General features: G+C 34.6%; 28 protein-coding genes and 11 pseudogenes across 35 annotated transcripts; 20 read left to right on the forward strand and 19 right to left on the reverse strand.

Annotated features, from left to right (window-relative positions):
* Window positions 1-7,728: 7,728 nt before the first annotated feature.
* Window positions 7,729-8,364, forward strand: LOC120152066 (monothiol glutaredoxin-S11-like). Its single transcript, XM_039164361.1, has one exon. The coding sequence runs from the start codon at window positions 7,859-7,861 to the stop codon at window positions 8,162-8,164; it is 306 nt and encodes a 101-aa protein (XP_039020292.1). The 5' UTR covers window positions 7,729-7,858; the 3' UTR covers window positions 8,165-8,364.
* Window positions 8,365-16,196: 7,832 nt separating this feature from the next.
* On the forward strand, window positions 16,197-19,074 carry LOC120152018 (zinc finger protein CONSTANS-LIKE 13-like). Its single transcript, XM_039164320.1, has 5 exons — window positions 16,197-16,840; window positions 17,334-17,549; window positions 17,910-18,193; window positions 18,420-18,517; window positions 18,920-19,074. The coding sequence occupies exons 1-4, from the start codon at window positions 16,307-16,309 to the stop codon at window positions 18,508-18,510; spliced, it is 1,125 nt and encodes a 374-aa protein (XP_039020251.1). The 5' UTR covers window positions 16,197-16,306; the 3' UTR covers window positions 18,511-18,517; window positions 18,920-19,074.
* Window positions 19,075-21,421: 2,347 nt separating this feature from the next.
* LOC120152024 lies at window positions 21,422-48,250 on the forward strand (annotated as a pseudogene).
* Window positions 23,912-32,618, reverse strand: LOC120152077 (protease Do-like 2, chloroplastic). Of its 2 annotated transcripts, none has more exons than XM_039164370.1 (22): window positions 32,595-32,618; window positions 32,330-32,543; window positions 31,857-32,015; window positions 31,267-31,317; window positions 30,686-30,759; window positions 30,445-30,508; window positions 29,215-29,259; window positions 28,410-28,517; window positions 27,750-27,827; window positions 27,524-27,590; window positions 27,358-27,416; window positions 26,871-26,970; window positions 26,145-26,224; window positions 25,937-25,993; window positions 25,597-25,700; window positions 25,409-25,496; window positions 25,207-25,292; window positions 25,078-25,102; window positions 24,905-24,976; window positions 24,613-24,663; window positions 24,480-24,540; window positions 23,912-24,403 (listed from the first exon to the last, which is right to left on the reverse strand). In XM_039164370.1, exons 2-22 carry the CDS (start codon window positions 32,525-32,527, stop codon window positions 24,159-24,161), a joined length of 1,872 nt encoding a protein of 623 aa, XP_039020301.1. In that variant the 5' UTR covers window positions 32,528-32,543; window positions 32,595-32,618; the 3' UTR covers window positions 23,912-24,158. The 2 variants fall into 2 exon arrangements, with proteins under 2 accessions (XP_039020301.1, XP_039020300.1); XM_039164369.1 differs by having other exon boundaries at window positions 23,915-24,403; window positions 31,857-32,018.
* LOC120152025 (F-box protein At3g56470-like) lies at window positions 34,069-35,319 on the reverse strand. Its single transcript, XM_039164326.1, has 2 exons — window positions 35,240-35,319; window positions 34,069-35,002 (listed from the first exon to the last, which is right to left on the reverse strand). Exons 1-2 carry the CDS (start codon window positions 35,278-35,280, stop codon window positions 34,069-34,071), a joined length of 975 nt encoding a protein of 324 aa, XP_039020257.1. The 5' UTR covers window positions 35,281-35,319.
* LOC120152027 lies at window positions 36,736-37,972 on the forward strand (annotated as a pseudogene).
* Window positions 48,251-48,613: 363 nt separating the features above from the next.
* On the forward strand, window positions 48,614-49,838 carry LOC120152078 (peroxidase 3-like). Its single transcript, XM_039164371.1, has 4 exons — window positions 48,614-48,843; window positions 48,917-49,108; window positions 49,176-49,341; window positions 49,411-49,838. The coding sequence occupies exons 1-4, from the start codon at window positions 48,634-48,636 to the stop codon at window positions 49,812-49,814; spliced, it is 972 nt and encodes a 323-aa protein (XP_039020302.1). The 5' UTR covers window positions 48,614-48,633; the 3' UTR covers window positions 49,815-49,838.
* Window positions 49,839-61,049: 11,211 nt separating this feature from the next.
* Window positions 61,050-62,773, forward strand: LOC120152089 (gibberellin receptor GID1B-like). The gene is made up of 3 exons (XM_039164384.1): window positions 61,050-61,381; window positions 61,414-61,482; window positions 61,724-62,773. Exons 2-3 carry the CDS (start codon window positions 61,444-61,446, stop codon window positions 62,717-62,719), a joined length of 1,035 nt encoding a protein of 344 aa, XP_039020315.1. The 5' UTR covers window positions 61,050-61,381; window positions 61,414-61,443; the 3' UTR covers window positions 62,720-62,773.
* A 4,621-nt stretch (window positions 62,774-67,394) lies between these two features.
* Window positions 67,395-71,357, forward strand: LOC120152085 (LEC14B protein-like). The gene is given in 12 exon segments (XM_039164381.1): window positions 67,395-67,753; window positions 67,923-68,397; window positions 68,507-68,609; window positions 68,612-68,625; window positions 69,226-69,303; window positions 69,599-69,775; window positions 69,876-69,953; window positions 70,066-70,241; window positions 70,401-70,559; window positions 70,636-70,670; window positions 70,673-70,695; window positions 71,013-71,357. Coding segments are annotated over 11 exon segments (1,428 nt in total). The 5' UTR covers window positions 67,395-67,753; window positions 67,923-68,004; the 3' UTR covers window positions 71,205-71,357.
* A 1,941-nt stretch (window positions 71,358-73,298) lies between these two features.
* LOC120152083 (preprotein translocase subunit SCY2, chloroplastic-like) lies at window positions 73,299-105,021 on the reverse strand. Of its 3 annotated transcripts, XR_005518655.1 has the most exons (16): window positions 104,886-105,021; window positions 103,764-104,285; window positions 103,534-103,622; window positions 102,812-102,891; window positions 102,612-102,701; window positions 102,421-102,512; window positions 101,846-101,929; window positions 101,245-101,386; window positions 100,864-100,980; window positions 100,545-100,674; window positions 100,170-100,293; window positions 99,945-100,051; window positions 99,620-99,752; window positions 85,153-85,160; window positions 82,033-82,035; window positions 73,299-73,309 (listed from the first exon to the last, which is right to left on the reverse strand). XR_005518655.1 is itself a non-coding variant. In XM_039164379.1 (14 exons), the coding sequence occupies exons 1-13, from the start codon at window positions 104,956-104,958 to the stop codon at window positions 99,663-99,665; spliced, it is 1,740 nt and encodes a 579-aa protein (XP_039020310.1). In that variant the 5' UTR covers window positions 104,959-105,021; the 3' UTR covers window positions 99,111-99,523; window positions 99,641-99,662. The 3 variants fall into 3 exon arrangements, 2 of the variants coding, with proteins under 2 accessions (XP_039020310.1, XP_039020309.1); XM_039164379.1 differs by lacking the exons at window positions 73,299-73,309; window positions 82,033-82,035; window positions 85,153-85,160 and adding an exon at window positions 99,111-99,523 and having other exon boundaries at window positions 99,641-99,752; XM_039164378.1 differs by lacking the exons at window positions 73,299-73,309; window positions 82,033-82,035; window positions 85,153-85,160 and adding an exon at window positions 99,111-99,523 and having other exon boundaries at window positions 99,627-99,752.
* Window positions 73,924-77,809, forward strand: LOC120152086 (elongation factor Tu, mitochondrial-like). The gene is made up of 12 exons (XM_039164382.1): window positions 73,924-74,190; window positions 74,477-74,552; window positions 74,671-74,763; window positions 74,862-74,936; window positions 75,424-75,528; window positions 75,633-75,723; window positions 75,807-76,012; window positions 76,497-76,580; window positions 76,784-76,849; window positions 76,932-76,994; window positions 77,327-77,567; window positions 77,690-77,809. Exons 1-12 carry the CDS (start codon window positions 74,000-74,002, stop codon window positions 77,758-77,760), a joined length of 1,362 nt encoding a protein of 453 aa, XP_039020313.1. The 5' UTR covers window positions 73,924-73,999; the 3' UTR covers window positions 77,761-77,809.
* LOC120152092 lies at window positions 81,958-82,593 on the reverse strand. The gene is made up of 2 exons (XM_039164385.1): window positions 82,563-82,593; window positions 81,958-82,514 (listed from the first exon to the last, which is right to left on the reverse strand). The coding sequence occupies exon 2, from the start codon at window positions 82,488-82,490 to the stop codon at window positions 81,999-82,001; it is 492 nt and encodes a 163-aa protein (XP_039020316.1). The 5' UTR covers window positions 82,491-82,514; window positions 82,563-82,593; the 3' UTR covers window positions 81,958-81,998.
* On the forward strand, window positions 84,192-84,892 carry LOC120152028. The gene is made up of 3 exons (XM_039164327.1): window positions 84,192-84,215; window positions 84,311-84,389; window positions 84,468-84,892. The coding sequence occupies exons 1-3, from the start codon at window positions 84,192-84,194 to the stop codon at window positions 84,890-84,892; spliced, it is 528 nt and encodes a 175-aa protein (XP_039020258.1).
* Window positions 85,269-86,362, reverse strand: LOC120152090 (annotated as a pseudogene).
* Window positions 87,627-91,870, reverse strand: LOC120152082. Of its 2 annotated transcripts, none has more exons than XM_039164376.1 (9): window positions 91,787-91,870; window positions 91,186-91,250; window positions 90,854-91,016; window positions 89,844-90,670; window positions 89,456-89,608; window positions 89,204-89,320; window positions 88,622-88,801; window positions 88,464-88,510; window positions 87,627-88,126 (listed from the first exon to the last, which is right to left on the reverse strand). In XM_039164376.1, exons 2-9 carry the CDS (start codon window positions 91,231-91,233, stop codon window positions 87,793-87,795), a joined length of 1,869 nt encoding a protein of 622 aa, XP_039020307.1. In that variant the 5' UTR covers window positions 91,234-91,250; window positions 91,787-91,870; the 3' UTR covers window positions 87,627-87,792. The 2 variants fall into 2 exon arrangements, with proteins under 2 accessions (XP_039020307.1, XP_039020308.1); XM_039164377.1 differs by lacking the exon at window positions 91,787-91,870 and adding an exon at window positions 91,632-91,738.
* LOC120152029 lies at window positions 93,931-94,362 on the forward strand. The gene has a single exon (XM_039164328.1). It carries the CDS (start codon window positions 93,931-93,933, stop codon window positions 94,360-94,362), a length of 432 nt encoding a protein of 143 aa, XP_039020259.1.
* On the forward strand, window positions 96,801-98,138 carry LOC120152087 (probable aspartic proteinase GIP2). Its single transcript, XM_039164383.1, has one exon. The coding sequence runs from the start codon at window positions 96,830-96,832 to the stop codon at window positions 98,114-98,116; it is 1,287 nt and encodes a 428-aa protein (XP_039020314.1). The 5' UTR covers window positions 96,801-96,829; the 3' UTR covers window positions 98,117-98,138.
* A 723-nt stretch (window positions 105,022-105,744) lies between the features above and the next one.
* LOC120152084 (pentatricopeptide repeat-containing protein At4g02820, mitochondrial-like) lies at window positions 105,745-107,803 on the reverse strand. The gene is made up of 2 exons (XM_039164380.1): window positions 107,500-107,803; window positions 105,745-107,105 (listed from the first exon to the last, which is right to left on the reverse strand). The coding sequence occupies exons 1-2, from the start codon at window positions 107,782-107,784 to the stop codon at window positions 105,843-105,845; spliced, it is 1,548 nt and encodes a 515-aa protein (XP_039020311.1). The 5' UTR covers window positions 107,785-107,803; the 3' UTR covers window positions 105,745-105,842.
* Window positions 107,804-109,621: 1,818 nt separating this feature from the next.
* On the reverse strand, window positions 109,622-114,175 carry LOC120152093 (annotated as a pseudogene).
* Window positions 114,176-128,961: 14,786 nt separating this feature from the next.
* LOC120152088 lies at window positions 128,962-130,669 on the reverse strand (annotated as a pseudogene).
* Window positions 130,670-141,883: 11,214 nt separating this feature from the next.
* On the forward strand, window positions 141,884-146,887 carry LOC120152014 (protein TIME FOR COFFEE-like). 2 transcript variants are annotated; one of them, XM_039164315.1, is made up of 12 exons: window positions 141,884-142,107; window positions 142,197-142,484; window positions 142,568-142,725; window positions 142,818-143,049; window positions 143,123-143,411; window positions 143,511-143,571; window positions 143,667-143,753; window positions 143,841-144,045; window positions 144,172-144,217; window positions 144,325-144,391; window positions 144,492-144,857; window positions 144,969-146,887. In XM_039164315.1, the coding sequence occupies exons 1-12, from the start codon at window positions 142,032-142,034 to the stop codon at window positions 146,418-146,420; spliced, it is 3,327 nt and encodes a 1,108-aa protein (XP_039020246.1). In that variant the 5' UTR covers window positions 141,884-142,031; the 3' UTR covers window positions 146,421-146,887. The 2 variants fall into 2 exon arrangements, with proteins under 2 accessions (XP_039020246.1, XP_039020247.1); XM_039164316.1 differs by having other exon boundaries at window positions 143,844-144,045.
* Window positions 146,888-147,050: 163 nt separating this feature from the next.
* On the forward strand, window positions 147,051-147,997 carry LOC120152030 (photosystem I reaction center subunit II, chloroplastic). The gene is made up of 2 exons (XM_039164330.1): window positions 147,051-147,059; window positions 147,501-147,997. The coding sequence occupies exons 1-2, from the start codon at window positions 147,051-147,053 to the stop codon at window positions 147,912-147,914; spliced, it is 423 nt and encodes a 140-aa protein (XP_039020261.1). The 3' UTR covers window positions 147,915-147,997.
* Window positions 147,998-148,162: 165 nt separating this feature from the next.
* Window positions 148,163-150,827, reverse strand: LOC120152015 (NF-kappa-B-activating protein-like). The gene is given in 4 exon segments (XM_039164317.1): window positions 148,163-148,269; window positions 149,007-149,199; window positions 149,201-149,470; window positions 149,472-150,827. Coding segments are annotated over 3 exon segments (1,734 nt in total). The 5' UTR covers window positions 150,750-150,827; the 3' UTR covers window positions 148,163-148,269; window positions 149,007-149,013.
* A 1,461-nt stretch (window positions 150,828-152,288) lies between these two features.
* Window positions 152,289-154,246, forward strand: LOC120152016 (annotated as a pseudogene).
* A 911-nt stretch (window positions 154,247-155,157) lies between these two features.
* Window positions 155,158-157,670, reverse strand: LOC120152049 (tRNA (guanine-N(7)-)-methyltransferase non-catalytic subunit wdr4-like). Of its 2 annotated transcripts, none has more exons than XM_039164346.1 (10): window positions 157,444-157,670; window positions 157,181-157,345; window positions 156,916-157,096; window positions 156,758-156,814; window positions 156,592-156,662; window positions 156,272-156,350; window positions 156,124-156,183; window positions 155,888-155,979; window positions 155,735-155,795; window positions 155,158-155,572 (listed from the first exon to the last, which is right to left on the reverse strand). In XM_039164346.1, exons 1-10 carry the CDS (start codon window positions 157,641-157,643, stop codon window positions 155,183-155,185), a joined length of 1,356 nt encoding a protein of 451 aa, XP_039020277.1. In that variant the 5' UTR covers window positions 157,644-157,670; the 3' UTR covers window positions 155,158-155,182. The 2 variants fall into 2 exon arrangements, with proteins under 2 accessions (XP_039020277.1, XP_039020276.1); XM_039164345.1 differs by having other exon boundaries at window positions 155,888-155,988.
* Window positions 157,671-162,249: 4,579 nt separating this feature from the next.
* LOC120152095 (F-box/kelch-repeat protein SKIP30-like) lies at window positions 162,250-165,649 on the reverse strand. The gene is made up of 2 exons (XM_039164388.1): window positions 165,513-165,649; window positions 162,250-163,418 (listed from the first exon to the last, which is right to left on the reverse strand). The coding sequence occupies exon 2, from the start codon at window positions 163,328-163,330 to the stop codon at window positions 162,425-162,427; it is 906 nt and encodes a 301-aa protein (XP_039020319.1). The 5' UTR covers window positions 163,331-163,418; window positions 165,513-165,649; the 3' UTR covers window positions 162,250-162,424.
* Window positions 165,650-170,046: 4,397 nt separating this feature from the next.
* Window positions 170,047-170,723, reverse strand: LOC120152069 (annotated as a pseudogene).
* Window positions 170,724-171,710: 987 nt separating this feature from the next.
* LOC120152068 lies at window positions 171,711-172,742 on the forward strand (annotated as a pseudogene).
* Window positions 172,743-175,066: 2,324 nt separating this feature from the next.
* On the forward strand, window positions 175,067-176,992 carry LOC120152044 (50S ribosomal protein L24-like). Its single transcript, XM_039164340.1, has 6 exons — window positions 175,067-175,153; window positions 175,250-175,315; window positions 175,408-175,503; window positions 175,588-175,691; window positions 175,770-175,906; window positions 176,797-176,992. The coding sequence occupies exons 2-6, from the start codon at window positions 175,256-175,258 to the stop codon at window positions 176,877-176,879; spliced, it is 480 nt and encodes a 159-aa protein (XP_039020271.1). The 5' UTR covers window positions 175,067-175,153; window positions 175,250-175,255; the 3' UTR covers window positions 176,880-176,992.
* Window positions 176,993-177,108: 116 nt separating this feature from the next.
* Window positions 177,109-179,241, forward strand: LOC120152042 (vicilin Jug r 6.0101-like). The gene is made up of 5 exons (XM_039164338.1): window positions 177,109-177,812; window positions 177,905-178,161; window positions 178,240-178,521; window positions 178,604-178,865; window positions 178,958-179,241. Exons 1-5 carry the CDS (start codon window positions 177,251-177,253, stop codon window positions 179,107-179,109), a joined length of 1,515 nt encoding a protein of 504 aa, XP_039020269.1. The 5' UTR covers window positions 177,109-177,250; the 3' UTR covers window positions 179,110-179,241.
* A 3,765-nt stretch (window positions 179,242-183,006) lies between these two features.
* LOC120152045 lies at window positions 183,007-185,978 on the reverse strand (annotated as a pseudogene).
* Window positions 185,979-189,866: 3,888 nt separating this feature from the next.
* On the reverse strand, window positions 189,867-191,432 carry LOC120152046 (EKC/KEOPS complex subunit TP53RK-like). The gene is made up of 6 exons (XM_039164341.1): window positions 191,278-191,432; window positions 191,067-191,180; window positions 190,695-190,978; window positions 190,464-190,572; window positions 190,118-190,190; window positions 189,867-190,019 (listed from the first exon to the last, which is right to left on the reverse strand). The coding sequence occupies exons 1-6, from the start codon at window positions 191,344-191,346 to the stop codon at window positions 189,982-189,984; spliced, it is 687 nt and encodes a 228-aa protein (XP_039020272.1). The 5' UTR covers window positions 191,347-191,432; the 3' UTR covers window positions 189,867-189,981.
* Window positions 191,433-191,767: 335 nt separating this feature from the next.
* On the reverse strand, window positions 191,768-194,468 carry LOC120152043 (serine/threonine-protein kinase STY13-like). Its single transcript, XM_039164339.1, has 7 exons — window positions 194,374-194,468; window positions 193,956-194,299; window positions 193,209-193,330; window positions 192,814-193,022; window positions 192,555-192,729; window positions 192,306-192,440; window positions 191,768-192,123 (listed from the first exon to the last, which is right to left on the reverse strand). The coding sequence occupies exons 2-7, from the start codon at window positions 194,269-194,271 to the stop codon at window positions 191,920-191,922; spliced, it is 1,161 nt and encodes a 386-aa protein (XP_039020270.1). The 5' UTR covers window positions 194,272-194,299; window positions 194,374-194,468; the 3' UTR covers window positions 191,768-191,919.
* An 8,920-nt stretch (window positions 194,469-203,388) lies between these two features.
* Window positions 203,389-209,879, forward strand: LOC120152041 (annotated as a pseudogene).
* Window positions 209,880-210,194: 315 nt separating this feature from the next.
* On the reverse strand, window positions 210,195-212,719 carry LOC120152031 (sulfate transporter 3.1-like). The gene is made up of 7 exons (XM_039164331.1): window positions 212,666-212,719; window positions 211,532-211,813; window positions 211,384-211,435; window positions 210,828-210,966; window positions 210,663-210,748; window positions 210,504-210,591; window positions 210,195-210,382 (listed from the first exon to the last, which is right to left on the reverse strand). Exons 1-7 carry the CDS (start codon window positions 212,717-212,719, stop codon window positions 210,214-210,216), a joined length of 870 nt encoding a protein of 289 aa, XP_039020262.1. The 3' UTR covers window positions 210,195-210,213.
* Window positions 212,720-227,285: 14,566 nt separating this feature from the next.
* Window positions 227,286-229,548, forward strand: LOC120152071 (annotated as a pseudogene).
* Window positions 229,549-237,734: 8,186 nt separating this feature from the next.
* LOC120152050 (VAN3-binding protein-like) lies at window positions 237,735-240,406 on the forward strand. The gene is made up of 7 exons (XM_039164347.1): window positions 237,735-238,185; window positions 238,270-238,377; window positions 238,850-239,285; window positions 239,365-239,589; window positions 239,667-239,716; window positions 239,809-239,866; window positions 239,958-240,406. The coding sequence occupies exons 1-7, from the start codon at window positions 237,820-237,822 to the stop codon at window positions 240,218-240,220; spliced, it is 1,506 nt and encodes a 501-aa protein (XP_039020278.1). The 5' UTR covers window positions 237,735-237,819; the 3' UTR covers window positions 240,221-240,406.
* A 39,395-nt stretch (window positions 240,407-279,801) lies between these two features.
* Window positions 279,802-282,520, reverse strand: LOC120152048 (beta-carotene isomerase D27, chloroplastic-like). The gene is made up of 7 exons (XM_039164344.1): window positions 282,073-282,520; window positions 281,844-281,983; window positions 281,518-281,610; window positions 281,220-281,281; window positions 280,838-280,944; window positions 280,163-280,255; window positions 279,802-279,959 (listed from the first exon to the last, which is right to left on the reverse strand). Exons 1-7 carry the CDS (start codon window positions 282,317-282,319, stop codon window positions 279,910-279,912), a joined length of 792 nt encoding a protein of 263 aa, XP_039020275.1. The 5' UTR covers window positions 282,320-282,520; the 3' UTR covers window positions 279,802-279,909.
* A 1,332-nt stretch (window positions 282,521-283,852) lies between these two features.
* Window positions 283,853-285,719, reverse strand: LOC120152047 (histone H2A variant 1-like). 2 transcript variants are annotated; one of them, XM_039164343.1, is made up of 3 exons: window positions 285,625-285,719; window positions 285,345-285,458; window positions 283,853-284,337 (listed from the first exon to the last, which is right to left on the reverse strand). In XM_039164343.1, exons 2-3 carry the CDS (start codon window positions 285,456-285,458, stop codon window positions 284,041-284,043), a joined length of 411 nt encoding a protein of 136 aa, XP_039020274.1. In that variant the 5' UTR covers window positions 285,625-285,719; the 3' UTR covers window positions 283,853-284,040. The 2 variants fall into 2 exon arrangements, with proteins under 2 accessions (XP_039020274.1, XP_039020273.1); XM_039164342.1 differs by having other exon boundaries at window positions 285,345-285,475; window positions 285,626-285,705.
* Between the last annotated feature and the right edge of the window lie 888 nt (window positions 285,720-286,607).

The following is a 286,607-nucleotide window of genomic DNA, read 5'->3' on the forward strand; positions in this document are numbered from 1 at the left end:
CAAGATGGAGACAACAGTTGCCATGACACCACAACAGAATAGCGTAGCAGAGCACATGAACAGAACTCTGAATGAACGTGCCAGAAGCATGAGGATACATGTCGAATTGCCCAAATTTCTATGGGCTGAAGCTATCAACACTGCAACTTACCTGATCAACCGTGGGCCCTCAGTTCCTTTGGATGGCAGAATACCAGAGGAAGTTTGGAGCAAGAAAGAAATAAACCTTTCACACTTAAGAGTGTTTGGTTGTATTTCTTATGTACACATAGATTCTACTGAAAAAAGTAAACTTGATGCCAAGTCCAACAAATGCGTCTTTGTTGGTTATGGTGGTGATGAGTTCGGTTACTGATTTTGGGACTACAAAAATCGAAAGATCATCAGAAGCAGAGATGTCATTTTCAATGAGAATGTGATGTATAAAGACATATCAACTGTAGAATCAAGTAGCTCCAATATTGAAGCTGAAACAAAGGAATTTGCTGAGTTCGAGGAGATTTCTAGAAATGATGTTCAGATCAATCCTGAAGCAGTTTAAGAAGAACCAGGCACACCAGAACTGAGACGCTCCTCCAAAATTCCTAAACCAACCCAACGGTATTCTCCTTCTTTGCACTACTTGTTGCTGACTGACAATGGTGAACCAGAGTGTTATGATGAAGCAATGCAAGTAGAGGATTCAGTCAAGTGGGAGTCTTCCATGAAAGATGAGATGAACTCGCTTATGTCAAATCATACATGGGAATTAGTTGAATTACCACCAGGCAAGAAAGCGCTCTACAACAAGTGGATTTACAGGATCAAAGAAGAGCACGATAGGAGAAAACGATACAAAGCAAGATTGGTTGTCAAAGACTTTCAGCAAAAAGAAGGTATTGACTACAATGAAATTTTCTCTCCAGTTGTAAAACTGTCTACAATCAGACTGGTGTTGAAAATTGTAGCTGCAGAGAATTTACATCTTGAGCAGTTAGATGTAAAGACAACTTTCCTTCATGGTGATTTGGAGGAAGAAATCTATATGAGGCAGCCAGAAGGCTTCATAAAGGCAGACAAGAAAAACATGGTATGCAGGTTGAAGAAGAGCTTGTATGGTTTAAAACAAGCTCCTAGACAGTGGTATAAGAAGTTCGACAACTTCATGGGTAATAATGGTTTTACCAGATGCCAAGCAGATCATTGTTGCTACATCAAGAGGTTCGACAATAGCTTCATTATTTTATTGTTGTACGTTGATGACATGCTCGTTGCAGGCTCAGACATGCAAGAGATTAAAAACTTGAAGTAAAAATTGTCGAAGCAGTTTGCTATGAAGGATCTAGGCGCTGCAAAGCAGATTCTTGGGATGAGGATTAAGAGAGACACAAAGTCGAGGACTTTGATGTTATCACAAGCTGAGTACATCAACAAAGTACTCTCCAGGTTCAACATGCAAGATGCTAAACCAGTAAGTACACCCTTAGGTGTTCATTTCAGACTTTCCAAAGAACAGTCACCAAAGACGGAGGAAGAACGTGCACACATGGTGAAGGTGTCGTATGCCTCAGCAATTGGAAGTCTAATGTATGCCATGGTTTGTACTAGACCAGATATTGCTCATGCAGTGGGAGCTGTTAGCAGGTACATGAATAATCCGGGTAAGGTACACTGGGAAGCAGTCAAATGGATCCTCAGATATCTACGGGGTACTACAAACAAAACACTTTGTTTCAAAGGTGGAGATACGATACTGACAGGCTATGTAGATGATGACTTAGCCGGAAATGTTGATATCAGAAGTAGCACTACAGGGTATGTCTATACTCTAGGAGGTACTGCAGTGAGTTGGGTTTCTCAACTACAGAAGATAGTTGCTCTCTCCACAACTGAAGCAGAATATGTCGTTGTTACGGAAGCCAACAAGGAGATGGTTTGGCTCCAAAGTTTCTTGGAAGAGTTAGGCAAGAAACAAGAAAATAATGTCTTGTATTGCGATTGTCAAAGTACTATCCATCTAGCGAAGAATCCGTCTTTTCATTCCAGGATGAAGCACATACAACTGCGATATCATTTTATCCGGTCTCTTCTGGAAGATGGGATTTTGAAACTTGAAAAGATTAGTGGAGCTCAAAATCCAGCAGATATGTTAACAAAGACAGTGACTACAGAAAAACTGAAGTTGTGTTCAGCTTCAGTTGGCATGCCAGAATAACGAGATTAGAAATGCTGCTGCATCGATCGAGGTGTGAAGACAGATTAAAATCAGTCTTCAAGTGGGAGATTGTTGAAATTAAAAGCAAGCAGCCACCAAGTCAAAAAGGGGGCGGCCAAAATTGATTTTAACAGGGGGTGGCAATGGTTTTCAACAAGTTTGGCTGGGAATTAATGCACCGATTTCGATGCTATTTTTTTTTGAAAATAGGAAATGGGAATATTGCAACTTTAGTCATTGCATTTTTAGGGTATTTACAAGATTAGTCCATAAGTTTCAACTATAAATATCCTAGCTCATTTAGCTTCAAAATCATCCCAAAAATCATTTCTTTCTCCTAATACTAGAGAGTTTTCTTGTGAGCAGTGAGTGTTTTGTAAACACTTGTAAAGTTTCTCTCTTAGTAAAAGATCTGCAGCAGTCCGGAGACGTAAGCAAATTGGCTGAACTCCGTTATCAATTTCGGGTATTATTTTTCCGCTTTTATTTTGCATTCTCACTAATCTGGTTATAGGGAAATTACTCGTTACTTGTTTATTTCCCAACATAGGAGCGTCAAGGTTGGAAGGCCTAGTGCATTGGAGCCCTTTAAGGTAGCTTATGTTGTCTTTCGCTTGCTGGGTTGAAGATCGATGGAGCCACGATATTCTGTAGTTTTTAGCAGGTTTGGTGAACCTGGTTCTTGTTGTTTTCGGTCACTCCCTATTGTTGATGTGTTCGCTTCAGTTTCAGTTCTTGTTGTCCATTCTGCTGAATGGAATGAATGGGTGTTTGTGTGTGTATGTTGTGGTTTGAGGTATGCATTTTTTATGTAAGTGCTATCCTTGTATTAATTCTCTTCCGTCTCTTGGTTCACTCTTTTTCCTCCATTTAGGATTAGGAATGTTTTTTAATGAGGTCCTTGACGGTGTACTTTGCATCTATAATTCAAAGTACCCTCTTTCAACAAACAAAAAAACACGCAATATAAGAAGACCCTAGCGCTTGCATGATTTCCTCACTTTGGACTTTCGTGATTGGCTTTTGGTTAACCTAACTAATGGTCCAAAGTTTGCAGTAAGCATCCAAGATTGGACCATCTTGTTTGGCTCGCTTTTATGGAACATCTGGCTGGACAGCAATGCTAGGGTCTTCAACAATCCTGTGGATGAATTTGGCACCATTATCGAATGGAGTTTGCGGCTGCAGCAGTTGTGCAGTGAAGCTAGACGCGAAGCCAGGTTATGTCGAAGTATACCATTAGCACGCGATGCGGGCAGTGGTCCGTGACAACGCCCGACCTGTAGGGGAGTCATTCATGATAGTAATGGACGTTGGTTGACTGATTTTTATAAATTCATTGGTACTAACAAAGTTGTGGAAACTGAGCCATGGGATGTCTTCATCGGCCTTTGGTATTCTTGGGAGCGGAGATTTCGTCGGGTGGTGATTAAGTTGGATTGCTTGGATGCTGTACATCTCCTGTAATCTACTGGACCTAGGTGCGACACCATTTCCATCATTGCTCATATTCCTGATCTAGTGCAAAAGGATTGGTGTATTCGATTCCAACATGTCTCTCGTTTGGGTAATCGGGTAGAAGACTGTATGGTTGACCAGTGAGAACCTTTGTGCAGTACGAGGAATCCGACTCGTTAAGCTGATTGTTTTTTCATTTGGTCTCCGTTATGAGTTGTTATTATTTTCGTCCATTTAATATTAAAAAGGTTTTTAATGAGACAAATATGATATTTTTTTATGCATGATCCTTTTTAACCATACACTATTTATCAAAAAAAATATTAACATGCAATATATTAATATTTAAAAATTAAATGAGTAAAATATATTATAGTATAAAGATTAAAACAAGAAGAAAAATAGTAACAGAAGTGCTCATGGAGCTTAAATGGGCATTTAAAAGTTGGAGGAAGAGTCCAGTTTCTAATACATTATACAATTTAAAGCCTGTAAAGGTAACATTCATTGAAGACTAGCCCACAGGCACTGCATAAAATTTTGTACTGTCCGACATTCAGTTTATCACGCCAACGATGTAAATTTTGTAAGATTCATTTGTTCCTTAATGAAATTTCAAAAGTTACAAAATGGTCACTAATTTTATTGTTTTATAACAAATCAATCACTCGGACGTTGTCTTCCGTTATACCGGTTACAGAAATCTGACATGGCCCGTTTACTTGCTTATCTGTCACTGTTTGACCAGTGAGATCAGGATTAACTGACCATTTCATTGAAATAATAAAAAAATCAATTTTAATGAGGATTTCAATTTTGTAAACCCTGATTTCAAAAAGGGGCAAACAATCTCTTCATCATGCCATCAGAATAGAAACATGGATGCCCACATTATTTAAGTCAAAACAGCAGCAGAGACTACACATATTCCCCTGTGTATTTTGGCTTTGATTCTTTACTCACATTCGGACCACCTGATTCAACAGCCTCTGCTGGACTAAAACAGAAGAGTGAAGATTGTTACCCTCTTCTAACCACTTGGCATGATTCTCGTTGAACTCCAAATGCTTTATCCGAGCCGCCAATGCAAGTTCCTCGGTCTACGGGGATGTTCTTGCCGTTGTGAGTAAAACCCGATTGTATCTGGAGTTGAGTATCTGTTCGGAATTGGAAACCAACTCGAAACATGGATGCTCCGATGAATCGTCTTCTTTCGACACGGGATAGAAGAACACAAGCCTGCCACCCGTTCCAAGCATCCTAGCAGCAAAGTCAAACAACGTAGCCGTCAAAACTTGCCAGGAGATTCTTCCGCTGAATGTTATTTTAGTTGTCAGCATTAAGTTCAGAAAACAAACCACATATAATACCCTCCAAAACCAATAGCGCAAGTATCCATATAAGAAGAAACAAAAGTACACACGCTTGACCAAACTTCAGAAAATTATTAGTGAGCATATATGAAAAGTACGTAAAAAAGACCCATCGGTCATTACTGTAAATTTTAGTTTCTATATTGGCAGCTAAAGCTACAATTTGCTTATGATGCTTAGCAGCTTAAGCAAGTTCAGACTTCTTCTCCCTTCCTTCAAACACCTGAGATAGGGATTAAACATGTCTAGTTCTCCACGGAGCAAACAAAACGCCAACGGTAGCATTGAACAAGGTTCAAGTGGCGTTGAATATAACGACAAAGTCCAGCAGGCAAGCCATACAAGATGGCTTCTTCATCAACTCCACGAGTTGCTAGCCATTCATCAACTCCAAGGGTAGTTGGCCATGATCCAGTGTCTCTCCGCTTACGTTTTCAATCCTTTAATCTCATTTTGAAGGATTGCAAATAAGTCTGTAGCAAAGTATCAGTTCTTCAAATTGCCCTCCTTTTGAAAGTAGGGTTTATAAATTGAAATCCTCTTTAAAATTGATATCTTTATTATTTTAGTCAAATGGTCAATCAATAATGGTCTGACATGGACAAAGCATGCCAGGCAAGCCAAGTAAATGTGCCACATCATCCTTCTGTGACCGGTATAACAGCAATTAACGGCCAAGTGACCTATTTGTTATAAAGTGATAATATTAGTGATCATTTTGTAACTTTTGAAACTTCAGTAGGGAAAACAAAAACTTAAACTTTAGTGACCGTTTGTGTAGTTTACCCTATTGTTTTTCACAAACGATTTATAAAATAACAAACGTAATTAATTTGTGCCATCAGATTTTAATCTAAATCCAAATAACAATAGGGAGAGAGTCATAACTTGAATATAAAAAACACCATAATTTCTAAAATTAATAATCCACACCCCTTCATATTGAAAGGGTAAATGTTGCATAAAGGGTTTTGCTTTGTCGGCTTGGTACCCGAATAAAATTATGGGTAAATTATGTGTTAAGTACCTAAATTATCAAGTTTTGATTCATTTTAGTACCTAAACTTTCATTTTTTTTTCAAAACTATACCTAACATTTAGTTTTTGTTTCATTTTATCATCTCGTTGTTAAAAACTTAACGGACGAGCTCGTCGGTCACCTGTCTATAGTCGTCGGCCATCGCATCCGTCGACTAATGAAGCCCAAACTTTCTAGCCTACACATTTTCGACCCCTGAACGAGATTTTGGCCTCCGTTTCATCGAAAAATGCCTCAATCTCCCCAAATCGATGATAGAGTCTTTGACTTCTTCATCCTCTGATCTCCGTCGTCAATCGTCCGATGTGCCTAAAACTAGACTATGTTGGTTAACCCCTCATTCTCTTGTGGTCCACTATTCATATTGGCCGTTCGTCCATAGGAGCTATGCCCCTTCAGTCCATCCGTTAAGTTTTTAACGGCGAGGTATTAAAATGAAACAAAAACTAAACGTTAGGTATGATTTTGAAAAAAATGAAAGCTTAGGTACTAAAATGGACCAAAACTAATAGTTTAGGTACTAAATGCGTAGTTTACCCTAAAATCAATAGTTCCTATAGGGTATCTTAAATACTTTACTGTTCGGTTGGATAATGCTTCCATTATCATGTATATGATAATATAATGAAACAGATTTATGAATGTAAACGAAAGCACTTCACTTTGTAGGATTCTTTAGTATCAGAAACAGGCACAAATGCGTGTCCCGTTAATCAAATTTAGGTTCATACTGTGCTTTTTCTTTTTAAGGTGTTAATTAGTACTAAAAGTGATCGAATTGGTTAGTTCTTTGACTTTCTGCCCCTGTTGGCATACCAGACAACACTAACAGGATCAATTAGAATGTTTAGTTAATGATTTTTTATATAAATTTAAGTCTACATGACCTTATCTGTGACATAAAACATCATTTATAATTACAGTGTGTTGCAAATATGTAATCTTACTGTACCTACCCTCAAGGATACTCTTATAGGATGAGCACTTCCTGTAAAGCCGATTACTTTATTCTTTGCAGTAAGATGGCATGAGACTGGAGAATCCTGCCCCACCATCGAGGAAGGAAGAGTTGTTGTCACTGCACTTATGACGGTTGGCGTCGTTCGCAGGCGGCTCACTCGCACATGTTGATGGTTGCTATCTGTGAGAGCAGCATCCCTGTGCCTGAAATGATCAGAGCCTTTATGGAACGCACACGTGTGTGAAGAATCATGCAAGTTGGAGGACACATTAATAAGAATTTTGCAGCCACAGAAACACGTCACAGAAACGCTCACATTCGCAGTCCAGTGTAAATTGACATGCCAGGCTCAGAATCTTCATCTTTTGTTACACTTTGGTAGGATTTATAAAGTATTCATCTCCGTAGAATCTACCAAAAAGGTGGGAATGCGTATGGTTAGCAGGCCAAACACGTAGGCCGATGAATCAAGTCAAAATGAATCTTGCTACTTTATTATCCTGTGTGTTTTCTTGAACCAACTAGTTAAAGAAGTGATTATATCAGAAACTTGAATATGGCTTGAGTAATATTTAGCCGAAACTTGTTTAGCCAACTTGTTAAGTAAAGTAGAATCTCTAGCTAATATACATTTCCTTCTTGTTGCTTGTCCCTATAAATACACTAGCAGGGAAGCTTAAGCTCCAACAACCTTAAGCTTTGAACCCTTTTCTCTCCTTTTCCTACTTCACCTTCTAAAGGTCCAAACTTCCACTACGGTTCGATCCGGCGCTCATCGGCCTTTAAGTGAAATCTGCAGGCAACCAAGGGACTTCTGAACCAGGATTTCCATCATGGACAAGGTGACAAGATTGGCCTCAGAGAAAGGGGTGGTGCTATTCAGCAAGAGCTCATGCTGCATGTGTTATGCAGTCAAGATCCTGTTCCAAGAGCTTGGGGTGAGTCCTATTGTTCATGAGCTGGACCAAGACCCTGAAGGCTGGGAAATGGAGAAAGCCCTGATGAGGTTGGGGTACAATGGTCCTGTTCCAGTCATCTTCATTGGTGGAAAGCTGGTGGGTTCCACCAATGAAATCATGTCTCTGCATCTTAGTAGAGGGCTGATGCCTATGCTGAAACCTTATCAGACTCTGTGTTAAACAAACCCTTTTAAGTAAAACTTCAAATATCAAATTGAAAGAATAAAATTGGCTCAATAGAAGTACTGATCTCTAGTCATGAGCTGTGTGTTGTGTAGTCTGTATTGTAAGCCTTTCTATGTCTTATGTGCCTTTTATCTTTGGAATAGTTCTCTACCATGTATTCAGTTTCTATTTCTTAATGAAGTAAACTTAATATACTTTCATTTATGTCCTTTTAGTAGGGGTGAGCGTTCGATCGAGTCGAGTCAAAAGATTTTGAGTTATTCGAGTTAACGAGTCATATTTTATGATTTGAAGTTGATTTGAAATTTTTCTTAAGTCGAGTCGAGTCAAATTTTTGAATTTATGTTTAAATTTAGTTGTAAATATTTATGATATTGTTTAACTCCAATTTAAATGATTTTTATAACCATATACAATACATATACTTCTTCATATTTTTTATGTGATATACATATATCATACACAGTCGAGAACTCAAATCAAATTTGAAAATAAATACATTAATTATGAAAAATTTTAAGTTATTCGAATTGTATTTTATAACTTGATTTGAACTTAAAATTTTTTTGAGTCGAGTTTTGTTCACTCGTATATTTTAGCCTTCAACAGAATCTATATGCTTTTTATATATTTGAAAGACCATATCTTGCTTAATTAATGCTCATGTTCGAGTATATATCAAACATAATTATTATATTTTGACCTGAATTATAATTGATAATTAAATTAAATTTTATCATAATTCTAATGGTTAGAGAGATGTAATCATTTTTCTTGGGATCTCTGTAACTTTTGGAGTTTATGTTGTAGGGATGTTAGTGTTTTGTGATATCTGAGTTTTGGTATCTATATAGATTTTGGCATACATATGAAATCATGTATTTGTACTCTTTGTGTTCTCTACGTTTATAATTGATTATTGTTCATCTCGTCTATGAAAATAGAGAAGACTAAACCACGTTAAATACTATTAATACTTTATTTTAACCAAAGTTATTTTGTCAATGAGCTACGTAGCTTTGTTGACATGAACCAAAAGAATTTTATGTTGATTTTTGCAAAGAAATATTTTTTAATAAAACCGATAGTGCATTTACTTAGCCGTATATTAAGGCTGACTATGTGATAATTTCCCAAGAAAAATGCCATGCAAAGTCAACTTTAATTTAATGGTCCATCCACCGAAATGCACCACCTCAAAATGCCAAGAGAAACTGGTGACAAAAGTGATTGGCTTTTACATATAAATTCGCCGGTGATCAATCTTTCCATATTCGCATCCTAAGAACAATTCACAAAATGATCGTTATGAATGTGTATGAAAATTGTAATAGTTGTATAATAATTGTTTTATTTTTATAAAAAAGCGTTAGTTTTATTAAAAATATAAAATATTCAGAATTACAATGAAGATTTACAAGCATAATTGTATTAAATGTAAACTAAATTAAAATTAGGACATTTTCTTATGACCATTCGCACAAAAACTAGCCACCTAGATCATACAAAGACAAAAGAATGAAAAGGTTAAAAAACTTAATCAAAATGCTCAAACAAAATAAAGATACGAACTAATTTGACTGCATCGGCAAATGAATCACAAAAGGGGATAAAGCTATGAAAGATCATCGACAAATCGCAAATCTGAGTCAAACGACGTGAGAAAACTATCTATGAACGCAAAACGTGTATCCAAATCAATTCAAGGGTCAAAAAGCAGAGAATATCAGCATGATAACAAATAAACGTCATCTTAAAAAGTTGTGACGATGTCAAATCTAATATTGAGAAAAAAGATAAACGAAAATAACGGTCAAACGATCGAAAACTATCGAAAGACAAAGATAGATGTATCACAAAGACGTGATTATTCTTATTAAAAAAAATTAAAAACAAAGAAAAAGACAATCGACGATCGACGATCGACAATCAACGTCAAAATTAATACTGGCTAAACAAAAACAAAGAAAAAATTGATATTATAAATAAAAGAGAGAAGGGGAGAAAAAGTACCACTAGAGATTAGAGAGCGGCTATATAATAATTGGAGAAAATAATTTCAGTGACCGAAAATACCTTATAATATACGATTTTAACCAACTTTTTTTGGATTTGCCAAAATGACCAACAAAATCGCAACGCGAACTCTAATTTTTCAACTCAGTTTCCAAATTCGCAACGCGAATATCCAGATTCGCAACGCGATTTTAAAAAATGTGTTGCGATAGTTAAAATGTGTTGCGAGAGTTTGAAAAACATGTGTGTTGCGATAGTGAAAAATCCAAAATAAGTTTACATTTTAACTATTCAAAATTCACATGGAAGTTGAAACAATAAAGAATGTGTTGCGATAGTATAAAAGATTCTCAAGTCATTTGTAAGATCTTAGTTTGAAACAATAAAGAATGTGTTGCGATAGTGTAATAGATTCCCAAGTGTTGGCAATGTTCAATCCCACATAGTATTGGAAATACTATTGGGAATGGGTATTTAAGGCTTGGATTTCCCACTTCCTTGTTGAGTGGAAGAGAACAAGGGAGACTCTCGCGCATCGTCGCCGCCGCCGCCGCCGTCCCATCTCAGGTCGGGTCGGGTCGGGGTCGTCGACACGTCCGCGCGAATACTATCTTTTTAGAGAAATTTCTTAAGAAACAAATGCAATACCACCAGTCGTTGCGATTTTTAATCGCAACGCGAACTTGGACTATCGCAACGAATTTAGAAAATCGCAACGTGAATTTGGACTAACGTAAATTTGAAAAATCGCAACGAATTTGAAAAATCGCAACGCGAACTTGGACTATCGCAAAATCACGTTGTGAATTTAGAAACTGAGTTGAAAAATTATAGTTCGCGTTACGATTTTATTGGTCATTTTGGCAAATCAAAAAAAAATTGATTAAAATAATATATTATAAGATATTTTCGATCACTGAAATTATTTTCTCTAATAATTGTTATAATAATCGAAAAGAGAATGACTAATAAAACAAACAAGATAAAAAAAAAAGATTGAAAAGTGAAAAATTCTAAAATAAAAAAATTACGGATGAAGAGAAGAAATTATTACAAATCATCATTGTATTGTGAGTTTGTCATCAATGGAACTTCAGCTTAATCATGGTGGCGGATGTACGTACCCATCCTCGAACTCGAATTTTTTTATGTTAGTTTTTTATTTTACTTAAGGTATTCATCTTGAAATTTTATTTGTCTTCATACAAAAAAATTTTTTACTATTAATATACATTTGTCCACGCTGAAAAATATTTCTAGATCTGTTACTGTCTAACCATGTTAAATACTTTTTTGCATTCTAATCCTTTCCTTTGTGTTATGTTGCACCGCATGCAGAAAATATCAAGGAGGACGTGAAGAAGCTGATTTCATGCCGATCTGCCATTTTGTAATGATCCAATTGGATCCAAAAAAAAATATGCTGTAGAGAGAGAGCAATAGAAAATAGGTTGAAAAGAATAATCTTATTCTACATCTTTAGCACATAACAGCAGCACATATATGCACAGATATAGCAATCTGTTTAGCAATAATATCTGAAATTCAAACAAGAGATAAGTGAGCAGATAAAATTGTTAAAGAATAGGAAAAATCCCAACAACAAGGTTACGTTTGTTGACCAGTCTTACCATGTGCATGCTATGAGATTTTACAAGTTATGGAAGAGGTTAAAGTAAAGTGCAAGTCCCTGTATTATAGCATGGAATGCATTTTGGTCCTTGGGTTTTTAATTTGAGCTGACAATAGCTGTACAAAACAGTCATTTTATAGTAGCCGAAGAGAAAATTGTGGGTTATAGGGTGGATTTAGAGTGGCTTGGTTAGTTTGTTTCACTGAAAACGTTTTTCGAAAAATATTTTTTTGTAAAATGAATTATATTTTCTAAAAAATATTTTTTGAAAAACGTTTTACGATATGTTTAAACCCTTTTTTTACTAGTTGATGAATTTTTTAAAAATTATTTATTACAAATATTAAATATAATAAATAATATTATTTATCATAAAACTTAATATTATTATTTTTAAAATATTAAACAATTTATTTATTATTAAAATATTATTTTTATAGTTTTATTAATAAAAAAATTAATATTGGTATATTTTTTTGAAATAAAAATATTATAAATTATATTAACTATTTATTAAATTAATAGTGTTATATTATATTTCAAAAATATTAATTAATATATTAATTAATATATTTATTAAAATATTATTAGATTATTATATAATAATTTAATAATATTATTTCTATGAATTTAATAAATAATATAAATTTAATTAATAATTTATTATATATTATTAAAATAAAAATATAATATCTTATATTATTATAATATAATTGATTATTTTATTATAATATTAAAAATATAATATTATATTATTAGAAATATAAATAAATATATTTTAAATATTTTAATAATTAATATTTTGATTAAAATAATATTAAAATATTTATGAATATTAAATTCATGAAATAAAATTATTTTAAGTATTTATTCTTTGAAGTGAAAAGTTCAAAAAAAATGATTTACAGAAAATCAGACCGTAAGTCATTTTCCATAAAACACAGAGAAAATTTTGTTGATCATAAAAATATTTTACGTTGATCAACTAATTTTCCTCCAATTAAACACTAAAAAATAAAGAAAATGTTTTATGCAAAATGTTTTTCCTCAAACAAACGTAACATTAATTCATTAACAGTTTGAGTTTTTAAAACTGTAACGAGATCATTGAAATTGATGTCTTTTACAAATGATAGACTACTTAAATTAATACAAGTCAGCCTAGTATCTACTAGGTGTTACGTAAAAGTCAAGAGAAAAGTCAGTGGGAGCACAGTGCTACCTTAGATGATATAATTATGGATGAATAAAACTCGATTAGAATTGATTTCGAGTTATAATTTTATAAACTCGACTCTGCTCGAAAAAATTTGAAGTTCATATCGAATTGTGGAATGCAACTCGAATAACTCGAAATTTTTAGTAATTAGTGAATTTATTTTTAAGTTGGAATAAAGTCATTGGACTTTGTATAATATGTGTACATCGCATATTAAAAAAAAAAATGAAGATATATATATTTGTATTGTATATATGTTTATAGAAAGTTATTTAATTTGAAATCAAATAATATTATAATATTATAAATAGAGACTCGAAAAAATTGATTCGACTTGAATTCTATAAATTCGACTCAACTCGAAAAAATTTCAAATCAACTCTGAGTTGTAAAATAAGACTCATCAATTCGAATAATTCAAAAAAAAATTACTTTACTTGATTCTATTAAACGCTCACCCTTAATGATAACTCAGTCATAAAATGATAAGATATGTGATTTAAAGCCTCGTGGTGTGGTGTGGTGTTGTTCCTTCCAACCTCCACGCTGGTAAGGTTTATACTAGTCGTTGCTACATTGTTGTTGTCAACAATTATGGATCTATATATTTAGAAATAGGATTTAAAAATTTAATATTTTTTATTAAATTTAATGGGTTTGTATTAATAGGGATTAATTCAAGTGATAAGCAGTTTGATATCGGGATTACTAATTTATTATACTTCTTCAATGTATTTTTTGCATTGTTTTGAAAACCGGACCGGCCGGTTAAATCGGGAACTGTTGTTTAGTCCAGTTCAAATTAAACCGGTTGAACCGCTACTAGTGAACGGGCCAGAACCATTAAACCGCTTGAACCGGACCAGTTGAAAACCGGAAAAAACCAGGAAAAATCGGAAAAAAATGGCCAATTTTTTTTTTAAATTAAACCAAACGACGTCGTTTGTTAAACGAGCAAAGTCGAACTCGAGTATTGCTGAACTCGACTCACACTTTAAAAGTAAGCTCAACTCGACTCAAACTCACGAACTAAAAATTATCAAGTTCAACTCGAACTCGAAATATAATATTGAAACTTGAATTCGAAAAGGCTTGAACTCAAAAAAAATTTAGAAGCTCGATTAAAACCTAAAATTAGAACTTGATTGAAGTGAAAGAATAGTTCACTTTATGTTCACCAAAAGGCTCTATGATTTTGAATGTCAAACTACCTCTATTATTTATAAAAGTTAGTTAGGATGCTCTTCTATGTTTCTTAGCTATGTGAAATTGTTTTGTTCTTATATTTTTACTCTTTAGACTTTTGGGATGTTATTCTATGTTTCTTAGCCATGTTAGATTGTTTTTTTAAAAAAATTGGAAAAAAAATTAAACCAAACAATATCATTTTGTTATGATTTTTTTAGCCCCAAATTTATTTTTTAATTATAGTTATATAATTATATTTATTATTTAATATGTTTTACCTTAAATATTATGTTGTAGTTAATTTGAATCATTTTGTTTCACTTGATTTTATGGTTTTTAACTCATATATGTTATGACTTGCTTTGAATATGACTTGTGATATACAAAATTATTTTTTATTAAATATTTTTGGTATTTTTATTTAATTTTTTAAATAATTATGACGTATTCCGATTCTTCCAACCGGTCAAAATGATTCGATCGGTTAAACCAATAAACTGATAACATGACCGGTTCGCTAACCGATCCGATTCTGAAAATCATGATTTTTCGTCCCCTGTAAAGCAACAGCATCCTCATCCGCTCATGCATCACTGTAGAACTCACCTTATTTGGAGAAATAATTTGACGGGTGTACTTCAAGCATTATTCAAGTGTTTTTGTCGGTTAGTGTGAGTCACGAGTTGTATGGCTGAAATTATATGATTTTTCTTTTCTAATCAAACTTTCTAGCATGCTTATGTAATCCATACACATGACCTTTTCTTGTCTTCTTTTGAATTGACGAGTCAACAAATAAGCTTACTCCAACAGCAATTTCTCGTGAATTTAGGGATGATCATCTCAGCCACGGCTTTGATTTTATTCGATCGGATTTGATTTTTTTTAAGAAATAGTTTTGAGTTTGATCGGATCACATTTTTTTAATAAGAAAAGTCGGGTAAAATTAGGTTTAACGTGGATGATGAAAATATCGACCTGACTCGAGGATAATAATATAATTTTTTTAAAATTTTAATTATTTTTAATTAAGTATTTAATTTATATTAGATTATGTTAGGTCGAATTTATACTTTAAAAAAAATTTAATTATTTTTTGAGTCGAGTCAGGTCGGATGTAAGATATAAATTTTTTTGGTCAGTTCAAATTATAGTGTATATTTTTAGGTCCGGTAGAATCGCAAAAAAAAACTCGGCTAGAGGTGGAACACAATGGGGCATGGCCCCCAAAAAATTGAAAAATTATAATTTTAACCCTTAAATTTTCAAAAAGTTTAACTTCGCCCCCACAAATTTTTACAATTTTAGATTAAGCTTTAATTTTTTTTGAATGTCTTTAATTAAATTTTTCTCATAATTTTAAAAAATTCTCATTAAGTCTCTTAGATTTTCAATAAATTTAGATAGACCCAATTTTTTGGGGAAAATTGTAAATTGAATCCTTTAAAATTTTTAATTTCAATCTCTAAACTTTTAAAAAATTTAAGTTAACTTCCTCAATATCTATCACCAAATTCCGCCACTAAAACAAACCTAACTCGACCCGTTGACATCACTACTTGCGATCCATCGTGAATTTCATTGTCTCAATCATGTCATAATAAAACCACCCATTTTGTTTAAGTCCATGACAAGGCTAATGGACTAAAATCGAATGGGAGTTAACGGTTAAGAGACTAAAATCGAATGAAAGTTAAAGATCAAGGGGCTAAAATCGAATAGATCAATAATGTTAGAGACTATAATCGAACAAATCGATAAAGGATAGACCATTCCCCCCTTAATTTTTAAATTTGTGATCAAAGTTAGTCAAACCAAAAACATAAGGGACTATCTCCACATTTTATCCAAAGAAAAAATATCAGCCAACTCATTTAAACACAACTTGGGAACCAAGAAAAATGATTAGAATCCCTCTCTCTGTTCCCACCATTTCATTTCTTCACTCAAAGCAAACCACCCAGAACTTGGCGCCATCTCTCAATTCTATATTATTCTCTTCGCTCCCAGACAAACTCCTTCCTTTTATATAACCCAGAAAAAAAAAAAAAACAAAAAAGGACTGGTCTACCAGTTACACATGACTGATCAGGAAATTAACCAGAAACAGAGGAGACTCTGTGATTATTGCAATGAATCCACGGCTCTTTTATATTGCAGAGCTGACTCGGCCAAGCTATGTTTTTCGTGCGACAGGGAAGTTCACTCAGCCAACCAGCTATTCACAAGGCACGCTCGGTCACAGCTCTGTGACGCCTGCGATGATTCCCCCGCTTCCATCTTTTGCGAAACGGATCAATCTGTTTTCTGCTCGAATTGCGATTGGGAAAGGGAAAGCCACAAGTTTCCCTCGTCTTCGTTGCACAAGAGGAGGCCCATAGAAGGGTTTACTGGGTGTCCTTCGGTGACTGAGCTGGTGAGTTTCGTTGGGGTTGATGATTTGGGTGATAAAGCTCCGATTTTGAGTGAAAGGGAAGGTGGCCATGGTGAGGACGATGGGTGGTTGGATTTGTCAAGCTGGGAAACTCCGGTGGTTTCTAGCTTTGATGATTTGCTTGTTTCGAGTGATTTTGATCATGGGTTTAAGCCGACGGATGTTCTTCCTTTGCCCAAGGTAGGTATCAAGTTGGAACTTTTCATCCTCTTGCATTTATGGCGGGTTTATGGTGGTTGGCTAGGACGTGTAACGTGTTAGAGAAGTTAAAAGTTGTACCTTTTTCTTGTGAAGAGTTATTGAATTGTTGTTTGTAAACTGGATGAATTTTGGAAGTTTGGGGTTCTGATCAAATTGTTCGTTTGCAAAATGAAACCCGTGAGGGTTCTGGTATTTTATGGTACATGAACTTATTTTTTTTATTGAACTTTTCACGATCAAATTAAGTTAGACAACTTGATTTATTGAGGTTTTACTGCTGTGGTTGTAGGGTAATTACAACAAAGAAGATTTGAGATGAACTGTTTGCCTTTAGCTACAAATTTCTTAGCCTTTGCTTGCACTTTTTTGTTCCGGGGAATTGAGGCTTCATGTTCATGATGTTATGTATTTGATTGAATTCACTATTGTTTGCTAACATATAACACGGATCCATGTACTGTTTTTGAATCAGAATCGTAATGCTTCTTGTGGACAACACAAGGTGGAGGTAATTCATCAGCTGCGTGAACTGGCGAAGTCGGAACCTACCCTCGGCTTTGGAAAGACTGTTCTCGAAGCCATTGATGGGTTCCAGCCACGGATGCCTGATGCTGATAATTTGCAGCCAGGAACCGTGCATACAAGTTTCAAAAACGATACAAATCCAATTTTGCTTCCTGCTTACGAGGTATGCATTTCCTTTTTGTAGTTATCTCCAACAGCTTTTGTATTTCCTTGATTGCAGTCCTTTTCTCAATATGTAACGTTCCCCATACCGAACACTGAGTTCGTATGGGATACCGATTGATAGATGAACCACCTTTTCTGTTTCTAGATATTCGATATAATTCTGGAAACGAAAGGTACAGATTGGCTATGGAGAAAATAGTATAGCTTACACTTTATGTTGATGATAGATTACATCATTTGATTTGCTTTCACTATCTGCCTTCCAATGGATTTGTTTGGTATTTAGGGAGCATCTTAAAATATGAACTTTGGCTTGTTTACCTGAATTAGGGTACTGATCGTTTTTCCCTTCATGCAGTCGAGTGCACTACGGTGCTTCAATGACAATGTCGAGACAACCAGTCAAGTATTTGTGCCTATTTCCCAACTAATAGACCATACTGAGGAAACTGCTGTGGTTCCTGATAAACATCCAGGTTCTAGCAAGACAACACCTTTGAGTGATAGTCTTGAAAACCAACTACAACTTCAAAACGATGCCGGAACCACGTCAGCTCTTCCAAAGGTTGCTGTTCACGAGTTAAATAGCCAGGAGAGAGAGACTGCAATCTCACGTTACAAGGAGAAAAGGAAAACAAGGAGGTATTGCTTCACTCTGTCTCGTATTTGACATCTTCAATCTATATTGTTAACTCAAACAACCCATTCCATGGTTTTCTTGAAGTTGACGAAGCATTCTGCTACTGCAGTAGAACACATGCCTGTATAATCTAACTGTCGAAATTCTAATCTGCTTTTAATCTTTTAGTAGATCAACTTGTTCTTTCGTCTGCATTTTGTTCTGTAATGTTTCTTTGAATCGTGACAGGTTTGGCAAGCACATCAGGTATGAATCAAGAAAGGTTAGAGCTGATAGCAGGACAAGAATTAAGGGACGTTTCGCAAAGATAGAGCGATGAGACACTGGTAAACAACTTTGAGACTGGAATTGATTTGTATTCTTGGTTCTTTAGAAGCTAAATCATAGTAAGATACAGATTTATTGTAAAATTCTATGATTTATGCAAATAGTGTTTAGCTTTTATACCCATTATATTGATTTCTAATACCTTATATGATCCATGCCTGAAAATTAGATAAAGCTTCACATCAATACATCATATATAGGTTATTTGGTTTATTCCGTTTTGTCCTCTCTTTTTGTTAGAAAATTTCTGGTTTTTCCGTGTAGGGTTAGGCATTCCGATCCAATCACCATTTTTTAACTTTCAAGGTCATAGTTTCTGCAGAAAGTCTAAGAAAAAGCACCCTGAACTTCAAATTTGGAGGTTTTAGACTTGTTTTCTAACCGTTCTTTCTACATTACAGATTGTCAAATACTACTTGGAATCTTGGGAACTTTTTTCAATAATGTTCATGCAAATAAAACAATGGTTGGTGAAACTTACGCGTCCTGTATTCATAATATTTCAGTCTCACCTTGTAATGAGACCCACCAACCAGCATGGTTACAGATTTAACAACCAGCAGACCTACTTTTTGTTTGGGATACTAATATTTATGACCCTCCATCACCTTCTCAACTCCCATCTACCTCAATATGACAATATCTTCTGAAGATCGAGAATGGAAAGTGCCGCAAGCCAAAAGAAAACCAACCACCCCACCAACGACATGGTTATAGAAGCCGACATTCATTCGTTGACAAATGCTGCCAAAAAATAGCAGACCTTCATCCAATGCTCATGCGAGTTACCATATTGGCATCCCTACAGCTATCGCTGCCCCACTAGCGGAGAACAGTAATACCTTTATGGTGATGTCGTGGAATGGCAAGAACGATTGCTGTCTTTGGAAGTCCGGACTGCCTTTGAGGATACCTGTGATGCTGCTGAATCAAGTTGGTTTTATCACAGTGAAACTATTATGGTATATTCAGTGACTAGCCACATTGGAGGAAGAGGTAGCCATGCTTTCAAGTAGGTTGTATGTATATAACAAAGACTGAAAATTACTTCCATAATCTTTTTTCTCACTTTTACATGGTGGAGATTGTACATATACTGTCGTGCACTCGCATAAGAATCCTGAATCCGTAACTGTTTCGAATGATCAATATTTTCATGTAGTGTGGGCTACCGCCAATGATTCGGCTATAGAATTAAGATTGTGTAGTCCATGGTTCATCCACAAGAAACCTGATACATTTATATCACTATCATATTCTGAACACAACTCGACTGAAGCTTTTTCTATGCTGAGTAGTGCCAACATTCAAGAACACAGGTTACCCTATATGAACTAGAAAACAAAATTCCCCAACACAGCTACCTTGGGAAGCAAGTAAACCACTGACCAAACAAAATGATCCAGGACCTTCTCGTGCTACACGCCTGGCGACGACTATAGCTCGCCGAGGAGGTGGTGGGATGCAAAAAACCGCCAGGTCGAGAGTGATAACCATGACCATGAGAAGTCGCATGATATCCGAACTGTTGCCTGTCTTAAGTATTAATAACTCATTCAATAGTCTCGATAATAAAAAAATATTATGTTTTAAGAATATTTAAACTTGAACAGTTACGTCTGTAAGATATTTATTATCAATATATTAAAAAAATACTAAATAAATATTACTACTCTATGGCATCACCTAATCTAATTTTTTTTCTTCAAAACAACAAAAATGAAATTGAGACTGTAACACCCATAATCTGTATACGTCTCGAAATACGAGTTATAGATGTCACGTCAAACATTCCTACTATCTTTGAACTGAAACTCTTAAAATGTTGATCCATTTTAAAAGCTCATATTAATAAATTATATATGTCTCGATAGTCAAGTAATATCGTAAAATAAAATCTATCATTAAAATCAAAACTAATTTTAGACAATAATTAGGCAATGTAGTGTTGTTTCGCAACACTTATGAAACTGTCTAAATGTCACTGACTTTAAAATCATTGGGTTTTTCCTCTTTAAAACATTTTATGATATAATACTATTCGATCATATTATCATATATAATTATGCTAAATAAAATAAAGCAGGCTTACTTTATTATTACAGACCATTTTAAATAGAAATCAATAAGAGCTACCAAACATATAATTTATACATGCCTCTAAAAATTAAATTAATACTTGAGATGTCTTACTGATACGGTAAGTAGGTTAATTACCACAGAGATGCATTAGAGGCTCCTCACTTCACGTCCTTTCCTTTATCTTTATAATTTAGGCAGTCTACTGATCGTGAAGTTGCTCTCATGATTCTCATGGCTTACCTCTCATATATGATGGCTGAAGTATTCTTTTTTATGACTGTGTGCCTAAAGATCTATCTTTCTAATATTCAGGTGCTGTTTTTACATTGCTCCTTGTTTTCTCTGATAATGATTTTGCTTTTCAGTTGTTCAGTTTGAGCAGTATTCTTACAGTGTTCTTTTGTGGCATTGTTATGTCACACTACACCTGGCATAATGTGACTGAGTTTAGTCCCCACATGTTGAAAAGCTTTTCTGTTTGTAATTGTCTTTCTTTCCCTTTCCTTTTTTAAGGCATTCTTTATCAAAGCCAGATAGACACGTTTTTACATTCTTGTGCTGATTATTGATCATTGCAGGCATGCTTTTGCCACATTATCATTCATATCAGAGATTTTCATCTTCCTATATGTTGGTATGAATGCTTTGGATATAGAGAAGTGGAATGTTGTTAGCAAAAGGCGATTCCTATATTTTTGGCTAAAGTACAGTTTCATTTATATTGTCTTGTCGTGTTGCATAGATAATTTTAGAGATTTGATCTTTTCATCTTCATCTTTAACCATATCAAGAAATTGATCACGTAATGTCAAGTAATATAGATGGTCAATATTGTATGTTTATCAGTTACCATTGTGTGCTTTTTATTTTCATTAAATGTTATCTAACTTGAATATCAAAGCGATGTCTCTCAATATCAATTGACTGCTCAGTTGGATATATTGTGTGTTTCTGTAGTCCCGGAACATCTGCGGGGGTTAGCTCAATACTTCTTGGCTTAGTTCTAGTCGGAAGGCCAGCTTCTGTATTCCCTCTATCATTTATATCCAATTTATTCAAAAGGGCTGAGAGGGACAAATTTACTTTGATGCAACAGGTCGACATTTTGAGTTATATTTTAGATTTTCTTCCCTCTGGCATTCTTGATGTACTGAATTATTCAAGTCAAACAGGTTACTATATGGTGGGAGGGATCATGCGAGGTTCTGTGTCTGTGGCGCTTGCTTATAATCAGGTAAATTAGGTGATAGGATGTATGATCTCGAGACTTCTGCATTGTGATTGATTTATTTCCCAAAAGCTGAACAAACATAAATCAATAATCATTTCATTGATTTCAACATTGACTTTGACATCAATATTAGATAATAGTAGTAAGGTATATAACTTTATGTACTCAGCATGAATTTGCTCAATAATCATTTCAATATTGTTTTTGACATCAATATTAGATAATAGTAGTAAGGCATAGAACTTTATGTTCTCAGGATGAATTTGCTGGCTTTCTGAATTGTTTGCCTCGTTAGAGGAGAGAATTTTTTGCAGTGAAAATGGTATAAATTTGGCATTTGAGTGCCTGATCAAATAATGATGTATGGTAAGATGAATGCTTCATCATGATTTTCTATAAATTGAGAAACGTGTACCAAAACGTTGTGAATTCTTGGACGACCACCATCCATTTACTGCAGTCATTGTGAGGTGCATTTGCTTTTGGCATGTCATATTGACGTTCTTCTTTCAGTGTTAACTGTAAAGAACACTATAATTGCTGTTCCGCTTTGGTTCTTGCCACCGAAGTTGTAATTTATTGGATGCATGCAGTTAACTAGATCGGGGCACACTTAATTGCGAGGAAATGCCATTATGATAGCCAGCACTATCACTGTTGTCCTTTTCAGTACTGTGGTAAGGACTCAACCTAAAGTTAGAACTGTTTCTCAATAATGATGTGGTCTACCCCGCATAATTTTGTCAAGGGAAACTTTCTTAGTGGTGATTCCTTGAAAATTTTCTCTCACCATAATGTATTATTCTCTTGTCGTTAAGTCAATAACCATGCTTTTACTTACATACATAGTCATAGATATCTTAATGACTGTACCCAGGGGTATTTGTATAAACCTTTAATGTTAGACCTTTGCTTTAGAAAGGCAAGGTCGACCTGCCCTAAACACTAGGATTAACTAAAAAGGCGAGGTCGACCCTAATGTGGAATAAGATAGCCTGTGGTATTAGATGGGTGGCTACGTAAGAACTCGGCACGGTAGAACAAGGAACTAGGAAGCAAAGACTGCAATTTGTCAAAAGAAAGCGCTGCAAAACTTTTTCGTGCATCAGATGTGACATATTGTGCCATATCATGTAAGATTGATTGTCTTTGTTTCAGGTGTTTGGATTATTGACGAAGCCTCTAGTAAGGCTGTTGCTGCCGCCGAGCAAGAACCTTAGCTGCACTGCATCCTCTGATTCTCGATCCTTTTCTTCCAAAGCCGATGGCAGATCTGCCACTTATTGCCGACGGGCAAATTGCAGATGCTGAAGCGGGTAAGGACATCATCCCCCGTCCAACCAGCCTGCGTATGCTCCTAGCTAATACTGTCCACTACTACTGGCGCAAGTTTGATGACAGCGTCATGCGTCCCATGTTTGGTGGGAGAGGTTTTGCGCCAATTATTCCTGGCTCACCAACAGAACCTCTTCTTCACTGAATTTTGCACCAGGGAAAGATGGTTGGATTTAAGGATCTGCCTAGTGTGCGAATGTATGTATGTATATATATATATATATATATGGATTCACATGGCTTTTGTAAATATTAGGTGGAAATCAGATCCTCTGAAATTATTGTAAATTCGTAGTGGCTCTCGATTTAGAAGTAGGTAGGGAAGTTGGAATATGTTGTGATAAAGCCAGAAAGCCCTGAAGCCTCCAGATTCGCAAGCCATTCTGGAGTCGAACGTTCTCTTAAAACCCCACCCAAAGAAAACGGGAAAAATGTTTTAGCATTTAAGTGTTTCTGATCTTCGTTCGAACAACACATATCGATGACGGAATTTCAGTCCATTCGATCTCAAACGTAAAACGTGAATATTTCATGTAAGTTACTTCATTACATAAACTTAAATGCACATATAAAATTTGATGTTAGCAACAAATTCTCTTACCATTTGTGAACATCTAAAAAGAATGTGGTACGAGTTATATCTTAGAAAGGAGGATGGTGGTGCCCTTTCTCAAATCTACAATATTAATCAAATTTGAAATAAAACGCCCACCCAATTCCGATTTTATGCATGCAACCCTGTTTACCTGTTATGCTATGCCCCCTTTATCAAATCTAAAAATCTTGGCAAAATGTTACAGTTGAATTATTTAAATAAAAAAAATGAAGGCAACCCCACATATGAGGGTTAAAGGCTAATAAGCCACTGAAACTTCGACTTGGCTAAGGCTAATTGACGCTGCTCTCAAAACCAGTCGTAGGTTTCCAATCAACGATTTTCTTTTATCGTCTGACCTTTGCTACCCAACCTATGATTTGAAACCGTTAATAAATTAAGCCCAAAGGAGACCATCAAAACCTATCTCCAAATTTGAAACAGGACTATCTCCAAAGTCGTGCTCGGCCGCTTGGTTGTCTTCAAGTGATTCAACATATGGTTCTAAAAGATCATCGGATCTTTCAGATGGAATGCCATAATCTTTTAGAATGCAAGCTGAGGCGGCTACAGCTACTTCCCTCTCCAAGACAGCTAGGTAATTGTCTTCAAATTCAAAAACCATATACTTGTCTTGACAACCTGACCAGAATACAGGCTGCCATGAGAACTACTTAACAATAAGATGAATGGTGGTGATGATGATGTTAGGACTTACAAGCAACAAGGTGTGCCAGGTGATGGATGTTCTTTATTCGAGTTCCATTGAACTTCAAAACCTGAAACTTCTATGTTTTAACACATCCGAATAAATTGGAAGGGCAAATCAGGAGGATATATATAAAACCAACCTGCTGGTTACCCATATCCTCGTATCCAATGTTCACTTCATTTGCCAATACCTATTGAAGACGAGATAAAAAAATGTGAAATCCCATGCACCGAAATATTGTTTTCAAGATTCCGGTGAAGGAAAACCATGCTCGGCAATACGATGGTCATAGTTTTGAAGAATGGTTATGACAAGAGATAATCATGTTTCATCTCGTAAACCCCAGCAGATTATTATGACATTAATGCAAAAGCATATTAAGTGAGAGTTTGCCTTAAATATCAACATACAAAATGTCATAAGCATCGTACCTGTGATAGGATTACAATCTGTTCCCCTTTGAACCTTGCCAAAGAATACCGTGCCTTAGCCAGCAGTTTCAACTAAGAAGAATAATGCACAATTAAATGTCAAACCTTAAAAACACAGAGATCAAAACACACATATTAGTAGAATATCATGCTTCGGGAGTTTCCCAACTTACTCCTATTGATTCTTCGCACTCCTCCCTGAAAATTAGACATGAAATGCACGACCAGCATTAATAGCCTTAAATTGTTAAATCCATTCACCAAAAGAATTGAATGAACTGCTGGAGTTATTCCACACTTACACAATTAATGGTTCTGAAAGTGGAGTAAAAACCAAACCAGCAATAATTAGATATGAAGGTTGATCTCCATCAATATGATAGGGAACCTGGAATACCACCCACAAAAGGAACTAAATCATTATTCGCACTAAATGAAAGCAAATCTAACAGATATTTTTGGAGCCGTATGTTTTAGTTGAAGGCCAAAACTTTAACTGCATACCAAGTGTACTCTTGGGTTTAATACTACTTGTACTTTCATGAATTTTCCTGCTCTAATAATACCAAGCTCTGCTACGTCCCCTGCAAATCTGTAAGAGAGCTTAAATTGGATACATAGACTAGCTTATTATATTACAGGAATATGGAACAAATGCTTGAAGAAATACGGGAACTGTGAGGGCCAATTACTTTTGACTTATGAGATAGCGGAATGCAATGCGCTCGTTTGATCTGAATGGAACTGTTCCTTCAGAACCCACATGAACATCATCAAAACTGACAATCACATCCCCCTGAAAAGGTAAATGTAAAATAAGGATTATCTTTAATTTCAGATATACACAATGTCTGAAAACAAGCGAAATAAATCCTTGACATTAAGCTTTTGTTATCATTTGTGAGAAAATTGGTCTCTCGTGACAACCACTAGAAATAAATAAGACGTGTGTGAGAACAGAAAACTGAGATGAACAATAAAATATAACTAAAGGTGCAACATGCTTCATACTAGTGATCATTGCCAACATACCTGCTTTAGAACATTATTTGCATCCGAAGTAGGTTCCACTCTTCGAACAAGCACACCCTGTGGAAGTCAACTTTTACATTGGAAATATCTACGGAAATGAGCTGCTCAATTGACTTGACACTACTAAGTTTAAAATAGCATTGGAAATATCTGCACAAGTTAGCGTGTGCATTTGCTTGCTATGCCGAGTCAATTGTAGCATAAGTACCTCATTAGACTGAACTTGTAAGCACACACGTAGTGCTGGATTCTCCAACTTCTGCAGCAATACACCAAGGCAAGGGAAACCTGGAATGCAATGAATGGCTTTATTTTTTTTATTTTACTTTTGTAGAAAATGCCATGTACCTCCGATATTCATCCTTAACTACTAGGTGTAAATCACAAATCAGAAATAGAATGATAGTCAATGATGAAAAATAATATTTAGCATAATGATTAGTTCAAGCGACGGGCTACAAGAGATGACTGTAAATCCAAAAGTGGCTTGTTCGGAGCAAGTGGCAAGATTTATTTGAAAGCATTTTACTCTGTTAAGATATACTCCGTTCATCATGCAATTATGTGCAAATTATGAAAATACACAAACAATTATGCAATGAAGACAGAGAAAATCTAATTGTAGATCCAAGTAGTGTGTTTTGGAAAGAAACCAAATGAATTGAACCTAAACTAAGAACCTTATGGATCAACATCTTTGAAGGATGTGAACAGATATATTGAAGCTACTACATCTCTAAAACTCACAAGAATGAATTTGTATCATAAATTAAACACTAGCATAAACAACGAACATGGTGAAAAGGAAGAAGTACCTAATGCACTACTTCTTAAATTCCAAATATATTCACACGGATTTACAAGCAGGTATAATACATATTCCACACACTCATGAAAGCACCACCAAAAGTGCAAATTAGGAAAAGATTCTAACCTGTATATTTTCCATTTCTCTCATAATCATTCAGAAAATGAGATACAACTGTAGTTGGTATCACATAACCAATATTTTCAGCTTCCTCAGATCTGTAAACCTAAAGGAACTCTCCCATTAATACATAATTTAATAAGTGGTAGTTAGGGGGAAGAAAAGATTATGAGGGACAAAGCAGAAGCATGAATATATGATGAAAAAGATAATAGTTGATAAATTAAAATAGGACCAAATATGATACTTTACAAATTTTGACATAACCTTAATAATTAATTCAACTAAGGTACAACACCAAAATGAACAATTAATGCTTGCTTTAGTCATGAACAAAAATTTTAAAGAAAAATGGTAGGCAATGGCATCATGAAAAAAAGGAAACATAACCTTAAACTAAATAAAGTATTTTAAAACTACCAAGTATTTGCTAACTTATTTTGGCATAATTCGAAATTTTTGAAGTTCATCAAAATTAACACAGAAGATGTACCTGAAATGCAACCCCAATGCACTCTCCCTGCTCGTTGAATGCAGGACCACCACTATTACCTAAAATCTACCAAGTATAAGCAAAGACTATCACAATGATAGGGGCAACACCTTTTGAAAAGGGAGTTGATGAAATGCTTATATATAAATTTGAATGACTCACTGACCAGGATTTATTGCAGCATCAATTTGAATGCCCAACAAATCAGATGAGCCATGGGCATATGAAGTGACCTGAAGTAGAATGATATCAGAGAGAAAATTTGATACTGTTTTTCATTTGACAATTCATCAAGAATAAAGAACACATGGATGCGGGCATCAAAGTAATTATAATGTGGGGCAAAATCTGATGGATGCTTCCAATTATCACTTTGAAGGGGTGAATCAAACCTCTATACGAGATACAACTCCCTTTGTCACTGAAATGGTGTCTCCTCCTAGGGGATATCCCACGACAGTTACTGCATCCTGCCCATAAAGAAAACAGAACAGAAATGGCTCAAAAAACTTCAAAAAGAAAATTATAGTTGCCAACTTAGCATGATCTACTAAAGTTGAAGAATGAAGGACTTTGAATGTCGCATTGATAAAAAGAAAAATGGAGCAAATTTTATATTACTGTTCTGAAGTGTAGTTTAAGCTATGGACTTCATGCTGTTTAACACTACGTCATATCTAGAGCATGATACAGATAGGCAGGTATGCAGAATCTCTCACAAAGACATTAATGATACACAAAGCTTATACAAATTTATGACCTTATAAGACAATCAAACATGGAGGAGCTACTTAGTGTGGCATGAATTTGCTTTGATAGCAGATCATATCACGGACCCAAATCAAATAAATAAACCAAAGAAAGGTCAAAGACCATTGGAATTTCTTTTATCATAGTTCCTCAGCTGAATCTGAACAATTGTTAATTTTATTAAGGCAATTAATCAACAGCATTGTCTTTAAGAGTCAAGATGAAGCATGAGGTATTGCAAAATGCACTGGGAGAATAATTCTATGATTTAAAAAAAATAAAGTAAAAGGGCTATTCAAAACCTGAAGACGCGGCAAGTGTCCCAAGCGGAGTGGCTCAGCTCCTTTCCAAAATTCTTCACTCTCTACTGAAAGCAAAGCTATGTCACAATCAACACCTCTAGCTAAAACCTGTTCAGCATATCATGAGAAGATACTAAATTGTAAGGTTTTAATAATACTGAACAAGCAGTACAACTCATGACCTGATTATGTGGGTAATGGGAGAAAAAGCAGCAGCAAATCAAAAAGAAACTAGGCTAAAAACTAGTTTGAAAGTTGGAACTCTAGGAAAAATTAGGGTTTAAAGACTATTAGTTTTTCTTTATTAACGAGATTTATTGTGTTGGCTTTAAAGCCTACAACTTACTTACATATGCTTGCTTTCTTGCAAGCAAAGTTTTAAACCTAACCCTAGATTTAAACTCTAAATATACCTAATATCCCTAACAGTACCTAATAGCCCTAGCCTTAGCGATCTATCCTAAATCTATAATTAATAAATGTTATAAAATAAACCTGAAATAATAAAATAAAAATTAGAAAATTATGCTCCTGCATCACCTGAACATCTTAAAATTCCTTATCATATTTACAAACAATATCTTACTAGCCAACAATGTGCATCACCATGCAGATATCTTCATTTGACATACTATCCCTTTTATAAGTATCTTAAAGAAATATATTAAATTGAAGTCACATGTTATAATGAGAAACTATATAAGTTAGTTTTTTTGTTTTCATGATATTATGTCTGATAAAGTACTAACAAAATTTAAGATACCACTTCTGGTCAAACATCATTAAAATTTATTAGGAACAATACCTTAGCAACATATTTGGTATCATCTCCCCTTCTCTTTACTTTAACCTGTAGTCGCAAAAGATAAAAACAAATAGAATGAATAATCAACTGAACACAACAGCAAAATGCAATCATAGTAGACTAGGAATGTAAACAAATAAATAACAGCTCGAAGTTATTAGAGAGAAAACTAAAATGGCTAATATGAAACTCCTGATGACTTTATTTACTTCAACAGATAACCAAGGTCAAGATGTCCATGTGCACTACTAATCTTAATAAAGACAACTTAAGAATAGGGATGGCAGAATGACCTGAACCCGACGGTGAAACCCGAAACCCGGTCAAGTTCAGGTCAGGTCGGGTTTGAATGGTATCAGGGTTTTTCGGGTCGGGGACAGGGACGGGGCAAGGTATCCCCGGCCCGGCCCGATTATATATATATATAATATTTTATATTTTTTATATTAATTATATATATAATATTTTCGGGTTCGGGTTTGAGTATAATTTTCCGGTCGGCTTCGGGGACAGGGCAAAAAAAATCCCCGACGGGGATCGGGCCAGGGTCGGGGATTCATTTCGGGGACGGGGACAGGGCAAGCAAAACCCGCCCCGAACCCGCTCCGTTGCCATTCCTACTTAAGAATCTAAAACTAAATGCATCTAAATCCGCATAATGATCGCACAATGCAAATATCCAACTAACAAATTGGTAGCTAAAAATAAATGACTTCTGAATTATTAATGCTGAACATCAATCCAGAATTATATTCGCTTTCCCTTATATGCCATTCTTCTTTCACATTTTAAATGTAAACACAGAAGCAGAAAAGATGCCAAAGATGGTGTCTAGTAGGGCTTAAATTCTCAGTGGTAGGTAGCTAATGCAGGCCTGTTTTTGGTTGATAAATTTAGAACCTAAAATCTTAAATCTTCCTTCAGACAAAAACCAAATCTTAAGTCATCCTTCAGACCAAAATAAATCTTAAATCTTCCAATGAATATCATCCTAAATATCTCTTAAAATTACAAAGTAACCTCATTTCCATTAATTAGATAAGAAATGGTAGAAGTAGCTTTCTGGGATCACATACATAAACAGTAAAAACAACAGCAATCAGTAATATCTTCAGGAAATTCAAAAGCTATATTATCCAGCTACATGATGATTCAACTATATATCTGTATCCCCTAAGTTTCACAGATAATTTAGCATCGATTATATACTCCATAACTTGAATAGAGTACCTGTGTACCATGTTCCACACAATGTGCATTTGTTAAGAGCTTCCCATCCCCAATCATGAAAGCACTGCATGATTAGAAAAAGGAATATAACCGTAAATTAAATGTAAAACCTAGTCTACAACAAAAGATGAATGACAGACAAAAGCCACTTGACGGGAATAAGAAAAGCTTGAGAACCAGTTATATGTTTTTTCTTAAAAGATGTTTATATGCCTCAACCAGAAACAGGTTAGAATCTTGCCTTCCGGTGCTTGTATATTGCCTTTGCTTTTGCCAAGGAAGAGAATAATCAGGTGCAGTATGAGTGCAGTAAACCTAGATCAGAAATAATGCTTATCATAAACAAGTAGCAAATAGATTTTGTAAATTAATGACTTACCAAGAAATTTACGCTAATGACCAATTTCTTCAAAATAATAAAGGTTAGTACAGTGTTCTGCCTAAAGCTTATCATAAAGGTTAGAAATAATGCATCACTCACTGCTTAAAGAAGCACCCAAAATGCCTATTTAGCTTTAAGCAATTTCTTCTCGTCTACAGAAGTGTCAGTCATTGGTCCAAAATGACGAATTTGTCTACCCTATGACCTAGCCATCTAAATTAGCCTTATGATGTGTATCCTGCACACTTTGGAGAATGGGACAGACAAGGCTTTGTAGATCTTGCATTTGTGGTTCAATGACTCAAAGGCTAAGAACTATATCATCTTAAGAATAAACATAACTAGAAAAAAAAGGATACACAAAAATGCAATTTGGATATGCACAGAAGGAAACAATACTTCAGACATAACATTTCTTTTTGTTGTAATCATTTCCGAACCTTCACCACAGCATTGAGAAAGGTTGCATCCTGAAAATTCCCTGGTTCAACCTGAAATGAAATGGAAACACATGATGTGGAAAATGTGATAGTCCTTTTATAAAATAACAGCTTTGGTAAGAAATTTAGAAAGCACGCTTGTAGAAGTTTTGAAAAACAAATTTTCAATGATAACTATTCCAGACAAAATAAAAAAAGTTCTCATAAATTTTCATGGGATCCAACATTCTCATGATTAGCACTTTGTTCGTTTTCAGTGTTACATCGTGTATATGATGATTGGAGTTGGAGTCAAGTGACTTTCTAAGCTAGCCTTGTGAACAAATAAAGAGTCATAATGAGGTCCTGGTTCTTCAGAAGTATAATAAGACAATCGACTAGGCCCCATATGTCATAAATGATCATAAAAAGGGATTTTTCCATATGCAAAAACGTAGCCTTGTAGTAGTAACTTTAGTAGATAGCCAAGCAATAGATAAAAACAAATATATTTAATTCTGTAAGTCTGCAGTCAAATTCCTTCATGTTCAACAACAGCTAGCAGTAGAAGTAAAACAAATTCTTTTGAAAGTACAGGTTCGCAAGTACACCTGTTGTTCCCTTGAATCAAGCTCAAACTCCTTCTTCTCTTTTCTTTGTGTACCAAATGATTTAAAACCTGTTGATTGAGGACGGCCGGCGCCCCCCTTTCCACTACCTCCATCAGCATATAAACTGGACTTGTCATCTTTCAATCTTCCCGGAAGTTTCTTCTGTAAAAACAGAATCCTTCTTACGATTAAATACAATTTAGTAATTTACATTATTAGATCAGAGAACAAGCCAACTAGGTGGCATAAACCAAACTCGCAGTTCAAATTTTCTTCGAATCTACAAAACATACATTCAAAGGCCCATACAGGGAGAGCACTCTCTTACTAACACCAATCATTCCCTCAAGCTGAAATTATCACATACGTATGGCTCTATAATAAAACCTCCCAAAACGTACTTTGCAATGGCATACAAAATGATTAATTCAAAGAAGCAAAGGGCAAATTCCGGTGCTGCAAGCTTTACTTACCTCGGCATTGGATTTACGCGGAGATGCGGCGGAGCTTTTCTTGGGAGCTCGTTTCTTATTGTTGGTGGCTTTAAGAGAGCGGGCGTCCAGGCAAGAAAGGGAAGTGGAAGTGAAATTAGCGAGACGAAGATGGCAGTCACGGGATTTGAAGGAGGCGCTGAGCGCGGAGAAGCAGCAGTTAGCTACTGTTATTGCCATAACATAAGAAGCTCACACTTTTTCCCTTCAAGAAGCTCACACTTTTTCCCTTCAAAAACCTCACTCTTCTTCTTCCTTATCCGATGGGTACTTCGAAAAAATAGGTTATTGATTTTTGGCGCCTCCTTCACCGTCAATGAGGATAAGGAAAATAACTTTGCAGTGTGTTTTTAGGATATTTTTGGTGTTGCTTAATTTAGGACTGATTTTTCTAAATTTTTTAAAAATTTATATCATAAAATTACTTGATATTAAATATAATTACGTTATCTTATCAACGTAATATTTTATATTATTTTTATAATTTTAAATAAAATTAAAATATAATCATTTTTGTTTTTTGTTTTATAAGAAAAAGTTTTTAAAAAGATATTTCATATATATGTTTTGAAAATAAAAGTAATCATTTATTTATTGGATCCAATACTTTTCTAAAATATATATTAAAATAAAAATTAATAGGATTATAAATATTAAAAAATAGGGTAAACTACATATTTAGTATCTAAACTATCAATTATGATTTGTTTAGTACCTAAACTTTTAATTTTTTAAAAATCATACCTAAAGTTTAGTTTTTGTTTCATTTTAGCATCCCACCGTTAAAAACTTAATGCATTTAGTACTTAAAATATTAATTTTGGCCCATTTTAGTACCTAAACTTTCAAAAAAAATTCAAAAACTAACGTTAAATTTTGAATAAGGTATTAAAATGAACAAAAACTAAACTTTAGATATGATTTTGAAAAATGAAAGTTTAGATACTAAAATGGATCAAATAGATAGTTTAGATACTAAATGTATAATTTACCCTAAGAAATATTATATTAATAATGATTTTGTTAATATTTTAATCAAATACGTTTTTAAACTCGCTAAAGAAAAAAGGGTAAACTAGACTATATGTCACTAAAAATAATGCTACTGAATTTTTAAAATTGTCATTATATTTTTTAGATGATTATAATAACATTAAATTTATTATTTTTTTAATATTTATTATAACTTTAAAATAATCATTTTTAACAATTTAATAAGTTTAAAATTATTTTATATTTTAAAATCTAATAATCAAACTTATCAATTATCATAAAAGTATAATTTAATGACTTTTAATATATTTTGTTCGATAAAAAATAATGAAACAGTTACGTCAAATATTGTGTTACTTGCATTAGGATGGGCATGGGACGGCTAAATTATCCCAATAAAAATCTAGAACGGCTGACGGCTAAATGAGATTTCATGGCAAACTCACACAAACAAAAACACAAACACTTGGTAGGCAAGTACCATTTCCTCAAATTTCTCAATCTAAGTAGCCATGAAGCGTTGAAACATAATTCTCAAAATATCTGAAGAGTACAGATTCTTTTAAATAAGCCAAGGGAGACTTGAAGGAACAAATTTATCAGAGAAGGAAAAAAAAACCGTTGTTGATCTTATTAAGTATTTCATAAAAGAATAGTCCTAAAGATAATGATCTAAAATTTGAACTCAAAGAGAAGTGCTGAAAATCAAATTCACCCGAACAAAGTGGTCACCAGCTTTGGTTTTCGTCAATATGGTGGAAACGAGGTTGAAGCCAAACCCCTTTGTGGGTTCCAGGTACTTGAGCTTGCCCGGTGTTTTCATAAGGGATCATCATCAGCAGGGTGCCAAGATACCCTCGTCCGCAGGTTGAAACTAGAGACTCTTCTTCTCCCAGTACCAATGCCAATCGTTTCTTCCTGTCCTTTTTCTCGTGATTGGAACTGAATCTGAATGGGAGGCACCTGTCTTTCTTCGACGTCGCGTAAGTTACCTTACCGGAGGCTAACCTCCGATCCTCGATCGAGAAATACACCATCAAGCACGTGTTGTCGAAGTAGTAGAAGACCCCGTTGTGGTACGCGGCGTACACGATTTTGTTGGGGAATGACTCGAGTTTGTGCTTGGTCCATGAATTGGCTCCGCGGTGAATCATGTACAGCTCCAAGCCTTCTCTCTGTTTGGTCCTACAAGCGATGCATACGACGCAATCTTTCGAAGTCGGAGGAGCTGAAAACATCGCTACATCGTCCGAGAATTCACGGTGAGCTAACTCGCATGGGACCGGAAGCTCGATTTTGGCACGAGAGAAAGGGCAGAAGAAGAACATCGAGCCTTCGCGGAACAGAAGGAGCCACCCTTGGCTCGATGCAAGGCAGGTTGCTCCATCCATTTCTGGGATGGTAATGGAATATTGTCTGCCTGATCCAGTAACCAACGTGCATTGAGAATTGTCATTCTCCCCGTAAATCAGAAACCAAGGTTCTCGATCCGGTGAGGCCTCGATCTCAGCCGAAGCGGTCGAAGAAGCAGAGTTCCACTCCTTGCAGACGCCACGAAAACCGAGAAGCTCGATTAGACCTAAACGATCAGCAATGGATGGCAAAAGTTCAGAAGGAAGATCACCCCATTCCCTCGCCACAACTGGATCACGCGTGCTCGGCCTGGAGAAAAATTACCACATTTGCATCAGACACATACATAATGGCTAATTGGTGTAGAAATTAATCAAAATCAACACTTCTTAAGATTGTAATTCTTCTTATAGTACCATTAAGAACACATTTCCAATAGCAAGACGCAATATTTCATGACAGATGAATGGCTAACGGTATGCACTAGTTGATCGAATAAGATCGATCGATATTATCAATAAAATAATCGCAAACCCAATCTTTTACCTTTGACAGTGAACCACAGCCGAAGAATCCATGCTCCCCATGGAACAAGAACTGGGATGACTGAAGAAACTATAGCTCTCTATAAGCAATCTACACTCATATATAAGAGTTCCTTTCAACTGAGGTCTTCCATCCAATAATAATCTATAACTTAATTACTCTTTTCCCCTTTAATTAAATCAGGAGAAAAAGCCCAGTGGAATTGAATTACCTAATCAGAGATAATCTAGTTATCAGTTTCATGAATTTGAATGTTAAAATGACTTCTTCAAAATCAAATTAACAATGGATAAATCTAAATTGCGAGTATAAAACAAACTCAAGTTACAATTAATTTTCTAAACATAAATGAATAGGATAAGTAATAGATAAAACTGAAAATATTAAGTTTATTATATTTAAATTTAGATTTATATTTCAAATAAATTACATATTTTTATTAGAAAAACAACTATCCAATTTATTTAAGGGTAAAGTACACAAATGGTCTCCTGACTATAGGTATTGTTTTATTAAGTCCACCGACTATTAAAAGTTAAAAGTGATCCTCTGACTATAGAATGTTATTTTGTTAAGTCCCTTGACTATTAAAAGTTTCAAAATGGTCACCCGACTATTTACTATGTTCCCAACTCGTCCTTTTCCGTAAAAAAAATTGATGTTTGTCTAAGTTTGATGCTAACATGATGACTGGGATATGATAGTCGTTTGAGATTTTGATATCAGATTTTATCATATCATAGTCAGCATGTTAACGTTCAGCTAAAAATGTCGTCAGTTTTTAATGGAAGATAACAAGTTTGAAACATAAAGAATAGTCGGATGATTATTTTGTAATTTTTAATAGTCGAGGGACTCAACAAAGCAACACTCTATAATTGGAGGACAATTTTGTAACTTTTAATAGTCGATGATCTTAATAAAGCAATATCTTATAGTCAAAGGACCATTTCTGTATTTTACCCTTTATTTTATTTAAATTTTATCTTAAAATATAAAATATTCTTATAATCATAAATTTAAAATTATAAAATAAATCATTTTAAAAATTAAAAACTACATAAAATTAAGGTTGTTTTACAAGGATAATATTGCTGATATTTTATTATTTAACTTGTAGTCATTTTCAGTGCAAATTGCATGAATGTACATAAAATGGGAATTGTTGGCATTATTGACGGGTACTCCTTTGAAATTTAATTAAAAAAAGTTTATTAGGTAAAACTAACTCTTATTTGACTTTGTGAGATATTCCCTTGAGCTATTACATTAGCTTAATTTTAAGAATTTTTTTTTAAATGTTTATGTTACGTAAATAATCCCCGACTATAGGACGCTGCTTTATGGAGTCTCCCAACTATTAAAAGTTACAACATAATTTTTCGACAGGTTTTACTTTATTGAGTATAACAACTATTAAAAGTATAAAATGATTATCCGACTATTATGTTTAATTTTATGCTGTTTTAGGGTTCAAGTGTCCCTCTCGTTGTCAAATGGGTGGATACAGAAAAGGAAAGACAAGCTCGGAGGGTCCAGAAAGCTCAATCTCAAGCTTCGAACATACCAATTGCTTGCTGTTTTAGGGTTCAAGTGTCCCTCTCGTTGTCAAATGGGTGGATACAGAAAAGGAAAGACAAGCTCGGAGGGTCCAGAAAGCTCAATCTCAAGCTTCGAACATACCAATTGCTGATTCACCACATCCTTCTTTGTTTGGAGCCTTGCCAATGGGTTATGTTCCCCCATATAATGGATATGGTTATCAGGTAGTTTTACCCGTTTCTTTGGTCTGGATTTTAAATTCTGAAAGAAATTCTGGTAGTTATCAATGATTCTGTTTCCTCCTATTAACTGAGCTATGGGTTATTTATCACCTCATTATTTATTTAGGCTCCAGGAAGTTACGTACCTATGCAGTACCGCTTGCCACCAATGCGAGGAATTACACCTGACCTTGCATCCAATCTTTCTCCTAGAAATTATGCTGTGCCTCCGACAAGTTATGTGGGCTCAGCTTACCCTGCTGTGCCAGGTCATCAGTACCCCATGGCATATCCTGGGGGAGTCATGGGCCATCATCCGTTGACCGGTTCACATGGTTCAGCGCCACAAGCAAATGTAAGCAGTGATTCTTCATCATCTTCCCCTGTTGGTGCAAATTCAGGAGGCCAGATTGAAGGTTTGTTATCTGTGATCCTCTAGGTTTTTGTTGCCTTTTGAAAGTATATTGCTGGTGGTGGCGTGTTATTAATTAGTGTATGCTCTTGCTTGGGTCCACCTGGTGCAAATCTATTTATTTATCACATACCTCAAGAATTCGGTGATCAAGAGTTGGCTAATGCTTTTCAAGGATTTGGTAGGGTCTTAAGTGCAAAGGTTTTTGTTGACAAAGCAACGGTAGTTAGCAAATGTTTCGGTAAATGCGTTTTCTTTCACCTCTTAATCTGAATATGATTGTTAAGGAGCTTTCTCTCTCAAGAATCTCTCTTTGCAGTATTTGTTAGTTATGACTCTCCAGCAGCTGCTCAAAATGCAATAAACATGATGAACGGATGCCAGTTAGGTGGTAAGAAACTCAAGGTTCAGCTTAAGAGAGACAACAAACAAAACAAACCTTGTTGATTGAGAGGTTAGTCTTGGAAGGAAGCAGAAAATGTTCCATGAACATATTTGACTGGCTGCGGTATCAGCCTTTTGGGTGGATGTGGATAATCTGTGGTCACGTCTCACTCTATCCATTTAATTGCTTCATGGGATCAAATTCCCCCACACTTGTAATTTGTGGTGCATTGCATGTCTATGCAAATTGTATTCTGTGTATCATTGAATTTGATTTAGATACTAAATATTAATTTATTGATTTTCCCTCGATAACATCTGTTAGTATAATGTTGTGGGGACAACCATGATAGAACGTTCCCCTAATGTATTTGTTTCCACCTTCAATAACCTAGTTTCTTCAATTCTGATTTTTTTTTCTCTCAGCAGTTTATTCAATTTCTCTGTGTTTTCACTAGTGCATTGTACTCAGCACTTCTCTTTTGTTCCTTGGTGCAACATTTTCTGGTTGATGCTTTTAAAGATTCCTATTATCCTATAAAAGAATGGATGTTGTAGTGGGTGTATTGATTTTCAAGGTACCTGAAGTGATGATCCATATTCCTTTTGGAGAGATGCACTCAGACCTATGACAATCAGGTATTATAACATCATTATGCACAAAGGTCTATCTTATTGGTTTGTACATGTGATTTCCTTTCTGTCATCTGGCCACCCCATGCCCATTTTTTCTGGATCTATGATTTATCGTTTAGGTAATTGTTTCCCCTCGACTGAATTTAGCCTCTACATTTGTTACTTGTAGTTGAATAGGTATTGTGCCCGTCTTTGTTTAGTAACTTGGGTGAAGGTGTTGCAGATACATTATGGTTACAATAAAGTATTCTCGTAGAAATTGCAGGGTAACCAGGACCCTACATCTCAGATACCAGTTGTTGCTTATATGTTGAGTATTCTTTCTGCTGGGATCATGAAGCATTAGCAAAATTTAACGTACAATCTATGTCCTTTAAGAGAATAATCAATTTCGACATTGTGACATCACTTTGCTTAAAATTGTAAGTACTTAGCATAGAGCTCTCGGAACTCGTTAACTTCAACAAATAAGGCCCATTCAATCTGTTTCTTCAACAAATAAGCCCCATTCAATCTGTTTCTGACATGCATGGTGAACCGTTTACTCGTTAAGATGACCGCGTTTCTTTACTTAGCATAGAAATTATATTTGATATTATTAAGGATTATTTCTATTACATAAATAGTGATATAATAAAAGTTTTAGTTCTAAAACATATATATTCTATCAAATTGATCTTAACATAAAAATTCAATAATATGAATCAAAAATAACCTTAACATATATATTTCTATTACAGAAATAGTGATATAATAAAAGTTAACATATAAATTAACTTAATAAGGACATGCTAAAATAAAAACATAACCTTAAATATGCTTTTTTAAATGATTAAAACAAAAATATGAAAATAGATGAGATATTAAACATGTAATTTATTCAATAATTTATTACGTGGTGAAGACAACACCGACAGTCCCTTGTTTTCCAACAGGTTTAGTCAACATGCATTCACCCAACACCAACATCGGTGTGTGTGCCTTTTTTAAGTAGGATGCTTTGTTTTGTGTATTATATTGCAATTAACATAATCCATGCAACTAATCCTTTCCCACTTGACTATATATTCTTCGCATTAGCCTTTAAAAACCTTCACGGGTTGCCGTTGCAGGAAAAAGATAAAGCTGATGAAAATGATTGGCGAAGGAGAAACGTCTACAAACCAATAAGAAACGATAAAAGGGAAGAAGAAAAGAGTTTGCATTTGTCCACACGAATCAAATCACCTCAATAGTTAAATGAATTATTATTATTTTTAGAAGTTTCGAGTTCAAGAACAAACGATTATAATAAAGTGAACGAACGTTTATTGTTATATGATTAAGAGTTTACATTTGTCGTGGCAACACGCCTTACGTAATCAATAGTCAACTTCCAATTTCAAGCCCGACTTCTTTGGGTCAACTTATGGAACTGCTACTACCTTTCTTTATATATATATATATATACATAAGGAGACAATATACATATGCACCGGCCATTAACAATAGCCTTACTTAAATGTCAAATAGTAGTTCACACTGATTATCATTGTATTTTAAAAGTTATGTTTCGATTATTTATATATATAGTCGTTAACTCTTTTCTGAACTTGGTTTTCCATGAACTTAATAATTGAATGAACTTTGCCTTAAAATTTCTAATGTTTAGGGTTATATTTATATTTCATCTTAATTTTAGAATTCAAATTTAAAATTATTTATTTTTCAACATGTCACATCCCTAAAATAACAAGAGGTATCGACTTAACGATAAAATTGTAATAATTCAATAACATTTATGATCAAAATGTAAGTTTTTAAATTTTAATAATTAAAATTGACAAATTAAAATAAAAGTAACCAATATGATACAACAACAATAACAACAACAAAACCCAATTCCCATATGCAATGGGGTAAGGGGGAGGTAGAGTAGTAGGCTGCCCCCAACGCCAGGTTGAGAGTAGCTTCCGTGGAAGACCTCCGGCAGTCAGAAAATTAAAAATATAGATAAAATGCAAAGCATGTATAAATAAATACATAAATACATAGTTGAGCAATATTCATATGCAGTCATAAATATCATTAATATTATATGCAGTAATTTTTTTTATAAATTCTAAATCTAATCTCAATCTTACCTAAAGACATGGACGGAAGCAGAATCTTATGTTATGGGGTGAATTTGAACTTATAAAATTTTAGGAAGCAAACTTGAACTTATAAAATTCTATGGGACGAAAAATATATTTTCAATAAAAAAACACATAGAAAAAATTTAAAATATATGATGAATTTAAATTTTTGACGACCGTCTCCACTCACTCCGCCTAGATCCATCCCTCCCTATAAGATAGGGGAATGAGAAACAAAGAAGGAAAGGGGTGTTCTTAGTAAGTATGAAAACCATAACCTAAGAAAATATAAGAGAACAAAGATAAACGGCTAGAAATTTTGATTTCTAATATTGATTTATATAATTTAAGTAATTGATAATTTTTGTTGTTTACACACGTTGATGATTAGTGTAGTATTGAGGAGGCAATTATCGGGTGTGAATCCCTCTGTCCCGTACCATGAAAATATAAGTTTGAGTGGTGTTATGTGTAACTGAAAAGTAGAAGGGACTTTCGGTTATGTTGGCCTTTCAGTTATTTTGTGATTTAAAAATCATAGTGGAATCAGTTTTTAAAAAGCTCATGTAGCATACAGTTTTTTTTCAAGACGAGACTCTTTTTCTCTCTTAAAAAGAAAACAATAACACTCTTTGTTTTGGGGTTATGATTCTTTCATCAAGAATTAAACAAGTCTTGATATCAACACAAGGTGAATTGAGTATTATACAGTACTAAGATTGGATAACACTTATTATTTATTGCTTTTGAGATATTCAACTATCATAATAGAATCATCAAGTAAGTTTTCATTTCTTTTACTGTAATTCTTAATAATTATGCCATGAGCTTGATTTGGTTAATTTAATTACCCTATCAAGATCCTTCTGTGTTAATTGCTTCCGTATGCAAGATTAATTGATTTTAACATTTGGCCTCAGAGCCAGGTTTGATAGGAATTAAATCACCAATTTAGATTTCTTAAGAAATTTGGGTATTTTCTTATTGAAGATTAATTGAAGTTGAAAATTGACAATTGATTATGATATTGATGTTAGATTGATTGTTAATTGATAAGAAACAATTATATGATCCCGGTTTGATGGTGAATGACGTTGCCGTGGCAACTGAAGTTGTCGAGGCAAGTAGAGTTAATGATGTTGTCGCAGTAAGTGAAGTTACTATGGCAAGTGTAGGATCATCGAACATTTTGGATCCTAATTTAAATCTTTAATATTTTAATGAGTGCATTAGTCACCAAAGTGACCTACTCGAAATTCAATAAATGATTTATATTATGTTTATAAATGTTTATTTGATGTAGCATCATAAATGACATTTAAGAATAATAAACATTTATAGCTATTAACATGTAGTTATACGATTACCCAAAGGTAGATCTTACTCATGGTTAAAAACATTTGAAGTAGGTTATGAACTTTGTTTAATTAATATATAAGTTGCATCCAAAGATTATTTGTATGTTAAAGTAAATTTAATGATTGACCTTATATATGTTAAAAGAATGATGCATGTTTGATGATTGTTGGTTGTGTTTAGATTTAGCCCAAATGTGAATTTAAATGCAATATTTTGGTATATGTTATAGTCTGAATTGTGGTTTAAATTCAAAGTAATTAATATGTAAGATGTAAATGTTTGTAGTGGTCTCTACTATGTTAAATATGACTGCCAATGATATCAAGTTTAATGGGCAGAACTATGATGATTGGATCGGATTTATAAAGTTAAATGATGGCCTTTTAGGACTTGATTTAGCTCTAGTTATGGATGAGCCCACTAAACTGATCAATACTAGTCCGGAGGCAGACAAGAAAGTGTGGGAGAACTGGGAGAGATCGAATAGGCTTATGATGAGCTTTCTTAAGCTTAGCATAGTGCCTAATATTAAGCCTTCTCAACCTAAGATTGAGAATGTGAGGGAATTTGTGGATGAAATTAAGAAGTGTACTGTGAAAGACATTGTGGATAAGTTTGTTGTTACTGCTCTTATTGATGATTTATCTAATAGAGAGTATATTATAGCCCAGTCAATGGAAAAACACATAACTCATAGGGTGAATACCTACAACCGACTTAAAAGTTTGGATATGGATCTTGGTGAGAGGGTGTTGGTTGAGTTCATGCTACAATCATGTAAAGGTGATGATTTCAAACAATTTCGAAGAACATACAACCAACTTCAGGAAAAATGGTCTCTTTCGAATACTAAGGTCATGCTCTTACAAAAAGAGACAAGGAAAAAAGGAAAAACTTAAGGTCAAACTTCCCCAAGCCAACTTTTCCTATTGTGGTAATTCAAGCGCTGGTTCTAGTGGCAGCAAAGCTCCAAGTAAGAAATGGAAGAACAAGGGAAAATAATCATTTAAGGTACAACCCGGTAAAGGGCAATGAGGGGTTGAAAAGATACTGAAATGTTTCTTTTATAACAAACTTGGGCACAAGAAGGTTGATTGCCCAAAAATGAAAGCATGGTTTGAAAAAAGAGGAATACATTTTGTTTCTATATGCTTTGAATCAAATCTTATTATGTACCTTCTAATACTTGGTGGCTTGATACTAGTGCAACCACTCATGTTTCTAATGTTATGTAGGGTTACCTAAATATCCACCAAATTCCGGAAAGTGAAAGCTTTCTATTTATGGGAAACAATATGAAGGCTAGAATTGAAGGTGTAGGGACATATATAATTGTAACACCCCTAACCCGTACCCGACCCGGAAACGAATCTGAGGTGTCATATTGACTTTTCAAAACCGGTACTTGTACAAACTAGTGAATAATTTTAAAACTTTTATTAAAACAACTGACTAAATGACATAAAAGATATTCATATGATTTTAGAAAAACTAATTAGAGCATATCAAATTCAAATCTTTATTTACATGCCAACTACCATCTGCATTATAAAAATACATCTTATACAATGTTTTTCTGATCTGATCTTTGGAAATGAGGAACTGACCTGTCTTGCTTAACTTTTATCATTCTTCCTCTTCTTGGTACCTATGTGTGAAACAATCACACGCTAAGTCGTTGACTTAGTGAGGCATATAAAACATATAATAGAAATCATAATACATTTCATATATCAAAATACATACATGTACATATACCATCATTATCGAAATCTCTATTTATCATATGATCTTGTATTTATCATTTCTGTATATCATATAACACATTTATCATTTCACAACTAAACATACATAATATCATATAATTCATGGAACATATTCCATATCACCAAAAGCATATGCATCATATGTATTGAATTTGTTATTGTCTTTTTATTAGCCCATATACACCTGTGATAACTTAAGGTATGTGAGTACATTGAGGTTGTGCACTAATACTGTCACCACAGCTCGTATAAATTCCCTCATGGAGCACCGAACATTTGTTCAGTATTCGTCCTGAAGGACCACTATGTCTCGAATGACCACTAGATACGTCTCGAATGACCACTGGATACGTCCCGAAGGACTAATATACCCTCGACTCTTGGCATGCCAACTATAACACTAGCTCTCATCATATCATATAACATGGGCATTATCATTTATACTTTTCATATCACTTGTTCTTTCTCTTCTGTCACATACCATATGTATGTGTAACCATATATTTCATATCATATCACATGTATCACAAGTGATATATTCACGTAGATCATTTCATATGACTTATATCATTCCTCATTTGTTCATGTAAACTCGCATGTCATATCTTGTTCACATATGTTCATATATACATCACATAGCACATAGTATAACATATAAACTTATACATGTATCCATATACATACTTTCATATACTTCGAATAGCAATGCCCTGTAATTTCTCACAGTTTTACCTAATTACTTATTTCACATTAATTATATTCTAGTTTCATATATTACTTAATTCAATTTCACATAGCTTGTTACCTATATAAATATTTTCTCATAACTTATCATCACATAATTCCCATAACATTTTCCTATAGCTTCATAAATCTTTACCATATGACTCATATATTATATGTTCATTTCAGCTCATAAATCCTCTCTGTATAACTTATTTTACATGTTCATATAATCACTTCTGTCAATGTCTCCTAATTTTATATTATTCTTATTGTCCTATAAATCAATGTTATTTAACTTATCTCACTTTTCATCTAATCTCATAAGTTGGTTATACAAATTCCTATATATATATATATATAACTCATGTAATTTATATCCTTTCTCTTGTTATCACATAAATCATTACTATTTTACATAGTTCGTGATCCTATAGTCACTTATAATATCATGTGTCTATCTTATCTTATATCATATAGTTCTTTAACTTATGTCTTAAATCACATATTTATATTACATAACGTATATAATTACATCCACTACTTAAACCAGTTCACATAACTCATTACACTAACATTTATTCACTCAATTCATATAACAGGTGCAATACATATAACATATGTACCCATTTTTATGTACTCATGCAAACATAAGAATCACAATTCAAATAACATTTTAGAAGTCCCTTCCTACTATAGTACTCCATCACTGGCTCATCACAAGCCAATGTTTATTTGATACATAAGTACAATTTAAATGGCACTCACCTTAGCCTTGCTTTGATTCAATTCTAATTCTTTGATCGTTCCGGAACAAGCTAACGTTTAGTATCTACATAATCACAAATGGATTTATATCAGTATTATAACTAATATACTATAATGATTCACTCCTTAGACTAAAAGAATAGCAAATTTCGTCTTTCAATGAAGGTATGCATCGATGCACTCTACAGTGTATCGATGCATTCTTTAACGGTGCACCGATGCACTACTTGTGCATCGGTGCATAAAATACATTCGATGTTTCAATATTAAGGTGATGCATCGATACACGCCTTATGCATCGATACATTAATTGCATTCGATGTTTCTATTATTAAGAAGTGCATCGATGCACTACTTGTGCATCGATACACCTTCAATAATTTCTGGAATTTAACCTTGATGCATCGATACACATTACATCGATGCACCCTGCCTAGAATCCTCTTTTTGAACTTGAAAAGTCATCTATTTTTGCTTAAATCCTTCATGTTTCATCCTCTTTTTCATTCTTAACTCCAGTACACATACTTAAATCAATCTATACTCATTTATTTCATCTTAAACCTCCAAATCCTATCATTCATATGAAATTCAATAATTACCTTAATTTTGCAATATGTGTTAATTCCACTTCTAACACTTCGTATGTCTTAACTAGATTGATGACAAGTCAAATTTAACTTTCAATTCTTATTATAAACTATATTTCAAGATTTCACTCATGAACTCTAAATCTTTAATATTCTTTAACTCCTTTATCTTTTGACTTTAAGATAACTTAAGCTTTCCTTAAACTTAGTTATCCTCTAATGATCAAAACCCATACTTAAAATCAACAAATAATCAACTAATCAGAAAACTTACCTTTGCTACGGAGACAGGGGAGGAAAGGAGGAAGAAGAAGAAAAGAGAGTTTCTGGAGAAATCTCTCAAGCTTATCCCATATAAATCATTATCTTATCCTTTCCAATTTAAATGACCATTTTGCCCTCTAATTCATCTAATAATTACTAACAACTTTTAGGATTTATTTCCAAATAAATCATTGAACTGATCCATTGTTCTTCTTTAGTTACCAAATTCTAAAACTTTACAATTTGATCACTAACCCGGTATTGAAGATGTTACAATAATTGTGTTAGATAAGGCTATTGCCTTGATCTAGAGAAGTGTCTATATGTTCCAGATTGCTCTAGAAATCTTGTTTCTGTTTCTAGGTTGGATGTTTTAAGATTTGACTTTAGGATTGGACATGGTTGTTTTTCATTGTATCGTAGAACAAACCTTTGTGGTACTAGTTTATTGTCGGATATTTTGTATTGTTTCAATCTAAAATTTACTTTTGTTAATTCTCTATTTAATGTTGATGTTGAATGTGATGTTGGTATGAAAAGGAATGCACTCAATGAATCTTCTGCTAACTTGTGGCATAAAAGACTTGATCATATATCCAAAGAAATGATTTTGAGGCTAATTAAAAATGGAGTTTTGTCTCAACTGGATTTTATTGATTTGAATGATACTTGTGTTGATTGCATTAAGGGTAAGCAAACCAAACATGTATCGAAATAGGCTGCCGCAAGGAGTTGTGGATTACTTGATTTAATACACACAAATATTTATGGTCCTTTCGATGTATCGTCTTGGGGCGGTGAGAGGTATTTTATCACCTTCATTGATGATTACTCTAGGTGTTGTTACCTATATTTACTATATGGAAGAACTCAATCAGTTGATGTCCTTGAAACATTCATTACGAAGGTTGAGAGACAGTTAAATAGAAAGGTTAAGGTAATACGTTCCGATAGAGGTGGTGAATATTATGGAAAGACATCAGAAATTGGACAAATTCCAGGTCCATTTAAGAAACTGCTTGAGTCTAAGGGCATTTGTACACAATATACAATGCCCATATCACTACATTAAAATGGTGTAGCGGAAAGGCGTAATCGTACATTGATGGAAATGGTGAGAAATATGATGAATGATAGTTTATATTTGTTTCATTGTGGATGTATGCATTGAGGATTGTCGCATACATATTGAATAGGGTACTTAGTAAAGCAATTCCTAAGACACCTTATGAATTGTGAACATCTAAGAAGACTAGTTTAAGATATCTTCACGTGTGGGGCTGTCAAGCCGAAGTGAGGATATATAATCCACATGAAAAGAAGTTGGATTTCAGGACCATTAGTGGTTATTTCATTGGATATCCGGAGAGGTCAAAAGGGTACAAATTTTATTGTCCCAACCATAGTACGAGAATTGTAGAGTTTGAGAATGCTCGCTTAATTGAAAATGACAAAGTCTGTGGGAGTATGGGAGCACGTAATGTAGATATAAAAGAGTCGTTGATGGACCAAAACCCATCAAGTGATCCATCTCAAGTTGATGTTCCTATTATTGTAGCACGACCATAAGGCATGAATATGAAACAACAACAAATTGATGCTCCTAATCCAATTATGGATGCCATTGTTCAAGAAGAGGATAAAATACTCAAGTTAATGAGCAAGTGCAACCTCTAGAATAATAGAATTAAGGAAGTCTACTAGAGAGGAAATATCGACTATTTCAAATGAGTATATAGTTTATGCACTTGAGCATGAAAGTGAATTGAGCATTGATAATGTCCCAGTCTCTTTTGACCAAGCCATGAACAGTAAAAATTCTAACAAGTGGTTGATGGCCATGAAGGAATAGTAGAAATCTATGGATGATAACAATGTTTGAGAAATGACGAAATTGCCAAAGAATTCTAAAAGAGCCAGGTGTAAGTGGGTCTTTAAGACCAAGCAAGACTCTAAGGGCAATGTCGAGAGGTATAAAGCCATACTTGTCATATAATTTAAGTAATTGATAATTGTTGTTGTTGTACACACGGTGATGATTAGTGTAGTATTGAGGATGTAATTATCGGGTGTAAATCACTCTGTCCCATATCGTGAAAATATAAGTCTTGAAAAGAAAACAAGAACACTCTATGTTTTGGGTTCTGATTCTTTCATCAAGAATCAAACAAGTCTTGATATCATCACAAGGCGAATTGAGGATTATACAGTATTGAGATTGGATAACATTTATTATTTCTTTCTTTTGGGATATTCAATTATCATAATAGAATCATCAAGTAAGTTTTCATTTTTTTACCGTAATCCATAATAATTATGTCATGAGCTTAATTGGGTTGATTTAATTACCCTATCAAAATATTTATATATTAATTGCTTCCACATGCAAGATTAATTGATTTTAACATAAACTACAAACACATATTAATTTATTTATTCGTTGATGGTATATATATATTTTTTAAGACCGCAAAACGTTAATCATTATTTTCATTAAGCTACACCTTTGCTTAACTGGATTGATAGAAAAGATTCCAAAACGACGAGTATAAAAACGACAACTTGTTTAGAGCATTACCAGGTTCAGCTAGAACTACTATTACATTTACAAGATGCGAAACCAGTGTTTTATTTTGCTTTGCATTCTGGTTTTTGGAGTTGTCGGGACCTGCCATGGAGCTGGACTCAAGAAGAACTTTTACGTGAACAAATGCCGTGATGCAGAGGCGATAATCAAGAATGCTACTGAACAACGAGTTGCCAAAGATCCCACATTGCCCGCGAAGTTCCTGAGAATGCATTTTCATGACTGTTTTGTTAGGGTAAGGACATGCTGAATGTTGTTAAGTCATAATGGCCACGTACGTAATTACATGTCATCGGAAAAAATTTCAGGGTTGCGATGCCTCGATCCTGTTGAACACAACGGCCAACAACACTGCCGAGAAAGACGCGGTTCCGAACCAAACCCTGTCCGGATTCGATGTCATCGACAACATAAAAGCCGAGGTCGAGAAGAAATGTCCGAACGTGGTATCATGTGCTGATGTTCTGGCCTTGGCCGCTAGGGATGCTGTTTCTGTCCAAGTGAGTTAAACCGAAACGATATTAATTTCGATTATATGAAAGCATTTAACGGTTTAATTACTTGCAGTTCCGAAGACCGTTGTGGGAAGTTCTTACCGGTAGAAGAGACGGTACAGTGTCGCGAATTTCCGAGGCGTTGGCTAGTATTCCTTCCCCTTTCTCAAACTTCACCACCCTTGTTCGGAATTTCGCTAACCAAAGCCTCAATGTCCGTGACCTGGTGGTCTTATCAGGTACATATTTTAATAACAACACGTAATGAAAAGCTTGATCATTCGACGTTAACGGACCGTTAAACGTAGGCGCTCATACGATCGGAGTAAGCCACTGCGTTGCCTTCGGCAACAGGCTATACAACTTCACCGGAAGAGGAGATCAAGATCCTTCCTTGAATGCAACTTATGCAGCATTCCTGAAGACTCAATGCCAAAGCCTAAGTGACAACACGACCACCGTACCGATGGACCCCGGAAGCGGACTAACGTTCGACAGCAACTATTATGTCACGCTTAAGCAGAACAAGGGACTGTTTCAGTCCGATGCCGCCCTCTTGACGAACACCGGCTCGAGCAGCGTCGTCAACCAGTTGCTCAACCAGAACAAATTCTTCGCCGAGTTCGCACGGTCTATGAAGAGGATGGGAGCGATTCGAGTTCTCACAGGGAATGCAGGAGAAATTAGGAAGAAATGCTTCGTTGTTAACTAATTCTTGAAATGACTCTGCTTATGTATGTGATGATTTATTACATCTTAATAATGTTTGTTTTCAAACGCTCTGCTCATGTAGCACTGTTGTAAGTCTTGTCTATTATTGTATTTTGTCATTTTCAATAAATACATATTTGTTTGTACCAAAAAAACAAGGGTAAAGTACACAAATGGTCCCTCAACTATAAGATACTACTTTATTAAGTCCCTCGGCTATTAAAAGTAACAAGAGAGTCTTCTGACTATAATGTTTCTTTGTTAAGTCTCTAGCCTATTAAAAAGTTACAAAATAGTCATTCAACTATTCATTATGTTCCAAACTCGTCATTTTCTATTAAAAAATTGACGATTGTTTAAGCTTGATGTTAACATGATAAATATGATATGATGGTCGTTTGAAATTCTGAGATCAAACTTTATCATATCACAGTCAACAGGATAATGTCCAGGTAACATCGTCCATTTTCTAATAGAAAAAGACGAGTTTGGAACATAATAAATAGTCGGTGATCATTTTGTAACTTTAATAGTCGATGAACTCAACAAAGCAACACTCTTATAGTTTGAGGACCATTTTGTAACTTTTAACAATCAAGAGACTTAATAAAATAATACTCTATAATCAGGGGACCATTTGTGTACTTTACCCAAATAAAAAAATTCTATAATTTTCATATTCATAAGTCATCTTTATTGATTAAAAAACCCTAAACCTCAAATGCCTTGCAATTCCTTTTGTTTAGACGGTCCTGCAAATTATACAAGTAACCCAAATCCACAAGCGATGATAATAATAATAATAATAATAATAATATAATAATAATAATAATAATAATAATAAAACCCAAAGTAAATATTATTACTGAGAAAATCTCTATATTATGGGCCTTAAGTCAGTCCAGTCTCATTTAGACAATCTATATATTATCATGTGAATTGTATTTTGGTCACCTCTTAGTGAGAAAATTGTCTCCATTTAAAAATATTATTATTATTATTATATTTAAAAATAGGCCAACTCTATATTTTGGTTAAATTTTATTATATAAACATAATTTTTTTTAGTTTTTTTAAGTGATTATAAAATTAGTATTTATTTAAAAAATTAATTTATTAACATCGTATACATACTTTAAAGAAGACAAAATATGTTTATTGTGGTAATAAGAAAAATCAAATATTGATCGTTAAATTTTGTTATAGAATACAAGTAACATACGAGCATAAGCAATAAGAAATATTAAAAAATATCAAAATAAAATTTTACTTATAACTGAAATATTACGTGAAGTACTGTTTATTATTTAAACATATCATGTCATTTAACAACAATTAATGATAAATAAATATAATAATTAATTTTAATATATCACGTCACTTTTAATAATAGTTAACGATATAATACTTATTTTATAAAAAAAACATAATTTAATGATTATATATTTGCTTTATCCCTTGATTTGTTGTTATCGAATACCATTCCTATCAAAATACGTAAGTTGGGTAAGCAATAGATGTGATTTCTATTGGGTCTCGGCCACCGTATTGAAATTAAAAGAAAATGACATTTTGGCTAAACGATAAAAACATAAGACCATGACTTTATCTAACATCGACGGATCGATTTAAGTGATAAACGATTTAATATTATTTAAATAAAATTTTGGATTCGAGTTGTTATACATACAGAAAATTCTAGTAAAAAAATTTATTCATAAAAATTAAGTATATGAAATAAGTCGGTCTGAACTAATAAGACAAAACATGAAACCGAAAGATCAACAACAAAAAATAAATAATAAATAAAAACTAAGTGATTTAACGACAAAAATGTACAAAGCTTTGCGCACTGGCCTTTCACACGTAATTAAACGTGGTTTTGTCCCAGTCTTACAATAACTCGATTTTAACTCACTCTTGACTCCTTCCTTCCAACATCACCCACCCATTTACCCGTTTTCAGAGCATACTTCACTGTTCTTGACATTCAAATTTAAAAAAAGGTAAATTGAATATTTAGTACCTAAACTATCAGTTTTGACTCGTTTAGTATTTAAACTTTCATTTTTTTAAAAAGTATACCTAAAGTTTAGTTTTTATTTCATTTTAGTATTTCGTCGTTAAAAATTTTAAATTTTGTTTCATTTCTGTACTCGTTCAAAATTTAACGTTGAGTTTTGAAAAAAATGAAAGCTTAGGTACCTAAAACGGATCAAAACTGATAATCTAGATACTAAATGCGTTAAATTTTTAACAGCGGATACTAAAATAAAATGAAAACTACACAATATGAATGGTTTTGAAAAAATTGAAAGTTCTGGTGTTAAAACATACCCAAACTAATAGTTTACGTTAGGCATAGGGCTGTAAATGAGACGAGACAGATCGCGAGCTACTCGGGATCGACTCAGTCAATGCTCGATAAATACTCCGATCGAATGGACTCGACTCGAAAAGCTCATGAACAGCTCGAAAATATAATATATTGAAATTTTATTTTTTTTAAAAATAAACTATTAATAATATTAACATTTATGTATTGATTTTTTTTAAAAATACAGTAAGACTTTTATGTATTTAAGGTCCATGTTCGAGTTTGAGGCTTCAATTTAGTTAAGTTTAAGATTTTTTTTTCATTTCGAGCCTTTTCGATCTGCTCACGAGCTTTACTTTAGGATTTTGAGTTCGAGTCGAGCTTAAAAATTTTAAGCTCGCGAGTTTTCGAATCGAGTCGAGCTCCATTTCATAGTTTTCGAGTCGAGTCGAGCTTAGCAATACTCGAGCTCGACTCGACTCGACTCGTTTACACGCTTAGTTAGGCAGTATCTGTTCAGCGATGATTCTCAATCTTTTGACATTAAACGCTCACACCTCTTACATCTACGATGCTTGAACCCGAGTCCTAAAGATATAACAACAATTCTTTCATCTTAGAGGTCACTTGATTCGTATTAAATAAAAAAACACATAAAAGTTAAAGGTAGAACAAATTATAAATTTATGATTTAAATTAAAACATTTATGAAGTAGTTTTTCTTTCAAGTTACGTCTACTTTAATTAAAGAGGTAAGGTACAATGCATGTGATTTGTGAGTCTTTGTTTTGTTTTTATCCGGAAAAGGAGACAAGCCAAACGCATAACGCATACAATGTACATGGTTAGGCTTAAGCCTGTGATTTTTCAAACAAATTTTAAAACATAATCAAATTCATTGTACAATGTTTCTTTTATCTTTAATTTGAAATACGCTTACATATAAAATAATTGTTTAAACTATACTATTTTTTAACAAGTGTGTAATTTTTTTAAATCATTTAAGTGTCTAATATTACCACTTTAGGTGTCCGAAGTGTCGGGGCGAAAACAAGAATTTATTATAACTGGACTAAAATATTTTGTACTTTTCATCAATATTGTTTTAATTGGGAGGTTTAGTAAATTTGTCTTTATTTATTTTTTAAAAATTATATATATAATATTAATTAATATTTTAAAAAATAATTGGCGGGAGCCAAGGGAGACTCGGCTCCGTATGTTCCGCACATGATTGTCGTTAAAGAACACATGTCACGTTCTGGTAATTTTAAAATTTTATTTAAAATTTAAAAAATACGATTAAAATACACATAATTTTCATAAATACTTTAAAAGCTCCAAAACTTTGAAACCCTCATTTCAACCCCTAAACCCACACCGATCATCTCCTTTTGTCGTAGAAAAAGCTCCACCCGATTTCATCTTCGGGACGATAAATAATCCTATGAAATCGCGACCAATCGATGGTCGATCAACGTTTGTACCTCGTGAACCATACGTTGAAAATCGTGATCTCGATGGTCAACCAGCCGTGACAATAGCGACAAGAGCGACATCAGCAAGTTAAGATTAAATATTTAGGATTTCTAGGGATTTTGGTTTTTATAATTTAAGAAAATTTGATATTTTTTTTTATAATAATATATATTTAAAAAAAATTAAAATTATCAAACCACGAGACGCATTATTTAACAAAGAAATTTAACGATAATTACGACATAAAAACTTGAAATAATAATATTTTGTAATACTAAGCACATAAATGATTAAAAAACAATATAATTTAATCACTTATTTTATAATAAGCCTTTGAAATATTAAATTTTGATGTGAAATTAATGGAATTGAAGAAACCGGCATGCAGCCTGTGAGACAATTGGAAGTCGCTGATGTGCCTTTTCTCATGACAAAGTTTCCAAATAGAAGACGAGAAAAAGACAAATTTATTTTAATAATATGTTTTTTTGGTAGGTGCTCATTACACATGATTGTTGTTTGGTTTTCACCTTCCTAAATGGTTTCATCAACCTTGGAATTTCTATGGGCCGCTTTTATTATTATCATTACGTTCCAAGTCTGCTACACTCATAATTCTCAAAATCCATATTTAAACTTATTTTTAGTTAAAAAGATTCTTTTTTATCGTAAAATTAATGATAAACGGGTAAAAAAATAAAATAAAAAAAACATGGTAGAAATTAGGGGTGTAAACGAGCCGAGTCGAGCTCGAGTATTGTTGAGCTCGACTCGACTAGAAAATTTTGAAATGAAGCTCGACTCGACTCGAAAACTCGCGAGCTTAAAATTTTCAAGCTCGACTCGAACTCGAAATCCTAAACTGAAGCTCGTGAGCAGCTCGAAAAGGCTCGAAATGGAAAAAAAATTATTAAACTTAACTCGATTGAAGCCTCAAACTCAAACTCAAACATGAACCTTAAATACAAGAAATCTTACTGTATTTTTTTATAAAAAAATCAATACATAAATATTAATATTATTAATATTTTATTTTAAAAAAAATAAAATCTTAATATATTATATTTTCGAGCTTCTCACGAGCTTTTCGAGTCGAATATCGAGTAGCTCGGCTCGTTAAGAACTCGAGTCGAGCTCGAGCTCGAGTCGAGTCCATTCGATCCGAGTATTTATCGAGCTTTGATCGAGTCAATCTCGAGTAGCTCACGATCTATCTCGTCTCATTTACACTCCTAGTAAAAACAATAGTTTCAAACTAATCTCAAAAGTTATAATTTGTAATTTTTTCATTTTTTAACTCTACGCTTGGGAGTAAATTATAATTTTATCCTTATTAATACATGAGTTCCACTCAATTATATATTTGTATTTTATTTTAATTATTTAATATTAATCTCCTCGAAAAATTAATTTATTTTAATTATTTAAAAAAAATAAATTCATGGTTTATATATTGAAATACTAATAAAATATTTTATATTCATATTAAAAAGTATTGATAATATATTTTTCCTTAATAAAATATTTCATTCATAAAAATATTATTAATGAGTTGTCTTGAAAATTTTTTTTAATATTTTTATTGTAGTTTAAGTGGTATATTTTATATATCATAGTATTAATAAATGTAAAAATAATTTAAATTTTATATTTTAATTTACAACATAATGTCTATAATAGATATTTTATTTTGAAATTTTAAAACTCACTTTTTAACAATAATCTCAAACAGTTAAATTTTAAACTGTATTTTTAAACATCACTTCTCGAAAATCTTGTGAAACTAGCTCTAGTATTATTTATTTATACCCATTGGATCATTTTGGTGGTATTAAAATTGTTGTGTATTAATAATTAGGGTCAAGTAAATGAATAGTATTAGACTACATGGTATTGTTCTATTAATTCTTTCGACCATTAAAAGTTACAAATAGTTATATGATTATAGAGTGTTACTTTGTTGAGTCCATCGACTATCAAAAGTTATAAAATAGTCACTCGATCTATTCATATATCCCAAAATCGTCTTTAAAAAATGACGGTATTCCGAGCTAAACGTTAACTCGATGACTGTGATATGATAAAATCTGATCATAGGATCGCAAACGATTATCATATTTCAATCATCATGTTAACGTCTAACTCAGACTATAGTTTAATTTTAACGAAAAAATACGAGTTTATAACGTAATGAATAGTTGACATCAATTTGTAACATTTGATAATCGAGTGACTTAATAAAACAACCTTTAGTATGATAATCATTTGTGTACTTTACCCTAATAATTAATTACCAAACCTTTTTAAACGGGTCTAAAATCTAAATTATATAGCCATACTTGTTTCTTTGTCTTCGGTCGGTCCATACACGAACATATAATTAAACAATGCTAAGCCCTAATTTATTATACATTAGAATATGGTTTAACTAATTATACAAATGTGTCCTTTGTATGCTTTTTTAAAAAATATACAAAAATAAGAACAAGTAAGGTGTAAATAAATAATAATAATAAATTATAATAAAATAAGAGGAGAAAGAGAAGAGCCATTGACGACACGACACGACGATAAAAAAATGTTTGGTATTTGGGTGTGCGTGGCACATGCTTAGCCACCTTCATATACGACAACTCCTCTCTAATAGCCTGTTTGTATTTTTCTTTATTTGCCTATTGACTATGACTATTAACTATTGTTCTTGCTTTTGACATGATTGATTTTTTATATAATGGAGTATATTATTTTTAGAAAGGGTAAATTGCATATTTAGTCATTCATTTTCTTACAATTTTATTTTGATTGCTTAACTATTTTTTTCGATATCACATTTATATTTTGGCCATTTGCAGTTAAAAAATAAATAGAATTATTGATGTTATAATTTTTTCGGTAAACAAGTATTTAGTACTTAAATTATCAATTTTGGTCTATTTTAGTATCTAAACTTTCAAATTTTTCAAAATCATACAAAATGTTTTGTTTTTGTTTCCTTGTAGTACCCCCACCATTTAAAACTTAACGCGCTTAATACATAAACTATCAATTTTGGTTCATTTTAGTACCCAAACTTTTATTTTTTTCTCAACTTAATATTAAATTTGGAACACGTGCTAAAATGAAACAAAAATTAAACTTTAGATATTATTTTGAAAAAATTGAAAGTTTAGGTACTAAAACATATCAAAATTGATAGTTTAGGTACTAAATGTATAATTTACCATTTTTAATGATAACGTGACATTACCTTATGATGATATCAACGTTGTCGTTACTTTTTTTTACATACGACCAAAATGAAATCAAACCATAACATTATATACGATTTTTATGAAAATATAATTAGGTGACCAAAACAAAACTACGAAAATAGGTGGATGGCTAAATACATATCTTACCCTTTTAAAAATAATATTTTTTTAACATTATAGTTTAATATAATATAATATTTTAATTATTTATTTTTCTTCTAACAATTTTAAGATTAAAATCATAATATATATATACTAACAATAAGTTGATTTAGTGCGATGAAACACTAAATCCCTGACGATTGCGAATAGAAAAAATTAGATTGAGAGAGTCGTCTTTACCTCTACAATTTCGATCCGGATTAATCGATTAATAGATAGGATATTAATAATTATAATATATATTAAAGATTGATGAAATTTAATATTATAATCCTTTTAAAGGCATAGACGGAAAGAGTAACATGATGCGATGCTAGAAATTCAACTCAATGCAAATGGACATTTAATATAAGAGATGCGATAACATCACTTGACAGTTTTCTTCAAATGCAAGGAAAACCAATGAATTTGAACAAGACACTTGGCTTTTAGTGTCGGGATTATGCTTCACTTATTTCACAAGTTTGGTCAATCACCAATATTGAACAAGATAAACTACGTGTATATTTATCTAATAGTGGTGCGTTTTGGAATTACTAGAATATTCTCTGTATTATATTCATAAATTGAGAAAAATATACAAGTAGTTCCGATTATAAGATGTTATTGTGTTAAGTCCTCGTACTTTTAAAAGTTATAAAAGTGTCCACTAATCTTAGGACGTTGCTTTGTTGAATTTCTTGACTATTAAAGGTTACAAAATGATCATCCTAGACATGATAGTAATCTGAGTTTGACGTTAACATCATGACTGAGTTATGATAAAATATGATATCATAATCTCAAACGATTATCATATTTCAATCAGCATGTTAACGTCCAACTCAAACGATCATCAATTTATAACAGAAAATGATGAATTTGATATATATGAATAGTCATTAGACTATTTTATAACTTTTAATAGTCAATTGACTCAACAAAACAACATTTTATGATTATTACATCATTTTGTAACTTTTAATAGTCAGAGAGTCAACAAAATAATACTTTATAATCAGAAGATTATTTGTGTATTTTACATTTATAAATATTAATATAGGTAGAAAGAATAAAAGTATAAAGTAGAAGGGAAACTTATGAGCAATTGGGTATTCAAATGCAATGAATCTTAGGAATTGATTATTACGACTTCTCACGCAATGGAAAACAAAATGAAAAATAAACAAAGGTCCCATTAACCTTAAGTTTAAGTAATAGAAATCTTGGTTAAATTATAAATTTGTACTCTTATTTTGGTTAGTAAACTTTTAAAAGTTTTAATTTGATCACTCAATTGTAAAGATTGAAATTTTTTAACATTCCATCATTTTCTTTGTAATTATATTTTATTGATCAAAATATTCAAATTTTAAAATTAAGTTGTCGAATTAAAATTTTAAAAGTGTAGAGATTAAATTTATAATTTTCCTCACACTTTGAAGGAGTGTGTTCACGTGGGGCCCGTAAAATACCGGAAGCTTCAAGGAATGCCACGTGTCCGATTCCCACGATTTGATAGATATAAACGCTCCCATGGAATACGACAAAATCCAAAGCCCACGTTAGATGACCCCAGGAAAAGCAGAAACAAAAAAGAAAAAGAAAAAAAAAAGCCCAAAAAGGAAAAATAAAGGCAAAAGGCCATCGTCCCCCCACGCTCTGACAAAAAACATGCCGTCACGCGCTTTCCACTACGCGACAAAAGAACGTGTCGTTCTCAGTGGCTGTTTCGAAGTTCTCGTGGGGAATCCGGGGGTACGTCGGGCATTTCGAAAGGAGGTTTGGGGGGCAAAAGACTAAAGACGGAACCCTTTGTCGCCACGTGCCCTGGCGTCGGCCGCACGCAGGAAACTATCGTCTCCTTTTTCTTTTCTTTTTTTTGTTTCGTAGCAAAAATTAATCTGTTCAGTACAGCTATTGCCACGACTAGGTTTTGGCTATTTCCAGAAACTGTTTTTTCTCTTTAAAATAATGATGTTAATAAACAATTCAGAACCTGTCTCAAGTAATCTTTGAGAAAAATTGCTTTTATGTCATTAAAAATAAGTAAAATTACGATTTTTGTAATAATTAAAAAATAAATTTATTGAGTTATGTTTACATTCATTATGTCTAAAATTAAACTTAATAAATAATAATAATAATAATAATATTTGATTAAAATTTTATATTACTAAAGAAAAATTGAAAGATAATTAGATAATTCATTGGACTCAAGGAAAAAATTAAGGAAGATGATTAAACGAAATAAAAATAAATAAGTATCAAACAAGAGAAAATAATAAAAAATCATCTTCAACTTAATCGTCTGTAAAAAAATACATCATCCACCTGTTTGAAGCGAACTGTAGAGTCATCAGAAGAAAATAAATTTACACGTTTGGTTAGTATTAAATTATTTAAAATAATAATTAAATTTCGTAATTTTTTCATAATTATATTTAAAATTAGTTTTTGAAAATTAAAAATGGTATTAAGACGAGAATCAATTTAATTAAACGATTAAAGGAATTGATATTATTTTTATAAATCATAAAATTAAACCTATGAGATTAAAAAAATAGAGAAAATAACCTCAATGACCGAAAATACCTTATAATATACAATTTTAACTAATTTTTTTTGGATTTGTCAAAATGACCAACAAATTCGCAACACGAAAGTCGAAATTCGCAATGCATTTGTTTCTTAAGAATTTTCTCTAAAAAGATAGTATCAGTGCGGACGTGTCAAAGACACGATCACGACGGGACGGGCGGCGGCGGCGGTGCGCGAGAGTCCCCCTTGTTCTCTTTCACTCAACAAGGAAGTGGGAAATCCAAGCCTTAAATACTCATTCCCAATAGTATTTCCAATACTATGTGGGATTGAGTATTACCAACACTTGTTTTCAATGCTATGTTGAAACATTTAACATTTAACATTTGGAAGTTGGAACACATTTAACCAAGTGAACATCCTTTCGGTGGCTAAGATAATTAAGTTGAAACACATTTAATCAATGCTTGAGAAGGCAATATACTTGGCGAAAGTTGGGTTAAGAGAAGATAAAAGAGATGATGTGAAGCAAGAGTAAACACTTCGTCGTGTTCCCCCGACGATGTCGTCATCACACCATGTAGCCAACACAAAAGACATTTGATTAACCCCAATGTATTGTGTACATCCTGACACGTAATAATAGAATATGATCTTATGTTAAAAACAAATATCACTTAAATATTGTAAAACAAACCAAGTTTTTCCAACTCGATTACAAATATTACTTAATTATCTTGGCTACCGAAAGGATGTTCACTTGGTTAAATGTGTTCAAACTTCCAAATATTAAATGTTTCAACTTAACATTGAAAACAAGTGTTGGTAATACTCAATCCCACATAGTATTGTAAATACTATTGGGAATGAGTATTTAAGGCTTGGATTTCTCACTTCCTTGTTGAGTGAAAGAGAACAAGGGGACTCTCGCGCACCGCCGCCGCCGCCCGTCCCGTCGTGGTCGTGTCTTTGACACGTCCGCGCGGATACTATCTTTTTAGAGAAAATTCGTAAGAAACAAATACATTGCGAATTTAAAATCGTGTTGCGATTTTTGACTATCGCGTTGCGAATTTGATAATCGTGTTGCGAATCTGGAAACTGAGTTGAAAAATTGGAGTTCACATTACGAATTTTACTTTCTCGTTGCGAATTCAGAACATGGGTTGCGAAATTTGAGACGGTGTTGCGAATTTGTTAGTCATTTTTGCAAATAAAAAAAATGATTAAAATCGTATTTTATAAGACATTTTCGATCACTGAGATTATTTTCTCAAAAAGATATTGTACATTCATTATTAAATAATTTTAAATATTTTAAATTATATTAAATTATAATCATTTTAATTTAATAAAGAAAATGGCATTAGGAATGAAGGACCCACATGAACAGTTAAATTCGGCCGTCCTGCATTGTCGTCTCTATCGTCTCCGTTCTCCTCGCTTAAAACATTTTCCCATCCCTCTCCTTTGACTCTCTTAAAACATTTGCCCCTCTCTCTCTCGCTTCTTTGTTTAAAACATTTTTACTTGGCTGCATATATTAGATATCTTATCGTCCTCTCTCTGGTTATATTTGTGTTGGTGGGTTTGGTTTTTTCAGAAAGGAAGTGTCTCTTCTTGTTCAGAACCAAAAATAAAAAGGAAAAGCCCTTAGAACGAGGAATCAATCGTCACGAAAGAGGCCTCCAAGTACAAAGAAAAGCCACACCGAGAAACCAGATAATTAAAACCAAGGGGATAGGATAGGTGGACGTACACACTCACTCAACTCTTTACCCTTTTTAGTTTCCTTGATGCTATGACCATGTCTTTGTGAAGATTAAGTTTCTTTCCTTTCTGGGTGTTTCTTCAAACCTGCCCCCTTTTCGTTTTTCCCCTTCTTGGTGTTTTTTTCAGCCATGGCTGGTACCAATGAAGTCAACCTCAATGAATCCAAGGTATTTTTTTCTCTTTTTGATCTCACGGGGTTTGTTTGTTTGCTCCATTGATTTCTAGCAAGTTAGTGTTGTGGGGTAATTTGATTTTTTTCCCCTCTGATTTTGAGCTTTTCTTGACGGGATAATTTCTGGAGATTGTTTCGATTTTGCTTTTGTTTTGTTTGATTTGAAGAATTTGAACTTGTCCTTCGTTGATGATCGAAGCTCCTAATCGCTTGGATTTTATGTTGTTGTTTTGTAGAGGGTTGTTCCATTGAATACATGGGTACTCATTTCCAATTTCAAGCTAGCATACAATCTACAGCGCCGTCCTGATGGAACATTCAACCGAGATTTATCGGAGTTCCTTGACCGGCGGGTCCCTGCCAATATCAATCCAGTCGATGGGGTTTTCTCCTTTGATCACGTCGACGGTGCCACCGGCCTTCTCAACAGGGTTTATCAGCCGTCTTCTCTGAACGAGACTCAATGGGGCATCGTCGACCTCGAAAAACCTTTGAGCACCACCGAGATTGTTCCGGTCATTGTCTTCTTCCATGGTGGAAGCTTCACTCATTCCTCCGCCAATAGTGCTATCTATGATACCTTTTGTCGCCGCCTGGTTAGCCTTTGTAAGGCTGTTGTTGTGTCTGTAAACTATCGCCGATCACCCGAACACCGATACCCCTGTGCATATGATGATGGTTGGGCTGCCCTTAAGTGGGTTAAATCGAGAACTTGGCTTCAAAGCGGAAAGGATTCTCAAGTCCATGTATACTTGGCTGGCGATAGTTCTGGTGGCAATATAGCTCACCATGTAGCCGTGAGAGCTGCAGAGGCTGATGTTGAGATATTAGGGAACATTCTTCTTCATCCGATGTTCGGTGGACAGAGGCGAACCGAATCCGAAAAGCGATTGGATGGGAAGTATTTTGTCACACTGCACGATCGTGATTGGTATTGGAGAGCATATCTACCCGAAGGGGAAGATAGGGACCATCCGGCTTGTAATCCATTCGGTCCTCGGGGCCGAAGCATCGAGGGCCAAAAGTTCCCCAAAAGCCTCGTCGTCGTGGCCGGTTTGGATCTCATTCAAGATTGGCAATTGGCATATGTTGAAGGGCTTAAACAATCCGGCCAAGAGGTGAAACTTCTCTTCCTGGAGAAGGCCACCATCGGATTCTACTTCTTACCGAACAACGATCACTTCTACTGCCTCATGGAGGAGATAAAGAACTTTGTGAATCCAAACTGTTAATAGTCTCTCTACTTTAACCTAAACTACTGGCAGCACATACGTAACGAAGCATGACGAAATTCACTCGGTTTTTCCCATTCGCGGTGGCAAAGGAGTTCTTCTCAGTTGTGGTTCCAACGTCCGAGGATTTCAACCGAGCCACCGGTTATAAAAAAACCACTCCCCAGTCGGCTTCCGGCCACAAATAACGGAAGAGCAAAGGCTGCAGCGTAATGTACTATTATTTGTTCGTTTATAAATCGGTCTTAGGAATTGGTAGGAACTAATTAATGAACTTTTATGTTATATATAAACTGTATGTCCCCGAGTTAAATATAAAAATTTTGTTCCCATGCTCAAAACCTTGCTTCTGGGTTTGTTTTGCTATGAAGAATCTGATCCTTAAAGCTACATTTGAATGCTCGAGTTCGTTTGAGAATGTTGGTTTCAGACAAGCAAATCCTTTGTCTGCTCGGGCATGGTGCAGCAATTGGAGTAAAGTCAATTAGACTTAAATTGTATTACGAGTGTCATCTTGTTAATATTTATTTGATTATCGATTAATAAATCGGATATAAATATTTATACCAACAAAAGTAGTAACAATTTCTTCCTCATATTAGCAGCAAGTGACATAAATGTCAAATTATAGGGTTAGTGGCCAACTTCAAAAACCCCTATGCCAATCATTTCCACACTAATAAATACTTGTCAGCTAAGTAGAAAATTCAACTACTTAGTAATGTCAAATAAATAAATAAATACAATAAATAAAGAATATGATGATTAATGTAGCAAGTCATCAGTTTTTTTATATAAATAATAAAGAAATACAGTGATAGGGAATTTTTAAATTACATAATTATTTAATAATTAAAAAAATAATTAAAAATTAAGGGCATTGGATTTGGATGGTTGAAAGGGCACTAAGTGGTAGGAGAAGACCGACTAAGGCTTATATAAAGACATGGAACCTTGTCTGTGTTTAATTGACTTTTCAGGCCTTTGCTTAGAATATATGCTTTGTTTTTTTCCTTTATTATTCACGTTGATGATTATTTAAACTGCATAATTAAGTTAACTGCAATTGGAATTAGTTATTTATTTATAGTTAATTATTTTTATATGTTCTCCAATTATGATTATCGTTTCAAATTAATTCTTAAACTTTTGAGTATTTCGATTTTATCTTTAACATATGATTCTCGTTTTAAATTAATCACAAACCTTTAAATCTTTTAATTTCACCATCGAATTCATCCAAAAATGCAGTTGATTGCAACTATAGTTTAATATGATATTTTTTTCCAAACATGTATAATGTAACGGTTAACGGTTTATTAACTTATACATGGTTAGCATATACCGATCATGTAAGATGAAATTAAATATTTAAAAGTTTGGAAATCAATTTAAAATGAGGATTATAAAATTAAGAACCAATTTAGAATAAAATTATAGTTTGAAGATGAAATTGAAACATTCAAATATTAAAATAAAATAAAATATCTAAAGGGTAAAATACGCATTTAGTATTTAAACTATCAGTTTTGGTCCATTTTAATACCTAAATTTTCATTTTGTTCAAAACCATACCTAAAGTTCAGTTTTTTTATTTTATTTTAGCATCCCTTCCAAAATTTAACGCTAAATTTTAAAAAAAAATATAAAAATTTTATTAAAACATATCAAAATTGATAATTTAAGTACTAAAAATTAAATATAATTTTAAAAAAAATTAAAGTACTAAAACAGATAAAACTGATAAGTACATGCGTTGTTTACCCTAATTTAAAAACACACAATACAATCAATTCTTTTGGTCTCTCTTTTACTTTCTCCTTTAGATTTCCAATGGGCAATTGACATAATATTTTATTATTTTGATTGTGTCTTATTCTGAACCTGTGGGCTGCGGGCATTGTAGATTAGCTGTCTGTATGTGTTGAAATTTATTCCCTAATGCGACAAAATGAAGAATCATTGTCAACAAAATTGCCTTTTTAAACTTGAAATGGGACAAAATCCTTAATTTACTTTTGGCTCAACTTTGCCTCGTAAATATTATTTATTTTCTTTTACAAGTCACATTGCTTGCCGACTGCCCCATTCACACCTAAAACACACAAATATGTTCCCTCTTTACTCAAAATCAATCCTTTTATTTCTTTAGGGACCATTCAAATATTTTACATTTATTATTATTTAACCAACTTTATTCCCAAAAATTTCTATTTTGAGTGGGAATGAAGTAAAAACGACGATTTCAATTGAATTACGTTATGTTACCGGTGTCTATCTTTATCTATCATGTTTGAGTTACTAACATAACTCATTTGTCCTGTCATCCGTTACGTTATCAACTGTCGTAAACTGTCAAGTCAATTCTACGGACGTTATGTCACTCGGTTTTGATCGATGTAAGCATGTATGGTTCAATGATCAAGGGTGTCAAAATCTGGGAAGCAAAATGATGTAACGGGGTTATTACCAATGCATGTATTTGGTTTACCTGTACCGCTGTAGGAAAACATGTTTAGTGGTAAAATTATTACAATATTTTTACAGCTGCAAACATCCCATAGCCAATTTGATGCAATCTGGGGATTATTTTTTAAAACGTTTTTCTTTCAAACAGAAAATTATAGAATTGAGTTATAAAGAATTTGATGTTTTTTTAAATAAAATATTTAATTAATGTCAATGAAAAAATATCTATAAGAGTGATCTTTATTTCTTTTTCAAACCTATCTCAGTAATTGAATTCTAAATATAATTACAATTCATATGATTATTGATTGGTATTAATGCGATAATTCGTGTATGAATGATGACGTGTCAAAGGGGTTGAATTGATTTTTTAATCGACTTCGAGGGTGTAGTTGTTTTTTGGCCGAGTTCGAGGACAATTGGTTTTAATTGAAAGTTTCGAGGAATAAAGACATTTTGTTAATTAATTAAACCTTCAAATTCGATGAAAAAATCAATTATGCTATTGGAGTCGATTAAAAATAATCTAATTTACCTTTACATCATATTATCATTTACACGTGAATTATCATGTCAATATCATAATTAAAATAATATAATATCACGTAAATACGTAACGATCAACGTGAGTTAAAAAAAATTATAATGATAAAGGGAAATGACCGGGCCTTAATGAGTTGGACCAAGCACTGAACATGGAAAATAAAGAGGCAAAAGCTTGGACCGCCGATCCAAATATATATATATATACACATGCTGTACTGGATAAAGATCACGCTTAAACCCAACCATGAATCTTATGTTATATGATGATATTTCAATGTAAACTGGACCCCAAAGTCATCTCTTTGACATCTCATATTATCTACGGGGAATTCCTTCAAATTTAGGTTAGTTTTACATATGCATATATTTATTCTTACTATTAATGTTGTTTAATCTATTTATTAAATTTTATTCGTGTAGATAATATATATATATATTAGAAGTAGTAAATTTATGAATTTTTTGAGGATCTAAAATAAACTATTATTAAAAAATAAAAAAAATTATTAAAGTTATATGAAAATTAAAATTAAAATGGACGAGAATTCTATGCATCTCTATTATTAGGGGTTTTGACGTAATATTGTTTGTTAAAGTAGGTGTGCATATCCCACCTTTAACGAGCATATTGATTATGATGTATCAAATGATATTGATTATGGGTAATATATTTTTTAGGTACTTTTTTTCTCCTTTTTAGGGTTAAAAGTAGGGGTGTTTAATTGGTCTGTTTGGTTTACCAATCGAACCGAATTTTAAAAATCCACTAATTGAATGTTTTTTCGAAAAATATCAATTTTGATATATTTTAGTATTTAAAGTTTTATTTTTTTTAAAAATCATATATGATATTTATTTTTTGTTTCATTTTAGTACCTCACTCAGAACCGTCTCAAATATTTTTGGGGCCCTGAGATAAAATTAAATATAGACCCTTATAAAACGAAAGTATATTATATTACTTTGAAAAATTAACTTAATATTACATTAATAAATCATAGAAAATGATTAATTTAGGGGCTTAAACTATAAAAGTAAAAAGTGTAATTGAAAAAAATTAGAGACACCAATTATAAAGGTAAAAAGTGAGATAAAAAATCAGGGGTCTCAATTATAAAATTAAAAAGTGAGATTGAAAAAATTAGAAGTTCAAATTATAAATATATAAAGTGAGACTGAAAAATTTAAGCTCATCAATTATAAATGTAAAAAATAGGATTGAAAAAATTAAGGGTTTATTTATAAAGATAAAAAATAAAATTAAAGAAAATTAAATGACTCAACTATAAAAATAAAACATATAATAGAAAAATTAGTGCCCTATAAAAGATGAGGCCTTGTTGCTTAGGGTGCACCCCTAATAGACGGCCCTGACGTCACTGTTAAAAATTTAACATATTTAATATTTAATCTATCAATTTTGATTTATTTAACGTCTAAACTTCTAATTTTTTTAAATTTAAAGTTAAAATTTGAACAAAACACTAAGAAAATAAAAAAAAACGACTAAAAATCAAAATTGATAGTATAAATGATAAATACGTAATTTACTCAAAAACAAGCTCCACCTATCAAAGGACACGCGTCATTACGTGAATCGATCATTTCTTTCTTATTGCACCTCTCCAATCCAAATTATTACATTTGCCGGCAAACTCCGTATCTGAATGAATCTCAGGATTCTATACCAGAACGAAAAAAGGGCAAGCTCTATTCATCTCTTATCCACTTCGCGATTCTTTAAAGTCTTCATTTTTTCTAAAAAGAACAGACCTTTCATTTAGTATCCAGTTCTTGTTTGTCGTTGTTGCGTTCAAAGTAAGCTTGGATTTTCTCTCACAATCGAATCTTTGTTTCGTAAGTTTGACTCAGTGGTAACTGTAACATATTCGGAGCAACTGAGGAATAAAGTTTACCTTTTGGCTTGTTTTCGGAACTGGGTTTGGTTTAAACTTGACGATCATCACTAAATTCATGGTGGTGGACTGGATTTCATGTGATATTTAGCTAACTAAAAAGGTAAAAATACTCATTGTTTTGGGTTTCTTACATCTTTTTCTGGGTATGAAAAGTGACTTAACATTGGTCAAACTGTTCGTTTGTCTATTAGAATTCCTTGTTTTGTTTGTTCTTGGCATTTCGAAACTCTCATATGCCCAATTTCCATATTTTTCTTTTGCTTTTTCAGGTTTGATCTGTTAAGAACCCAAATTATGTACTTTGGTGTGAAGGGTTAGGAGAATGTTTGTTACAGCCGGTGGGATTGTGAAATGGGGTACGCCATGAGTAGGCTGGATATAGAATCTGATTTGTTTGATGGTGGTAATGCCATTACCGAATCCGGTAGCAGTAATAAGCCCGACGAACCATTGCGTAAAGTAGACGACGAGATTGCGCAGCTTACGAACCTCAGTTCAGGGCCTCCTGATGGACTGTGTCGATTCATGCCTGGAAAGCAGCAATTACCTGTTTCACCGGTGAGGATGTTGGCAGGTCGAGAAGGTAATTTTTCTGGACGAGGTAGATTCTCGTCGGCAGATCGTTGCCACATGCTTAGCAGGTATTTGCCAGTACATGGTCCTTGGCTTGTGGACCAAACGACCAGCCGGGCCTATGTTTCTCAATTTTCAGCCGATGGTTCTCTGTTTGTTGCTGGATTTCAGGTATCTGGTCATTGCCTTATATCCAAGTGAGATTGACTTGATATTGAATTGATTGGATGATAGGCAGCAACATATTTGATTTAATTTGATTGTGAATGTTTGGTTCCAGGGAAGCAATATTCGAATATACGATGCAGATAGAGGTTGGAAAGTTCAGAAGAACATTATTGCTAAAAGTTTGCGTTGGACAGTAACTGATACATCCCTTTCTCCGATCAGCGCCATCTCGTGAGTTCGCACATGCGGTTAATTTCAATCGAGTTTCTTTTACTCATTATTCTAAACACATTTTCTGATGCTAAGGGATATATTGCTGGAATAAACTCTCCCTATCTCGTTTTAACTTGTCTAAGTGTCTTCTTTCCTGTGAACTAGAATTTTTCGAAAACTACTAGAACTTTGCATCACCATTTTCTTAAGCTTTTATGTATTCTACTAGCACTTCAGCTTTTGCTGCAAACAAGGGTTCACAGTGATAAGTCGAAGTGGGTAGCTTCTGAGTGCCAAACATGTTAGTGTATCATTTAGGATGTTGTGGTCTCACTCTCTATGGGGCATGAAAAACAATACCAGATAAAACTCTAGTCTCTAACGTCCCCCAGTCCTTGTTTTGTGTTCTAAAACGGAACAAAAATAGGAAGTCGTTTCATGAATTTGTGCAGAAGGCGAGAGACATCCACTGCCTACACAGAGCTTGTAACCCACGTAATAGATTTTTCTGCATGTCTGTATATGCACCCGTGCATGCCTTCTTTGTCTGGTTATCGGTCGGCTTTCATTTTTGCAGATATTAGATATCTTAATCAAATTTATATTCCTTTTTTTCAGGTTTATACCAGCATGTCACCTATAGTTCATATTGTTAATGTCGGGTCTGCTACCACCGAATCCCATGCAAATGTCACGGTAAGATGATTTCCTTTGTAATCATTGAAATTAGGATCACTATGAATTTATAGGTTTCACATACGAGACTTTCATGTCAGGTCGTGACTATTACGTACACACACACGTGCACACATATATGAAAAGTGAGAATGAATAGAGTAACTAGAAGGATCGTATTTTTGGGGTAAGCATTTGTGGTTTTGAAGTTGAACAATACAAAATATTTTGATCATGGATGTCTAGTATATTCATCGAAGCATTAATTTTCCCAACAACTTTTTGTTCTCACTTTTGGAGTTCTAATGTTTATCAGGAGATCCATGAAGGATTGGACTTCATTTCTGATGACTATAGAGGATATTCTTTCGGAATATTCTCTGTGAAATTTTCAAACGATGGACGAGAACTTGTAGCTGGAAGCAGTGACGACTCCATATATGTTTATGATCTTGAAGCAAACAAGCTTTCCCTTCGAATTGTGGCACACACTGTCGGTTCACTTATTGTGTATTCTCAATGTGGTGATCCCTTTCCCTATTTGGATCTCTAGTTTCAGGGGACCTAAAGTTCATTTGTTTTTCATCTTGCAGGCTGATGTTAACACGGTAACTTTTGCCGATGAAAGTGGCAATTTGATATATTCCGGGAGTGATGATAATCTCTGTAAGGTAAATTCAAGTCGAAGAAAGCCTGAACACATTACAGAAAGCATGGGGTGTAGAGATGCTGTATTTTCACTTTTGATTAAGTAAAAGAAGATAACGTTTTGATTTCGTTTAGGTGTGGGATAGACGTTGCTTCATTGCAAAAGATAAGCCGGCAGGAGTCTTGATGGGACATCTAGAAGGTATTACATTTGTTGACAGTCGTGGAGATGGTCGTTATTTCATATCGAACGGTAAAGATCAGACTATAAAGCTTTGGGATATCAGAAAAATGTCCTCCAATACCTCTTGGTATGCCTTTTTCTTTTGGCTTCCAATGTGCCTGGTTTAGATCTTCTGTGCATGCATATGTCGTGTGTGCATGCTAACTAACAGAACTTTGTTTATTATCGACATGAATTTTGGCTATTTTGAAGCTAAAGTTGAAGACATTTTCATCTGTTATTGCAGCAATTTAGAGTTTAGGAATCATGAATGGGATTACAGATGGATGGACTACCCACCACATGCTAGGGATTTGAAACACCCCTGTGACCAATCTGTGGCTACTTATAAGGGTCACTCGGTCCTTCGTACTCTTATTCGCTGTTATTTTTCCCCTGTATACAGGCGAGTTTTCTTATCGGTTGTTTGCTGATATTAGTCAAATAACATGTCACCAAAATTTTCGATCCTTTTGTTGCAGCACGGGACAACGGTACATTTACACCGGATCTCACGATTCTCAGTTTATATTTACGACGTGGTAAGTAACCAACCAAAATTTGATATGCTTTTCCTATGGTTGCCTTTGGAGTCAATGTTTCATACAACATTAAGACATCTATAGATATTCAGACTATGATGCTTTTTGTTCGACTCAGTGTGCGGTTGTGTATGTTACAAAAACGTCGATTGCCGTCTGATAAGACGACATGCATCGAATGATTATACCGAAATGAGTGCGAAATAGAGACTGCAGCATAATGTGCTAAGTCATTGCATGAAAACCAACACTGCTGGCCTATGCTATACAACCAAATTCACTTTTACCGACCGTAATAACACGGTTATATCTTACAGGTAACCGGAGCTCAAGTTGCAGAACTAAAGCACCATACGTCTCCGGTAAGAGACTGTAGTTGGCACCCAAGCTACCCTATGCTGGTCAGCTCTTCTTGGGATGGGGACGTGGTTAAGTGGGAATTCCCCGGTAACGGAGAAGCACCATCCCCTACGAACAACAAGAGAGTTCGGAGCCAATATTACTATTGAAGGTGATTTGTAGAATCTGTACTCTATAATCATACTACATGCACAATATCGTTTACCGTATCTGCCTGTGTTTTAAGTAGCAGCATACATGAATAAATAATACAACTATGTAAGTTTGTTTATACGGTTCAATGAAACCCTATTTTTCGATACGAATGTATAGAATAATCTTACTCGTTCAAACTTGGTTAATTTACGCCGCTAATCACAGTAAGAAAATATAACATTATAAAGCGGTAAAACAAATGGGTTTAAAATTAATAACATTAGGCCATTTGTAGTCCTTTAACTATTCTGATAAATAAATTGGGTTAAAATTTGAGCTTACTAATATTTGCTGCACTCATGTGCCCAGAAATTGTAATATTATTATAATATAACATCCAGTCTCAATCAAACCTGATATTAGTTGATTCTGTTTCTTCTTCTTTATCATGTGTGAAAGAGTCGGTTGATCTGGTTGGTTTAAGTAAGTCTCAAATTTGAGTCATTGTGTATGCAAGAAATATCTGTTGGAGACTCATCCACCAAAACTAAATATACGAGAGTTCGAATTAATTCAGACAAAAAAAAAAGGTTTGGTTGGTTTTCATTACGAAGAGGACAAATGTGTAACCTATTAGGACCACTTCTATTTCTGGATTGACTTATATAACAGATAAGTACGTAAGTATATTACATATTTTTTTATTTAAATACTTAAAATATTTTATGGGCAAAATAAATATTTAAATTTATTTTTTCTATAAAAATAAGTACCTAAGTATTTTTTGATCAAAATAGGTACTTAAAAGTATTTAATTTTTTTTATCTAAGTACTTAAAGAATTCTTTAACTAATGTCACATGTCAACTTTTTGAGAAGTTAGATGACAAAATTTATATAATTTAAATACCTATTTTGACATAAAATATTTTTGAAATATATTTTGATAGAAAATGATATTTTAAGAACTTATTTTGACTAAAAAAATACTTTAAATACTTAAATAAAAAGGATGATAAATATTAGATATGTTTTTATGATATAAACCTTCTAGATCCGTAATAACTAAGTTTGTTGCCGTAAAACCTTAGAATTCAGTGGCGAAATCCGTCGAGAAAGTGACTTCTGAAGGGAAAGGCAAGAATTAGGAGCTGAAGCCAAGTAGTGGCAGTGCTAAAGACAGCGATTTTTCAGTTGTGTCAAGCAATCCATCTATGGCTGAGGAGGAGGATCTCAGCAGCATTGATGATAATAAAGAAACTCATAGCAGGAACCCGAGCTCCTCCAATGGGATGAGCTGAGAAAGCGACAAGTACTGCAGAAGAAGATGAGGATTTGAGCTGGGATATTGAAGATGACGATGGCGAACCTGTTAAAGCCTGATGAAAAACGATAATTTGATGTTTGTTGCTCAGAATTTATTGCATTCTGTTGTTTCTTCTTCCTTGTATTCCTTTCCCTTTTCATTTGAAATGCAAATATCTTCTAGGATTGATGTAGTTTTAAGACGATTGAAAAGAAATTGAAGCATCTGTGTACATACTAAAACTGCTTTACTTGTGGCCATTTTACTAAACCTTTATATTGATTCATTGACATATTGGTATGATCTTGAACCCTGGTTTTTAAACTTTGATGCCTGGTTCGGTAGATTTTGCAGCATGTGTTTCAACTTTCAACAGCTGAAGGTGATGCAAGCTTTCTTCCTTTCCGGGCATGCGGTGGAAGGTGATTAGTAGGTTTCTTTGATCGATCCCACAGTCCATGGCGAGAGCAACCCCGTGTACCACCACGAGGAAATTTTCCGAGCGAGCATGGCAACCGGACCATGGAGGACCTCCAAATTTCGGCATCATCATTACCAGTGCAACCTAGCCATTAATAGTCATTATGGTTCCCACCTATATTATGTACATAATGTTACATTCTAATCCAAATAGTTAGTGGTAACTACTTGAACTAACTAATGGTATTGTGAAAATAAATCATCATTTTTTATTAAACTAAAGTGATTATTAAATAATGTGTTTTAAATAATTGAATTTTATTAAACTAAAGTGATTATAAAATAATATGCGTTTTAAATATTTTTAATTATTTGACAATGAACTCTTAATCACCTTGTTGCAGTCGTTTGTCTTCGAACTGTGACCTCTACGAACAACAACGATTCCTTTAATTACTGATTTGACAATGAATGCTTAATTACACTGTTGCAGTCGTTGATGTTCGAACTGAAACCTATAGGAATAACAACGATTCTTTTAACTATTGAGATAAGTTGGTTCGTGCATAAATAACCTTAAGAATGATAATGATTCCTTTAATCACTGTGGTAAGTTAGTTTTTAAATAAAACGAAAATCTATACTTGTACTCATTGGTGTTATAATTAAGTTTAGGGTAATTACACTAGAGGTTATTAAACTATGATTAAATTGTTATTTTGATTATTATATTTTAAAAATTACAAAATAATCATTTTAAATTGTTATTTTGATTATTATATTTTAATCATTTTTAATTATTATGATAATTTTGTAACTTTTAAAAGTTAATAAGCATCGGATAAAAGTATAGGGACCTCTTTGTACTTTACCCTTGAGTTTAAATAAAGGAGTGATTGGTGTTGGGGACGGCAAAAAACAAAGATAATTGGGCTCGGAGCCCCTTTTATGTTTCTCCTTCCACTCTAAAAACCTCAACACACAATAACACGATTGAATACTAAAACCCTTCCCCTCGAAACCAGCAGCAAAATCCCCCATTTCCCATTTTCTAGCAACAGATCAAAGCCTAAAGCATAATCAAATGGCTGCTCTCGTCCTTCGAAGCTCTAATTCGAGGCGCCTTTTCTCATTCTCTTCCCCAATTTACTGGTCCTCTCGTGGCTCCATCTCTTCTTCCCACTTCTCAGTCTCCGATTTCATCTCTGGAAATGAGGCGGCGGTTCCAGCTAACGCTAACCCCTGGTGGAGATCCATGGCTACTTTCACTCGCACGTTGGTTCTATCCATTTCCTTTTTCGGAATAGATTAAATGTCTTTCTCTTTGTTACTTTCAACTCTCAAACCTTTTCGGGGGAGGGTGTGTGAGGTATATTTGTTCTTTTTGCGGGTTTAGCTGGTGAAAGTTAGTGCTTTGAAAAAATAGAAAAAAAGGCATTTTCTTCAACATTTTTGGGTTTACCTGTTTGTGAAGTTTGAAACATGATATCCAAACAATGAAAAGAACAAAGGTGGAAAATGGGTTCTCGTTTTAACGGTTGAAACGGTTTTCTTTTTCCAGAAAACCTCATGTTAATGTAGGAACAATTGGGCATGTTGATCATGGGAAGACCACACTGACTGCCGCAATCACAAAGGTTGACTTATGGTTATGCCGTTTTCTCTCCACAAATTATGTCACTTCGGAATAGTTATGAAGCCGTTATTAGCGTTACAATAATGATTTGATGACAGGTTGTGGAATTTTGTGAATAGGTTCTGTCAGACGAAGGAAAAGCCAAGGCTGTTGCGTTTGATGAAATTGACAAGGCCCCTGAGGAGAAGAAGAGAGGAATTACAATTGCAACGGTTGGTAATTTTTGTTTTCTCTTGAATAAGTTTTATGCAATTTCTCTCTTGAATATTTTTCTCCTTGCACTGTTATCACGCTTGATTTGATTTTGCAGGCTCATGTGGAGTACGAGACAGTGAAGCGACACTATGCTCATGTAGACTGCCCTGGTCATGCTGATTACGTTAAAGTAAGTCCTTAATTTAATATTGTAAATAAAAGTATGTTTCTAGAATCTTTTGCTGCAAACCTTGCTGGAGATGTTACACACACACAAAAATTGTTCTCTTATTACAACTTCAATTTTACTTCTACTGCTAGTCTTATCCATTTTCACAAACTTAGGCACCGATACTAAACATCTTGAATTGTTGTTTCATATTTTATTTTATTAATGCACAGCAGCCCTTAACTTAATAATGTAAATAAAAGTATGTTTCTAAAATCTTTTGCTGCCAAACCTTGCTGGAGATGTTACACGCACAAAAAAAGAAAATTGTTCTCTTATTAAAATTTCAATATTACTTCTACTGCTAGTCTTGTCCATTTTCTCAAACTTAGGCACCGATACTAATCATCTTGAATTGTTGTTTCATATTTTATTTTATTAATGCACAACACTATTCTAATTGTCAAAACTCTTATGAGCAGTGGCCTAACCATGACATGTTCTGCAGAATATGATCACTGGTGCTGCTCAAATGGATGGTGGTATCCTGGTTGTGTCTGCTCCTGATGGGCCAATGCCACAGACTAAGGAACATATTCTACTTGCTCGACAGGTGGATACATTACTATTAGCTGCTTGAATTATTCATCTTGGATGTTTGCCTGTGGTTTCAGAAGAGAGCTATTTATTTACATGTAAAATGTTTCTCTTCTACAGGTTGGTGTGCCTTCTCTTGTGTGTTTTCTGAATAAAGTTGATGCTGTTGATGATCCAGAGCTGTTGGAGCTTGTAGAGATGGAACTTCGTGGTAAGTAGCATTTTGAGTTATTCTTGTGTGTTCATTGTTTTGACTTCTTGGAACTAATTCGCATAAGTTTATACTTCCAACAGAGCTTCTTAGCTTCTACAAGTTTCCTGGGGATGAAATACCTATTATTCGGGGATCAGCATTGTCTGCTTTACAGGGTACAAATGAGGAAATAGGCAAAAATGCAATTTTGAAACTAATGGAGGCCGTAGATCAGTACATTCCTGACCCTGTGCGCCAACTTGACAAACCTTTCCTGATGCCAATCGAAGATGTTTTCTCAATTCAGGTACTGTGCCATGCATTTTCTTTCCTTAATACTAGTTATTTATTCTGGTTTTGCTGAATCAGTTGTTTTAGCTCTCTTTTGTGGCTTTGGTTATCATCTGTCTCGGTATTTCTTCCCTTTTTAGCCATCCAAACTCCTTTTGGATTGTATTAGATGTCAAGTAACTAGGTTGTGGCTATAATATTATTGTCATTTTCCCGATCTCTATCTCATGTTGATGTTAGGATGAAGACATGGGGCTTAATGCTTGGAAATGTTAGCCTTTTCATTTAAAATATGATAATGTTACTTGCACATTTTCTTTTGCTGGAATTGCAATCATATCTTTTCCCCTTCTATATTTGAGTAAATTTCCATTCTATTGAGTGTCTGAGCAAATTTTGAGTAAATGTCATAGAATTTTGTTACTATTGCATGCCAGAAACTGAATTTTGGAGTTAAAATTTTTATTTTAGCTCTGATGATTTTGACTTGTTTACTGAAGGGACGTGGAACTGTTGCAACTGGTCGTGTTGAAGCAGGGACCATTAAAGTTGGTGAAGAAGTAGAAATTTTGGGGTTAACACAGGTATATTTGTATATTGGTATTTTGTCATTTTCTTAACTCGGTATGCATTTTCTTGAGACAGATTTGCTGAACTGAATAATGTTCTGAAACTCTTTAGTCTGAATAAGTCAGCTTGATAAGGGTTGTTTAATGAAGGGTTTTGTAGATATATTTGATTAAAATGTCTTTAACTGTTAGTTCTAAAATTGAGCTTTCTTATGCAGGGTGGCCCTCTAAAAACTACAGTTACTGGGGTTGAGATGTTCAAGAAAATATTGGATCAAGGACAGGTAAATGAACTGTTATAGAGATTTGGTCGTGCTAAGGCTCGCCTACATTTGGTGTTAAACTGTATATTGTTTTTTCTACTAGGCTGGAGACAATGTGGGACTTCTTCTTCGTGGACTAAAACGAGAGGATGTGCAGCGTGGAATGGTAAATGGCACCTACTTAACTTTTCTTTACATCCCCTTAGTTCTTCAACAAATAGAGCTTCTTGGAGCGACTCTAATATATCCATAATATACATTCTTTCTGAAGTCACATTTTCCGTTTTCACATCAATCCTTGTGAAGCTTTCATGCTGAGGAATCTTTTATGTTGAACAAGATAGAAGATTATTCAGTAATGTTCATTATTAGCTGTTGAAAGAATATATATACATATTTATCTATATATATTGATGGTAAATTTGTATTGTTGGGCATGATGGTGCGAAAATGAGAATGTAGCAAAGCTGGAGCATCTGATTTCTTCCAATTATTTAGGTAATTGCCAAACCTGGAAGCTTGAAGACATACAAAAGGTTTGAGGCAGAGATATACGTCCTCACGAAAGATGAAGGTGGACGTCATACAGCTTTTGAATCAAATTACAGGCCCCAGTTTTATCTGAGGACGGCAGATGTAACTGGAAAAGTGGAATTACCTGAAAGTGTTAAGATGGTTCTGCCTGGAGACAATGTTACTGCAACTTTCGAGCTCATCTCACCTGTGCCCCTTGAAGCAGGTACATTATTCCTTTTTTTTCTCCTGAGCCAAGAATGGTGTTTTTCTCTCGTCATTGAAGTCTAAAAATGATATTAGAAATAAGACCATCTTAACCTGCTGCTTGTCGTGAATGTGTAACAGGACAAAGATTTGCCTTGAGGGAAGGAGGTAGAACTGTCGGTGCTGGTGTAGTATCCAAAGTACTGAGCTAAGAAGTTGCCACTCCAGTTTGGCTGATGGTTTTTACAATTAGATGAAAAAGGGATTGTTAGTGATATGAAAAAGGGATGTTCTTGAAATTTATTTTTGTTCAATTTCCGGTGGTTTGTAAGCAGTCAGCATGTTTTACCCCCATTTCCACCCCAAAAATATCAATTGAACAGCATTTTGATGTCATTGAAAATATTAGTACTGTTGAGCAGTGGTACAATCCCATGTAAACTTGATATCTCGCACGTCATAATCAATCAATTTTCTTTGAACAAGTTCTCTTACAATTAAATGAGCTTCGAGGGAAACAACCTTCAATAATATGTAGGGGAGAGATGCTATTATTCATCAATTTTCAGTTTATTTTCATAATTTTTTATAGTTTTGAATTACTATTATTATTTTTTATTAATTTAGGGTGATTATATCTGTTCTAGAGACTTACAATTAACAATAAACACTCGAATACTTTGTACAATCTGTGCTCGAATACGACTCTAAAATAACAATTATCCCTTATATTCCATGCAATCTTTGCCTGAACACGACCTCTAAGAGTAACAATCATCTATATACATGTGTAATATGTGCTTAAACACGACTTCTAAGAATAACAATATCCCTTTATTCATTGGAGTAGTTTAGTTTGTGCCAATTTTTTTAAAGAATTCAAGACTAAAATATAAATAAATTTATATAATAAAATTTAATTTTTCACATCATTAATCTGTTATTAAATTGATAGATAATAGTAGTTTTGTAATATTTCAATAATAATTATGATGATTTTATCCTATATGGTTATGAAGCCATTGTAGTTTGAGTTTTACAAAACTGATCTGATGATCGGTTCTCGAATTTTGATGAATAGATGCTTGCAGAAGAAGCAAAGGCCACGGCTGTTGCCTATGATGAAATTAACAAACCCCCCTGTTCAGTAGGGGGAACTGAAATTGCACTGGTTGGTAACCTTTTTTGTTTGCCGTTCAGATTTTGTTTGGGCTGCAATGATATCGCACTTTCCATTTTGCAGGCTCGTTTGGAGTATGTACATGCCATGGGCATCTTGATCATGTTAAAGTAAGCCGTTGACGTTGGCATTAGCACTATTATGAGCAATGGCCTGATTGTAACATGTTCTGCAGAATATGATCGCCGGTGCCCGGATTGACGGTGGTATTCTGGTCGTGTCCGCTCTTGATGGGCCCATGATGATGGAACAGACTAAAGAATAGATTCGAGTTGCCAGACAGGTGGATGTACTACTAGTAGCTGTGCTCAGGTTGGTGTTTCCTCTCTTTTGTGTGTTTTCTGAATAAAGTTGACACCGATCCGCTGCGGTTGGAGATCGTCGAAAAGGAGATTCGTGGTAGTGTAGCCTTTTTAAGCCATTCTTGCCTGTTCCTTATTTTGGATTCTTGGAACTAATTCACGTAAGTCTTACGTTTGTAACAGAGCTTCTGAGTTTCTACAGATTTCCTGGGGATGACATACATTTCATTCAGGGATCAGCATTGTCAGCCTAAAATGGTGAGGCAACAGGCATAGACCTGACAAATTTGACCCGAACCCGATTAGTCGAACCTATTTACTTGATCGTTACCCAAAATTAACTCGAATATGATAATCAAAGTTGATCTGATATCCGACCCATATCCGATCAGAACCGTACCTGAACCAAAATTTAGTGAAACCGAAATTAACCTAAATCGAAACCGAAAGAAACCCAAACCGAATTTTAACCCGAGCCAAAAACAACACGAACCAAATTTAACCCGACCCGAAAGCAACCCAAAGAGAAATTAATTCGAACCGAACAATAAATTAATTTAAATAAAATTGATAATTTATTAAAAATATTAGATTTATAATAAAAATAATAGAAAATTTACTTATGTTATTACATAGGAGGAATATAAAAGTAAGGATCAAATTGTAACATTGAAAACAGTAATAAATAAAATAATCTAATTGTAATATTGAAAACAATAATAAATAAATTTTTTTTTGATAATCTATTTTCATTACCCAAGAAAGCATAATACTGCTACAAGGAACAGCTGAATACGTTAGCAGCAGGCATAAGCAACAGAAAAATCAGCTAAGCCTAACACATAATCATAACAAACTATAAACCGCTAAATGCAGAGGATGCCCCAACTTGCACAAAGGGTAGCATTCCTCGATTCCACTCTGTCAATAGGACAACTGCTCAAACGGATCCTGACAGTGTCTTTAATATCCTCCAGAAGATCTTCCATCAACCTTGTTTTACCTCCAAACAGCCTGCTGTAATAAAAATTTACTTATCTTATTTGTAATAAAAATATTAAATTTATAATAAAATTAATAGAAAACAACTAAAACAAAGGAAATACTATTAGATTTATAATAAAAATAATATAAAGTTTACTTATGTTACGACTAAAACTTAACAAATAAAGTTATGTATTATTTTTTAAAAATTAATAAAAATTTTAAATTCATAATTGGAAATAAAAATTTTATTTATTTATCGTATAGTTCTCATTATAAACTTTTCATACAAGATTAATATAAAATTTTGATAACAAATTCTAACACGCATTACAGAATCGTACTTGTGTCAAATTATGGATTTATCATCACTAAATGTTGGTTTAATTAAAAATATTGAATGATTGATAATTGATAATTGAAATTAGGCCCAAACGAAAAGACATATTTTTTTAAAGAATATATCAATACTTCTATATATACTTGATTAGACTCATAATTAATTCAACCCGAATTGATCTGATCTAAAGGTTGACCTAACTAAAAATCAACCAATTTGATATTGACCCGACTCGAAATCTAACCAATCCGATATTGACCTGACCCAAATATCAATTGATCTGAACCGAAAAACAACTAATTCGATAATCACCCGACCTGAAAATTGACTTGAGTCGATACCCGACCTGATCCGATTTACAGTACACCCGAACTAGATCTAACCTGACCCGAATAAAATTAAACTGAATATAATTTATACCATAAATAACCCGACTCAAAATGACCTAATCCAAATGACCAGTTTGCCAACTCTAAACAGGCAAAATTGCAATCCTTGAACTAATGGAGGCTTTAGATGCATACATTCACGACCCCGTGTTCCAACTCGACAAGCCTTTCCTGATGCCGGTCGAAGCCGTTTTCTCCATTGAGGTAGGGGGCCGTGCATTTGAACTAGTGGGGCTTAAAGCTTAGTAATCTGACATAATTTTTTTTTCCTTTTGGTGTTCTTTCTCATTTTCCGTGAAGTCCGTATGCATTTGTCTTCAACTGTTAGTTTTAAGATTGAGCTTTCTTCTGCAGGGTGAGGGTGGACCTCTAAGAACTACGGTTACTTTGGATCAGGATCAACATGTTACTCATGGATCGAGGGCAGGTAAGTGAACTAGACTTTGCCTTGCTAGCTGAGGCTCTTCTGCATTTGGTGTTGAACTGTATTGCACCGTGTATGGAACTAAGCTTCTTTACATCCTCTGTAATTGTCGATGTCCTGGCCCTGCCGGGAGCAGCTAGGTGGTTCACAGAGCCGAAAACATCAACAACTAGCTTTAGACAGATGGTAAAGCTGAAGCATCTGTTTCTTCCAACTGCATAGGCGATTGCAAAAACCTGGAACCTTGAAGTCGTCCGACCGATTCGAGGCAGTGGTGTATGTCTGCACGCTAGCTGAAGGTGGGTGGATATATTATAACCCAAGACAACTTTTGAGACCCCAGGTTTTTCTGAGGACTATTGATATAACCGCAACGGTGGACTTACTCGGAGGCATTTCGATGGTTCTACCGGGGAACTATGCAAAATACCAATTACAATCAAGGATACATAGTTTCAAGGACAAAGACAAAATTGTAGTTATATTAACTTCATAACATGGAAGGTATGGTTCTTTTTTGCCCTCAAGGCAGGCATTAGCACTGGTAAAACATCATAACCTTGGCTCTCACCTCTCCATTTACAACATAATGATAGCTGTACATACACAAGCTGCAGAGATCAGGTCTTCATATGTGCTCAAGGTCATCATAAGACCCCCATTGGGTAGCATATAAGTCAAAGTTCCATTGTCCCTCCAACTCCCTCTGTTCTTCAGATATCGACGTCCAAGATCAACGTTGCACCTCCAGAAGGTTCATACAAACCTCAGCACCGCTACAGCCATCAAGGTCGCAGCTCTGAAATAGATTTGATTTAAGCTTCTCTCCACTCACTTAATCATCTCCTCTTCCTCCGGATCCGACTTGCTAGTATTCTTGCTGATATGTACGACCATGTCCCTAAGTCGGTTGACTGCCCGCGAGAGCCAAACTAGTCCAAAGGCGAGGCCAGTGCTAAATAGTTTAGATGTACCAAATGGAACTCTCCCACAAGCAACCTTAAAAATAGCAGAGAAGAGAACAGCAAGACCAGCCCCAGCAATGCTAGCAGAGAATTGGGTCAAGAGCTGAGGAAGTTCAGGTTCGGATTTCCTAAGGGAAAGAACTGCTGTTCTGCCTTGCCGTCTCTTATCAACCATCAAGGAAATAAGGCACTCACATGCATGAAAAAAGTTCTTCTTGTAGAGATCTCTATCCCTGCCTAACTTCTTTGAACCCTTCTTTGGCGACGGCTTCAGCTTGATTTTCTCAGGACTGTCAAAAAAGAGGTGATGCATGAGAATACAAGAAATAGAAAAACATTCTGAACAAAAGATTTTCATAGAATATACGAAAACTAAAGTTTTTTTAGAAGTTTACATTTTCACAATGTATAAGAACAAATGTCTTTAGATCTCATAATCAGTGGATGATAGCCAAGTTGGAAGATATGTAGGTCAGACCTGCCACTTCTAGCATAGTACGTTCATTTTTGTAAAAGGAGATGTAACCAAAACCTGTGAGATAATTGAATAAAAATTCTAACATTGCCTAGGGCACCGAAAACATAAGCACATTGCTGAACCTCGTTAAAAATTTTTGTGTTCTTTCCGTTTTCTTTACCCGATTATTCAACACTTCAGGATTTTTTCATGCCTCGTGCACTTTTCAGCTATCCCAAAGCCAAGCAGTTCTGTATCCAGGTAAGCATATGTGACCGAAACATGGCAAGTATAAGCATTCTGCAAAGACTACCATAGATGTGTTAAGTAGCTCTTTAACTCTTTTTCATCCGAACAATAAAATCACCTCTCATAATGATTCATTGTGTCGGAGTTCCAAATATACAAACACTCGCATCTAGGCGAAACAAAAATTTAATCAGCATAATGTTTCTACGAACAATTGATTCCGTCTCTCTCGCTAAGTACATAAATAATTAGTTGAATACAAGGAACTGGGCAACAAGTTGCAGACCTGGTTTATTGATCATCACAGGCTTACGTAGCATCGGATCAACATCGATAATCAGTTTAGGCCGATGAAGTGCAGTAACTGGTTTTGTCTGCTCCAGGAATCGGTTGCTCCTAAGATCAAAGGAGCCTATCTGTACCATGTCTTGTTTCATTATATGAATTGGAATGAAGGATCCACACTCCTGCTTGGAACAATAAAGCAATCTTTAATAAAATAATTAGAGATACATGTACTAAAACTCCATTCAATCACTCGAAATTCTCCATGTTAAAATGATTAAGAATTGCACAGATGATTAAACAAAGAAGAATTATTAATCCAACAAACAACAACATATCTAAAAAACCCAAATCATCAAAACCGTAGAAAAAGGAATTACCTTGATTCTAATGCCTTGCTCTTGGTGTAAAACAAGGCCCGGGCCCTGAGGGTACCCATGAGAAACCATCAAACAAATCTTCATCATATTGTTTGATGAAGAGACGCCAAGTTTATAAAAAATAATCCCAGAATCTTCTTTGTTACAGAGCTAAACACTTATCCATCTGGAGAGCTGAGAATCCTAGATTCCCTCACAATTATAGTTCCTATCTGTGTGGTTATAAAAGATAATAATGCAATGAAGATGGGGAAATCTCGATTTATGTGAACCAATTGTTGGGATTTCATAAATCTGTGTGGGTTTGGTATGCCTTTGAGAATTCCAGACTCTGAACTCGCGGAACAATGGCCAAAGGTTGTCGCTTTAATTTACTTGGATTCTTCTCAGAGTCGGATTCCTTTGGATTTATTTTTGACCGTCCGATTCAAATGATTCTTACCTATGATCGCCAATTTCAGTTCTGGAAATTCTGCATTTATACACGATCAAACCTTGATTTGAATGGAATGTCAGTTACCTTGTCTTCTTCAAGCACGTTTTGAACACATTAAATTTCCACTGTTCATGGAAATCAATAATTATTTTTCCATTTGAAAGATTGAAGAATCAAATTTTTCTTTAAAAATAGCCAGCTACAACACGCTCACTCATTTTTCTCTCTTTTGCTTCTGCTCTCTAAGTTCCAATGGCAGATGGTCCGAATGTCCCGGTATTAATCTGTTCTTCATTATATATACATATATATGTTTAAAAGCCACTGTTTCTGTTTCATGTTTTTACGTGTTCTTTTATTTTTCTTTTCAGACGTGTGTTCTGAAATTGAATATCCAGTGTTGTTCAACATGTCCCGAGAAAGTGAAGAAAAAGTTGCAGAAAATCAATGGTATGTTCTTCCTAAAATGACCAACACTTTTTCAAAAACATTTCTGATTGTTGTTGTTGTTTGGTTTTTGTGATCTAGACGTGTATGATATCGACATAGATTCCAAAAATGGGCTGGTGTCTGTTCGGGGTACGGTGCAGCCCTCGGTGCTCATTCAGACAATATCAGACAAGGTCGGCAAAAAAGCAGAGCTTTACTCCTACGACAGGAATCCCGACATTCAAAGCCAGTTGCCGGACGACCGCAGTCGTCGTTCTCCTCGTAACCACCGGGAAAACAACCGGAAATGTTGTTTTGCCGATGAATCTAATGTCGATGATGATGTTAAGGACCCGCAGCATGGCGTGAGAAAGAATAAAAACGGGCTTGCTCGTTGGTTCGGCAAGAAGAGTGTTGTTGAACCGCCGAGGATGTTTAGCAAGTTCGGAGGACTGCGGCTAGGAAAATACGTGAGGCTGCGGCAGCCACCGGCACCGGCACAGCCACCGTCACTACCACCGTGATCGTAGTTTATTGAGAAATGGATAATAATAGCCACCAGTTTATTCAAACTGGTCACCATCACACCAAAAAACAAAGCGGCCGCTCCTTACATTATGGTTTCTCCGAGAAGGAATTACCGACCCGAAAATAGATATAATTTTATCCTATATATTTAAAGATAATTACAATAATACTCCTCTATATATAATTTTTTTTAATTAAATAACTATTTTTATTAAATAATTTTTTTTTATTTCGAGTCGAATCACGGGTGAAAGACCCTTTCTTCTTGGATCGAATAGCCAAAAAACCCGATCCGACCCATTGCCATCCTAGATGATACAATAGCAAAGACCATAATAATCCATCAATAAATACATAAATCTCAATTTCTCCACGCTATCAATTTTCAATCCCAATAAAATCAGTTTCTATTTTGTGACAAGATGAGGCAATCATGGGACCCAATCCCTCATCGACACGTCATATTTTACATTAAATAAAAGGAAAGAGAATCATATTAGACCAACAAATACAATGGGCAATGTGATCCGTTACTCTCTCTCTCTCTCTCTCTTAAACACGCGCAAAAATTTTCTGTATTTACAAGTTTAGCATCGATGGGTCCACCTCCAAAAACATCTTCCCCTAACGAGCTCGAGCTCCCGTCTGTCACCGTCTGATGGCTACAGGCGTCCCTGTTGATCCCATCGTCGTAAACTTCTTCATCGGACGACAGTGGTATGAGCCAGCAGGCGCCGTGCAAGTGCCCGTTCACACAAACGAAATACTCCAGCCGTCGGTCGCCGGAACCGAGAAATCCAGCCGCACTCTTCGGCACGAGCCGAGCCGCCGTCATACTCCAGACTCGGGTCCCGCAATAAGGACACCTCACGCTCTCTTCGAACGGTACTTGCCGTCTGATCAAGCAAGCTCTCCTCTTGGATCTCATGAAACCCAGAAATACCCCTCGATATATCCCCTGGTGGTCTTCGTTAGTCTTCGTTACCCCCCACCGGATGCTCGCAGGGATCACTGATGAACAATAGATCACTCCGGCACCGCTTCGCCAAGAAGCTCCGACCCGACGTCTTGGAAAACCGAGAAGATCGGGCAAAATGACCCGAGTAGGCCGACTCACCTTGAAATGACGAGTTGACTCACAACCGCTGCAGAAAAACATGAGCTTCGCGAGCGCATCCCATCCGCCACCAATTCTTCCGTTGGGGTCACCGTTTGCCAATGCTGCAACCATCCGCGGCGCTCTAAACACGCAGAGCTTTCGCCATAGAATCCTCTTCGCTATAGCTCGAAGCTTGTGGTTCACAGAAGAAACTAAACAGAAGACCTGTAGATCCCATTTTATTGACTCAAACTGTCAAACACGAGTAGGAGAATTCGCTCGTTTAGTACCCCCGAGTCATCCAACTCGGACTCGTCATTAAGCCTGCGCCTCTGGGTGGCACTCATTTTCCGAAAGAGGGGCAGAACAGAATCCAGACAGCGATGGTACTAATACGAGTCTAAACGGCTAAATATCACACGTCTGAAATTCAAAAAAAAAACTCGGGACACGTGTCGTGTCCAAATGGGTGGATTGCTTCTCTAGATAATCTTAACACGTGGTGGGTACCGATTGATCTAGATGGACGCGTGTTGAAAGGACGTTGCGTGAATTTCCGTGATGGAAAATCTAACGTCAGGCGTTACGAGTAATGCCCATACACGTGGAAGCATATGGAGATGAAAAGTGGTATGGTGAAAAAGAGGATTTTTGACGGATGAGCACATGGGTCCCAAGCTGTAGGGTAGGGTATTGTCTATAGACATCAGGTAACGTACGAAGATAAATTTAGGGTAAATTACGTGTTTAGTATCTAAATTATCAGTTTTGATCAGCTTTAACATTTAAACTTTTATTTTTTAAAATCATACATAACATTTAGTTTTCGTTTCATTTTAATACTCACCATTAAAAACTTAATAGACGGATTGACGGGACATAGCTCCAGTGGACGGACAACCAATCCGAACGATGGACCACGAGAGAACGATGAGTCGATCAACATAGTCCAGTTTTAAGCCCATCAGATGGCTGACGAAAGAGATCGAAGGATGAAGAAGTCGAAGATTTCATCATCGATTCGAGGAGGTTGAGACAATTTTCAATGAAACGAATTTTAGGCTTCATCGACCGATATATGTGATGGTAATCGATTATAGACACGGCGGCCGACGAGTCTGTCCATTAAATTTTTAACGTCGAGTATTAAAATGAACAAAAACTAAATGTTAAGTATGATTTTGAAAAAAATGAAAAATTTTAAATAAGTAAACACGATCAGAATTGTAAATCTTTTAACGAAGATATAAAACAAATACGAACAAAATTAAAACTAAATACTTTTCTTTATGGTTTGGAATTGGGTTGAAAGTCACCGAGAGGGAGCCTCGAGTCAGCTTCACAACATAATGCGTGGGATATTGAAACAACAAAATCTTTTTGCTCATTAGATACTGAAATCACCCAGATATGTGTTAGTTCACATTAAATTATCAACAACATCCGTACTTGTTTCTATTAGATCTATTCATGAATGGTTGAATGACAGATTATCATTTAAAGAAGGTATAACATTTATAGCTTTTGTTTATTGGTTTTTGTTATTTTCTTGAGGTAAATTCAGCCCTACGAGTAAATCTCCAACTGCTTTTCTTCCTAATAAAATCTTGAAACCACTTGCATATGCTATATATACTAAGTTCGTCGGTATCATACCAATATACATATCGCTTTTGTTCCAGTATCTTTTAAATTATCATCATATATATATATATGTATTACATGCATGAAAATATTAAAATCATTTATAACCGAGGGATGGGGTTCGATTATGTTTCATCAACGATTAAGATAGCTTCACTGTGATGCTATATTGAATTCGGCATCCTCCAAAAATTCCCACTCTTCATCGATTAGTAGCTCCTTGTCATCAGCTTTGTACCATTCGTCTGATGATCTACTTTTCGGTGATTGCACATCGACGGGTGGTGTTGGGCTACTCTTCTCTAGGGTTTTAGCCGTCTCTCCCTGCTCGGGACTAAGATCTGGGGTCGTGCTTTTCGGAGATGAGCTGGAGGAAGCCAGGATGCGGCTGGTTCGGCTTGAGGATATGAATTTGCTCAACGGGATACACTGATCAAACTTCTCTTTAAGCGATCTTACATCCTGGCAAATAACAGATACTTCTCCTCTGCAGACAGGTGAAGAGTGAATCAGAGCTAATATGTTAAAAACACAAAATAATAAATGCGATTCATGTATCGACGCATTCTATCGCAAGGAGTTGAATATTCGTGGTGCCGATGGATCCTAAATACCAGACAAAAACTATCATATATATTGTGATTCATATATCTGCCCCACTCCAAATTTACGTTCTTGTTACTACCAATAACAGATCAAATTAACTGCGAATTCAACACTTCCACCAGTCGACAGTTTTATAACAAACTCATAAATCAGGCATGGTATGAGGAAAATGTTTGATGCTAATTGATAAAAGTAGATAACCGGGAAAGAAAACCTACTGTAATGAGTCAACAATCTGACCACGTTCCATAAGAAACTCTCGTAACTGCAGTAGAGCGTAAACATAAAAAATAGTAAGTTCAAATTGGTAATCTATTTCAAACTTTTGTTAAGACTAGTAAGAGGTGATACAGACTACACAGAAATGAAAAGCTACCTTGGAATTTTCTTCTGCCTCCTGCTGTAAAATCTCAGACTCTTGAACCACTTTTGACATAATCGCTTCTTGCTCGGCAAGAGCGCTAAGGGCAGATTCTTTTTTTTCCAGCTTCTCCTGCTCTGCTGCTTTCATCAACTCCTTTGCAGCAGCTAGGCGAGCTTCAAGGGTTTGACGCATCTGTGGATAGAAGCATACAGGTAAAAGAATTGAGTATAACTAGCTCAATGTCTTGTCCGTATCATGTTCCTGGTTAAATACACCATAAATTCCCAGGATAATATATAGTACAAATCTCTAAAGAAACTTGTTCTGTGATGAATCTGTTTCAAGAAATGGTTGATTTATCACATGGACAAGAAAGTTAACCGAACATTAGTTCATTGCACAAGATGATATATGTCATAAAAATTGTCCAACTTCTCCAACGCCTCATGCATGGATAAACATATTGAACAACCAAGATAAAGATAATTTATGGCATACAGATAACAAACAAACGAACTATACCAAGGCAAATCATATCAAGGCAAGATTTTCTACAAAATATCTACCAGATAATTTAGTTTGTTCCTACAATACCTCATCGAGAATGGAAAGAGATTTATCTCTTTCCTCTGATAAGCTGCGCAAGCGACTTTGAAGCTCCCTTCCTTCAGAGAATAAAATTGCCTTCTCCCCAAATACATCTCCAGCCTGCTGAAAAAGAGAGAACATTGGCTGAGCTTTCATACTCTATAAAGAATCATAGAGCTACATAGTCTTATACTCTTAACAGTAATAAAAAAATGTGACTGTTAAGAACTGCACAACCATGTCATTTGCATCCTTTACCTGTGCCAGCCTCTGTCTAAGTTCCTCCACCTTGACGAGAATATCTAAACCATCCTCGGCACATTCTTCTTTTGCTAGTTCTGCAGCTTCCTCTTGAAGTACGACTTCTCTCATCAAATCCATTATCGACTGCATGAACTGAAACAAGGTTTTCTACACCAAAATATGGTAAGCTAAGGGTATGCCCTCCCGAAATAAAACAAAAGAAATAATGAACTAACTTTTCATAATGAATAGCTTCTTATATAAGCAATAGCATCAGAATTCAAAACCTAATAGGTACATCATGCCACAACTGACACAGTTATCATTGCAGAGGATTCAGGCTCATACCCATTTAGCATCAAAATTTAACAAAAGAGAGCTAAAGGTTTGGAGCAAAGAGTACCTCATTATTTTTAGCATCTTCAATGACCTCTTCACGTAGATCAATTCTGCATGTTTGACTAGACCCACTAACAACAGGATTGACGGTATCATCCTCAATATTGCCCATATCACTGATGGGGTCCTGCTGGGATTTCAGTTCTATAGAACCTCCTTCTAGTTTCTCAGAACCAGTAGAGTGGTCATTGATTTCAGAATGAAGGCCAGCTCTCAGGGCTTCTGCCATTTGTTCTTGAGAAGATGATGGAACAAGAAGAGCCCCAGCATTTTCTTCCCCTATCAAGATTCTATTGAATGAACTGTTTCTGCATGAAACCGCATTCAGATCTAAAGGCCCATATAACTTTAAAATATCATTATAGCTGCCACTGCTATCAGTATTCTCCAGAAGTGAGGTAGACTTATCAGCTGTGTCTGGTGAAGTATGAGAAGTCCTCACAATCCCATCTTCAATGGCTACGGTTTGGTCTTTAGATGCAGACCCCTTAATTTCAAGATTCACATAAGGCAGAAGATTATCAATCCCTAAAGCACTCAAGCTGACACTAGATTCAGCTTTCCCAATTTCAGAACATTTTTCTGTGTTCCCCAACAAAATCAATTCATCGGTTACAACATCAGCAGGCTCATTATTGTTGTTCTCATGGGTTTTTGAAGTACTCGCTGCACTTGATGCCTCAACAGAACCCACACCGGTAGCAGCACCTGTAAGAACATCGTCTCTGAGAACTTCATTTGCTTCCAACAATGGATCTGTAGGAGAGCATGCTGTGTTCACCAACAATACCTTCTGCTGCCTCAATCGATTGCCTTCTTCCTCATCCAAAGCTTCAAGTTCAACAAAAAACATGACATTAAACAGGTGAATAGATGAACAAATAAGTCCCAATAGGCTACTACAAGACAGCAATGGATAAAATGGCAGTTACCCTCTAATCCACAGTACTGAACATACAGATAAACAACTAATTCTTCAACAATATTGCAGAACTAAATCATGAAAAAGAATACCTCTATTTGGAGGCACGCGCGGATTCGGTCTCCTTGAGGAAGAACTAGCAGCCACCGTTTGTTTAGACATGTAAGGCAGAATCTCAGACAGAACAATCTCTGCAGCTGCATCCACATCCTTAGAGTTCTCAATAGCAACAGCTTTTAGAATACGCGAATCAACCTGTGCATAAAGGTGTAAGCAAAAAAAATTACTGCATATTTGTTACATTTCTTTTTTCAATTTACTACTTTGTGCTTCATACCCCCCCCCCCAAGATGAATACACACACACACGCACGCACATATATAAATCAATAACAGTATTGGATTAAATGAGTGAAAAGAAATACCTGCGGGAATATATGCATCAAGCATTTATAAACCTTTTGAAATCCCATTCTGGAAAGCTATTAACCTGCAAAATAAAGTTACAAAATTTACACAATATTTATAATCAACTTCATAAACAATAAAGAAAATATGCACGATGAGAACCATAATTGTAATCATGTTAAGCATACGTAAAACTGCCAATACATTGATTTTTCAAACAGAACTGAAGAAGCATTATAGAACCAAATTTCTTCCAACATGACGGAGAAAAACAAAGGAAGAAAATAGGATTAGTATAAAATACAAGTATTATAGAATCAGGTAAACCAAAAACAGAAACCCTAGTGCCATGCTTGGTGATTAAAAATATACAAGACCAGTTTTTTGTTTAAAAATAATAATTTCCTTACTTGATTTATTAATTTAGAAAAGAGAATAAAAATAATTAGAAAGTAATCAAAACATCAAACAAAGGAAAAACAACTTAAGAAACAATGCTCTGTTTGGCTGCAGAGAAGAAAAAAAAGACAGAATTTAACCGTGAGAAAGGAAAAAGAAAATAGGGTTTTCCAGGAAAAGTAGAAAATCAAATCAAGAACCAAAAAAGAAAAGAAAAACCTCTCTTTTCAAGCGAGAAAGGGAGAATGATCGGAGAAAAATAAAAGGACGGGGTGAGAGTTTTGGAGAAGAGGAATGGCTACTAGTATTCTCTAATTATTTTATGGGTAAACTACTATTTTTTTGCTCGCTCAACTTTTAATATATTTCTATTTTAGTCACGTAATTTAAAATAATTGAATTTTACGCTAAATCTTTTAATTTTTATTCATTTTGATCACCTAATCATTAAATATTTAATATCATTCTTTTTGTTCAATACATAAAAATATAAAAAATTCTCATCAAAACTAAATTTTGAGATTCCATTTATTTTACTAATATTAGAGTATTTTCTTTTAAATTAGAACACTAGAAAGTTAAATAAATAATATATTTTAATTTCATGTTAAACATATGTTAGGAATTTTAAATCAGATTAAGATAAAATCAAATTTTGATTTTATTTTGTTAATTTTAAACAATTTCAAGAAAAAAATAAAATTGAGAAGGATAGAATAGAGTACGGAAACACTTTGGTATTAATTATATCAGACAAAGAAATATTTTTGTTATGAGTATAAATAATATTAAAATTTTAAGAAAAAATTAAAAATAAAAATATTCAATATGCAATATTTTGGTTTTACGATAGATATTTATGATACATTTATTTATCGAAAGTCGTTTTAATAACGTAATTATAGACTAAACAAAATACAGTCGTTACTATCATAATTAAATATAACAATGATCACTTAGTGATAGTCTGATAAGTAAAAGCATGAACAAGCGAAGTAACGACGTACATAAACGGATCACACTAACGGCTCTGAACACTAAACATGAAGGAAAAATCTTGAAGAAGAGCCATAACGTTCAACGGAAAAAGCGATCTCCTATTATCAACAATCACATCCGGCACATATATGAAATAATCAACATATCATCTTATACAAACGAACAGAGAAATCAGCTACGATACCTTTTATCAGAAAAAAAAGGTAATGAGAAAACATTATTATTAAACTATGTTAAAGTAAAATTAAAAAAGTAGTAACAGTAGAAAGAATGAACAGAAAAGGAAACAAAGGACGGGGAGGTGGCGGCCAGCCGGCCACCAACGCTGCTCCAAAGATAGAACATTAGGTAATCGGCGGCTAAGGAATGATGACTGTTGCATAGAGAAATACTAGGAATTAGACATTTAACAGTTGAATGGTTAAAATAGTAAATTTTGAAAGTTTAATAATAAAATTTGATATTTTTAAAGTCGATTAATTTATCCCATATTTTGTTTCACCAACTTGATTTTCAATAACAGTAATAAGAGTGAAGTATACAAACAGTAATCCGATCGTAATTGTTATTTTGTTAAGTGTCTCGATTATTAAAAAATTTAGAATGATTTTTCGATTATTCCAAGTTATAAAATTATCACTCTACTATTCATATGTTGTAAACTCATCATTTTTCATTCAAAAGTTGATGATTGTATGAACTTGATGTTAACCTGTTAACTCAGACATAATAAAATAATACTTTAATCATGTCTACTAATCGACGATATAATACTTCAAGCACTGACTTGATGATATAATATAAACGAAAAGTTCATCCATAAAATACAATTTAAATAATTTTAGGATCGTATTTTATCATGTCTCAGTCAACAGATTAACATTCAGCTCAGAAAACTTTCAATTTTTTAACAGAAAAAAAGAGTTTGGAACATATTCAAGTGACCATGTTAAAAGTTTTAATAGTCGTGGATTCAACAAAACAACACTTTATAATCGAAGACTATTTCATAATTTTTAATAATCGAAGACTCAACAAATATCTCGCTATATTAAGAGACTCGTTGTGTATCTTACCATTCATTTTAGTGCATACATGTATATACATGTATGTATGTTATTAACACAAATTGCACCTAACAAAATCTTCATAGGAAAGGAATGCAGTATAAATCAATGAATAGATAAAGCCATTGAGAACCAAACCATCAACAAACCATCGCCTCATTCTCTTGGTCATCCCCTGTTTCTATGTTCTTATTCAACAAGTTCATGGAGAGTATAAATTGAGATGGGCACCAATGTCGAGGCATCAAATCCCCTCCTTTTTAGGTCCAAAATATTGAAGATAAAACGCTCTCCATAATGGCAGCAAAGCTCTGGATTACCATATTATCTCTCTTCTCCATCTTCTTCGCCGCACTGTCAAATAACCTGACCCTAAATCTCGAGCAAATAACCTTCGGGCATCCAATCTGCAGGTCCCAAATCGCGCTGGTGAACTTCGCGTGTGCGATGGTGCCTATACTCCCGATGCCGCAGTCGGAAGATGGAGATGAGGGTAGTGGATCGCACCGGCACAGGCACCGGCATAGGCACAAGCATAAGCATGGGGTTCATGAGAGACCGGAACAACGCTACTGTTGTCAATGGCTGAAGCAGATCGATTCTTTGTGTGTGTGTGAGATCCTGGTTCATTTGCCGCCTTTCCTTTGGAAGCTTAATCATAAGTACACCGTCGTTGTCGACGAAAAATGCAGCGTCACCTACTTATGCCAAGGTCGATGGCGACTGTGATGCACCCCACGCTTGTTAACTCCATCTTTTTCGGTTGCTTGTTTAGCTTTCGTATGCAGAACATATATATATATATATATATATCTGTTACCAAGTTGTGAGATTTTTATTCAAATTCTTACTCCACCTCCTTAAAATTATTAATACAATTCTTCAAAAATTAAGAATAAAAATGATATTTGGTCGCGACAGATTTTGACCTAATCAAATCTCATAAGATTAACATTTTGAGTTCAAGATTAGAGAAAAAAAATTTGGACCTGAATATGATAAATATATTACGGGTGAATTATACATTGAGTACATAAACTATCAGTTTTGATCCGTTTTAGTACTTAAGCTTTTAATTTTTTTAAAAATATACCTAAAGTTTTATTTTTGTTTCATTGTAGTACCAATGTTCAAAGTTTAACCTTAATTTTCGAAAATAATTGAAAGTTTAGGTACTAAACGGACCAAAACCGATAGTTTAGGTATTAAATGCATTAAGTTTTTAATGGTATGGTGCTAAAATGAAACAAAAACTAAACGTTAGATGTGATTTTGAAAAAAAATAAAAGTTTAAGTACTAAAACGAATCAAAATTGATAGTTTATGTACTAAATATATAGTTTATCCTATTTTGACGCGTATTAGTACAGATGGTTGGAATTCATGAATTTGAGTTTGTAAGGTTAAGTTCGAATTGTCATTCTTGGTGGACAATCTGTAAATTCCTATATAAATCTCAATTAGGTCTTAGATATGCTCTAACCTTGGATTGGGAGAGCCACCCCTAACCTAAATTTTAAAAAAATGTTGAAAGAAAAACAATTCATTAGAATTAATAAAAAAAATAGTCGACATTAATTTAATAAATTTATTACTTTTTCTTTAAAAGATTAAATCGGATAAAAAATTAAAAGTAAAAGATACAAAAAGAATTTAAGGACTAACTTCTTCAACAAATTCAAGAATAAAAGTATCATTAAAAAAACTAAAAATGAATTAACACTATAATTTAATAAAAAAATATTGAGTTTAATACTTGAATTGTGAAAGAAAATAGACATTGATAAACAATTTATTTATTTGGAATAAAAATTTGAATTATTTAAAACAATTTATTTTGTCGCTATGCTACAATTATTACATGATAATATATTATTGATATAATTAACAATAATAACACGTTGAAGTAGCATTGGATTATAGTGCACGTTACAACTGGTGTTGCACTATAGTTGTGTTACTTTTTTTTCTTTTTTTTTTTTTATTTTTGGTTTTTTATTTTTTTATTTTTACTTTCTTTTGTTATTTTTTTTGTTAATTTGTGAAATAAATATTCTAATTCGGAGAATTAAAATATATAATTATGTAACTTATATTTTTCGCATTATTATTATGAATCGTAATTTTCTTATTTATTTGTATTTTTGCAATGTTATTTATGAATGTTTTATTTATTTATTTTTTATCTTAATTTTTATTAAAAATATATATGTTTTATTTTATATTTACAAAATCAATATTACAATAATTAAATATTGTGAATAAAGTAGAGTTGATAGTAATGCAGAGATAGTGCTAGAAATGAATTATTGTTTCATCTTTAGTAGAGATAAGATATTGTAGAGTAAAGATGAGAACTGAGATAATTACTTTCACGAAATAAACAAATAAAAAATAACGAATAATATCGTAAAAACAAACTCTAATAAACAATAAAAATAATATAAATTATACAGAATTTAAAGGTGATAAATAGTGGGTAAAGTACATAACTTATCCCTCAACTATAGGGTATTATTTTATTGGGTCATTGACTATTAAAAGTTATAAAATAGTCCTTTAACTATAAGATATTGCTTTTTTAAGTCTAATGACTATTAAAAGTTATAAAATGATCACATGATTATTCATTGTGTTCCAAACTCATTCTTTTTGGTTAAAAAATTGATGACATTTTGAGTTAGACATTAGCATATTGACTGAGATATGATATAATATGAACTCTAAATCTCAAAAGATTAACATATATTAGTTAGGAGGTTAACGTCTAACTCACACTAATATTAATTTTTATAACTTTAAAATAACTTTTAATTTTTAATTATTTTATAACTTTTAATAGTCATATGACTTAAAAAATAATATCTCATACTTTAAAAAATATTTTATAACTTTTAATAAAAATTCAATAGAATAATATTCTTCTATAGTTGAGAAACTATTTATGTATTTTACCCGTAAATAGTTTCATCGCCAATAGATTAAATTACATGGTCAAAAGTCCAGATTTCTCTAATCCATGCCGCCACGTCCACCGCACCTGGCTGGCTGGCTTTTGCTTCTAGCAGCCTGTTTTGACCTTCATGCGGTGGGAAGCGTGTCTTCAACAATCAGCTCAGCTATAAATAGAGCTGGATTTCACCGTTGATATTCAGCACTCATTTCCCTTTCATCATATCGAGATTTAGACACATCCATGGCTTACCTTCAGTGTTTCTTCTTCACTTGTCTGTTACTTTACATTTCTTCTCCATCTTTAGCTCAACAGTCTTTCCGGCCCAAGGCCCTGGTGATCCCCGTCGCTAAAGATGCTTCTACACTTCAATACCTCACCACCATTGACCAAAGGACACCCCTTGTGCCCACCGACCTCGTTGTCAATCTCGGTGGCAAGTTTATGTGGGTTGATTGCGAACGGGATTACGTTTCTTCGACGTACCGTCCCGCCAGGTGCCGTTCAGCGCAATGCTCATTAGCCGGAGCCGATGGATGCGGCGATTGCTTCTCGGCACCAAGGCCGGGGTGCAACAACAACACGTGTGGCGTCACGCCTGATAACTCGGTGACCCACACAGCCACCTCCGGCGAGGTTGCCCAAGATGTTGTGTCTCTTCAATCAACCGATGGGAGGAATCCCGGCAGGGTGGTGAGTGTACCCAGGTTCCTTTTCGCTTGTGCACCCACTTTCTTGCTTCAAGGTCTGGCGAGCGGTGTCACCGGAATGGCTGGGCTGGGGAGGACTAGAATTGGGCTCCCTTCACAATTCGCTGCCGCCTTTAGTTTCCGAAGGAAATTTGCCGTTTGCCTGTCGTCTTCAACCTCGGCAAATGGTGTTATTTTCTTCGGAGATGGTCCATACATGTTCCTCCCCGGAATCGATGCATCACAGTCGCTTACCTTTACACCACTCTTCATCAACCCCGTCAGCACCGCCTCCGCCGAATATTTCATCGGCGTTAAGTCCATCAAAGTGAACGAAAAAACCGTCTCGTTGAACACAACGTTATTATCCATAGACAACCAAGGTGTCGGGGGCACAAAAATCAGCACAGTAGACCCCCACACCGTCCTCGAGGCTTCGATCTTCAAAGCCGTCACCGAGGCATTCATTAACGAAGCCGCTGCTATGAACATCACCAGGGTCGCCGGCGTTGCGCCATTTGAAGTGTGTTTCAGCTCGAGTAACATCTTAAGCACGCGCTTAGGACCAGCTGTGCCATCAATCGATCTCGTGTTGCAGAACCAGGACGTGTTTTGGAGGATCTTTGGTGCGAACTCGATGGTTGAGGTCAACACGGACGTGTTGTGTCTTGGCTTTGTTAATGGCGGATCGAACCCAACGACCTCCATTGTTATCGGAGGGCACCAATTGGAGAACACTCTTCTGCAGTTCGATTTGGCAACTTCAAGGCTGGGTTTCAGTGCTACACTCTTGGGCAGGCGAACTACTTGCTCCAACTTCAACTTCACGTCTAATGCTTAGATCATACGGCATGGCCCTGGTTCATTATATATAGTGATTTTCAAACTTTTCTTTTTACCTTTCAGAATTGTATGATTTCTGTGAGTAATAAGCTAAGAAAGATTAATAATCTGCATTCAGCAATATGGTGTGTGTATCAGTGTATGTATATATTTGTGCGATATGATACTTTTCTTGTATTCCAAATAAAAGTTTATGTTAATTGTTTATGGGTTGTGTATTCAGTTTGAAAATTATCAATTATTAGATTAAATAACATCATAAAAGTAGATGATCAAACAATTAAATAACAATATCATAAAAGTAGATGATCAAACGGTAAAGTGTAGAAATGATATCTCAACTATAGGGTGTTGTTTTATTGATTCCTTAACTTTTAAAAGTTACATAATAGTCACATGATTATTTATTATGTTCTAAATTCATCTTTATCCATTAAAAAAATGACAGAAATCTAAACTGAATATTAACTTATAAATTGTGATATGATAAAATTTGATCTCAATATCTCAAATAATTATTATATCCCATTAATCATGTTAATGCTCAAACGACAGTTAATTTTTTAATGAAAAAAATAAGTTTGAAATATAATATATAGTCAAATGATTATTTTATAACTTTTAATCGTTAAGGCAATCAACAAAGTAATATTCTATAATCAAAAGATCATTTTATAACTTTTAATAACTAATGGACTTAATAAAATATCACCTTAGAATCGAGAGACCGGTACTTTACCAATGATTAAATTATGTGAAATTAATTAATAATCAGTTGATTTAGTATGATAAATTACTATATTCTTTAAGAATTGTCTGGGATTAAGAGGGTTGTCTCCGTAAATAGGCCAATGCAATACCTGAACTGAATAATTAATCCATAGATTGGATTCAGATGGTTATACAATAAATTATATGAAATTAAATCCATAGACCTAACACAAACATAAGCAAAATAAAGGGACCATAATCAAATTTTGACCTAAAGTTTATTCTACAATAGAAGTCGGTAGCAGAATTTTGGGCACATACCTATTAATAGTGTATAAGGCAAGCTGCAATAATTAATCGTGTATGTTTTAGACTATGGATAAATGACTGCATTTGGATCTCCCATCAAATCACCTTACCATACGACTTGCCTTGATCTACGGAAACCGGGGGCATTCCCCTTGTCGAAACATGGGTAACCTGTTGCCGTACGTTCCCGGTCTCGGAATAATATTGTTAGAATGACTCGTATGTAAAATGGACCCATGTTCTCAAGTATTACAGTAGATTATAGAAGCCACGATTGAATCCAGAAATGGCGGAATCAGAAGATCAGAACCTGCTTTATGAGTTGATTAACCAAATAATTGAGATTGTGTATGAACAAAATTGCGTTCTTGCGTGGGGAGAATCCCTGCACAATAAGAATAATATTTTCCTAATCATTTTCCAGCATGAAACATGAAGCGTGGATTGCATTCTATTAAAGTAATTATAAAATTAAAATGGCAAAATACTTCGAGGGCTGCACCTGCGAAAAGCCTTTGGGAACGTTACACCCCATATCGCCTCAGTGCTTTGCTTAAACTTGGCATGACATTGTATGCTTGGTATGATCTTCTTAGCTCGATTATGGAACCCACCTAAATCAAAATGGAGGAATGCATTCGATGAAAATGCAGAACAGAGAGTGATAATCCTACCTAAAAAGAGCAGTTTTCATAGATATTTACTCCAATTGCTCATTTGGTTTGATTTCTGATCAAGTCCTCTAAGCCAGTTTATAAAACAGAGCATCAGTGCACCGACAAACAAGCCTTTAGAATTGTACTTACAATTATTAAAATTGAGGTAAATCCGATTGCAAATCCCTCATTGATACGTCGCAAGTAATGATCAAGTATGGTCGATGTAGTTGCCAAAATACTTAAGAGTAGCCCTCCTGCAGATGTGATGACAAAAAAGGGCCAAGAATCCCAAAAGAAATGAGAAGCAGGTTCAGCATATAGCGCATAAGCTTCCAACTACATATTGTAATTATTTTTCTGACAGAAATGTACCCCAAAAACGTGTTGATGCCTGAACTTTTGAGAGATATTCAATAGTAGCCTTCCCTGGCTTTATATTTGGTATCCTGGCACCCATCTTATTCAGGTAATCTGCAATTTCCTTCGGTAAGTTGGCCTGCACAGGAGTTTCCACACAAACAGCAAACAGAAAGAAGCAATGAGTAGTGGATAAACTAATAGGAGCCAGAATTACAGAATTCTTCAAACAAGCACATCACATAAACAAATTCAAGGGTTGATTATTAGATTTGAAAGATTAGTCCGATGTATACAAATAGGAAAATGGAAGAAATTTAGATAGCAATAGCACACAATAAACAGGTAATCATCAGAAACTTAGAATCACAGAGGTTCAAAAGCACTTACAATATCAAAGATATTAAACAGAAAAACAAAAAACGCATATATTGAATAGTAAACCCATGGCTCTGCTCCAACAGATGTTGCAGGGTTCAATATCTCCTTAACATGCTCCCAAAATGGTGAACCAAGGATACTGCCAATAATGCAATGTGTTAAGATCATTTTGGGCATTCAAAAAAAAGATAGCTTTAAAGGTAAGTCCGTAGGATAAGACAAACAACAAACCCAAGATATGTAATGCATCAAAAGAATATTGCCCCAAAAATGCGAATAGAACAAAGGATTCAAAATAAGTTTTTAAATCACTTCAGGGCACAATTACCTTGCAACAATACTTGGAAAAGCCAATAGATAAGTGGTAGTGAGAACAGGCTGCATTCCTGATGGATTAATATTAAAAGGAATATAGGGTTCTACTTCAGTGATTGGGGAATCTTCCCTGTCCAACACATAAAACAAAGAAAATACGACATTGAGAAAGAACATATAACCATTATTATAAGTTAATAAACAAACACTGAAAGTTACAAATCTCCTTAATTGAATTCAACAGTAGTCCTAGTTCACATAAAATTAGTTACTGCTCCCTGCTCGGATTAGCCATGAACTGTACTATCCATGCTGCACAAAGAAGAATTGAAACCAAAGCCTATGTCTCTCCACCAAATGCATCTACTGTCTAAGTAAGTAGCACTGACTTTACCTTGCAGCAGATGCTAGTTTAAACCCATAGTACTGCAGCTTTATTTTCCTGCAACCCTCAGTTACAACAACTGCCCACATGGTGACTACAGTAAAAACACCTAATACAGCAAGCATGTATGGCCACCAACTCACGGCACTGCCTGTGGATGCAAGAAACCAATAATGATGCAGACTGAAAAAAATGCAGAAGACGAGTATAGTTGATGTCCACATCTACAGAAAACCAAGGTCGTTGCAGTTGAGCAAATAATCACTAAAGGACTAGTGTACAGATACAATTTTCAACCATTTCCTCACTTCCTATGACCCACATACTGAATTATTTCATTGAAATAGCTACAGAATGTACTCTTTACAATGAAATCAAATTTTGGTACCACAACTTCAGGCTGCCTACCTAGTCAAACTTAATTTGTTAATTAATAACCGCTTAGGATATTTTTACTTATTACTAATAAGAATTTTTGCCTGGAAAACAGAAATCATGAAATCATTTTTTTACTTTTAAAACGTGACAGTTTTTGAACTAAAAAGTTATAATTCTGACAAAAGCTCCACCCAACTTAAGAAGACGACCTTAGTCAGCACATATGGCATACCTGAGAGTTGAGTCAACATCTTGTACAGCGTATCTGTGTATCCAGTTAATATTCCAACACATATAATTAGAGACGAACCTTGACCTGAAACACACAAGCAGTGAATTAAGAAGACCACAATACTCAAAACATCGCAGTAATTTCTATAAAAAAAACATCGCAGTAATGTGCAGCTTCATCACTTTCAAAATGTAAGAAAACAGGATCTTTAAAAAGCACACCAATTTTATATGACCATTAATGGACTTTGGACAAGGTGAAAGGCTGAAACTTTTAATGAATTTCTATAACTTCTATAATCTTGGATAAAAGCATATTTCTCGTCTCAAGGTGAACATATGAGAAGAATATCACTATTTCCTATTATTTCCTCCAATCCAACATAAGGTCTCTGCACATCGAATAAACTCTTTTGCTTAAAGCTCTATTTCCAGAGTTTTCCTCATTATAGATTCTAGAGAAAATAACCACTAGCTTTACATTTATTCGTTCAGTTACTCGGTTGTTCTTATTAAATTAAAAACTTGTCTGTAACAATTGAAATAAATAAGGAGTAAATGTAATAAGAATGATACCAAATCCGGATTCTGATATCGTATCACAGATCCATGTCACAGTCACTGCACCACAAACCAAAAGTAAAGCAGTCACCATCACATGCTTAACCCTGCAAAAACCATATGAATATGCGTCATATCCTGCCAATTTCTTGTGAGAAACAAAAGCATCAGAAATTGTTGCTTTCATGTTTATATTGCTAAAGTACCTGTAACTGGCTGCATAAATTGAATAAGGAAGAGAATAGCAAGCAACTATAATAGCTTCTAGTATTGCAAAGCCAAGTGAAATCCACCATCTGCAATGAAAGAATAATAGCATGCTTTGTAAACGTCCAAGTAACATTTTCAAGAATTATACATGTAGCAAGGACTCGTCTCACTGCTTGAGAGGAAAAAATAGACACACATATAACTCTTAATCTTCTCGTGACCATCCAATCCCTCCTTCCGCAACTTCACTAAGGATGGAACAATATGACAAAATACCTGTTTTCAATCAATTCAAGAGAACACACACATGAGAATGCATCAAAAATAAAATAATTCATAAAACAAAAGAAATTTAGGCCAAAAGCAAGATTCAATGGAGTATCTTTCCCTTGGCAAGAAAAGGTATACACGTCTTCTTTCTTTCTTTTTTTAATATAAGTTAACAAAGATGTCTACAAAGATCCTAGACACTGGTTGCCAGGACTAAACGAACAAGAAAAGTTTACAACCACTCCTAAATACACTACAGAAGACCACACCACAAAATATGAAGTGATTCCTAGTCCCGTACATTTATCCAATAACAAGGTAGTAATTTTATTCCAACTAAAAGAAAGCAACTCCAGAACCCTAATGGACCATTAAACTCTAGAACATTGGCCAAAGAAGAATAACTAGACACATCATATGAGCTTTTTAATACAGGAAATAACTTTTGACCATTTGTACAACCATTCCGTCTTAAAAGAACATAGCAACCATCCTCAACATCTATCTATCTATCTATCTCCACTTAATCATATAACATGAGGGTGGCAAATAGATTTCATAGCATGAAGTGTAGAAAAAAATATGAAATTTAAAAGTTTACGCAATCATGTAAAACAAATCCTATATGACCAAAGAAAAGTTACAAACCTGCATAATTATGGATGCAATGATCTGAGGGCTGATACCAAGCTGAAAAACGGACAGTTTAAGCTCCGCAGAAAAATCACCCAGATCATCTACCAAAAGCAAAATAGAAGGCCACAAATTTGTTATAGACAAAAATTAATCAACACTGACTACAAATGAAGATTAAACTCCATATAGCTTAAAAGGAATGGAAAAGGGTGCAAGTTTTTCTTCTAGATTGCAGAACTTACCAACAGACCCAGAGACAAAGCTAAGATAATCTTGAGGTATCAGCCTTCTATCAAAACCAGGTAGAGGGATGAAATATCCAACACGACTAATTACAAGAAGTACAGCTGTCACAAATAACCTCCGCCGAATCTCACTCTTAAAGAATGATTCCGCCGCATTATTCAATACAGTACTCAACTGTACAAAGTTTAGAAACCTATTTCTAAAATATTTTGGTCTAACACGTGAAGTCTCAATGTTATTAACAACATTGTAATTGGAAATATCAGCCCCATCATCCAAACTTGAACGAACATGTTCCAGATCTAGAGACTCTGAAGATGATGATTCAACATTGACATAGTCACTTCGAAGCTGATCTGAAGAATTGCTCGACCATTCACTTCTTGTTCTTGAATGGAACAATCTATTTGGCAGCACAAAATTGCTTCTACTTGAGTCTACAAATTTCATCTTAAGCACGCGGTGGGATCTGGTGTGCAGTGGACGATAAAACCGTGGGTCACCAGCCACATGTCCATCTGCATACCAAGTATCTTTCCCATTAACACATCAAACTTAACACTGTATCTATCCCAGCAGCTCATTTCAGCTACAGAGAAGTACAACCAATTTAAAGATAGAAAAATTTAAATAAAATATCCGAGCATGCCTAACAACTCTCTGTCTCCACCAAAATTGTATTGTGGCTATTATTCACTTAAACATCACCTATTCCCCCCCCCCCCCCGCGGAAATACTCAAGCTAAATGAAATTCCAAAATGGAATATAATTAAAACAAACATAAAGAATACCTATTTAGAAGCCTAGAGTTCAAAGCATTTTCCACCTAACAAATTACTAAATTCCTAGTTAGAACATAATCAACGAAGAAACAGCCCCTATTAACCAAAACCGCATTTCTTAAACAGAATACAAAAGCATGTTAACCAAGTTTTTTCCAACTAAAGCCCAAATATCAATAATCTGTAAATAAAATCACCTAAAAATCATCCACATATACCGAAACAGCCAACTGACAGAAACTCTCAAAAATCGAAACGGTGCTCAACACTTCTTTGTTAATGTTCACTCCTTTAACTTCTAGATTTTTCTAAAGAACCAACAGAGGAAGACTAACCTGGAATTTTAAGAGGTTTTGACGATAAGAGGCTAGGGTTGAAGCGATGAAAGCCGAGAAGCATTGCTTCCATTGTCCACTGAAAGTGGGAGGAAAGACAAAAATGACCGTATCTTCGACTATCGAAAACTGTTAAGTTACTAGATGGGGCACTTCTGTATCATTGCTTATTTTATAATCTAAAAATATATCTTTGACTTTCTTTGACTTCTATTGGATTAATTAGTCTAATTTCCCAAAATAATACAAAATAGGTAAACTACACATTTAGTATTTAAATTATCAATTTTGATTTTTTTAGTATCTAATTTTTAAAAATTATACCTAACATTAGTTTTTATCTCATTTTACTACCCTATCGTTAAAAAATTAATACGTTTAATACTTAATTATCAGTTTTGAATCACTTTAGTACTTAAACTTTAATTTTTTCAAAATTTATCATTAAATTTTAAACAGTTGTAATAAAATGAAACAAAAACTAATTTACGTATGATTTCAAAAAAGTAAAAAAATTAGCTACTAAAACAGACTAAAATTGATAATTTATGTACTAAAATCATAATTTTCCCTATAAAATATTATAAATTAATCTTTAAACTTCTTTTTGTTATCCAAAACATTATATATTCAAAAATAACTCTCAATCATCTGACAATAAACGCTCACTCACATCCCTAGCATTCCTGATGATCGACCTCGAAACTTTAATGAATAATAACAATTCCTTTATGAGATGTTTGATTCGTGCATTCTTAAAATTTCAGAATATTTTAATTGAATCCATAAAGTATGTGTATTCCATCCATCATGTTTAGGCTTATCTGGCATGAAACCTATGTAAAACACGTCGATCAAATTTAAAATACTATGTGATCACATTGTGTTATCATGATTACAATCGCTAAAACACAACAAAATAGCTAATTCGCAAAGTAAATAATCTTCATTTTTTCCTTAATCTGCCCTACAACTGCCTAAAACTTCATTGATTCCCATTCTGCTTGTTAATTTGATGAGTTCATGTGTTTCATCGTCCATCGGCACATTATCCTTCTGCATTCGTTCAGCAACCACAAGTGGCGTTTTACCAGCTTTTGCATATCCTCGAAGAAGTGAATTATATACCGCAGTACTCACATGCCCAGCATTCCTAAGAATCACCAACAATTTCTCCAACCCTTCAGTATCACCAAGTTCTTCAAGTTTCTTCAACACTTCCTCGACCAATCTATCATTTGGATTCCATTTTTTCACACTCCCAACAGCTTGCTTAAAACAATCTAATACCTTCCCCATATGTTGTTTCTTTAAATAACCCCAAGAAAGAAGTTCCCAAGTCGTGTAACACGGGGAAATATCCTTCTGTATCATTCGCCGATGAAAGTTCTCAGCCATTTCGATCTGGTTTCCATTGATGTAAGCCGAGAGGAGTGTGTTCGGAACTCTAGGATCGCCACTTCCCGAATCAGACTCCCATTCATTATAGATCTTCTCAGCTTCTTCGAATTCCCCGAGTTTCGCAAGCGACGATATCATACATGTATACTCCGCATCATTCATTTTGCGGAAGCACGATTTCATCTTCTTCCAGATTCGTTGAACCTTGTCTTTATCCCCCATGTTGGTATACAAACTGAGAAGAGAGGGATAAACGACTCGATTTCTCCGTGATGCCTTCTTCTCCATTTCCTTCAAAGTAGACGTTGCCTTCTCAAATAGTTTTTCTCTGATATACAGATTGGTCAATGCACTATATGTTATCCAGTCGGGCTCGATTTTCGCCTTCTTTAGCTCAACAAAGATTTTCCCTGCACCTTCAATGTTATTTTGGGAGGCGCAAACAGATAGCAACAAATTATAAGTAAAGATATCAGGTGAAGCATTTTTCTTTAGTTCATTCACTATTTCAGGAACCTTTTCTAGTTTCCCTTCAGAGATGTATAAAGAGAGCATGTGGTTGTATGGGAGTGGATACTTTGCGAAGCCACATTCCGTCATCTTCTCCAATAAAGCTTTGGCTTTGGCAGATAACTTGTTCTGGACATACGTGTGGAGAAGAGCAGTATATGTGGCTTGATCTCTCATCTTGTTGGGAAGATCTTCGAAGAATTTCTCTGCATTATCTAAACCGAGAACTTTTGCAATTAAGTCCAAATGGATGGCATAGTCACCTGGTAGAAGCTTGATATCTGGCTGCAATCTCATCCATTCACATATCTGCAATAAAATGACAACCATGGTGACACAAGGCTAATTGATTCCGAAATCCCAGTTTTCAATAGATAATATCCATTCAATCTAATTATGACTTTCATCCTTCCACCTTATGAAAAATAAAAATGTTCTTTTTACTTTTAATTTGTCATAATTTTGATCTTGTTCGAAGCTAATCCAATTTGAAAATCAACTGTTCAACAATTAAATACACAAAATTAGCAAAAATACTTCCTCGTCTCACATCGGTAGCAATGATACTAACGAAACATGTACTTTTTAACAGTCTATTCAAATCAACTATGAGCAATTAGGCACAGTTCTCAGCTGAAATTGAAGTTTTAGTTCAAAGTTCAAGAGCGATAAGCTTCATAAAGTAAACAACGTAAGCATATACCTCAAGGGCGTGCTTATAGCGCTTGAGCTTGCGAAGCTCTCGAACGACTCTACTGAGCTCGAACTTACTGATCGTACTGCCTTCCTCTTTCCATTTCTGTACTGTAACCGCTGAGCTGCGTTTCGAATACACGAGGTCAAAAAACCTCCGGTTCACAGTTTTTCGGCGACCTCCACCGTCACCGCCGCTTTCCGGAGCGGCCTTGTCGATTGGTACTGCTTTTTTCGCCGCGGCCGAGAAAAAACGCGACGCAATGAGAGACGGGCGAACGTAGCGCATCAACATTGTGTCAAACTGTGTCAAACTGTGTCATTGAAACCTTAATTGATCAGGGTTTTAGCTCTTGGGGGAGAAGAAATTAGGGAAGCCAGACCAAACGGCACCGCTTTGTTGCACGTAAACCTGCCTGTGGCTCTATCCAGAAAGGTCAGGGGTTCAAGTTAATATTCTTGGGCTTTGAAAGGCCTAGCTAACTCAAGAATGCCCAATGTCTGAAAATAATTTGGGTTTGGTATTGCTTTAATTACAAGTATGGACCGAAACTAATATCTTCGATGATAAAAGAAATTATTGTTATTTATTAAGGTTTTAAGTTCGAGCATCGTGATTGTCATGAATATCGTGAATGTGAGTATTCAATGTTAAATTATTGAAAATATTCTTTGAAAATATATTATTTAGTATTTACCCCAACTTAATTAAAAAAAATTATGAGTATGAATATAATTAAGTCAGATATTTAATCAATCTAAATTTGATTTAAAAATTTTATTCTTGATTTATCATCTAATTCAATTTAGATTTAAAATGATTACATTCTTTTGGTTACAAAATAGATGTCAATCATCATTTATTAGATCAATGGTAGATCCAAAAATATTTTTTAGAGTAAACACACATATTAATAATATTTTGTATCTAATGAGCACAAATAAAATTTTAGGGTGGACACGTGTCTATCCTAAGAACCAGCTATATCCGCCATTTGTATTAGATTGTCCGGGTGAAAAATGATACATGTTCAAAAGTCCACCGTTTAGAATAAAGTGTAGCTAGTGTTATTGAAGATGGTACAATGACTTTACAACTAATTACGCGGAAAGACACTCATAGAGACAACAACTCTTCATAATTTTTTTTATTACAGTATAAGAATGTAACACCGATGAAAACGATGAAACATTAAATTCGAGTAACCCCTTGACTGAATGTGCTTGCTTGGACCATCCAACTCTACTATTGATGGTTGTACTCTATTATTGTTGGTCCGTTTAGTTGTTTAAACTTTAAAGGAAATGGTTATAAGATAATATATATTTATAATTTAAATAATCGATAACATTATATTAAATTTAAATTAGTTATTTAAAACACGCACGCTCTAAGCTGCCACCAAGTATGGCTCCCGAGTAAGAAGGAATCCTTTGTGCCTACGCGGTCTTTCTTTGCAACTGCTTGGCCTCGCCAGCTTCCCATTCCAATTTTACCCCCAATATTCTCAACCTTTACATTCATACCCTCATCTCCCCAATGACAGTTTTCTTCTTTAACTTCATATTGCACAGCACCATTTTCTTCATTAACAACTTTATCTTCTTCGGCTACCTCTTCTTGTTCTTCACCTTTGCCGTCTTTATCATCAAAAATCGGGGTAGTTGCGGTAGTATGTTTCGAATGGAAAAGGTTGAGTCTTTATTAATTCTCTCGATTATTAAAAATTATAAAATAATATTTTATTGAGTCATTTGACTATTAAAAATTATAAAATAATCATCTAACTATTTATTTTCAAATTTGTCTTTTTCTATTAAAAAATTAACGATATTCTAAGTTAAACATTAATCTGTTAACCATGATATTATAAAATATGATCATAAAATATCAAACAACTATTATATCTCAATCATCATGTTAACATCTAACTTAAACGATTATTAATTTTTTAACAAAAATTAACAAATTTAAAATATAATAAATAATCAAGTGATTATTTTGCAACTTTTAATAATAGGACTCAACAAAGCAAAACTTAATAGTTAAAAGACTATTTTATAACTTTTAATAGTCAAAAAAACTTAATAAAACAATACTATATAATAAAATAACCATTTGTATACTTTATCCTAAGATTAATAAACATCCAAACCCCAAATTCTCAGCTGCATTCAGATCAAAGACTTCCCATTGTTCTACCAATTCCTATCTATACATACACATACAATACCGAGTCTACCAGTTTTATCCACAAGAAAAGACCTCACAAATTGATGGTGTAACCTAATTGACGGCGAGGTAACTGTTAAAAGTTCACATGTGCTCACTCCTAGGGTCATGACACTTTGCAAGTGAACTTATGAAGAAATCCCGTAAATCTGGAATGATGCGATGAATCAAACGGCTACGCCTGCATGTTCACAGCATCAAACGGCTTAGAAACATCGACTTCTCGGCAATCAAAATACAGTTTTGGGATACTACATACCAGGGTTTGGCACTTATTCTTTCGAATTGCTCTAACATGAAGAGTAAGCAAGCTTCACGTAGTGTGGTAGCATTGAAGGCCCCGGCTAGTTCAAACATCAGCGTAACATTCTCCACAGAAATATCCTTTAAAAAACGGATAATTAGAACAGATAAAAGCAGGTAAATCTGTAATGTGAGTAGAAGAAATATCACAGTAAAACGTACACACCTGAGCAATGGTGTATTCACAAAGGCGTTTAAGATCATCGAGAAGATACTGATCGGCAGCTCGAAGAAGTTCTTGAGCAAGATCGATTTCAACGGTCACTGATCCTGTGTATATATACCTGGCAGCATATTACCAGAACAGCAAACGAGTGAGGACTTTCCACCAACAAATTTTTACTATATTTACAAGTGAGCATTCAAATATCTACCTCATCATTAGCACAAAAACATCCCATCTGATATTTGGAATCTCAACATCTTTGGCATCCCTCTCCTGCAAAACAATTTTCATGTCGGTCATCCTTTTATTATATTATCTAGCAATGTGCTCCTTGATATCGAGATAGTGTCCAAGGGATGGCAAAGTAGCAGAAGAGGGGGGGGTGAAGATGATGGGAACAATATCCTCGAATCGTCTTACCCGGTAACCACCATCAAACATGGCACGGAATGCATCCGAAGAAGCAAGAAGGCAGATTCTGTGAGCATAGAATCTTTTACCTGAGAGAAGAATATGGAAATTGAAAGGCTGAAGAACTTTTCAACTTAAAATGAAATAGACTTAATAAAGAGCAAGCACAATCACTGATAAGAAAAAAATCCATACCTTCAACCAAAAATGTAACATCAGAAAGTGTAGGATTATTTACATACTGCTCACCCAAATACACCTGCATTTATTGTGGGGGAAATGGGGGAAAAAGAAACAGCTGTTAGTCTGACACAAAGGGGAAATTTTTTAATGCATTCTATTTACCAGTTACCACCAAGGCAACAAAAGACAGACTGCTAGATTTCAATTGCATAAAGAACATAAAACTGATCGTGGCTAACTACAAGTTCAGCCAGATATCGACTTCAAAATTAAAACTAGTCACGTACTGCCAGTGATTAGTTCATGCTACCAAGGAAAAAACAATTGGTACAATATGCATGGACATCCATAATTTCTTTGTTACTAAAAGATTTTCAATCAAATGCAATAATCTTCTCACCAAAGATCAGGAAACATGAACAAACCTGAGGGGTTGGTGATAGCGGGGCAGCATCCACAGATGAGAGTGAAGTACCCTTTGTTGCCAACTTATACATGGCCTCTGAACCAGCTTGTTGCTGCTTAAAACTCTTAGACTCAAGAAGGCCCAGAAGCAGCTCCAGTCCTGGAGGGAATTGTTGAGCACCAAGGGAGAAGCAATGAGGAAATGTAAACCAAAAATAGAAACAGCTAAAGGATATCATTGTGAATGAAGAGAAGTGCTAACAACAGTTGGAATAGAAAATTGTCTTACCATTGTTGTCAACAAAAATAGGTTTCCGGTCATTTGGAGAACAAAGATGAGCAAGAGCCAGAGCGACTCGTTTTTGAACAGGATTGGCTGCTATCCGCATAAGGTACAGCAGATGATTCAATGTCTGTTAAGAGGATCAAAGAACAATGTCACAAGATATAATGTATATACAGTCTCATGACTTTTAAATATGCAAAGTAGAAAAGAGCCAAAAACTAGCAAAAATAAACTCACTCGTCCATGAATTTTTTCCTCCAATCTCTTCAATGTCTTTGCTACACAATCTTTAGTTGGCTGCAGTATTACAACTTACAAGGTATATTAATGAATATCAAACTGGGAAAATACACAAGTCTTCTAACTATAAATTCTAAGGGTAAGCAAAATGAATTAAATAAATTAATTTCAAACAGCAGCATGGTAAAAGTAGAATCCTAAAGGATACCTGAAAAATGAACTCTCCTTCCAGAAGTTTCTGAACAACTCCAGTCCTGATAAGATCTACAACATTATCCTAAAGAATAGAATAGTTGTAAGCACCTCTAGACTCGCTGTGTAAAAACTGCAGTTCAAGTTTAAAATAATACAGTGAAAAATGCCCTCTACCTCATTATCAGCAAGGCCATATAGGGAAAATGCAGAATTATGTTGCAATGGTCCACTTTTTGATTCAAGAAGATTTAGTAATGGCGTGATTCCACCATTTTGCACAATTCCAGCTTGATTGTGTGTGTCCTGCAAAATAAAAAAACATTAATTGATAAAGCACAACTCCAAAAAAACATTAAGCATCTAGGAAAGAAATTAAAACTAGAACTTCAGCATAAAAAACATATGATTGGACAACTGATTAACTTCCTTAAGTCCTGTCACTGACATGAGACTGTTGTTTCAAATATCATCCAGACAATTTTAACCCTGACAGACAGCAAATAAATACAAACCTGGGCCAACCGTCCAAGTGCAAATGCAGACATTTCCTTGAGTTGCACATCTGAAGATGTAAGCATTTCTATTAAAGGGGGGAACAGCGCCTCTTTGGACAATGTGTACCTGTAGAATTCCAACTTCTTAACAGAAAGATATATTTACATAAACACAACAATATTATAGTAATTCATATGCTTGAGCAGTTAACAAAATTTGTGTGCCTAATTAGAATTAATATCTCGACCAACCTTGCAATCTGAATCAGCAGCAGCAAATTGACCTATGAGTAAAGCAGCTTCCCTCTGGGTCTCCAAACAACTAGAACTGTTGACAGACATATACATGCGATATGATTAAAGCTGAAATCTTCCCAAAGAACAAGTCAAAAACCTAATGTGGAACTCAGCACTACCTAAGTAACCCAATCACAGGCTGCAGTGCTCCAGCAAGAAGAACTTCTTTCTTTATGTTTGGAGAAGAATGGACAAGGTTCCCAATAACGCCAACCTGAACATTCCTTATGTCAGTTTATAAAGGGCATAGCAACTTTCCAAAGAGTGTATTCAGATGACAAAAAATAAAAAACTTAGCAGAAACTAACCGCTTCATAATGTATGGTAACATCGTCAGAGGAAAGCATTAATACAAGGGAGGGTAGTGCATTGCATTCAACAATCTGCAAATTCACAAACTATATAGAAACCCACAACGAGAACTAGATGGTACTACCATTCAGTGCAGAAACAAACTTACCTCCTTTTTGTTCTCATCGTTCTTAAATGCTAGCGTCCTTAAGGCCCCTGCAGCTGCCCTCTTCACCTTCACTTCACGATACTCGAGCAACTCAACAAGTGGTGGGATTCCACCCTCAGTTCTAATATTGATATATGGGGAAAAACTAACAGTTTATAAGGGTATGAAAAGTTAATACTAACGGAAACTATATAGGAGAATACCCAAACAAGCGAACCTGATGCGGGTTTTAATGGCGGCGTTTTCATGAGCAAGATTTGTTATAGCATCGGCAGTTTTTCTTAAAACACCATTCACTCCGCGAGAATCACAATCATCCTGACGTATTTTTAACAAGTTCACGAGATAGGGCAGTGTCCCGGCGTCATCAACGAGTTGTTGATGCTCCGGCTGTTTAACATAAAAACAACAAAATGAAGACAAATTTTCAAGTACTGAACAAAATAATGCACCGGTTGAACTTGAAAGGAAGTAGAAGAAAGCCATCCCAATTACCTTTACCCCGAGAAGTCCAAGCGCGAACGCACTTGCTTTCTCTACTTCATACTCCAATGGTTTCAGATCGGAATCTGTCAATTGCGCCTGAATATGCTTTACCAGTGCAGGGACAGCACCACACTCCACGATCAAATCCACCAGATCCTCTAAAACCGCCAATGAAACAATAACAAAAAATAAATAAATATCGAAATCTATTTCGTTAAATAACTGAAAACTAAATGATTCAAAACGAACCGTTCTTTGCGAATTCAGAAAGTGATTGAGCGGAGAGTTTGGCTGCAGTACGATCAGCTTCTGAAAAGGAGGTGCAGTTGTTAAGAACATCGACGTGAAGTCGGACGTCGCGCAGGATATCTTGATGAGTACGGTCGGACTCGACGACGGCCGCCTTGCACCGTTCTGACTTATCTTCTTCAAATTCCTGCTCCAATTTCCTCTTCAAGCTTCTCCTTGATCGGGGCTTGTACTGGTTATCCATCGGGTGGAGGGGAATTGAGGAAGAAAGTAAAATAAGATTTATGAGAGATTTTTCATTTTTATTTTTAGATTTTGACTTGTACCATTAAGCGCAAATTCCACCCGCCAAGTTTTTTAATTTTGAACTTTTCGCGCCTTTTTTCCTTTCAGGGTAAACTTTCCATTTGGTATTTAACTATTTCAGCATTTCTTTTTTGGTCGTCAAATTATTTTTTGTGAAAATATATATAATGATATATTTTTTATGACTTAATATAAAAAATAAATATCAAAACTATTCATTTTTCTCATTTAAGTATCTAAATTATTTTTTTTGTCAATCTAGGTGTATTATGTTATAAACTTTACTATTTTAAGTATCTCAATCGTAACGACATTTAAAATTACATAAACACCCTCCACTTGACTTTTGAGATAAAATTTGAATCTAACTTGACTCGAACCCAAAATAATATGTTCTTTAAAAAATATTATTTTTATTCAATAAAAATAGGGATTTAATTAAAAATAATAATGTAGATAGATGATTATTGTAATTATCTCTAAATATATAAGATGAAAATATTTCTTTTTTGTTGAGTATTTTCACCCTAAACCCAACTTGACCCAACCCGAACATAACCTCTAAAAAATTGATCCTGCTCAAATTGAACCCAAATTTAAAAAAAAAGACCCGATCAGATTAAAACTCGTTAAATTCGAGTCTTGTGCACATCCTAATGACATGTGTCACATTTTGACAATTTAATTTTTTATATAAAATAAAATTATTAATAATATAATTTATTTTAAAAAATAATATTACTTTAAAAAAATCATAATTTCTCTAAAATCTAAAAAAATATTAAAAATCTTAATCCCAAATCATTAATCGTTTTCGGCGTCACTAACCACCTACCCACATGTAAACAAGCCCTATCGTTGACCATTCCTATCATCATTAAATGATTGTCCCTTTTTTTTCATATGTATGGGATAAGGGGGAGGTAAGATAGTAGGCTACCCCTAACACCAGGTTGAGAGCAGCTTCCGTAAGAGACCTCCGGATTATGAAATGTCCTCCGTAGGACTTGATCCCACGACCTCAATGTTAAGAACCTTGTGCTCTACCAACTGAGCTAGATGGTCATTTCCATTCCTATCATCATTACTCTACCTTAAATCATTAAATATACAACCCGTAATTTTTCAAAGGCAAAACTATGTCAATAGTCCCTCTTATTTTTACTCTAACCTACTTTGGTTAACCAATTTTTTAATTAAGTGTATTTCGTCCCTTTTGTTGTGGATCCGGTCTGTTTAAGTCTCTCTGTAACTTCCATTAACCCATTAACATAGGACTGAATTAACAATAAAAAAAATAACCCACTTGTCTTTTGTCTTCTTATTCCTTTGGTTTCTTTTTCTATTTTCTCTCTCAACTCTCTGTTTTATTTACCCTCAAGCTTTCTGCAACAACAAAAATGAGGGTGATCGATTATATTATAAACTTTTGCACTTTCACCGAAAGAATGGGCAAACGGAAACCAATGCATGTGCCTTTTTCTTCTTCTTCTTCTTCTTTGAATCAACAACTCAAGAAGTCACCTGCAATACTCAACTTTCCTGTTAATTCTTCGAGCCAAAAATGTTGTCACCAACATGAAAGATCCAATTAATCCAAACCCATTTTTCATAACATTATTAAGATATCCATAATTATTTCTCATTAGTCGTATGTTGTTGTAGACGTAGAAACTGTCGAAGTAATCCGGAAATAAAATCAGTTGATGGTGATCGAGAATGTGGATCCGAACAGCGTGTTGAAGAGGGTGAAGAGCACGGGGAAGAGGGCGGAGTCCTGGTCCTATATACCACATCATGTGGCGTTATATACGTATGCAATGGGAGCATATGGTTGCTTCATCTTAACCGTACTTGGTAGAAACTTGGCCAATAAATCTGAGAAATCATAAACAAATTCTTTACAGAACTAAAAGGGAGTCTAAAAGATTATGAAAAAATGGAGTAGTCAGCGTGAAAGAGAGAGAGAGAGAGAGAGAGGTGAAAGAGAAGAAATAAAAGCAAGTGGACGAGCTGTTCAACAAGCTGAGAACGATACAATAAAGTTTGTACCCATTCGAGAAAACAATAGGGTTGTTCATCAATGACGTTTTTCACTCCGGGTCATTCTTTAACCACGTTTTGAAGTACTGAAATTAGAGTTTAAAATCCCCCAACAAGGTGTCAGCTTTGAAATAAGAAGACATTAAAAGAAATCCCATTAATTAAACAGGTGAAGAAGCTAACTTCGTTCATGGGTTTGTTAATGATAAAGAGATTGAGATGTTATATGACGGTGCAGCTTGGAAAAGCTAAAAAACTTGGAGGTGAACAAAAATGGCGTGGATCCTTGGGTAGGGGTGCGTATGAGATGAGTCAGTGTCCAACTTCGTTCACGGGGAAAACATTTGTTAATGATAAAAGAGGTTAAAGATTTTACATGGCGGTGCACTTTGGAGAAGTTGAAAAACTTGGAGGTGAACAAAAATGGCGTGGACCCTACTTGGATCTTCCTCGTCATGATGATAAGGTTTTAAGAAACTTACCTGGAATACAGGATGAAACTCGACGTGAGAGGGCAAAGTGACACGGTAAGCAAGCTTACCGACCCTTTTCTCCACAGGAAATGGAATACACCCTTGTAGGAGGGGAAGAGAAAATCATAGGGTAAAAAATAAATTACTATTAATAATATTAGAAAATTATAGCATGTAGCCTAAAAGAACGTGAAAAAACAAATATGAGTAGTTTATCAAATATGAGTCTCACGGAGGACATTTCATAATTTGGAGGTCTCTGACGAAAGTTGCTCTCAACCTGATATTGAGAGTAGCTTACTATCTTACCTCCCTTTACTCCATATATATGGGAAAAAGGGACATCCATATGTAGGTGTAATCTACCCTAGATTAAATGATGATTTAAAATTTTAAAACCCGTAGATGAGTTCCTTTTGGGTCAGTATTGCCATCCAAAAATTGGGCCTTTAGAGTTAACCAGAAGCAAAAATACCAATTGGGCCTATGGGATATACTATCTGACATTTATCAATCTACATTTAATAAATTTCTCTATTTATAGAATTTACATGTTATGTTTACTTCATATTTTTATTTTATTATTAATTTGGGTAAGTATAATACAATATTTATTTAAATATAGCTCTCAATCTTTCGACATTGAACGCTCACACCCTTGGCATGTATGATGTTCAAACCCTGATCATCGAAAATAGCAACAATTCAATTATTACGGAGGCTACCTGGTTCGTGCTATTATTAACTGTTTGACACATGTTAGTTTACCTTTCTTAAATTTATTTCTTTTTACTTCTAAATTTTATTTTTATGTTATTGATAACTTTAATTTCAATTTTCATTTAGATCATAAGCATTTGTTGTAATCAAATTGCATCGTTAAATTTTTATTATTGACAAATTAAGTCACTTATATCAACAACATTGAATAATTATAACAAACAAATGGAAACTATCATTTTTATTTATACTATTTTCATGTATCATCAAATAATATTTAGTTGATATTTTATATATCAGATTGGGTATGGATTTGCACTTGAAAAATGGAGTCCGATTTAGAATCAACTAAAATCCTACTAAATTCATATCAAATACACATAAGATGGAAACGAGTTGGATTGGATTGGGCGACTTAAAAAATATATCATTCATTCATATTTGACTCGAAAAATATATATCTTTCTTCCAACCCGACTCGACCCGAAAATATATATCATTCACTCGACTCTGAATTGATCCAAATTTCTAAAGTATAAATTCATTCTGACTTGACCCGATTTTGAAAAAAATAAGGACTTAATTAAAAAATAGATAGAGGGAGTATTATAATAATTATTTATAAATTTATTCAAGTAAATTATCTTATTATCCCAAGTCGGATCGAGCTGAAATTTTTTAACTTCTGCCCTAATCTAATCCTGTCAGTAGGGGTATGCAAAATTACCCGACCTGGTTGACCCGACCCGCCGACCCGGATCTAAAAAAACCGGATAATTCTCTAAAAAAATTACCTGGCCGGTCGGTCGGGCCGAGTCACAAAATCTAGTTTTTCTGGTTAGTTTTTATTTATTTTTATTTTTTTTATATATAATTATATAAAATATAATAAATTATTTATATTATAGATTATTATATTTTGTATTTTGAACTTTTAAATTTTTTAAATTTTATGTTCGGATATTAGAGTATGTAATTCGAAGTTTCGAACATTTAAATTTGTGTATATATTTTTTAAAATTTGTGTATATATTTTTTAGATTAATAATTTGAAAATAAAAAATTAAAAACCGGGTATCGGGTACCCGATTATCGGGTACTCGCAAAATCCGGATACTCGATTACCGGGTACCCGTAACATCCGGGTCGAGAGAAATCGTCGACCCAAAAGTTCCGAATACTCAAAAATCAGGTACCCGAAAATCCGGATACTCAGATTTCCACACCCCTACCCGTCAGATCAAATCGTATCAAAATCTATTGATTTTGGATTAAATTGTCATCGTGTATTCTCCCACAAGTATAAACCCCGATGCCCAAGGAAGTTGTCGGCGGGGTGAACTGAAAACATGCATGCTGATTGAGAAGCTCCCCGATCCCCCATTTCTTTCATCGCTCGAAACAGACAACAAAAGGTCAAATCAATGGAGAGCCATTGCCAGGTGTTTGGCCTTGGAAATAGTGAAAAAGAACCGTAGGACCCTTCTCCACGAAACTATAAATATTAGCTCAACCACCGCTAGCCACGTGACGGGTGCTGTCCGATGTCACCTGGAACTAGCAAAACTACTCAGTACTTGCTCGTATTTAAGATCCAATCGGTTCAGATTAATAAACTCTTTGAGGGTTTATTTATAATCACGGGTTAGTTGTAGTAAAACGATGCATTAATTGTTTCAACTACCAATTATTTTATTTAATGCCAGTTGAGCTTGGACTCGAGAGTTGACTCGTGAGACTCGGCTGGTCAAATACATCCCTTTCAAATGAGTTGGATTACGTCTATATTAACTCTTTTATGTCTTGATGATAATATTAGTCGTAGAATTACGTTTCTAGGTCCTTTAGATATAAATATTTCAATTTAATCATGTTAGCCTTTTAGTTAAACGGAACAACATGCATGTTTATAAGGAGAGAGCCATGATCAACTATTCTAAGGGATAAGATATCTAAGTCCAAAATAATGACTTACTATGTATTTAATCTAAAAAATAGGGGGAGAAATTCTTTCTTTTTTTACTTAAATTTAAATTAATAAAGACTTAAAATGCTATCAAACAAAAAATTTGGACAGGGTAAAGAGCCCCTCACACTGTGTATGTAGGTCCATCCCTGCATGTTTAGGAATGGCAACGGAGCGGTTTCAGGCCGGGGATTTGTCTCCCGTCCCTGTTTAAAAAACTTGTACTCGTCCCCGCTTAAAAAAATCGTAGAGATTTAAACGGAGATCCCCATCGGGTAATCGGGAAAAACTGCGGGAAAACAAGTATTCCGTTTAGTATAAACGGTTATTTAAACGAGTATCGGGCTAGATATAAATTTAAATTAAATATAAATATTATATATATATATATATATATATATATATATATATTTTTAATATTTATCGAGCCAGATATTCAGGTAATCGGGGCGGAGATTACCAAATCCGCCTCCTTTTATCATCTCCGAACCCAATCCTTTTAATTCGATTTTCGATTTTTTCCGACGGGTTCGATTTTTTACCATCCCTATGCATGTTTGTCCCTTCACTAAATTTTAAAACTCCGAAGAGTACAAGGAGCGGGATAGAATTTAACCTTCTTATTAAATGAACAGTGCTCTACTTTCTCCTAGGAAAGGAGAAGACAAAAGTGAGGCCGTAAAGAAGAAAGTTAACCCGAGGGGACAAGATCTTATCATGATCTATGTATAATCTATTAGAAAGTACACAACACATATCGTGGAGTAATAACACACGTATGCATGAGAGATGTACCGGAAGTAGACATGGTGGAATGGGCATCATCGCCAACTGGTTCTTCTTGTTTCTTTTAGGTATGTAAATAAATTGAACATACACGAATTGAGGTATGTTCATATTTATTATTTAATAAATAAATGAAAATAAATATAACATAAACGAATAATTTTTTGTTCATGTTCGTTTATTAAGGAATATAAATTGTTTATGTTTGTTCATTTAATAAATAAACGAACATAAACAAACACGAACATAAACAAACAGGAACATAAATAAACACGAACATAAACGTTGGAGACCCTACCTTCCATTGTTATTTCATGAAAAATAGTCGACAATGCAAATCAATCAAATCTACGTTATTCTAATAAATTCACCAGCTAAAAGTTTTTTTGACATCAATGTCAAACTTTAGTGAGGTTTGTAATTGCCATTGTAGAAAATTTAACTGCATAAAGATTTCAAATTAGACTACAAGGCAATAACATAGATCCGAAATCCCTTCGATGCTACATATCGCAACTAATATTATTGCTAAACCACCATTCAAAATTTTAACGTACCTAAAGTCTACTCCACAACTAAAGGTCACACAAGAACTATGAAAACAAAAGTTAATTGTCAAAGTGTATTTTCTACTTATTAATGGGTTATTACTGGAAAACCCATTACTTCTGCTATTACACTCTTTTTCAAAAATTGCATAGAAACATTTATTTTGTTTTCTGGCAAATTTTATTATATTTTTCTCTGTACTGATGTTCATATACTTCCGATTTTTACCTTTATCTTCCCATCTATTTCTAGAAAGAAGTATGATGTTTTATTGAGTTTTAGATGTGAAGATACCCGCAATAACTTTACATATCAACTATTAAGCCAAATAAAACAGAGAAAGAGATGAAATAGACATGTAAACTTCAGATTGCACTATAATATAACTTGTTTTGAAGTTTTCAGCGATTGTTTCCACTCTCCAGTAAACATTAGGGTTTGAGAAAAAAAAGGAAAATGAATATAGGTGCGAGGTACCTCACGGGTTAACATATTGGATTTAATCTCCAAATAAAATTGGGCTAATTATGGAGTTGGTCATCAGAATATCAGATTAATTAATATTTTTAAGATACTTACAAATTGGTCACCAAAATTGATTTAAAAAGATTAGGTTAAACATAGATGAATGAACATAAACGAACATAACCAAACGAACATAACTGAACGTTTACGAACGTAAATGAAAGAACGAGATCTATATTCATGTTCGTTCATTTAATTAAACGAATACAAAATCTTGTTCATGTTAGTTCTTTTAATATATAAACGCACATAAACGAACTTCCCGCCGCACGGTTCATGAACCGTTCGCTGAACGTTCAGTTCATTTACAGGCCTAATTTCTTTGTTGTCCTCGAGTGTCCTAATAAGACTTGGCTACTTATTTTAGTTTTAGTCCCTCAACAATACTGAAATTTGAGACTTAACCAAGGAACTAAAACAATAATTAAACCTATAATTAACCAACCCATCTTGAATAGAACTACACTTCAGTTCATCCGAATTTTGCGCCAGACATGAATGACGTCCAATTCAGACAACAATAGACTGTGTGCAGGAAGAATCAGGGCAGGGATGGATATAATTTATGTATTCTTTCATATTTTATATTTAATTTTTAAAATTTTATAAATTCATTGTCTATATAAAAATTTGCGTCCGTCTTGATCAAAGTAGATACATGAAAAACACTGCGTGATGATCTTTCGAGAGCAATACGGGCAGTGGGACAAGACGTGGTCACCCATTCACTGATGTTGAATCGCACACAGTTTCAACTGAAAACATGCAATGATCAGGTTCTGCTACCTGCTTCATGCAGAGATTATTATTATTTTTCAATCGAGAATCTTCCCCCCCCCCCAAAAAAAAAAATACCGAGCTGTCGTTTTTTGTTTGATTCTTACAAGTAGACGAAGTAATGTCAATCACGGTTTGTATCATTGTACGATGGTTTGGTTCCTGTTCCTGTTTCTTACATTGATTGGCATTGGTGAGAGTACTTCGTGTTTTACCTGTTGAAATTCACTGATCCGGTAGGTTTATATGTATAAATTCTAGGGTGAAATACACCTTACTCAATTATTAGTTCAAAAATAAATTAGCTTATTTTTAAAGTTATAATTTAATCAATCAATTAAAAATCAGGATAAAGTACAAAAACAGTCCCCTAATTATAGGGTATTACTTTATTAAGTCATCGATTATTAAAAGTTGCAATATGGTCTTCCGACTATAGAGAGTTATTTCTTTGAATCAATTGACTATTAAAAGTTATAAAATGATCACTCAACTATTCATTATGTTTCTAACTCATCATTTTTTGTTAAAAAATTGACAATTGCTTAAGTTGTGCGATAATCTATCAACTGATACATGATAAAATATGATCTCATAATCTCAAACGACTATCATATCTCAGTCAGCATGTTAACGCCCAACTCAGACGATCGTTAATTTTTTAATGGAAAATGACTAGTTTGTAACATAACGAACAGTCGAGTGACCATTTTATAACTTTTAATTGTCAAGTGACTCACTAAAGCATTATCATATAGTTAAGGGACCATTCCTGTACTTTGCCCTAAAAATCATTATAAATAAGTTATCTATCATAAAATCATGGGTAAAATACGCACTTAGTATATAAATGATCAGTTTTGGTATATTTTAGTACAATTTTCAAATTTTTTTAAAATAATGCATAACATTTAGTTTTATTTCATTTCAGTATCCGCTGTTAAAAAGGTAACGAGTTTAGTACCTAAACTATCAGTTTTAGTCTGTTTTATTACCTAAACTTTCAATATTTTCAAAACTTAACATTAAATTTTGAACGCATGTACTAAAACGAAACAAAAACTAAAGTTTTTAACGTCGGAGTACTAAAACGAAATAAAAACAAACTTTAGATATGGTTTTGAAAAACTTGAAAGTTTAGGTACTAAAACAGGTTAAAACTTGTAGTTATGTACTAAACGTATAATTTACCCTAAAATCATTGTTAGGTCATACCCCCCCCCCATAACTTAATTATTTGATCTTGTAAGGGGCAGCCGTGCATTGAGTACAACATTCACTTGTCCTGCTTTTGAAACTTGAAACCGACCCATCTATTGCCTCCTTCATTCAAGATGGCCGGTCGACCAAATCAGGTCGAATCTATGGCTGATCACGACTACACAGTTTCGTGTATGGGGAAAATCAGAATGGCTTCCAGTGTTCATGACTTAACTCGGGTTAATTTTTGTAAACAAAATTCACCCTTCATTCCACTCCAATAAATCTAAAGGGCAAATTATAAATTCCGCCACTCAATTTTTTTCTCAATTTCGATGATGAAGCATCTTTTTTTAAGTTCCAACGATTACGAGGCGAAGAAGAGTGAAGCAAATTGATTGGACTGTTGGTACTATAGATCTAAGATATGATAAATATCAGTCTTTAATTCTAAAAATATTTATACCCTAACATTTGTGTAAATTACAAGTTAAGTTTTATAAAATCTTAAGATTTACCAAATAAACTCTGAAATTATACATAAATTCATAATGTTCCAAATTTATATGGTGGCTAGTTAATGGGCAAACAAATATAGCTTTTTACATCCATACTCGTTTACTATTCACTAAACTTATATCAATCGCCGTTCCGATTAGAACAAATACAATAAATAATTCACGAAATTGTATATGTTTACCATCCATTACGAGTCGTGTTTTAAGAGCCACTTCATTTAGCCGAATAATTAGGCGTCGAGAACAACCGGACTAACCGACACAAACCTCACATATAGATGACCGCCAATAGCTCCAACAGAGAGCTAGGCATGCATTATACTAACCCTGGAGTGAACCCTACACAGGCAAATATATGGTTTTTATAAGCTTTTTTAGTCGCAATTATGATTGGACACACACTTCAATGGTCAAATTCCGTGATTAAAGGGATAAGACTTTGTATGTCAACCAGGTTATAAGCCAATGAGGGTAGGCAGCTTAAAGTATTTTTGCAAGCATGCGGCGGTGCACGTTTGGGGGCCTTTTTGAATGTCATTTGTCTTTCAAGAACCCTTTTTGGCTTATTCTGCCATTGGAGCTTCGGTCATTATTGGAAAAGGGTGAGCGTGAATGAAACATATCTGTAGTGGGGCAAATGGCAATGGCTAGAGATTCTTAATGAAGAGTATAAGTCGAGTCGTAATCTATAATTTTGTATCACTTGAACCTTACACCACTCTTCCTCTACTTTATGGTATTCTTCAACTGGCGACAAATTTGGTCTTAATCATGTTGAAATTTCTCATGTTATAAGGTTTTCAACCAATAAAAGTGCTCGAATTTTTTTCACCAAATAGATTGTATCACGAATTTTCGAATCGAGTCAAATGAACTTTGAACCATAATTTTATATTCGTTTGTTAATTGTTTTCTGTATTTTTATAAATAAGAGATCAAAATAATAATTTAATGATGGGTATTATAATTAATTTAGGGCCATAGACCCCCACCAATGATACCCTTGTCCCTTTCTCATGATGATGGGTAAACTAATCAGATGGAAAGGTTGAGGTGGAGGATAGATGGTGAACCAACCTTCCCACTAAAACTCCTATTGGTATAAGAAAGAAAGGTTCATTAAGCTTATCTTTATAGAGAAATAAGAAAGGGGTGGTGGAATCTACTTTACTTAAAGAAGAAAACAACCCCCCCCCCCTAAAATAAGTACCCCCATGCCCTTTGGATAATCAAGTGTGGCAAAAAAAAGCCTACTAAAAATAAGAGATGCTAAGCTACTCCAAACCCTTTTCTAACCTTTCAATTATAGCCATAAACCATGTTGCTAGATCTCATCAAGGTTAGAGTTCAACACTACATGCCAACTTTTAATTGGAGCATCCCTAGGGTGAATCTACACTGTTTTCTCTTCAAGGAAACTACATGTTTCGTACTTAACTATTACTTTTGTTCTGTTTGATACAAAACTTTCATTTTTATCAAAATCGTATTTAACCTTACTTTTGTTTTATTTCAATACCCGTCATTGACTTTTTGTTTATTTTAGTGGCTAAATTTTTAACGGTGGGCTATTAAATAATTAAGTATGATTTTGAAAAAAAATGAAAGTTTTGGTACTAAATGGAATAAAAGTGGTAATTGAAGTACTCAACGTGTACTTTACCCTTTTCTTTCTATAGTTTCATAAATTTAAAATTAAGGTTATTCGAGTAAAAATAAATTATAATTTTATTTAATTAATAAATATTTTTAATAATGTAAAATAAGCACTTTATTAAAAATAAATTTATTATAAAAATAATAGTAAAATCAAATTATCATATACAGTTACAAAAATTAAAATCTATTATATATATGTAAATATAAAAATACTGACACTGGATATCACTGTCAAGTCTAAAAACAAAAACCAAACAACAACAGTGTTTCTCACTTTCTGTATGATTATGATATTTTAATACTGTTCATGATTGTTACCTATTTAACTTTTAAATAATTTTTTTAACAGTGATGAGTATAATGTAATATTTGTTTAAATATATTTTAAATTATTTAATGTTAAGTGTTTTTTTCGTGGTATTTTTATGTTTGAATTCGAGGCCAACGGCGGAATACGGCAGGGATATGATGGCCATGATATGCGAAATTTTGAAAATTTAATTTTAGACCCTTAAAATTTATAAAAACATAATTTTGACCACCTCAAACTTATTAAAAATCATATTAAGGGTTGTTTGTTTGTCTCTGAATTTGTTTCGTACCTCTAAATGATTCAGTGCTGACTGATTCATCACAGAAGTATATTATGAATGATTCAGAGTCATTATCAAACAGCATGTCACATTCAGAGCTAATTCATGCAGAGCCTCTGAATCATCAGCATTTGAATCATCAACGCTTAATCATTCTGAAGTAAACAAACAATCCCTAAGTTTTAAAATTTTAAATGATATAATTAAATCCCTTCCATAATTTTTAAAAACTCTCATTAGGCTCTCAAATTTTTAAAACTTTTAGTTAAACTCTATTTAAAAAAAAATAAACTGAGCTTTTCAAAAAATTTAAACGATCTTAATTAAATCCCTTCCGCCACAAAATTAATTAATTTCTTAAATTCTAAAAAAATAAAATAAAAAAAACAATATTTAAGGATAAACAAGTCCCCAACCAACCTTTGCCTCCGGTTTGGTCATAGATCATAAGAACATTTACATATGGAAAAACGAAAATCCATGCAGCATTTTTTTATTAATCTAAGGTGATAAAAAATAGTATATGTTTTTACTATTCTTAATCATTAATAATGAACATTCAATCACCTTAGTATATCGCTGGTACTCAAACCCGTGATTTAATTAATCAAATGACTATTAAAAAATTCAAAATGATCCTTTGATCATATAATGTGGCTTTGTTAAGTCCTTTAACCATTAAAAGTAACAAAATGGTCACTCAACTATTCATTATGTCTCAAACTCGTTTTTTTTCGTTAAAAATTGACGGTTGTTTAAGCTGGACGTCAACATAATGATTAAGATATGATAGTCTTTTGAGATTCTAGGATCACATTTAACATGTTAATGTTCGTCTCAAAATACCTTCATTTTTAGTGGAAAAGGATAAGTTCGCAATATAATGAATAATAGTTATTCATTTTGTAACTTTTAGTAATCGAGGGACTCAACAAAGTAATATTCTATAATCGGATGACCTTTTTTTGTAACTTTTAATAATCGAAGAACTTCATAAAATAGTGTCATATAATCGGGACCATTTATATACTTTACCCTATATTTTATAATTTAAGTATTAATTTATATATTAAAACTGTAGGAAGAAAAAAAAAAACAAAAGTTAAATGATTATGAGTAAAAATGTTAACCCTTTTAATGTAGGAAGGATATATGCAATAGCTGAGGATTTGATTCCTTTTCCATGTCTATTCTCGTGTTTGCATCCACAATCAAAAGGGTAAGTTTTTTTTCCCCTTCAAAAATCATCAAAATTTTCTTTACTTTTTTAAAAAATTAACGTAACATTCAAATTATTTTTTTATTGTGATTATTTAGCTCAGAAAATAATTTTAATATGATTTTTTATCGTTAACCGTTATAGTACTGATATGTCAGTTCACAATGTTGACATGTCAGTCCATCTACCATGTTTGAGTTATCAATTTAACCTATCTGTCATGTCATTCGTCACGTTAATCTGTCATCATGAAAGGATGGAATGTCACGTTAGTACTATGAATTGCCTGTCATCACTGTAACGGTCAACGAATAAAAATATTGATCAAAGGAACACATTAAATTTATTTTATGAGCTAGATGATAATATTGAGAAAAAAATAATTGATAATCGTATTAATTTTTTTTAATATAGAACCTATTGTATCTTTTATCTTTTGTTTTATCTAGCGGTGGGCCCAGTCTCCTCCCCTATGGGCTTTTGTTTGCCAGTTTTGCTCTATGTCCTCTCTGCTTCTACTTTCAACTGATCTTACCAAAGTTGTGATGAAATTTGGTCAGTGTGACAAGGTGGCTCAGCTGTACGTTTCTGGATTCTACCTAAATCATTCAATTCCTTTCATTACTTTCTTCAACCTTTTGGCTAAAATGCCGAGGCTCTGTGTACCACTTGCTGCGGCAAATGGTATGCAAATTTATTGCTTATTGTCCTAGCTTAAATATCGCGGCAAAGATTTTATACACAAGTGTAGAAAATGAATAAAAAAAAACATATATTTGTGCAATATATTAAAGGTAAAATACATCACATAGTCTATGTACTTTTGGGGAAAAAAAATAATGTGACATTTGTATTAATTTTCTTTTAACGTGGTCATTCAACTTAAAAAACAAATCCAATATAATCTTTTGACCAACGTTTTTCGTCGTTGACCGTATAGTACTTGTGTGTTAGTTTATGATGTTGACATGACAATTCATCTGTTATGTTTGAGTTATCGATTTAGTCAATATGGTATGCCATCATTCACATTAATCTGCCATCTTAAATTGTCATGTCAGCATCGTGGATTGTCACGTCAATACTGTGAACTGCCACATCAACTTAGTAACGGTCAACAACGGAAAAATTGGTTTATCGAGCCACCTTGAGTTATTTTCTCATTTAGAAAGTCACATGAGAGAGAAAAATAATACGAGAATCACATTGACTTTTTTTTCAAAAATACAGGGATTGTTGATGTCTTTTTGTCTATAATAAAGTATTATTTCATGTAATATGGTATTTTTTACAAATGAAATTTTAATGCAGTCTTATATTTTATTCAAGAACTCTTAAATTTTAAATAAGAGTAGACAATAATATTAAAATCCGTTGGTGATGTATGAGAAAAATACAATTTTAAAATGAGGAGCGTGATGAAACAACGCTGGCTTTTAACTTGTCACGGAGCGTCCCTCCCCAGAGCAATAACCAAGGAATCCATCTTGCCCTCGAGGACCACTTGATAATTAATTCTCATCTTTTTCACTTCACATTTTGGCAAAATTTGAATTGCTATTTGGCAGCATTAAAACTCACTTGAATTTATAATTTTTCAATTACAATTATTTTTTTATGTTTATAATTAGATCAATCAATAATGTATAAAGTATTTTTAATTTATAAATAAAAAGAAATGTGAATAATTCAAATGATTAGAGACTAATTTACTGAAGTAGGGAAGATTTTTTAGCCAAAAACTTGTGGTGGTTCCAAATGACAAAACTTACAAAGTAGGGTTAAAAGAGGAAACCCAAAAAAAATATTATCTAACGGCCGTTGGCAAGTGGGCTGACGGCAGTTTCCTTGCAGGGACTAGGAGGAAGGCTGGTTTTTCCAGAGGCAACAAGGCGTTGCACAAAGCCTTTAATTCTATTTCCGTTAGTCTCCGTCAGTAACCTCTTCCCCAAACGGTAACGACTCCACCCCTCTTTCCTTCAGTACCTCCTCCATTCGCTGCCCCACCATCCTTGCCGTCCCCAGTCCGTTTGCCTGTACGTTACAGTCCGTCAATCTTGGACGATCGTTATTAAATCCAAAATTAAAATTTAAAAAGAAAATAGTTGAAATCTGTTTGGTTACCGAGAAATCTGAAGAAAATTTTCTTAAGATCAAACACAGAATTGAAAGTTAAGGGTATGAGTACCTGAATTCGAACGTAGTCGGTACGGTTCCAACAGAAGGCGTTCCCCAACATCTGGTCCACCGTTTCCGAGACTCCGTCGAGCGCAATGTCAACGACGGAGGAAGTTGAGCATTCACCGTTAATAGGGACCTTTGATCTTCCGCAGGATGGACCGTTTCCTAAAGATAAAACCATCAGATCCTCGACGCCGTTAACGGAAGGGAAATCTCTCTTGTTATGGAGCACGTGCGTGACGGAAGCGGCAGTGGGGTTGTTCATGACCAAACCTCCGTCCACGGCGGAGCACGAGGTCTTGCCGTCGATGGAAATCAATCGGAAAGGTTTGAATAGGCTCGGAGTTGCTGACGTGGCGCGGCACACTTTCCAAAGCTCGAAGTTGAAGGTGGGTGATTCGGAAGCGTCGGCGCGAGAGAAAACGAAGGGCGCGGAAGTTTTAAGGTCAAAGCAAGGAACAAGGAGAGGCTTACACGTGTCCTTCAATGTCAACGAGGTTCCGTCTTCTCTCTTAAACATTTCCTTCAGCGCCTTATCCATGCTCTTGCCGGAGAATTTTTCCGATTGCGAAGAACTCCGGCGATCTTATTAACTTTAAATAGCTTGGAGTTGTTCAGCGTGATAAACTTGACAGCTTCTCTAGCTGTGAAAAGTGGATGGCCAGTACCATCATCGGCAGAGAGCATGGCAGCAAGAAGCACCGACGCCAGTGCCGGCGATCATATCAAAGAAATCAGCAATTTGAGTATGCGGATCACCGGTTTTGAGGCGGATCTGCTCTTCAAGGTGAATAAGACCGGCACCGGCGACAATGCCGGTCGTTCCACCGCCATCGATGCTGAGGATTCGAGTCTTCTTCGTAGGTTCACAGTGCGATAGCCAATTTTGCTCCAATTTCGTGAAGATCTCGAAAGTTGCCTTACTCAGATCCATCTACTGTGCTTCCTCTGTTAGGGCAAAAGTAACAAAGAAAACAAAAAAAAAGCTCCTTAGAACGAACAATTTAGTTTTTCTTTTGCTTTAATTGACGGTTTATGCGTCTGCCGATAAGCATAATGGCGACAATTAACAAGAAAATAAATGCTTCTCAATCTCATTAACTGCAAATCTCAGTGGCCTGGGTTTTTGCAGTCTTCTCTGTGGGCACTGAGTTGAGCAAGAAAGAGTTAAAGAATCGGAACGAGTGGGGATATGAATAGGAGAAATGGGATCGTTAGGTTTGGCCTTTGCTGGTGGTTCTCTATATATATGCGCTGAGTGCTGCTTCTGCGATTGTTCTTTCCACATTTGTCGTTTTTTTCCTTTTTATTTATTTTTCTCTGTTTTACAGAGAGTTTACTTTTTTTTAGTTGTACCGTGAGGGTCTTACGTGTTTCGACTGTCCTCGCACGTGTTCTTATCGGGTTAAGTGAAGCGCCAAGTTCGGCTTCTCAACCGGCTCGGCTCACGCCTCCCTTCATTTATAAATGGCTTAACTATAAAATAAGTGTCTAAACTATATTATTTTTTCAAATAGACTTTTAAGTTATTTTTGAATCATTCGAGTGTCTAATATTACAATATTATTACTTTAGGAGTATGATATGTAACCCGCATCGACCATCGTCGTTTGACATCGATCTTACCTCCCGCCAGAACCTTCACCTTATGACAAGCTAAACCTGACAAAAAATGTTGTATCTCCAATGAAGGAAACGACAAAATCACGTATTCGACAAACTCAAACTCTCAAATTAGTGACACCTAGGTGATAAACCAATGCGCACGACAGTAAGATAGATGACAATTGGTTAGGGAGATGGCAAGGGCGACGTCGGTGGTCGTGGTCTGCAAGTGGTTTAGGGTTGGTGATTTGGGATTTTTTGGTATTTGGGGATTTTTTTTAATTTAAAAAAATAGTGTCTTTTTATAAATATAATTTAAGAAAAACAAAATTACTAGAACATGACATGTGTTGCTTAATAGAATTATTATAATGATCGTTATGTCCTGGGCACCTAAATGATAAGTTTGTAACGTTAGATTAAAAAAAATGTCTGGATACCTTTTTGGGAAAAAAACAATATAGTTTGAGAACTTATTTATAATTAAGCCTTTATAAATAAATTAATTAAAATTAAGGAGTTTAATGCCTTAGATTTAATTTCCTTGATATCATCGCCATGCATTTCAGAACCTATAAAATAATTATTTGAATTTTCAAAATTTAATTTTAGATATATATCTAAGAGACACATAGTACAATTCAGTGATTATTTATATTATTCAAAAATAATATATTACAATGTCAAATATGCATATTTAAATTAAATCCTTTTTAGGTGTCAAATGTTGTTCCTAATTAACCTTCTTTTAGGTAATACCTTCCTTATTTGGCTAATTAATGAGTTCTAAGGGTTAATAGGTTGCATGTGTGTTTCCAAAAACCGGGTTGAAGGAATCACATTCAAGTACGAACACAAGATTTTATTGGGAAACTTAATTTATTATTAATGATCGTTATGTTCTGAGCACCTAAAATGATAAAGTTTATAATATTAGATTAAAAAAATGTTTGGATACCTTTTTGGGAAAAACAATATGGTTTGAGAACTTATTTTATAATTAAGCCTTTATAAATAAATAAATTAAAATTAAGGAGTTTAATGCCTTGGATTTAATTTCCTTGATATCATCGCCATGCATTTCAGAACCTATAAAATATAATTATTTGAATTTTCAGAATATAATTTTAGATATATATGTAAGAGACACATAAGTACAATTCAGTGATTATTTTATATTATTAAAAAATAATAATATATTACAATGTCAAATATGCATATTTAAATCAAATCCTTTTTAGGTGACAAACTGTTGTTCCTAATTAACCTTCTTTTAGGTAATATCTTCCTTATTTGGATAATTAATTGAGTTCTAAGGGTTAATAGGTTGCATGTGTGTTTCCAAAAACCGGGTTGAAGGAATCACATTCAAGTACGGACACAATATTTTATATTGGGATAAACTTTAATTTATAAAATTTTAGGTGCGTTCTTGAATTTATAAAATCTTAGGAGACGAAAGTATATATTCAATAGAAAACACATAGAAAAAATCTGAAATATATGATAATTTTAAAATTTTAAGGGGGTGACTGCCCCACCCACCCCGCCTAGGTCCATCCCTGGTCCCATCGAAGCTAAAGTGTACTAATCGACCCATTTCCATTACTTCCTAAAATTAAACAACTATAAAATCATAAATCGAGAAGAAAACAATATCTGAACTTAATTCATCATACAAAAACCTATATCCCATACTAAAAGCATGCTTAAAAGACCTAATGCCATAATCTTTACCAACTATATCAATGAGACATGGATGAGTTAAAAATACGTGAATAAAACAATAAATGTTTGTACAAAAATTGCTTGCTTCATCCATGGATGCAGGTCCTAGATAGCTCAAAATGGCTGTCCCTTTTTCCCATATATATGGGGCAAAGGGGAGGTAAGATAGTACCTCCGAATTATGAAATGCCCTCCGTAAGAGACCTAGATAGCTCCTTATCTTTAAAACCACACTGCAAATCTCAGTGGTAATAATTAAAAGCATAAAATGAAAAAGTGGACATTTGGACATGGAATTCATGTCGCATCTATTTTGAACAACTACTTATTCTAAAGAACATGAACTTACAAAAGTAAATGTGTCCAACATTTTCATTGAATATGAGAATAAACCCATAGAGTCGTACCAGTGAAATCTAAATGAGAATTTAATAAAATATGGTATATGTACGTGTATATGGGGACACGTATATCTGCTTGAGATTGGAGAAGTCCAACATTTCTGCAGGTGGTGAACCCAAAGTATACGGCCTAAGACTTGCATTTAGGCCTAAACCCCAAGCCACCCGATCTGATGGAACTCGTTGTTTCAAATGTAAAACTAGCCTATATTACAGGCCCTAAACAAATACGTGGACCAGGGCCGACTTTGACGATGGTATGATGCCTGTTCGGTCCTGAATATTAAATCCGAGTTTTGAACCGATTTTGGTTTTGTTTAGGAATAAAATATTAGCTGACCCTATTCTCATATGTAATAGGGTATGGGGGAGGTAGGGTAGTAGGCTGCCCCCAACGCTAGGTTGAGAGCAACTTCCGTGAAAGACCTCCAGCAATTATGAATTACCCACAGTGAGACTCGATGTTTAAGATTGCTTTTGCGTTTAAAACGATTTTATTTTTTTACAAAAAACACTTTCATAAGCATTCTCAATAGGATGGTGGATGAATACAATTTTGTGCATTTTACACTGCACCAGTTCCAATTAGGACAGGGATGAATATAAGTTTAGTGGGTAGTGGGCATAAAAAGTCATATCCGTAGTGAATAGTAGATAGATAATGGGTATAAGACCTTACCCGCTTAGCATCCACCCGTTTTGCTTCCGTCCGTCCACTAATTATCTACTATATAAATTTTGGACCCTTACGAATTTAGATATAATTTCATATACTATTCTATAAATTTTAAAGGACGTAACTTGTAATTTAATCAGATGTTAGGATACAAACTCAATCAGTTATTGGTTTATTTTATCATGATTGTTAATGAATGTGTTTGTTTTATGTTTTGTTAGTTATGTAATCCGTGAGGTTGTTGTCAGACATATATGGGTAGAAATAGGCAAATACGGGATAGATGATGGGTATCCAGTCGGACAGCGATTGTGGAGATGAATTTGAAAGTATACTCACATAAATGAATATGATTTAAAAAAATTTTATCCACTATAAAGAATAAATAAATGATAGATACAAAAATAATAAATATATATTAAAGACGGAAGAAGAGGTCTCCGCATCTACCCGCCCATTTTACATCCTTAATTCTCAAATTTACTTGTATCTCGAGGTGGATATAAAGAATTTATTGGAAACTTCCAACAATTAGGAGACTAAGGAGAATCGATAAACTAGTCAAGTATCTATCCCAGTTCCAACCCTAGGACCCTACTAGTTAGGGGTGTATTTAGTTTGGTTCGTTTTATATTAAAAATTGAACCGAACCAAAATAAACATATTTTTAGAATTGAAACCGAAATCGAAACCGAACAGTTAAAAAACTGAATTATGTGAAACCGATTTTTTTTTGATTCGGTTCAGTTTATCGGTTTTTCAATGAAAAATTCACTTGAAACTACAATTTTTTTAAAAAAAATTATTTATTTGGTTCAATATGGAACAAATGGGTTCTATATAAAAAACCCGAACCAACCGAATCAATAGAATTGAGATTTAAAACCAACCCGAAAATCGAACCGTATAAGATCAAACCGAACCGAATCATTTTATTCAGTTCGTGTCGATTTTTCGATCTTCTCGATTTCGTTGCTCAATCCGACTACTAGAATCGATTCCTTTTAATCTAATATAGTTTCTTTATTTATTCAATTCATGGTCCAACTATATCACATTCGCATCCCTTCAAAAGAAGATTACTTTGTCTCTTCTTCACTTTAAAAAAAATTAATTTTGATAAATAATTTTTACATATAATACTTTCATAATAAATAATAAATGAAAAAGGATTGATCTTTTATTGCCACCGGTCCATCACCCGTTGCTTTTAAGTGATGGTCGTATGGAGACTTAACTAAATCATTAGGTTATATTAATTTATGCATTCTGTGTGATTTCTAGATTTAGTCATTGTCAAAGAAGTGAAGTTAAATGTGGATTGCTCACCATATAATAAAAATCAACATTAAATAATAAAAAAAGGTCCTTGGACCTTGCTGGAATCGATATTTTTGAAATGTTTTGGGCAAAGTGATGGGGGTGGTACCCAAAACAGGATTAAAAAGAAACATAGAAAAAGACATTGACTTGCATAGTTTGCCGACGCCATTTGGTCAGAGAAAAGGATTGTTTGCCGGTTCAAACATTCAATCTATTCAAGAAATATTTTATCAAAAATATTAATATTTTTTTAACAGATGAAATAGTTCCTAAAATATTTTTTTTATCAAAAATATTAATTTTGACAACTAATTTTAGGAAGAAATCAATATTAATATTTTCGGTAAAAAAAAAAATAATGTTTTAAATAGCGCTTTACCGAAAATGTTAAACATTTTAGAGAGCACTTAATATTAACATTTTTTGTAAAAAAAAAATATTTTAGGTAGCGCTTTACCGGAAATGTTAAAAAAATACTAACTTTTTCGATAGCGCGTTTCCTTAGCAGTATATCAAGGCCGCCGCACCTGAGATATCCCCATTTTGAACGAATCAAGCGACTGTTAGTAGTAATTTTTTTATTCTTTGATGTCTTTAAATTTCGGCAACAAAAAAACTAGAATATAAGTATTTAATATTAAATAGTTGATAATTATATTGAATATAACATCAAATGATCGATAATTATCTTTGAACAAATATTTTTTTTATATTTACCCGTATTAATCAAAAAATCTATTCAACCTTTCGTATTATATGACCAAATATACATTTCTTCATCTTCTTTAAAATTATTTTAAAAATAGTTTTTAGGTATAAAAAATAAAGATATCCTTTAAAATCTAAACTTAGAAATAATAAAATCAACCACACGTTAATAAAATGATAAAAAAAAATTATATTAACTTATTATTAATTTAAAGATTGGTATATGTTATTTTAAAGGTTCAAGGGTCATTTTTGCCATGTAGTGGACCAATTTATTAAAATTTGCCCTTATCGTATTTTCGTATCAATTTAACTCTTAGAGTTGTTTAATTAAATCATTATATACTCTATCCTAACTTGGAATTAAAACTCATTATAGATTTAGGGTTTAGAGGTTATTGGGTTTGTAGTTTGTAGTTTATGGTTTAAGGTTTATAATTTATGGTTTTAAGTTAGGAGTAGAATATAGAATGCTGCAATTGAGTAACATCGATAGTTAAATTGATGCAAAAATACGATAGGGCCAAAACTGATAAATTATGTCTACTACATAGACAAAAGTTACCATTTTGCCTATTTTAAAATTAAGAATTAATGTAGAATAATATTTATAATAAAAACAATTTAAAATTTATGAACTAATTTAAAATGACTACCCTAATTTATTACATATATGCAATTAACGCTATTTTTAGTACCAAGCTAAATTACATCAACGTGGTTCAAAGATCAAACCTTAAAATCTTGGATACCAACAAAAATGCCTTAATTACAATACCATTCAAGAAATAAAAATACATGATCAAAGGAAAGGGTTTAACAATATAAATATAGTGTACCATATACCTGAAAAACTTACCCGAACCCAATTACCCGAACTGATTTATCCGATCTAATACTCGATATTAACCCTGAACATGATAATCAAATTTGATATGATACTCGACCGATACCTGACCGAACCATACCCTATCCAAAAGCAACCCGAAACGAAAGAGAGCAAGCCGAATTTAACCCGACTCAAAAGTAACTCGAACATATTTAAATTGATAAAAGTTATTAAACTATAAATGATAAAATTAACAAATAAGAATACATATTTTGATTAGACTCATAACCATTTTAATCCAAATTGGCTTGATTTAAAGGTTCACCTAAACGAAAAAATCAACCGATCCGATATTGACCCGACCTGAAATCTAATCGATTCAATATTAACCCGACTAAAAAATCAACCAATATGGTATTGACCCGACCCAATATTGACCCGAAATTGAATACTAATTATTTTAATGATATGCATGTCATATAATTTTTTAGGTTTAGGAGTTGTTTTTTCCCGGAGTATACCTAATTTATAATTTTAACATTTACTGTATTTTCACAATAATTTAGTCCTAAAATTATTTAATTTCATTATCTTATACCTAACACTAACTTAAAAAAATAATTGTTAAACCCTAAACCATAGTCACTCAACTTTTAAACCTTAAACTCTATCTTAAAATCCTGTGCGATAGTAAAAATTTAAATATTGACATGATTAAGTAATTTAAAAGATTAAATTGATGTGAAAATATAATAGAAACAAAAATGATAAATTAAATTTACTGTAATAACAAGAGTAATCCTTAAATTAATTTTTTTATTAATAATTTATTATTTTTTAAATGGACCCAAAGCACTTGTCTCGATCAAACAGCGTACTACATTCACGTGGATTAGAGGGCAATTAAAAACCAATATAACAGAGTTGATGACGAGGTGGATTTTTTTCTCCATAAACTTTGATTTTAAATATTATTTTACTTAAGACGTCTACCAATATTTTATTTAATTTAATATTTAACTCTGCACAGTGGAAAGAAAGTGGATTTCTCTTTCTAGGGTTTAATATTATTTAATTATTAAATTCAGAACACAAAGAATCGTAAAAGCCAAAGAAACATGCTTTTATTGTTATTTTATTGGAATAATAAAATATTATGATAAAATAGGGATTAGTCTTATTATACTTTAAACAGGCCCTATAGAATAAAGAATTCTGGCGTACTAAGATTTATTTTTAATAAAATAAGGTATTGCCTTGCTTTAAGTTTTGTTTTTGCTGTGTCGTTGATTATTTAAATACAAATTTAGAAATTTTTTGAAACCAATTAAAATAATTTTAACTATTTAATATGTAATTTAATTGTTTAAATATTCACATGCAAGTTGACAATGTTGGCCACTGAATATAGAAAACAGTGTCTTTAGTGACAATAAATTGTTTACAACAACAACAAAATTGTATTCCCATAAGCAATGGGGTAAGGGGAGGTAGGGTAGTAGATTGTCCTCAACGTATGATTGAGAGCAATTTTCGTGGAAGACCTTCGGAAATCAAAAATTAAAATAAAGATAAAATACAATGCATGTATAAATAAATAAAGAAATACATAGTTGAATAGTTTTCATATGCAGTCTTCATATGCGCGTTTGTATTGGGAAGTACTCCTTGTAAATAAATCCCTGCTTAAAAAATCTCTGTATATAGACAGACCCGTAAGACCCGACTAAACTTGAAAATAGAAAACATGAAGAGAAGGATACACAGTAATCAACGTTAGCAAGCTACGAGAAGGAATAAAAGTCAATGGATAAAACCTAAACTAAGGTAACACTACTCCGCTATCCTAGTTCTAAGCCTTCATAAATTCAAATGACAGAAACATATAAAAAGTAAAAGTCATGAAAATTATTATAAATGCATTAAAAGAAGACAGAGATGACACACCCTATAGATGTGACCCACACTACTCTGCTACTATGATATTAAGTCTCCATAATTTTCTATCAGAGGTCATGTCATCAGTAAGGTCTAAATCCTTCAAATCAGACAATAAATTGTTTAATGAAGCATAATCGTTCTTGATTACTTTAATTTAAAATTCTAATTCGATGCTTTCGAAATAAGATTTTAAATTTAACCATTCCCTGTTGTTCTGTTTGAAACTTAAAAAGACCTAAAACATTAAAATGATCCACAGATAATATATTTAAACAAAAAATAAAATCCGAGGACCAGCCAAGTAATTTGCATAAAGGTTGAAGGTGAATCAAAGTGTGTGTTTGTGTTTTTTTTTTAACAAAGATGAAAAGCTGAATTAGCGGCGCTTAAGCAGTTTGCTTCAGTTATTTAAATCAGACTGGAGGAGTCGTTGGATCTCATATGACGGGTGAGGGAGAACTACGATGACGGCCGAAGTAGAGCAATGGATGTGAGCTTGGGCGTCAGCTACGCTACTAGCTTCTCGTTCTACAGACGTAATTATTCGAGTTTAAATCTTCAAACGGCTTATTATCAACTTCACAATAAAAAATATTAATTTAGTACAATTGGTACATGGACATTGGTTTGATACTAAAACTAGGAGATGAATTTTCTTTTTATTTTGTGATCATTAAATGATCATATGTGTAACTATTTTATTGGAAAGGGTATGGGATTTAACGAATGGGATTAAAATGAAACTTTATTATATTAGATATAATTAAATTGATAGTGCATGCACACTAGGTGACTTAATCGCACGATTTGTTTTGTAAAGGTGACCATAAAATTTTTACTCGTGTGTTAAATTGATAACACCTTAAAAGTTGAGTGATCATTTAAATATTATGCCATATATTAATTTTATAAATGACGTGGCGATAACGAGATCCAAGGCCATTAGCGGTTGGAGCTAAAGGACAACGACGCAATCACAGCCCCCCACGCTCACTGTCGCGATTGCTTCTTGGGTTACGTGCCTTTTTTCCACGTGTACTTTACATCTAATGCTCCCCCACTCGCTGCCACTTTTGTACTCGCCGCGCGAAACACACACTTGTTCCTGTCTTAACAGACTCGCGTGTTCCTACGCGAGTGTACTGTACGCATCCCCACCCACATCTATTTACAGCTCTATTTCCATGACGTCATGCCTAGAAGCCAGATCAGCAAATAGCCCCACTTGGACCTGCCATTCTCGCACGGTCCCTGCTCATTGAGCTGACAAAAATTATCAGCCGTTCTTCGATCTCACGGTGGTTGTGAAAAGCCACGTCGGTTTCGGATCAAACGGATGCTACTTTCCTATCGCCGTCAAACAATAAATCTCTACCGTTGGTTTCTGTACGGGTCCACTTAAAAGAGTTTGTCGATCGATCATTTCGGGCCCACAAATTCCCATGCGATTGAGCAACTCCTTTTTGCACTGCACTACAAACAATAATACGGGCAACCGGCCAAAATCGGCTTCTATGCCATACTGTATGGTACAAAGAAAGATATTTCATTTGAGTAAACTAGCCAATGGCTGGTCGACAAGTGTGCCGTCCGAGGTGGGATCCACTAAATGAAAATGTGATGCCTTTTTTCACATTGCTTGCCCACTCGCCAGATGAAAGTGAAGATTAGTTACCGCCACCCTAAATATGTAGAACAAAAGGTCCATGTTAAATCACCAAGTGCTTATGGTTAAATTTAGAGTGCTTATGGTTAAATTTGGCCTACGTGTACGTTAAATAATAAATTAAATTAAAATTTATTGCACTCACATTAATTTTTTTATACAAATCATATTTTTCTTTAAAAATAATAAAATAATATCTTATATTTTTTTATTAAACAATTGGCACAAGGTTTTATGAGTGTTTTTAAATAGGATCTAGTTTTAATTTAAAGTAAAAAGATACAAGATGTAATGCATTTTTGAAAATATAATAATATAGTTATCGTAGTAATTTATTTTCAATGTGATACTTTAACTCATAAAACAAACCTATTGTAATAATTGATTGGTGTTTTTCCATCGTTAATTGTTACAGTATTAGTGTAACAGTTCACGATGTTGATACAACGATTTACGGTACTGACATATCAATTCATTTCTCATGTTTCAGTTACCATTTTAACACATTTATCACGTTATCAATCATCGTGAACTGTCATGTCAGTATCGCGAGCTGTCACATTAGTATAGTAAAATGTTATGTCAGTATCATAACAATCAACGATTATTTTCTTATTTGGAAGACTACATTGAGAGAAAATAACATAAGATTATATTATCTTTAAAAAATATTAAATGGACATCTAATATTTTTTTGTCTAATTTTAATAAATAAATAAATTTGATTTTTTATATTAGAATGGGCCAACCCTTAATTTCAAAGTAAGGTGTTGATATTTAATTATCATCTATTGAATATTGTGTACAACGCCTGAAACGTGGCGAGTTAGTGGTCATTTGCCATATTCCAATCACGAAAGTGACGTGTCTGTCGTGTAGACATCTAGAATTCACATCTGTCCAACAAAATGAACGGCCGGGATCAACCCATTTGAGAGAAGGAAAAACATGGACCGTCTAACTCATGACCAACTCGGAGTTGGTATCCACTTTCACGCGAGTGAACAAGTGAAAATTAATATTAAAAATAAGTGAAAATTAATATTAAATTTAAAAAAAAAGTAGAAATTGGTTAACAGCTGGCCGTTCAAAGTTAGTTAATATTATTTTCTATAAAGTTTCCGATAAAATAATAATAATTATATTTGATTTTCCATTAAATAAAGGAGAAAAAGATAAGAATAACCCAAAAGAAAACAAATGATAAGAGAATATTAAACTAAGTTTAAATCATTATTTTAGTCATTTAACTTTTAAAAGTTATAAAATAATCATTAATTTTTTTAAACTATATTATTTAAATTTATTTAATGATTATCAAATTATTATTAAATTAATTAAATTTCTGCATTCATTATAACATTACAGTGATTATTTTATAATAATTTGATAAATATAATAAATCAATCATAATTTTGAAATCTTAGTGACTAAAACAATTGTTTGAACATAACTTAATGACCCTACAGTGTATTTTACCCAAGTAAAAGACGAGATAAGAGATTTTTTTTAGCACAGAAAGCAAAAAGGTTAAAAAATCAGAAAAGCTATCGCTGAGAATAAATATAAAGACGCAAAAGAGAGAACGGTGAACTCTTATCTTTAGACTCTTTAAGGAAGTTCTCAAAACCAGTTCTTTTGGCCGGAAACGACGGCGAATTTGTTAACGGCCGGTTGTTCTCGTTGGAAGATTTTGTTGTTGTTGTTGTTGAGTTTTTGATCGAAGAATATATATATATATCATGGAGAGAAAGAAAGAAGGAAGAAGAGGATTGCCTAAACGTCGTCAACGAAGCAATAATCTCCGATATTCACCTGGTTTCAGACTTTTTCTCTCTTAACTTCTCATTTTTTCATTTTATTTTGAGTTTGTTTGATTAATATTTTTTTTTTGTTGTTGCTTGAAGAAGGTGGAGAGATGGAGATTCAGGAAACGGTGAGGCTGAGGGAGCGAATGAGCAAAGAAAGAGACCGAGATTTTTCGAATCGGAGCAAGCGTCGGCGACAAAATAAGGTGGACGGAGAAGAAAGTACGGAGGAAAGTTCAGGTGAAGAAGAAGAAGAAGATAACGAAGCCGAGCAGCTCAGTATCCGTAAAATTTCACCTTCAGCTAGAATTTCTGGGCAAGCAGCAGCCCATTCGAAGGCCACCGATGAAATGATAAGTTTTCCAGTTCCTAGAAAAGCTCGCTCAGGTACCAAAATTGGTGTTTTTTTAATGATTTATATTTAGATATAGCAGATGGCGCTGATTTTTTCTTTTGGTATTCTTTTTCAGCTTCAGTGAAAAGGTCACATGAGAATTGGGTGCCTGGAAATGGTGGCTTAGCCGATGAACAACACCATTTGCGAGCTTCGGTGTCGCCGGTTCGTTGGAGCGTTGAATCTGACCGAGTTTCACCGTCTTCATCAAATGGTTCAGCTAGGAAGAAGATGGCCAGCTCATATTTTTGATCTTAGATTTTCCCCTTCTTTTGAGTGTTTGACGAAATCGAGAGGATTTAGCTGTTTTTGGGTTTTTTTTTCAGACGTCGCGGAAGACGAATCGACCCAAGACTCGACTTCCAAAGGCGACCAAGCCGTCGTTCTCAGTTCAAGAAGATATCGAGATTGAAATCGCAGAGGTTCTTTTCGGATTGATGAAACAAACGCGTAGCTCCAAGAAGGAAGATAGCGCTGGTAATCCTTTGTCAAAGCTTGAATCTGAAGATGCAAATGTCTCCTCCACCAATATTAAGCAGGATCCATTAATTGGCCATGGTTAGTACTCTTGGCTTTCGATCCTTTCTCTTAAAGGTTTCTCTTTCTTTAATTTTTTTATTGGCTCTTGTAGCCTCGACGGAGAAGAAAGTGGAAGTTGTGGATTCTCGAGCTCCACCGAAAGTCGACAATGAGCAGAAGGCAGAAACGGAAATTTGTTCACCGGAAAAGGGTCAAATTTCTGAAAACGGCGCTACTAAAACTGCATCAGTGGTGACTCCGTCACCGGAGAATGTAACTTTGATTAAGCGAGGAGATTCGAAACCATCCGTTGGAGAAACGAAACCTGTGGATAGAGATGTGACTAAAAAGGAATCGGGTAATTCGGAAGTTGATTTCCAGAATCCTACAGCAATCAAACTGTAAGCATCAAAGATTCTTCTTTTCTTGTTTTTTTCTCTCCTTTAGGTAATGCTCTCAAGATATCTGATTTCTTTTCAAATGGTGTGTGATACTAATAGAATATCCAAGGAGAAAAGAGCGGAAAGCCAGCTTGAGGAGAAGTTCAAGATCGATTTGATGGTGAGAATATCCATTCTCTCTAAAACTTTAATATAGACTGCTGTTTAAATTTCTGAAGAAAAAGCGTTACGAGTAAGGCCACCTTTTCCCAACAGGCTCCTCCTACGGCATCATCTCCGGTGAAGGATTGCTATGTGGATATCACATTGGATCCTAATTGCAAGGCTTGGGAAATTGAGTCAGTGAGTGACCTTCGATTCTTCTTATTTTTTCCTCCTGATTTTTGTTCAGTTTAAATACATTTTTCTTACTTTTCATTTTCGATGCAGAAGGCGGAGACCTTGGCTAAGGACGAAGCAAATGCTGTGAAGAAAGAAATGAGAGCAGATGATGGTAAGGACAAGAAGATGGCTACTATGATCGAGAAACGAGATTCATTGAACCTTAATTTGGAGAAGCCGGATCAAGCTGCTAGTGCTTTTTGTATATCTGAGCAAGGTCAAAAGCAACAGCTACCTAAAGTGCTGCAAACAGGTAATTTTAATATGTTTCTTTTGGCTCACTGTGTTGTTCAATGAATTCTATTTGTTAACTTTAGCTCTTGGTTTTCTTGAGTTATGATAAGACGAGTGTACTAATTGATCCTCGTCTCTTATTCAGCTCAATCTAGTTCAGTGCACCTGCCGAATGGTTTGCCACCTTTAGGGTAAGATATCAAGACTTTGTTCCGGACCTGCATTTTTGTTGTTAAATAATGTAGTTGTATTCTTCATTTTTGTTTCTAAGTAGTTTTAAATTTTATTTTTACGACAGGTATATGCCTCCCTTCCCGACAATTGCACCCTTGGATGCAAGTGCTAGATCATCGACGGCATTGCAGGTATGAATTACTGATATCCTTGCTACTTGCTAGGCCAAACTTTTAAATATATGGCGTAGGTTATTTGTCAAACATCTGAGTTTCTATTGGAAATATGCAGCCTCTTCGTTTCTCACTTTCCCAGCCTCGGCCTAAAAGATGCGTCATGCATCATTACATTGCTCATAACATACAATTACACCAGCAGTACGCAAAAGTGAACCATTTTTGGCCACCACCGACCAGTTTTGCTTCTCTATCTGGGGCCAAGCCCAGCTATCTCAATGTGATGCCATCTGCGGAAACTTCGACTCCTGGAAATCCATTAGTGAATCTAAGCCCTACAGAGGAGAAAAGTAAGGTTGCAGCGAGCTTTCCTGGTCTTACCAGGAAAGATAAAACCTCTGAATGCTCCAAGGATACGGTGCAGAGAAAGCAGGTGGCGTTTCAAAAGGCTTCCCAACCAGTATCTGCTGGTAACTTGATGGTATGTTATACTTTTTAAGTTAATGAAGAATCCTTGCAAATCCATTTTCATTAAATTTGTTTTTAAGAATTTATCATTTTCAAAGTCTTGATTTTTTTAATCATGTTGCAGCATGGTCCTGCTTTCATCTTTCCTTTGAGTCAGTATCAAACAAATGCAAATCAATCTGGCCCGTCCAAACCTGATACCTCTACTGTTAAAGCATCCTCGAATGATACTTCAACACCTGGACTCTCGACTAGCTCGACAGTGTTACCAGGTGTAGCAGCAGGTTTGGGCTTTAATTACCCGAATTTGGCCGCTAACCAACCTCCGTACTTGACTATAAGACAGAACAATGGTTATCCGTTTTCTATCTCTGCTCCTGTTGGAAACCCGTCTGCAATTAGAGGACCAACCCCCAGTCAAGTATTGCCTTTCTATAATGGGTCTTTCAATTCTTCTCAGATGTTGCATCCTCAACTTCAACAACAGCTAGCCCGCTCTCAGCCTCCAGTTCAACCAGCTTATCAAAGTGCAGTCCCGTCGAGCGGTTCATCATCATCCCACAAGCAACTAGAAAGTCGGCAACCGCGGGGTGGACAAGTTTGTGCCAATAATTTTCTGAGCTCAACAAGCATGCATTCACATCAGTTGCAGGAGCATAAGATGCTTTCATCCAATCAATCTCGTAAAATGGAGCATGAGATGAGTGGTGGAGAGCATACCACTGCAAACGCACAGAAAAAGGTTCATGGTCAGAACCCACCAGTTCATCATCAGCCACTCAACTTTGCGCTAGTACCCTCTGCATCGGTGGGTGGTGGCGGAGTAGATCTCGTTCCCCCTCAAGCATTTGCCATGTCATTCGCCTCCTTCGCCGGAAATAACAAAGTTTCAAATCTCAACTTCTCATCCATGGCTCAGAACCCCACAAGTTTTCATAGCCTACCTGAGATGGGTAGGCAAGGATACCAAGTTGTCCCTGTACCACAAGCTGCACAGCAGAAGAATCACCAAGGATCTGATGGGAAGAGTGGATCTAGTCCAACCAATACGGATGACGGCAAGAAGGCAAGTTCAGGGAAGCCACATAGGACAAACGGTCAGACATATGTTTTTGACAATTCAGCAAAATCCTTGAATTTTGTATCCTCTCCAGTCACCGGAAATTGGCCTCCACGCTCTACGGCGACTACGGTATCTGTAAATCCTCCCATTGTTCCCAACTCATCAAATTCGAATCCACAGCTGCTTCAACATCAGAAGCAGCACATGGCGCAACAACAACAACATCAGCAGCAGCCTGCTGCAGCATCTCGAAGCAAAACTCAGACAACCAACACCATGCCTGCATCTTCCATTGCTGCCAAGTTTTCTAGCAATGCTGCTATATTCTCACAAAGTGTGCCCCAAAGCAACCCTGCAACACAATCAACCCCGTGGAAAAACTCAGCCAGAACCCCAGCTTCCCCTGGGAACAATGTTATATTCTTTCCCCAGCAACCATTGAAGCCTCCACAAGGCCAAACACAAATACTGTTCGGGGTGAATACCAAGTCCGGGTTATCGCCACAGGGATAAGAAATACCTACAGCAGCGGGACCTCATCGGATACGATTGTCAGGTCTCTTAGAACAGCTCAACAAGAAGCAGAGTGAGAATTCTTCTGCTGATACACCAGTTGAAAGAAGAAACGTGCTCTGATCTCGATCACATGCCCCTGCCACCTTTCGGAGTTCTGAGGTATCGAAAGCAAACTGCATTTAGTATTTTATCGCCTAGAGCAGATGAAATTCTCAAGGGACAAGGTGTAGGACGCATTAAAAAGATTTTTGAGGGGGGACAAAGGTCTTCATGGTAACTGAAAAAGCACCAGATTTGCTCTTGTTATGGTTAAGTAACCAACCAATACCCCATAATGTGGGTCTTCATTGTTGGGTGTTAGACGAGGTCATCATTATTTTATTGGTTTAATGTGATGCTGACGTGTAAATAGGATAACCATTTGCTAAGAAAACAATATTCTTAGTTTCATTACTATTTTTTGTTCATTTCCTTTGCTTTTGGTTGTGGCTTGTGGGGGGGGGGGGGGGGGAATAGGCATATTTCAAACTCATTTACCCCAACTTTTGACACAACACTTTGATGCTTTCACGCAAGCTTCCTTAAACAGTATAAGTAGGCAGAGTGACTCATTTACCATTGTAAAAGATGGGAAAGGTAAAGGCAAATCCAATAACCAAATAATATCACAGTATCTCGGCATTATCCAATACTGCCAAAAGTTTCTCTCTTTTAAAAATACTTCCCATGTCTCTCAAAAGATCTGTGACCCTTTGTTAATATCACTGTAAATGCCATTTTAATATTATTTTAGTCACTCTAGAAAATTAATAACATTATTGATATAATATTTTTAATTTTTTTATTGATGATATAACATTACTTTATGATGATAAGTTAACATCATCATCTTTAATTTTTTGAGGGTGAGTGATTAAAATAAAACTAAAACTTAACGTTAAGTAAAATTTTAAAAATAATCGAGTGATCAAACAGAACAAATGTGATAATTTATATACTAAATGTATAGTTTACCCTAATATATATAATGATATTTTTTGTTAATCGTCGTCATCGTCGTGATAGTAGTAGTAGTAGTTGGACCACAACACCCCATCACCCATCTTTGGAGGAAGCACCGGAGGACTGTTGAGAAAGGCACAAGTTGAAGAATTCTCTGTCATCACAGGGGATTCACCCAAAGAACAAATCTTCGAGATGCCAACGGGAGGGGCAGCCATTATGAGGCAAGGACCCAACTTGCTCAAGCTGGCAAGGAAAGAGCAGTGCCTGGCTTTGGGTACCAGGCTGAGGTTTAAGTACAAGATCAAGTACCAATTTTACAGGGTTTTCCCAAATGGCGAGGTTCAATACTTTCACCCCAAAGATGGTGTTTATCCTGAGAAGGTGAACCCCGGTCTTCAAGGAGTGGGGCAGAACTCTAGGTCAATTGGGAAGAATGTCAGTCCCATTGAAGTTAAGTTCACTGGAAAACGAGTTTATGACTTGTAAGATGAGCGACTTCATGAAAATGATGTAAAACCATGATTTCTTGTTAATTGTTCTATGTACTTTCTCCTTTTGTACTGCGTTTATGTAAAATGAATTTTAACTTTCAGTTAAGCAAGTGCAAATCAAAGGCACCTTAAATATCCTAAAACCATATCATATACTTGAACAAAAGTTGTTTACAAAACTAGTAAATGACAGTCGAGCTTCAGTTGAGGTGCCTGCTGTAGATTCAAACAACCAAGGCCGGTTGCCTAGATCAACTTGTCCATTGGTCTTTCAACGGTTGCAATCTCCATTACCAATGGCGGAGTCTCGGATGATGTTGTATGTCCAATTCTGATGACAAGCTCAAGATCTGAATGAGAAAGCAACATGTTTAGTTTCAAGTCCCCTTGGAATAGCTAAATGATATAAAGTATTGATCAGTTCACAAACAATCCTATCAACTCTTCCAATTAAACAAATTTTCCTAAAGAGGCTGTAGATCATGCAACAAGCTCTCTTTCTTCATTGTCACCTCTAAAAACAATCCTGTACAGTCAGCATAAATCACAACCTGTAGTATCCAACAGTAAGAGCTTGGATTCCATAACCGCTATATGAATATATTAAGGCAAAAAAAGAGAGCACATTTGTACGTATCCTATGGCCATGACAAGAGCAAAAGCAAGACATTAGGACCCCACCCCCCAACAAAGAACACCCTATACCCTTCTCTCACCATCTGAACATTCAGTTACTACAAAGTTGAGAATACCACAAAACAATGGATTAAGTGGTTTCTCTCACACTTTTGGTCTCCACCATGACAAACTGATAATAATCTTTTCAATTCAAGTATATCACTCATTAACAGAAAATAAAGGAAAGGATGTTGATGAAAATGCAAATCATGCCAACATACCGCAGTTTTTCTTATTCCTACTTTTCCATATTCTAACTACATGAAAAATGCTGCCTTCAACACGCACACACCAAAAAACCTTTGATGGGAAATTTTCAGCAGTTAGTAATAGTGATAATGCTTTCATTGCAACACAAACAAATTAGCAATAAACTAATAGTGGCAACAGCATAAATAGTCGAACATACATGAGATTTAAGCATCGGCACCATCCTTTCCAGCAAAAGGGTTGTGAGTCGGGCCAACATCCTGCCCAATATGGCGTTGCACCAACCGTTGCAAATCAGCCATAACCTTGTGTTCGCGCTTTGCTTTCTCTTCATAGTTAAACATAGCCAATGCCCTCTTGTCCTCTGCACTGTAAACCTGGTTTTCTTTCCTAAATACGAATAGCATTCATTCTCTGATGTCTGCTACCACTCATCACAAACCCAAGGTTTTCAAACTTCTGAATCTCTTCAGCAGAAAGACCCACTTCACCTCTTCGTGGGATACGCTTCCCTTGTTGGACATATTGTGCAATGGCATCACCTTCACCAGGCCTCAGAGCACCGCCATAACTTATATGCCCCTCAGCTCTTGGCAACGGTGCTGGGCCAACCATAGGCTCGTCATCCAATGCATGTTTCTTCTGAGCCTCTAGCATTTCCTTTGAACATAAGAGCTTCGGCAGCATTAATATCAGCCATATTAGGCTCATCTATCATTGCTTTATTGTTAGCATCAACTCCGGAATCTGATCTCTTATCAGAATCTGAAGCTTGACTATTAGTTTCTGATCCTCTCCTTTTCTTACTCTTTCTAGACCTCGAATTCAAAAAGCTTTTCTGCTTCTTCGACTTGACACGATCGTCAGAAGATATATCAGTTTCGCTTTCACAACTGTAGCTCTCATCCGAATCACTATGCCTACTCTTCCTCCTGCTTTTCTTGCTATTCTTACTCCGGCTACTCCGCTTTCTCCTTGACTTCCTTCTCCTCTTGTTATCTTCCTCCTCTTCATTGGATTCACTTTGACCGGATTCATTATCACTGGAAGATGACGCTTTCCCACTTCTACGTTTGCTTCTATTTTTTCGCTTAGAACTCTCCTTCTTCCTCTTCCGATACCTTAAATCATCTGAATCAGATTCTGATTCATTCTCCGACTCACTCTCTGATTCACTACTACCAGATTTTTCAGACTCAGACTCGGATTTTACTCTCCTATTGTCCTTCTTCTCATTTTCTTTACCGGAGTCGCTCTTCTCATCACCGTTATCCTCCCCGTACTTCTCTGAAATTTCATCACCTTTATCCTCCAAATCATCGTCTTCGTTCCTCGGCGGACTAGGCGTATTCTCCCAAATACAAAACCTCAACGCCTTCCTCATCTTCTGCCTCTTCAGCCTCCTATACTCCTCAAAGTTCAATCCTTTCAACTCCTCGTCCGATTCAGATTCCGATTGTTTTCCGTTCCTATAATCTCGGTCCAGGTAGCTATGATTCTTGCCGAATTTCTTGGGCAGCGAGTTTAGGGAGCGGTCATGGACAGGGCTCCGCCTTCTAGGGTTTTCGCCTCCAGGTGACCGTGAAAGGTTGCGGTTTTGTGGTCGGTCGCGGTCGTAGACATCGTAACTGGGACTGCGCCGACGGCGGCTGTAATCGATAGAATCATCGGATTTTTCGCGGTCAAAACGCTGCCTTCTTTCAGGAACTTCTGGAGGGCTTCGTCTTCTAGGCTTTCTATATTCAGGTGAACCAGAACGATTACGTTGTTGGTTACCCTTGCGGCTCTGGTGGTCGCGTTCGTATGCTTCATAGCTAGGGCTACGACGGCTGTGTCGGGGGTTACCGGGGGAAGCATCGGATTCAGAAATGTAGCGGCCGTTCTCCCGAACAGAGTCGTTCCTTCGTCCCGGAACTTCGACGGTGGACGTCAGGCGGCCCATTGGAATCCAATCAATTTACGTAAGCAATTTGAGTTATCGTTTTTCCTTTTGCAAATTTTTCAAAAGAGAGCGAAGGGAATCAGATCGTACTCACTGAAGATTTTATGATTAACCTGAGAAGAAGATAACAATTTAGGGGGAAATATGAAAATAATACATATGCTAAGCCCAAACCGACATTATAATTAAAGGTGTCGAAAGCCTATTGAGACGACGACGACCACAACAACAAAAAGCCTATTGAGACCCAAGTCCGAAAGAAAGTGAACTAGCCCAATGCCTATAGAATTGTGAAATTTGTAATTAATAAGTTAAATTACGTATTTAATATCTAAATTATCAGTTTTAGTCTGTTATAATAATTAAGCTTTTAATTTTTTAAAATATACCTAACGTTTAATTTTCATACATTTCAGTATCCGTCATTAAAAATTTAACGTGTTTAGTACCTAAACCATAATTTTTTTATCCATTTTAGTACCTAAACTTTTAAAAACAAATCAAAACTTAACATTAGAATTTTGAATGGGTATTAAAATAAAATAAAAACTAAATTTTTAACGGCGGATACTGAAATAAAAAAATTAAATTTCAAGTATGATTTTTAAAAAATTAAAAATTTAAGTATTAAAACAAATCAAAAGTGATAATTTATATACTAAATACATAATTTACCCTAATCAATAATATATAGATGGCCTTACCCGACCTAATTAAATTTAAGAAAAATAAAATTTAAATTCGATGAAGATAAATAAATTGATCTATCATATCAAAATCTGTTTGAATACATAATTTGTTTTTTTTCACTAGATATAATAAAAAATCAACCAATTCATATTAAAATATTGTATAAATTATAATTTCATCACTAATTTTTTTCAATCTTTTTTATTATTAAGATTTTAAACAATTTTTGTTATCATAAAAATTTATATTATTCATTTTTTATTACCCCACTATTTTATTTGAAGTCTATATAGCTAAAAATATTAAAATAAGTCATATTATCATACAATAACTTAGAAAGGAGAAGAGTGATAAAAATGGGTAAACTACGCATCTAGTATTTAAACTACCACTTTTAGTCTATTTTAATACTTAATCTTTTAATCTTTTCAAAATCATATCTAAAATTTAGTTTTTATTTTATTATAGTACCCCTCCGTTAAAAAATTAACGTGTTTATAGTACCTAAACTATTGTTTTTGGTCCTTTTTAGTACCTTAACTTTCAATTTTTTTAAAAATTTAACATGAAATTTTGAACGGTGTAATAAAATTAAACAAAAACTAAACTGTAGGTATGATTTTGAAAACAATTGAAATTTAGGCACTAAACGAACCAACACTGATAGTTTAGGTACTAAATGGGTATTTTACCCAACAAATTCATTGTCAAAGATTTGGTGATCAAGTTGAACGTTTATAAACCTTAGTGATCAACGTGAGATTAAGGATAACGTCACGTGGAGAAACTTTTAATTTACCTAAACAAATTGAGGTTAAAATTTTCCGCGACTATCCAAAAGGAATCACGAGCCGGCAGGCAACACTTTTTTTCACTTCATGAGGTTGAAGTGAATGAAAGCTCTAAATTTCGCATTTGTCTTTAATTTTATGTTCTCTTCCGATCATATTTTTCTTCATCTCTCATATTTTTGGCGAGCCGCGTTTCTGGGACAGGTTCTCATCAGAAATCGGAAGTGAACTGTAAGAAATAATTTTCAATTCTCTGATAAGATTCCTTAAAGTGATGCGCGCTTTTTTCTTTCTTTCTTCTGCGTATCTTAATTATGCGAAGAAGACTGGTTAATGTTGAATATTGGTTCTGTGTTAATGCATAGATTCCATTGCGGGCTTTGTTCTGTCGATTGCTGATGATATGATTCTTTACCTCTTAAGTTTTCGCTTAGGTATAATATATATATATATATATATATATATATATTTACCGACTGAAGTAAAATGAAATTCCCTAATGTTCTTCTCTTTATAATAATAATAATTGGGCTTGAAGTGTGATATACTGATATGAATTTTAATTTTTAGTGCCGGGACTTGGATGAATCTATTTGATGATCTTTATGTCGCCAAAAGTAAGCATTAGTCCTCTTGATGTTAGAACTTTGATCCAATTCATTAATTTCAGTTTTCAATTTCAAATGTATAGGTAAAACTGTTTTACAAGGACGAAAATTTGATGGATCAATCACCGTTTCTTAAACTGAATCACTGGCAATGGTGGGCTTTGGCGGCAATCAACATTTTCTTCCTCATTGCCGGCCAAGCTGCTGCAGTTCTTCTGGGGAGATTTTATTATGATCAGGGTGGGAATAGTAAATGGATGGCCACTCTTGTGCAAACTGCTGGCTTCCCTGTCCTTTTTATCCCTTTGTTTTTCCTTCGCCCTTCTTCGGAAGCTTCGACTTCTTCCGCCTCGCCTCCCATCAGAATTCTTGCTCTGGTTTATTTCGTTCTCGGAGCAGTCGTAGCCGGTGACAATATGTTGTATTCTGTTGGGCTATTGTACCTCTCAGCCTCTACGTATTCTCTCATTTGTGCAACTCAATTGGCTTTCAATGCAGTTTTCCTACTTCCTAAATTCACAGAAGTTCACTGCTTTGATCCTGAACTCTGTGGTTATCTTGTCATTGTCTGCTGCCTTAATCGCAGTTGATGATGATTCCGAAGGGCCATCGGGAGTTTCAAAGAAGAAATTTCTCATCGGCTTCCTCGCTACCCTCGGAGCTTCTGCCCTTTACTCCTTTTGCTTTCCCTTATGCAGCTTTCTTTTCAAAAGGTTTTGAAGAAGGAAACGTTTTCTGTTGTTTTGGAAATGCAAATCTATACATCGGTCGTTGCTAGTTGTGTATCGGTCGTGGGTCTCTTTGCGAGCGGGGAATGGAAGACTTTGCAGCACGAGATGCAGGGCTTCGACGCCGGAAGAGTTTCTTACGTGCTGACTTTGGTTTGGACTGCTGTAACCTGGCAAGTATGTGCTGGTGTTGTAGGCTTGATTTTTCGTCACGTCTCTCTTCTCCAACGTGATCAGTACTCTTTCATTGGCTGTTACTCCTCTAGCTGCTCTGGTAGTTTTTCATGACAAAATGAACGGAGTGAAGGTAATTGCTATGCTTCTTGCACTCTGTGGTTTTGCCTCTTATATTTATCAAAATTATCTCGATGAAACAAAGGCAAGGAGGCTTCGAACCGATGTTCGGGAAAGCCATGATAATTCTTCATGCTAAATTGCTAATAATCTTTCCGCAAATATATTTGGAACCAATGTAAAGAACCTACTGCCATGGTTGGTCTGATTGTGATCTTCTGTGAATCATTTCCCCATTAATAGTGGCTTTTATTTATATATATATTTGAAGTTTGCTTTTTTTATTTGTCATGAATTGGTTTACTTCAATTACGAATTCAGTTTCATTTTTGCCCTTCTAAGAATCGATTTATTTTTCTATGGTTATATATTTGGATTTTAAGAGCCAAATTGAGGTGTAGCTTGGTGGGGATGAACTTCTGCAAATATCTCTCTTCATCCATTTTCATTATCACTGTTTATTAATCTCTTTATTTATGATCTTACGTGATAATCACGCAAGGTTAGTTGCTAATTAAGTCTTTATAATTTTCATGTGTTTAGATTATTATACACACTAATAATTAGTTTATGTATATTTTGGCATGATTCGTATTTAAGAAATAAGAATAAATGGTTTAGCGGTCATGAAACGAAACGAGTGACTTTAATAGTAAGTGAATTGTTAAGGTCTCGGGTCCGAATACTAAGAATACTAGGACTTCCTTGGTTCTATGCTGCCATCTGGTTTTCACTTCTTTGAGGGGGAAAAAACAAATCATTCACAATGAATTATTTTCCCGGGCATTTTAATTGAAGTTCTCCGATCGATGCTTCCAAAATCCGATATCACCGACGGTACCACTGTTTCTCTCTTCTTCATTTTAATTGCCTTTCAAGCTCAATTCTTACTTTTTCCTTTTTTCCAGAATTTAATTTGCTGTAATCGTCCTCAACTGCGTTAACGAGGTAAACATTTTCTCTTTTTCTCGTATTCCCGTTAAGATCTCACGTTTAGATTCGAGTTTCTTGTTCTGCTTTCAAATATGTTTACTTACTTTATTCGTTGTTTGGGGAAATTAAGGTTATTGTTATAGGGAATTGATTAAATCTTAGATTTCTGGAAAAAGAGATTGCAACGAAGTAATTCCCTTCGTTATTTCTCGCCACTTCACTTAAAATCATTTGCCTTTATTTAGGCTTATGTTTTTTACTACCAAACGGAGAGTAACTAAGTCATTTGATATGTAGATCCTTGAGCTGTGTAAGGAAATGGAATTTCATCTCAAGTATTCTACACTCTCAAGTAATTGCAAATTACAAAACAAATAATTGCATCCGTGTCACTGCTTCTTTTTCTTATCGTTTCTTGTTCGCTTTCTGAACTCTCGTTTCTCATCAGAGTATTGCTTCTTATTTAACAAATTGCACATGGCCGTTTTCACGGCATCTGCCGCCACCAAGAACACCTTTTCATCGATTAACATGCTTCCCTGCAACTTCTCGAGTAGTTTGACTCCACCGGGTAGTTCAGTATCAGCCAACACGACTGGTTCCTGCTCCGAGGAATCAGGACTGTTTTTATTGAAACCAGAGATGCCTTTCACTCTGGAACAGGGCGAAATGTCGGGCCCTCGGAACTTAGAGGCACCTGTTACCATCCATAGCAATCCTCCGGATATGCTACTGCCAAGGCTTGTAGGAACAAAATTCTCCCCGATGATCGAGACCAACTGCCAAAATGATAGTTAGCCATGCATTTAGCTAAACCGGTAAGTATGGATAAATTCGGTAAGTCTTCACATCATTTTATCAGAAAACATGCACCAGTCTCCAAGGCATGCAAGTTAAACAATCCTTTGTGTTTTAACCGTTGTTCAAGTTTTAGTCTCTACCTTTGTAACAGAAAGAGTCCGAGATGGAAGGTTGCACGCCAATAGCATTATTCCTCGTAGACTACATAGAACAGAATGACTGTTATGGTAATCAACTGAACAGGCGGACCATTGAAGAAGAAAAACAAGCGTATAGAATACTCGGAATCTGACCTTTGAATGGCTACTGCAATTAGGGTACAATCGAGAATTGTGCATATGCCGGTAATAATTGAACAGTTTCCTTCAGTAGCATCAGATTCAACCTGTCCCACCATCGGTAAAGAGGTTAAAATAAAACCAAGATAAAATGTTTAGCAGAAAAATTAAAGTAGAAAAACAGGAATGAATGATATTCTATTTCCACGAAACATCATCGTAATCTCCATAAATTCTCATAAGAGAGATACCTTTGCACCAACTTCACAAGTATCAAGGAGGGATCCGGATATAATATCCCACAAGCGAACCTGGACAATTCATTGATTTCTGAAATTTGCACCTTGGAATCTTTAAGAAGACAAGACAGGTTAAACAAATAAAATTCTCAATACTCACAGTTGAATCACCACCTCCAGACACAAGAATACCCTGCGGAGAATCCGGAGAGCTAATGAAGGCAAGGCAGGAAACAAATCTGTACACACAATTACCATGAACACCTATATCTTCTAATATGGAAATAGACATATATTCTCAAATAAAAAAATTGAGATATTCTCAAAATCAACCTACGAATCCTCAACTGAGATTCAAAGAAGTTCAAGCATATCATTGCCGCTTGATTCAACACAATTTTTTATTTGAAAGTACTACCTTTCACAAGTACGATATCAAAGCAATGCAAAGGAAACGTGTAATCACAGAAACTCACTCACTCCGTATGACCAAGACAAAAGCTTTGAATCTCATGGGCTCCATCTAATGGCTTCGAAGGAAACACTGTAACCTGCCAATGGAAAATAGCATGTCACATTGGGGCTTTATCAAGCTATCCACTATCATTCTCATAAAAACTAGAGATGTTAAGGTGTGATCGTTTACTCGAATTTTGGAATCTCTGTCGGCACTGACTATAAAACGCCCATCGAGTGAAAACTCCTATAAGTCCAGTTAACAATTTGGTAACTAACAAACGAACACATAACGGGAAATAACCGTTCTCAAATGTGGGAAAATGACCAAAGTAGACAATCAATTACCAGGCTAGTAATGATACTGCAATAATGAGAAAGCAACGGTGCCGCCTTCTTGTCAAGAGAAGCTTCGGATCCATCGAAGCCCGCGAGATCCACCACCCAAACCACTCCAAATTTGTCAGCAAAACAAACATGAAGACCATCATTGCTTATTGCAACTGCACTCAGTCTCTTCTCAGAAACCCTGTCATGCATCATATTCATAATGCACCACTAAGATAAAGTAAAATTTCCCCCAAAAAAACTAGTTGGGTGTTTAAGAACTTACACAGTGGAAATACAGCGCCAACAATCGGTAGACCAAACCTTGAAAAGTTTATCATCTCCAGCAGATACGAATAGTTTCCCATTTGTTCCATATTTAATACATCTTATTGAATCATTATGAGAAGCCCCCCCCGACTCATCAACCAAATTCACAGCACAATTGTCTCTGTTAACACCCAATTTTTCTTAGGGAAATTTAAGTAAGCGAAGACTAATTCCACGTAAAAGGAGGAGGCGAATGGAAGGAAAACGCAAAATGCTTACAAGAGATTGAAGACACGAAGGTCCGACCCGACAGCAACTGCAACTGAGTTCTGGGTCGGGTGGACGGAAACAAGGGCGGGTGCAACCTCCGCGTCTTTGTTTTTTTGTTCAGATTCTTCAATTTGAGCATCTTCCTGTGTATTGTTGTGGTCGTGTTCACGGTCTTCGACCCGAGCTTCCTCCATCTCTGCTCCTTCCATGGAACGGTTGCTAGTTTTTAGGGTTTTTGCTAATGCCGGTTAAATCTTTGGTTTAAGCTTGCCGGTCGCATTTCAAATCATTGGGCTCTTAAGTTCTCAGGGCCTTAGGGCCATAGCGCCAGATTCCCCCCCCCCCCAATATCCCAGGCGGATTACTCAATAGGTCAAATAAAAGTTTAATTTGCGATCTACAACATTTACTGCGGTACACATAGGACTCGTCTCTTCGAGATGATGAGTTTCAAACACATGTACGTGAGCCTCATGTGTGTTAATATTTTAATTTTTTCATACAAACTCGTTATGTCGAGGTGATGAGTCCCTTTAAAAATTATTTTTTAATTTAGTAAATTATTTGAAAATAAAAAAACTACAAATCCCGTCTCGTTGAAGTGACAAGTTTTTCTTGAATTTAAAAAAGGTACCCGTTGTGCAACGGACAACTTTTGAAATTTAAAAAAATGAAATGTTGAAACTAGTCACCTCGAAATGACGAGTTTGATAAGATTTAATTTTAAAAAAATTGAAACAAAAAAGTAAATAAAAATAATATTAAAAAACTTAAATAAAATTTATCACAAACTAATACAATGGATAAAAATTTATTTATATTTTCTTAGTTCTTGATTACACCGGGGAGTCGTCAAATGATAATGTCGCAGAGCTCGTCGAGTACGTTGGGCTCGTTTGCTTGATCGTCATCGTCTTCATCATCGTTTGCTTCTTCAAAAGGAGGTTTATTGAACATCACTCCACTTTGAGATGCATCTTTGAAATACAGTGATGTGCTTATGGTATTTGATGCCATCATTGTCATCATTGACTCGACTTGGTTATGTTGTTGGCTATATAAAATATGATCACATTCACCCTCACTCGCATATTCGATCGAAGATGCTTGAGTGCTTTGCATTGCATCCCATGAACCTCTAACCCAATTCGGCTGAGTCTCCGTGGAAGTATGATATGGAGGATAAAAACCAAAACTGGTATAAGATGCAAAATAACCAGCATAAGCAAAAGACGAAGATGATATTGATTTCTTCATGGCCTTTGTGAATTTGGTCTTTATTTGTTCTCATTCTTCACTCTCTTCCAATGTCGTTAAATATGATTTTCAATTTGCTTCATAATAGTTGAGGTAAGGAGAAATGTCAAAATTAAGGTCGGCGGGTGTAATCTCGTAACGCAGAGGGATCAACAAATGACGTTGATTCCATTGCTCAATGTAATCAACATGTTTCATTGGCCAATTGTGAGTGTGATTCCCACGCGTATCAATTCTATGGAGTACGTCCATATCAATAATTTGCATAGGAATCGATTGATAATACCTAAACTGCCGCAACACTTTATCTGCGGTGTGAATCTCAACAATTACAAAGTGTAGCATAGACGTTACGGCACACCACAACTCCGACCCTTCAAAAAATCCTGGTAGCAGTAACCGACGGATCTCATCGTCATAATATGAGATCCAAGAAAATTGTAAACATTAATAATAAAGTTAGTATAAAAAAAAAATAATTATTAAAATTTTGTAATTTAAAAAATTATATTTACCTATGTCGACCGGTGATATCGATTCTCATGCGTATATATCTTTTAGTTGCACCCGACAACTTGGTCTTTATAATATTATGTCGTCATCTAAATAATATAAAAGTCAAAATTAAAAAAAAATTAAAAATTTACTTAAAAAATGGTAAAAATTACCTTGCAGCGAGAGAAAATTCAAATGGGATCGTTGTAATTGGTGTCAAAACGGGAATCAGTACCATGCCAAATATTGTAGCAGGATTAGATAACCTGTTACACCTGTTTTTTGACCTCGTTGGATAATTAAAGCCTTGCAAAGTTCTTAGTATAAAAAAAGTCAAAATCGAGTCCCAACTAGTGTTGTGACACACAGTTAAATTCTCAATATCAGAAGATACTGAATGTACGCCAAATTGCCAGATTTATCCGATAACAATATCCCTCAAATTAATTGGAGCAGATATGCTAGGGCGGAAAAAAACCTTTTGCTCGATGGAGTCGTTCGTCACTATAAATTCAGACTCCAACTAGGTGATTCGTATCTAGTACCCCTCTATACCTCTGACAGTGACATCTTTCCCAAAATTTCGTGAACAATTTCGAAATAAACAAAAATGTTGTGTCTCACTACCGTCGCACCATTAACCGACACACCGAGTTGGTAAGCGACATCTTCCAACATAATTGTCGTTTCACCACTTGAAAGATAGAAAGTATGTATCTCTGGGCTCCAACGTTCAATGAGAATCGTAATAAATGTCGGGTTCACCTTAAAATCATGCAAAAAGGTCACTGGATACAACCCAGATTGTTGCAAATATATAATAATCCGCTGATGCAGATCTCATAGACTCATTCCTCTTTGATGAACACTCCGTTTTCATCCGAGCTCACCCAATCAAAAAGATATGTACATTATCCAAATAACATTCATCGCGGGTAGACATTTTTCGATTTTTTTCTTAAAAAAACATAATAAAAACCCAAACTCAAAACCTTATTTATACCCCAAATCCAATGGCTATATAACTATTTTTCAAAAATCCCACCCAAACTTGTCACTCTAATATGACGAGTTCCATGATGACCGTTGGAATTGTCCATTACCTTTGCTCGTTGTGCAGCGACTAGAGACAACTACTTTTTTAAATTCAAGGCAAACTCAACACCTCGAGGTGATGTTTTTGTAGTTTTTAATTTTAAATAATTTACTAAATTAATTTTTTTTCTAAAGGGACTATTATCTTGACATGACGAGTTGATATGAAAAAATAATATTGGTGCACATGGAGCCCATATACATGGGACCATTAAAAATTTGTTCTTTGGAACTCGTCACCTTGAGATGACAATCCTATGTATATTGTAGCAAATGTCGTAGATTACGAATTAAACTTTTATTTGGCCTATTGGGTCAAATAAATAATCTGCCTGGGTATTAGGCCAAAAAACCATAGTGCCATCCTTCCACGGAATTTTTGTTTTAAAATATTTAATTTAGGGTCAGATTCCACCGAACTTTAGGCGTTTAATCGTTTATACCACTGATTTTTAATTTTATCCATTATAACACTAAACTTTGATTTTCGTTTCAATTATACTACTGGACTGTTAAATTGTTAACAACCATATAAAAATGGGTCATTTCAGTGAGATGTCTACGTCGATAGTTGCCAGCCACATCGACAGCCGTCAGCCACATCATCGTGTTGTTAACGATTTAACGGTTTAGTGGTATAATTGAAACGAAAATTAAAGTCAGTGCTATAATTGGAAAAATCAAAAGTTCAGTTGTATAAACGATACAAGCCTAAAGTTAAGTGGTATTTGATGTAGTTTACCCTTACTTTATTATGGATTATTAGATAATTAATCTGATGAGTTGTAAAATATTTCAAAAATTTAGAAATTCAAATCAGATTTAATAAATATTTAAGGTTTTTAAAATATAATAAGTCACTGGATTATTCATCATATAATTTATTAAATATTAACGAATTTTAATTTTGTAGTACTAAGTTTAGATCTTCAAAAATGAAAAATCAATTATTCTACTTAATTTTATCATAAAATGGTTATATTTTTTAACCAATTTTATTTTATATAAATTATATAATTGTTAATCACGAGATTAACAAGACGTTTTACCCAATATCATCCAAATATTAAAATTATATTGTCAAGCATTGTTTCTTCAAATTTTACGGATCTGACACTCTTTTATAATAAGGTGCGTTACGTGAAACGTGCCTTTACTTAGGTGGACTGAAAGTACATTCCCTGAAACGTACTTTTCAGGAGAAATATTGATATGACACTATGTGGGAAAACGCATTTCAAGGACGCGCCTTCTAGGGTTTTCTTGTCACATCAGATACCTAAAAGTATTTAAAAAAACATATTTTAAAAAAATTTAAAAAAATTTAGGGACTAACATCATAAATTAATACATATTAGTTCTATGAGTTGAAGAGTTAATGAGGTTAATTATATAGGCATATTTGAACTTAATGGGTTTGAGTTTAGGTTATGCTTTTAAAATATGCTTTAAGTATATTCATTATATATAAGTTAACCTAATGTAAAAATATCTAATTATTAATAAACCTTAATAATAAATATTAACCTAATGAAATTTAACAATAGTTTATAAGTAGATTCATCAGATATAGAGATAAAAAATTTAAGAAATACACCTTTTAGCTTTTATACCATATTGTCAAGAAACATAACCTAAACACTTCAATATGTTTATATAAACTAACCCTATGCTCTTCAACTCATGGGACTAATATGTATTAAATTATGATGTTAGTCCCTATAGTTTTTTTTTTCAATTTTTTAAAGCATATTTTTTAAAACGCTTATAGGGAATCTGAAATAGCAAGAAAACTTGGAAGGTAACGTGACTTCCCATATGGTGTGCGCCTTATTATAAAAGGTGTTAGATCGGTAAACTTAGGAAAAAGGTGCCTAACAGGTAATATTATAATATTTGGGTGATTTTTGGGTAAAAATGCCGAGTAACAAATCAATAATGAGATTCATAATTGTAATCCGTGCTTTTTACTCTTAAATCACAACAGAGGGAAATCATACAAAGATCAAGTGAGGAGCTAAATTAGCTGAGAACATCCAAATATTGTTCCTCTGCATTTGTCATCGGAGCTGCCTGACGCCATGTTGGTCTATCACCCCGATCGTCAGGATATCAACCATCGGAAACTGGTTTGATATCCCAATTAACGATCGGGGCCTATCAACCCTCCGATCACGAAAAATTCATCTCTTAGTCCTGCCATTGCAAATCCAATTCTCCTACGAAACTCAGAAGCGGAAATCGCCACCTTTCTCACTTCTTTTTCCTGTTTGAATACAAGTCCATGGCTCATCACGTACAGGGCTCTCGGTACAACTGCCATTGGACCTTGGAGCCAACCGTAATCCTCGGCTGTCCACCCGGATGCCACATTGTCCAACACTTGCACTGTAGATAACCCCTTGTGCAGGACATGCATCTTTCCTCCAATAACTAATCCTGTACAAGCTGAATTGTGAGTGCGGTTGATATCTTGTATTGGAATCCAAATATCCTTCTCGGGATCATACATTTCCGCTTGAGATATAGATTTTCTGCAGCTGGTGAAACCACCGGCAACTATGATTCTTCCATTCAAAACGCAACATGCAAACATGGCACGAGGTAAGATCATTGGTGCACGTTGCGTCCACCGATGCATTATGGGGTCATATGACCAGACATCATCGGTTGCAAAGCTCCCATCTTGATCGCCGGTGGATGGGTCGACATAGTCACTCCCACCACCAAGAACAAACAGCTTTCCACCAGTGGAGACTACACCAAAGTGGGCAAGGTGCCTGATCTTCGAGGGAAGGACAGGAAGAGTTATCCAAAGGTCACGGAGAGGATCATACATCTGCCATAAATTCTCAGGGTCAGAGGCACATACGCAAAGAAGTTCCTCTGCCGAGCCAACCTCTTCTCGAGCTTTAAACAGCTCGGGGCTACGAATGGCAACTCTCCAGGAACGAGAAACAAGCTCCAACTTGGGATATAGGTAGAAGGGAACCCGTGCTAGGCACCTAAGGGCAACAGGATCAGGAAGACCTTCAATTAATCCAGACATAATAACCAGGGTTTCATCAATTCCAACGGCTCCTCGGTAACAAATCTCTGTTTAGTCAATCACAGCAGTTGAATATGGAATATGAAATCTGAAAGAGCACATTTGTGTTGTGAAATTCGGGTTAATTTCCACCAATAACAGATTCACCGTGAAAACTATTATCTAGGTGACTAGTGTGAAAACGATTGTACTAAAAATCACCCCAAGGTAGATTCCCAGGAAAGAGGAGGGGTCACAATGGTCCCTCTTAAAACCCACTTTCCTTAGACAGAACTACCAAGACAAGTAATTTTAATAGGACAATAATTGACAACAACTATACCCGACAATAGCTATTAAATAGACATAAAAGAGAACACCAAAATATTTCACTAATAGAGGAAATATTACAAAGAGAGAAAGAATACAAATAGCCTTTAAAATAGAAGAAGGCTTATATTTGTGGGATGATTAACTAAGGAGGAGGAGGGCTTTATTTATAACAAAAGAATTTCCCCTCCTCCTTATACACAACCAATGTGGGACTTTTGCCAAAAACCAACAAATCTCCACCTTGGCAAATTCCACACACATCTCTAAAAAACAATCTTTTAATTTGTAACAATATTGACCAAATCTAAACAATGTTTAAACTTGACCGCAGTTACCACTTTTGTCAACATATCAGCAGGATTCTCAGTGGTCCGAATCTTCTGGATTATGACTCCACCTTCTTCTAGAATCTCTCGTACAAAGTGATATCGAACATCAATATGCTTCGTCCTTGCATGGTAAACCTGGTTCTTTGCTAAATGAATAGCACTCTGACTGTCACAGTATTTCTTGCCAAAATTGAAGATGAAGAAGCGTCTGCCATTTCTGCTACAAATTCTATTTAATAGCTGCCAATGCAGAATGTCAATTATCCCAAGGAAATTTTTCTGATGTGGAAGATCAGCCTAAGCCGCAACCACAGAGCATACTAAAATAAACCAAGAGCTCTGATACCAATTGTTGTGAAATTCGGGTTAATTTCCACCAATAACAGATTCACCGTGAAAACTATTATCTAGGTGACTAGTGTGAAAACGATTGTACTAAAAATCACCCCAAGGTAGATTCCCAGGAAAGAGGAGGGGTCACAATGGTCCCTCTTAAAACCCACTTTCCTTAGACAGAACTACCAAGACAAGTAATTTTAATAGGACAATAATTGACAACAACTATACCCGACAATAGCTATTAAATAGACATAAAAGAGAACACCAAAATATTTCACTAATAGAGGAAATATTACAAAGAGAGAAAGAATACAAATAGCCTTTAAAATAGAAGAAGGCTTATATTTGTGGGATGATTAACTAAGGAGGAGGAGGGCTTTATTTATAACAAAAGAATTTCCCCTCCTCCTTATACACAACCAATGTGGGACTTTTGCCAAAAACCAACAATTTGAATATGTATGTGAGAACCAAACCAACAGCTTGGAATTTTGGAGCTAACATATTAATAAGATCCCAATCGAATATCGAAGAAGCACAACCAGCATGAAGCCATCTTCCATGATACAGATTTCTTCTTAAATACCGAAGCAAGCATCCAAGAACCTACAACTGTAACAAGTAATGACGAGCAAACAATTAACGCTTCTCCTCAAGCGGACTTATCGAACAAACGACAAAGAATCGAACTCCACAAAACACACCATAGAAGATCAGAAATTATATTTCAGTAAACCTTTACATTGTTCAATATAAAAATTCATCTAAAAGCACAAGCAATTTGCAACATTAAAACATCCACCCCAGAATCCTGACTTTATAGTACAATGAACACACATTTCCAAAAAAAAACAAGCACAAGGATCAAGCACATTTACAAACAAACGTAGCACCACACTATATATCATTGCCCTGAATTGATTGAATTTAACCAACACATTCAAACAGAAATAAATCAATTTATCAACATGTTAATCCGAAACGCAGGAACAAAAAACAAAGAAACTCGAGAAAAATGAGAAAACAAAACTGATTTTTGTTCAGAATAGAAGGAAAAAGAAAGTTTATCATAAAGATGACTATAAAGTACAAATCAACTCACCTTCACCTTCACATAAAACCCACTTCTAATTCATCGAAAACGAACGAATAAAATGCTTTAAATGTAAAGCTTGTGAAATGAAAAAAAGAAGATACCTTACCTGAAAGCCAAGAACCCGCGAAAACAAACAAAATTTAAGCTCCGACGACGAGAGAACGGGAGAAAGGCAAAGGGTAGCGTGTCATTTGCCTGAGAAAAGATACGATATACGACAGCGGAGAGAAAGAGATACAGAGACAAAAACAACTGCCGTAATTTTGAGTAAACTACGCGTTTAGTTCCTCAACTATTAGTTTTGGTCTGTTTTAATACATAAACGTTCATTTTTTTCAAAACCATACCTAAAGTTTAGTTTATGTTTCAATTTAGTACCCATATTCAAAAGTTGACGTTAAGTTTTGAAAAAAAATTGAAAGTTTGGGTATAAAATGGACTAAAACTGATAGTTTAGGTACTAAACATGTTAAAATCTTAATAGTGGGAACTAAATTGAATTAAAAACTAAACATAAATATGGTTTTGAAAAAATTAAAAGTTGAAGTATTAAAATAGATCAAAACTGATAGTTTAAACACTAAATGTGTAATTTACCCTTTTTCTAATATTTTTTAGGTATGCTTTGAATAAAATAATATTTATTACTTGAATTTAATGATTTTTCATATTAATTCTGAATTTATATTTTTGATATTTTATTAAGGTGATATTATAATATTATTCCATGTGTTATAATTTGAGAAGGTTCCGTTAAATGGACTAAAAATATAAAATTATTAGATTCAAGGGATAAATGAAAGAAAATCAATTAAGTGATTTTGGGTAAAGTACATAAATGGATAAAAGTTACAAAATGATCCTCTGAATATATGGAGTTACTTTGTTGAGTCATCTGACTATTAAAAGTTACAAAATGGTCATCCGACTATTCATTATGTTCCAAACTCGTTCTTTTCCATTAAAAATTTGACAGCAATCTAAGTTGTACGTTAACCTGCTGACTTAAATATGATAAAATTTGATCTCATAAGCTCAAACGACTATCATATCTCAATCAAAATGTTAGCGTCCAACTCAGACCGTCGTCAAATTCTTAATGGAAAACGACAAGTTTGGAATATAATGAATAGTTGGATAACCATTTTGTAACCTTTAATAGTCAAATGACTCAATAAAGTAACTTCCTATAGTTAGAGGATCATTTTGTAACTTTTAATATTCGAAAGACTTAATGAAATAATATTCCATGGTCATGAGACCATTTACGTACTTTTTTTTTGAATTAATCGCTGATATCCGATTTATTGACCGACTAATCTAGATCGGGTACTGCAGAGGAGAGAGCGACCCTCCAAACCTAGTGTAATTGAATAAAGCTTAGGTTAAGTAAGATTATAAGTCTAAAACGAAGTATTTGTATTTTATTTTGGTGGCACAACAAAGACAATGTTTGGTTTTGGTTTTTTGGAATCTTTAAATAAAAAATAGAAAAATACAAACATAAGGCGCGTTACATTTGATCCTTTAAGCATAATAGTATTATTTTGTAAGAAAAAAATACATATCCTTCTTGGTACATGCGAATACACTCTTTATTAAGTCACTCGACTATTAAAAGTTATAAGATGGTCATGCGACTAAAGAGTGTTATTTTGTTGAGTCCCCTGACTATTAAAAATTACAAATGATCATTTGACTATTTATTATATTCTAAATTCGTCCTTTTCAGCTAAAAAATGACGGTATCATGAGTTGAACGTTAACATATTGACTGTGATATGATAAAATATAATCTCAGAATTTCAAACGACTGTTATATCATAGCCATCATGTTAACGTTCAACTTAGAAAAACCGCTATTTTTTTAACGGAAAAGAATGAGTTTGGAAGATAATGAATAGTCATGTGATCATTTGATAGCTTTTGATAGTCGAGAGACTTAATAAAGTAGTATCCTATAGTCGGAGACCATTTGTGTACTTTACCCATAAAATAACATATTTAAATTAATATGTTTTATAGATATTTTAAATTTAAATTTAAATTATTTTATTTTATTTAATATTTTTTATTTTGTTATGAAAATGATGTTTTTATCTATTCTTATAATATATTTTATCTAATTTTATAATTTTTTCCTTAAGATTGCATTTATCGTCTTTTGTTTAGTTAGTACTTATTTAATTATATCTTGATTTAGACACATAAATTGGACAATTTTATTCGAAAATACTCATATAATTAAAAGATACCATTTTGACACCCTTTTCCCAATATTTATCAAACTAACACACTTTCTAAAATTGAGATAAGGAAATGCGTTTGGGGTAACACACTTTGCACATGTGAAGAAAATGTGCATTGCAGGGAGTGTCTTCACAGAGGTGGTATGACACATGAGAAGCGTCCCATATATTATAAAAAATACATTTTAAAAAATAAAAAATTATAGGAACCAATGATATAATTTGGTAAATATTAAATTCTTGAGTTTAAGAACCATTAGTTTATACATGCATAGTTGAGTGCTTATGTTATATTTACTCACAATGTGTGATAGAGTTTTTCTACCTTTTTCTCGTATAATATTTAATTTTTTAGTTTTACTTAATCAATTAAGTTAGTTTTTTTACTATTGAAATATAAATTAGAGTTTATGTTAATTAAGATTAAATATTTTTATATGTAAAAATATTTAATTTTTTAATTATGAGTTAAATTTTTTTAAAAATATTTTGATAAGAATATTGTTATCAAAATTAAAACTAATTGAATAAGTTGTTCGTATAAATGATCAAAGAGTGTCAAAGAACTAGACAAACTATATAATCAATTACAAGTAAATCCATTGATTAGTTACAAATATATTTCATATTTTGGACTACTAAAAAGCATGAGCAATGGTTCAACAACACTATAATTATTCGATGATCAACTATATAACACTCAAAGTAAGATTTCATACTCTCGATTTCAACAAAATTGCATGATTCCTTATTCGACACAAAATAAAATATAGAAACTATATATTTCTATCGAGGAAGACCAAAATCACTATAAGAATCATAGTTCTTTCGGGCAATGAAAACTTAGATGTTTAGTTGGCCCTAAATTTCATAAAGTTTGCCACCTACTTCAATTTGCTTCTTGGTCATATGCATAAGAAATAGACCTATAAGTGTGTCACTTTCTTTCAAGTAGCATTAATAGAGTTATTTGGGCACACAAAGTGCTCAATTCCATAACCAATTAGTAACTATAACAAACCTAATTTAGATATTCTCATCAAAATATTTCTTAACAAAATTTAACTCATAATAAAAAAATAAATATTTAAATATTTTAAAATATAGAAGATATTCAGTTTTAATTAATATGAACTCTAATTTATATTTCAATAGTAAAAATAAAACTCTAACTTAATAGATTAAGTAAAATATAAAAATTAAAGATTACATGGAAAAGGGTAAAAGAACTCTATCACACATTATTAGTAAATATAACCTAAATACTCAACTAGGTCTATATAAACTAACACCATTAGGCTCTTAAACTCAAGTATTTAATTTGTATCAAATTACATTGTTAATCCTTATAGTATTATTTTTTTAATTTATTTTAAAGTATATTCTTTTAAATGTACTTTATGGAAATTTAGGAAAGACTCGCCCCATGGGACGCACTTACCTCGATTATAAAAAGGGTGATAATTTGGTAAATATTGGGAAAAGGGTGTTAGAATAGTGTTTTTAATTATTTGGGTCATTTTCAAATAAAATTGCCCATAAATTGATTCTTTTATACTAATAAATGATTTAATCATTTTAAATATCATGTTTAAGTTAAGATAAAACTAATTATTAGTGTTTAAGGTTTAATAAAATGTAAAGTCCTAAAAAGTATTTTATTAGATTTTTTATTTTTTAAATTATTTAATTGAATTTTATTATTTTTTTCGTCATTTAATAAATATTTTTTATTATTTAAAAAATCTAAAAAAATCGATTAATACAAATAATTTTGTATAAATTTTATGTTTTTTTTGAGATTATAATTTTTTATTTATATATAAATTATTAGGGTAAACTATGCATTTAGGACATAAACTATCAGTTTTAGCCTATTTTAGTACCTATATTTTCAATTTTTTTTCTAAACCATAGCTAGAGTTTAGTTTTCATTTCATTTTAGTATCCCGCCATTAAAAACTTAGCGCGTTTAGTACCTAACTTTCAGTTTTGGTCCATCTTAGTACCTAGACTTCTAATTTGTTCAAAGCTTAACGTTAAATTTTAAATGGGGTACTAAAATAAAACAAAAACTAAAGTTTTTAACGACGTGTTACTAAAATGAAACAAAAACTAAACTTTAGGTACGATCTTGAAAAAATTGAAAGTTTAGGTACTAAAACGGATCAAAATTAATAGTTTAAATACTAAATGCGTGATTTACCCATATTATTATTATTTAAAAAATCAATACATATTTATTGGGGACACTGCCGTAGTTTTCTTGGCATCATTCATGAATTATTTCTTTAGCTCACCGGTTGCGTTTTAGTTAACGGAAACAAAGATATGCACTCAAATAGCAATGGATTATCATAGAAATAAAGTCCATTAAGCACACATGGTAAAGAAGCTCCTAGTTGACATAAAACGCTTAAAATATAAGGCGAAAATCATATGTATGAAGCAACGAACAAAGTAAAGAGAGTGACAACAATCGGCATTTTCATGCTACTTCCGTTTGATTCGCTGCTTTCTTTTGTAGGAACTTGGGAGTTGTGTCTACCTGAAGGAATGCTCGGCATCGACGATGATGATGTAGCCGGTGTGTCTGGCGTCTCGTCCAAACTATTGGCTGTTGGATTTACCGCAGAGCTCAATGTGGCAGCTGCTGGACCACTAGCACCTGGTAAACAGTCAAATTAGCTTAACTTCTTGGGGAATTATGGCTTATATGTTTAGCTTGACCTTACCGTTACACCTGCTAACCGGTGGCGTTTGGACTTTGCAAGCTCCAGGGAGTGACAGAGCTTTAGTCTGGTTAATGGTAATGCCCAATGGAGTCCCCGTCGTTGAGTGCCGAGCAAAGACACTGAGGCTGCGATTGAACCACGCTAGAAAGCTGAGAGCAGCAACTCAATGCCGTGGCCGTCGAGCTTCCCGTAATGTAGTTTAAACACGGGGCTAAACCCAAGAGCACGCTGGTGCAACCGGACTGAGCCGTGGCTAAATCACAAAGAATGGCCACAAAAACCAGGGCTAGACCCAACTTGACATATTCTAAAGCCATTTTGGAGGTTCAGTTTGTAGCAGGGAGCAAGTTATTTGTGGCACTAAAAAGGTTTGAGTAACAAAGAGATGGAACTGTCTTCCCCAAAGGGAAAGTTGGGCACATATACAGCAGGTTTCATGGCAACAGATCATACTATATTGGTTGCATTCGGGTGGCCAATTTTTACTAATTCAGGGTTGATTTTGGTTGAACAATTTCAAGAAGCTCAACCATCCTTCCATGGCAGGTCTTGAGCCTAATATTTACAGCCAGCTTTAGTTTCTCAAAACAAATTAAGGGGAAACAATGGCACACCCAAGTCTATATCGCTTGGCCTAAATGGTTGACGTTAAATTTTTTTTAGTTTGCAGCCCCACCGTTAACCACCGCACAAAGGCATTGAGGCAACGATTGAACACCGTTAACCGCCACGCATAGGCATTACGGCGACGATTGAATTAGACACATCTCAACTCTTCTTGTTGCCAATAGAAACTGGAAAGTCAAATTGTTTGATTGGATTTGAAGACTTGGGGTTTACTTGACTGAGTGTTATTTAATGGTGTCCTTGAGGAAACCGACAAATGGGTTGGTTATATTCGGATGACCAACTCCTATTAGTTATTTAGAAGTAGAACCAATTAATCAATCTATTGGCAACCAAAAGAAAACGACAGCCATTTTCCTAAACTATTCAAAAAGGGTAACAATGCATAAAACCCTTGTTTTTTTAAGATGCCAGGAAGATGCAGATTGGGTTCAGGAAGCAGCCATGGCTGCTAGAATAGATCGTTGGAGCTTGTTCATAAACATAACTAACATGGCGAACGACCTACCTGGAACTGCTTGTGATTTCATCAGATCATAAAGAAAGAATCATTACTTCAGTGAGGAAATTAGTAGAAGTAGTTGATCTGCAGTACCCAATTCAAAGCTGCCTGTTTTTGTTTTTGCTTGCAGCAATCTCAAAGACTCAACAGTATAAATCCTTCCCCTTTCCACTGCTTTTACCATACTGATTGCAATTTCATTGACAAAGTCATGGAAGGCTTCCATTTTCTCCAACTCATTGCAATATTATCAACCCTTTCAGTCGTTTCGGTTGAAGGCCAAATTTCTACAGCCTGCACGACCTCAATGATCTCGACCTTCACGCCGTGCCTAAATTTCATTACCGGAAGCAGTGGGAGAGTGGCTCATCGTCGCCGACTCAAGGCTGTTGCGGCTCATTGAAGTTGCTTATGGGCAGCAGCATGGATTGTGCTTGTCTTATTTTTACTGCAAGTGTACCTATTCAACTGCCCATAAACAGAACCCTGGCACTTAGTCTCCCCCGAGCTTGTAACATGGGTGGCGTACCAGTGCAGTGCAAAGGTACAGAGCTTAATCTATCTATCTATATGTTTATATATATATATATATGTATGTATGTATGTTATAAGTGACAACCATTTCATTTCTTGCGTTTCTGCAGCTTCTGGCACTCCTTTACCAGCCCCAGGTAACTTATCACACAAGCAACCAAACAAGTTTTGGATTTAGACAATTTAAATTAGCATTAACTGATCCGAAGAACATTTTTTACAAGCCCTGTTCCCTTCCTTCTTCCTCCAACTTTGCCACCAACAGCCGCATCACCCTTAAGCCCTGGAGGTAATCTCTAATGAATCTGCATCAGTATTTTGATTAGCTCACCTCCAAAATGAAACCATGAGTTTATTTTCTTAAAAGAAAAGTGTTTGTTGTTGTTGACAGCTTCCAAGGCTTCAGGATCAGAATCTGATGCTCCCTTGGACCTGGGACCTGCTTCGCCGCCCGAAGAAGATGAAGAAACCAGAAGCTCCCTCGGCCATGATAAATCCCGGGATTCGACCAGTCATACAGCCATCGGCGTCGAGTCCGTCTTTTGTTTCCCCTCCGTTATTACTCGCACTATTGATCGGAGTTACAGTTTTCATGTTCAATTGAAGTCCAGGTTGTGTTCTACATTTGTTGTTTGAAAGTCACTTCCTCTGATGGAAGTTCTGTATGTGTAAGATTATTTGACATTGAACTTCACATTCATTTGTATGTTCTATATGGCTCAACCAAATCACATTGATTTCGGTTTAGTTTAATTTAATTATTGTTTTAATATATTTACTTTGATTTAATTTATCATTCATGATTTAATTTAGTTAAGATTTATTTTTATTTAGACAAAATGGTATTATAAGTTCTTGTACTTTTTTTAAAAAATCAATGTGACTCTCGTATTATTTTTTCTCTCAATGAGGTCCTCTAACTCGGAGAAATAAACTCAATATACCCCCTTAACCAAAGTTTTTTATCGTTGACTATTACAGTATTAACATGTTAGTCCACAATGCTGACATGGCAGTCCACATTGCTGACATGGTAGTCCAGGGTGGTGGATTAATGTGACGGATGATATGATAGATTGACTAAATTGGTAATTCAAACATGGTAAATGAACTGCCACGCCAGCATCGTGAATTGACATGCTAGTACTGTAACAATCAACGATGAAAAACGTTGGTCAAATGTTCATATTAGATTTGTTTTCTGAATTGGAAGGCGACATTGAGAGAAAAAATAATAAAAAGGGTCACATTAATTTTTTTCAAAAGTACATGAACCTCTAATGCATTTTTACCTTTTATTAATTTATTTAAAATTAGTTATTTGGTTGAGCCATGGGGGCATAGCAGGGAAACCCATTGCGTTCCATGCGTGTGATAGGGTGAGTCGGCAGGATTCCCATGCGTCTTCTAGTGAAACTCACCTTATTTTATGAAATAATTCAGCAAGCACATTATTTTATGAAATTTTTTCAACAACATTATTTAAAAAATATTATTTATGAAATATTTGACCAAATGAGTTACTTTTTTTCCTTTAAAAGGTATAATTTAGTCACTTAATTAAGGGTAAACTACCCATTTGGTCACCCCAACTACTCCTTAGTTTATGTTTTGGTCACCTAACTACTTTTTTAACATCATACCTAACATTATATTTTGATTCTGTTTTGGTCACATGCCGTTAAAAAATTAATGGTGATGATGGCCTGATAATTTTTAAATAATTTTTCAATGCTGACCCGTTAGCATCACTACTAATTTTTTAACCAGTGACCAAAACATTACGTTAAGTATAATTTTGAAAAAAATAATAGTTGGCTGACCAAAATGTAACGTTAAATATGATTTTGAAAAAAATAATAGCTTGGTGACCAAAACAAAAACTAAGCGATAGGAAGATGATCAAATAGGTAGTTTACCCAAATAGGTCACTGACCGTAAAATATGAGATGTAATAGCGACATAATCAGGTATAATAATAGTTTTAGTCCTTAAAATTATATATTCTATCAATTTTAGATCTAATTTGAAATAATTCAATACATTTGACCTTTGGTATTTTACAATTTCACCAATTTAATCCTTTTTGTTCTCTTAAATTGCTTGTTTTTCTTCCATGAATGTTATAATATTATATTTATTGTTCTCGGTGATATTAGGGGTGAGCATTTGATCAATTCGAGTTGAGTAAAAACAATTTGAGTTAACAAGTCCTATTTTATAATTCAAACTTCATTTTAAAAAAATTCTGGTAGAGTTGTTCAAGTTTATGTTTAAATTTAATTGTAAATATTTATAATATTATGAGACTATTTCATTTTAATTTAAATAATTTTTATAACTATATACAATATGTATGTATATTTCTTTATATTTTTTCATATGTGATATACATATATTTTGCAGAGTTAAGGGACTCAACTCAAACTTAAAAATCAACCCATTAATTACTAAAACTTTTGAGTTATTGACGTTCTATTTTATAATTCGACTTGAATTTAAAAAAATTTCGAGTCGAGTAAAAAAATTTAATTTTTCGAGTTGAGTTTTGCTCACAAATCTTTCTTATGAAACATCAATAACTTATTATTACTTTTATGTAGAATCTAGTTACTTAATTGTTACTTCGATTCAGTAGACTCATTTGGTTTGACAGTATAATAAAAATAACTAAATTGATATAATTTTTAAATATTAAGAATTAAATTTATTGGATTATTTCAAATTAAAACTAAAAATATACATTTTAGAAACTAAAATTGTTATTATATCAATCCACATTATACTTCTATTTCATTTTTAACAGACCAATTTGCACAAGATTTTAACTGGGTAATTAAATTATAAATATTAGAAAAAGGTGACCCGTTTGTAACTGAACTAATAATTGAGTGCCTAGAGTGTATTTTACCCTAAAGCAAAACAGACGTGGGCTCTTTTGAAAAGGCCCAAAGCTGAAACCAAACGGGTTGTCAAGAGTTCGGGCAAACACGATAATCCATATTAGGGTATAACCCTAAACCCTAACACCTGACGTAGAAGGAGCACGATCCAGATCTTCCAAATCATTGGCAAAAGGTCGGTGTTTTAGCGCTCCAAGGTACACTCTAGCCTTCCTTTTTTTTTTGTGTGTGTTTTTGCTTTTCTTTTTCAGTTCCTTGTTTTTGTTCTGAATTTCTGAAGCTTTGGGTTATAGATTAAAATGGGTTGGAAAGCAGCTGAGAAGCTTATCCGGCACTGGAAAGTTCTTAGGGGTGACAATGTGAGCATATCCTTTTAAATTTCCATATCCCTTTTTTGTTTTAAATTTAAGTTAAAATGTTTTTAATCATTATTTTGTAATGGATTGAACAGGTAATGATAATCAGGGGCAAAGATAAAGGTGAAACTGGCATTATCAAACGCGTTATCCGCTCGCAGAATCGTATAATTGTTGAAGGGAAAAATCTGGTCAGATCCTTCAAGATTTTAGATACAACTCTTGCTCTTTTATTAGGAAGGTTTTTTTTTATAAATTTTTTTTCCATTTAACAGGTGAAAAAGCACATTAAGCAAGGTCCAGGTCATGAAGGTGGTATATTTACTGTTGAGGCTCCACTTCATGCCTCAAATGTTCAAGTTCTTGATCCTGTTACTGGGTATTGACTTTAATTCTGATTGCATATTATGATTTTTCAAACAAATATAAGGTTTTTAATGGATTATTATTGATATAGGAAGCCTTGTAAGGTTGGAGTAAAATACCTAGAAGATGGAACTAAGGTGAGAGTATCCAGAGGTATAGGAGCTTCTGGGTCTATAATTCCTCGCCCTGAGATTCTTAAGTTAAGGACAACACCAAGACCTACAGTTGGTATTGCTCTTCCTCAATTTATGTTGACTATTGCCCTTTTTTCTTTTTACCCTTTATGCAACTATATTAGTATATATGGCTAGCATTTCCTTCTTATTCTAGAAAAAAAATATCTTAATTCAAAAGTCAGCTCGTTGCATTTAAGATGGTGAAGATAGTTGTCGTTTCAACAGGATGGAAATTGTAAACATATTGAGTTGGTTTTCAGTTCAGTGATCAGTGAATTGGTATTGCAAGATGTTAACTTAGAAGACTATCAGTGCTAGTTAAGACTTTGAAAACTGGTCAACAACTCAAAATAGCACACAGTTAATGTAATGGAAAATGTAGTTCTTCAAGGAACTGGAACATAGCTTTTTGCCGTTTGCGATTGTGTATAACAATTACAACAACTAGCCTTCTCCTCATAGATTCAATTCTAGAAAAGGCAATAAATTGAGAATTGAAACTAGTAACTTTGCTCTAAGTTTGTAAATATTCCTATACATGCATGCTTGGTTACCTTGTAGCTTTTGTAATTAGATTGAGACTTAAGGAAAACCAGTGTTTTCTTGTTCAGATGGTTGAGGAGAAAAGTTTAATTCCCTCCTTGTAAGTAATACTTAAAGGCATATAGTAACTGTTGCAAGCGGACGTGGTAATATATCAAAGGCAGCAAAGAGTTGCAGTTGGTGTTTTCTGCTGTGTTTAGTTTGGTCATGCTATCTTTCGTTGAAGATATCAGGTGCATTTGAACATTTTAACATCATTAATTAACGGCTTCTGTTCATAAGCATTTAAAGATGTTTGTAGTTCAAGTGTCATGGATTGTTGTGTAGTAAGTGCTTTTACAGGTGAGAATTTGTACAGGCATTCAGCTTATAACTCGTTTTGCCTGTTATGTCTTGCAGCTGGCCCCAAGGATACACCGATGGACCTCGTGTTGGAGAAGACGTACGATCCCAAGAGTGGGAAGGGCATGCCTGACCTTTAAAGTACCTCGATCTCTCTCATCGGAGGCATCAAACATATGAAGCTAAGAGGCTATAGAATTATGGTCTATGGATCAAGGGCATTTGCCTATCATCAATAATACTCTTATCAGGGACTGCAAATGTCGTATTGATTGCAATGTTCACACTTTTGGGGATAGTTAATAATAGGCCAAAAGTCTGCTGGGATAATCCATTAAACGACAACATTATATGCTGCCAAGAACGTAAGCCCATGTGAAGGCTCCACTCTCAAGACATTAGGATGTCATGCGATCGCTAGCTCCATGCCTGAGTGCCACCAAGCAAATTTCCCCTTATTTTCGCCCCCGTGCAAGCCCAACACCACGCGGTGTTTCAGCATTTACTTGCCATGACACGTACAGTGGACACCCGTTTTCATGCATGCATGCACCTTGCCGCTATATATAATCCCAATGTTCATCTTCAATCTCTGCAACAAGCACTTTTAAAAATGTCTGCCAAATCAAAGCTTCCTCTACTTATTTTAATCCTGTCTGTTGCGGCTCTGTTTGCCGGCTTAGCCTTCGCCAAGCAAGACCCAGAGCTAAAACAATGCTCCCACCAATGCAGAGTCCAGCAACAGTTCGACGAGAAACAGAAACAAGAGTGTGCGAGGAAATGTGAAGAATATCACCAAGATAAAAAATCGAGAGAGTGGGAGGAAGACAAAAAACAGACAAAGGAATACGAAGAAGAAGAAAAGCACAACCCGTATGTATTTGAAGATCGACATTTCTCTACTGCAATCAAGACAGGGAAAGGAAGAGTTGATATTCTCACGAAATTCACTGAAAACTCTGATCTTCTTCGTGCCATTGAGAATTACCGACTGGCTCTCCTTGTCGCCGATCCAAGGGCGTTCATAGTCCCAAATCATTTCGATGCCAACGCTGTCTTTGTTGTCACTCAAGGTCCTAATCTTAAATCTTTTCTTTATCGAATATATTGTCTTATAAAAGAACTCAAAATTCTAACCGAGTACTTTGCATTTTGTTCATAACAGGACGTGGAAGAATCACGTTGATCCATGAAGATAAGAGACAGAGCTTCAACATTGAAACTGGAGATATCATCAGGATTCGTGCTGGGACTCCTCTTTATTTGATCAACAGAGATGACAACGAGAAACTGTTCATCGTCAAGTTATTGCAACCCGTCAATCGTCCAGACTATTATGATGTATTTTACGGAGCTGGTGGTGCAAAACCAAAATCGTTCTTTGAAACCTTCAGCACTGAGATCCTTGAAGCTGTTCTCAAGGTAAAGTTTTACCTTAGTCCATGCTATGTTTAACTTAAGTATTGCCAAGTTTTGCTTATTGAAAACATGTATAACCAGACTTCAAGAGATAAGCTGGAGAGTTTCTTCGAGAAACAAGGCAAAGACGCCTTCCTCGAAGCCTCGAAAGAGCAAATCGAGGCCATGAGTAGGCGTGAGGAGGGTACCGGAGGAGGTGGTATGTGGCCATTTGGTGCCGAATCAAAGAATCCATTCAATCTCTTCAGGAAGCGCCGCCCTTCAAAGTTTAACAAGTACGGTCAGCTCTTTGAAGTTGATGCGGATGAATTCAAGCAACTTAAAGACTTCGACCTCAGGGTCTCCTATGCCAACATCAGCAGAGTAATCTCTTATTTCCCCCTTTATTTTTCCCGTGCCTGCAAATAGAAAACCAATTAACCATGTTGTTTAATTTTATGTTCAGGGATCCATGACTGCTCCATTTTACAACTCGAGGGCAATCAAGATATCCATTGTGGTGCAAGGCCAGGGCTACATCGAAATGGTAGCTCCTCAAGCATCTCGTAAATCCGGTTATGAGAAGATAAGATCACGTCTAAGGCCCGACACAGTGTTCGTTGTTCCCGCAGGGCATCCTTTTGTGACGGTTGCTTCTAGACGTACGAACCTGGAGATTCTATGTTTTGAGGTCAATATAGCAAACAATGTTAGATACCTTCTAGCGGGTAAAAAAATATACACATTATCCTTGTTTTTGTAAGTCAACGGCTACTTTTTTCCGTCTTTCTTCTCATGTAAATTTGGTTTTGTTTTACAGGGGAGGGCAACTTTGTGCAGCAATTCGAGAAGGAAGCCAAGGAATTGGCATTCAAGAGCAGGGAAGAAGTGGTGAATAGGATCTTTGGTAACCAAGACGAGGAGTTCTTTTTCCCTGTACCAAGGCAACAAAGGAGCCGAGACTATGAATAAGTTTAGGAGGAAAAAAGGGTTTCAGCTTTGTGTGTGCATGTGTTTTAAGATCAGGAGCTCTATGGCTCATGTCTGAGCTTAGCTACCGAGTACTTGTGTAAATGTTGCATGCTGTGGAATACAAATAACTAATGCGAGACCTAATGCAACTGTTGTTGGGCCTGTGTTAAACAATACTCCAGGCTTCCAACGAGCCTAGCACATGTGAACTTATGTATACGGGCCAAGAATGTTTCGTTCCATTCGACATAGACTCTCACCGTAAGACCCATAGAGCCCAAATAAGATCACATCAAACAAAATACTACAAGACGTTGGCCAATGAAAAATGACTGCCTTAGATGGGATAGGAGTATCAGAGAAGAAGACACCAAAGGCCAGGCGTCCCCCTCGGTGACACCTTCTTCCATTTCAGAAGATACTCTTCATTTTTTTTGCCTTAAATCCCAGATGCTTTCTAAAACCGAGGGATGGACATTGTGGAAAACGAGGGTTGACTATTTCTCTAAACAGAAAAGAAAATATTGAGTCTAAATATATCAAACAATCTATTAAATTTACCAACTTTAGTGTAATCATTATGCTTTTGTTTATTAAATTATGTCTTTTTATTTTTTTTATAATTAAACAATAATTATTTATTTTTAAATTTTTGTTATCTTTTTTACTTATTTAATCATTCATACATATATATAATTTGGGTTAGTCTAAATATACTAAGTAGTCTATTAAACCTACCAACTTTAGTGTAATCATTATATTTTTTTTATTAAAGTTTTCTTATCATTATGTTTTTGCTTTTTTTTATAATTAAATAATCATTATTTATTTTTAAATTTTTGTTATATTTTTTACTTATTTAATTATACATACATATATAATTTTATATTTTATATTTTATATTTATGTTTTTAAGTCAGCAATTGTGTTAAATTATTTTTTAATTTTATATTTATGTTGTATATACTAAGAAATTTTAAAATAAATTTGGACGTTACAGAATGATACTTTTAGAAATACAATATTTTATTTAGTTTTTATATTTCCTCTTCAAAATATAAAATCTATTAGTTAGTTTAAAATAATGATTTATCTATATAAATATTTTAAATATTTCAAAGTATATTGAAAAATTTTATCTATATAAAATTTTCTATTAAGGTCTTTTTCATTATTAAAGTTTTTTATTAAAGTATTTTTTATTTATTTCTTTTATTAAAGTTATTTTAATCAATTTAAATTTTTAAATTGAATTTAAATTTGAATTAATTTTGAGTGAGGGTCGCATGTTGAGATTACAAAACATGAGATTACAAAACATGGGATGAAGAAGTGTTGAAGAAGATGATAAGAAGACAAGTGGGGGCTCACACCTGGTTCTCCTCCCAATCATCGAAAATATTGAGTTCACAGATGAGTTACTTGGTACATTTAGTAGTGCGCTTCATCTGGGTGGTTTTAGGTTTCTGAGATTGCATCAGCAGCTAGGTTATGTTGTTTTCAAGTTTGCGGGGGTGCAGTGTTGTCAGGTCTCAAAAGAATCTCCCAAAATAACATCCCCACCCCGCTTCGATCTCAAAAATCTAAAGTAGCTTTTGCCACCTTCATAGATTGGGACCAGTTGCTATAAAATTCGAACCATGCTGGTCGTGCGCTGGTGGCCCTATTGCTCGGACCTAAATAAACTTTAGACGAACTTTCATCTGTTTCTGCATTTAGTGAAAGGCTATGAGCGCGTTTAAAATGGCAATTCCCCGTGGATACACATGCTTTCGCGCATAGCATGGTTATGGATTCACATGTACCACTCCTTCCCATGTTAGTTTTTTCTAGCCTAAATATGCTTTCAGACTGTACGTACAGTCCCTCCTTCATAGGGTGACGTCCAGTGTCACGTGGAAGGGAGAGAAAACACCACCTGGCGGCCTATAGGATACCACCATCTAAGCTATAGCATGCTTAAGCAACGGGTGAGGTAGGTGGTCAGAGGCCATGATCATATGCTCGCAGTTTATCAGATTTTACTTAAAAAACTTTATCTGATAATATTTTGAAGAAAACAAAGGAAATGACAATGTGATGAGAATAAAACAAAACAAAAAACTTGCAATAATCCAAAATTTGTACTTTGAGAAAGCCTGTACACCAATGAGAAATCATACATATGATTAATAATTCGTTTTAGGTTGGACGGTATAGATTGAAGTGCTGATATGATCTGAAATCTAACGAGGATCAATATGAAGGTAGTCTTGGGCAAAAGAGAACGGTGACCACCGCAGTCATTGGAAGATCTCCCCCTTGGCGCCTACTTTCAGTCATCGTCCTCTGCCTTGGATAGCTACAAGACAGAAGACATGAATACAGTGAGGCGTTTTCATGTTGGAAACTAAGGAACAAAAGAATCCTAAAATAAGAAAAAAAGGGTTGAGGCAGGTGGGCATTCCCAGTCAGTGCCGTGGCTGGGGCTGTGCGAGATGGGCGACCGCGCAGGGCCCCAAAAAAAGCTCCAAAAATATATCTATAGTGGCGTTTTTCAATAAACGTCACTATAGATGGACTTATTGTAGCGCTTTTCAAAAAAACGCCACTATTATTACGATTTTTATTGAAAAATGCTACTATAGATGAATCTATTGCGGAGTTTGTAAAAAAAACGCCACTATTGTTGCCCTGAAATCGAATATATCTAAAAAATAGGGACCCTTTTAAGAATTTGTACAGGCCCCCGACAATCTAGCCACTGCCCTGTTACCAGTTTCCCATGATTGTTGTTTTCTTTAAGGTACTTTCATTATGTTGTTCTGGATTTGTGGATAAAATAGGTTTTATGAGATTCTCTTTCAATGGTTTCAAACTGTAAAAAGTGTAAACGTCCAAACATGTCGTTTTAAAAACCTGTAATATCACCCAAATTCAAGCTGGAAATTCCCACTACTGAAAAAGCTTGACGTTGTTGTACTATCATATAACATCAGAAAAATCCATGTTTGAATATCTACTAAAAAACCTTGGATTCTGGGCAATGGAAAAGCAATTTCTTCACCTCATCATCCACCTTTAGTTTCATAAATTTGTTTGTTCAGAGTTTTGCCAGCTCCCAAAGGTTTGGTTTGGTCCAACCAAAACCTGCAAAAAATAACTGGGATTCATTTGACTTTTGCAGGATGTTCTCTCCTGGATAAATAATTACATGAAACTCAACATCTGCAATTACTTTTAATCTCAGCAAAGTATTCATCTTTTTACCTTTGATGAGTTCAGGTCACTGTTTGAGATTATGTACTAAAAACAATGATGGAAATAATCAATTCAAACACAGCCACTTTCTCTTTTATATCAGTAAAATGATTAGCAGCAACTGGAAAAAGAAGGTTTTACATAAATCAAAGCTTCTGTTTTATGCATGAGTAATGAGCATACATCACTTCTCTAGCTTCCAGGCTTTTATCTTCCAATACTAGTACAAAAATTCAATGCCAATTGATTCTATTGTCTCTCTCCTTTTTCTTTTTTTTTCCCCACTGGAATTTACAAATGTCAGGCAATGACATGCCATGATCTTCTGAAGTTGGGACTTTATTAACAATATACAGATTTGAACCTGTTGCAGCAAGGAAAAGTCATGTTAGAGAATTAGTCAAATGAATTTACATCCAAACTATTAAAAGTAAATACCAACCTTCTTTCCGGTTGAGATCGGCAGTTCGCGTTATGTTACAATTTCTGCAGGGCATTTACTCACCTGTAAAATGGGACCATTTAGGACCTAGCAATAGATATTGTCTAGTGTATGGCAAACAAAAGGTTTCATTTTATTTAGTTCCCTTTGTATATATGGATTACCTTATACAAGCATGCACTTAATACCGCGTTGTCGAATTCCAGAAGTGTGATGCAGAATAAGGATTGTTAAATGATTCTCTCAAAAGAAACGAGTTCAGTGTATCCATGTGACCGGCAACAGCTCTTCAGCCTCGATCCTGCCCCGGGAACAACCCATGCTTTTCCTGATTCGACTACGGTTAATAGACTCGACCTCCGCCGAAAATACACTATATACAGGCCTGTGGTCTGAGAACTTTGACTCTCCACGAACATAAGATAACTGGTAGAGGCCCCGTCCATACCACAGTATACGATCACACCTTCAAAAATACCAGGTCGTTTGTTTTATGATCATTATAAGATCAACTGTTCATTATTGAAAGCAAAATCATGTCACAATTTCTTCTCATGAACATAAAGTAGATAATTCTGATTACCATGCAGGAGTTCTTCTCTTCTCCTTTGGATGCCTATTCTCCCCTGCATATCTATCTGAATTATTTGAGTACTTGTATGTAGGAGGGAAACATATTTTTCCTTCATTCCATCCCTTGAAAACACGGCCATGACTCTGCTCTATCCGAAGCTGGAATACCATCAAAGTTTCAGCTTCCATGCAAAGCTCCATGAGAAATGAACATACATATATAGGATCAATTACAAAGGAAAAGACCATGCCTGGTCATTCTCTAACAGCGACTTCCAATTATGCATCTCAACCAGAGCCTTTGCAGATCGGTAGGACAAAGCAATTCGATAATTCAAATCCCCAAGCCATATAACACGACTGTGCAGAGATATCCAAAACTTAGTCAATACAAAAGTTATGGTATTAATCTGACAAGCATTAATACAGTAAAAAATGTAATGTATAAAGGCTAACTCGTGCTCTAGAATCGTTTGGGGAGAATTATCATATTCTGTTCCATGAACCCTGGGAAATTTTGTCTTTCTGAGGATCCCCATAACATCAGAGTTTCTTCTCAGCTCATCGCCCTCCTTTTGCCCCGAAGTTAAATGACTACAGACGAAGCAAAAGCTGGTTTGATGCAAAGACATGCTAATAGATATGGAACCCTGCAAAACCAAAGAAATGAGAATGCGTCCTTATTTCTAGTTCAACAAAAGCTATCAAGACAAAGAGTTTAATAGGAAAACATATACCTTGTTTCCGAGATAACCCATCAATCCTCTGCCAACACATGACACTTTCAAGTTGCGAACGTCATCTCTAAGATCACTCTTCACCCATACTGTTAGAAATATCCCAACCATTTGCTTGCTGGCAACCAAACAGTACCTTGAATGCCCCACCAGCCTATTGCTTTCCTCCAATGCAAAAGATCCACCATAGGACATTGGAGAATATTCCGAATAGTGTGCATTGCCGGGTGAATCTCCAGCTCCGTTCTCATCATCAGAGGAACCCCATCTGAAGTTAGGGCCATAATCACTCAGTCTATGCCCAAAGACAACACGATCACAAACACTGAAGCGGCGGTCAAGCCTCGGTTGTGGCATTGCCATGTCGTTATCCATTCTCATACTACGACTCAGGTATTGAAATGACTGGCGGTGAAAGAAAGATGAAGCTTCCTGCCTAGTTGACCCTTCAAAGTCCGCATCCAATTCTACAAGTGGATCAGGGACAGGTGAAGGTGTGTGGAAGACACCACTAGCTCCAGGAAGACTGTTCAGAGTCTTCCTAATGAGAGCTAGCCATTTCCTGGCCGGTCCATTGTCTTCAGTGCCCAAAACATTACCAGCATTTAGAGGAACAATTTCTTGAAACCTAATAGGCCAAAATAAGGGATCGAAAAGGCTTCTGTCAATAGCATAAAACTACTAGTCTATGTAAAAGAATGAGCACATTGAGGTGTAGTATACATCTGGACCGGTTTCACATACCCGAGTACATAAATGTCAGCAGGAGGAGAGTTAGGAAGCCAATCTTCAAGATTCAAATAACAAGGTGGAGATTTTCCGGCCACATTCCATGTAGCTACAAAAATCCTATGCCAATATGGAGCAAAGAAACACACTGTAAACCAAATTCTATTAAGAAACAACTTTTCACACTAGAAAGCAATTTAGATCTAAGAATACAGAACCATACCTATAATTATGCAAAACTGTTAATTGCGAGACATCAGGGTTGATTTTACATCGTCGAACTCGATCACGATACCTCTTGCTCAAACCATCTAGCATACATGTGACAAAACATTTTAGTATTGGGTTTAATTGAAAAATCCTTAACGGGGGAGATAAAGAGAAAGATGTGGTCCAAAGAGACCAAAACAATAACTAAAGTTGAGTATGATTCCAAATCCAAACCTGTTTTGCTTTTCTTGATAGTGCATGCTTCCCTATCTGAGAAGTTGTGCCCCCAATCCTCATCAACACCTGAAAAAGAACTACAAAGCTGCTAAAGCTGCTCTATGTCTCTCTCTCACACAGAAGAGTATCAATTTCACATATTCAAACACCATAAAAAAAAACAAATAGCATAGATTTTAGAAACAGGAAGAAAACAACTAATGCAAACAGAAAGAAAATTGATGTTATTGGTACATAAAAAGGCTATAAATTTCAAAACCAAGAACCAAATGTATAATTTTAAAAACACGTGCAAGAAGACAGAACAAAAAGAACTTGAAATCCAATCAAATGAATCACCTCCACAATCAACATCATCAGCGTGAAAGTCCTCAGCTTTGCTCTTGATATTGAACCACTTCTTGACCAATGTCTTGGGCCATGAAAGCTTCATCAGGGAAATATACACTTAAAATCAATCTCTTACAAAACATAAAATGACAGAAAAATCAAATGAGATTGTAGCTTGTCTCAGAGGTGAAAAAAAACCTTGCTCTTCTTGGACTTCCCATCTCTCATCATTTCACAGCTTTCATACAGCCTAGCAATAATTATGATTTTTCGTGAAGTTGCTCCTATTGGTTCAACTGTAACTTGATATTCTCAGGCGTTTCGGCCAAATGTAAACATAGACAAATAGAAAAGTTGGGAAGAAAAACTTCTTCAAAACGGGAACTTTTGTAAAAATAATGGGAGAAAAAGTGGGATAGTTTTGAATGACAGCTTAGGATAAGAGAAGGGTAAACCTCTGTTCCAAGAAATGAAATTCCAGGCTTTTTATGAGCATTAGCATTTTATTTTTTTTAAAAGGTGGAAAACAAGTGGTCTTCACTAGTAAGTGTTTTCAGCTCTTGCTGGAGAAGACTAAAGAGAACAACTTAGGAGAGGTAGTGAAAATAAGAGATTCTTAGGATAGAACAAGACAATGTAGGGCATGTAAAAGAGAGATAAAGGGGAGGAACAGGAAGGACTCTCTTCTTTTTTTTGGTTTCCTTTATAAACTAGCTTAGAGCTCTCTCTCTCTCTCTCTACTGAAACATAAACATCGTTCAGGGTACAGTGCAAAGTATCGTATTTGAAGAGAATAAAGTGCAAGAGAGCATGAGTTATCATTGCTCTCTCTCTCTCTCTCTCTCTACCTTTTTTTTCACCCCAAAATCCAAGGCCAACAAACTAAAAACAAAGGCAAAAGCTTTAAGCTCAAGGGCAAATGAGCATTGGAGATATCAGCCTCCCATCCACGATCAACCCTGCCCGGATCTTTCAATTTCTCTTTTTTATCAAATGGTTTCAACGATTTGTAGTCGACATTGTAGAAGTATTTGATTACCACTACCCACGGTCAGCAAAGTTAGGTTTGATCAATTCATAATTTAATATACCCCCAAAGCTGTGGCCTCTCCCACACTTTGTCTCCCGTGAGAGCAAAAAAGAGAGGTTAAAGAAGCAATAGAAAGATTAAAAATCAATTAATTATCTTAAGCAGGGAGACCCTGTTTCCCGTTTCTGACTTCCCCTGTTCGAAACAATCTTAAACTTTAAGCTGACTTGAATTTCCGAGTCCTACCAAATCCAATTTTTATTCAATTAACCGAACTATTGAGTAGAAGGATTGGATTATAAATTTATGTACAACAAAGGGACCAAAAAAACAATTTGACCTCAACATATGATGGTTAGTTAGTTTTAAGAAATATGTTCAAAAAGGGGACATTGTGTGAGGGACTCAAGACGCAAAAGAGAGCGTTGCTTAAGCGTGGGTTTTTGGGCTTCCCAACATCAATAGAATAAGGGGGTGTTTTGATAGGAGAGAATTTTTGTGCCAAGGGAATAGCTGCGTCTCCTCCAACGTGCCTTTGCCTTTCAATCTCCTCGAAACCTTCAGCTTTGCTGCTTTTTAGCAGTCATTGTGTTCAAGCCTGCCGTCCAATTTTTGACTCCATCTAGGCTTGTGCCCATCACAAACAAAGCCGGTTTTGGGGTTGGTTTTGTTTTGGCTGTTCGGTTGTGCCATAAAGACAAAAAAAATTTATGTCTACATGTTTCAGAGGTCATTAAAGGTCCCTAAAAATCTTAATTCAACTTGCTCGATGACGTAGGAATCGAACGAAACGACCTGGGTGGTAAAAGATGTATGCACGTTAAAAACCGTCTGGATCCTAATGCAAACTCCCCTACATTTCCCTTTTTTCAAGGCTCCTATCAGTCTCCTGGTATCGATTTGTTATGTTTATTAGTTAATTAACGAAGGGATTAAAGTAATGAAGTTGAGATAAAAAAAACTCCAAAGGAGAAATGGGAATGCTTAACAACATCCATTAATCTAAGGCTGAAAAGTGAAGACTCCACCATCCACGTTGTTGTTGTTGCCATTTGGTCTCAATTATAAGTTGTCGAGACGAGGAACTTGTCCATGTCATAGTTGTCGAGACCAAAGGCACACTCTCCACGCGGCACCCATTTTAGCAAATGCTGGATTTCTTTAGCCTTTTTTCTCTGTGTTGACGATTGACATCTAATCAACGCGCCATGTATCATCCATTTTGTTTAGTGTGGCTAAATGGTGTACTAGGAATATGATAATAATGAAGGGATTACATTAATTAAGTGCCAAGGACAATGTCTGGGTAATAATTGTTTGTACTTCTAATAGAGAATAAATAAATAGTATGAAATCATACATATGAGACTGTACAAACTCCAAATCTTTATGGCACATATAATGGATTACATTAATTAAGTGCCAAGGACAATGTCTGGGTAATAATTGTTTGTACTTCTAATAGAGAATAATTGATGTAACCGACCAAAGCTAAACAATAATGGGTACACCAATAATCATTTTGTCTAGTGGGATGAGGTATCAGATTTCTTAAGTAAGATCAGGGTTCTAATTATGACGATTACGGATTAAATAATTTTCATTGACTATATATGAAAAATATGTTAAATAAAAGTATTAGTTTATATTTTATTAACATTATTTAATAGCATTAATATAAATGTCTTAGTTTACTTATAATAAATAATAAATATTTAATTTAATTAAAATTCACGATTAAATTGAAATTAAATATGAATTATCATAAAATTAATTAGGATAAATTATACGTTTAGTACCTAAGCTATCAATTTTAGTATGTTTTAGTACCTAAATTTTCAACTTTTTTAAAACCATACCTAAAATTTAGTTTTTGTTTCATTTTAGTATCTCATTCAAAATTTAGGTTTTAAGGGAAAAAAATTGATAGCTTAGGTATTAAACATTATAAGTTTTTAACGACATATATTAAAATGAAACAAAAACTACACTGTAGGTTTAGTTTTGAAAATACTAAAAATTTAGGTACTAAAATAGATAAAACTAATAAATTAGATACTAAATGGATATTTTTCCCAATTAATTAATAAAAAATATACAGTCCATATTTAAAATATACAAAGGATGTTCTTGGAAATAGAAGTTAAAAAATGCTGAATTTGATGTGAAGCGTTTCACTTGAAGGTTAAAACACAAAGTGGTTTCACCCTATAATTTGGATGGGAGAAGAGAGATGGATTGACAAGTGGCACAGGTGATGTCATTTTTCACCATACCCTAGCCCTGAATTTGATGGTATTGCGCCCATCAAATCACAAGGTCCACCCTCCTTCACTTGTGAATCAAACTCTTTCCCTCTGTGACATCAGCACGGACGGTAAATAAATTATTATTATTATTCGAATATTTGAGTTTAAATATTAAGAATAGTAATAATATGAACGTTTAATATCAAATAATATAAGATTATTTATGGACATATATTATCTTTTAACCTTATTCCCACCTTCTAAACCATAATAATAATTGTTCAACTCAAGCAAATGAAAGCCAAATCACAGAGCAGTATTACCTAAGCAATCCTCTTAACAAGGAATTAAGATCAATGGGGGACTCAAATGTAATATATATGATTACTGGTATCACATTGCTTTCATGGTTAACTGACCCCTACATAGCCCCTGCTAACTCCATTATTACTGAACGCCAACTATAAGAAGAGCAATTTCCAACTTCGACCAAATGCATGCACTTGTAAGCAATCAGAAAAAAGAAAATCAATGTTTGCCTCTAAATGTTAAAAGGCTTTGGTCTAGTAACAGTCTACTTCTGGGAATTTGCTTGTACCTTTCTCGAGGTTTCCTTTCTTCCACATGAACAGTTCATTTGTAGAAGTCAACATCATTAAACTAACATGGTTATGCAGTCATTATCATCTATGCTTCCTCCTTTGAAATCTTGGACAAAGAGCAAAAGCAGATGAACCCTATTTATGTTCAAAGAGATTTTCACCAAAGGCACTAGAATCCAGAGCTGCTAACAAATGGTTGTTAACAGATTACATTTCCTTTTTCCTTGAAAGATTATATTTCATTCATTAATTAACATTTCCTTGAATTGAGTTAATTAGAATGGCAACTTTTAGGAATCCCCCTAAGTTGAAATAAATTATGCAATTTCTACAACATGATTAAGTCTAATGTTGAGGAGAGGATTACAATTGCAATATACAGAGATCACCACCCCATAAAGATTCTAAATCATTAGCCACATTTCTTCTATTGCATCAAATTTAAATCTTAACAGATTTCCTCGGCCTTTCGTAATCCATCAATGATGGAGGATCATCCAACCATTGTGCGCTTGCGACCCCTAAGCCGTACTGCAGTTCACTGTGAAACGACAAGAACACAATAAATCAGATTAGGGACGAGATAGATACAGGAGAAAAGGTCCTACTAAACTTAAAAAATGTAGTACCTTGAGCTAGCTTGTCCAATGTGGAACACCACTGCTTTGATGACTTCTTGTATGCAGCAAGTATGAGATCCATCTATACATCAATTTAAGCACCAATTAGATGATAAGGTTGACCCGAATGGCCCTTTCTAGGATCTCCAATCGGTTCCGAAATTGCTTATTTAAACTGACATGTAGAACCCAGAATTCACTGGGATTTTAACGAATCTACTACGATATGAAGGCTAATCTTCTAAAACACTGACATGTTCTTGCATACATGATGATTTCACATATAATGTGTTCATTATCAAACACAAGCTTCGAAGAAGAAGAAGAAGAAGAAAAGAAATGGTTGGTTTCTTACCACATTCCCACACGAAGAATGCATCGAAATCAGGGCTCGTTCAAGCACATACAAGTCAACAGCTTTGTCTTCTGGAAGCGTTGATGTAAAGCTCAGACCAAAGTCGATATGGACCAAAAGAAATTACAAAAAAAAAAAGGAAAACGGAAGGGTCCGTTTGAGATGATGCAAAAGGTAATTAACGTTGAAGCTAATGCAGAGACCCAAAGCTAATTTAAGAAAAATTAACTACTGACGAGCTTATTGGATTCATCTCTGATTAACATGTTTGACGTGATGAGGTCACCGTGAACAAGTCCACCGTCGTGGAGTTTGCCAATTGCGTCACCAATTTGGGTGGCTATATCGGCTAACCGTTCTTGAACGACGCCGTTTGACCCGAATCCGAGGAAAACGTCTTTAACGGAAGGGCCCTCCACGTACTCGAAAGTCGAGGTATGGAGCACGGGGTCGACGGAATAATGAACCGGAGTTGAAACGCCGAGCCGTCGAACCTTAGTCATGCACCTAGCTTCCTGCTCCGAACAAAAACAAAAGCACTGATTTTTATTCGATTGAACTAACCAAAAACAGGAGAAAATGGTTTGGGAGGGGAAAACGAACCGCGTTTAAGAGCTTGAGAGTGAGCTTAGAATCGAGAGAAGGGTGTCTGTATTTCTTGGAGAAACGTTCTTTGACGATGGACCTTTTTCCCGCGAATACTGACTCGAAAACTCTCTGTAAATGGGAAACAAAACAATGGAATAGAACATAAATCGGAACGTTCTTACTTTTTTGTATCTCAGAAACAAAAAGGGAACATTTTTGAACTTACAGCTTCAGCTCCTTGCTTAACCAGAAAGAGGGCGTCGTTTTCAGAACCAGTTTTGGGGTCGATCTCCATTAGGAAAGTGTACGTTACGGTGATCAGCAACGCAACAACGATATTCTTCGGTTAACTGACAAGTTTGAGACTTAGCAGGCGGCTGTAGCGTGGGACTCAGGAATTTGGCAGTTTTTCTTTTTTTTAATTAGGGTTCTGATTTTCTTTTGGGCCCTCAAATGGATAACAGATGAATTGGGATCTGCTCTCGAAACCCAAACGAAACGACATGACATATATAGATCCCAAAATCTCTAATTAGCGGTAAATGTTAGATCAAGTTGAGTCAAGTTAAAATGTTTAGAATTACATGAGTTAAGAAAATTTAAGTTATTCGAGTTGACGATTTTATCTCCCAATGTCCCATTTCAATAATCTTTTATCTCCATCGACATCTATACGGGTAAAAAGGGTATATATATAACATCTGGACCTTGACATACGTGATAAAAATACGGTCGTATTCATGTGCAGTATAGAAATCAATGACCTGTTCTCGAAATACCAGCTAGGAACCAAACAGTCAACTCTTTCATGTTCTCTGGGAACTAAAACATATGTACGGCAAAACAAATGAATGAGGCTAAAGTTTAATCACGGGCCACGACGGGTGAAACAGAAACAGCCAGGAGATTGGTCATCAGGTATCATGCCACCTCCCTTGCTCGTATCTACTGCTTCTAGCAGCCTCACCACCTCATCCATGTCAGGGCGTCTATCGGGGTGCCCGTCCCAGCATTTCCGCATGATGCCTGCTAATGATCCGGGGCAACACCTTGGAATCTCTGGTCGTAAATTCTACAACCAACGATATCCGATGTCGTTATCATGTATATACCATCAGAAAGTTCAACCGAAAGTATCAGAGGAAAGGGTAAAGATTCGAGTGCAAACGCCAAACGTCCACTGGTTTTGCCAGAAAGATTAGAACTTCGAATTAGATTACTCTATCAAATAGGTTTTAGAATTTTAACTCGTACCTGTGCTACTACAGCTGATGAGACTTCAGCAAAACTAAGATCAGCATAGGGCATATCACAGCAGTATATTTCCCACAAGCAAATTCCAAAACTGTAGACATCGCATTTCCTATTGTAAGGCTTCCCATCAAGGACCTGCAAGAACCAGTGAATTACGTTCTCATGCGGTTGATAAGAAAAGTTTGCGTCGTTGCGCTACTTATCGGATAAACAAATCATACGGTCAATGGAAGTCGAAGGAGTGGATACCTCTGGAGCCATGTAACCAAGGGTGCCTGTTTCCCCGGTCATATCTCTCGGATTCTGAGCTTCAACTCGAGCAACACCAAAATCAGCAATCTTCAAATTTCTACGAGAATCTAACAGCATATTTTCTGTCTTGACATCACGGTGTACAATCTTTTTGGAGTGAAGATAGCTCAAACTGCAGAAGTTGAACAAAACATATCCATTAGCTTTACAAAGACTAAAGGTTAGAAATCCTAATATACCTAAAACATTTACTCACCCTCTAGACAGGTCCAACGCAAGTTGAACCACCACCTTAAAGGCAAGTTTCTTCCTCCTGTTTCGGATCAAAAAATTCTTTAACGTTCCACCTGGAAGGTATTCGACAACAACACAACATGCTCTGGAAGGAAGAGAATTGTTAATCCCGCTTGTCGAGTCTTTGGACGGGATCTTAAGGTCGGAAGTTCCCATTGAAGCTCCAATAAACTGTAAAAAAAAAAAAAAACAAAAACTCATGATTTGAACATTGAAATTCAAAATAGTCAATTAAGTCATGATACTGCAATGGCAACAACAGTCATAACTCGTAACAATAGAAGAAGCTCCCCGGGGGGGTGGATAGAAAAGGCAGTGCCATTTTCCCGTGCTAACTAAATTATAAATTGGTTTTACCTTTGTAACATTCGGGTGATCAACCTTATGCCAAACAGCAACCTCCTGCCGGAAAGATGCACGAAGAGCGGCAGCTTCAGCGGCTGTGGCAATCCCATCCTCGCCCCAATCCAATACCTTCACTGCAAAAATTAAGAACCTTAAGAACCTCTTTGTAGTTAGGATATCAGGAAACCAGATGTTTGCTTAAGAACATCACAATTGCAGTGAAAAGCATGTTTTAGTATCAAATACGAGCACAATATAGGCTGCAAGTCATACAGAGTACATGATTCGACATTAGTGATTACCTCCCCTAGATACGTTCAAATCAAGCATCAGAAAGTAAATATGATATCAACATACTGCCATCTAAAGAACTCAGTATAGAGAAGCAATTCGGAGCAATAAGCCGTTCGAACCGAACAAAGGAAACCGACCCGAGGCTGCTGGTCCCTTTATCCAGAATTTCATAGCAGAAGCAAAATATTCATTGAAATCAAGATTAAAGTTTTGCAGTTTCAAAGCGAAAAGAAAAATTAGGTGCCATGGCATTCTCATTTGCACACAGAAAAAGAGCAAGTTATAATCAAACTTCAAGCACAAACTAATCTGTATTACACATATGACCCGACGCTATAATCAAACGTAAATATACGAATTCATCATCATCATCTGTTACAAGTTTGAAGTTTGAACAACTAAGAATTTGTATTTGAACCAATCAAGACAAGTCAAAAACAATAAATCGATGATGAACAAGATTACCTGCAACATCTTGGTTATCATAAACGCCACGATAGACAGTGCCATAAGTTCCATGAGCTATAACATGCCTGATATCGAGTTTAGACAAATCAATCTCCCACTCTTCCTTCTTCGTCACAGCTGAAACAATCCTGTCGCTGGACCAAGCCCTGCTCAAGTGCTTATCTAGTTGCAAATCCCAGCTCTTGAGATCTATCTTATCGGCTCTAGTAAACATGTCCTTGTTGTTGCTAACACTCCCTACGCAAGACCCCAAGGCCTTATCCCCTGTTTTCGCCACAGCTTTAGCCCCATCACCACCCTTGTCTGTCGCCATAACGATAAACAGATAGAACCCCCCCCCCCTTGACACACACACACACGAAATAAACACAAAAGAATTAGTCGAACAACGATGAATCGATCAAAAAAATCATACCTTTTGAGTCTGAAAAGGAGAGAAAAGGGAGGTGTGTATATTATATAAGGTATAAAGATGAGAAGATGAAGAAGGAAGAATGGGGTTTTTTATCAATAAACGGAGGGGTTTTCAACCTTACATAAATATGGAAAATCATTTAGAGCATATAGCATAGAATAGTATGACGTGTGTGTATATATGTATATATATTTTAAAATTCGACCGAAGAAAGGGATGAAAGGAAGAACAATGACCATTGTTAAGATTTTAAGTTTTAGTCAAAATCTAATCAATGAAATAAATAAGTTTTAGTGAAATAGTACTAGTTCTCCTTTAAAAATTGTATTAAACTTAATTAAGATAATTAGATTTATATAATTAGGGTAAAAGGGTAATTTTTCCTCTATAGTATACATAATTTATCACTTTTGCTCTTGTCGTATTTTCACATCAATTTAACCTTCTAAATTGTACAATTACATCATTATATACTTCACTCCTAACTTAAAACCCTAAATTATAAATTATAAACCTTAAACCATGACTCATGACCTCTAAACCATAAAACATAAACACTAAACCATAATTTAAGGTTTATAATTTAAGGTTTTAAGTTGGGAGTAAAGTATAAAATTATATAATTAAACAACTTTCAGGGTCAAATTGATGCAAAAATACGATAGGCGTAAAAATGATAAATTAGGTCTATGACAAGGACAAATGTGACCCTTAAACCTATCATTATTAAATAAGGGTATATGATGTAATTAGATGTAATTTATGTGTTTAATTTATATTTATAATTATGAAATATAAATTTATATTATTTTTAAATATTTTTTAAATTAAGCAATATCTTATAATAGATATTTATATAATATAATTCAAAATAATAATATATTCTTAATAATCTATAATAATTATAAATAATATTTGTTCGTAATTTATTTAATCAGTGATAACACAAATTCTATCGACATAGCTATTTCAACATAAAATTAAAAAAAATACTTCCTTTATACTATTAAGTGAATTCTCAAAATAATAACAAAAAATCAAATATAAACGATGATTAAAAATAAAGACAAAAAGACATTAAAACTTTTTGTATTTTTTTTTTAAAAAAGCAATGTGACACTTGTATTATTTTTTTAATGTGACCCTCCCATTAAAAAAAGTTAAATGTGACTATTTGACTAACAGTTTTTATCATTTGAGCGTTACGATGTTGATGTAATAGTCAACTATGATTAATAAGGTGAATGATAACATGACAAATGAGCTAAATTAGTAATTCCAACATGACATGCGAACTATCACGCCAGTATCATAAATTGTCATGTCTATAATGAGATTATCATGTCAACGGTGCGAATAACCAAACATTGAAAAAAATAATATGAAAATGGTTGTCCCTTTTTCCCATATGTATGGGGTAAGGGGGAGGTAAGATAATAGGCTACCCCCGTTGAGAGCAGCTTCCGTAAGAGACCTCCGAATTATGAAATACCCTCCGTAGAATTCGATCCCACGACCTCAAGGTTAAGAACCTTGTGCTCTACCAACTGAGCTGAATGGTCATTTTGAAAAAAAAAATATATATAATGAGCTGTTATGATTTTTTTAAAATAAGCCGTACTCATTGTATCCAATGCCATGTGCACACGTGTAGCGTTACAGCGTATTTCAGCAAGAGAAAAGAAAAATCAAAGCAAACACATTCCATTGTTGACGTCAAACGATAATAATAATTATTTGTGCGAGAAAATAACCTTAGTAATAAAAAATGTCTTATAATATACGATTTTAATCAATTTTTTTTTGATTTGTCAAAATGACTAACTAAATCGCAATGCGATCGATAATTCGCAACGCGATCTCCGGTACCGCAAATCAGTTTCTAGATTCGTAACGCGAACTTCGACTATCGCAACGCGAACTTGGACCATCGCAATGCGATTGCGATAGCCCAAGTTCGCGTTGCGATTTTCCAAATTCGCGTTGCGATTTATTCAAAATTCGCAACGACTGTTGGTATTGCATTTGTTTCTTAAGAATTTTCTCTAAAAAGATAATATTTGTGCGGACGTGTCGAAGACACGTATTACCACGACCACGACCACGGACGGCGGCGGCGGCGGCGCGCGAGAGTACCCCTTGTTCTCTATCACTCAACAAGGAAGTGGGAAAGCCAAGCCTTAAATAACATTCCCAGTAGTGTTTCCAATACTATGTGGGATTGAGCATTACCAACACTTGTTTCCAATACAATGTGATTATTCGGGAAACAATTAACAATCATGCACCTTAAAACAACTGAATCAGCAACCAATTGCATTAGTATTATACGATTAAATATGTCATAATTAAAAGTCAATCTATAATCAATCGCGATTATTGCAATTTTAAGCAAAACATTCAAAAATAATATCACTATTTAAGGCTCAATCCCACATAGTATTGGGAACAAGTGTTGGTAATGCTCAATCTCACATAGTATTGGAAACACTATTGAGAATGTTATTTAAGGCTTGGCTTTCCCACTTCCTTGTTGAGTGATAGTCGAAGTTCGCGTTGCGATAGTCCAAAATCGCAACGAATTTGGAATAAATCGCAACGCGAACTTCGACTATCGCAACGAATTTGGAAAATCGCAACGAATTTGGAAAATCGCAACGAATTTGGAAAATCGCAACGAATTTGGAAAATCGCAACGCGAACTTCGACTATCGCAATGCGATAGTCGAAGTTCTCGTTGCGAATCTGGAAACTAATTTACGATACCGGAGATCGCGTTGCGAATTATCGATCGCATTGCGATTTAGTTGGTCATTTTGACAAATCCAAAAAAAGTTGGTTAAAATCGTATATTATAAGACATTTTTTGTCACTGATGTTATTTTCTCTTATTTGTGCTAATATTATTCCCCTTTTACGTTCTTTCTTAATTTATTAAAAAAACTAACAACTATTTAATTTAGTAAGATAAGATATTAGATCGTTTAAATAAAAGTTAAAGATTCAAATTTTGATGTATATGAATATAGTAAATTGGGTTGAGAATGTCACTTTTATTTTTATATATTCGATCTAAATTGATCGATTAATCAATGCAGTTATAGAAAGAACACAAAAATTAGTCTAGCTTAGTTGACTTTTTCACATCAGTATTTGATTAAATTGGAATGGGAATAGTAAATACCGTGTCGTGCCGTTGTCCTTTGTAGGGTCCTTTGAATTGAAGTAATCGTTGACTGATCGATTGGTGCGTGACAATTCGCTTTTACTTTTAATTTTATGCGTTTGATAATTGTTTTTCTTTATTATTTATAACTATCGATATTTAATTTATTAATTGATTAATTTGAATCGGGTACTGTAAATATAAGGACGATTTTTTTAACCTAATTTGTTTCATTGGCAATCGCCATGATTCAAACTCGTGACCTTACTTAAAGAATTTAGTGTCTCATTCCACTAAATCATCTATTTTTTTTTTGTATTAGGAAGTGTCCTCAAACAAAGAAATTAAAAATGAACGGTTTTATAATATAAAAGTCTCAATATATCTATTGAAACAAACGATTGGATGTCGAAAATACAAAGTTAGATAATGAAACTCAATAATGATGAACGGATATTTTCGTTAGTTGGCCAACCATCATATTACTTTCTAAAAATATAAAACAAGAAATATTAAACACTTATTTTTAATGAAAAGCTCTTTAAACACGTAAAATTAACTATAGATATAATCTAAACACTTATTGTTTTAATTAAGTCTAAAAATTAACATGCTGGGATTTTCTTTGCCAGAATAATGCCTCTTCCACTTTCTTCCTACTTCAAACTGTTCAAAACTTTGAATATATTTTACGGTTATTATTCCATATATCAGTTGTTTTAAATTAATTTTCTTTAGTTTATTTATTTCTAAGTACGAATCTAAATTTTCAAAGGCTCTTACACATTGGCAATGACTTTTATTATTATTAGTCAAAGGATGTGTGTGGACGTGAACGAGCAGTGCCAATGTGACTTTGAATTAGGACCCCTAATCAAACTCATGGTTTGGGATAAGCCACGCGCATTGTAATGTTCAAGATTTAGAGGTTTTTTTAGATTACTTTAGGAGGATTATAAGTGAAATATTAGTTTTAAAAATGTTTAATTATTCAATAATATACGTTTAAATACATTGTAGTTTGATATTCGAACCTGAAATTTATAAGATAGATATTAATTAATAAGCTGACACCCCCAAAATAATAACAATATATACACAATGGGCTAATTTTTTACTGTAACGATGTGGGAAAAAATTGCTTGAATAAAAACGAACTAAAATTATTTATTTGAATAATCCATGTGCCACACTAACCCCTAGATCGCAAGGAACCTCTGTTTTGAAAATCGGATTGGACCGGTCGGTTCAATCGAAAATCGTTGCTTAGTCTGGTTTAATCTAAACCGGTTGAATCGCTATTAGTAAACCGGCCAGAACCGCTGAATCGTTCGAACCGGACCGACTGAAAATCGGAAAAAACCGGGAAAAACCGGGATTTTAATTTTTTTTTAAAAAAAATTAAACCAAACAACGTCGTTTGTTAAACGAGCCAAGTCGAACTCGAGTATTGCTGAGCTCGACTCGAACTTGAAAACTTTAAAAGTAAGCTCAATTCAACTCAAACTCACAAGCTAAAAATTATCAAGTTAAACTCAAATTCGAAATATAATATTGAAACTTGAACTAAAAAATGCTTGAACTCAAAAAAAATTAGAAGCTCGATTGAAACCTAAAATTCGAGCTTGATTTAAGTGAAAAAATAGTTATATAATTATAGTTATATAATTTTGTTATGATTTTTTTAACCTCAAATTTATTTTTTAATTATAGTTATATAATTATATTTATTATTTAATATGTTTTACCTTAAATATTATGTTGTAGTTAATTTGAATCATTTTGTTCCACTTGATTTTATGATTTTTAACTTATATATGTTATGACTTGCTTTGAATATGACTTGTGATATAAAAAATTATTTTTTATTAAATATTTTTAGTATTTTTATTTAATTTTTTAAATAATTATGACGTCGTTCGGTTCTTTCGACCGGTCGAACCGATTCGACCGATTGAACCAATGAACCGATAGCATAACCGGTTCACTAACCAGTCCGGTTCTGAAAACCATGCAAGGAACACAATGTGACTCCAATTGGGAGATGCATTGTGCTCCAATTTTATTTTATTTTATCTTGCAATAATAGTTAAAATTGAATCTAAATCATAAATTCTAACACCTAAATCCTAATCCCTAACCCCTAAATCATACATAAATCTCAAATTCTAAATCATACAATTATTAAAAATTTAACAAAATTATTAATATAATATTTTTTTAATAATTACATAATATTATTTTATAATTACACATCCATCGCCCAGAAATAGTCCTTAGGTGTTGCAAACAACAATAAAAGAAAAAGGGTGGGCTAGAAGTAGCCGTTAGCAAAACGAGTGTTGAACAGGCATTCACATGCCCATCGGGGAACTCTTAGTGGCAGTTGAAAGAGAAAGTGGGCCTCTGTCCTCCTTGCTTGCGTAAACTTTAATACAGACGGACAGTAGCAATCATTTAGAATGGCAAGCTTTTAGAATCTTTGATGCCGACGGTGGTGGGGTCTGTCATGTGCGCCTGTTTTGCTTTTGATGAGATCTGGGACTAAAATAGGAGATGGTGGCCCCAGCTCGTGGTGGTGGCCGGTGGTGGATTGGTCATTGACTCCATTGCTGGGCGCAACATGATGCACAAGGAACAGGGAACTTCCTGCCCGACTTTTGTTATCAGTTTTGTTGTTTTTTTCTCTCTTTTGTCCAAACCGAATGATGTCTGGATTTTAATGTATTGTTTGGACATCAAGTAGAAGCACCAATGGTTTGTAGAGATCAAAATATCATAAATTGAATATCAAATTTAAACAACACTCTAACTTCATCATAATGATATTATCTTGCGTTAAAATTTTAAATAAACCCTTTAAATAAAAAAAAATTATATATAATATGTTACTAACCAAACTTAACATGAAACACATCAACAATCGGTTGATATAGTAAGATTAAACACTAGATCATTTAAATTAATCTAGTGGGATGGGACACTAGATCCCTTAAATTGAGTAAATTGGATTGAAAAAAGGTCACCTTAGTAGTAAATGACTTGTTATTTTTTGATGTCCCGGGTTGGAGCCCCAGAAATACCAAGAGTTTGAGTGTTCTATGTCAAATGATCGAGAGTTATCTTTCAACGTTTATTGTTCTGTACAAAATAATTAATATTTGTATTGACCTTAGCTCATAAATGGTCAACCATACATTAAACACTGCCGTTAATTACCTCCCGAACCCTTTTATTTTAGGACTCAAATGATTAATGAAAAAGTTATGGGTCAGTTTTAGTTAGGGGATACTTGGAATGGGGAAATTTGCAACCTCTCAAATTTATTGAAGTTAAGGAATTATAGTTAATAATTAATAAAGCTTTGCTTGTGGATTTCTCCACAAAGGGAATGATTACTTTCTGTAAAGATCATAAGCAACAAAATTAAGAACAAAAAAGACTGCTCAGCTGCAATGATGTTATCCATATGACACCAAATGGTCATAAAAGCGAGCTTATACGAATTAATAAACCAAGTTAAAAGCGATATAAAACATGTGAGATTAGTGTTGATTCAGTCCGTCGCTCTGTCACTCCCCTTTGCTTCGTTGAATCTCTTATACGTACGTACATGCACAGTGTATACGTGTACGTGTACAATTATGTGTGTGTTACGTGTATGCATAAGCGACAGATGTTCTACCGACCAATATATATGTATAAAAGCGACGGATGGTGGTGGTGCCCGCGGCGGAAGTTCGGGTAATGTGGAAGAAGCTTCCTACAGCCGTACAGTTTCTGCAAGGCTTGTACAGTGTCTACGTGTTTGCTTTTCATCTTCGCATTCTATGTGGATGAATCGGTAACTCTAATGTAGGGCAATCTAATTTAAGTTTAAGATAGTAACGGATGAATGTTGAATTTAAGATGGACACGTATCTATTATAGAATTCAATTTTTTTATATTAGTTGTTTATTTTATTAAAGTTATCAATTTTGAAACTGTGCTTGCTCCATATGAAAATTTTTCGTTATTAATATATATGAGTTCATCTTGAAAAATATTTTTGAATTCATCACTGGATTAAGAGCTTCAACTGAAAATATTAGAAAAAAGTTAATGTTTTAGATTGTGTCTAATCGAAAATGTCATTTTTTCACATTTTTTTGTGTGTCTATTCATATCGTTTTTTAGCCTTAAATTAGATTATCGTCCCTTAGAATTTTACAGATTAAACATGCTTTAAACAAATCTGACTATGTGGGATCTCTCTTCACATTAGTAATTAATGTTTTAAACCTTGTTTAGACGTCCAAACTGTTGTTATAATTGAGAGGGATAGTGAACTGCAGTTATATATTTCTTTTAAAAATTACATTTTTAAAATTTTATAATAATATTTTAAGATTTGGGTAAGATAGACAAATGATCTTCGACTATAAGTACTATTTTATTAAATCACTCGACTATTAAAAGTTACAAAATGATCATTCGACTATAGAGTGTTGTTTTGTTGAGTCATTTAACTATCAAAAGTTACAAACTAGTCACCGAACTATTCATTATGTTCTAAATTTGTCATTTTTCGTTAAAAATTTAATGATTTTCTGCACATTAACATGATGATTGAGATGTGATAGTAGTTTGAGATTATGAGATCAGATTTTATCATATCACAGTTAGCAAATTAACATGACTGATCATTTTACAATTTTTGATAGTCAAAGGACTAAAGAAATAACACTTTATAACCAGAAGAGCATTTTAAAAATTTTAATAGTCGATGAATCCAATAAAATAGTACCCTGTAATTGAAGATCATTTATAGTACTCTACTCTTAAGATTTTTAATATATCTTTTTAAATTTATATCTCACATAAGTTTTTACATCCATTTCGATAATGAATCAACTTTGTCATAAACCATACTTAACACCTAAAGGGACAACTTTGTCATTTAACATCCACCAAACCTTTTTTTCTTTCTTTCCAAATTTGCTTGTTTGTTAATTTTCCTGTCTTAAATAAATACCTAAAAAGATTTTAAGCTCCTTTTATTTTATTTATTTAATGATTTTTGTCATTTCCATATGCTCTTCCCTTTCTAGTTCTCTTTTCCTCTTTTAACAGCCTTCTCAACATAACCGGCGGAAACAGAGGAGCAAAGAAAGAAAAGTAAAGGATGAGACTTGCGCCTGAGAACGATTTATCAGAAATGGGTTGAGACAGGGAAAAGAAAAAAAACTAATGAAAACCCAGAAACCATGCTTTGTTTTTCTCAGTTTGTAGTAAGTTTTTTTTATTCTATTCTACGCTTCCTTTTTACTGAATTTAAGCAAAAATCCTAAGCCTTTAGAGATAATTTAGTTGATGAATCATGCTTTGAGTTCACAAAAGTTCAGTCATTTTACGGTTTTTATGGAATGTCGTTGACACTTGACAGTGAATCTGCAATTTTCTAGCATGTTTTTTTTTTTGATTGAATAGATTCTATCTTCCAACACGTGTTTGAAAGTATGTGTTGTCTTCATCAGGTAACTTAAGGCGGTTTCGGAGACGACAGTTACGGGTAGTTCTGTGACATAAAGTTTTGGACCGTTAGATTATCTTGATCAGGTTATTTTTATGCCGTTTATGCTTTGATCTCTTCATGTCCATAATCATTATTAGGTCTGTGCGTTTCCTTCAAGTCAAAGCTGAATTATTTGGTTTTTTGTTTGTTGGTGCATCAGGATTTAAGCACAAGGACTGAGAAATTTCAATACTTGGTATTTTTTCTAAAAAATAGAAGTGGCTGGATTTTAATCATCTAGGCTGATCCATCGCCTCGGAACGGTGATCCTTGGTCGGAGATCGTCGGGAACTGGTGTTGTTGGTGGCGTTGAGTAACAAAAGTCATGACAACTGTGAAGCATTCAGATTCTATTGGCATGTACTCATGGTGGTGGAACAGTCATATAAGCCCCAAAAATTCAAAATGGCTCCAAGAGAATCTCACAGGTACCTCTTCATTGCTACAAAAACTGGAAATTTCATCCATGTTATTACCATTTTTGCAGCTGTTCATTTGTTACAGGAAGAAATGATATGAACTGTAAACCGTTTGCGTTAATAGTTAATATTAAGTTAAAATGCGCACGAACCTTCCTTTCGAAGCTTGCTAAGTTGCAAGTTTCTGCATTTAAGCCACGAGGAAGTGTATACTGAATGCATCTTTGCTTTGGTTAATCAGACCATGTGTGCAAGAACTTAATTGATTGATGAAACCCTATGAGATTTCTAGTGATGGTAATGAGATTTATGTAATTGCAGTATTAAAAAAATTTTGATTCGTGAAAATTTCTTCTGGTTCAACAGATATGGATATTAAAGTCAAGCAAATGATCAAGCTCATCGAAGAAGATGCTGATTCGTTTGCTAGACGAGCAGAGATGTATTACAAGAAGCGTCCGGAGTTAATGAAATTGGTAGAAGAGTTTTATCGAGCATACCGTGCAATGGCTGAAAGATATGATCATGCAACCGGGGTGATTCGTCAGGCTCATCGGACCATGGCAGAAGCATTTCCAAACCAAGTTCCCCCGGTTTTTGCAGACGAATCACCAGGAGGTTCGGTAACAGAGGTTGATCCCTGTTCACCTCTGACTCCACCACCTTTACATGGACTATCGGAGCCTGATGAGTTGCAGAAGGATGCTGTGGGACTCTCTTCACTCGATATGTTTGGTTCTGATGAAGCTACAAACCATGCCAAGTTCGCAGAAGGAAGGGCAAGAAAAAGTCTCAATTTTGATGATACAGAGGAGAAAGAACAAAGTGTGCAAAATAATGGAGGCCCTGATCTCAGTGATGAAGTCCCTTCTGAGTCCGAACGAGTGAGTAAGGCTGAGGTGGAAATTTCAAACTTGAAGAATGCTCTTACTAGATTAGAAGCTGAAAAAGAAGCCGGCCTACTTGAGTACCAGCAGAGTTTGGAGAGATTGTCTAATCTAGAGCGAGAAGTCTCTCGTGCACAAGAAGATTCCCAGGGAGTTAACGAACGAGCAAGTCAAGCTGAAGCCGAAGTTCTGACTTTAAAGGATGCCCTTGCCAAATTAGAGGCTGAAAGGGAGGCTAATATTGATCGATACCAGCAGTGCTTGGAGAAGATAAATAATCTTGAGTACAACATAACTCATGCACTAAAGGATGCTGGAGAACTGAATGAGCGAGCTACAAAAGCCGAAATTGAAGTCAAAGCCTTAAAGAAGGACCTCATCAAAGTAGAAGCTGAAAAGAAGGACGCTCTTACTCGATACAAGCAGTGCACAGAGACTATTAGCAATCTGGAACAAACATTATCAAATGCTGAAGAAAGAGCCAGGAAGATGACTGAAAGAGCAGAGAAAGCTGAAACTGAACTTGAAACTCTAAAACTAGTGGTTCTCGAGCTGACCAAAGATAAGGAAGCTGCTGCTCTTCAGTACCAGCAGTACTTAGAGACAATTTCTCGCCTGGAAAACAAACTTGCTCGTGCCCAGGAAGAGGCACAAAGCCTCCACAGTGAGATAGACAACGGGGCTGCAAAGTTAAAAGGTGCTGAAGAGAGATGTAGCCTATTGGAGAGAACCAACCAGAGTCTGCATACTGAATTCGAGTCTTTGGTGCAAAAGATGGGAGATCAAAGTCAAGAGCTAACAGAGAAGCAGAAGGAATTGGGGAGACTTTGGACCTCCATACAAGAAGAACGCTTGAGATTTATGGAGGCCGAAACTGCATTTCACACTTTGCAACATTTGCACTCTCAATCTCAGGAAGAACTCAGATCTCTGGCCACCGAGCTTCAGAATAGGGCTCAAAATTTACAGGACATTGAAACACGCAATCACAGTTTAGAGGCTGAACTGCAGAGGGTCAAGGATGAGAACAAAGGCCTGAACGAACTCAATATAAGTTCTGCTATGTCCATCGAGAATTTGCAAGGAGAGATCTTAAGCTTAAGGGTGACTATAGCCAAACTTGAAGCAGAAGTTGAACTTAGAGTGGACCAAAGAAATGCTCTTCAGCAAGAAATTTACTGTTTGAAACAAGAACTCAATGACTTTAACAAGAGATACCGTGATATGACAGGGCAGCTGGAATTTGTTGGCTTAAATCTAGAAAACTTTGCATCATCTGTGATGGAATTGCAGGACGAGAACAGAAAGCTGAAAGATATCTGTGAAAGGGACAGAGATGAAAAACTAGCCCTACTAGAGAAGTTGAAAATCATGGAGAAACTTATCGAGAAAAATACCCTTTTTGAGAATTCACTCTCAGATATGAATGTTGAGCTAGAAAGTGTTCGGGGGAGGGTAAAGATTTTGGAAGAATATTGTCGCTCTCTTTTGGGAGAGAAATCCACCCTCGCTGCAGAGAAGGACACAGTTATTTCTCAGTTAAAGATCGCAACTGAGAATCTGGAGAAGCTTTCGGAGAAGAATAACTTTCTGGAGAATTCCCTTTTTGATGCAAATGCCAAGCTCAAAGGATTCGGAGTTAAATTAACTAACTTAGAAAATTCATGCCTGTTGCTTGGTGATGAAAAGTCTGGTCTCATAACACAGACAGACGGTTTGATTTCTCAGTTGGATGTCAGTCGGAAAAAGTTCGAAGATTTAGAAAAAAGATATCAGGGATTAGAAGAAAAATATTTGAGTCTGGAGAAAGAGAGAGAATCAACATTTTTTGAAGTGGAAGAGCTACAAAAGTCGCTAGAGGCTGAAAAGGCGGAGCATACTAGCTTTGTGCAGTTGAATGAAACCCGAGTAACTACTATGGAATCACAAATTCATTTTCTACAAGTGGAAAACCTGTGCAGGAAGAAAGAATATGAAGAGGAACTGGACAAGGCCATGAGTGCTCAAGTAGAAAATTTCATCTTGAGGAAATGTGCACAAGATCTCGAAGAAAAGAATTTATCCCTATCGCTTCAGTGTTGGAAACTCTTAGAAGCCACCATATTATCAGAGAAACTTAGCTCTGAGTTGGAGCTCGCAAATTCCAAGAAGCAGATGGAGATGAAATCCTTGTTTGATCAAATTACCATACTAAGGACGGGGCTTTATCAGATGTCGAGGACTCTTGAGATTGATGCTACCCATGGTTATGATGATATGAGCAAACAAGACCAATCAGTTCTTGACCGTGTATATGGAAGGTTACGGGATATGCAAAATTCACTTCTAACTCTCTGGATGAAAATCAGCAGTTCTTAATTGAGAATTCGGTTCTTATTGCTTTGCTTGGGCAACTGAAACTAGAGGTAGAAAATCTTGCTAAAGAGAAGAATTCACTGCACCAGGAGTTGAACATTAGGTCTGAGGTGATTCCGGAGCTGCAGAAAAGAGCTGAAAAACTTGTGGATATGAATGAAGAACTGAAATTGAAAGTGATAGAGGGAGGCCAAAGAGAAGAAGTTTTACAGACTCAAATACGAAGTGTTCATGAACAACTGTTAGTCTTGCAAAGGGAATATCAGAGTTCATTGGAGGATAACCACAGGGTGGTAGATGAGAAAAAGTCTTTGATGAAGGAAGTTGTTGACTTGGGCAAGGAGAAGCATAATCTAGAAGAGGAAAACTCTGTTGTCTTTGCTGAAGCAATATCTGAAAGTAACACTTCTCTCATTCTCAAGGATATTATTGCTGATAATTTCGAGAAAATAAAACATCTCACTGACAATCTGGATAAACTCAAATGTCTCAATAACAATCTTGAGGGAAAACTGATAATGATGGAGAGAAAGTTTGATGATATGCAAATGGAAAACTCACATCTCAAGGATTCAATGAGAAACTTGGAGAATGAACTGGTGTCAGTTAGATCTGTTGGTGATCAGTTAAATGATGAAGTTTCGAAGGGAAAGGATCTGTTGGGCCAGAAGGAGATTGTGCTTTTGGAAGCAGAACGAATTCTCAGTGAAAGTCAAGAGGAGAGAGCCCAATTGGAGGAATTTGTAGAGGATCTTACAACTAAATATGAGGAGGTCATACTGATGGTTGAAGATCAAAAGAAGCAAATTCGGAAACTATCCAGAGATTATGACCATCAAAGTAAGGAAACTGAAAGCATTCGTCAGGCTAATCAGAAACTTGAGGTTGAATTGGCCAAATTTAATGGGGAACTTGAAGAAAGGAAATGTAGGGAGGACAGTTTGAGTGTTGAACTACAAAAGAGAAGAAATGAGGTTGAACTTTGGGAAAGTAAAGCTGCCGCATTGTCTGGTGAGCTACAGATTTCTACTGTACATGCAGCATTGCTTGAAGAGACGGCTCATGAACTTATTGAGGAGTGTGACTCCAAAGCTATGGAGGCAGAAGAGCTGGAAAGAAGTGCTAGAATATTGAAACGTGAGAATGAAGAATTTAAAGTTCAGTTGGCAGCATATGTTCCAGCTGTTGTTTCTCTCATGGACAGTGTGACATCATTGGGGAGTCGAACTCACTTGTCTCCTAAATTTCGTGCAGATTGTAACGATGGATTAATGGTAATGTCTATTCGTTTGCTTACAAGTGGCTTAATGGCTGGATTTTAAATTTTGATAAAACAAATCAATGCGGCCTTCATACTATTTGGTTGAATATAAAACTTCTGTTCTAACCCAACCACATATATCTTTGACTTGTATGAGCATCTTGTGGTTTATTTACACAAGCAGTTGATATTGCTGCATCCGGTTCCCGAGTTTGCACCCATATACATTTACTAGCCTGATCTTCTGCACAAATTATTGTTTAAATGAGAAATATATTTTATTATTTTTGTTGAATTAATGCCAGCTCAATTGTTTCTATGACCTTAAGATCCATGTATGTTGACAACGCAATGGATATTGGATGATTATCAGGTGTGATTCTTTGACTGACAGTTCTCTTGTTTTCAAGGATGCCGATTTGGCGACTGAATTGCAAACTGGAAATTATCAACAAACAGGTGAAGGCCAAATTGCATCAGTTGAAGATGGTTTTCCCGACTTGCAGGGTATCCATAAGAGAGTTAAATCTATTGAAAGTGCAGTGGTGGAAATGCAAAAGCATGCGTCAATTGAAAACTTAACCCTCAATTCCAAACTAGAGACTGCCATGAGACAGATTGAAGAGTTAAGATTTGGAAGCAGCTCACGTCGAGAACGAGTTAGAGCAAAGAAGCACGTGAATGCTAGACAAGACGGGGGGAAACTTGGCCTTGGATTTGGTAACAATGTCAAAGTTCAGAGACCAGCATCTGAAATTTCTGAGGACAGTGAAATGATGATGAAAGACATTCTGCTTGATCAAACATCCGAGTGCTCATCCTATGGGTTAAGCAGGAGAGAAACTACAGAGCTTGATAATCAGATGCATGAGTTGTGGGAAACCACTGACCGTGATGGTAACATCGCCTTGAAAGTTGGCAAGTCTCAGAAGATGGTCGCCACTTCAACTGGCAATCAACGGATTGGTACAGCAAAGGCGCGTAGGAGCAAAAATCTCTCTACAGAATCACTCGTGAAGGAGTTGGGTGTTGATAAAGAGAGCTCTAAGAGATTTACAGAGCCTTACCAAGAAGGAAGCAAGAGGAAGATTTTAGAAAGACTTGAATCTGACGCGCAAAAGTTGGCTAACCTTCAAATAACCGTGCAGGATCTTAAGAGGAAGGTGGAGATAACTGAGACAGGAAAAAAGGGGAAAGGAATTGAATCTGGTACAGTTAAACAGCAGCTAGAAGAATCTGAGGACACCATCATTCAGCTATTCGACATCAATCACAAACTGGTGACACACATTGAAGATCGTTCTCGGTCCCTTGATGGGAAGCCTGCATTAGGATCAGATGAGAGTAGTTCTTTTAAGAGACAAAGAGTAGCAGAACAAGCTCGAAGAGGGTCCGAGAAGATAGCTCGGTTGCAACTAGAGGTGCAGAAAATCCAGTTTCTCTTACTGAAACTTGATGCAAAAGAAAGCAAAGGACCAACCAGAATCATGGAGCGTAAAACAAGAGTTTTATTACGGGACTATCTTTATGGTGGTATAAGAAAGAACCAGAACCAGAAGAAGAAGAAAACACCCTTTTGCGCATGCGCAGAACCCCCAACGAAAGGAGATTGAGGCAATGACCAATCAGTGTAGTTTTCAGTACTGAGAATTTAGTTGCACTGTCTATAGATCTGCCCTTCACATATTTATTTCCTTTTAGAGGTTATCTTCTTCTGTAGTTTAGAGATCCAGCCGTATATTTCAGGCACCATCGAAATCGAATGGTAACAAAGTGTACTTTTGTAGCCTAAAACTTCCCTTCTCTATAGGTTTAACTTGGCCTAAATATGGATCTTAATGGAAATTATTTTATTCTAGCTCACATAACTGTTTTTTCGCATTGCTTGATCTTTCATAGTCATATTTCTCTGCATTCTGTCTACAGCTGGTTTAAGTATTTATCTGCACAAACCGATAAGTACAGGGATTATCCTTAGAATTTATCCTTATAATGCTATAAAGATTTTTCTTTGACCAACTTGAAATACTCATTTCTTGCTGAAAATCTCATTGCTACGACAAATTTCATCGTACAATTTGCAAATTGTTAAAAAGAGGAAGAAATAGCCTACTGCATCTAAGCTTTTAAATTTGGTTAATTTCCTGTTGATTCAGCAATGCCTAAACGCTCGGTTGCATAAAGATTACCAGTTAACTTAGACATTGTTCCATGGCTGCGATTCTGCTGGTTTGCACGTATGAAGTTTGTAATTGCAGGCTTCAACAGCTTCTCCTACTGTCAAATATACCCATTCTTGACCTATTTTTTCCAGGAACTTGGACTTGTTGAGCTTATTCATCACTTCGGCTCCAGGGTTGGCCATACTATCTAAAACAATATATATATATATATATATATATATATATATATATAGACACACACACACACACACGAAAATCAGAATATGTTTTCCAGTGATAGAATACATTCAAAGTAGTATTGTACGGAAAAAATACCTTAATCTCCCTTCTGTCAGTAGTTTGCTTGACCTCTTCAAGCATGCTTATTCCACTGGTGTCAATGTTACCAACAGCTGTGAAACAAAAAGATGTAATCCTTGTCGGAACTGTAATTAAATTGACTGTTGCTGTAGTCATCACTCACCGGCCATATCGAGTATGACATAATGTAAGCTGGTTTTCCCTGTTGATTTGAGCTTGTCTTCTTCGTCATCGATCCATCGTATTATCCTGATAAGATCAGACATGAGTTCAATTCGATCGGATCCTATGTAGTTAGTCTGATAATTGAGCAATGAAATTCTAGTACCTTTCTCTTAAGTAACTTGAGTTGGCAAAGTAAATTGGAGCATCGATCTTGAGTACGAGAACACCATGAACATTGTTTGTATTCAGATATTGCTCGACGTTTCTATAGATCGTCGAATTCGGAAAGTTTCCCAGTAGGGGCGGAGCATAGTGAGGCCCAAAGGAGCTCCAGCCTGTTAAATTTGTATATTTTATATAATTTTGTTCTAATAATATTTTGGTTCATGTAAAAATAAATATTTAAATTAAAAAATATAAAATTTTATTAAATATTTAATCAAGTAGGACCGAACTAAAGAAGGATAACCCCATGTTCTCGAAAGTTTTGATCTAATAATAATTTAGGTCATTGTAAGTTTTAATATTACACAAATTAAGTGTTATCTTATGAATTTTGAGTTTTTTTTTTATAAATCTAGCATGAATACAAAGTAATATATGTACAAAAACTCAACTATTTAATAATGAATGCTCATACCCCTACATTAACAGTGCTCGAACTCATGAAAGAATAATCCAACATTTTAGCCCTGTCAATATTTAGTTCTGGTTCCGTAATGTCTTCGGCCTTGCAACAAACAGCAGCAATCTCAGCACAGAAATCACAACCTGCATTTTCATATAAGAAAAAAACATTCGTTGGGGTGAGGATGAAAAGAACAATGTTATTTAAGCCGTGCTTGGTTGATATTTATGTGATCATACCGCTACGACTAAGCCAACCTCGACGCTCGAGAAAACGACGCCAACATACGCGACCATACACACGGGGAAATCGAATTTATCGACGTTCCAAAGATGAACAGCGGCATCATAGTCGACGAGGCCAAGCATTGCGGAAACTATGATCGCCGACAACACCACGAGGGGAGTGTAGTAGAACAACGGTGCTAGGAACAGAAACGTGAACATGACCACAACGGCCATGATAACGTTGGACATTGCCGTTTTGCATCCGGCATTGAAGTGCCAACAAGATATTAAACGCTTAATTTACCCTATATAAAAATGCAGAATATGTCACCTTTTTACCATTTTAGTATCTTACCCTAACTCTACGTGACTGTACTTTTTCCAACAAAAAAAATGCAAATTTATATTTGTTTAACAAAAACATCATTTGACTTACAATGATCTTTTCTTTTTAGTAAAGCTACCTAGTCATTATTTATTATGGTTAAATTATGATATCAGTCCTTTTATCACTCTCAAATTTGAGATTTAGGCATTTTATTTTGACTTATTTTCTTCTATAATGACATTAATTACTTCAAATAGTTAATAACGATTATTATTTAAGTTAAAATGCACTTCTGTCTCTATCGCTCTGTAAGTCTGTACTTTAAAATTAGTGAGTATCAACTAAGACGTTCGCCAATGCAGGCGATATTGGTCTTGCTAAAATGTTGACCTCTGATGATCTTGCTTCATCTGTGAGTATCAGACATATCGTGCGGGTTTCATACAGTTTTAAAAGAATGGGTAGTGCTTGGACTTATTAATACTTGTATTTTTCTTTTGGCAGTAGGTCAAGTTATAAATAATGGAGATTAGGCTTGACAGATATTTCTTTCAAGTAGCTAGCGATACTGAGCAATTGCTTTGTCACTTGCGAGTAAAGAAATTTAAAAATCTTGCTTGAATCAACAATATCTTTGAAGAACATTTAGTGTTCTCTTGAAGATTTGTACTTGTGGCCTAACAATTTAGAACTCAGAGTTCAAATTTCGAAAAAAGAAAAGAATGCATGCAACATGTTATTTATGTCGGACATCCTTTTGAGGTACATAGCTTTCTCGATTCAAATATAGTCGTGCCTAATTTATGCCCTTAAATTACTTTTTTCTCTAAACTAAAGGACCTCTTGAATGGCCCTAGGTGCAACAGCTTCATGAAGAAAAATAGATTAATGGAGCAAGATAGTGTGGGTCTTGGTGACATAGGCAGAAGGCGGTCATTCAGCAATGACAGAGCCTTGAACCCTAGCGTATCTGAAACCGAACATGACTCCTTACGTTTTATTCAAAGAGAGCAAGAAATTCCCAGTTATTTGTACAAAAAGTTCACAGGATTTTCTCCTGCTATTGACAATGAAGAGATTGCGATGGACTGGTCAACAACAACAAAGTTTCGTACTGTTGACAGCGGAAGTGTCCGTAACTCCTAGGAAGCACGTAACAACAGCAATGATATCTAAGATTGGTCAAAAACATGATTTGGTAAGTTACATATTTGTCCATAAATCCTTGAACTACAGCATTATTTTTTTGGTTGTGGTAGGATTTTCTTGATTATGACTGCTTAAAATCTAGTAAGAGTTTTGGAAACTGAGCAATGGTGAATTTGTACAAGTTGACAATCCTGGCCGTTTCCCTGTGTGTTGGATATGGAAAATTTCTGGGAACTGAGAAATATAATCTTTCAATTAATTTACAAGTGTATTTGCGTACTTAGCCTGTTAATATGTGCAGGTTCCAGTATCACAAACGTCATCAAGTAAATCATCCTACTCATCGCGCAGAGTATCTCTTCCACTGCCACAAGGACTGCAGCCCCTTCTAGAGGCAATGTTGGTTCGCTTCCCAGAAAGAACTCCCCAGATATCTGTGTCAATGCCCCACGAATTGACAAAATTGCAGAGTTCCCTTTAGCTTCTTCTATTGATCTGGTTTTATCGAATGCGTGGAACCTCATCAACGTCGGCCAAGTGCTCTTATTCATCAATCGACAGTGCTGACCGTTCTATCACGAAGGACAAGTGTACAGTTCAGGTTCTGGACAAAGTTGTCAGCACATCGAATGTCAGCGATCAGAGCCTTGAAGTCAGCTTGGAGCATAACTGTGTTGTTGTATCAAATCTTTCATCTTTTGAGTCACGGAAGCTGTAACATCCCAAGTCAGGGTTAGTGACTAATTGCAAATTTTGAAAGTTTTGTGATCAATTTAGAAATAAATTAAAAGTCTCGGGAGTTAAGTAAGAATTTTAATATTGGATTAAATAACAATGATGGATGAACTAAAGGGGCAAAATGATCTTTTCTTGGGAAAGATTTTTATCTTCCCTTTTTGAGTATTATAAAACGTGGAAAAATATGAGAGAGTTTCAGACTTTTCTTCTTTGTTCTCTCCTTTTCCACCGTGAAGCCATAAGCAAAGGTAAGATCTCTTGTTAGTTGATATTTAGCTGAATTTAGGATTTGGTTATGATTATTGGATGATAATTAAGCTTTAGGAAAGCTTAAATCATCTTAAAAGCAAAGGATGGTGGAATTAGGAGAGATTAAAGATTACGAGTTTTTGAATGAAATTCTGGAATAGAGTTCTTTACTCAAATTGGAAGATAAATTTGACTTGTCAATGGTTGAATTAAGAGATATGAAGTGATGGAATTGAATTTAGAACAAGAAGAAAAATTAGTGTGATTCTTGAATTCTATGTAGAGAATTAGATTTTGAAGTTAAAGATGTATTGAATGAGTAATAATGAGTTTAAGCATGTATATGTAAGTTAAGAATAATAAAGGGGATGATATATGAAATGTTTGAGAGGAAATGAAGTAATTTTCGTGCTGAAAATGATTTCTGGGTTAGGGGGAATCTGTAACATCCTCCATGCCGGGTTAGTGATTAATTTGTAAAGTTTCAGCATTTGGTGATTTAAGTAAAATGATGGAAGAGTTCAATGACCTTTGAGTTATTTGGTGTAGGATTGAATTATAAAGAAGGAAAATTAAGAGGGCAAAAGAGTATTTTAGTAAGAGTAATAATTAATATTCCTTAAGGTGATTTTATAAATCACGTGGAAAGCATTTGAGATAAACAAGGTTCCAGACATTTCTCTTCTTCTTCTTCTTCTCCAACCATGAAGCTTGCAAGCAAAGGTGAGTTGTCTTCTTTTGGATTAATTCTTATGAGTTAAGCATGGGTTTGGTTAATGAAGATTTAGGAAATATGATGGAGAGAAACAAGGATCCTAGAACTCAAAGAATTGTAAGTTAAGGGAGATTAAAGGTTGGGAGCCATTGAATGAAATCTTAGATTAAAGGTCATAATAAGAATTAGAAGCTGGATTTGACTTGTCATCAAGCTAATTAAGAAGTATGAGGTGATATAATTAAAATTAGAACAAGTTGGAATTTGAGTAAGATTCTTAAATTCTATATGGAGGATTAGTTTTTTTTAGTTTTAGAGGTATTGAATGGATAATAATTAGTTTAAGTAAGTGTATGAAAGTTAAGAGTATTAAAGGGAGTAAAATATGAAGGTTTGAGCTGAAATGAGATGATTTTCGAGCTCAAAATAAGATTTCTAGGCTAGGGGAATCGGTACCCATTCAAGGGGAATCGATATCCCCTCAACGAATATGAATTTCCAGAATGCTAGAGGGGAATCGATACCCCCAGGGGGGAACCGATTCCCCCATATAAAAAAGAAGAAGAAGAAAGACTAAACTATTAATCCCTTAAATTGGTAGGCTATTAAAGATTAATTTCAAGACTTAGGCATCTGATAATCATCTTGAAAATTATGCTTATGTAGATATTGAGCCTAATCGAGTTCCGGAACCATCGACAAGTAGGATCAATCGAGGGAAAGACAAAGAAGTCTAGGTGAGTGCATATGCATAGCATGAATATGTATTTTATTCAGTTCTAGACTTGTGATAAGTCTAGATTCAATATTTTGATACATGATCATAGTTCATATGATGATATATGACATGAATCCATACCATATGCATTATGGGACATGAATATGAAAGAAAAGTTATATGAGTTATATGATAAAGGTATGGAAATAATATGTCTACGTGATATGAGTTAGATAAATTGTGAAAGCCCATGTTATGTAAATGAGAACTATAGGTATAGTTGGCATGCCAATGATAGAGGGTCTATGTGGTCCTTCGGGATATATATGTATTCTTTGGAACATGTGTGAGGTCTGGTGAGACACATACTTGATCCTTGGTATATGTATATGATTCTTAAGGAATGATATGTGGTCATTCGGGACATATATGTATTCTTTGGAACATGTGTGAGGTCTGGTGAGACACATACTTGATCCTTGGTATATGTATATGATTCTTAAGGAATGATATGTGGTCCTTATGGACATTATTATATGGCACTACGGTGCAATTCTACGCGGCACTCCGGTGCAATTCTACGTGGCACTAAGGTGCAATTATATGAGCTGTGGTGACAGCATAGTGCACAACCTCACAATACTCACATACCTTAGGTTCTCTGTATGGTACCATGGGCTAATGAACTTACTAAGGCGAACTTATGAATGTGAATTTGATAAGTATATATGTAAGAAACATGGTTTTGGTTATTGCATTGTTTACATACATCTTATTATTGCAACCCATCTCATTTTGGCAATTACTTTATGTTTATTGATATTATTATTATATTATTGCCTCACTAAGTCGATGACTTAGCGTGTGAGTGTTTCACACGTAGGATCCGATAAAGTAGACGATCGAGGTTAAGCAGCTGGACAACATTACTCCTGCAACTATCAGATCAGAAGCAACTTAATCAGTAGGTCATTTTGTTAAGAAAATGGATGTTGGCATGTAATTAAAAAGTTAAGTTGTGTATGCTCTGAATATTTTGGTAAACTTATAGTACCATATGTATATTATTGTATTTTCGTAATATAAGTTCAAGTATTTTACTTTTATTTGTAATGTGTTGTGTTTTAAAAGTCAATGTAATATCTCTGACTCGTATCCAGGTTGGTATACGGGTTGAGGGTGTTACATTTAATGGTATCAGAGCTATGGTTTAGCCGATTCTAGGCATAAATCAGAGTCTATAGAGTCTTTAAATGGAATACATGCCAACAAATAGTGAGAACTTCTGATCTGGTATAGTATGAGTATGATGTTTTGCTAATAGAACAATGTGTTTATTCTTATTAGATGTCCGGACATAATAGCTCCCGAAGTGAAGCGGGAGAAGATAGGCATGCTGAAAGCAGTAATTCACCTGCCCTGGCCAGGCAAGGTGAAGAACAGGCATCTCAAGGAGTGCCTGTGCAAGATCAAGATACGTTCTTCAGAACGTTAGATGCTATTCTGACGCGTCTTCAACCTTCTGCTCCACAACTCAAAGAATAAATGTAGCAAAAGAGTTGAGAGGCTTAGGAGCTCCTGAATTTAAGGGAGAAGCTGAGGAAGGTCCAGTGTCAGCGGATCTTTGGTTGAATGATTTGAAAATCATGTTAGATTGTCTCCACTGTTCTGAAGTGGAGAAGTTAGATGGAGCTGTATCTTTATTGAGGGGTCAGGCGAGGATATGGTGGACGAATGTCACCATAAGGATGCCCAGTGACCAGTTGACTTGGTCTTTGTTCTTAGATGAATTCAAAAACAAGTACATAGGAGAACAATTCATTCGACAAATGAAGCAGGAGTTTTTGAATTTGAAACAGATGAACCGCTCTGTATATGAGTATGAATGTGAGTTCAACAAGCTGAGTAGGTTTGCATCCGAGCTTGTGCCTACCGAAAAAGAGGCTTGCGAATGGTTCGTGGAGGGCTTACGTCCTAGATTGAAAGAGATGCTGATAGTGTTGAATTTGTCCTCGTTCCAAGAGGAAATCAATCGCGCCAAGGCTCTTGAAAGAGCTCAGAATGAGAGATTCGGGGATTTTAGAGTTCAACATCAAAGAGAACGGGTGCTTCTTCTAGCTCAGTACCATCAAAAAGGGGAAGAAACTCGGGATTTCGATCACAAGCTAGATCAGAATCAGTTGCATCGTCTGCTAGGGGAGCAAGTCAGGCAAGACCTAGACAGACGCAGTCAGTTGGATCTGGTGCTGGGAGATCTACTCCGAGTCAAGTGAGACAGTGCCAGCACTGTGGGAAAAACCATTCTGGGGCTTGTCGGATGGCTGTTGGGACTTGTTTTCGATGCGGAGATGCCGGACATTTTATCCGGGATTCTCCATTGATTGTTGGTGAGCCTGCACCATCTGAAAGAGTTTGTTCTTCCTCACAAAGAGGACGAGGAAGAGGCAGAGGAAGGAACCCGTCTGAATTCTCTGCTCAACCTGAAGTTCGATCAACCGCACAGGTGTACAATCTAAAGACAAGTGATGACCTTGATATTATAGCATATACTTTTCAGTTGTATGATAAATTAGTATTGGTACTGATTGATCTGGGTTCTAATTATTCTTATATTACAAGTAAGTTAGTAAAGGAGTTGAGGATTCCCTTAGAAGCTACGAGTAATGAGATTATAGTAACAACTCCGTTAGGCCATAGTGCCCGGGTGAATAAAGTCTGTAAGGGGTGTCCCATAAAGGTTCAGGGAATTGAATTCCCTGCTAATCTGATGGAATTACCCTTTGACGAGTTTGAAGTGATTCTGGGAATGGATTGGTTGTTCCGTTACTATGGAGATGTTAATTGCATATTGAAAAAAGTAACCCTGAAAAGTCCAGAAGGAACAGAGATAAGTGTGAGCAGTGAAAAGTTTAATCCTTTAGCAAATGTAATGTCAGTAATGTCAGCTAAGAAGCTATTGCTACAGGGATTTCGAGGATTTCTTACAAATGTAATAGATTTAAGAGCTATAGAGAAAGGGCTAAAGGAGATTCCAATTGTTCAAGAATTCCCTGAAGTTTTCCCGGCTGAGTTGCCAGGATTACCTCCGGATAGAGAGGTAGAATTTCAAATTGAAGTAATGCCAGGAACCGCTCCAATTGCAATGGCACCTTATCGGATGGCTCCGAAAGAATTGCAAGAGTTAAAGAATCAATTGCAAGAGTTGTTAGAAAAATGATTTATTCGACCAAGTGTGTCACCTTGGGGAGCTCCGGTGTTATTTATTAAGAAGAAAGATGGATCAATGCGTCTCTGTATTGATTATCGATAGCTTAATAAGGTGACCATCAAGAACAAGTATCCATTTTCGCGCATTGATGACTTGTTTGATCAACTAAAAGGAGCTTCGGTATTTTCGAAGATCGATCTACGTTCGGGTTATCATCAATTGAAGATCCAGGAGAAAGATATTCCGAAGACGGCTTTCAGAACGAGATATGGTCATTATGAATTCATCGTAATGTCATTCGGAGTAACGAATGCACCAGCTGCTTTCATGGATCTCATGAACATGATTTTTCAGCCCTATCTGGACCAGTTTGTTGTTGTCTTTATTGATGACATACTGGTTTACTCGAAGTCCATTGAAGAGCACATCACACATCTGAGGCTAGTTTTGTAAATTCTCAGGGATAAAAATCTCTATGCGAAATTGTCTAAATGTGAATTTTGGCTAAACGAAGTAATTTTCTTGGGGCATGTGATCTCGGCAGTTGGGATTAGAGTAGACCCTCAGAAGGTTAAAGCTATAATGGATTGGGAAGTTCCTAAGAATGTGTCTGAAGTTCGGAGTTTTCTTGGACTTGCCGGTTACTATCGAAGATTCGTTAAGAATTTTTCGATGATTGTGCTGCCTCTAACAAAGTTAATGAGAAAGAACGTACCATTTGTTTGGACTTCTGAATGTCAAGAAAGTTTCGAAGCTTTAAAGAGAATTCTGACGGAAACTCCGATATTGGTTCAACCGGAATCTGGCAAGAATTTTGTAGTATACAGTGACGCATCCCATAACGGGTTGGGGTGTGTATTAATGCAAGAAGGAAGGGTGGTAGCGTATGCATCAAGACAGTTGAAACCACATGAAAAGAATTACCCCACTCATGATTTAGAAATGGTTGCTGTAGTATTCGCTCTCAGGATTTGGCGTCATTATCTTTATGGGGAGCGTTGTTACTTATATACGGATCATAAGAGCCTGAAGTACCTGATGACTCAAAAAGAGTTGAATTTGAGGCAACGTAGATGGGTAGAGTTCTTAAAAGATTATGATGTGATAATTGACTATCATCCCGGAAAGGCTAATGTGGTAGCAGATGCTCTGAGTAGAAAGACGTTTGCAGCTTTACGAGCTATGGATGCAAGATTATCTTTAACGGGAGACGGTGGTCTTTGTGCAGAATTAACCCTTAAACCAGCATGGTTGGAACGAATAGGAGAATTGCAAAGTAAAGATGAAGTGTGTTTGAAAAGAATTGAGCAAGTAAAGAACAAAGAGATTAAAGACTTTGAGATTAAGTCAGATGGAAATCTATATTGTAAAGGAAGAATTGTAATACCCGACAATGACGACTTGAAGAAAGAAATATTAACAGAGGCTCATTGCAGTCCGTTAACGATGCACCCGGGTGGAACCAAGATGTATATGGATTTGAAGGATCGATTTTGGTGGTCAGGGATGAAACGAAGCATCACCAAATTTGTTTCTAAGTGTTTGATATGTCAACAAGTCAAAGCCGAGCATCAAGTTCCATCAGGATTATTGCAACCGCTTTTCATTCCTCAATGGAAATGGGAAAATGTTATGATGGATTTTGTTTCGGGGTTACCCTTGACTCCGAACAAAAGAGAATCAATCTGGGTAATTGTTGATCGATTAACTAAGTCAGCGCATTTCCTTCCGGTTAGAACGGATTTCTCCATGGAAAAGTATACAGAGCTGTATATTAGAGAAGTTATTAGATTGCATGGAGTGCCTGTTTCCATAGTCTCTGATCGAGACCCTCGATTCACTTCTAGATTCTGGAAATTTTTGCATGGAGCGTTGGGGACTCGTTTAAACTTTAGTACGGCTTTTCATCCTCAGACTGATGTGAAATCAGAGAGAACTATTCAGATATTGGAAGATATGTTGAGAGCATGCGTAATGGAATTCAAAGGATCATGGGAAAAGTATTTACCGCTGGCAGAGTTCGCTTACAATAATAGTTATCAGTCTAGCATAAAGATAGCCCCATATGAAGCATTATATGGAAGAAAATGTCGTACTCCATTAAATTGGTATGAACTCAAAGATCGAAGTGTTCTTGGTCCGGAATTAATTCAAGATGTAGAACAGAAAGTTCGAGAAATTCAGCATAACCTCAAAGTGGCCTCTGATCGGCAAAAATCCTATTCTGATCTTAAAAGAAAGGAGATTGAATTTGAAGTTGGGGATAAAGTGTTTTTAAAGGTATCTCCATGGAAGAATGTGTTGAGGTTTGGTCGGAAAGGAAAGTTAAGTCCTCGGTTTATTGGACCATATGAGATTGTAAAAAGGGTGGGACCCGTAGCATACCAATTGACTTTATCACCAGAAATGGAAAAGATTCACAATGTATTTCATGTCTCAATGCTTCGAAGATATCGATCGGATCCCTCCCATATCGTAAATCCAGAAGAGATCGAGGTACAACCGGATATGACTTATGAGGAAGAACCAATTCAAATTTTAGCTCATGAGGTTAAGCAATTGAGGAACAAGACTATTCCATTGGTTAAAGTTTTATGGAAGAATCACAAAGTAGAGGAATAAACATGGGAGCGTGAGGAGGATATGAGGAATCAGTATCCCCATCTCTTTTCTTATTAAAAATTTGAGGATGAATTTTCTTAAGGGAGGGAGATTTGTAACATCCTCCATGCCGGGTTAGTGATTAATTTGTAAAGTTTCAGCATTTGGTGATTTAAGTAAAATGATGGAAGAGTTCAATGACCTATTTGAGTTATTTGGTGTAGGATTGAATTATAAAGAAGGAAAATTAAGAGGGAAAAAGAGTATTTTAGTAAGAGTAATAATTAATATTCCTTAAGGTGATTTTATAAATCACGTGGAAAGCATTTGAGATAAACAAGGTTCCAGACATTTCTCTTCTTCTTCTTCTTCTCCAACCGTGAAGCTTGCAAGCAAAGGTGAGTTATCTTCTTTTGGATTAATTCTTATGAGTTAAACATGGGTTTGGTTAATGAAGATTTAGGAAATATGATGGAGAGAAACAAGGATCCTAGAACTCAAAGAATTGTAAGTTAAGGGAGATTAAAGGTTGGGAGCCATTGAATGAAATCTTAGATTAAAGGTCATAATAAGAATTAGAAGCTGGATTTGACTTGTCATCAAGCTAATTAAGAAGTATGAGGTGACAGAATTAAAATTAGAACAAGTTGGAATTTGAGTAAGATTCTTAAATTCTATATGGAGGATTAGTTTTTTTTAGTTTTAGAGGTATTGAATGGATAATAATTAGTTTAAGTAAGTGTATGAAAGTTAAGAGTATTAAAGGGAGTAAAATATGAAGGTTTGAGCTGAAATGAGATGATTTTCGAGCTCAAAATATGATTTCTAGGCTAGGGGAATCGGTACCCATTCAAGGGGAATCGATATCCCCTCAACGAATATGAATTTCCAGAATGCTAGAGGGGAATCGATACCCCCATGGGGGGAACCGATTCCCCCATATAAAAAAAAGAAGAAGAAAGAAGAAAAACTAAACTATTAATCCCTTAAATTGGTAGGCTATTAAAGATTAATTTCAAGACTTAGGCATCTGATAATCATCTTGAAAATTATGCTTATGTAGATATTAAGCCTAATCGAGTTCCGGAACCATCGACAAGTAGGATCAATCGAGGGAAAGACAAAGAAATCTAGGTGAGTGCATATGCATATCATGAATATGTATTTTATTCAGTTCTAGACTTATGATAAGTCTAGATTCAATATTTTGATACATGATCGTAGTTCATATGATGATATATGACATGAATCCATACCATATGCATTATGGGACATGAATATGAAAGAAAAGTTATATAATATGTCTACGTGATATGAGTTAGATAAATTGTGAAAGCCCATGTTATGTAAATGAGAACTATAAGTATAGTTGGCATGCCAAAGGTAGAGGGTCTATGTGGTCCTTCGGGACATATATGTATTATTTGGAACATGTGTGAGGTCTGGTGAGACACATACTTGATCATTGGTAAGGAATGATATGTGGTCATTCGGGACATATATGTATTCTTTGGAACATGTGTGAGGTCTGGTGAGACACATACTTGATCCTTGGTATATGTATATGATTCTTAAGGAATGATATGTGGTCCTTATGGACATTATTATATGGCACTACGGTGCAATTCTACGCGGCACTCCGGTGCAATTCTACATGGCACTAAGGTGCAATTATATGAGCTGTGGTGACAACATAGTGCACAACCTCACAATACTCACATACCTTAGGTTCTCTGTATGGTACCATGGGCTAATGAACTTACTAAGGCGAACTTATGAATGTGAATTTGATAAGTATATGTGTAAGAAACATGGTTTTGGTTATTGCATTGTTTATATACATCTTATTATTGCAACCCATCTCATTTTGGCAATTACTTTATGTTTATTGATATTATTATTATATTATTGCCTCACTAAGTCGATGACTTAGCGTGTGAGTGTTTCACACGTAGGATCCGATAAAGTAGACGATCGAGGTTAAGCAGCTGGACAACATTACTCCTGCAACTATCAGATCAGAAGCAACTTAATCAGTAGGTCATTTTGTTAAGAAAATGGATGTTGGCATGTAATTAAAAAGTTAAGTTGTGTATGCTCTGAATATTTTGGTAAACTTATAGTACCATATGTATATTATTGTATTTTCGTAATATAAGTTCAAGTATTTTACTATTATTTGTAATGTGTTGTGTTTTAAAAGTCAATGTAATATCTCTGACTCGTATCCGGGTTGGTATACGGGTTGGGGGTGTTACAGAATCGGTACCCATTCAAAGGGGTATCAATACCCTCTCAAACGAGCAGAATTCCAGAATGTCATAAGGGTATCGATACCCCTTAAAGGAAAATTAAAAATATGGGTTTAATAAGTTCGTTTAAGTTAATAGTATCCAACTACAAGGTGTAGGTATCTAATAATTTCCTTAAAATGTACATTTTTGTAGATTCTGAGCATAAGGCAATTCTGGAACATTTGGCAAGTAAGATCGATCAGGGGAAAGATTAGAGATTGAGATTGACTAGTGAGACCAGGTGAGTGCATATTCAATAGTATATGGTGTGTGATGGGAATAAGACTTGTGATGGGTCTATTTCCTGAAGTGTTACATATGAATTCATGATTAAAGGCATGAGTTGAATATGAGTGTATATATGTTTGATTATCTAAATTGATATGTTTTGTATGTCCCATGTGGTTTATGTAAAAACACTATTAAGTGTTATTAAGAGAATATAAAATAAGTTATGAAATTATAGGAATATAGAAGATAAGTCGAGAGATGTTGGGAAATAGAAATAGATGTTTATAAAGAGTCATAGGAGAACAAATATAAGTAATATGATAATGAAATATAAGACTATGTGAATACATGGTTATGAGATAAAATATGTAATAATAGGAAAATATGATGAAAGTGAGTTTATGAGAAGTGATATGAACTAGGTAAACATGGGTAACAGTATATGCATAATGGAAACATGAGTTGGACAAGTACATAGTGGTATGATTTATTATGAGAATTAGTATAATGGAGCTATATGAAAAGATTATAATGAATATATGAAATTGAATTAAGTAAAGAGATTAAATTAGTACCTAAATAAAAATACTATTAAATGATATATGTTTAGAAATACGACATAATTTATAATCTAAGGGAATACAAAGAAATGGAGCATAAGGTAGATAATATGATATCAGTTATTATATATCTATATGATATATGTCATCAGGTAATATGAAAGGACTCTGAAAATTGATATAAGCTATGAGAAAGTGTTCTAGGGGTTTCTATGTGTTATATGAAGCATATATGATCATATGTGAACAAGATATGATATGTATGTTTATATGAATATCTGAGAAATGATCTAAGCTATATGATATGATATGTGATTATATGCACTTTGGATATATGTTATATGAAATATTATATGACTATGTGATTATATGAAAATGTTCTACGCGTAAGTGAACCATGTGTTTATATGTATATGGGATTTGTGATTTATATGACGATGAGCTATGTGAAAGAACTACATGACTATGTGTATATGTGAATGTATGTTAACATAAATATTAATGCCCATGTTATGTGTCATGAGAGCTAGGGGTATAGTTGGCATGCCAAGAGTCGAGGGTCTATGTGGTCCTTCAGGACATATATGTATTCTTTGGAACATGTGTGAAGTCTGGTGAGACACATACTTGATCCTTGGCATATGTATATGATTCTTAAGGAATGATATGTGGTCCTTCGGGACATATATGTATTCTTTGGAACATGTGTGAAGTCTGGTGAGACACATACTTGATCCTTGGCATATGTATATGATTCTTAAGGAATGATATGTGGTCCTTCGGGACATATATGTATTCTTTGGAACATGTGTGAAGTCTGGTGAGACGCAACTTGATCCCTAGTATATGTATATGATTATTAAGGAATGATATGTGGTCCTTATGGACATTATTATATGGCACTACGGTGCAATTCTACGTGGCACTCCGGTGCAATTCTACGTGGCACTTCGGTGCAATTATACGAGCTGTGGTGACAGCATAGTGCACAACCTCTATAGACTCACATATCTATAGTTCTCACATGTGTACATGGGCTTTGAAAAGAGAACATAAATTGATATAATGATGTGTATTTCTCGTGACATGGTAGAAGTGCATATATGTCATGGTGATATGAGATGCTATGCGTTTATGTATTATATGATTATAGAAATTAGTAACGTATTGTGGCATATTAAAATATATATAATATTTTTATATTCATTATATGCTCATATGACGAAATTGAAGTAATGACAAGGGAATTAGTAAGGATAAACAGGTTGGTGATATGAGAACAATATATGTGATATATGTATATGATGTGTGATATGAATTGCATGATATGATATATGTGTGATAGGGGTTTTGATATCTGTTACATAATATACATGAATATAGGTTGATGTATATGTAAATGAGTTGTATAATTTGATAGCATAAAACAGTCATGCATGATTAGTGGGTATGAATTCCATTAGATGTGTTTTCTTTATGCCTCACTAAGTCATCGACTTAGCGTGTGAGTGTTTCACCCGCAGGTTACCGAAAGTGAATATAGAAGCTGTGAGGAGCAATACAGATCAGCATCTCCCTTACAAGATTTCAGATCAGAAAATAGATGAGTTAAATGATTTTTGTTATTTTGAATATAGTTGGCATGTACTAATTGATTGAGTTAAATATGCTCTGATCGATTTTGGTTATTGTGGTCAAATTATGTAACTAAACTGCTTTTACTTTAATGAAAGTTTTAAATTTTCTTTGAATTTTGTCAAGAGTCAAAGTTTGAAAAGTCAATGTGACACCTCGGACTCGTATCCGGGTCGAGTACGGGTTGGGGGTGTTACAGAAGCGGCGGTTCGACACTTCATCGTACCAGCAGCGAGCAGAGGCATTAGAGGGGCTGCTTGAGTTTAGTGCAAGGCTCTTGCAACAACAAAGGTATGATGAACTTGGGGTCCTTTTGAAGCCATTTGGTCCTGAGAAAGTGTCTCCCAGGGAAACTGCCATATGGTTGGCTAAGAGCTTCAAGGAGACCCAAGTCCAACGCTAAAAAAAAATATTGCTCACCCATTGATGCCACTACATAATTAACGTTGCCCCTTTTCCTTTCCCAAGTTTCAAAATTACAAGTAAAATTAGGATAGGTCTTCTACTCGAAGACAGCATGGTAGATTCCTGATATCGATTTGGAACTTACATTAACCTCTCAAGAATTAAAACCATATTGCTAATATCATCCTCTTGAAATCATTTGATGTTCAGCCGTTGTTGTTAACTTAACCACAAGAATGGCATATATATATTACGTGTAACATTGACTTAAAAAATTCAGTGTTCAAATTTTGGTAACATCATTCTTTCTTGTCAAAAGTATGAAAGGTCCTTTTATTTTGAAAAAAACCCAATGTTACATCGTATTATTTTTCTCTTAATGTGATCTTTCAACTTAAAAATAAACCTAATGTAATCCTTTGACTAATGTTTTCTTGTCATTAATTATTACGATGTTGATGTGATAATTTACGGTGCTAATATGATAGTTTAGGGTGGCAGATTAATATGATGAATGACATGATAAATTGACTAAATTGGTAACTCAAACATGACAAATAGACTGCTATGATAATATTGTGGACCGCCATGTCAGCACGATAAACTAACACTCCAATACTGTAACAGTCAACGACGAAAAATGATAAGCAAAAAATCACATTATATTTGTTTTCTAAGTTAGAGAGCCAAACTGAGAAAGAAAATAATACGATAACCATATTAATTTTTTTTTAAATTACGTGGACCTCTTATTCTTTCTTCAATTTGTATTAATATTAATCGGAACTGAAATGATATCCAATTCCATAGAGTAAACTAACTTTTAAGAGTATCAAAATACCGGATCTGGAAAATAATTGGGATTTTGGGCCTTGGCCTGGATCTTGACCATTGAGGCCTTTTTTGGGGGGACAAAGATCTAGCATGTTACGCGCCGATATATTCTGCCAATTACACTAGGCTGCTTCTTTCGCGGGGACACATCGAATTGCCGAAGATGGAACGATCGAACATTTTGCAGCTCTACGAAATTGAGTACTCGGATCTCATGCTTCTGTCATCGTCGTCCTTATCATGTTCACATTATCAGGAGAAAATGATAATGGAAAACCTGGGCCCGTTTGGCCCGGGTCTCCTCGCTGTTACAAACGTTCCCCACGCTTCACTTCTCCGGCGAAAGCTACTCCCTCTTGCTAGCAAGCTGGCTCTCCTTAGCCGCGAAGACCGCCAACGTATACTCAGAGTAATTTCTACAACCATCTTATTCCCTGTCTTATGTTTAGCTGTAATTTGCTTCAATTTTCCTCTTCATTATTTTGTGCTTTTGTTTTTTACCCTCTTCTTATTATTGATAGCGACTGTAGTATAACCAAGCATTTTAGATTTTTTTTAGTTTAAATGTTAATAAAGTGAGGTCTCCTCCGATTTTTAGATTTAAATATTTTATAGATCCTTGTTTTTTTAATGGAAAGTGATTTAGCTGCTCCTCGTTTTTTAATGTAAAGTAATTTAACTGTTCCGATGTTTGAATCTAATTCCGTGAGTAGAATCTTACCCATAAACTACTAATTATTTTTTTGATTTTTTTTAAGTTATACTTAGTGTGGGAGAGAATGTGAACTTCCAGCCCATGTATTGTAATTAGGATCATCAGAAAACTATCATGTCCCTTTAGTCCCTTGCACAGACAAGGACATGCAAACCTTACAAAAAAAGGTCTCATGCTAGTGATTCAAGTCCCATGTCTTACCTCTTCAAAAAAAAAAAAAAGTCCCATGTCTTACGATTAGGATAAAAACGAGTAATTGTTTTCATGTCCTCTCTTTAAGTGTTCGATTGTATACGATTTCTTCTTCTTTCTCCTTTTAATCCTTTGTATGTTGTTTTTCATTATTCCTGTTTCTTTGTTTAAGCTATGTTTAGGACTACAACTTGGGGAGTGATGTTCCATTGAAAAACCCAGATAGGAATGTCTCCTCTTTCGCAATGCAGCTCAAGTATGATCAAGGTCTAGAATCCATTGAAAGAAAACCAAGCCACAAAAATGAAAATATGGATAGAATCGGTGATTTTGAGGATGATGGATTTGATAATCTTGAGCATATGTTCAAGGCACTAGGATTTTGCATGATGGAAATTGGGCTCTGTCTTGCTCGAATATGTGATAGGCACATTGGACGCAATGAGCTTGAGGAAAGTTTATTGGAATCATGAGCAGCAAAAGGGCGCCTGTACATTACCACTCAATGGTAGACAGAATTATTCTTAGAGAAGCTGATCAAAGGAAGGGAACAAGTAAGAGTTTTAATCACGGAAGAAGGAAAGAATTTTATCGAAAAGTACTAGCTTGGAAACAAATGGTAATGAAGTTAGGTCATGTGAAATTCATGCCAACCTATGGCAACAGTGGCATTATGACTGGCATCTTCACCCTTCTAACTGATCCGATGTTTCTCACCTCACACCGAGCAGCAGAAAACAGTGAAGTTTCTGTTTCTAGTGATCAAGAATGTGCTTCACCAAGCGGGCATTCTTACTTGCAGGTTTTTCATCCCAACAAGAATAAAGTCCTCATGGTGAAGTCCTCTCCTGAAAGCTTCATTGTACAGGTTGGTGAATCAGCAGATATCTTATCAAAAGGAAAGCTACAATCGACTCTTCATTGCGTGCGGAGACCAGCAAGGTTGGCAAACTTAAGCAGAGAAACTTTTGTGGAGTTTTTACAGCCACCTTGGGGTAAAACTTTCTCAATCTCTGATTATCCAATGGAACATTACAACCCAAGTGTTCAGCCATTGGAGCAAGCTGAGGAAAATACCTTCTCTGATCAGGGCCAAAATGCACTTACTCTAGAAATTCAAAAGATAGTTCCACCACTTTCAGCACGATTGAAAGATGGGATGATATTTGCAGAATTCTCACGTGAAACTACAAAGCAGTATTATGGTGGCAGTGGTTTGCAATCTAATAAGTGATTAGCTCATTAGATATCTTTCCTCTGTAGGGACATAGGATGTTCATGTTGGTAGCGCTCAGGCTTTCATCATATAGGCATCTTTACAAGAGCTTTAAACCTCATACTTTTTCTCACATTCGCATGCATTTACTTTTACTGTTCCCACACAAATATGTTCCAAATGCAGACTATGCAGTAACTCACTCCTATTCTATACACTGCCTTCTGCCATTGATTTTCCAGCTCGATTGTATTTTCTTCTGCATAATTGAAATGCCGTTCTTCATTTTCAGTAGTTAATAAATGCTCTGTTTGCACTCTGCAATGGTGTCAACTAATATATGTTTGTATGTTAATTTGACAGCATTCTTTTTATGTGTAATTGTTTGCAATCTATTAGCTTAAGGCCACAATGAAAATGATCAGGTCAAAAATACGGAAAATTGTGAATGGATATTTTTTGTTGTTGACATTTCTAAGCATTAAATCTTTAGCATGTACTAGAATTTAACATACAACCATTTCTGATATTTTCAACTTAGTATCTTGCCTTCTATTACTGTAATTTACTTTCATTTTTTGGCTCATTTTTTTTTAAATTGTAGATTGATTGTTATTATCCTTCATATCTTATTAGTTGGAAGTTGAAAATTTCAAAGCTTGAATATTGGGGTGAAACACTGCACTGTTTAATGCAGCAGTGAACGGATAGAGTGCAAAATCTATAATGGCTGCTGTTATCTACTGGGTAAGTATCTTCACCTCTTGCAAAAATAGTAAAAGTACTAACCACAAATAGAATGTGATCTTTGTTAGTACTCATCCTTTGCTTTTGGGCAGTGAAAAAACTGATTGTTTGTGGTTAATTGAGTTGTTTCCAGAGCTATTTACAGATTGATTCCTTGATAGCTCTCTCTTTTTCTGACATCCAAGTGCAAAAGCTTGGACCATTCTGAACATAGGTGAAAAGCATGGTCTTAAATTTAATAATCCTAGTCAAGTGCAGGAATATTGAACAGCAAGTTTTCAAGCTTCTGGAAATTGGGTTTCTCTTGTGCTACAGTTAGGGTTATGTTAAACCCCTTCTTCGCTGGGTGCAGCAATGCACTCTTATCTCACAAGTAGCAATCTGCTGCGCCCTGGCTTTGGCTTGAATCCCCCTATGGTAGAAGTAAAGTAAATGGGTTCGTATTGCCCGTTATGATTTGCAGTGTTAAAGTTTGGGTAAACTACTCATTTATTACCTAAAACCTAAACTATTAGTTGTGGTCCATTTCAATTTAATGTTTTATTTTCATTTCAATTTAATATGCCGTCGTTAAAAATTTAATTTGTTTTGTACCTAAAGTATTAGTTTTGATCCGTTTTAGTACTTGAATTTAATTTTTTTTAAAAAATTTACGTTAATTTTTGAAGGAGTTACCCAAATGAAACAAAAACTGAAGTTATTAATGGTGGGTATTAAAATAAAACAAAAACTAAACTCTATGCATGATTTTAAAAAAATAGTGTTAAAATGGATCAAAATTGATAGTTTAGGTACTAAATGTGTAATTTGCCCTTAAAGCTTTGATGTTGCTTTACCTCTTATAGTAAGTTTAGCTAGGAGATTAGCAATTGGAGTAGGTGAGAACCAGCATGTGATTTGCTGCATCCGTCTCTTGCTTTTTGAGTAAAGCTGAGCCGTGGCTTCCCTTAATTGTTAAAGTGAACGTTTGGCATCACAAATGATCGTCCCAAAAGACGAAGAGATTTGTCTCACAGGAGGGTACTCCTGGCCGTCCCAAAGGCCAAAGGATGAGTCCCAAGTAAATTTTGAGTGTTGATCTCTGATTTGTCTTTTTTATACATTTGAAAATCCAACTCCTTTTTATTTTATTTTTATTTTTCCACACGTAGTTCAGAAAATTGATTCATTCAACCATATATGCCGGAACTATGACCCCTATCTAAGATAGTCCTCTAATTCAAAAGTATTTATATAATTTAACACATTCAGAAATATGTTGACCAAGTTTTAAACATATCTATAATTGCCGTATGGATGATTTGATTTGGAGTTTAAATAAGACAGGAAAAAAAAAGCAGTCTGGTAATTTTTTTTGTCTTTTCGATTTTAAGGTTTCATCTTGATTAATTTGAACTGACTCGCTTTACATATTTGATTTTGATGGATGAATCTCTCGATAAGAATTTTCTCGGTTTAGTAGTCTTTAATAACAATAGTTTTTATACTGTTTATTTAGTAATGTAGTAAATAAATGTGTATTTTAGATTTGAGACGTGTCAATTTTGAACTGACATTTAATGGTGAAGATGGTTGTTAGAATGATTTGGTTGATATATCATTAATTAATAAATATATATATTCAAGGGGTCTAATTAAATTCTTTAAAAGTTGTGAGGCATTAATTTGACATTTTTTAACAAATTTAAAGGAGTTTAATTAAAAAATAAAATTTTAATTATTTTTTAGAAAAAAGTATAATTATAATTTTAAAAATATAATATAATTTTCCATAAACTTTGAGAATGTCTATTGTCATATATTGAGAGAAGGGGAAAATATACCATTTCTCACTGAATTTTATTTTTTCTCATATTTTACTTATTGTTCTTTTAATTTTTTAATTTACTCACTGAACTTTTAATTTTCTCTTATTTTGATCACTCTAAATTATTTTATTATTATTTTTATGACATGACATCTTTTTATTATTATTTAATATAAAAATTTAAAATATAAAATAAAAACATAATGTGATCGGATGCCATTGTCGGTCACCATTGATCGCCATAGATGATGGTCGTTCGGTCTCCAATTTTATGGGTCAGTTCACCTTGACCCCTAAATCTAACTCTGATGATTGATTGTTTTACCGAAAAAATATCTCAAACCTCGTGAATCTTGACTGGAACATTTTGACTTTCTCACTTTTGATCTCCAATTCATGGATTTCGGAGGAAGTTTCGAAGAAATGAAGGTCGAATTCGGGTTTAGGATATCGAGGCGAAACGACCCATGAAATTTAAGACCGAACAACCACCATCTACGGTAGTCTACGACGGTAGCATACGACGGTAGCGTCTAGTCACCTTCTGTTTTTATTTTATATTTTAAATTATTTTCATATTAAATGATAATTAAAAATGTCACATTATACGAAAATAATAATAATATAATTCAGAGTGATAAAAATAGCAGTAATTCAAAAATTCAATGAGTAAATTAAAAGAATTAAAAGTATAATAAATAAAATAAGACAGCGAGTAAAGTTTAGTGAATAATTGTGTAATTTACCCTTCAGAGAAAGGGTGAAATGCAAGTGTAAGTGGGCAGGGCAGGGGAGTAACATGGAAAATGCGTGATGCAATAATAAGGAAAATAAAAGAAGACAATCATTGATAAAACTGAGGCAAAGGGAATAAAGGAGGGTGTATCACTTTAGTCACCCACTGCTCTCAACTCTCACGTAGCACCAAAAAGAGTGTGCCTTTGTACGCCAATTTCAAAGAGACGATGACGTATCCAGGCACGCGTATTTTAGCAACACCACTCTCCCCCCCCCCCCCCCAGTCTCTGTTCTGTACCCCCGAAACCCTAAAAATAATACTATTTTTTATAAGAAAAATGGGTTCATAAGGCCTGAAACTTTGTCGTTTTTCCCGAACATCTGAACCCCAAGCCACTGTGTGTCGGCCTCGGACACTAACAGCACCACAGGCAGCCAAAGGGAACACAATCACTTGCCCCTGCCCTTTGCCATCCATTTCAACATTGTCGTAGCCCCGTAGACAGGGGCATTGGGCTGTGTTTTGACTTCATTGTTTTTTTGGTAAAATTGTTCGCGTAGGGCAGTGAAAAAAATATTGATTCATATAGAGTTTTATTGGATTTATTTTTTTATCTAATGTAAATGTTACAATACTTGTTGGAAGACGTCGAGAACACATAAATCTTCAGGAAGATGCGATTACTACAGTGCGTCTTCTGTTTTGTTCCTATAGTAATTTGGACATTCCAATTGCGTGAAAAATAAGACGAATGAGAAAGACACATTATATTCATACGTCTTCCCCGACATTGTAACGATCACACCATTTCAATAAACAATTCCTGTAAGATTCTATGCAAGCCAATTATTTTTTCCTAACGCCTCATGCAATCAATTTTGCTCATTTTTTGAGTGAATTTTACGTGGTGTAATACTAATATCATTTTTTTTAATTTTGAATTTGAGTTTAATTAGATTGTTAAATTTTAATGATACAATGATATGAACATATCCTTATGCCACTAGGGTGATGTGGTCATATCAACGTTGTTTTGACAACAATTATTGATTCTCAAAATGATATCATTTTAAGTACTAATCTTTAGTGATGGTTGATTTTGTCACTAAACTTTAAAATAATTATACTTTATTATTGTCGTTGATAGCCAATCATGTACATTACGGATCGTTTTTCGCGATAAGATCAGTGTCAAAACATTCTTATTTCACTCTTCTTTCTTCTTCTAGGTTCGATTTGTAACGCCCTGAATCTCGGGTTAGAAGTTTTGAACTAACTCGAGATGGGCCTTGGTTTAATTCCTTAGCTTGTAGGAAGTCTTGACCCAAATTATAGAGGATTTGGGCTTGAGGTAAGTCCAATATTGAATAAAAAAAGTGTTTTCAATCTACAGTTAGAATTGGAGGGACCAAAGAATCAATTTTACCCTTGTTAAAAAATAAGGTTGAAATCTTTAATTGCTTGGTGATATCACATCCGATACACCCTCTTTCTCTCAACTCTCCTTTGTCTCTTTTTCCTCTTCAAATCTTCATCTTCATAGCCCTTTCTTCCTCTCCAAGAATCAAGTAAAGGTAGAAACTTGGTAGTCTTGCAACCCTAGTTCAACAACCTAAAGGTAAGAATCATGATCTTTGTATCCCAAGCTTTGTATCAAGCTCTCAAGACACTCATTTCACCATAGTTGCAAAAAACGAGTTTAAAAGGGTTTTAGGAACTAGATGGTTCCAACCCATTTTTCAGATATTTCTAGTCTTAGGAAGTGTTTTAAAACCCTCCTTAATCCCTAGCAACAATTAGTAACCCTTGCATTTGGTTTTGTTTAGTGCAAGAGTTTGGAGAAGGCTCCAAAGATAAGTGGAAGGAAAAACTTACTTTGGGCTGAGCCTTTGACGTTTCCAGTAGTATATCATTAAAGGTAACTCACTCTTGGCTCAACTATACCATATGTAAGTCATTTAGATGAAATGTAGCATGTTGCATAAGCTTGAAGCATTCACATGGTGGATTTCATGTTTTAGAGTTATAAACATGTTTAAAGCCCTATTTATGTTCCTTTTGCATCTTCATAAAACATTAATAATGTTTACGGACCTCACTAAGGTCTTTGGGATAGTAGAATAGGAATTTTTGCACCTATTTTATGCTATTTGCAGGTTGAGTTTCGATACTAGATGGATAGTATCGAAACTTTTTCTTCTTCTCGGGAACTCGTTAGTTTTTGGCAAGAGTGTCGATACTTTTGAAAAATATCGACACTTTGGGTCATAGTTTCGAAACTCCCAAAAAGTATCGAAACTAGGCGGTTCATAATGTTTAAAAGTATCGATACTTTCAGTATGTTTTGGACAAAAATGTCAGTTTTTAAGAGAATTAGACTCGAGGTACCCAACACTTCAATATATCCTCAAATAAGACTTCAAGCGAGAACAATAATTAATATCATAACAGTAGAAACAAAAATAGCTAGTTTTACATAAAACTAGCATTGTTTGACGCTCGAGAAACTATTAAGACACCCGAGTTCCTTTTAGCAGAAATATGACAGTCAGTGGTCCAAGTCAGTGCCACGGCACTACAGTAGCCGACTGGGAGCCAGATGCCCCAAGGCTCGACGGAGTAAGTCGGTGGGTGTAAGTTCCGATGCAATATTCTGGATCTCACCCAAGAGTACCCGATGGTGCTTCGGTAATACTAGAGGGGTGCGTGAACTCCGAGATGCAAAATCCCTCAGTCGCACCATGATGCTAGCCACATATTAGCAGTCAAGTAGTTGTATACTCAGACATGTGCCACTTGTTATTTCATTCAATGAATGCATATAGTATAGTACAGTTTTTAGCGAGACACTAAGCTCGTAAGCTCAGCGTTCGGAATGTGTTTTCGTTCGCAGGTTCTTAGGGACAAATTGTGGGGAACTATCATCATTAGATATTCCGGTGCAATAGATTCAAATTTCCAAAGACCTTTCAGAGTACATCTTGAGTTATCTTTAGAGGGCATGTACTGTTACGGACCTTGTTATGTATTCAGTCTTAACTCTTTTGAAACTCAATATTTTGTATTATTTTGCGGATGAATTTTGGGAGCTCCTCATTATTTGTAAACCTAGTTTATTACTATGTTTTTATATTACATCATGATGTCTAAATTTCATATATTTACAAGTAGTTTTAAAAGAAAATTTATGGATCACTATTTCAATAGCCCCGTGTAACATTGTAATCTATAGATCTTTGGGTCTAACTGGACTAAGGGTGTTACACGATTTTTTACGAAACTCACACAAAATTAATGAAATTAAACTAAAAAATATTACTTTTTGGAGTTTAGGGACTTTCTTATATTTGAAGAATTTTGGGTCTCTGTTAAAAGATTCTAACGATGAAAAACATTATTTCGTAAAGGCAAATGATATATCATAAAATTAATCTCATTGAACAACCGTGAAAATTTGATGATATAAAAGATACATCACCAAAAGATAAAAGTTGAATGGTATTCGGTATAGTTTATCTTTTTTTCTTTTTTTTTTTTTATACGGGTTTAGTTAAACTACATTAAATAGGCCAGGCTGGTTTGAAAACCCTGGCCTCCTACCTCTCGAGCTCGATGTGGGATTGTGGGGGTATACATATTTCCTTTTAACGTGGCTGCCCTATGCTTCACGCAGCCTCTTGTCGGTGCCATTTATGCGATAACTCAGCTGTCCCGAGTTTATTTACTATTCTTTTGGTGTAAGGTGAATTGGCGAACAATTAATGGTGAACATGATAACCTTCATAAATCTTCTCATTCATTGTTTAACAACAAGGAGAATGATGTGGTTGTAAAGGTTTTGTGCAACTTCTTGTAGGGTCGATGTTATGAATTTTATGTTAGCTCAGTTTTTAGCAATAGAGATAACGATGTTTAACGATATAATTAGGAATGGATCAAGGGGAGCGGATGGGGACAATTCTTTGAAAATTTAAAATTGCCATATATGAATTCCATATTTGCTGAAAAAGATGAGAGAAATAAACACGACCACGCATCCACTTCTGAAGACTCAACATCTACGTTAATGCATTTATCCTCTTTTTGATTGTGTTATAGATGTGGATGATGGCATACCAACAATCATCATCGACATATAAATTGTTTTTAGCACAAAAGGTGATAAGTAGGCCTGTAAATAAACCGGAGAAACACGAATGAGAGTACATTTATATTTGTTCATTTAATTTCAATTGAGTAAACAATTGGACACGAAAGATTAAACGAACGAATTCTTTTTGTTTGTGTTCATGCGTTAAAGAGTATAATTTGTTTATATTCTTTCATGTTCATTTGTTAAAGTGATAAACGAACACAAACAAATAAAAATTAGTTAGGTTTATACTTTAGAAGAACTTTTTCTTTCTAAATAATTTTGGAGTTTATATTTTCTTTAATTAATTTTTGATATTTTTTTATTTGGGCTTTAAATTAATTGGATTTTAAAATATTAATGAGGTAAAGGTTAAAATTTATTAGGTATACATTTTTTAAACATGTTTGAGGATTGAGTTAAACATAAACGAACATTCACGAACGTAAATGAATGAATGAGTTTTTTGTTCGTGTTCGTTCATTTAATTAAATGAACATATAATCTTATTCATGTTCATTCATTCAATAAATAAACAATTTGTTGAATGTTCGATTCGTTTAACATTTTCGGTCGTGTTTTTTCCTTAACCTTAAATTATGTTGTTTTTTCTTATACTATCCCATGAAAGTAGACATCAAATGATAGAATATGACGAAAGAGTTAATATATGTTTAAATAATTATTTTAGTCATTTATTTTAAAAAATATATAAAGCAGTCCTTCAAATTTCAAACAAAATTAAAGTTGAATCTCGGTGTTTATGGATAGAGAAAATTGAGTAGGAGGGTTATCCTTTTATTATGTCTATAAAGTATCTAATTTAAATTAATTGATTAATAGATTTGATACCGAGAATTTTACAAACAGATACAGTAAGTCTATTTAACCTATAATTATGTTAATTAGTGAAGTTTATAAAATGTTTATATTTGATAAATTTGATGTGAAAAAGGACACTTAAAACCATGCCGAAAACGTTCCCATTCCGTATATAAAAAACCGTCCCTCACACCACTCATCGGTTCTCTGTTTTTTCACTTCTTTAAAACCTTTTAATTCCAAAACCAAAGCTCGCTTCAACTTCATGGAAGACGCAAGTCCAAGGGCTTGTCGTCGTCCGGAGCACATTCCCCACCTTTACCTCGCCGGAGCTCAGCTACCGGAGAGCCCCAGAGGCCCAATGGAGTTCCTCTCGAGGTCATGGAGCGCTTCGGCTCTCGAAGTCTCCAAGGCCCTCGCCCCAGCTCATAATCATCACCATCCGCTCAATGGTTCCATCACCGCTCCCAAGTCCGCCAGCAGCTCCTCTTGCACCACCAACTCTATACCGGAAGACATAAACGGCGAGACAGAAGAGCTCGATAAGTCCGCCGCCGATATTACGAATCAGTTCTCCTTCACTTCCTCCACCACTTCACAGCTCGTTCTCGAACGCATTATGTCACAATCCGTAAGTTTCCTTAAAATTTTCACGTTAAAACAAGTGATTCTTTGCTTTTCTTTAATATTTTTTTACTGGTTTTTGTGCTTGCAGGATGTTTCACCATTAACGTCGGGGAGGCTTTCTCATAGCAGCGGACCTTTGATTAATGACAACAGCCCTCCAGTTTCGCCATCTGAGGAGTTCGACGACGTCGTTAAGGTCCTTGTTTACATTCTATTTTAATAGTTTTATACATTAAAATAATATAATCGTTTTTTAAGTGATATTATCGGTGGAATGGTGTTGCATTGAAGACAGACAAGACAGGAGACCAATGTCTCAGCTTTTTTCTGTGTTTTTGTTTTTCTTTCTTCTGCTAAACACACCATCAATTATCTCTCTAAGCTAATGCCAGTAATCTTTGGGTTGCTTTAGTGGTGTCCAAAGAAACCGAACATACAGAAAGCGGGAACTTTTGTCTTCTTCCAATAAAACCTTTTTATTTTCCGATCTTCTAAGGCTATGTTTCTTTCCCGTCTTTGTGTCTCATCAGCAAAAGCTGCCTACTCAAAAAAGAACTTTCCTGCTTCTATTTCATCAAATTTGCTAGCTGTTGGGCTCTAAAGCTTTAGCCCTAAATAAGGGTTTTGATTTCAGCCCAATTTTCAACTCCGGGTTGCAATTTTTGCAGTATTTCCGAACCCACAATTCCATACAACCATTATTCAATGGTGGCCGAGCGAGTGGTGGCAATGGAGTCAACACACCCAGCGGGGCCAAGACAGTGGGGAGATGGTTAAAAGACAGGAAAGAGAAGAAGAAAGAAGAGACCAGAGCTCACAATGCACAGCTCCACGCTGCTATCTCGGTCGCGGCGGTTGCATCCGCCATAGCAGCCATTGCAGCTGCCACCGCGGGCAATTCTTCCTCCACCTCTGGCAAAAATGAACAGTCGACCAAGACTGACCTTGCCGTGGCATCGGCCGCCACATTAGTCGCTGCGCAATGCGTGGAAGCAGCCGAAGCCATGGGAGCCGAACGCGACCATCTTGCTTCAGTTGTGAGCTCTGCTGTTAACGTTCGCTCACATGATGATATCTTAACTCTTACTGCTGCTGCCGCTACAGGTAAAAAAATGCCTACATGAACATATAATCCATTGAAAAGAAAGCTGATGGACTCTTTTTATTATATGTTTATTCGAAGCTTTACGTGGGGCAGCTGCCTTGAAGGCAAGAGCTTTGAAGGAAGTACGGAACATTGCATCAGTCATTCCGTCAGAGAAAACGGCCGGTATCGGACTCTGCGCGAAAGGCAACGGGCATTCGAATCGCAACAACAGCGAAGAACTTGCCCCAGAGGATTTCCTTACTGCCTGTAGTCAAGATCTCCATGCCAAAGGTACTGAACTTCTCAAAAGAACTCGAAAAGGTATTGAATGTGTTCGACTTTTCACATAATTACATTCTTTTCTACAGTATATGAATCTTAATTACGCATTTTTGCAGGTGATCTTCACTGGAAACTTGTATCTGTTTATATGAACAAGACAGGCCAGGTAGCTATTGCTTTAGTCCAGCGCATCGCCATTTATATCAGACTGAATTTTGTCCCAAACAGTACATCATAATAACCTTTGAACTTTTGAAGGTGATTTTGAAGATGAAAAGCAAGCATGTTGCTGGGACATTCACCAAAAAGAAAAAGAGTAAGTTGCAATAATGGCAAGACAATGTCAATGCTAATGCATAAGAAATTCTAGATTGCCTTTGAAATATATAATGATTTTGTGGTTTCAGACGTGGTTCTTGAGGTGTGCAAGGACATGCCGGCATGGCCAGGGAGACACCTATTTGACGGCGGAGAGCAATGCCGGTATTTCGGATTGAAGACCGAAACAAGAGGAATCATAGAGTTCGAGTGCAGAAGCGAGAGAGAATATAATATGTGGACTCAAGGCGTCTCGAGGCTTCTTTCAATCGTTGCTGAAACTGATAGGAAGCACAGAAGACAAAGTTCAACTACATGGCGTCTTGGTGACCAGAAGTTGGACTTGGATTAACTAATCTGCCTTATTTTAAGCTTGACTACTTCTATTGGCTCAGTGTAAAGCATGAAAGGTCCGTTGTGCATACTAAACATTTTGAGCTTAAAATGGTGTGACTGATTAATTTTTTTTGTAGGATTAAAGAAGTAAAGTAGTACTCAGTCATCTATCAGACAGTCAAACGTTTGTAAGATTGGTATATTTTCTTGCTTTATATGTATTTTGTTTCTTTAGGTCATTGCCTCAATAAATCGTATCTACACAACAGAATCATCAGAAGTTTAAGTAAGAAGCACTGAAACAGCAAAAAGGATGCACAAATTCATTAAAATTCATCGATATTTCTGCTTCGACCGTCGGCAAATGAATCGAGTCAAGACATCTAACGGGGAACATCCCTGAACATCCTTAAAAATCATCTGCAATTCTCTAGGAACATCAGAAACTACACACACCGAAAGGGTGGTAAATGGCTAACCGATACTTCCAAGTCATGCTCTGCAATGATCACAACCGTAACCTATCGTTAAATAACCTCCGTTCAACGCGGTTATGAGAATGAAAATGGTCCTCCCTTTCGAACTGGACTGATATGTTCATCTAACATGTTTTCTTGTTCAGAATGATGCTGTCGGTTAACATGGTATGTACTGAACTACTAATATGTCCAAATTCATGTAGTCTCTTTCGAAAATATTTTTTAACCTGATTTATCATAAAATTACTCAAGTACATAATCTAAGTATAAAAATATTATATATTTGAAATTATATGATCAAACTACTTATTTCATCTTAATCTAAAAAAATACTATATATTGGAACTTTTTATAATATTCTAATGTGATCATATGATAGTATACGTCCTGCTTTTAACATAGATAAAACCCGCTCACGTTTACAAGTAATACTGGTTGAATCTGAATTACTTTGAGAAAACAAACCGTCCTTTGTGACTAAGATCACGTCTTTGGTTCTACATGTTCAATCGTAAGCACCTTATGTATTAATGATCAAGGGATTTCTAAAGTGTTCTTTCAGCCAAGTTGTCCATTAAACTGCCTAGGCCCATAAAAAATGGGTTTTAGTTTGTACCCTAAATGTTAAAAGCACTGTTTTTTCCCGATGGGCCCAGCGTCAAAATTAATTGACCCAATAGGCTATAGTGGAATTTATTTTATGAACTACGGCAAATGCTACAGTGTAAGGTATAAAAAAATATTTTTTAATGGGACTCACATGGGATCCATTTACCTAGGACCACTAAAAAATAATTTTTTGGCAAACTCGTCATAACGGGGTTGTCTTACACTGTAGCATTTGTCGTATTTTATAAAATAAACTTCATTGTGGTCTATTGGGCAAATTAATTTTTGCGTATGACCTTTTGGGCCAAAAAAACCTTAAGGGTGTGTTTGGTTCACGGAATGTAAGATTATCAGTGGGAATATATAATTACCAGGGAATAAGATTATTGGGAATGTTGTATTTTGTGTTTGGTTGGTTTAGCAGGAATGTAAGATTACCGTGTTTGGTTAAAGGAATAAAATATTATTATAATATATATTTGACTAAATTGTCCTTATTATATATTTGTTTTTTTAACAAGTTGAAAAATATTTATATATTTTCTTTAAAAAAAATTTAAGGGTATTTTAGTCCAAAACGCCGGTAATCCAACAATACCTAAGGAAAGGGAGGAAATGGCATTCCCAGTAATATACCCAAAAAATCTACTATTGGTAATAAAACATTACCGGAAATGAGATTCTCAGCCAACCAAATATGAAAATGTGGATTCCATTCCCATGAGAATCCCACATTCATTGAACCAAACAACCCCTAAAGAACTAACAATTGAAATAGAAAAACAAACATAGTGTGATTCATTTTGTTGGAAGACTATCAACTAAGGATAGGTGTTGACAGTACGTGTATTGTGAGATGGTACTAATGAACTAAGGCATTATTTTTCTTTTTTGTTTGCTCATTTTTACATTACTCTCATTTCGAAGATAGTATGTGTCACAACCGGTCCTTAAGGAGAAAAGTCGACTAGTGGCAACGATGAGATTTTTTTTTGAAGGATGAATTCGTGCGTTTTGGGCGCATGGGCAAATAGTTTCCACAGCCCTTCACATCTTATAATTTTATATTTCGGTCACTGAAATTAACTTTTTTCTTGTTTTAATTTAAGCTTTGAGTTTCATTCCGTTTTCATTTTAGTCATATGTATGCTATCACATGTTTTGATTAAATGTTTGATTGACCCTATTAACATTTAATTTGTTACTTTTTAGTCCTTAATTTGCCATGCTTTAAGAAACGGAATATCTACACCTTAGATCCTGCTAGGTTATAGGTTATTAAATGATCATCCTGGTCACCAATTACATGTTTATTACATAAAATAAAAATGGTTTATTATTAATATATCCCTGTGGTTTTGCCTTAGTTCTGATCTAGCTTGCTTAATTCTATTTACCTTGTATCAAAGTTTATGTTAGTATTCATTTGTTTATTTTAGGACATTAATATGACTAACTTGTTAAATATTTTATTAAAAAATATTAGAATACACCTAAAATCCATAATGCTTATTATTAGATTTATTTAATACTCGTAATAATTTTCAAGAACAAATTTCGTAGAATGGGCATGAAAAGTGAAACCTATCGAGGCAGTACACTTAAATACGACGTTCGAACGAAAGCGAACTTGAAAAAATATTGGGTATGTCTTAATAAAAATGAACAATAATTACCTTTCAATAATAACCTTGTATTTGCTCATTTTTTATGTGTTATTAATTTTTAATTCCTATTTTATTCACTCTTAATATGAAATCCTAAATAAAAAATGTAAGAATATTCTCGTATAGGGAAGAGATAGATGGGATAGTATTCCCGATGGAGAACATGCAAATCTCTTGGTCTATTCTCAAAATAAAGAATATTCTTTGAGGTTCGAAATAAATTAATTAATGAAAAATAAATAAATTGTGACATAATCTTTGATTTTAGTATCTTTAATCTTTGATGTATAAATTGTGACATAGTCATTCCCCGCGCGTAACCGACTTTTAATCCCTTAAAAATGAATTTATGGCACACGTAGATCAATTTTGAAAAAATATTTTTTATAATTATTTTTAAAACGTTTTAGGTACTCAACCTACCTAATCAAAGGTCGATGGCGACTCCGATTTTAAAATTTATTCAATATTCAAAAATATAAAATCTTAAATTTAAAAGTGAAAAATCATTTTCGTTTTGAAAAATAAACGTTGCGACAAGTTGTTATGGTGCTTGTTGGAAAAACACAATTTGTTGGAGGGGAACTCTCTGGAATCACAACTGGGGTGGAAGTTTTTGGGGTCTAAAGGGTGACGACGAAACTCGTTATTGAGAACTAAGGTTTCACAAATCCTTATCATTATGGGTCAAATGGGTTGTTGTGCTTGTTTAATGTTAAACGAGTTTCGGGTAATTGGGTTAATTGTATTATGATAATGGGTTGATGGGTCAATTTGGGTATTGTTTTGTTTGGTCTGTTCATGATTTGTAATGTATGGATTTAATAATTTGGGTCATGGGTTTGAGGGTTAACAATGTAAATGTGTTGGTTAAATGGGCTTGGATTTGTGCATGGACACTTAATTTTTGGAATCATATATATATATATATATATATATATTTTTTGATATTTTTAAATAACCAGGATATTTTATTTATCGAAAGTCGTATCAACAAATATCTTATAAATTACAGACTGAACAAATATAGTCAAGACTATCAAAAATAAAATATAATAATAATCGCTTAGTGATAGCCTGATAAACAAAACCATTAACAAGTGGAGCAATGACATACATAAACTGAACACACCAACGACTTCGAGCATCAAAACATGGATGAGAGAAACTTGAAGAAGAACCAAAATGGCCAACGGAAAAAGTGATCTCCCCTTAACAACAATCTCATCTGGTACATATATGCGATAACCAACGAACCGTATTGTACAAACGAACAACGGAATCGGGCATCGGGAAAGCAACCAACCATGTATTCAGTGAAAAACAAAAGACTGAGAAGAAGACCAATAAAAAAACATGCACCGAAAGTCTAAAACACCGGTAACCATGATATCCTTTACTAGAAAAAGAGTCAAGGGAAATTATTGTTGAAAATAGAATAAAAAAAGAACTGAAAATGACAGAGTGGTGGCCGGAGAAGACCACCACCGCTACCATGAAACAAAACAATTTTAAAAACTGCCCAATAAACTATGTAACTTCCGCAGAGCAATTTGTGGAAGAGTGGGCTAATGCTATGTCTTAATTTATATTTTGGTATTTGGATGTCAACGAGACGGTCAAAATATTTGAGTTTTAAATTGTGCCACAGACATACAAACTTTTATGGTCACTCATATCTGAATAAATTCAATTAAGCAGAATCATGCCATTAATGCCATCTAGATCAATTTGACATTAATGTACGACTGTCTTCAAATCAGTCTTCGATCACCTTCAATTAATTTGAATTATTCAGACAAAATTAGGGTACGACAGTATGGAGTGTGTTTATATATTATACTTGGGAAGAAAAGAATTGTAAAGTGCTTAGAGGCCAAAGCATTAAGATGTCTACTTTTGAAAGCATATGTGATAACATATCTCATATATGTTAGGGGCGAACTTAAACTTATAAAATTATAAAATTCTAGTGAGGTCGAATTTGAACTTATAAAATTATAGGGGATGAAAATAAATTTTCAATAAAAAACACAAAGAAAAATATAAAATCATGCCTATACGTCCTTCCTAGGTCTGTTCCCGTATAAACTTCATTTCAAGGTTATTTAATAACTAAAGTTTTTTTAATAATTTGAGGTAAGTACAAGGCAATATTTGTTCAAAGATAACTCTTAATCTTTCAACATTGAACGGTCACACCCCTGTTATCTATAATGTTTGAATCTGGGTCCTAAGAAATAACAACAATTCATTTACTACGGAGGTTGCTTGGTTCATGTGAGTACCCGAGTCTTGAATACCTTGAAAAGGTGAAATTAGCAAAATTTGTGAATGCCACTCCCAAGTTAATGAGGTTTTCCTTTTTCGTCCTAAGACCAAAAGGGTCATTAAATTAGTCTAATAGGGTTGTTAACATTAATGTTACTAGTGAGATAAACTTAATATGACCTAATTTTGTCTATCAATAAATGCAATTCCCCCTTATCTCGTCTCAGGAAATCAAGGACATAGAGTATGTATATATAAAGACGAGAGGGACAATTATCTACATTAACTTTGATAGATTAATTTTATTTTAAGTCACTATTAGTTTTAAGACTATTGTAATTAAGTCTTCATCCTTCCTAAAATCTTCTTGTTTAACTATTTTTAGGATCCTGTCAGTTTTAAAATTAAGTCTTGATCCCTATTTTTTAAATTTAATTACTTTATAAGATCTTTCCATTTTAGAATTAGTAAATTAAACTCTATTCCTCTTAATTTTTATGGTTCAATTATTTTTAGGACCCTATTTATTTCAAAATTAAGCAACCACTACAACGAAATAGGTTTGTAGCGGCGTTTTGATAACAAACGCTGCAAACCTTAGGTTTGTAGCGGCATTTAAAAACACCGTTATAGGACTAAGAAACGCCGCTAAAAATTTGTTTTTGTTGTAGTGAAGTTACCCTCCTCACAATTGAATCCTATGTCCTAACCTACAAAGGGGTGAGAGGACCGAAGGATCCTCCATTACTGCCATATCCCTTCTAATTTCCCTCTATATGAAAACCATACTTAGGATAAAACAAGACTTTCTATCTACAACAGAAGAAGTGAATCGATCGTAATCGACCAATCAACTCATCGTCATCATTATCCGTTAAATCAACTTAAACCGTTATTTCACATGTTATACATCAACATAATCTATACTTGTTTTACGATTCATTTCTGAAGTATAAATCTCATCTTATCCAAAAAGGGAAGAGCATATGAATCTCTCTCAAAAGCTGAATGCAAGCCCAACCCATATCACATGGGGTTCCAAATCACTTACCACCATGAATCAATCAATCCCAAATAAAAATGTCCAACTCCAAATCTCAATATTCAAATATATATATTCTTACAACCTCTAATATGATGAAATAAGTTGGATTGATTTACACGGATGCGTGGGCTAAACTTGAACTTATAAAAAAAATTAGGATCGATTCAGCCATGCACGCATGCCCTCTAAAAGAAGGGAAAACCCTTTATATTAAATCAAGGAATTACACTTATATCCAATTAAATCTAAAGATAAAATCTTAGTCGTTAGAGAAATGACGGGGTAGAGTCGTCAAATTGATGCTATCTCCCCCGTGCTTTACATTTGAGTTTGGAATAAATAAAGTTGTATAAAGAATGGAGAGGAAATAAGAGGGAGCTTCAAAATTCCTTTGGTGGGGTTTGGTCGAGCATTTTAACAAAAGAAATAGAGACAGAAAGGGGATAAAAATCATCAAAGATATTGTATAGTGGGTCGAGAAAAGATATTCATCAAGATTCCATAAACCCAACCCAACGTTTTAAAGAAATATGTATGTGTACATGTATTGGAACATATGAATCTCAATTGGTCAAAAATATAACGTAGGGGATTCTGATCGTGTTTCATTATTCATCCCTTTTCATTAGGACATAAAATTATGGATTAAAATGATCAAAGAACCCGAGTATGGTGGATGTTTAAGAGATGAATGCTCTAGTGATAATGAAATATCTAATGCAGGGACAGAACCAGAACTTAATCTTAATAGAGGTCGAATCTTTTTAACGATTTTAAATTTTATGCATAATTTTAATTTTATTATTTATTTATTTCAAAAAATATATAAAAAATAACATCAAATATACTATTACTTAATTACTTAGCTTTAAAAATTGACACTCAATTGAATTTGAACCATTTTAGTAAATCTCTAACAATCATAGTAGAAGAGGATTACTTTTGTTGTGGAATTGTCGTTTCTATAGCAATATTTTATGCTAGAAGAACAAGACTTTACAACTTATTATATTATATTCTGAGAGAGAAAAAATCTCATTAATTTTTAGGATAAAATACACATTTAGTACCTAAATTATTACTTTGGTTTTGTTTTGGTACACAAATATTTTTTCAAAATCATATCTAACGTTTAATTTATGTTTTATTTTGGTATCTCGTCGTTAAAAGTTTAACGATGATGTTGACGTATTATCATAGGATAATGTCACGTCATCATTGAAAAAAAGATCATATCAAGAATTTTGTTAACTTTTTAAATGACGAGTACCAGATTGAAACTTAAATTAAACATTAGACATTATTATTTTGAAAAAAAATGAAATTTAAGTACAAAAACAAGATAAAAATAATAGTTTAAATACTAAACTTATAATTTACTCGATTTTAAACATTTTTTATACTAATATAAAAATTAAAATTATAAATTACAACAGTGGTCGGGGACCCGAATGGCCCTCCACCCCTAATCTAGTGATGAACAACCTTTGACATAAAATTTTACGTAGGTTTATATTCTGACGAAAAACTTCGATGAATTCTACTCACATATTATTATTACATTATGTTTGGGTGTAGCAATTATAGTTCAAACAATGTCTGGTTTTGTTAGTAGCCGATATGAGTTGGTTAATCAATTGAGTCATCATGTTAGGAAAGCTTTATTTGAATTAGCTTATCGTTCTTCTAAGCGACCATCTTGTCATGGTAAGCAAAGCAATACCATCCAGCTCAGTTGGTAGAGTACAAGGCTCTTAACTTTGGGATCGTGGGATCGAGTCCGAGTCCCACGGAGGGCATTTCATAATTCAGAGGTCTCCTACGGAAGCTGCACTCAACATGGCGTTGGGGGCAACCTGTTGAAATGTCAAAGCTTGGAAAATTGGTTCAAGTTAGGCACCTAATATTGCAATGTCAAAATTAGGTGCAACAATGTCAAAATTAGGTGCAATAATGTTTGAAAATTAAATGGGTAAATTATAAACTTTAGTCACTAAACTTTAGGGTATTTATAAGATTAGTCCTTAAGTTTCAACTATAAATACCATAGCTCATTTAGCTTCAAAACCATCCCAAAGCATTCTAGCTTTCTTCCAATACTAGAGAGAATTTAGAGAGTTTCTTGAGAGTTGTTTTCTCCTTTTTATCGAGAGAGAATTATCATTGTTTTCTCCTTGGTAGATCGAGAAAGGTTGTAATTCCTATTTTTCTCATAGTGAAATTCTTCTACCGTTGCCCGTGGTTTTTACCCTATTTTATTTAGGGGTTTTCCACGTAAATTTTGTGTCTCTTTTTTATCTTCATTTTTATTTTCTCAAATTATCAGTTGCGATTTTGCTCTATCCGATAGCCGTCTTCCGCAACAATTGGTATCCGAGCTAGATTAGAGTGTGTAATATCTGCTTATTGTCTTTGTGGTTGCCACCAAAAGGTGGATCCTCCAACATAAGAAAATAAGAAGTTATTATCCATTCTTTGAAGGTTCCAGAGAACTATTCACGATAGTGAAATAGTGGGAGTTATCCGTAGAAGAAGCTATGGCAACGAAATTTGATATTGAAAAATTCAATGGGAGAAATTTCTCATTGTGGAAATTGAAGATGAAGGCCATCCTGAGGAAAGACGGTTGTCTAGCAGCTATCAGCGAAAGGCCAGTAGATTTCACAGACGACAACAAATGGATCGAAATGGACGGAAATGCTATGGAAAACTTTCATCTAGCATTAGCAGATGAAGTATTGTCAAGTATCGAGGAGAAGAAGACAACTAAGGAGATATGGGATCATCTCACCAAACTGTACGAGGCCACATCGTTGCACAATAAAATTTTCCTTAAGAGAAAATTGTACACTCTCCGTATGCCAGAATCTACTTCAGTGATGGAGCACTTAAATACACTGAACACTTTATTTTCTCAGCTTACATCCTTAAGCTGTAAAATAGGAGAACAAGAACGTGCTGAACTTCTACTTCAAAGTCTACCAGATTCATATGATCAACTCATCATCAACTTGACAAACAGTAATGTCACCAGTCTAGTCTTCGATGACGTTGCAGCTGCTGTTCTACAAGAAGAAAATCGGCGCAAGAACAAGGAAGACAGACAAGTAAATCAGCAACGAGCAGAAACGTTGACAACGATGACAACGATGAGAGGGAGATCAACAGAACGTGGCCAAAGCAGCAGTCACAAACATGGTAGATCGAAGTCGAGAAGCAAGAAGAATTTAAAGTGTTACAACTATGGAAAGAAGGGTCACTTGAAGAAGGATTGTTGGAGTCTAAATAAAAACTCTAATCCACAAGGCAATACCGCAAACACTTCAGATGATGGAGATGCTCTATGCTGTGAAGCGTCAACCACCGTGGAAGGAAGAAAACGATTTACAGATATATGGCTCATTGATTCGGGAGCAACATATCATATGACCTCAAGAAGAGAATGGTTTCATCATTATGAACCTGTCTCAGGAGGATCTGTTTATAGTTGCAATGATCATGCCTTAGAGATCGTTGGCGTGGGAACCATCAAATTAAAGATGTATGACGGAACAATTAAAGTTGTTCGAGATGTGCGGCACGTGAAAGGCCTGAAGAAAAATTTATTATCCTACGGATTGTTGGATAATAATGCAAGCAAGATTGAAACACGGAAAGGAATCATGAAGGTGTTCCGTGGAGCGCTTGTGGTGCTGAAAGGTGAAAAGATAGCTGCAAACTTGTACATGTTGAAGGGAGAGACATTGCTAGAAGCAGAAGCCTCTGTTGCCTCATGTAGTTCAGATTCTGCAATGCTATGGCATAAGAAACTTGGACACATGTCAGAACAAGGAATGAAAGTCATTGTGGAGCAAAATCTACTTCCAGGCTTAACAAAGGTATCACTTCCTTTGTGTGAGCATTGCATAACAAGTAAGCAGCACCGGTTGAAATTCAACACATCAAATTCTAGAGGCAAAAGTGTTCTAGAATTGGTTCACTCTGACGTATGGCAAGCACCAGTAACGTCCCTAGGTGGAGCAAAATACTTTGTCTCATTATTGATGATTACTCCAGGAGATGTTGGGTGCACCCTATTAAGAGAAGTCAGACGTGTTTTCAACTTTCAAAAACTTCAAAGCGCGGGTGGAACTTGATTATGGAAATAAGATCAAGTGTTTCAGAACAGATAATGGAGGAGAATACATAAGCGAAGAATTTGATGACTTTTGCAGGAAAGAAGGCATCAAAAGACAGTTCACAGTGGCGAACACTCCTCAACAAAATGGAGTGGCAGAGCGGATGAACATAACCTTGTTAGAAAGAACAAGAGCAATGTTGAGGGACGCATGCCTAGAAAAATCATTCTGGGCAGAAGCAGTCAATACCGCCTGTTATTTGGTGAATCGAGCTCCATCAACTGCAATAGAGCTGAAGACACCAATGGAGATGTGGACTGGTAAACCAGTTGATTATTCAAACCTCCATGTATTTGGAAGTATTGTGTACGTGATGTACAACGCCCAAGAAATTTCAAAGCTGGATCCAAAATCCAGAAAATACAAATTCTTGGGGTATGCTGATGAGTAAAGGGGTATCGCTTGTGGGATCCCACTGCCCGCAAAGTGATCATTAGCAGGGATGTTATCTTTGTAGAAGATAAGCTACAAAGAAAAGAAGACGATGACAGCGCTGCAAAGTCAGAGATTACACAGATACATGTAGAAAAGGAGTTTGAACAAGGAGATTCTTCTGAAGCAGAACCAACACATGATGAACAAGAACCAGAGAGTTCTGAAGCTCCAACAACTCGTCAATCAGATCGTGTGAGAAGACATCCCAATTGGCACTCAGATTATGTTATAGAAGGAAATGTTGCATACTGTCTTTTAACAGAGGACGGTGAGCCATCAACATATCAGGAGGCAATAAACAGCTCAGATGCTTCACTGTGGATGATGGCGATGCAAGAAGAAATCGAAGCCCTTCATAAAAATAATACATGGGACCTTGTGCCACTACCACAAGGAAGGAAGCCAATTGGTAACAAATGGGTTTTCAAAATCAAGCGAAATGGTGACGATCAAGTGGAGAGGTATCATACAAGACTGGTGGTCAAAGGATATGCTCAGAAAGAAGGTATTGATTTCAATGAAATTTTTTCTCCTGTGGTTCGACTAACAACAGTTCGAGTAGTCTTGGCAATGTGTGCTACATTGAATTTACATCTGGAACAGCTAGATGTTAAAACAGCTTTTCTTCATGGAAATCTTGAAGAAGAGATTTATATGCTCCAGCCTGAAGGTTTTGAAGAAGACGAAAAGAAGAACTTGGTTTGCAGGTTGAACAAATCTCTGTACGGTCTAAAGCAGGCGCCGAGGTGTTGGTATAAGAGATTTGATTCCTTCATTATGTGCCTTGGATACAACATACTTAATGCAGACCCTTGTGCTTATTTCAAGAGGTCTGGTGATAACGATTTTGTTATATTGCTGTTGTATGTGGATGACATGTTGGTTGCAGGACCCAACAAAGATCATATTGAAGAATTGAAGGCACAACTGGCTAGGGAATTTGAAATGAAGGACTTGGGATCAGCAAACAAGATTCTAGGGATGCAAATTCACCGAGACAGAAGTAATAGGAAGATTTGGCTTTCACAAAAGAATTACTTAAAGAAAATCTTGTCACGATTTAGCATGCAAGATTGTAAGCCAATTTCTACCCCTCTTCCTATTAACTTCAAATTATCCTCCAGTATGAGTCCTAGCAGTGAAGAAGAGAGGATGGAGATGTCTCGAGTACCGTATGCATCAGCAGTGGGAAGTTTAATGTTCGCTATGATATGCACAAGACCAGACATTGCACAAGCAGTGGGAGTGGTTAGTCGGTACATGGCGAATCCAGGCAAAGAGCATTGAAATACAGTAAAGAGAATCCTGAGATACATCAAAGGGACCTCAAATATTGCTTTATGTTACGGAGGATCAAACTTACTAATCAATTGGTATGTAGATTCTGACTATGCAGGGGATTTGGATAAAAGCAAATCTACAACAGGATATGTGTTCAAAGTTGCTGATGGAGCTGTAAGCTGGGTTTCTAAGTTGCAGTCAGTTGTGGCTACATCCACAACAGAGGCAGAATATGTAGCAGTTACACAAGCCAGTAAAGAAGCAATTTGGTTGAAGATGCTATTAGAGGAGCTTGGGCACAATCAAGAGTATGTTTCTCTGTTTTGTGACAGTCAAAGCGCCTTGCATCTAGCAGGAATCCAACATTTCATTCAAGGACTAAGCACATACGAGTTCAGTACCATTTCATTCGTGAAAAGGTGGAAGAAGGAACAGTAGATATGCAGAAGATCCATACTAAAGACAACATAGCAGATTTCATGACAATGGCGATCAATGTTGATAAATTTATTTGGTGTCGATCCTCTTGTGGCCTGTCAGAGACATAAGCAACATGAAGGTACAAGGTAGAAAGAATGGTGTGAAGATATGATTGTTCCAATCAAATCTTCAAGTGGGAGATTGTTGAAATACAAATTGAAAAGTCAACAATAGCTGCAAACCACCAAACTTTCGGTGGAAATTGATTGAGAAACTTTCGGTGCAATTGGAGCAATTGTAGTAATTGGCAGCATGATTTTTATGAGTTTTGAAATGGTAAAATTTAAATTTTAGTCATTATAATTTAAGGTATTTACAAATTAGTCCTTAAGCTTCAACTATAAATACCATAGCTCATTTAGCTTCAAAATCATCCCAAAGCATTCTAGCTTTCTTCCAATACTAGAGAGAATTTAGAGAGTTTCTTGAGAGTTGTTTTCTCCTTTTTATCAAGAGAGAATTATCATTGTTTTCTCCTTGGTAGATCGAGAGAAGTTGTAATTCATATTTTCTCATAGTGAAATTATTCTACCGTTGCCCGTGGTTTTTACCCTATATTATTCAGGGATTTTCCACGTAAATTTTGTGTCTCTTTTATCTTCATTTTTATTTTCTCAAATTATTAGTTATGATTTTGCTCTATCCGATCCGTCTTCCGCAACATCATGTGTTTTCCGTTTCCCTTTGTAATGGACTGGACTGCAGTTTCAGAAACAATGATGGGTATCAATGAAAAAGCAAAAAATAAGCTTTTAATTATTGCTTTTTGGGGTTTCATTTTTTAACTTTCAGAGAAGACTGATAAATCTGCAAAAATATCTGCGGCTCATTTTTTATCTTTTGTTTCTTCCTCACTAGTCACTCCTTTGATTAGATATATGGTATTATGCATGCATGAAGAGTTCCCGTTCAGCACTATATCATCATAATTTGCCAAATTCTTCAAAATTTGAGCCATCTTTGCATGCATGTGTATACCCATCAATTAACTCTCTGTCACGCATATCTCCCTCCCCTCGATCCTTTACATTTGACCAGCTATGATGACAGCCTCTCCTTTGTTTTTATAACTTTTTTTTCTTTGATTGAATCTCGTTTTCTCAGTTAAATTATGACTAATTTGTAAACGATTTTGGTGTATCTTATACAGGAAAGATAGCTTCATAACTCATAGAGCATTTTGCGATGCATTAGCTGAATAAAGTGCAAGGCTCTCCTCCAACCAACTTGCCTCCTCCGCCGTGAATCCAGCTCTCCACCATTTGACATCCCATGCAAACCCCAACGCCGGTCACTCTTCTCTTTTCCCTTTCAAAACCCATGTGTCTCTCATCCCGTGGGATGACCCTACACAAACGGCTAACCCTAACCCTAATACCTCACTTCATGTCAAGCCCGAGTCTCGCCATTTCGCGCCGTTCTTCCAGGAAAAACCGCCGCCGCCAACTCCAAAGACCCTGATCGCCTCCACGTCAGCAACGACAGTCCATCCATCGTTGCTGCTGCTGCCGCCACGTCGACGTCTCCTCACTTGCGGTTGGTTCAACCGCCACGCATATAAATACCAACAGCAGCAGCAGCAGCAGCATGGGGTGTCATGTATCCCAGGATTACTTTGGGTTCACTTGCGGGAAACTGGACACGTGGCAGAAGAGTAGCGACCGATTCACCAGGGATTTCCTAGGTTTGACCGGAGACCATCACCATCATGGTGGCGGTGGCTGTGGCAATGGGGATGTTAACGTTAGCATGAACGTGAATGGTGTGCTAAGCTACGCCGGTCAAGCGGAGTTGCAGCACCATGAGAGAGACCACTCGCTGTCGAAGCCCCATGGTTTTGGATTCGCTGAGCCTCCCTCGGAAACATGGGCTGATTGTTGAAAAAAGATAAAACCAGCGGCATAAAAAAGGGTAAAATAGAAATAATAAGAAACACTGATGCTATCTCCTTTTCATTTCTTGAATTCCAAGAAAGAAAATCAGTAGTTTATTTTCATTTTGTTTAAATTAATTGTGTATCCTTTTAAATTTGAACTAGTGTTCAATGGTAGCAAAACTTTGTTTGTGCCTATTTTCTTCATATCTCTTGGAAAATATATATTATGGTTGAATGATAATGGCATTGTTCTATTTATTTTTGCAAATAGAATGACATATCTTTATCGTGTCAGCCGTATAACATGGATCATAAATAAGCTAAAATACTGAGATTTCCAATTTTTAATTTAAATCTTCCCATAAAAATTGTTTTTCCTTTTGCAATTATTTGTCTAGACTCCTTCAAAGAATACATACCAAGTGGAGAAAAAGACAAGGGGTTATAGAATTACCCGTCAAGTTTGAACTGTCAGGTGTTCCTTCTTTAACTATAAGCAGCAAATGTATTATATTTAATTAATCTCAAAAACCCATTTCTGGGTCAATCTTTTTAATTCAATATCTCTGTTTATGATATTAAAATTTTAATTGATCTACAATATCTTTGGAATATTTTAGAAAAATTGAGAAAGTGGAAAGCAAATATTAGTAGTATATGCCAAAATTCTACGATGCTATGAATATGCATTGTTTTTCAAAATGAAATGAATAATATTGTGAAGGAAGAAAAGGAAAGGAAAAGGAATATTCATCAGCTATTATTCAGTTGCATGTGAGTACCTCTCGCTTGATCATGATGATGACCCTACACGTTTCATGCAATGCCATGCATGCACTCGAATTACCAAATTACCCTTCTTTTACAGCAATGTGCTACGTGTTCATATCATAATTGAAAGTGTGTCTATTCAGAGGATATACACATATATGCACATTTAGTATGTTATACAAAGACATAAAGCAAAGAATAAATAAGCTAACAGAGTACTTAATAGGGAGGAAATGAGGTAAACATGCCGGTGGAAAGGCAGACCTTTGTTCCGTTTGAAGTGACGATCCTGTCCTAGTCCCAGCTGCCTAGCTGAGATAAAAAAAATCGTATCAACGTGAATAAATAATAGGGTAAATTACACATTGAATACACAAACTAACAAGTTCGCCCGGTTTTAATATTTAAACATTTTTTCAAAACCATACTTAATGTTTATTTTTTATTTCATTTTAATACACGGCGTTAAAAGCTTTAGTTTTTGTTTTATTTTAATACCCCGAAAAAAATTTAACGTTAAATTTAAAAAAAATTAAAAGTTTAGATACTAAAACAAATCAAAATTGATAATTTAAATACTAAACACATTAAGCTTTTGATAGCAGGATACTACAATGAAATGAAAACTAAATGTTAACTATAAAATTAAAAAAATTAAAAGTTTAAGTACTAAATACATAGTCTACCCTAAATAATATAAATAATGCTATATTCAAAGCCAAATTCTTATCAAAGTGAATAAATTAAATAAAAAAATGCTACATTCAAAGCCAAATTCTCATCCGTGAACGAGGAGAAGTTATACCGCAAAACCTTAATATATATACGACTAAGGAAAGACGTTACCGGTTTTGTTATTATTTTTTTAACAAAATCGGTAAAAAATTACCTAAAACATTAATGTTTTTTAACATTTTCGTAAAGTGTCCAATAATAACAAAACTGGTAGAAAAAATAATGTTTTTGGTGACGTTTTACCGGATATGTTAACAAAACTGGTAAAGTGCCTAATAATAAAAAAACCGGTAGAAATAATAATGTTTCCGATAATTTTTTACCGGTTTTGTTAAAAAAATAATAACAAAACCGATAGCACATTTCCTTAACCATATATTAAGACTGTCGCACGTGAGACTTTTCCCGTGAAGGAGCTTTCCAAGTTATAACGGGTAAAACAACCCTCGACAGATTATACATATGGTTAGTGCAAGTAGCATTTGGCTATCGGTGTTGAAATCAAAGCAATTGAATTGTTGAAAAAAGTAAGCATTGGCTTTAGGGAGCTATGAACTACTATTTTACTCGTCGTGAACCACGAGTAACGGGATATTTGAAGGATTTGAGATGCCCGTGATTCTTAATATTATTGCATCATCACGTGACAAATTAATCCTAGGATGTAAATTAAAATGTACAGATCACCAATTTTCAAGGAAGCCTTTTGTAATAATAATAAAGGTAAATAAAATATTTTACTTTTAAGGTATGTTATTATAGAGTTTAATATTCCAATTCTCTACCAAATATATAAAAGAAAAGTTATAGCTCAATTTCAAGGTTAACAAAAAGTAGATCCGGTAAAACGCTATATAGTAAAGGTTAAAGTACACCAAAGGTCATTGAACTTATCAAAATGTTGCAAAATAATCACTACAACCTTATAATAAATTACAAATAATTAATAAATTCAATAATCATTTTATAATATTTCGATAAAATTTAATGACAATTATAATGATTAAATTGAAACTCAAAGTTTTAGATACAAGGTTTGAAGATGGACATGATAATTTTATGCATAACACGATTAATACACAAACATATTATAATTTATAAAACATGAATTGTAAACAATGAAAAAAAATTATATAAACGTATAAGATCTATTAATTACCATACCCTAACCTAATGGTTGTAGTTTTTTACAAATTCAATCTCAACTTTTTTTCCCCTTTTCTCTTCATGCTTCAAATTCATTTTAATCAATTCCCAAGAATTTCTTTTTCAGTCATCATTTTTTCATGGGGATGGTAAGAGGGAAATTGGATAATGTAATGTATACCATACAAGTATGTAGCCTTTTCTAAAGAGGTGGGGGGGACTGTAAAACCTGTTATAAGCGTGAGTGAAAAAAGGCTTACTAAGTTGATGGTGTATGTGAAATTGTGCTGGTGTGTTGGTGGTCCGTAACTTTGTGGTACCAAACCAAAAGAGAGTGAAAAAAAGTAGTAAAACAAGGGAAAAGAAGAGGACTCGAAAGGATGAAGGGGGGAAAATATGTCAACGGTTGTGAAAAAATGTGGGATTGAACTTTCAAAGTTTGAATCAACAATTCAGTCTTTTATATTTTTTTTACCTAGGTGAGTGGTGACACTTTATAAATTTCTGTGCATGTCCCTATATCACAGTTCACATCTAATGGTTAGCGGTTGAACTTACATGATATTACGCTCAAATAATATCGGTCATCTGCTTTGATGCTCTGGTTGCATGCGCCCGGGTGGTTCAATCCATTACTTTTCTGAAAAAATAAAAATGAAATAATACTAAGAGATTGAAGGGTAAGCATGAAATTAATTTGGGTAACTGAAAGAGCTGTAAATAGTTAAATGCACCAACTGAGGTTAAAGAGAGTAGCCTAACTTTTCTTAGTAACAAATCGTTTATGAGTCAATTGTTAGGAGATCAATCGAATTCATTACCACCTTACTCTTTAACAACTTTAACAAGCTAAAACAGACAGATTCTGGCAGGCAAATCATTGCTAGTATGTATATTCAACTATAGAGAGAGAGGAGCCTTGGGATTAATGAAAGTAGAAGTTCAGTGCTTATGGGTATATCCAAGCTTTTAGAAAATTTAAGGTACAATGCATGATATACATACCATTTGCCTACTAAAAGAGACTGCCTCTTTTTTTTATTTTCTTTTTTCTTTTTTTCTTTTCTTACCTCCTTCTGCTGCACAACTAGACAAACCAAAAGCTTCTCTTCTATTCCTCCCCTCTTCCTTCCCACTTTCTTCTCTCAAGAGGAATTTGCATATGTCATCTTCCATCAGGGAATCTCATCTCAACAAACCTTACTTTTCCCCTCTTTCCTTCCCTTTCCTTCCAATTCTAATAATTACCAAACCCTTCTTTTCTATGCTTTTCTTTTCTTTTACCTTCTGCTGCAAATCCCCTCTTTTCCACAACCTCAGCACAGTATAGACTTCCACACTACAAATGAACTTATGAAATAGATATTCGCATGGCTTTCTTCATCCTATGTTATATAAAGAAGCATATTTCTACCGTGTTGCTTAAGCTAACAACTGTAAAAGCCCATTTTCATTAATACTTTCTATTTTCATTTATAAAAAAAACTTTAAATTTTAAAAAATAGAAGCTTAGCAAAAGATGGTTACAAGAAAGGGACTAAAACAAAGAGATTGATTATCGCAATAGCTAGAGTCTGCTATGACTAGGGTCCCCATTTCCTCACCTCTAATAGTCATTTCTAATGAAACTCATAAAACAAAGTCCCTAGCATAATGGCAATCTCAGTGCCCATTTTGAACATAAAATAATGCATATAGGTGTTACTATGTGTGGGTGTGGTTAAATTATACGAAAACTGCTGCCCCATCGATTTCTTCTCCAAAATGCAGTTCATGGTTTTAGTTAAATAGCTACTTATCTGAAGTTAATTTCTAGACCCCCATGCCTACCATTTTCATATCGTTTATGTACAAAGTTTCTTTCCCAAAACGTGGCAGTTACTGACTTACTGTAGCTATACAGTCTTAATGGGGCATTCAGATAAGGCAATGGAAGAGCTTTGAAATTTAAATCACATAGCATCTAAAGCATAACTGAGAGAGATGCTGCAATTTTCAAGGTTTCGTAATGATTTATATTCTACAAACTTCCTGATAACTCACATGTAAAAGTATTGACTGTGACAGAAAGCTTGAGATGAAAATATGCATTAATCACTATCTCGATATCACTATGGGACCAATTCCCTAAAGAAGAATGTATCACAAGATGGCTTGACCGACTCGCAGGTTTAATACATCAAAATTCCCTCCAAGTATTGATCCAACACGTCTACAATATAAAAAATTCCCTCTGATGGCTTATAATGGCTGTCCCTTTTTTCCCATATGTATGGGGTAAGGGGGAGGTAAGATAGTAGGCTGCCCCCAACATCAGGTTGAGAGCAGCTTCCGTAGGAGACCTCCAAATTATGAAATGCCCTCTGATGGCTTATAAGATGTCATTAAAACAGCAGTCCATTTATAGATAATATAGCCTCTATAACCTCCATGAAAGCTCCTACCCGTCCCTAAATTTATATTCATAAATAATAAAACAAACAAATAAATATTTTGATTTAATCAAATAAATTGCAGAATTCCACCAATAAAATTTGAATTAGAATGCTCTCTTTGCTTAATCAACTAATTGAATGATTACTCGTAGAAGAAATAAACAACAAACACGAAATGACTGCCATTATTGGATTCAAATCCATTTCATAATCTTAAACTAAACATTCTTAACTATAAGTATTCTACTTGGAAACCTCCAAAACGATAAATAAAATAAAACAACAACAACAACAACTCCAGAGTTTAAAGGTTCATAATCATAAAGGAGAAGCAAGGACAGAAGAGAAAACCTCCAACAGTGGAGGTCGCCACTTGCCATTACTAGCACTCCACTTGGAAACAGCTTAGGAAACCTCCAACGAACACCTTCAAAAACGAAAACATATCAGCGAACTGAAATCGAAGCAAATGCTACTGTATAAATTAGACTGTATAAATTAGAAGAAAAAAACTAAATAGACAAAATCGCTCCAAATTTTATCGAAAACCAAACGAAATTTGAAAATAAAAAACAGAGAATACGGCGGGAACGTATCGGGATTCAATGGGAAAGGCAAACTGTGTGGCCGATGGAAGTTGTACAGAGTCCATTCTTTTCATTTCTTACTAAAGAAACAAAACAAACTTTTCAAGTTTTAAGTTTTAAGTTTTAACTGCCAAACCTCTTGAAACTTCAATTTCTGGAGAACTTCACCGTGGCTCAAATTATTGGAAAAAGAAAGCACGCTTGGAAGTTTCGGGTTTATTGGTTTCGGTAAGCTGTGAGCCGTTGGATTGGAGCGCCGAGGCAGTCCAGTATGGTAGTTAATGACTCAAGGTCAAAGGGCCGAATCTCGATTTTACAATGGTCAAATTCGTTTATGAGTCCATGTGTTGTATGTATATTATGAATTTAGTCACTGCATTTTAATTTGGCTACTGATGTATTTTTAAAATTTTAAATTTCAATTTTGACAAACTGTAATCATAATTTTATGTTTTAATATTTTTATTATGCATAAATTTTAGATTTTATTTTTTTTATTTGTTTGACCGTTTGTAATTCATATAGTATGTTCTCTTTTTTATATAACAAGTTCATATAATACATTTTTTTCATAGTAAGACATTAGTATAGTACTCCGTTTCGTCCAAAGTTTCTGCCCTTTCGGTATGTTTGATGTTACCTTCAAATGTGGGTTGAATAATGTGTTAACCTTTTATTTGTATAGAGACAAAGGTATTTGATCACCAGCAACCATATGCTGCATTGAATAAATTTGTTTGAAAATGTTTTAAATTTAAATAAAATAAAATAATAAAATAATCTTATATGCCCTAATATAATCAATAATAGTATACTTCATAAGTATTAAAAATAGGCTCAGTGTGAAAATAATTATCTAAACTATAATCAATAATAGTAAATTTATTAAGTATTAAATTATTAGTTTTATTGAATAAAAATAACATTTTTTTATTATTTTGGGTTAAACTGGATTGGATTTAGATTTTAACTCAAAAAATCAGATCGTGTTTAGATCAGATTGGCGGAAATGTGACCTATACCCATCCTTATGACTGTTTTACATTGAGATGAAACCAACCTGCTTTTCTTCTGTTGCAATGATGAAATAAAGTGTGTTATGATAGCCACAGAGTAGACGAGATGCAGGCCCTATCTCCATTGATGTACCAAAGGATAATAGCCAAAACACACTAGAACCACTCTATACAATTCACACTACTACTAGACCACACACCTTCTGCCTTCTTCACAGTCAGATATCGGTGCCCAGCTAGTGTCTAGCATTGATATATAAAGGGCTCAATGAAGGTAACAGATAATGTTTGAGCACGGTTTAAAATTCCAAGCATGCTAAACTCTGGGGATCGAAAAGAACTATAATATCTAATGCAAATTGTTATTGCAGGAAGAAAACAAAAATCTAGCAAACTAGGTCTTTGTAGGGCTTAGTGTAGCCTTTAACGGTATCCAATCTCCAAAGATTGAGCATGCTTTGAAGAGTCAGAGCAAAGAGAATCAATAACCATTATGTTGTTAACACATACGCTCTGATGTCTTTACAGCTCTGTCATCGTCTTCCCTTCTCTCTCTCACATGCATTTTTCCCCCTTCTTATCGTCCTTTTTAGCTCAAGCTTCTTGGTAATTACGTAGACCACTATATCACTTTAATTTGTTCTCCCTGTGCATCAAAATCACCAGCAACATGAATTGACAACTGACCTGTGAAACAAAGATTATCTGCGTGCTCCGAGTAGTCCAAAACGAACGCATTGAAATTCTCAAAGGAGAAATGAGTTAGTTACTACTACTACTACTTACTACGACTAGCATGAATTATTTAGTTTTTGAAATGGATCCCAATAATTGCATTCGCAGTGCCATTTCTGCCACTAATGAGTGATGAGGAACAGTCAACAATTTTAATACAAACCCTATGTTCCTCTCTACTAGACACCTAGCTTAAGCTATGTTTACTGCTACAGTGTTGGGGCAGAGATGATATAGCTCACTAGCTCAGAAGCCCCCACCTGCCATGCCGCCCTATCTTACCACCTGTGACTTTAGCCTCTTATGATACATCTATATCCATAGCCCTTTCTTTAGCTTTTATTTCTTTCTCTCTTTGCTGTCCTCATGAACCTTGCTTACCGTTTCCACAGGTGGCTTATGCCTTCATGAACCTCTCTCCAACGGTTCAAGATCCATCTACTTTTTTCGTTTTTGTTAATATCAACACCCCCACAGTCTTCAACCCTTATAAATAATTGCATAATCCTGCACCTGCTTCATCATCATCTTTCTTTGGTTTTTTCGCCTTACTGCCTGCTCTGGGTATTCTTCAATAATTTGAAATGGTTAGTTTTCATCTGTTTTATCACTTTGTTCGGAAAATAATTTCTCAGGTTTTCTTCATTTCCATGTAAACCATCTCTTAATGGTGTTCTTCAACTGCATTAGTAAACATGAATCCTTTGTAAACACGAATATTGAAGAATATCCATCAAGTTTCCATAGATTCTTAGTTCTTACGGTTAAGATATGCGGTTGGAACATGTACTTACGATTCAAGTCTCGAAGGGGAAAAAGTGAAGCTGCCAGCATGATCTATCTAGGTTTATATGATATGCCGATGCTATTACTGCTAACCCTAGCTAGGTCATGCTTGACAGCTTCACTCCTTCCTACTTGTGACCCAAACGATTCCAAAAAATAAAAAACACATGATGAGACGAGCAGAACGGTAAGTATCTTCCGTTAATCCTTTGGCTTCCCGTTCCTTAATGTCGAGGTTCAAGCTTTTGTTTTCCAACATTTTCCTTCATTTTCTGCGCATACCAGTCTGATGATCGTGTGCTTTACTCGCAGTTTTGTTTGAACATATTTGTCCAGGGAGATTTACATTGCTGTGTGGAAATTATTGAACTTGTATAAATCCAAGCCTTGTGGGTTAAGTAATCACGTTATGTTTGTACTTGGACTCGTATTGCATTATAAATAATTGATTATAATATTTTTATTTTAAATTTGATATCTAATATATATATATAGGGACAATAAATATTTTACAATAAACTAAACAAAGGTAAATATAAATTTTAAAATATATTTTGGAAACATGAATAATTACTCGAAAGCGATTCATATTCAAATAATAATTATATTTTGTTACATTTTTAAAATTATATATTGATTATGAGCGGTTAGTAGGGTAAATATAAATTTCAAATCTATCTTTGATTTAATTTGTCAATTAAACAGCTGAATATTATCATATCGAATTTTAATTTGTCCAATCAATCAATTAATTTTAATTGTTAGTATCTCAAGTTTGTTTTCTCTTATTAATTTCCAATTAGAATTTAAGTTCATGTATTTGAAATTAAATATTAAAGAATTAATATGTTTAAGCTTAATATTGAAATTAATTTCTAGTTTATAATTTATCGAAATTAATCGTAAATTAAACGTTGAAATCAAAATTAAACAATGAAATGTATATTTACCCGTATGAAATTTTGGAGCGAAACCCTAAAGTTGTTAATTTTTTTTCTTTATTATCGAGTTAAAGTTTCGTAAATTATTATATTTTAAATGTTTGATTGAATGAATATTAATGTTTCAATTTTAATTAAATTTATTTTTAGTGATAATTTGGACAAATTTGACGTCACGAATTGGATATTATTTCTCTCCGGTAATCTAATATTGAAAAATAGTACAATTAGAAGCATGTAAAGACTTCGACAAGTTGGTTGGTCTTTTACTAAATCATGTGAATTAAGTAAATTACGTTGAGGGTTGTTTTTGTCTCTACAGTATTCGATCGGAATAGATCGAATATAGGTTTTTATAAATAAAAAAAAGGCATGTATAGGCCGAAGGATACTTTGTCTTGTGTTTTCTTTCACGAATATGGAAATAAATAAATAAATAAAAAAAGAATGTTGTGATACAGTGTGTCATGATTTGTTGACACCCCATTTAAGCCAAATTCAAAGGAACTTTTCCTTTGGAATATGATAATCTGTTCCGGATTTCGGATAGCTTTAAATTAGGTGACGAACTCTGTCACGCTTCTATTGGCTCCTTCTGCATAAACCCACCCCAAAGATCAAAAAGAATATAAAAATCATGTACATTTGCAATCTTTATCGCTTTTACCGAATACTTTTTTTTACTCTCGATTTTAAGATTTAATCTCAAATTAGTTTGTATCGTTGTATGTCACACACTTGATTTTAATATGTAAATCTGTCCACGAAAGTTTATTCATACATATAGATTTTTAAATATAAAATTTTACTTAATCGATATCAAATTATACGTTCGTAATATCTTTTAAATCAATGTTTTATGCCTAATCAAATACCACGGTGGTGTTTGTTTTTGCAGAGGTAAAAGGTCTGCAGTCAGCGGACCACATCTGCAGGCATCTGCAGCAAAAGAGGTAGACCAAAATTCTGCAGTATGCAAGAAGATTGTTTGTTTTTTAACGTCTGCACTCTGCTAAAATGAACTGAAATATAAATAAACTGATTTTTTAAACTTAAAATAGTTTTGCAATAATGAGATTTAAATAATTTTAGTTTTACAATACTGAAATTTAAATAATTCATTAAACTACAATAATAAATTATTTAAAATAAATCAATCTATATTTTAAAATAAATCAATCTATACTAATAAATTATTTAAAATAAATCAATCCATATTTTATAATAATTTATTTCAAAATAAATTATTTTATAATAAATTATTTTAAAATAAATAACCTTATTAAATTATTTAAAATTATTTTAATAAATAATCATATTTTATAATTATTCTTTAAGAGGTTGAAAACCTTTGAAGACATAAAACTATGTCTGCATCAAGAAGAACTCGCGCATACGTTAGAAGAATTTCTGTATTCTAAAAAACAAACGGTATGTGAAACCTAATGTCTACATGTGATCGCGAAACAGACATAACAAATTTGAAGAAGTGAAACAGTAAAAACAAACAAGCGCCACGTCTCTTAAAGCCTCCCCTTTTAAAATTCTTTTTAATAACTAATCGACACTGATTAGATGCAAAACTGGATCAAGCTTTCTGACAAATGGCATCTCGTGTTTTTTTTTATTATTATTAGGGATAGATGCTCGAACGGAAGGGGATAAGAAGGTGCCCTTTAAAGCAGTCAGTGAAGATTCCATCGAGTGGGAAAAGGGAGCAACAGTCGCGTGATATTGATGTTGTTAAGGATTATTGTCTATATCATTATAACTGTATTATTATATTTGATTAAAGGTATTATTTAATAATTTCGAAATGTTACTTTTTTTCTAAATTTTTTTTTATTATTTACAATTTCAATAAGTTATGTTTAACTAATATATTTTAATATATATTTTATTAAATTTGATTCTTTAAACTATTTTAAACCATTATAATCGTTTAAAAAAGTATCCACCAAAAGTAAATAAATGATGATTTTAATGAGACAAAAATAACATACCTTTATTAATTAATATTTGATGTTATGATGATTTACAATTTCATATATGAATGAAATAGGGTAATGTTGCATCATTATAAAAAAAATTTAATATTTTTTCATAAATTAAGTCTAGGGGTTGTAAATGGGATAAGACAAATTGTGAGCTACTCTAGATTTTGGTAAAAGCTCGATAAAAGCTCGACTCGAATGGATTTGATATACGCTCGATCTTCACTGGAGTTCTTAATAAACCGAAACGAGCTACTTGATACTTTACTCGGAAAGCTCGCGAGCAACTAGAAAATAAAATATAAGGTTTTCATGTATTTAATGTTCATGTTCGAGTTTAAGTTTGACTTTCAATCGAGTTAAGTTTAATATTTATTTTTCATTTCAAGCTGTTATGAACTCCAACTTATGGTTTCGAGTTCGAGTCGAGCTTGAAACTTTTAGGCTCGTGAGTTTTCAAGCTGACTCGAGTTTAATTTTAGGGTTTTTGAGTCTCGAGCTTATCAATACTCGAGCTTTATTGGCTCATTTACAGTCCTAATTAAGTCAATATTTTAATTAAGAGGGGCTATAATGAAATATAAATGTTTGGAGGGGGTTAAAGCACTTTTTTTTTTTGGACTAATTTATATCTGCATTATTTCTTAAGGGATTACAGGGTACATTTTGTACTTTAGGGGTCAAGGCCATTGTACTCTTTAATCATATTTCTGTTTTTTTATGATGGGTTATCGAATGATTTATTATACTTTATAAAGGTTAATATATACGTCGATAAACTAAGAATATTGTTTAGGGTAAATTATGCGCTTAGTATATAATTTATCAGTTTTGATATATTTTAATATTTAAAATTTAAAAATTTCAAAACTATACCTAATAATTTTTTATTTTATTTTAATATTTCACTGTTAAAAACTTAACAGACGGGTTCATCAATGTGGTGTCTACAATCTTCGGTCGTCGCATTCATCGGTCAATGAAACTCAAACTTTCTAGATTAAATCTTTTCGACCCATTGAGCGTGATTGCGACCTCCATTTCATCGGAAAATGCTTCAATCTCTCCAAATAGATTATCAACTTTTCAAATTCTTCATCCTCCGATCTCTGTATTCAACCATCTGATGGGCCTAAAATTGGATTATGTTGGTCGACTCATCATTCTCTCGTGTTCCACTATTCGGATTGATCGTATGTCCACCGAAACTACGCCGCGTCATCATGTTCGTTAAGTTTTTAATGACGGAGTACTCAAATGAAACAAAAACTAAACATTATGTATGGTTTTGAAATACTTGAAAGTTTAGGTACCGAAACAGACCAATATTAATAGTTTAGGTATTAAATGAGTAGTTTATCGTATTTTTTTCACTATTACACAGTGATTATAAAGTATGATAGGTTTAGAATTTCTTTTAAATAATTGATACTAAATACCTTTATAAACATAACATTTTGAACTCAAACCTTCTAACTAGAACAATATTATTTTTGTTATTAACATCAATCAATAAATTTAAATTAAAAAAAATAAATATAAATAGTTAACAATAGTTACTTAAATATACTAACAAAACACGTCAAAAAAATTCAATTATTTTTTAACTTAAAATGAGAGACCCACATAAAGCTATAAAGTCATCCTCTTGCCCTCAGAGCGAGTAAGTTTAGAACTTGTCATAAGCTTTGTGTCTGAATGGTATTGGAGTGGCCATCATAATATTCATTTTGTCTCACTTTGGACCACTCCCCATTTCCCACCCATTCCATTCCTATTTTTTTTTTATCTCCCCCTTAAGCATTTGTGTTCATCACAAAGCACTCCGATCCCTCTCTATATATTGTCCTCCTCAACCCTATCCTTATAATTCCACGGGCAAACAAATTACAAGTTAGCCAAATCTCTCCATCTTTCTCTCTTGAAAATCACAAGGAGCTAACCACCAGCTCGGCGATTTACGTGCACCGGCGAGCGGTTGAAGCTGCCAGCATGATCTAAACTTCCCTTCACCGTCGAAGGATGGATCAGATCGTGTGGTAGCTTCACCTGCTGCCGGTGTCACGAACCAGAGCAGGCCGGCCTGCTCTTCACCTGCATTCGGTTCAGTTCTTTTCTCTCCCACATTAAGATAATTGCAGGTTAAAGAAATATTTCCGGTCCACTTCCCTATTTTTTGGCTTTTGGGTATCTGAAATATGTTGAGGGAATCTCTGGATTCTTAAAAGCATCAATGAAGTTACTGTTAGGGTTTTCAATTACAATTTCTGTCGTCTCTAAAACATAGTTTAGTTTCAATCAAAACAATAATTAATAATAATAAAATAAAAATATACGAAATTTGAATTAAGATAAACAATTAAAAGGGATTTATTAAGATTGCATGACGTCTTTTTTATGTTTCATATATATACGATAATAAAAATAATTAGTGACATTTTTAAAATTAACAGATGTCTTCTAGAAATCTCTTATAATTTAAATGACTTTCAGTGAGTATTATAATAGACTTCTGTATAAAAGAAATATATATATATATATATATATATATATATATATATATATATATATATATACATTCTATGTGACAGAAATTTTTGAACGAAAAAAATGTAAGGGTTAACTATTTTTCCATATCAAGGAAGCAGGGTTTTATAGAGTTTTTTTTCTTATGAATTACACGTTCAATACTTAAATTATTAATTTTTGCATGTTTTAATACTTTAGTTTTTAATATTTTAAAATCATATTTAATGTTTAATTTTTGCTTTATTTTAGTTTTCATTGTTAAAAGCTTAACGGACGAGGTATGGGTCTAATGGACGTATAACCAATTTGAACATTGGATCACGAGTCGACAAGTAGTTTCATGTCCATCGAATGAATGAGGACGGAGGTCGAATGATGAATAAGTCAAAAAGTTCATTGTCGATTTTGGGAGATTGAGGTATTTTCCGATAAAATGAAGGTAGAAATCACGTTTGGGTGGTCGAAAAGGTGTTGGTTGTAAAGTTTTAGCTTCATTGGTCGACAGATACGAAAGTCGATGACTATAGACGTAGCGTCCAGTGAGCCAGTCATTTAAAATTTTAACGACAATATACTAAAATGAAATAAAAACTAAATATTATGTATTATTTTAAAAATATTGAGTTTAAATATTAAAATATATCAAAATTAATAGTTTAAATACTAAACGTGTAATTTATCTTTTTTTAGTAGAAAATCTTTTTATTCCATATAGGAGGGATGCAATAGGATTCGTGGAAGCTGGACAATCGACACCTGGACTGCATGTTTTGAAGCTTCATTTGGGCAAGAATCGTATGCCCACTTTTATAAGATTCTAGGATTTGACCACCAAATCTCTTAACTGTTAATCTCATATGATTCTATCTTTACCCTTTCTAGGCTTTGTTTCTTCGCACCTGCCCTCTTCCCTATCTTCATTTAGCATTCCATTTATGGCAAATATTCCATCTCCCTTGTAAATTGTAACCCTACTCCCTCCTTTCGAGAAATTATTTCACGGACTCGGTTTAGTATATCATCTATGATTCTAGTAAATCATATATATTAATTTTATAACAATTTTTAAATAATTGATCACTCCTCGTTTACACATAAAAAATAGGTAAAGATTCATCTTAAAAAATTGATGGAAAAATATTATCGGTTTGGAGTTGGGACAATAAGTGATGTGGTGAATTAGATCTGTCTAATAAATTTTTCGGATCTTTCTCTATTTCATATCTTTCCTTCTTTCTATTGTCCACGACTATCTAAAAGAAAATATTTTTTTCAAATAATCTCATATAATTATAAAGTAATATATATTTAAAATTTCTTTAATAATTAATAATACACAGACACATAAATGTTCGAACTAATAATCTCTAAAATAACAACACTAAAGAAAAATGTGTTTACATGTAATAGGTAAGGATTGCATTATGATTTTATAAGTATTATTGAAATTATAAATATGATAAAAAAATTATTATAAAATATTAAAAATTTTAAGTAAAATTTAAGATTATAAATTTAAGTTTTGATGAAAAGACATTTCTCTATAATAAACTTTTACAATAATTGATTTAAACTCATCATCAATAATTTAAGGGTAAATTAAGCATTTAGTACCTAAATTATTAGTTTTGGTCTATTTTAGTACCTAAACTTTTAAGTTTTTAAAAATCATACTTAACATTTGGTTTAATTTTATTTTAATGCCCACCGTTAAAAACTTAAAGCGTTTAGTACATGAACTATCAGTTCTGGTCTGTTTTAGTACTTAAGCTTTTAATTTTTTTCAAAACTTAATGTTAAACTTTTAATAGGATACTAAAATGAAACAAAAACTAATATATAAATATAGTTTTAAAAACAATTAAAAATATAGGTACTAAAATAATCTAAAAGTGATAGTTTAGAGTTCAGATACTTAAAGCACAAAAAGAATATTAGGCCGATAAACTTTTCAAAGATTGAAACCGTAAAAGGCCAAGTCCAGAACATATTTACCGAACTGACATTACCGAAAATGAAAAAGGCTTAATGCCCAAATTAGTGCCCAAACTAAACCTTTTTGTACCGAATAAGTGTCTATATTTTTTTGTCCATATGGGTGTCTAACGTTACAAACGTTAGCACTTTAGGTGCCCGAACCGTTAACGGCGTTAGTTTTCCCCATTAATTGATATGTGTCACAATTTTGTAGTTTTAATTTTTTTAAAATACTAAAAAATATTATTATATTTTTTAAAAAAAACCTAACTTTCCTTAGATTATAAAACAACCCCAAAATCCCAAATCCTAACCTTAATTTGTCGTCGCCGCCCACTCCGACCATGACCACTGCTGTCGATGTAGTCATTGTCATCATCCTAGTTATATGACGTCGTAGTTGTTGCAGATTCACCATCAAAATCGCGTGGGATCTCGATTTTCATCATAGGGTTCGCGAGATTTAAAACGACGATTTGTCATCGATCGATCATCAACCAATCACGATTTCATAGGGATTTTTGGTCACCGGGTGAAACTTCTTCGACGGCAAAGAGCAGCAGTCGGCGTGAGTTTAGGGGTTGAAATGAATGTTTTCAAAGTTTAGGGGGTTATTTCAAAATTTATGTGTGTTTTTTAAATATATAATTTTATTATTTTAATTTTATATAAAAAATTAAAATTACCATGTTGTGACATATGTCACTTAACGGGAAAAATTAACGTTGTTGATGGCCTTGACACCTAAAGTGCTAACGTTTGTAATGTTAGACACTCGGATGTGCCAAAAAAATATAGACACTTATTTGTCACAAAAGGCATAGTTTGGGGACTAATTTGGGCATTAAGCCAATGAATTTTTTTGGGTTGGAGAAAATTACAAAACGAGTACTTCGTGTGATCTATCATATCATCGTCTTTTAACATAAAAATAATAGCTGTTTCCCCCCCCCCCCAATAAATCAGCAGTATATATATGTATTTTATTTTTTAGTTCTACATGTTAGAATAACGATGAATAAATAAATTTATGATTTTTAAATAAAAAATTCATAAACACAGAAAATTATTATAGTAGGTGGTAAATTACAAATTATACGAGAGTTACTAACATCACTATTCTATGTGGTAAATGAATTGTTGTTCTTTCTTGAATATTTAGGTTCAAACACTATATACGTCATAAATATAAATGTTCAATGTCAAAAAGTAAAGAATTTATCTTTAAACATGTATTACTTTTTATTTACCGCATATTAATAAGAAAAAAATCTAAAATATTATGTATACATAGTGTACAGTGGAGACATGGCCCTATATTTTTACCCAAAAATCACTCATATATATTATTTACCTGTCAGACATCGTTCTTTCAAATATTATCGACTTAACATCCTTTGACAGTAAAGTTCGGTTGACCAAACGCTTCTTGCACATGTGGATGGAAGACGCAGATCATCAAGCGCGCCTTCCGTCTGAGCTGGCACCAGGAGAGTAAAGCATGGATTATCAAGCGCACCTTCTATGGGACTCTGGCACAGCGCTTTCCATTATTCCCCAAAATTATTGCCCCTTCAATTATTTACCTAGGCCAACAATCGGTCATCCCCTCCCCTATAAATATCGCTCCAAATCTAAATATAGAACTACATACAAATCCAGTGATATTCTTCTTCTATCAATTCATTTTATTAAGTTAAGTAGAAGTTTTTATAGTTTTTAGTTGGTAAAATTATTTTATATTATATTTATTTCATAATGAATTGTTTTACCAAAATTTATTGTATTAATTTTGTTTTATTTCTTTCTTCGGTTGTAAATTTTATTGATACACTGCCCTTCATATCTCACTATGTAATCGAATCCAGCCTCGACTAAATACGGCCAAACACGACTCGGTATCTCTAACTTAATGTTATGAATAAATTGATCTAATATACTACCATTCTCCTAAATAAATAAATAATATATAAATTAAAATATAAACTAATACTAAAATAAATAAATAAATAAAACATTCATAATAATTAAAATAACACAATTTAAATTTGTTACCTATCGGCAAAATGACTGGAGATATGATTTTCATCTAAATGCAGTAACCCGCTTTCCATTTTATAACTGTAAAAAATAATAAAAAATTAATACAATAAAATATAATAAGATAATAAACTATTAAATGATTATAATATAATAATAAAATTTTAATAAAAACGATAACATAACTTACTTAAATCTTACCAGAATGATTGATAAAAGGAAGAGCAGAAAATTTGTTGTGTGGTTTGAGGGTTATATGATAGGGTATTTATAGGTGGAGGGGTACAAGTGGAATTAAAGGGGAGGGGGACGGTTGGGCGGTACTAAAGGAGATATTTATAGAATGTCAAAATCTATCGAAGGCGTGCTTGTGGATTTGCGCTTTACCCTCGTGGCGTCAGTTCGGATGGAAGGCGAACTTAATGACTTGCACCATCCACGTATGCAAGGCGTTTTTGGTCAACAGTGCTTTATTACCCAGGGTGCTAGATCAATAATATTTGGAGAAACGGTGTCTTACACGTAAATAATATATATTTGGTTGATTTTTTTAGTAAAAGCGCCACATGCCCTTTTTTTTGAAAAAAATTATATTTTGGATCCTTTGCATTTTCAAAATTTAATTTAACATCTACAAAAAATTTAGAGATTTAGATTTAGATTTAAATTTTTGAATATTTTTAATTAAACTCTCTCATGATTTTTAAAATTTCTTATTAAGCTTCTCAAATTTTTAAAATGTTTAGCTACTCTAATTTTTTTGAAAAAAAAGTGTAAATGGAACCCTTCAAAATTTGTAAAAGTTTTAATTTAAACCTCTAAACTTTTTAGAAGTTTATGTTAACCCTCAAACTCTATGACGAAATTTCGTCATTGTCTACATTTTTTTAACTTTTTCTTTTTTCAACAAACAAATAGTATAAAAAAATTAGATCAAACAAAATATAAATCACAATCTCTAACTCTAGAAATATTCATATATTTGTTAAACATATATTACTGTTGATACAAGATGTAGAGGTAGGAGATTGATGATAATCATATAGCCGTGTCGATAGACCTTCAATGTATGAAGTGGTGTTTTAATCGTCTACTAAAATTTGATAAGTTTAAGTTCGTTCCTTAAAAATTTTAAAGTTTAAATTCATCACATTAACAATTCAATCATACGTAAAAACCATGGCGGATCCTTTGAAGTTTATAAAGACGTCGGCCATAGGAGTGAGGGATGAACCTTTGGAGTTTTGACTGTTCTGTACCCTTCAGAAAGACCTCTGATGATTCTGATGCTGTCAGTGGGAAACAAAAAACCATGGCGGATCCTTTTCCATATTTTTTGCTTAGATATTTGGCATCATTGGTTTCTGCTCACCTTCCTCTGTTTATTAAACTCATCCATTTTTATGAGTATTAATGCAATGGAACAAAGCTAAGGCTAAGCTGCCCAGTTTTGTTTTAAATGGTGTTGTCAGGTAAAAAGGACAGTAAAACCTGGTTGCTCGCCTGCAAAAGCCACAACACTCTTTGAAGAAAAACCCCATTTCGATGCTTTGATTCAATCAGAGAGATGGGGCTGGCTGATAAGGGCCCCCTCTCAATTAAGTTACCGAAAGGGATGTGGGAGACACTAATTTGATGGACGAATGGCTCTCTCTCCTCTTTTTTTACATGCATGGGGACTACAAAGGAAGACGATGCAGTGAAAATTTCAATGTTGTTTGGCCCTTTCATTGATTCACACACACATGGAAATTGAGTGCGATGGAAGAGGAGGAAGAAGACACATGCATGCAACAGTTTAATAGCAGGCGTGCCATGCTTGAAGTAAGACCGACTCAAAATTTTATATTAAAAGGACGCATCTAATTTATAAAATTTTAAAAAATAAATTTAAAGTTATTAAATTTTAGATGCGAAAAAAACAAATTTTTGATAAAAATATATATAATTTTTTAAAATATATAATAATTTTAAATTTAAAAAAAACTACTACACCTATCATGCCCTGCCCTACCTAGGGCCATCCCAGCTCCAAATGTTCCTTTGGAATTCATCATTAGCGATGGAGGAGTCGGGCAGTGGATTTTGTCCTATCCGTCTTACTTATTCAACATTAAACAATGGAAAGTAAAAATATAAATACGAACCCAAACAATTTCAATAGTTAACGAAATGACTGTATTTATTATTTTTAGAAATTTTAAATTCTAACACGATGTCTATAAATATATTTAGATGTTGATTGTCGAATGGTTAGGAGTTTATAGAAGCCGAACTTTGAAACCCAGTGTACGCTGGCCGAATACTACTTTTGGCTTTCTCAGGGATAAATTTGTTTCACAAGTTCGTAGCTGGACCAAGAATTTGCTTTCGTATGGTGGCCGAATAGTGTTTATACAATCTGTTGGTCAAGCAATTCCAACCTATCTCATGGGATGCTATCTTATTTCGAGTGGCATTGTCTCTGAAATGGAGTCCATACTATGATCTTATTGGTGGGCAGGCACTCCAAGCGACAGGGGATGGCCGATGGTCGCATGGGACACTATTTGTCAACTGAAACGATTAAGTGGTCTGGGGTTTCGTGATTTACGCCAGTTTAATATTGCACTGTTGGGTAAACAAGTGTGGCGCTGCGTTAATGATCCTAATTGTCTCCTGGCCAGGGTGCTCATGGCAAAGTATTTTCCTGGTGTCCATATTTTCCAAGCACGGTTGGGCGGCCGACCTTCCTTTGCATGGCAAGGAGTTCACACAGCCATGATATCTTTGCGGGATGGATTTCATTGGCGGGTCTTCCCGAGTCCAACTTGAGTCTTCGTATGTTGATGGCAGCCCCGATCCCATCCACCGTGGGATTTCACGTGCCCAAACATAGCTTGTTGGAATGCTAGACGGGTCACAGAAGTGTTTAGTTCAGTTGACGCTCATAGTGTCATAACCATTTTTTATCTATTAAATTAAGTTTAAAATAATTATAACTTTATTATGAAAAATGTAATTTTTTTTATTTAATTTGAAATTTAGAGTCGTCATCGATCTTTGGGTTAGGTAGGTCGAATACCTAAAAACGTCTTTTTTTAAAATAATTTAAAAAAATCAATCTGCGTGTTACCAGAAACTCATTTTCATGAATCCAGAAGTCGGATACACGTGGAGAAAGGTGAGCACCCCTAGACCGCCCAAAATTAATACCCACGATTATACGTTGTCTAAAAGAATGGAATTTTACATATTTGAAAAGAGTGAATTTATTAATTATGAAATGACCATCTAACTCAGTTGGTAGAGCACAAGGTTCTTAATCTTGAGGTTGTGGGATCGAGTCCAACGGAGGGCATTTCATAATATGGAGGTCTCTCACGGAAGTTGTTCTCAACCTGGCGTTGGGGGCAACCTACTATCTTACCTCCCCTCATCCCATTATATATGAGAATAAGGGTCAGCTATTTTTTTTTGAATTTATTAATTATAAAATAATTAACTCAATAAAGATGATTCAATTCAATCGGTTTTATTTAAAAAATGATGTTCCCTTACTACATGAATTAATAAAAATTAAAATACAGTTACGTTTGGCGTAATCTCGTTAATACACGACGCAAGACAACATTGTCTTTGAATGATTTAGAAAACAAAAAACAAATACAGGACATATGAATGCAACAGTTATAAATTGATCCTTAAACTTTTAAATATTCTAATTTCATCCTCAAACTATGACTCTTATTCTAGACTAGTCCTTAAAATTTTCTCAATTATATTCGTGTACCTTTTTATTCCTCAATTATGAGAGATGATAGAAGCCAACCAAGGCTTTGATTACATCAATGAATGTGTTACTGTTTTGTCGTGGAATGGCATGTATTCATGCAATAATACACTGAATGGAAATGAAATGCCGAGTTTCGTGGGGTTTAATGTAACAGCGAAAACTAGATGCGGTCCACTATCATCTTCTTCTTTAATCACATCAGAGGGCCTTGTGGCCCATTTTACATGGCTGGTCCTTCTTATCACCAGGCCTTAGCCATTCACTGTTGATAAAGCTAGGCCTACCTGAATAACAATAACAGTAATACCGTCTCACATTATTCAAAACAATAATAGCAGCACCTGTCTCTTACCTTTCGGTTTTAAACCACTTTTAACTACTAATATACTATAATTTTTCGGAATTATAAAAACAAAAAAGACACTAAAATTATTTAAATTTACCGTCCAGATTCTCCTCTTGTTTGTTTATTGATTTTTGGATAAATTATGCGTTTAATACCTAAACTTCAATTTTTTTTCAAAACCAAACCTAAAGTTTAGTTTTTTGTTTCAGTTTAGTAGCCACATTCAAAATTAAACGTTAAGTTTTTTTTTAAAAATTGAAAGTTTAGATACTAAAACGGACCAAAACTAATAGTTTAGGTACTAAATGCGTTAAGTTTTTAATAATGAGGTACTAAAATGAAAAAAAAAAACTAAATGTCATGTATGATTTTGATAAAATTAAAAGTTTAGATACTAAAACAGATTAAAATTGATGGTTTAGATACTAAATGCATAATTTACCCTAATTTTTATAACAACTTTTAGTAGTAAGAACAACACTAATTTTAGATTGACTTTCAATCATACATTTTAATATTAATTTTAATGATGTTTATTTTTTATCATCAACGCCAATAATTTTTGTCTTGTGTTTATAATTTTTAAATTGTTGGTCGAGTTCTTATTTATTATTTAATAATTAGATTATATATTTTTGTAATTTGAAGAAAAATAATCATTTTTATAAATTCTATTTTTTATTATTTTATTGTATTTTATTCAATTAACTGGCCATGTGCCGCTGCTCCTATATACCTTTCTTATGTATGACATTACGAATGGTTGTTTTTGTGCATGTGTCTTTGATCTGAGTGTAATTCTTGTCATTGTCCTAACCCTATCTTTGTCACTTATTTTTCTTAAAAAATATTCCATAGCTGGATGATTGAACCACGCTAAGAAATTTCATCTATCGTCTTGGATTCTCGATGTTAAATAAGATGAGATAGATGGTCAGCTATGCTAGATCAATTTGATCAATGTTCGATAATTTATTCGACTCAAATATATTCGATTCAAGTTTGAACTTCGACTCGAGTTTTTAATAAACCGAAATGAATTGTTTGTATTTGACTCGAAAAAGCTCACGAGCAACTTGAAAATTTTATGTATTAAAATTATACAGGCCGAGCTAGCATCACCAGGTGGACATTGGAACGTGGGCCTTGATTTGCTTTAATCCAAATGATTTAGGCTACATTGTTTTCCCCTTCTCAGGTGCTACTTCCAGTATTTCTTTCATTTTTTATTATTATTATTGCATTGTTGAAGCTATAATGAATTGGAGAGTTTTAACATAAAGTCTAATTTCTTTGACCTTTGCTTTCTAATTTGTGTTCATCCTTCGTTGTCCAGATATAGTGGAAACTTCAAAGCATCACATTTTTGTTGTTTTTTTCTTCTTTATAAGTCACTTCACAGTAGGTTTTGGAATTCAAAATATGGGGTTTTGAATATACATATATATATAATATAATTATGTATAGAATAATGAGCTTTGATCATGGTGACCCAATTAATTGCTTTCTACTTTTATATGATTGGAAGCACTATATTTTGTCAAAAATGACATCACTTTTAGTCTATCTGTTGTTTAAAGCAAATATGGAGATGTAAATCACTGATTGTCATCTGGAAATCAGTACGAGCATTTGATTATTGTTCCATTAGTTGTGTTGTTAGTGCTAAGTACTAACTTTTTTCAGTGATCTTATGGCCCTTACTGTGAATATAGAAGGAAAATTTAAATATAGGCCATCTAGTGGAGTTCATAAAGTGTCAAAATATCTTAGCAAGAGACTAGAGATGACACAAAAGGAGCAACCACCAGACAAATTCTTAGAAGTTTCAGCCACTAAGTACATTCTTCAGTAACCGAGCTTTACATGTCCGGTTATAGTTCATTTTGAATATCTTAGCTTGGTTGGCATATTGATGATTCCCATATCAGTTCTTATTCACATTCTGTGCTATTGAAATCCAAATATTGTCATCTTAGAGTGACACAAATCTCTTTCCTGGTCACCAATATGTTTTGTCCACCCACTTGTTCATACTGTCTTGTATTTGAATGCGAATTAACTTCAAAATATTATTATGAAGGGAATTAACTTTCGGCTAAATTCCAAGGGGAAAGTGGGTCTACCAGTCACTCTCTCATTGAGACAGAAAAGAAAGCAGAAGAATCTTAGATTGCTCACTTGGCAGCACCTAAGGTGGGAGACACAACTGGTCCACCCTTGCTGACCTTAAAGCCTACAATGATTTTTCAGTCAAAAACACTTCTCCTAATAGGAAAGCTAGTTGGCTTTTCCATTAGCGTTAATTTGGAAGTGTATCATCATGGTCAAACCCCTCATCAAAAGATCCAAAGAAAACTCTAGAGTATCCATTGCTCTGCTTATGGAATTTGCCAAGAATTATTACGGTCTTAAGAAGGGGAAAAAACCATCCGTTTTAAAATCTGTCGAACCTTAACGAGAACCCCTTTTTAGTGTGTTGGGGAGAGGGGGAGCTCTCCAGTAATATGTGCATTTTGGTGAGTGTATTCTCTGAGCATTCATAAGGAAATGCTAACTATGTTGGTTTTTACAAATTGAAGGGTGCCATGATGCTTATCAGTGGTCTAAGCATGGCAGTAGTAGTCAAGTGATTAAGAAACGGTTCATTGATAATTTCTATTGTCAACGGAATGGTTGAGTTACTTTTATTAACCGAGGCCTAAAATAGACATTCTTGTTTTGAGCATGTGAATGAAACTCTTCCTGCAAAATTCATAATCTTCTGAATCTTTCTTAAAACACCATGTGGAATTTTCTAAGATGAAGCTGTCTTTAGTAACAGTATGAAGTAACAACTTAGATCAAAGAGCTTCCAATTTCTATAATACCAATAGTCCTTATCATTTATGATATCAACCTCTAATCTTGTATAACTTTGAGCACAAGCTTCCCTTGTTTGCTTCTTTAGCCAGTGTCTGCATGGATGCTAATTCTTAGTTTTGGAATGCTAAATTCCCTCTTTTTTGCTGGTTAGCCATTACTATTATTATCTGAGATTTACATTTCTTTCTTCAAGACAATATATTTTGAGTTTGAATATTACACCTTAATGAAAGATTAGTTCTGTGAACATCTCAGTGCCAATTTTAGTTCTGCACTTCTTTAACACTCTTTCAGTGCCTTTGTATTGTTTTACTTTTTACCGCCCAAAATTTCCTATTAGATTCCTTTTATACGGTTGTTTATGTTTACGTTCGAGATCGATACTCTTAGTGTATTTTCATGTTTGAATTATGAAAGATGACGCTAGTTTAGTATTTTACTGTGACTATCTAAAATGTCAAAAGAGCTTACCGAAATTCTCAACATTTTAGTTTCTATAATCTGTCTGCATGGAGTTTCTTGAAAAGAAAAGGCTTTTTCTTTGCTGCACTGAAGTAATTATAAGTTACAATGTAGTATGGGAGGATGTGAATTTCAAAATGAAAGTTTTCAGTATTTTACAAGTATTTGTATTGAACAATAATGAAAAGATTTTCAGGTCAACTTTTGTCGTCGATGAAAACCGTTGTTAAAGTTCCCGTTTCCCCTAAATGCATTGGCCGGAGCTCTTCACTGTGTGCATTTGGTTTGCCTTACCTGCATATGATATTTAGAAAAAGGATAGTTTTGGTCAGAAATACAATTTCCAGTGTCATATCAAGCACTCATGAAAGCTCATTTGTGCTAGGAACAGCATTGAGTTTGCCAAGTTGAAGGACCAAATTTGAGATTTGTACTATGCACCACAATGATAAAAAGATGGAAGTACATATAAAAGTGCAGTTTAAATAAGTCATTACATAATTTGTAGCAAGGCTGCTTGAGCGCCGGATCGTCGATCGATGCTGGAGGTTCCTGACCGAAAATCATCTCGCAGCTCATATCATCAAAATCTGCAGTTAAAAATGCATCAGAGCTTCTGTTAACTGTTCCGATGGATTGGCTTCATAAACAGTAACGGTCTCCTACTTCTCATGAATGATTGGTACGTGGAAAGTGTGAATAATATTCAAGCTTTGATGATTTTAATGATACATTTTCTAGGCAGATTGTGATTTTATATGGAGTTGGCTGTAGAATAATGATTGGATTCATGGGAACCAGAAGAATTCAGCATATCTTTCATAACGAGTCGATACATGGAATTTAATCATAAGATTTGTTATACCAAATTTACGGCCTAGATAGATTGTAAGAATGAACATCATAGTTTTGTGTATGCATAATGCATTGCATTTTTTGTTATTTTACATGCTAGTATTCTCGGTTGAGGTCGGACGGGTCCACTTGCAGCTTTGCACCCTAAGTGCTGAAGCATGCAGGCCCTACATTGACATAATGAGCATGAGCTCCACAATCTAGTGCAAGAACTATTACTGTTTGAATTATTTTTCTTTTCCCCCTTTTTCCTGTTCTAACACCAATTTTTCCCGTTTTATTTATTTGATCATCGATCTGAATGACTGTATACTTACTTGGAACCATGTTTACCGGCATTCCCAGGGAATCCTTAATAAAGGCTTGAGAGGGCATCTTGCAGAGATTGATGCACATTCCAGCACAGTTGCTCTGCTCCAGGAACCTACAAAAAGTTAAAGCAAATATCAGCAGATTGCTTGGATGATCTAAGGGTGATGGAATCTTTAACGATGAATTCGATGTTAACGATGATTGTGAGGATGACGATGACGACGATGACCATCATCATGATAGCAATGGACAAATAGCAGAGTCCTCCACACAATCATTGGAACAGATTATTTACCGTATTAAAGTTTCTTAAGTTGGTGAGGTGGGTCTCCATTTTGGATTACACTATAGTGCTTAAATTATAATGGCGAGCGTTGGTAAAATTACCTGCACTTTTTTACATAGACGACATTCTTTTCTCTCCGTCCGTCGAACTCCGATTCCCGGACCTTGTGGCATTGAATCAATAAGAATGTTAGGTTTTCATTCACAAAGTTTATCAGAAGGAAATCATATGCATATATGAGCCATGACACAAGTTTTACATCGCCATAAGCCACACGTGGTTCATGCATGTTAGTGTTTGCTAAAAAACATTATATCATGTCTCCTTGTTTTTTCTTTCTTTATTATTGGCATTGTCAGATTATACAAAGAAATGAACCACTTCCCACCATTTGCTTACCTCAGAAGGTCCGATGAGCCAGGCGAAAAATACGGTGGTGAAGGCGGCGAAATATTCCCTTGTGAATTGAGATTGAGGCAGCAATGTTCTTATCTGCCATTGGATCACCACCGCGTCAATAATACCATATTTGTAAAATAAAAAAACAGGCAGGGAATCATTTTATGGGAGCAGTCGACCCCTAATATGAACGTAAACCAACATGAAAGCATCACATTTCTGGGTTGGGTTTTTTCTCTCTAAAACGCCATTGTTGTTTTGTATGAGAACTCATGTATGTTCCATGCATTTAGAATAGGGTAAACCAGCAGTGGAAATGAACTTGCCATGTCTAGAATGAACTTGGGGATGGCACTGTCAAGAGCTTTAACGACAAGCTTCTGTTGCGTTTTAGTATTGAATCTCTTCGACATCATCGCCGTCGTCTCCACCAAGCTCTCGTACCCACTCGACATGCTCTTCACCCCTGCATATATGCACAATTTTTCAACATTTTCCAAAATCCAATCTCTTCTTCCGACAGAAACAAAATCATAGTAACCATAGAAAACGAACCTGTTGCAGCTTGTAGACTTTGGGATAGATAATTAATAGCCAAAAGATCAAACCAGCTATCATTATGTACACTGCTACCAGCTTTGCTATCTGCAGGCTTTAACTTCTTCAACCTCAACCTCTCCGTAACTAAATTCTCCAGCGGCCTAGCTAGCACCGAATGAACCAGACGACACTGCCGCTTATCTGCTCGCCTCGAAGACGACACGGTGGGGCTCCGGCTTTGCCAAATTAACTTAGCTTCCATTGATGAAAAAAAAAGGAAAAGACAAGTAAAATGTTGATGTGAATGGAGGGGACTAGCACAAGTAGTGAGTATATAAGAACAAAATGTGCATGTGGAGCATATTTGGAGAATGCTATGAGAACTTTGGTATATATGGACGGTTTTTGGAATCTTGTGCAGTCGTTAGCAATGCCCAAAATCAAAGGCATGGTGGTGTTTAAAGATGCTGTTTTGTTGGTATTGGGAAACAAAGATGCTGAGCTATTAACAGGATAGTTAGTACAAGTGGAAAAATTGAAAATTTCAAGGCTTCATGATCATCACACATGACAGGACGGACGTAGAATTTTAAATTAAAGAAACGAATTTGAACTTATAAATTCTTTTAAGGCGAACTTAAACTTATAAAATTTTAAAAATACAAAAAAAATTCAGTAAAACATATATAAAAATTCTAAAATATATATAATAACTTTAAATATTTAAAGGAACGAGTGCCCACTCGCTCCTCGGTTCATCCCTGCCGTTTTTACCGAAACCAAGTGGACAGGGAAGTCAATTCTAGGCCAAGTAATTCAGCCCCGTACTAGAAATGTGTTAAATAAAGGGTCCATTTCAGCTTTCAGTCCCTGTATTCTTTGCGCACATGAAATTTAACCCCTCTACTTTTAGTTTCAAGAAGGATAAATCTGTAATTTGATACCTGAACTCGGCTTCAAGATTCAATTTGATGGTTACATATTTTTTGTCCAATTAGGTATTTGAAATGTACTTACTAATTCAAATTGGTACTAGACTTTGGCATATTGATACTTACCTTTTTTGAACTAATTTGGTATAATAAACCAAGTTCAAGTAACTAATTGGACAAAAAATAGTATAAATTTAAAATTGGAGCCAAGTTTAGAAACTCTTTTGATGTAGTAATTGAATTTCAAGTATCTAATATACCCTTTCAAGAAACTCGTTTGATTTAATAATTGAATTTCAATTCATGGCATTGTTAAAGGAATTTTGCTAATTTGTATTATATGATATGGTTTTAAAAAATTGAAAGTTTAAGTACTAAAACAAACCAAAACTGATAGTTTTTATACTAAACACATAATTTACCCTTAAAATTATTGGTAATATGAGTAATTGAACTTCAATTAACAAAAATCCTCCGGACAGTCTTACTAATTGAACTTCAATTATTAAATTAAAAGAATAAAAGAAGTGCCTCCTCATAATTAAAAATAGAAGAATTAAATCCCAAATGTTTAAAGAATATAAAGACCAGTTCCAAATCTATGCTTGAATGTGATCCAAATGGCAAATATGGAATCTTGGTGAAGAGGACAGCCGGCTGGATGCTTATACCTCTTCAAGGAGTAAAGACAAGCAGCTCTTTAAATTGGATAAGACCAGGCCCGATTTATTTTAACTAATTAATATATAAATTTACTCTTGTTTATTTTTATTCAAATCTTTAACATATTCATGTTTTACCATAAATCATGTCAAATGGGCATATTAGAACTTTAGAGACAGATTTCCAAGGAAACAATAGTTAAAAGTATCCGACAGGCACCATTCCTACTCTAACAAAGATCATAATCCATAAGTTCAAAGGAACAAACCTTAGCATCGTATATACTAACCAGATGTTCTCGACAGATTAAACAAAGCCTACAAATAACACAGAAGACACAACAGATAAAAAGTACTGGAAAGCCAAACCTAGTTGAAATCAGGCATTTCTATTCTTTGCTGGTCTTGTTGATGAGGGACTTGTGAATGTGAGGGATCACACCACCTCCAGCAATGGTGCCCTTGATAAGGGTGTCAAGCTCTTCATCCCCCCTAATAGCCAGCTGCAGATGCCTTGGGGTGATTCTTTTCACTTTCAGATCCTTACTCGCATTTCCGGCCAACTCGAGAACCTCAGCCGTCAGGTATTCGAGGATTGAGGCCAAGTAAACAGCAGCTGTTGCCCCAACTCTCCCGTTTGCAGAAGCCCTGGATTTGAGATGACGGTGGATACGACCCACCGGGAACTAATAACAAGAAACAGTGAAGCGTATGAGGGCCTTGTGTACAAACAACCAAGAATCATATGACAAATACCAGGTCGAAAGAAAACCCTCATTTGCTACAGTCTTACCAGGCAAACAACAAAGACTACAACTATGAATAGATGAACCAAGTACATAGAATCCTAGTAAATTTATTTAACTCATAATACAGAAACAATTAAAACTGGTTAAAGATTAAAAACTACACCGTGGGTATAGATACTTTTTTTATGGATGAACGTGCTTTCATTACCCAAAAGAAGCATGAATCTGATGCTGCTTACAATGTGTCGAATGAACCAACTACCTATACATTGTTCAGCTAAGTCTCAGCTTATGTAAAGCTGTGAATTGATTATATCAGTCCTGTTTATCTTCCCAAAAAAAAACTCGAGAGAAAAATAGAATGAAACACAGTGAACAGGGAGAACTAGGCTTTTTGTCCCATAAGGCTAAAACAAGAGCTATATCATTCATAAGAACCAAACAACATTGGTCGTAAAAGAATTATTGTTATTCCTTGAGATCTCATGTTCAAGCATCAAGAATATAAGGGTGCTAGCTTTTAATGTCAAATGGTTGAGAGTTATGTCATTCAAAACTCATATGCCAAAATATGAGTAAATTGTCCTTTGTTTTAGCATTCATAACCCTCTAACAGGTATTTTGAATAATCAGTGTTTTGACATAAAAAAATATGAACAACTTGCAAGTGTCTCAATCATCAACCACGAGTACTTCAAACTTTAATCTTTCTTTTTCTAAGCCTACTCTTGTAATATACAAATTTGGAGAGACAAATTACTTCTTATCATTTACGATAAAAAGTATAAAGATCTAAATTATCAAGCCGACAAAACCAAACACAGAGTCCACCTTCTCGATTTACTCCTTTTCTTCTTTTTATAGTTCATGAACCAAGTCATCCGAAGGTAACAAGCATGTATAACTGAAAAGCAAGTAAATGGGTAGTAAATTCTGAGAAACACCTGGATTCCGGCACGAGACGAACGAGAAACCGGGCGCTTCTTGTCCTTATCCTTATCCTTGTTAGTTGCGACTGTTTTCGCCGCCAAAAGCCCCTTTCCACCTTTCCCGGCCATCTTCGTTCACATATGAAAAAAAACAAAAACAAGTGAAAATAATACCAACACAGCATTAATATAACCCAGATCTGTTAACTACTAATCAGATCCAGGGAGCAGTAAGATAAATTCTCAGAAGCTTATAAACATGAATATATAAAATACAAGGTTGTGGTAGAGAGACCTGAGAGACTTTTAGAGTGGTTGAAAGCCTTAAAGTGAATAAACAGTGGAAATATGAAACAATGGGATGGGATTTCTGGGTTTATAATCATTTTAAATGCCGGAAAATTAATGGCGGCTAATTTTAGGTGGGAAAATTCTTCGATTTCGACATTTCAAAAAATTTCGTGGGTTTTCAACTTTAATTGCCAAATACTCTTCCTTTTTCTCCCCCAAAATTCACTGCCACCCTAATTCGTCTGTTGGACGAAACACGTGACTTAGACCACTCAATAGGGTGAAATGGGATAGTTTTTAAGTAGGCGTGTAAATAAATCGAATCAAGTTTATGATTAAAATTATGTTCGTGTTTATTTATATAATTTTAAAGATATTTATGTTTTATTTGTGTTCATTTAAATTTTAATATAAGGTTTGTTTGTTTGTTATTTTTATATTCATGTTCAGTTCATTTAACGTTCGTAAACATGTTTGTTTTTATATTTAAAGATAGTGCAATTACACCCCTAGTCATTAAGTTTATTAAGCTTCATAGTTTGAACTCTAAAATTCATCTTCTGTTTAATTTAGTTCATATATTCACCAATATTTAAAAGGATAAACTACAAAATTGGTTACTAATTTTAAGTAAGTTTTTGTTTTTATCACTAAAGTTTTAAAAGTGATGAATTGGTCCCTAAAATCATTGATTTATAACAAATTGATCCTTTGTAGTTAATAGTCGTTAATGTGGATGATGGGATTTTGTTGTGGTATGTTGAATTGATTTGTTTAGTACCGTTTCACAACATTAGACAAAACATGAAAAAAATTTAATTCATTGTTTTCTTTTTTTATATTTTACTTTTATATGATAATTTCTAATATAAATTATTAATAGTTTTGATTAAATTGAGAATAAATTCAAATTTTTTTATTGGAGTTTCCATATATTGGACTGAAAGGGCTTAGCCTTACCTGTAAAATTCGGAATAAGATGGGCCA

Source organism: Hibiscus syriacus, unplaced genomic scaffold, assembly GCF_006381635.1.
Source record: "Hibiscus syriacus cultivar Baekdansim isolate YM2019G1 unplaced genomic scaffold, ASM638163v2 tig00111084_pilon, whole genome shotgun sequence".
Lineage (NCBI taxonomy): Eukaryota > Viridiplantae > Streptophyta > Magnoliopsida > Malvales > Malvaceae > Hibiscus > Hibiscus syriacus.

What these genes read in the sequence shown, in the direction of transcription:
- LOC120152066 (XM_039164361.1), top strand. Translation starts at nt 7,859, where the DNA reads ATGGACAAGGTGACAAGATTGGCCTCAGAGAAAGGGGTGGTGCTATTC.
- LOC120152018 (XM_039164320.1), top strand. Translation starts at nt 16,307, where the DNA reads ATGACTGATCAGGAAATTAACCAGAAACAGAGGAGACTCTGTGATTAT. An exon ending in ATGTTCTTCCTTTGCCCAAG is followed by an intron (nt 16,841 to 17,333) that starts GTAGGTATCAAG and finishes TTTTTGAATCAG; the next exon opens with AATCGTAATGCTTCTTGTGG. An exon ending in TTTTGCTTCCTGCTTACGAG is followed by an intron (nt 17,550 to 17,909) that starts GTATGCATTTCC and finishes CCCTTCATGCAG; the next exon opens with TCGAGTGCACTACGGTGCTT.
- LOC120152077 (XM_039164369.1), bottom strand. Translation starts at nt 32,527, where the DNA reads ATGGCAATAACAGTAGCTAACTGCTGCTTCTCCGCGCTCAGCGCCTCC. An exon ending in AGATTGTAATCCTATCACAG is followed by an intron (nt 24,664 to 24,904) that starts GTACGATGCTTA and finishes CGTCTTCAATAG; the next exon opens with GTATTGGCAAATGAAGTGAA. An exon ending in AGGATATGGGTAACCAGCAG is followed by an intron (nt 24,541 to 24,612) that starts GTTGGTTTTATA and finishes TAGAAGTTTCAG; the next exon opens with GTTTTGAAGTTCAATGGAAC.
- LOC120152025 (XM_039164326.1), bottom strand. Translation starts at nt 35,280, where the DNA reads ATGGGGAGCATGGATTCTTCGGCTGTGGTTCACTGTCAAAG. An exon ending in GCTGTGGTTCACTGTCAAAG is followed by an intron (nt 35,003 to 35,239) that starts GTAAAAGATTGG and finishes ATTTTTCTCCAG; the next exon opens with GCCGAGCACGCGTGATCCAG.
- LOC120152078 (XM_039164371.1), top strand. Translation starts at nt 48,634, where the DNA reads ATGCGAAACCAGTGTTTTATTTTGCTTTGCATTCTGGTTTTTGGAGTT. An exon ending in TTCATGACTGTTTTGTTAGG is followed by an intron (nt 48,844 to 48,916) that starts GTAAGGACATGC and finishes AAAAAATTTCAG; the next exon opens with GGTTGCGATGCCTCGATCCT. An exon ending in TGACCTGGTGGTCTTATCAG is followed by an intron (nt 49,342 to 49,410) that starts GTACATATTTTA and finishes CGTTAAACGTAG; the next exon opens with GCGCTCATACGATCGGAGTA.
- LOC120152089 (XM_039164384.1), top strand. Translation starts at nt 61,444, where the DNA reads ATGGCTGGTACCAATGAAGTCAACCTCAATGAATCCAAG. An exon ending in TCAACCTCAATGAATCCAAG is followed by an intron (nt 61,483 to 61,723) that starts GTATTTTTTTCT and finishes GTTGTTTTGTAG; the next exon opens with AGGGTTGTTCCATTGAATAC.
- LOC120152086 (XM_039164382.1), top strand. Translation starts at nt 74,000, where the DNA reads ATGGCTGCTCTCGTCCTTCGAAGCTCTAATTCGAGGCGCCTTTTCTCA. An exon ending in GAGGAATTACAATTGCAACG is followed by an intron (nt 74,764 to 74,861) that starts GTTGGTAATTTT and finishes TTGATTTTGCAG; the next exon opens with GCTCATGTGGAGTACGAGAC. An exon ending in AGGATGTGCAGCGTGGAATG is followed by an intron (nt 76,995 to 77,326) that starts GTAAATGGCACC and finishes CCAATTATTTAG; the next exon opens with GTAATTGCCAAACCTGGAAG.
- LOC120152092 (XM_039164385.1), bottom strand. Translation starts at nt 82,490, where the DNA reads ATGAAAATCTTTTGTTCAGAATGTTTTTCTATTTCTTGTATTCTCATG.
- LOC120152028 (XM_039164327.1), top strand. Translation starts at nt 84,192, where the DNA reads ATGGCAGATGGTCCGAATGTCCCG. An exon ending in CAGATGGTCCGAATGTCCCG is followed by an intron (nt 84,216 to 84,310) that starts GTATTAATCTGT and finishes TTTTCTTTTCAG; the next exon opens with ACGTGTGTTCTGAAATTGAA. An exon ending in AAAGTTGCAGAAAATCAATG is followed by an intron (nt 84,390 to 84,467) that starts GTATGTTCTTCC and finishes TTTGTGATCTAG; the next exon opens with ACGTGTATGATATCGACATA.
- LOC120152082 (XM_039164376.1), bottom strand. Translation starts at nt 91,233, where the DNA reads ATGGGATTTCAAAAGGTTTATAAATGCTTGATGCATATATTCCCGCAG. An exon ending in AGGCAGAAGAAAATTCCAAG is followed by an intron (nt 88,511 to 88,621) that starts GTAGCTTTTCAT and finishes GCTCTACTGCAG; the next exon opens with TTACGAGAGTTTCTTATGGA. An exon ending in CAGATTGTTGACTCATTACA is followed by an intron (nt 88,127 to 88,463) that starts GTAGGTTTTCTT and finishes ACCTGTCTGCAG; the next exon opens with AGGAGAAGTATCTGTTATTT.
- LOC120152029 (XM_039164328.1), top strand. Translation starts at nt 93,931, where the DNA reads ATGGCAGCAAAGCTCTGGATTACCATATTATCTCTCTTCTCCATCTTC.
- LOC120152087 (XM_039164383.1), top strand. Translation starts at nt 96,830, where the DNA reads ATGGCTTACCTTCAGTGTTTCTTCTTCACTTGTCTGTTACTTTACATT.
- LOC120152083 (XM_039164379.1), bottom strand. Translation starts at nt 104,958, where the DNA reads ATGGAAGCAATGCTTCTCGGCTTTCATCGCTTCAACCCTAGCCTCTTA. An exon ending in AAAACCTCTTAAAATTCCAG is followed by an intron (nt 104,286 to 104,885) that starts GTTAGTCTTCCT and finishes CTTGGTATGCAG; the next exon opens with ATGGACATGTGGCTGGTGAC. An exon ending in AAACTAGCATCTGCTGCAAG is followed by an intron (nt 100,981 to 101,244) that starts GTAAAGTCAGTG and finishes TGTGTTGGACAG; the next exon opens with GGAAGATTCCCCAATCACTG.
- LOC120152084 (XM_039164380.1), bottom strand. Translation starts at nt 107,784, where the DNA reads ATGTTGATGCGCTACGTTCGCCCGTCTCTCATTGCGTCGCGTTTTTTC. An exon ending in GCTATAAGCACGCCCTTGAG is followed by an intron (nt 107,106 to 107,499) that starts GTATATGCTTAC and finishes ATTTTATTGCAG; the next exon opens with ATATGTGAATGGATGAGATT.
- LOC120152014 (XM_039164315.1), top strand. Translation starts at nt 142,032, where the DNA reads ATGGAGAGAAAGAAAGAAGGAAGAAGAGGATTGCCTAAACGTCGTCAA. An exon ending in TAATCTCCGATATTCACCTG is followed by an intron (nt 142,108 to 142,196) that starts GTTTCAGACTTT and finishes TGTTGCTTGAAG; the next exon opens with AAGGTGGAGAGATGGAGATT. An exon ending in AATCCTACAGCAATCAAACT is followed by an intron (nt 143,412 to 143,510) that starts GTAAGCATCAAA and finishes TGATACTAATAG; the next exon opens with AATATCCAAGGAGAAAAGAG.
- LOC120152049 (XM_039164345.1), bottom strand. Translation starts at nt 157,643, where the DNA reads ATGGAAGGAGCAGAGATGGAGGAAGCTCGGGTCGAAGACCGTGAACAC. An exon ending in ACAGAGATTCCAAAATTCGA is followed by an intron (nt 156,663 to 156,757) that starts GTAAACGATCAC and finishes TTCCATTGGCAG; the next exon opens with GTTACAGTGTTTCCTTCGAA. An exon ending in CTTGTGAAGTTGGTGCAAAG is followed by an intron (nt 155,989 to 156,123) that starts GTATCTCTCTTA and finishes TCTTTACCGATG; the next exon opens with GTGGGACAGGTTGAATCTGA.
- LOC120152095 (XM_039164388.1), bottom strand. Translation starts at nt 163,330, where the DNA reads ATGTCTGGATTAATTGAAGGTCTTCCTGATCCTGTTGCCCTTAGGTGC.
- LOC120152044 (XM_039164340.1), top strand. Translation starts at nt 175,256, where the DNA reads ATGGGTTGGAAAGCAGCTGAGAAGCTTATCCGGCACTGGAAAGTTCTT. An exon ending in AAGTTCTTAGGGGTGACAAT is followed by an intron (nt 175,316 to 175,407) that starts GTGAGCATATCC and finishes TGGATTGAACAG; the next exon opens with GTAATGATAATCAGGGGCAA. An exon ending in TTGTTGAAGGGAAAAATCTG is followed by an intron (nt 175,504 to 175,587) that starts GTCAGATCCTTC and finishes TCCATTTAACAG; the next exon opens with GTGAAAAAGCACATTAAGCA.
- LOC120152042 (XM_039164338.1), top strand. Translation starts at nt 177,251, where the DNA reads ATGACACGTACAGTGGACACCCGTTTTCATGCATGCATGCACCTTGCC. An exon ending in CCTATGCCAACATCAGCAGA is followed by an intron (nt 178,522 to 178,603) that starts GTAATCTCTTAT and finishes TTTTATGTTCAG; the next exon opens with GGATCCATGACTGCTCCATT. An exon ending in TGTTAGATACCTTCTAGCGG is followed by an intron (nt 178,866 to 178,957) that starts GTAAAAAAATAT and finishes TTTGTTTTACAG; the next exon opens with GGGAGGGCAACTTTGTGCAG.
- LOC120152046 (XM_039164341.1), bottom strand. Translation starts at nt 191,346, where the DNA reads ATGGAGATCGACCCCAAAACTGGTTCTGAAAACGACGCCCTCTTTCTG. An exon ending in TTAAGCAAGGAGCTGAAGCT is followed by an intron (nt 191,181 to 191,277) that starts GTAAGTTCAAAA and finishes TCCCATTTACAG; the next exon opens with AGAGTTTTCGAGTCAGTATT. An exon ending in CTCTCAAGCTCTTAAACGCG is followed by an intron (nt 190,979 to 191,066) that starts GTTCGTTTTCCC and finishes TGTTCGGAGCAG; the next exon opens with GAAGCTAGGTGCATGACTAA.
- LOC120152043 (XM_039164339.1), bottom strand. Translation starts at nt 194,271, where the DNA reads ATGGCGACAGACAAGGGTGGTGATGGGGCTAAAGCTGTGGCGAAAACA. An exon ending in ATCACCCGAATGTTACAAAG is followed by an intron (nt 193,023 to 193,208) that starts GTAAAACCAATT and finishes TTTTTTTTACAG; the next exon opens with TTTATTGGAGCTTCAATGGG. An exon ending in CATCAGCTGTAGTAGCACAG is followed by an intron (nt 192,124 to 192,305) that starts GTACGAGTTAAA and finishes CGTTGGTTGTAG; the next exon opens with AATTTACGACCAGAGATTCC.
- LOC120152031 (XM_039164331.1), bottom strand. Translation starts at nt 212,719, where the DNA reads ATGAAGCTGTTGCACCTAGGGCCATTCAAGAGGTCCTTTAGTTTAGAG. An exon ending in CCTTTAGTTTAGAGAAAAAA is followed by an intron (nt 211,814 to 212,665) that starts GTAATTTAAGGG and finishes GGGTAAATTAAG; the next exon opens with CGTTTAATATCTTGTTGGCA. An exon ending in TGTCATACTCGATATGGCCG is followed by an intron (nt 210,592 to 210,662) that starts GTGAGTGATGAC and finishes TTTGTTTCACAG; the next exon opens with CTGTTGGTAACATTGACACC.
- LOC120152050 (XM_039164347.1), top strand. Translation starts at nt 237,820, where the DNA reads ATGGAAGACGCAAGTCCAAGGGCTTGTCGTCGTCCGGAGCACATTCCC. An exon ending in AACGCATTATGTCACAATCC is followed by an intron (nt 238,186 to 238,269) that starts GTAAGTTTCCTT and finishes TTGTGCTTGCAG; the next exon opens with GATGTTTCACCATTAACGTC. An exon ending in ATTCACCAAAAAGAAAAAGA is followed by an intron (nt 239,867 to 239,957) that starts GTAAGTTGCAAT and finishes TTGTGGTTTCAG; the next exon opens with ACGTGGTTCTTGAGGTGTGC.
- LOC120152048 (XM_039164344.1), bottom strand. Translation starts at nt 282,319, where the DNA reads ATGGAAGCTAAGTTAATTTGGCAAAGCCGGAGCCCCACCGTGTCGTCT. An exon ending in GGCTCATCGGACCTTCTGAG is followed by an intron (nt 281,282 to 281,517) that starts GTAAGCAAATGG and finishes CAATGCCACAAG; the next exon opens with GTCCGGGAATCGGAGTTCGA. An exon ending in GTCTATGTAAAAAAGTGCAG is followed by an intron (nt 280,945 to 281,219) that starts GTAATTTTACCA and finishes AACTTTTTGTAG; the next exon opens with GTTCCTGGAGCAGAGCAACT.
- LOC120152047 (XM_039164343.1), bottom strand. Translation starts at nt 285,458, where the DNA reads ATGGCCGGGAAAGGTGGAAAGGGGCTTTTGGCGGCGAAAACAGTCGCA. An exon ending in CGTCTCGTGCCGGAATCCAG is followed by an intron (nt 284,338 to 285,344) that starts GTGTTTCTCAGA and finishes TCTTGTTATTAG; the next exon opens with TTCCCGGTGGGTCGTATCCA.